The sequence below is a fragment of the Triplophysa rosa genome, linkage group LG18 (genome assembly GCF_024868665.1).
Source record: "Triplophysa rosa linkage group LG18, Trosa_1v2, whole genome shotgun sequence".
Lineage (NCBI taxonomy): Eukaryota > Metazoa > Chordata > Actinopteri > Cypriniformes > Nemacheilidae > Triplophysa > Triplophysa rosa.
In genome coordinates this window covers 20,518,473-20,805,707 of record NC_079907.1, presented here as the reverse complement: position 1 = coordinate 20,805,707, position 287,235 = coordinate 20,518,473, and the positions used below count along the sequence as shown (strand labels likewise).

At 39.1% G+C, this 287,235-nt stretch overlaps 20 protein-coding genes across 36 annotated transcripts in view; 7 read left to right on the top strand and 13 right to left on the bottom strand.

Annotated features, from left to right (window-relative positions):
- The window catches only part of tanc2b (tetratricopeptide repeat, ankyrin repeat and coiled-coil containing 2b), a 139,833-nt gene extending 135,498 nt beyond the window's left edge, over window positions 1–4,335 (bottom strand). For all 4 annotated transcript variants that reach the window (XM_057359264.1, XM_057359265.1, XM_057359266.1 and 1 more), the window contains exon 1: window positions 4,009–4,335. The gene's annotated coding sequence lies outside the window, so the exon portion shown is untranslated. The remainder of the gene's footprint in view (window positions 1–4,008) is intronic.
- A 5,697-nt stretch (window positions 4,336–10,032) lies between these two features.
- Window positions 10,033–13,479, bottom strand: cntd1 (cyclin N-terminal domain containing 1). Its single transcript, XM_057359417.1, has 7 exons — window positions 13,314–13,479; window positions 12,714–12,789; window positions 12,461–12,641; window positions 12,215–12,377; window positions 11,994–12,138; window positions 10,751–10,847; window positions 10,033–10,192 (listed from the first exon to the last, which is right to left on the bottom strand). Exons 1-7 carry the CDS (start codon window positions 13,477–13,479, stop codon window positions 10,091–10,093), a joined length of 930 nt encoding a protein of 309 aa, XP_057215400.1. The 3' UTR covers window positions 10,033–10,090.
- A 493-nt stretch (window positions 13,480–13,972) lies between these two features.
- On the top strand, window positions 13,973–15,175 carry LOC130568919 (cytochrome c oxidase assembly factor 3 homolog, mitochondrial). The gene is made up of 2 exons (XM_057358158.1): window positions 13,973–14,205; window positions 14,741–15,175. The coding sequence occupies exons 1-2, from the start codon at window positions 14,007–14,009 to the stop codon at window positions 14,833–14,835; spliced, it is 294 nt and encodes a 97-aa protein (XP_057214141.1). The 5' UTR covers window positions 13,973–14,006; the 3' UTR covers window positions 14,836–15,175.
- Window positions 15,176–15,349: 174 nt separating this feature from the next.
- wnk4a (WNK lysine deficient protein kinase 4a) lies at window positions 15,350–73,153 on the bottom strand. Of its 2 annotated transcripts, none has more exons than XM_057358156.1 (21): window positions 73,016–73,153; window positions 72,167–72,787; window positions 49,378–49,550; window positions 49,068–49,288; window positions 48,183–48,340; window positions 45,579–45,667; window positions 45,002–45,221; window positions 41,862–42,228; window positions 38,217–38,383; window positions 37,967–38,031; window positions 36,435–36,570; window positions 35,970–36,086; window positions 33,168–33,341; window positions 30,001–30,049; window positions 29,798–29,908; window positions 25,968–26,827; window positions 25,292–25,382; window positions 20,156–20,732; window positions 19,627–19,832; window positions 18,282–18,385; window positions 15,350–17,350 (listed from the first exon to the last, which is right to left on the bottom strand). In XM_057358156.1, the coding sequence occupies exons 2-21, from the start codon at window positions 72,758–72,760 to the stop codon at window positions 17,348–17,350; spliced, it is 4,482 nt and encodes a 1,493-aa protein (XP_057214139.1). In that variant the 5' UTR covers window positions 72,761–72,787; window positions 73,016–73,153; the 3' UTR covers window positions 15,350–17,347. The 2 variants fall into 2 exon arrangements, with proteins under 2 accessions (XP_057214139.1, XP_057214140.1); XM_057358157.1 differs by having other exon boundaries at window positions 25,977–26,827.
- Window positions 73,154–76,208: 3,055 nt separating this feature from the next.
- On the bottom strand, window positions 76,209–84,103 carry vps25 (vacuolar protein sorting 25 homolog). The gene is made up of 6 exons (XM_057358313.1): window positions 83,953–84,103; window positions 83,059–83,204; window positions 82,467–82,520; window positions 82,282–82,370; window positions 81,168–81,243; window positions 76,209–76,912 (listed from the first exon to the last, which is right to left on the bottom strand). The coding sequence occupies exons 1-6, from the start codon at window positions 83,997–83,999 to the stop codon at window positions 76,800–76,802; spliced, it is 525 nt and encodes a 174-aa protein (XP_057214296.1). The 5' UTR covers window positions 84,000–84,103; the 3' UTR covers window positions 76,209–76,799.
- A 408-nt stretch (window positions 84,104–84,511) lies between these two features.
- pagr1 (PAXIP1 associated glutamate-rich protein 1) lies at window positions 84,512–86,669 on the top strand. Its single transcript, XM_057358312.1, has 4 exons — window positions 84,512–84,837; window positions 85,375–85,705; window positions 85,841–85,929; window positions 86,266–86,669. Exons 1-4 carry the CDS (start codon window positions 84,666–84,668, stop codon window positions 86,514–86,516), a joined length of 843 nt encoding a protein of 280 aa, XP_057214295.1. The 5' UTR covers window positions 84,512–84,665; the 3' UTR covers window positions 86,517–86,669.
- Window positions 86,670–87,449: 780 nt separating this feature from the next.
- tlcd3bb (TLC domain containing 3Bb) lies at window positions 87,450–99,702 on the bottom strand. 2 transcript variants are annotated; one of them, XM_057358311.1, is made up of 8 exons: window positions 98,922–99,702; window positions 98,015–98,044; window positions 97,845–97,929; window positions 96,534–96,617; window positions 95,250–95,472; window positions 94,896–94,991; window positions 92,634–92,743; window positions 87,450–92,318 (listed from the first exon to the last, which is right to left on the bottom strand). In XM_057358311.1, the coding sequence occupies exons 4-8, from the start codon at window positions 96,590–96,592 to the stop codon at window positions 92,051–92,053; spliced, it is 756 nt and encodes a 251-aa protein (XP_057214294.1). In that variant the 5' UTR covers window positions 96,593–96,617; window positions 97,845–97,929; window positions 98,015–98,044; window positions 98,922–99,702; the 3' UTR covers window positions 87,450–92,050. The 2 variants fall into 2 exon arrangements, with proteins under 2 accessions (XP_057214294.1, XP_057214293.1); XM_057358310.1 differs by having other exon boundaries at window positions 97,845–98,044.
- A 757-nt stretch (window positions 99,703–100,459) lies between these two features.
- On the bottom strand, window positions 100,460–109,097 carry mazb (MYC-associated zinc finger protein b (purine-binding transcription factor)). The gene is made up of 7 exons (XM_057359016.1): window positions 108,091–109,097; window positions 107,761–107,911; window positions 106,950–107,317; window positions 105,102–105,349; window positions 104,889–104,952; window positions 104,623–104,794; window positions 100,460–103,757 (listed from the first exon to the last, which is right to left on the bottom strand). Exons 1-7 carry the CDS (start codon window positions 108,121–108,123, stop codon window positions 103,402–103,404), a joined length of 1,392 nt encoding a protein of 463 aa, XP_057214999.1. The 5' UTR covers window positions 108,124–109,097; the 3' UTR covers window positions 100,460–103,401.
- Window positions 109,098–109,702: 605 nt separating this feature from the next.
- On the bottom strand, window positions 109,703–134,279 carry taok2b (TAO kinase 2b). Of its 3 annotated transcripts, none has more exons than XM_057358088.1 (19): window positions 133,849–134,277; window positions 132,902–133,042; window positions 132,703–132,774; window positions 131,015–131,116; window positions 130,775–130,820; window positions 129,751–129,847; window positions 128,271–128,384; window positions 127,921–128,012; window positions 127,566–127,659; window positions 127,378–127,459; window positions 126,743–126,910; window positions 125,771–125,977; window positions 125,305–125,664; window positions 125,087–125,215; window positions 122,515–122,718; window positions 119,785–120,024; window positions 115,241–115,462; window positions 114,892–115,074; window positions 109,703–112,689 (listed from the first exon to the last, which is right to left on the bottom strand). In XM_057358088.1, the coding sequence occupies exons 2-19, from the start codon at window positions 133,031–133,033 to the stop codon at window positions 111,865–111,867; spliced, it is 3,369 nt and encodes a 1,122-aa protein (XP_057214071.1). In that variant the 5' UTR covers window positions 133,034–133,042; window positions 133,849–134,277; the 3' UTR covers window positions 109,703–111,864. The 3 variants fall into 3 exon arrangements, with proteins under 3 accessions (XP_057214071.1, XP_057214072.1, XP_057214070.1); XM_057358089.1 differs by having other exon boundaries at window positions 115,250–115,462; window positions 133,849–134,276; XM_057358087.1 differs by lacking the exons at window positions 109,703–112,689; window positions 114,892–115,074; window positions 115,241–115,462 and having other exon boundaries at window positions 116,213–120,024; window positions 133,849–134,279.
- Window positions 134,280–136,798: 2,519 nt separating this feature from the next.
- Window positions 136,799–139,581, top strand: cabp5a (calcium binding protein 5a). The gene is made up of 7 exons (XM_057359006.1): window positions 136,799–136,885; window positions 137,004–137,098; window positions 137,589–137,619; window positions 138,310–138,453; window positions 138,667–138,776; window positions 139,034–139,181; window positions 139,318–139,581. The coding sequence occupies exons 2-7, from the start codon at window positions 137,063–137,065 to the stop codon at window positions 139,344–139,346; spliced, it is 498 nt and encodes a 165-aa protein (XP_057214989.1). The 5' UTR covers window positions 136,799–136,885; window positions 137,004–137,062; the 3' UTR covers window positions 139,347–139,581.
- Window positions 139,582–145,542: 5,961 nt separating this feature from the next.
- Window positions 145,543–149,531, top strand: nif3l1 (NIF3 NGG1 interacting factor 3-like 1 (S. cerevisiae)). Of its 2 annotated transcripts, XM_057358395.1 has the most exons (7): window positions 145,543–145,607; window positions 146,460–147,107; window positions 147,193–147,349; window positions 148,394–148,517; window positions 148,672–148,810; window positions 148,910–148,993; window positions 149,160–149,531. In XM_057358395.1, exons 2-7 carry the CDS (start codon window positions 146,474–146,476, stop codon window positions 149,342–149,344), a joined length of 1,323 nt encoding a protein of 440 aa, XP_057214378.1. In that variant the 5' UTR covers window positions 145,543–145,607; window positions 146,460–146,473; the 3' UTR covers window positions 149,345–149,531. The 2 variants fall into 2 exon arrangements, with proteins under 2 accessions (XP_057214378.1, XP_057214377.1); XM_057358394.1 differs by lacking the exon at window positions 145,543–145,607 and having other exon boundaries at window positions 145,614–147,107.
- A 289-nt stretch (window positions 149,532–149,820) lies between these two features.
- Window positions 149,821–153,863, bottom strand: gdpd3b (glycerophosphodiester phosphodiesterase domain containing 3b). Its single transcript, XM_057358396.1, has 10 exons — window positions 153,604–153,863; window positions 153,225–153,267; window positions 153,005–153,140; window positions 152,834–152,879; window positions 152,110–152,228; window positions 151,163–151,252; window positions 150,902–151,035; window positions 150,665–150,724; window positions 150,484–150,535; window positions 149,821–150,367 (listed from the first exon to the last, which is right to left on the bottom strand). Exons 1-10 carry the CDS (start codon window positions 153,746–153,748, stop codon window positions 150,230–150,232), a joined length of 963 nt encoding a protein of 320 aa, XP_057214379.1. The 5' UTR covers window positions 153,749–153,863; the 3' UTR covers window positions 149,821–150,229.
- Window positions 153,864–157,377: 3,514 nt separating this feature from the next.
- Window positions 157,378–163,234, top strand: tbx6 (T-box transcription factor 6). Its single transcript, XM_057359304.1, has 8 exons — window positions 157,378–157,447; window positions 159,311–159,521; window positions 159,682–159,949; window positions 160,446–160,589; window positions 160,738–160,808; window positions 160,914–160,975; window positions 161,189–161,459; window positions 161,545–163,234. Exons 1-8 carry the CDS (start codon window positions 157,378–157,380, stop codon window positions 163,232–163,234), a joined length of 2,787 nt encoding a protein of 928 aa, XP_057215287.1.
- A 2,381-nt stretch (window positions 163,235–165,615) lies between these two features.
- Window positions 165,616–174,914, bottom strand: prodh2 (proline dehydrogenase 2). The gene is made up of 10 exons (XM_057357833.1): window positions 174,717–174,914; window positions 174,383–174,573; window positions 172,891–173,017; window positions 172,654–172,725; window positions 172,044–172,124; window positions 171,784–171,927; window positions 169,470–169,636; window positions 166,097–166,207; window positions 165,905–165,993; window positions 165,616–165,812 (listed from the first exon to the last, which is right to left on the bottom strand). Exons 1-10 carry the CDS (start codon window positions 174,912–174,914, stop codon window positions 165,616–165,618), a joined length of 1,377 nt encoding a protein of 458 aa, XP_057213816.1.
- A 2,426-nt stretch (window positions 174,915–177,340) lies between these two features.
- On the bottom strand, window positions 177,341–209,320 carry LOC130569035 (eukaryotic translation initiation factor 3 subunit C). 3 transcript variants are annotated; one of them, XM_057358374.1, is made up of 24 exons: window positions 209,186–209,320; window positions 205,629–205,747; window positions 205,483–205,548; window positions 202,443–202,632; window positions 194,487–194,612; window positions 194,341–194,392; window positions 194,127–194,257; window positions 192,811–192,929; window positions 192,473–192,730; window positions 192,205–192,346; window positions 188,726–188,851; window positions 186,738–186,831; window positions 186,461–186,648; window positions 184,525–184,749; window positions 184,238–184,429; window positions 183,977–184,148; window positions 183,715–183,874; window positions 182,403–182,468; window positions 180,482–180,569; window positions 180,208–180,373; window positions 178,685–178,726; window positions 178,231–178,272; window positions 177,990–178,037; window positions 177,341–177,742 (listed from the first exon to the last, which is right to left on the bottom strand). In XM_057358374.1, the coding sequence occupies exons 2-24, from the start codon at window positions 205,727–205,729 to the stop codon at window positions 177,666–177,668; spliced, it is 2,871 nt and encodes a 956-aa protein (XP_057214357.1). In that variant the 5' UTR covers window positions 205,730–205,747; window positions 209,186–209,320; the 3' UTR covers window positions 177,341–177,665. The 3 variants fall into 3 exon arrangements, with proteins under 3 accessions (XP_057214357.1, XP_057214359.1, XP_057214358.1); XM_057358376.1 differs by lacking the exon at window positions 178,231–178,272; XM_057358375.1 differs by lacking the exon at window positions 178,685–178,726.
- Window positions 197,997–200,496, top strand: LOC130569036 (eukaryotic translation initiation factor 3 subunit C-like). The gene is made up of 6 exons (XM_057358377.1): window positions 197,997–198,118; window positions 198,213–198,264; window positions 198,348–198,478; window positions 199,676–199,794; window positions 199,875–200,132; window positions 200,259–200,496. The coding sequence occupies exons 1-6, from the start codon at window positions 198,023–198,025 to the stop codon at window positions 200,479–200,481; spliced, it is 879 nt and encodes a 292-aa protein (XP_057214360.1). The 5' UTR covers window positions 197,997–198,022; the 3' UTR covers window positions 200,482–200,496.
- A 5,170-nt stretch (window positions 209,321–214,490) lies between the features above and the next one.
- On the bottom strand, window positions 214,491–224,474 carry ppp4cb (protein phosphatase 4, catalytic subunit b). The gene is made up of 9 exons (XM_057358258.1): window positions 224,332–224,474; window positions 223,166–223,368; window positions 223,018–223,069; window positions 222,842–222,892; window positions 221,258–221,359; window positions 216,369–216,542; window positions 216,056–216,182; window positions 215,751–215,940; window positions 214,491–215,326 (listed from the first exon to the last, which is right to left on the bottom strand). Exons 2-9 carry the CDS (start codon window positions 223,261–223,263, stop codon window positions 215,197–215,199), a joined length of 924 nt encoding a protein of 307 aa, XP_057214241.1. The 5' UTR covers window positions 223,264–223,368; window positions 224,332–224,474; the 3' UTR covers window positions 214,491–215,196.
- Window positions 224,475–224,675: 201 nt separating this feature from the next.
- Window positions 224,676–237,058, bottom strand: si:ch211-136m16.8 (uncharacterized). The gene is made up of 6 exons (XM_057358257.1): window positions 229,440–237,058; window positions 226,995–229,178; window positions 226,709–226,916; window positions 226,459–226,550; window positions 226,268–226,353; window positions 224,676–226,088 (listed from the first exon to the last, which is right to left on the bottom strand). Exons 1-6 carry the CDS (start codon window positions 229,494–229,496, stop codon window positions 226,025–226,027), a joined length of 2,691 nt encoding a protein of 896 aa, XP_057214240.1. The 5' UTR covers window positions 229,497–237,058; the 3' UTR covers window positions 224,676–226,024.
- A 71-nt stretch (window positions 237,059–237,129) lies between these two features.
- On the bottom strand, window positions 237,130–265,022 carry si:ch211-180a12.2 (uncharacterized). Of its 5 annotated transcripts, XR_008964854.1 has the most exons (14): window positions 264,910–265,022; window positions 260,068–260,364; window positions 259,010–259,309; window positions 258,066–258,371; window positions 255,508–255,618; window positions 252,490–252,651; window positions 248,852–249,145; window positions 248,699–248,749; window positions 248,356–248,613; window positions 244,208–244,552; window positions 243,695–243,937; window positions 242,327–242,584; window positions 241,735–241,812; window positions 241,345–241,614 (listed from the first exon to the last, which is right to left on the bottom strand). XR_008964854.1 is itself a non-coding variant. In XM_057359244.1 (13 exons), the coding sequence occupies exons 1-13, from the start codon at window positions 264,995–264,997 to the stop codon at window positions 241,118–241,120; spliced, it is 2,913 nt and encodes a 970-aa protein (XP_057215227.1). In that variant the 5' UTR covers window positions 264,998–265,022; the 3' UTR covers window positions 237,130–241,117. The 5 variants fall into 5 exon arrangements, 4 of the variants coding, with proteins under 4 accessions (XP_057215227.1, XP_057215229.1, XP_057215230.1 ...); XM_057359244.1 differs by lacking the exons at window positions 241,345–241,614; window positions 241,735–241,812 and adding an exon at window positions 237,130–241,317; XM_057359246.1 differs by lacking the exons at window positions 241,345–241,614; window positions 241,735–241,812 and adding an exon at window positions 237,130–241,317 and having other exon boundaries at window positions 259,259–259,309.
- An 11,559-nt stretch (window positions 265,023–276,581) lies between these two features.
- zgc:123217 (uncharacterized protein LOC641414 homolog) lies at window positions 276,582–286,729 on the top strand. Of its 3 annotated transcripts, XM_057358693.1 has the most exons (7): window positions 276,582–276,907; window positions 277,333–277,359; window positions 277,448–277,610; window positions 278,054–278,334; window positions 280,085–280,233; window positions 284,561–284,695; window positions 286,450–286,729. In XM_057358693.1, the coding sequence occupies exons 1-7, from the start codon at window positions 276,853–276,855 to the stop codon at window positions 286,504–286,506; spliced, it is 867 nt and encodes a 288-aa protein (XP_057214676.1). In that variant the 5' UTR covers window positions 276,582–276,852; the 3' UTR covers window positions 286,507–286,729. The 3 variants fall into 3 exon arrangements, with proteins under 3 accessions (XP_057214676.1, XP_057214675.1, XP_057214674.1); XM_057358692.1 differs by lacking the exon at window positions 286,450–286,729 and having other exon boundaries at window positions 277,336–277,359; window positions 284,561–285,546; XM_057358691.1 differs by lacking the exon at window positions 286,450–286,729 and having other exon boundaries at window positions 284,561–285,546.
- Window positions 286,730–287,235: the final 506 nt, after the last annotated feature.

Here is a 287,235-nt window from a genome sequence, read left to right as displayed (position 1 = left end):
TTCCCTTCTTATTAGTTTCATATTTATTTATTTTGTTGTTGCACAATGTGTGCCTCGTTTTGTTATATAGGCAACTTATCTAACGTAAATGTTTTTATTTTCGTTTCTTATTTATGTTTTGCTTTATGTGTGCTGTGATAATTCGTTTTGTAAGGTCTGTTTTTAATATAAGAAAATGTCACTGTACTTTTTTTAGTTTTGTGTGTTTTTTATTAAGAAAGGTATTGAACTCACCATTAATTCAAGCAATTGCCGTTCCCGAATTGTCGCTATTTTAAAACTGAAAGTAAAACGACCGCATCTTCGACCACCCCACAGCAAAACCCCCACCCCCGGTGTCACCGGTACAACCAGTGTTTTTACGCGTTGATTAACCGGTGGGAAAATTTCATCACCGCCACATCCCTATTGAGATGCCAACACGTTTGACAGTGTAAAGAAGTCAGAATGCATGAAATAGCATGTTACCTCATCTTTAATTATCTGCAGGGACAACAAAGGCAGCCGGCTAATTGGTTAAGAAGCTGCCCTGGTAGAGGTATTTTTCCCAGTAACATACAAAAACAAAACATACAACGACGAAAACATTTAATAATACATTCCAAGTAAAAAAACTATAGTGGATAAACTGTCTCGTTGCAGAAGTTAGTAGTTTAAAACATAGTGCAAACATGAAAGGCAAATCTAAGGTTGTCTTCAGTGAGGCTTGGTTAAAGTAAGACAAGCTGAACTGTTAAAGAGAGGTGCATGATAAGAGTCAGTTTAAAGCAGTGGTCTCCAACGCGGTGCCCGTGGGCACCTGGTAGCCCGCATGAACTCTGTGAGGTGTCCGCCAAAGCACAGGGCTCAACAAAGGGCTGTGTACACCAAGGTTTCTGCCTGTGGTTGGCATGTTTTTTCAATTGTTTCAAAGGAAGCGCTGCACTTTAATAAAAATGCCAGCAGCTGGTTATGTGTACTTTAAAGCACCCATTAAAGGCCCAAAAATAAAAATTCTGTCATCATTTACTCACCCTCAAATTGTTCCAAACCTGTATATATTTATTTGTTCTGTTAAACGCAAAGGAGGATTTTTGGAAGAATGTCAATAACTAAACAGATCTCATCCCCCATTGACTCCCATAGTTTTTATTTTCCCTACTATGGCAGTAAATGGACGATGAGATCTGTTTGGTAACTGACATTCCTCCAAAAATCCTCCTTCGCGTTTAACAGAACAAAGAAATATATACAGGTTTGGAACAATTTGAGGGTGAGTAAATGATGACAGAATTTTCATTTTTGGGTGAACTATCCCTTTAAGCACAGACAGACTTTTTGCATTTAACAATGTATATCCCCTAACTGAAATAGTTTTGTAATTTGAAAATAAAAACATACAGTACATTGTTGTATTAGAGAGAATTGTTTTATTTTAAACTACGTATCTGTTTGCCATGAAATCAATATAATGCGTACTACAAAAGTGGATTTCGGTGAGCTTAATAGGTTTACCTTTGAGCTTATAAATGTCATGAATGGTGAGGGAACAAGGACACAAGTACAGAGGACCCAGACGCAGACAGCGGGTAAGGGGTTAACAAGACATTTAATAACATATAAATACAAAACAAAGACCCACGTGGGGGTAACATAACAAAACAGGGGAGTACGAAAACACGACAGGACTGGACTAAAACTGACCACACCTACACCAGACTAAAATTAACACTTGGCATAATATACAAATAACTAAACTGGACTAGACTAACAAAGCACAGGAACTCACCAAACACACAAGCAACGGACCAGCACAGGACAATGAAACATGAGGACTATATAAAGGGGACGAAATCAAGAAGGGGACAGGTGCCAGGCATGAACTAATAATTATCACTAATGAGGAGACGAAAGGGCGGGAACAGAGACGCGACACCGGAGAGTGGAAGGCCAACAGGGCCAAAACGCCTCTCTCCACATGAAACAAGAGGTTCTGTCATGATTCTGCCACTAGGTCAAGAAAAGCAAGACAAGATGGGGCAGAACCATGAGAATAAAACCGCACTTCTACAGTTTTCTTTAAAAGCGTCTAAAATGATCATTTGTGTGCTTCTGTAGTGAGTGACGTTTAGAAAGGTGAGTTCAGGTAAATGATTCAGCCAAAACATTTACTAGAAAACATTCCATCTGTTTCTCAGTAGGTCTGTGTGCATCTATTATAAAGCAGAATAAAGCAGACCTCTCTTTAAACCAAGAATAAAAAAGTAGCATCAGAAAGAAAGTATGTGGAAAGGTTAACAATGAATAATCACTGTTACTCATCATTAGAGCAACTTCACTTCACAGTCATTGAGACTTACTCCCTCATTAAGGCGTAAAGCGAAGGCAGGTAAAATGAACCAAAAAACATTTTCAAATGTGTTGAAACATTCTGCAATAAAAACATCATATATGTTCTTTTCTCTCATGAACTGAACATTACCACACATTTGTGTTCGCTGTTTGGCTGTTTATAGAGCGTTCACCCAGAGGCAATGACTTAACAGAAGCCCATGGGACAGACAGAAGCCCACCTCTGACTCTACTTTCAGAATATTCTGACCATTTTCTGCTCTTAAAACATGTAGGTAGAGAATGAACCAATATGAGGAGGAGAGAATGAAGCAACTAGAATATCCTGATGCGCTTAAGCCTTATTCATGACGTGTCTGTAAATTGCTCTTCTTTAGTGTGTGAATGTATGTCTGTGTGTGCCATGCAATGGACTGGCCATCTACCCAGGGTGTATCTTGCATGGCCCATGCATGGAAGATGCTGGGATAAGCCGGTTTGGAAATGGATGGATTTACATTTATGCAGTTGGCAGACGCGCGTCCAAATCAATTTACAGTGCATACAAGATCTACACGTTTTCATCAGTATGCATGTACCATGGTATTTGAACCCACAACCATTGAATTTCTAACGCAATGCTCCTATACCAGATGAGCTACAGGATCATGTTATATTCTATAATATTTGCATACTTACGGTGCTTTATATTTGTACCATTTTTGAGTGAAGTACGGGAAAATGCTGCTGCATCCGAAAGCCAGAGGGCGCTCTCGTGCGGAAACTCCAAATACACACTGCAGAAGAAGACCATAACACGTTCTAGAATCTAGGAAATGCCTATGGACATCTTTTTATCACTGTTACTCAAGCCTCATCAGGTATTTTTATGATAATAAAGTATATTTATAATGATCATGTTTGACGGGTGTTGCTTTTTCAAATGCACATTATAAGCGACTCACTCGCACTGCTTTTAGATCGAGCAGCATTTCCTACTGATCCCAGAGCCGTGCTTCAGACAAGCTACGCATTAAAAAAATATCGACACATTACATATCGCAGCCAGCTTGATTTCAATATGATTTATCGTGGTATCGCGATAAAGTATCGTGCAGCCATACAAAGTCACTAAAAGTGTCAAAAGCTGAAAAAAATCTCATAATTTGTGGTTGAAGGGTTTAAAAACACTGCTGTATATAACTTCTACCAGAATGAGATGCATTTACAAGCTTTACTTAGTATATGCTTTACCACTCTCCACTAATACAACAATATGATTAAAATTAGGTCAACAGGCATTTAAACTATATCAGTCTATTGGTCAGACTATGAGCTTCGTTTCATGGTTTAACTGTTAATTGCCGAAAGGTCAAAAATAAGCGAAAACACAAAGCACCAACTTTACTACAAAATAATAGCATATGGCAACAGTTCCACCGCAATACCAAATATAATCATTCAAACAATCAAACCTTTTTATTCTAAAGTCTGTTGGAAAGATCTCGGTTTCTTATGGTTTACATCAGTATGCCTACAGAAACTACATGGTTACCTCTAGCTGACAAGCCAATGGTCCGTTGTCACTCAAATATTCGGTTAATTGACAGATTTCTGTTTTCCTCCTCGTGTCGCTCTGGCAACACAAATGATTCTGACTTATTACACCACATACACATCAAATGCTAAGAGACGTACCTTGTTTATGCTTTACTCGCCGTCCCACCTTCGCTCACCGGTTTCCATGTAACCTGCGTGAGCTGCGTCCTTCCCTCGCCTGTTTTCATGACACCCCTCCGGCGGCACGACGGATCCCTTCCGCGGACACTTTGAGCAAATTTGGCCGGTGTTCTCTATATCTCAACAACGCCAGCTGTTTTGTGTAACATGACACGGAGGACCAGTTGAGGATTAAATCACGATACACTTTCCTTGCATTACTATTGCAACGTAAATACGACGCAATCGCGTTATTACAAAATGCAGATACGCTGCACAGAAGCGCACAACCTCTGCCTTGACCAGCTGTAATGTCATGTTTTATTCATAACCGGGAGGGAGGGACTCGGAGCCGCTCGTTATCATGCAAGAGAGGGTCGACGTCAATCAAAATATCGTTTATGAACCTTGGGAGGCAGATCATACGCTCTAAAATGGGCTAAAACAACCCAGCATTTTTGGAGCGTAGACTTCATAGCTCATATCAAACTTCACGTCAGTGGATCTCTGAACTTTAATGCACCGCTGCACTTTACCGCCCATTACCAAAATAACCATGATAACAGGAGTAAACATTTGATTTGCAGTGAAACTAGATTCCTACTCGGAGTGAGAGCATAATAACCAACTCTTCACCTGCTTAATGTCCTGTTTACATCTGGAAACGGTTTACTTTATACCTGTACTTTGTGTACTGTATATTTATCGTGTATGACGTATTGTTACTTTCCGCTATCTGAAGCACGCTCAAGACTGTCACTCATCACTGCACATTGTTTTTTAACTTCTGACATTCAAGTATGCCTGTACCCTTATGGATAAAGCACCACTTTATATTATTTCACACAGTCTGGACGACTAGAAATTTGAAAGACATTATCTGTCAAATCTATTGTTGACTTAATGAAGGTTATGAAATACATTATTCGTTGAATCCATCTGTTCTTGCAGTCCCCTTTGTGGCCCAAATTGTGCCCCTCGTTAAATACTGGTTTCATTTTCACCCTGGTTGTCTGGGGATTCACAATGAAATCCTCACATTGTTGTGAAGCAAATGAGGTAATCAGGTATGTCAATGACCATATCTGTGAATGAGTAATGGTATCAGTCAGCCAATCACCACTAAATATGTAACTAATAATAGCTAACTGTTCTAAGAATAGCATTTAAACATTTTATCCTTACATATTAATACATATACATATATATATAATCCTTGATTATGATTGCTGAGATGCAACTGATGAAGGTATGTTATTCCCTACGAGTCATCTTGACCTTACAAAAATATTCCTTAAAAATAAATAAAATTTGAGTAATTATTAATTACCAAATTGCAAATGCCCTGCATGGTTGCAGTGATGCTAAAACAAAAAAAAATGTTTGTTTATTATTATCTGTTATGCTGTATTAACAATTAGCATGCACTGTAGCTTAATGACCTTATAATAACTAGGGATCCAGTGAAAGTAAAAAGGTTGTTAAAGTCCTCTTGTGGTAAAAATCAAGTTTTTAATGTACTTTGTGTCTGTGTGGTGATTTAAATATGCTTTAGGACCAACCATGTGGAATTTTATCATTCAAAACCATTGCTATAAAACTGCCGTTTTCTACGTCACAAACCTGCAACCAGTCTTCTGTTTCAGGTCTGCTTCTGCAACGCAAGCATGCACTGCTCACACGGGACATTTTAATGCTCAAGCCAGTCTTAGGCCCGATTCACATTTCGCGTTTAAACCGGGCGGAAAACGCGAGCCGCGCCGCTTTCGCTCTTAAAATGACCCGCGGTGCGCGCGGAGCACTCCGAAAAGTTGAACTAATTCCATCTCGATGCGGCGCAGACTGTGTTGAAATGCTCTGATTGTTAACATTGGACTGCTATCACGCAGCTAATGTGTGAATTGTAAAACCAGTCATAGCCGCTAAGTGTCTGGAACTGTTGAACGCGACGTCTATGTACACTTACTAATTTGAATATTCATAAATCCATGTATACTAAATGAGGCAGGGGTGTATCACAGAATTTTTTTTACAAATGCTATTTTGATGCTCAAAGAGAGTTTTAACTCATAAAATTCTCAGTGAAAAACATAAAAGTAGTGGCGGTTGGTAAAAGAATAGCTGTATGTTGACATAAAAGGTCTGGACATATTTAACATGAACACATTTTTTGTTTAAGCAATGCATAGTGAGCTTTGCCAAGATGTTATGATTTAGAGCCACCTGCCCACAAACCCTCCGAATCAAGCAGGGTCTCAGTGGAGCACTGCCTCCACATCTTTTCTTTTTTCTTTAACATCCCACTGTCTAAAGAGCATTTTAAAACAAAAGATCATTCAAAGCCAGTATTTAACTTACAGTACAGTACATCAGTCAGCACGCCTTTTTTTCGTGTCACTCAGCAAAACTTTTAATAGACAAGTTATTGGCTTGGGAAAAGAGGAGTCAACTCTGAATCACGCCAACGAGTCGTCTGTCCTTCTCATTTCAGTTCCAGGTCGGATTTGCATCACTGCGTGTAATGCTGCCTACGTTCCATTTGCGACACTGCACGCGGTAGACCAATCACAGCAGACTAGACCATCTGACCAATCAGAACAGAGTAGGCTGACAGAAAGGAGGGGATTAGACAGATGAATCGCCGAACGAATCATTTGAGAGTCAGTCAAGAAGTAAGCTAATAATAACTGCCTATTATTAGAAAATGAAAGTGTTTTACACCGCGTGTATGTACGTAAACTTGTTGTCCGACACTCCATTAACCAAAGTATGACCTTAAAAATCACGAAATATTTACTCTTTAAGGAACTGTTATTATTTTCTTTCCTAAGGACAGCATCAGCGTAAGACTCTGTAAGATGTGTGGAAATTAGTTTGACACCAACCCATAGATCTGAACTGCAGAGTCGGTTGCTTTTTGAGGGAAATCACCCTATCATGTCTCACAGTTGACAGTCAGGTGGATGCCCACACAATTCCACTTCTATTTATGTTGCTATAAAAAACAGAAGCGCGCAGCCCTCGTGAATATAGGTGAAGTTTGATGTGATGAAATACGGCACATTGAAATTGCAATGATCAAAAATGTTTTAGTTAGTTTAGTTTGGGGGTGGCGGACAACAGAAAATGGTATTCAGCATGAGGGGCAACAGTGGCTGCATATCAACTGGATGCTAAAGAGAAGCACAAGGCAAGCCGATGAAGAGCTGAATTGCTTACTTGGCAAGTGAGCCATGCATGAAAGAAAAGACGGAATTCCCCAGTGACTGGTAAAAGGCTCAGGTTGCTATGGTGACCTCAGAAGTGATGGTGCCTTGGCATGTGCTCCCATTCCATGATACAGTATTCCAATAGGCCTTATTGCATTGATGTGGGACAAATGAGCCGACAAGATGCAACACCAACTACTTGTATTGATTAACCAATAACCTTGGAGAGGATACGGGAGATGACTTGAATGCTCTAATGAAGTTTATTTAAAAAGGTTTGAGAGGAACACATTGAGATAATCCAACCGATCAGCGTGAGAAGCGGATGAAAATTCAGTCACCATTTACTTACCCTCTTGTCTTTTCAAACCTGTAAGACAGAACACAAAAGAAGATACTGGGTACCGCTGTTGGTCGGTAACAGACATTCTTCAAAATATCTTCTTTTGTGTTCTGCAGAAGAAAGAAAGTCAAACAGGTTTTAAATGACTAAAGGGTGAGTAAATGATGACAGAATTTTCATTTCTGGGTTAACTATCACTTTTTAAAGTGAAATTAAATGTTCGAAAAGTGTGATATTTGTGTATCCAAACACTTCTGGTTGAAAACCCACAATCATCAAACTTTTGACAGCCTACTGTAGATTGAATCTTGCTTGTGGTGAGTAAAAATACTAATATTATTGAAATGATTGAATTTAGACCTGTGTCCTAATGAATTAAAACGTTGCACGTTTTTTTCTTTCGGAGATGTTTTGAATCAATGTGATATGGTAAAACTGCTACGTATAAACGAAAACGTTGATTTACAGTTACAATTACAGATTTTGAGAACGTATTGCTTTAAAATAACGGGACCACTGAGCAAAGAGGGGGCATTTTCCAGGTTCCATTTTCAAATTCACTTATGAAATGTACAAAAAATTTTGTCCACATAATGAGAGCTATGGGCCATCAAATAGGACAAGTTTTCAGCCAGAGACTCATTATCTTCCCTCCTCTGCTTGATACATTACACACAGAGTTAAGAGGTGACTTTCTGGTGCCAAAGAAATCCAAATAAAATGACAGCTTATTAAGGATTATTGTTACTCTAAAACCAGTTCCAGTACGATAATTGCTACTGTTGTCCCAGTGGGTCATGTTTAAAGGTGAAATGTTTTATGTCTGCGCCACTAGAGGAACTCAAACAGAATTGTAAAAGCAATTAAATAAGTTTTAAACACCCCCCGGTTTGTCATTACTCACCCCAAAGTAATGCTATTGGCTTATCCAATGTACTTATGTCTGGCCCAGTCAGGCCATCCAAAAAAAAAAGGCCGCTGACAATTGCCACTACTGTAAACGTTAAACACGGATCACCTTCAACAAGCCTATATAATCAGCTATCTTCTTAATGTGGCGTCCATGCTAAAACGGAATCTTATTAGTTGACTAAAAACACTTTACTCTGCATGGGCAACCTTTTCTGCTTGTTGCAGTGCACCGTACAGGTAAATATGTTTTAACATAATTAATAACATTCTTTAATAAAAAATGTGACATACATTAATATATCAATGATGTATTTCAGCAACAAAATCAGTGATGAACTCCATCATAAACTTTATTTTAAATTCAGGTAATGCTAAAAAAATCATAATTAAAGGCGGGGTAAACGATTTCCGACAACTGAATCGGGCCGAGTACCAAAACAACCTTGTAGCCAATCAGCAGTAAAGTGCACAGTGCACAGGACGGACATTAGCCGAGCGCTGACGAAAGCGAAAGATGGGGGTAGGGGTGTGTTTGTTTTGGTGATTTGAACATCAACAACGGCTAAGAGAAATCGGACACCCCGCCTTTAAAGTCTGTGTAAAGAAAATTGTGAGAATTGTTTCTAAACATCATTATAAATGTTACGTTGTAGAAATGTATTGCTGAAACACATTACAAAGACTCTGAAATATATAGTACTGAATTGTGGAGTTAACTCGTTGAACAGTTTTTCACAAATTCTGTGTTTAGGATTTTTGGGCGGGGCTAAAACGGTGGCTCGATGATGCAATGGAGCGTCCATGGCCCCTCCCCTAACACTTGAGTGCCTTAGCACGAGTATAGTCTGCATGAGCTCATGGCTGCCAGCTCCCGCACACGCTTTCAGACCAAAAAACAAGCGAACGGACGAAGGGGAATAACGCAAACAGTGAACGGAAGGAGGGGGGTCACTCCGCGGGATCGCGATGCGCTTCAGTGATCCTCTATTGATGAATTTTGTGGTCATTTACATTAATTAATATTATATAAACAGTTTTTGGCCTTGTTAGTAGATCACGAAGTTTTGGAACATAGTAACTGTTTACATCAACAGTGGACATATATACTGTACATATGTTGACATGAAATGTTAAATTGAAGCTTTTATATACAGTATATTGTTTATGCTTCTGCCTTTATCTTTTAAAGGCGTGTAGAATTAGGAGCCATAACCAGAGAGAGAAGTTCCTATGAAAACAGCACTGTCAATCGAATCTACTTTAGTTGATATATATTTTTTATTCATTTCTTTTATTTTTCAATTCATTTATTCGCATAAACGTTTGACTAAATTAAAATATGTAGTTGAAAATGCTAAAAGATTATCATTTTTATAGCAATCTGCTACATAACATCATCTTTTTAAAACCTACTATATTGTATATACATAAAAAAATGTCATCCTTTTAATAATTTATACAATGGCAGACAGAGACAATTTAAAGTAGAAATAATAACAGTGTTATCATTATGAACTTTCATTGTTTGCATAGCTCCTCTCTAAAGTCTTGACTTTATTTGTATGATGCTCTCTTTACGCTTAAATACACAAAGGAATCACACAGGTTTGATCTTGGTGATGTGCATTAGGGTGACATATGCAAAGTCCATGATACTCTGGCCTGATATTCCTGTGACGCCTGTGAGCTCATCCACTACCTGCAGAACAAATTCATTTTTAAATGTCCTTTTAAATCTCCCTCATGATGTTTCAAACGTGACTTTTGTTTCCCCATGGAACCATTAAGCTGCTCTTTTATATACAAGGACAGTCGCTATGGCGACAGATGCTGTCAAACTCCAGAAATCACATAAAGGTATCAAAACAGTCAACCACTACACTACATTCTACTGTAAGTGCATTTCCTCTAAAGCTATATAATATAGGCTACTAACTTTTATGGTGCTACATAATTTTCGGAGCTTGCCAGCATTCATACCGGTTCATTTTCAACATAAAGAATGAACATGGCATCCATTGCTGCTTTTTGTTCCAGAAAAAGAAAGTTAAACAGATCTGACAACATGAGGGTGAGGCATTAGTTTCAGTTTTACATGAACTTTTCACCCAGATATTTGTCTGTTTACAGTGTCCCCTTAATAAAACTATACTTATTAAATAGTTATGCAGCTACTCCTCTGGCAGTACATAATATTTAAATACACTTCACAACTGACTGAATCCTTATCCATATTCAGTACTGTAGCTTTCTGTACCTTTTCCCATGTTGAGATATGATGAATAAAGGCAGCCACAGCAATAACTCCAACTCCCAAAAGCATGAAGTCTTCTGTCACAGACACAAACTTGGCTCTGGTACAAACACACACACACACACACAAATAATTTCCGAAGCTATGCAGCTTTCACTAACAAGCAGCTCAAAAAAAAGAGTAATGATTATGTTAAAAGCTATGTTCATTTCACTAGTAGCAACAAACAAAATTCAAAAATCTGTATAATTATTGTTATTAAACAGGTTTCCCCAAACACTGTATCCCCGCACACATCTTCTATTGTTCATCCAATTACGTAGTCCTGTCCAAACATCTTTCAATCGGTTGAGCTAAAGAGCATTGTTTTGAGAGTGTCACAGTGCCATCGTGTTTACAACTTCAAAGAAGCAAAAGCTAATTAAAGGGATACTTCATCAAAAAATGAACATTCTGTCATCATTTACTCACCTTCGGGTTGTTCCAAATCTGTATAAATGTCTTAGTTCTGATGAACACAGAGAAAGATATTTGGAAGAATGCTTATAACCAGACAGATTTTGACTACCATAGCAGGGGAAAAAACAATGGTAGTCAAAAGTGCCCCAGAACAGCTGTCCTACATTCTTCAAAATGTCTTCTTTTGTGTTCAACCCAACAAAAAACATGATAATGTAATTTTTCCTACTATGGGAGTCAATGGGGGGCAAAAACTGTCTGGTTACAAGCATTCTTCCAAATATCTTTCTCTGTGTTCATCAGAACAATGACATTTATACAGATTTGGAACAACTCGAAAGTGAATAAATGATGACAGAATTTTCATTTTTGGGTGAAGTATCCCTTTAAAGGAATCGTTCACCCAAAAATGAAAATTCTGTATGAAACTGTATGACTTGCTTTCTTCTGCATAAGATATTTTGAAGAATGTCGATAACCGAACATCGGTGGCAGCCATTGATTTCTATTGTATGGACACAAAACTAATGCAAGTGAACGGCTGCTATCTCTGTTCGGTCAATGTCATTTTTTCAAAATATCTTATTTTGTGTTCTGCAGACGAAAGAAACTCATACATGTTTGACATGACAAGAGGGTGAGTAAATGATGACAGAATTTTCATTTTTTGGGTGAACTATCACTTGAAGTTTAAAATGTATTTACTATTTTCTAAAATCACACCTATTTCGTTTGAAGCACTTTAAATGAGAAAGTATATAGGGGAAATATTAGAAAGACCTTGTACCTTTGCTCATAGGATGGGTTAGGGGATCCAGTGGCAGATATGAGCAATGAGTTGTAGATTGCCTCCCTCTGCAGGTAAATGAACTGCAGCACATACACACAGAGACGGTGCAGTTGCGCCACAGGGGCTGTTGGATCATTATGGCCTACGGGAAATCAAAGTATTCAAGACAATTTGAGTTCACTGCATTTTAGCTGAGAACGGATGCGGAGCAAACTTACCCAGCACTTCCAAAAGAGTCTCGACATATGTTAGAGCATTGGGCACATTCAAATTAAAGTTGAGAGTTTTTAAAATGAATATCTCAGAGTCCAGGAGTTTCTCTTTGGAACACGGATAACTGACTCTGTGCAGAAAATCCATCGCAATGTTGTTGTTAACAACCTAGACAGCAAAGAACAAAAGAAATCACTCTATAACATTTGAACAAAGTTATTTACTGGGTTCTACGTGACGTACATACATACATTAGAGTGCAGGTCCAGTTTGCTGGCTATCTGAACACTTGAGAGGATGAGAACAAAGAACTTCTCCTTGAGTGTTTGGTAGATGAGATCCTTATAGTCTCCTGTCTCCTTACATGGTGCACCTTTTGTAGGTTGCCTCTTTTGTCTGCGGATGAGATCTTCAAGATATTTGGCCATAAACCTAAAATATTAAAGTGCAACTTTAAAGCGGTTTAAAAGGAAAAATCCTTATTCTGATTCTGATCACAATTACCTGTTCAGCATCTCAATGGCATAGTACCCAACCACAGGGTCAAGTCCTAGTTCTGCACAAAGGTGAAATACATACTCTGTGAAGAGAAAAAGTTAAAAAAAGCTCAAATTCCACCAACGGCCAGAATTGCCTAGATGAATTGGGCTATTTTTAAACTGTTGCCACGGATTGTTTCTTTTCTGTAGGTTCAAAGTTATTTATGAAAACATCATTCGTTTACCATAATGTTTATGATAACTACTATACAGTGATTTTCAAGAAGCATGTATGTGAAATGCATAACAGTGCTTGTAAATATAGATTTTAGGTAAAGGTGTGGAATATTTAGTTATAGGCTAGTTCTAGTCCTGTTTTGTGCGCAGATCTGACTGGCAACCCTGCTAATGCCATGTTTCTGGACATGAAAATACCGTGGTAAATGAATATAGTATTTTATTAAGTACAAATATCGAAACAATATATGCCAACGAGTCACTGTATTACCATATGACAACATTAGTAAACCGTGCTAACACCCTCAGTAGCCTACAGTATTTTGTTTAAGGGAAATAAAACAGCTTGAAAACCGCAAACAAACTTCTGGTCATTTCTGTCACTTACCCGCTATTTTACGATCTCTCAGATTTCCACACAGATATGAAACATTTTCCAAGTTGGATTTGTTTCTGTTATTGAGGTTGGTCAGAATATCAGATAAAATGTCCATAGACACCCTTCCAAACCCCAGGTTTCTCTCAGGTTCTTTCGGGGGAACTCTTTTTGCCATTGTAGAACTAACGTTGTCATCACAAAGAAGCGGCAGTTTAAAGTACATACTGTAACTATAACTGTTACAGTGGATAGCAACATGTTTTTGCCCTTTAGAGGGCGCTCGTCCACATTGTCGTATATATTGTCGAGCAACATTAATCACTTTTTTGTATTAGCTAGTTTGTCTAAATATGATAAAAATCTAATATTTCTAAGGGGTGCCTGGAAAATAAAAAAAATATTCCCTAGAAACCTGTAGAAAATGTTAGTCGTTGGCTATTAATAGCTGCGCAGAGAAGAGAAGGCGATTCGTAATGCACCTTCATTTGGAAATGATTTTGATCTATACTTTTTCAGATCGTGTAATAATTTATAACATCCTTAAAAATCATATTGTTTTGGTGAAATTTGTAACATCAACATCATTTCTGTAAAATGTGTTTTTGACCGGAAAGGTTGTTAAAACGACTGGCTGCGCAAATACAGCGCAGCATTGGCGTGTAAAATAGCATCGTGTTGCGTCACAACAACTGCGCTTCAAACATGGCTGACAAGAGTAGGCAAGGGGACCCAGTTGCCCAGTTTGCAAAGAGAATATACCCCGCAAAAGACGAGCTGAGTAAGGAACAGTTACAATTCATCCGACAAGTGGAGCTGGCGCAATGGAAGAAGAAAACAGAGAAGCTCAGGGGTCGAAACGTTGCGACTGGACTCGCCATTGGAGCTGTAGTACTTGGCATTTGTATCCTTAACAACCATGTTACACAAGGTTATGATGACATAATGTAAGACTACGTTTTAGATATTAGTTACTTATCTAGTTACTTCAGCTAACTGTAGTATGTTAGTTTGCACATCTTTCGTAGATCTGTAATCTGTAACGTTTAGTACTTTACGTAACGTTACATGGGTGGAAATGACAACCAACCAAGGTGACGATCATCAATAATCGGTGATTGTATGCTAAACGCTTAATTATTGCATAAATGATATCACAGCTAACACTGTGATACAATAGCACTGTTGTAATTGCACGTTACAATGAATGAAAAAGCATCCCGTTCATTTAACACAGCCACGTGAATATAGTTTAGTAGAATGCTGTGTTCTTATGTAAAAATCATCACTAAGTTAGTCCATGCTGTACATTTTAAAGGGTGTTACATCATTTAGAATAGTTTTTTTTTAATTCTATTAAACATGTTTGTATGCTCAGACATGACTAATGATGACATGATCTGTGTACTACAGTATATTCCTTTACCAGATGTCCACAGACGGCTACACTTTCTACTCTGTATCCCAGGAAAGAATAATGGATGAAATGGATCAAGAAGCCAAAGTACGTGCTCCAAAGACAGGAGCCAACTGAACTGTCATCTGATCTATGTGCACTGACTAGTGACTACACAGCACAGAACGTTGGAACGGGCATCGCTGTCATTCATCAGACAGCCAACAGAGGGCGGCACATACACGTTCTCTCATACTGGATGATTAGAAGAAACGGAAGCGAATTTCATAATATTCAGTTTTACTGTTAGTGATTTGTGCAGTAATTACATAGCAGAGTTTCTGGCACTTCTGCTTTGGGTACAGACCCAAGTAAAATCATTGAAGTGATTGGCAGCCTAATTTGTTGTAAAGATATCTTGTTTTGCCTTTCTTTTTTATAAACACAATAAATGTGTCTTAAATATTACTGTGGTGTGTAAAATAAATGCTCCACTAGCAACCATGGTTTTATTTAGATTTATTGAATTTAATGTACAAACATGATTTTAGAATATTGATACATAATCTGAAAGAGAAGGCACAATGGGTTGCATTGCAGAATGAAGCAGTCAGTACAACACCATAAAGTCACTCGCCTCAATCTGAAACATGTTTACTGTGTTTATGTTTGCAATACTTTTACAGCAGTGTGGTCACTGTGTACATATAATTCATACAATTTCACAGTTTTGAATATGTTTTTTTTTTGTACAAAACCTGTCAGCATATGTGAAACTCTACACTTCACCGTGTTTCATTCTGCATAGAAAGGCGTTATGCATTACAAAAACGTAAATCTACTAAGCCTGTTTAATGCAACGTCTTTTTAATACCATCTGTTTTAGATTTTTCACATTCAGAATTCATCCTGAATATCATTTAAGTAGGGAGCTCTGCTAAGTTCATTTAAAACGAAATGTTCTTTAATTCTACCATGTTTATTGGGTTTTATAGATCACTGACAATACTAAAAATTTACTTTCATGAACTGCCCTAAGTAAACATTAGCAGCCACTCAGATGTTAATGATTTTGTACTGTTCTTATATTGACAGGCCATCACAATGAAACTTGGAACCATATGGATATGCAAAGTGCAGTGTGCATATTTATATATGTATACCTGTATATTTTATATTCAATATTTTACATTGAAAATATGTTTTGCTTTTTATTTTGGTGCATTAAGAAATGAATACATTACAAAATTAAATTAATACATTAATCTATAGTCTAAAGTCAAAATAATACAAGACACCTAAAATATATTGTAAATGTATATATGTAGGGATAGGCTTTGTTTTTAAACAATCAAGCCACTTCAAGGTTAAACACTACATACATCTCATGGAATAGAAGTCTCAAAACACAAAATAATATTCAGTGGCGCCCGAAAGTATTTGGACACTTATGTCAAACATTATGAATGAATGTGTTTGCATTAGCTACAAAATATAACATTTTACAATTACACTATGCAACTGATCCCAAGGCAATTGTAATAATTGTGGTTCTATTAAGTCAATAAGGACTTTCTGTATTCTTTATAAACAGTATATTATTCAGGAGCCCTTTCTGTGTGGTGTTTGTAGTTGTATAAAGTAAGGTTATTCATATTTCGACTCGAGTATCCAAATACTGTTTGGGACATCAAACCCCCAACCCTCGAAATACATACATCCTTTTTCTGTAATCTACATTTTTAAATTCACATAAAAATTGTCATAAAAGGATTTTAACAGCCTTTGATTAAAAAAAAACTTAACAACAAATAATAAAAGTAAAACTGAAATATGAAACAGTTTACGGACCGGATGAACCAAGTTTATAGTGATTACTGTGATTATTTTGTTGGATCATATCATAAAGACACTTTTATTGTGTTTTTAAGTTTCTACATATCAAACGAAGGCAGTAGAATAGAAACAGCAGGACTGATCCGACAGTGGATCGTTGTTGTAGATACATGCGCGTTCAGGGCTCATGTCCAGGGAGTTTCTTTAGAAAGTGCAAGAGATAATAAGAAATTATATTCAGTGCTGAGCCATAAATATATCACACAGAGACATCATGCCATGTCACATTACATCACTGAATTTGCCATGGCAACAACATCACGTAACAGCAGAGACTCCCCAACCATTTGGCTATTCACAGAACGAAGCAAAATAAGGCGTTTGTACTATCATCAGTATGACGAAAACCTTGTCGGAAGGTTAAAATCACACAGCAATTTAGGTTTAAGAACCAGTGCATCATATATTACAAGCTGTATAATCATTTCTGCTCTTCCAGTTTATCCTGTTATCTAATATCAGTATTTGATATAGCTTTTCTTTGCAGTGCTAACTGTATTGTATTTGATGAGAGGCTTGTTGAGACTAACACAGTCGCTCAGTCCAAGCACTTATGGTTGAGGGGCAGACTGTGAGCGTGGCTTGACCCTGTGACCAGAACACCGGGCAACACTTCCAGGACTTGGATCAGCAAAGAAAGTCTGTGGCTGGTTGTCCAACGATTGTTCTGCTTCAGTCTAGCAGGTGTGGCAGGGTTAGTCACAAATGAAGGAGGTATTCTAACGTAGTTCCACCAATGTACATGGATAAGCATTTACTAATAAGACAAAAGAGATAACGGAAAACGTTATTAAGATCTGAATACATTCATTTGATGCATCCAAGAGCTGAATTAGAAATCAAATGCAAAAAAAGGGGGTTGTTGCATAACAAATCATCCAACATACATTTATAAATTGTATTTGTTTATCATACAAGCATTTTCAAAGCCCATTGGATTATTTGGGGGTTTGGGGATCATATGATGTGTGGGAGCTAAAAGAAACTTTGTATGCTCAGTATACTCAGATACTCAGTATGTATCATCACATTCGCCCTCTGAATCGTAATCGAATCGCATCGTGACGTGCCTAGAGATTCCCACCTCTACCGATGGCCGTAAATTCAAATCAGACGTCTTCCGTGTCTGGAATAAGATAACCTTGTTTGAAATGGGTTTGGCTAAAATAAAATTTTGGTTTCGTCTATACTACTAGGTACTTATACTGACTGGGTTACATAGAATTGCATTACTAAAAAGAGACTAAAATACAATTTTCATTGACTAAAACTAGACTAAAATGTCATCAGTTTTCGTCGACTAAAACTAGACGAAAATAGTCATGGATAATTCTGACTAAAATAAAACTAAAATGCTCAGACTTTTAGTCGACTGAAACTTGACTAGACTAAAAAGTGTATGAACGTGACTAAAACTAATAAAAACTAAACTGACAGCTTGACACAAAGACTAGACTAAAACTAAAATTAAAACAGGCCGCCAAAAACAACACTAGTGCCGTGGGTACCTATTTAAACACGAACTTTCTCGTTATAGAAAGCACATTTTAATCACTGTTTTGAAGAAATGCAAAAATGTTTTTCTCCATTAAAGGTCATTTAGGACTGAAAATGCATTTTACAGACCTGAGGAACTAAGCAAACAGGATAAGTGTGTACTCATTTTAATGCATGTCAGGAAAACATACCATTCTAGTAAAATCAGGAGCAAACGTCACTCCTTTAGTAGGCCGTGAACCCTCCTGGGAACTACTGCTACTGTTTCCGCTTAGGGAATTTTTCCTCATGATCCCTAAAGACCCACAACACAGAAAAGCATTAAACATTTCATTGATCTGTTTCATTTAAAAAGCCGTAATCATCAATAAAAGTATAATAACACATATAGCCCAAACCACAACCAATTAAGGCTCTGTTCTAAAACCAAGTAGCCTGACTGCGCAGGCAGGGTTATAAAAGCACCATAGGCCTGCCGTGCTGCCAATGCAAAGGCTGTTCTAAAAGGTCACTCGCAAAGTATTGATAAAACAAGGTATGAACGGTTATTTTTATGGATAGCAGTACAAAGTAAGGCCGCACAATACATTTTGAAACAGAGCTTATTGTTTTCCTCCGATTAAAGAAGCGATGAATTAAAACCACAATTTTAACCCGAGCTTTTGTTATATAAGAGGAAATCGTATTCACGCGAACATCCTGTAAGTGTCAGAACTGAAAACGCCCTTGTTACTGAGATTACAACTGTTATTGACACCAGGCCCTGGAATGCCCCTGATAGGTTGAACACCGCCTCCACAGGAGAATATCAACGACTACTTCTCTAGCCCCGCCCACTGGTTCGCGCATGACAGTACTGAAGTAACACAAGTGGCGCGGAACCAGATAGACCGGGAGTCTCCCGTTTGTTTATTTATCATTGAAACTCTCCTAACATTTGAGATTCGCGATCACGGTGATCTTATGTCCGGTTCGCGATCACGGGTCTCAAATGCTGACAGGTACGGATATCATTAAACACCACACAACTATAGACTATACAAACTATACGCAAAGCCTTGCCATCACATCCGGGAAATAAGTAGTAAATTTGAGTAAAATCACGGGCTTCACTTATCCTGTGCGAATGCGCCACATGAAATACAGATGTGGGGAGGACATTTCTAAATCATAGGAGGTCCCCAGATAATACTAATCCCGTGTGAATAGGGCGAATGTGTAACCTAACGTTACGTCTTTAACCAAATTCACAGACGGCTCCAACTAAGTTTACTACGCAAACTGCTATCCAATCATAGCAGTGGGCGTTTACTTCCAAGTCTTCATGGCGGAACGCCCATTCAAACTGATCGTTTGTCGAGCCGGCCTCAAAACCCAGGTAGAAAATAGCCTATTACCTATTGATTTTGATGTTTTTGAATGTAAAACCACGCAAATGTCATAAGTAGACCTCATACAACAGTATAAAACAATAAACAAGCCAGTTCATCACACCTTTAAGGTTGAAATTGGGATTCTCAAAAATGAGTGTTTAACCTGTTAAAGGGAGAATATCCAGTCTCTGAAGGCTGTTGCGACGAGATGAAGGGAAGTTTCCTCCTTTAGACAGTCGGCGCTGGCGGCTGGAGAGCATAGCAGCTGGGGATATGATACATGGGGGAGGAACCTTCCCCATCTTGGAATAAAGTTCCTCTAGCTCTCGCTTCTGCCCTGCCTGAAGACTCTCAACCTCACACAGATGCCTGAGAGACAAAGGAAGGATTTTTGTAAGATACCTGTATAAGCATCATTTACGGCTGAGATATGTTGATGTATATCTTGAACCAACAATACTTGTTTTTAAAACCTTGTGCAGATAAAGACAGAAATGTAAATGTTTATACATTAAATGAAAGCCTGGTAAAACTGAGGACCGCTTACAAAGAATATTTGATATATCAGAACACTAACATGTCTTTTTTTGTGCAATAATGAAAGAATAATACATTCAGGAGTCGTCCTTATTTTATAGCGCCAACTTCCCCCACCACTTGCAAAAACAAAAAGGTGGCCGTGAGTCACTTACTTCTCTCTTAGATCCTGTAGCTCCCCCCACATCTCATCATCCTCGCTCTCTGATTCGTCACTGCTCAGGTAGGAGGAGCTCCGTGTGTAGCTCATCCAGAGGTTGTGGAGAGGACTGGGATACGGAGGGCTGCCTGTGTTGCCATCCCATGTCCTTCCATTTGGGTCCAAGGCCACTGAAAAACCACTGTCCACCGATGTCCCCAAAAGACCTGTCCCACAATCCACTCTGCGAACCTTCTTCCTTCTGTGTTTCTTATCTAAAGGGATCTCATCATTGTCTTTTTCATTTAGCTCCTGATTAACCTGTCCATCCTGATCCGATTTTTGATTGCTCTGCGTCTCGAGCTGTTTAACAGAACTTGATGAATCACATGGAGTTTCACCGGAGGTAGAGACGTTCTCGATGTTCTCTCTTGGAGGATTTTGCACATGAGCTACAAAAGATGACGAAGGCTGATCCAGTGACCTGATGAGGGTTGGTGGTGGTTTTTCACTGTCTGTGTGTGTGGCTGGGGTAGGAATTGCTTTACTGGGGGACACTTGAAAACGGCCCACAGTCACAGTAGACTTTAGTTCTGTAAGAAACAGAGTAATATAAAAATATGAGTTAAAGAAGAGTTAAAGTATAATAATAATAATTCATTACATTTATATAGCGCTTTTCCGGGTACTCAAAGCGCTTTACATGGAAGGGGGGAATCTCCTCATCCACCACCAATGTGCAGCATCCACCTGGATGATGCGACGGCTGCCATATTGCGCCAGAACGCCCACCGCACACCAGCTTATTGGTGGAGAGGAGACAGAGTTACGAAGCCAATTAGTACATATGGGGATGATTAGGAGGCCATGATGATGTATAGAGGCGAAATGGGCGAATTTGGCCGTTACACCCCTACTCTTATTCAAAGGGATGGGGTTTTTAATGACCACATGAGTCAGGACCTCGGTTTAACATCTCATCCAAAGCAAGGACGGTGCTTTTTTGCAGTATAGTGTCCCCATCACTATACACAGACCACAGGGTGAGCACCCCCTACTGGCCTCACTAACACCTCTTCCAGCAGCAACCTAGTTTTTCCCAGGAGGTCTCCAATACAGGTACTGACCAGGCTCAACCCTGCTTAGCTCCAGTGGGCAACAGGTCTTGGGCTACAAGGTGATGTGGCTGCAGGGTATGCAAATAATGTTGTGAGTGCGAGACCTATTACAGTATAAAACCACATTGTGCAATGAAGAAAACCCAAAGGTAATAATTGTAGGGTTGCATAAGTGTTTACGTGCTCGTGTTTATTGATCAAATTTTCCGTATGTAAGATTTTAACTTCTGGACTTCTGGGATTCTAATTCTCTGTCGTACGAGGGTGTCTGCTGTTTGGCAGGTCGAGTCTCTCCCCGCCGATCTCCGTGCTACTGGTGGTGCCTATTGACTGTCTTGTCTATCTGCCTTGTTAATAAAGTTCTGTTTCTCCCTGCAATTGAGTCTGTCGCCTGGTATATCATGACACTTTTCATACTTGGCTGTGTTTGGAATGTACTATTTTGACAGTATACCTGCATTCAAAGCTCAGAGTTTGTTAAGAGGTCATGCTGTAATTTCAAAATGAACTTTATTATATTAATATCAGTCAACATTTTTTGCATACTTTTTTCAACAGTCTACCTTATAAGAAATTTAAGATATAAAACGCTAAAATGTAAAAGATGCAACGAGTATAGGGAGACTTATTTAATGATGAACATTTCCCAAAATATGAGTTGAAAGATTCTTAAATCAAGAGTACTATTTTATACACACTGAAATAATATCACGCGATCAAATGGCTCTATTTTTGTATTTATTTATATAAATGGGAAGTACTAATTTCACTACAGAGCCCATATAAATTAAAATACAAGAAATTCCCATTTTTATTTGAAGAATCTACTTGAATGTTAAAAATGTATGCTTTAACTTCTTGAAGGACAGTAGGATTCTCTCATTTGATTACTTCTAGACAACATCACTGGATGATTTAGCATGAAACTTAAATAGCACTGACTATTGTAGCTCCAACCTGTAGTCTTTTATAACGTCATTTGTTTTCTGTCTATTTGCTAAAACATTAATCTGGTATAAATACAATTAAAATAACTATTTTATAATAGTTTAATAGCCTCACTGTTTGGGTTACTGTTACAAACTGAAGCTTTAAAAATACCAAACCCTTTTAAATGTTCAAAACTGGGATTACTGTGGGCTGGTACATTATAAAAAGTAGCAAATGGAGGCCCTCCAGCACTGCCAACGTTACCCTGGTTTCAGGAACATGTAAAGAGTAGCTACTGGGAACATTACAACCAATTTGAAACCACATTGTGCAATGGAGAAAACGTCTCGGGTTACGTCTGTAATCCTGGTTCCCTGAGAAGGGAACCAGATGCTGCGTCGCCATAGCAATGCTTTGGGGAATGCCTCGCATGACCGCATCTGAAGCACGTGTGTCAAATAAACTCATAATGAGGTAATGAGCGGGATGCCGCACGGACCAAGAGTATAGAGAGGCATCCCAAATAAGCACAAGCAGCTTATCAAGTGCCGAAGCAAGTGCCTACAGGGATGCAGGGAGTATGGCAAGGAGACGCAGCGTCTTGATCCCTTCTCAGGGAACCAAGGGTACAGACGTAACCCGAGACGTTCGCTTTCGATGGAACTCGAGCTGCATCGCCATAGCAACGCTTTGGGGAACGAGATGCCCACGCGGCCATACTACCAAATGCCTGTAGCGTGTATGAACCGGACAAGGTCAAGGCAACTGTACAGGCAACAGTACCTGGGCCCCTAAAGAGGGACCTAGGTCTAAGTTATACAATTTTACAAACGTGAGCAGCGAGAACCACCCCGCCGCATCACAAACGTCCTGAAGTGAAGCCCCTGACCCTAAGACCTTAGAGGCAGCCATACCCCGAGTAGAGTGGGCCCTCACGTTAACAGGTGGGGGTATGCCACTAAGTTCATAAGCAAGCGAGATAAAATCCACTATCAACCTGTTCAAGGTGTGCTTGGTCGCCGGGAAACCCTTCCAGGGCAAACCAAAGCAAACAAATAACTGCTTGGTTTTCCTCCACTGAGCAGTCCTGTGAACGTATGCATCCAGTGCTCGCACAGGACACACTAAGTTCCTCCAATGGGCCTCGGCACATTGTTCAGTACCTTAGGCACGTAACCAGGCCTCGGATACAGAAAGGCCTTCGCCATCCCCGGAGCAAACTCAAGGCACGTAGGAGATACCGACAGGACCTGAAGATCTCCCACTCGCTTTAGGGAAGTAATGGCCAGAAGGAACACCGTCTTAAAAGATAGAAGTCTGTCTGGTGCGGTGTCGAGGGGCTCAAATGGAACCCCGGACAGTCCTTCTAACACGATCGCCAGGTCCCATGTCAGTACCCTAGTGCGGCTCACAGGCCTCAACCTGCGAGTGCCACAAAGAAAGCAGACAACCAGCGGGTGTCTACCCACCGATGGACCTTCCAAAGGAGTATGATAAGCAGGAACTGCTGCCACATAAACCTTCAGGGTGGAAAGGGTTAGCCCAGCAGAGAACCGCTCCTGCAGAAACCTCAGCACCACCTCAATGGGGCAGCTAACTGGGTCCCTCAGACGAGCTGCACATCAAGAGGTGAAGATTCTCCACTTAAGGGCATAAAGCTTCCTCGTGGAGGGAGCTCTGGAGTGAAGTATGGTTTCCACAACCTCAGTTGTGAGACCTGAGTCTAAGAGCCTGGCCCCCTCAGAGGCCAGACCCACAGCTTCCATAGCTCTGGATGGGGGTGAAGAACTACGCGAACCCCGAACGCGAACCTTAGGAACTTCCTGTGTTGTGGAAGGATGGAGATGTGAAAATATGCATCTTTGAGGTCTATGGTGCCAAACCAGTCCCCCAACCTTATTTGTGTGACAATGTGTTTGAGTGTCAACAGTTTGAATTTTAACTGCATAACTGAGTGGTTTAATTCTCGGAGATCTAGAATCGGACGCAACCCCCCATCAATAAAGTAGCGGCTGTAAAACCCTGCCTCTCTCGCGTGTGGAGGAACGTACTCTACAGCCCCCTTGCACAAGAGAGAAATCACTTCTTGTTCCATAACCAGAGCCTGCTCGGGGCGCACCACTGTGGGCAGCACGCCAGTGAACCGAGGCGGATGACATTGAAACTGAATGGTATAACCCTGCTTGATCGTGCGCAGGACCCATTTTGACACATTTGGCAGACGTTCCCAAGCTGCAATGTAATTTACTAAGGGCACCAGTCACTTAAGACTGGCCTCTGGTGTACTTTGTGTGGTGGAGACCGCCGCACCCTGCCGTGCTACGTGTGGCATCACGATCCCCAGATGGCACCGAGGCGAGACGGACACCATAGACTGAGGTGTACTTCGTTCTGCCTCGGCAGGGGCAGCCCTCAGCATACCCGGCCCGGACGCTAGGACTGCTTTTTCGCCGAAGCCTTCTTCGCCAGAATAACGGTCCTCAGATCTGTCTTCGGCTTAGAAGGCTTTGGCTGAGAGTGGCCCCCGGCCCCCCATGCCCTCTGAGGGGGAGCTCGAGCCGCCACACTCTGCTTCTGGCGGTTTCTGTATGCGGAGCTGGAGGACGGCTGGGGCTGCTCCCGCTCTGCAGCCCCAGAAGCACGGGGCCGACGAGGGAGGTATCTCCTGAATGCCGCTGCTTGCCTACGCGCCTCCTGGAACCTATTGACGACCGTATTAACGGCGTCGCCGAAAAGACCAGAGGCAGCAAGCGGGGCATCCAGAAGAAAAACCTTATCGCCAGATTTAATGTCCGATAGGTTTAACCACAGATGCCTCTCCACCGCCACTAACGCAGCCATAGCACGGCCAACAGACCTTTTCCACCTCGTGAGTGGCACGCAGAGAGACATCTGTGGCCAGACGCAGTGAACAGACTTTCGAGTGCAGTCGTGCTATGGCGACGCAGAGAGACATCCGTGGCCAGACGCAGTGAACAGACTTTCGAGTGCAGTTGTGCTATGGCGACGCAGCTCGAGTTCCATCGAAAGGGAACCCAAAGATAATAATTGTAGGGTTGCATTTAAGTGTTTACGTGCTTGTGTTTATGGATAAAATTTCTTACCAGATGATGATGAGATTTCTTGGCATTGAGGCGCTCTGGTACTCTCTGGTGTTGCAGGGGGGGACAGAGATCTAGGACTGGATGACGATACCTTAGAGAGAGTACGGAAAAAGACTATTCAATTCAGGCAAAATGTCACATCTGTGTTTCATAACTGAAGTTAATAACATTTTTAACATAACTTGCGTAAGAACAGTAAGTGTTAAAGGAGCAATGTGGAGATTGTAGCAGAATCTAGCGGTGGGGTTATGTATTGCAACTCTTTTGAAGCACTTCGGCGACTCTCACAGGACAAAGATGTTGTCGCGTTTTCGTTTCTTTGCCCTGTGAGATTTAGCATTTACGAAAGGTGCTATATAGAAACAACATGGCAAATTCCATGTAAGGGTATGCAGATAGAAATAGCTCATTCTAAGGTAATAAAAACATAACACTTCACAAAACATAACAGGACTTTATAGAACTCTGATGACATAGTTCTGTATATTATATTGCATTTCTGTCAGTAGATCATCCTAAATATTACACACTGGACCTTAAAGATATCCATGACTATAACTATATTAGCGGCTACACCAACAGATTATAATTACACTGTAGTTTCACATTTTAAATGTGTGGGCCCCGTCCACGTATATCATTTATCATTCAAAATAATGCCGTTTTTAAAGCTTACTCTGCTTACTAGGCTGGTTCGTGGCGAAGACGACAGGCCAGATGAACAGCCAGGGCTGGTCCGCTGGTCTAGCGAGTGCCTTGGGAAAGCTGGTCTGTATCCATGAGCCAGAGAATATTCCTTTGAGGATTCCTGTATATACTGTGAGCTTCCCAGCATTCCCTGCTGAGAAACAGTAAAGGCTGTCTGACTGGCAGAAATGGGAACGCCACTGGGTGAAGTAGACGTTGAAGTAACTTGAGGAGGAGGTGAGTATCCAGTGTCCTGATTATGAAGTTGGGAATTGATGGTCTGGTAATACTCAGTCATCCCTGTGGTGTATGCCACCTCTCCTGGTACAGGTGGGGCATACTGAGACGCATACATTGTTGGATAACCAGGTTGTGGTGTCAGCTGAGGTTGGTAGCCTGGAAGGGGGGGTATGGTCTGTACCATAGATGGCATGGCCTGTGCCAGGCTCGGGGCGGGCATAAACGAATGTGCCATGCTCATGGCCATTGAAAGCACATTAGCCAGGGAAAACAGGGGTTGAGTGTGGGGTGGCCACACTGGAGGCGTGTGAGCAGGCGTGGGAGAGGGGGACAACAGGGGACTTGAGATGTCTGAACTGAGGGGAATGGGGGAGCCTGAAGTAGATGCTGGAGCGGATAGGGAGTACGTGGGATTACTGTGTACACGAGACAGAGGTGCATGGGTGGGTTTGGGGGAGCCTGGGTGAGGTGGGTACGGGAAGTTAAAATGTGTGACGTTGTTCATATACGACGGCCTGTATTGCTGCATGTGAGGTAGTTTGGAATGAGGCATTCTGGGATCAGGACTGTAGGCCAAAGCTGAAGGAACACGATGTGGATGAGGAGAACCTGGAAAAAATATACCGTTGTGATTCATGTCACATGTTCAAACTACATTAAATGTCATTATTTTAATGTAAAATACTGAAATAATTAAATTTTGGTTTTGGTTCTGCCAGTTTACGTAAATCTTGTCGAGACACGCTGACTTAGTTTATTCAACTGCAAGACAATCCAGAAACAACAAAAGCTACTGTTGAGGGACCTGTTCCATTGCAAGACATCCATGATACTGTTATACTTGGCATAGTAAGCATGATTACAATAACCATGTAAATATTCATATGAACGGCAATAAAAAGCTGTATTACAAGTTCATCCTGTTACTTATGTCTTTTGTGCAAGCCTAACCAAACTGGATAAGGTTCACTGTCATTCTTTTATTCTACTGTATTTCACACGCCTATAGGATTTCTCATAATCTTTCTTTTTGTAACTCTCATTGCTAAAGCTCACAAAGAGAGCTCTGTACAATAAAATCTCTATGGCAATGCATGAAGATTTGTCTAACACTGTTTCTGACTGCACATGTACTAAATGTTCACTGTACAGGAAACCCCAGCAGGCCCCATAGTAAGGGATGCCCTCCTCCCTTGGCTTTATGAGCCAATTATGTTTAAATTGTCTGAATTGTTTTAACCTGCATGGCCTGCAAAAAAATTGCAAAATTAAGAGTTGACGGCTGATACAAAACGTAACCCCGATACAAACATTGTTCACAAGACCCCCCCGTCATCTAAACCCCCCCCCAATAACAGTGGGGCCAACAGACCAGCCCCAATGAACGATCGTAATTTCGACATTGATGAAGTGAGTAAGCCAAAGTCCCTCATTTATTGAAAATATGAACCACATGGGCATTCACAGCTTACATTGTAAAGCACACGTTTGGCGGGCACTTTCAGAGGTTTCCAGTAATTTCGTAGACTAATCTAGTGGAATATATGTAATTGCAGTGAACATTGTAACAGTAGTTATTTGGTTATCTCTGGATGTGCAGAAACCACAATTTAAAAAAATATATAAAGAAGTCAGATGTGTTGCACTAGGACAATGCGTCATAGAAGCAGAAAGCCAGAAGGCAGCAGTACAAAATGTTCTGTAGGAGGGACAGTAAAGCACAGACAGCGGTGGAGAGATAAAGGGAGGGGATTCAGCTACGCTGCATTTGAGCAGTTGGGGGCCTGGCAGGATTTGCGAGTCTCGGTTTTTAATTTACGCCAAAAGCTTCAAGTTGCTGCTAAAATGGAGTTGAAGGGCAGAGTACAGAGCAGCTTACAAACAGATGTTGAGATCAGAGTATGTAAATAATCATTATCACTTTGAGAATAAGGATTGAAATGTTCTGCTAGTTGATTTCGTCTCGATGTAGTCTACATTTGTATTTTCACGAATTCAAAGTTACAAGTTACGGTCAACTGTCTTATTCAGTCTCGAACACTTTGATTTAAAGAGGCAAAAGTTCATTTTAAATGACATGTTTGCACCATCATTATCAAGTGTTTACATTACATTTATAAAGCATTATAAGCAATTAAGGTAATGCTGCCTTTAAACTTCAGCTAATGTAAACAGAATACTGCGATTAGTAGGACAACCACATTTTGATGCTAACAGATGAAATGCTCATGCACGTCACACAGCGAATAATTCTTTTAGCACAACTTGTTCCCATTAATCACACTTGTCTAGAGAATTTAGAGAATGTAATTGCAGTGGTATTGCTATTAGTTCATTACAGGATTAGGCCGTGTTCACACTTGACTTCTTTTTTGACAAGAAAAAGTTGACAAAGGCACTTTTTTAGTAAAGAAAAAAAACACTGGCCGCATTTGGTTACAAATAGCAGCCGAACGCCATGACTTCAGAGGCAGCGTCTGTGCATGAAGGCAGCCCAGAGAAACAGATACGCAGCGTAACGCAAGTCTATTCGACTTATAAACAGAGAGCGTCTTTACAATAACTAATCACGTTTTAAAACTACAATACTAAATTCTCGCTAGAAATGCAATCAGAAGTTGTTGAAAGTAAAAATTAAACTTACATTTTTACAAAACTATGCTCCAACGGGCGTTTCGGCCGCATATTTATATTTTCGAGCTTGAGCCTTCTCGACCAATCACGTTCCTCGCATGTTGTTATGGAAACGACAGGTCTCTGTCATTGGTTAGCTGTGAAAAAGGAGCTTGACGTAGGGCGTTTTTTCAGAAAAGTTGAACTTTTTTCAACCTCAAAAGACGCTCAGAGCTGCAGAAAAAGACGCCAGCACTGGCGTTTAGAAAAGCGCTCAGGACGTTTCTTGAAAACGCGGTTTACTCCATAGGATTATAATATAAAACAGACGCTAGCAGCTTCGAAAAAGAAGTCAAGTCTGAACACGGCCTTATGTGTGATCTCGTAAAAATGCCACTGCTACATTTAAACACTGTTACTGCAACCAGTATCAAAACTGCTACCCCCCTCCACCCCCAGATCCACTTGTCTTCATCTGTTCAGGGGATGTTGTGACTGTTTTTTGCCGCAGCATTCTCAGTTCAGCATGTGTGCTTTAGCAATAGTCTTTACAGTATATTTGCTTTGCAACAGCAGCAGCATAAGCAGATCTAGTTATGTCTAGACGAAACACATTTAAATGTCATAACCATTAGCATGCTAAAACGTATCCTATGAATTGTCATGACTGAAATGACAGAAAAAAAATATTTCAAGGGAACCTCTGGTCAAACGCACGAAGACAGCATTCACTAATCATAAACAAGCTGCCTTCCAGTAGAGTAATTACCCCAAATGCCCTGTTGCCAGGCAAACACAAACCACATCTTTGAGCTTCACTAAGTGTTCAAGGCACCGACTACCGCCTAATGACATTTCAAAAGTGGCCAACTATCATTTCCACTCAGAGGATTAAAGCATGAGCTACGTATGTAGGAATAGGAAATAGCAGTAGGTTTCTTGCATCGGATAGAAGTGGTCACTTACCTGGAGCATTATGGAAAGACTGTGAACGCAAGAGTGGGCGTGCGGGTGAGGTAATGTCTCCACTGACTCCCGGAGGAGAGGCCCGTGCCCCAGCACTCAGGCCAAACTCGGCTAAGAAACCCATACACACAAGTGTGAAAAAAGACCTGGTTTTAAAGAGCCTACATCAGTCCACATAATCAATACTCAACAGTAATGTTTACCTGGTAGTGAGGAAGACGAGTGGGTTTGTGCCAGACTGTGGAGGTTTGGCTGAAAGAAAAGAATACAGTACAGTATATACACAGTATATATATTCTGAAAATATTAAAAATATATGTTCCATGGCTGTCAATTACAGTCTTACATTTATGTTCCATCAACTTTATCAAAAAAAAAAAAAATGTGGTGTGGATGTCATCTACCCCAATTTATCTTACATTTAAAAATCTTCCTAAAGAGGAAACATTTTCAATTAATGAGTGTATTTTACATTTACATGCTTTAATTCAATGCAACCTAAAGAAAGCGTTTCATCCTAAGAAGGCAATAATATAAACAGTTGATAGAGACACAATGAGTGGTGAATCGGTTAGCAAGTGACAGATGAATTTGCATCCAAATATCACAGTGTTGAGTTTGACTGCATGAACGGCCAACAAATGATGGTAAACAGTTTTTCATCCTATTGGAAAGCCTCTTTGTTATTCAAATTGTGGTGTAAATGATTCAATACATTTCATTTCAAACAGTATAGTTTAAAGGTCCATTGTGTGAAATGTAGCGGCATCTAGCGGTGACGTTGCGAATTGCAACCAACGGCTCACTCCACCCCTCCCTTTTGAAGCACTACGGCGGCTGACACAGGGTTGAAATGTCGTCACGTTTTCGCTTCTTTGGTGAAGGAGATAACGTATTTACGAAACACGCTCTGTAGAGCAGTTTGTCCGTTTAGGACTACTGTAGAAACAACATGGCCAATTCCATGTAATCGCTTCATTATGCAAGGTCTTTATACACCTCTGAAGATGTAGTTTGGATATTATATTGCATTTCTGTCAATAGATCCTCCGAAAAATTATAAACAGCGCCTTTAAGTACAACAAACCGTAATACTAATTAAACATTTGAGCTTAATTCAAATTCATACTAAAACCTTGGCTTGTTGTGACACGTACAGCTCAACATGGCACTACCATCCCCAACAACAGTCACATCCAAGTTCTGATATTACTTAATATTCATTTATGACTAATCATAGCAACTACAAAACCATTAACACTGTCATTTGAAAAATTCCAGCAGTCCTGCCATTTACGCCAATCTGCATCCTATTCAAAAACACATTTCTTAAATACTTCTTATTGCAACCTGAAGGCTTCGAAACCAGCAGAGGAAGTTATTTTTATTTATTGCTGTCGTATTGTTTAATGACAGAGTCCTTACGCTTAATAAAGGTCTTTGCACATACAGTCCGAAATTTTCGTATGCGTTTTTTCGTATTTGTCTCTCGTTTGTACGGTGTCTCTGAATTGTTATAAAAGGCCACTCAAAATGCTTGATACGGATGCAAAAACGCAGAAAATCGAACCCGGTCCGAAATTTTTTATGACGGACGAAAATATCGGAGGCAGTGTGTAAATGTGATTGACACAACGTGAGGTCGTATTTATTTTTTAACGTGCGGAAGTTTCGGACGCAAATTTCGGACTCAATGTGCAATGGGCTTAAGAGTTAAGAACAGTCGCAGCTCAACAGCTGAAACTCTCTTAATTAACTCATTTCCAGCTTGCTTCAATTAAGCCGTACACACAAAGGAGCAGTCTTTGTTAGTGCTGCACCGTTTACGCCATAGTTACGTCTCTATGGCTCTGTAGCAGTACAAAACACCTCATACACACACAAACACCGTTTCTTCTTCATAGACTCCCTTCAAAACTCCACAGCTGCACAGTTTACTGGAAAACGTGCTTTGGACAAGGGGTCACATTCTGTCATATGCTAAGCCTTTTAGACTCTTGCTTTGTGCCTGTTGAGTGAACAACACTGGAGGGGACGCCAGAGACAAGCTAATAATGATTGAGAAGACGCAGAAACCGCCACAGCAAAAGGGGTCTGGGATGCGGATCGTCTTGCGCATCTGGTTTTAATCAGGAACTGGTGTAGGTCCAACAGAGCTCTCTTAGGCACTCTCCTGGTATTATTCAAGCCCAGGGTTCCAAGTATAATTGTGTGGGTGTGCGCGCCTCCATTATGCTATTATAGATCTGATACAATCAGATAAAACAGTCCATTGTTTTGCTTCTCTGTACTAATTAAGAGATATCTTCAGATCAGCGGACTGGCAAGCAAGAGTAAATTGAGACTGGATAACTGCAGAATTAGTGAGACATTTGTTGAACGAACAGCTAAAAGTACCACAGTAATTTATGTTACACTTGCCTCTACCTCATATAAGTCCTCACATAGAAATAGTACAACTAATCTGTACTACAGTATACTAAAATGGGACAATTCCATTCCAAATCCAAACAGTGAAGGCAACTTTAAATTGACTGTGGTACTAAAAATAATCGTGAATTGAGTGATTTAGAAAAAGGTAAACCTTAATTCAAGATTATTTTTCTTACCCCACTGGCAGATTTTTTTGCTTGTTTTAAGCACAAATTCACTGAAATTTCATATTTTTTTGACTAAAAACTAGACTTATTTTCTTAGGTCATTTTGCTCATCAAGAAAATGCATCTTGATTCAAGAATTTGAAGACATTTTTACTGGAAAACAAGAAAACAAGACTTAAGGTCTTTGCACATAAAGTCCGAAATTTTCGTATGCGTTTTTCGTATTTGGCTCTTGTTTGTACGGTGTCTCTGAATTGTTATAAAAGGCCACTCAAAATGCTTGACAGATGCGAAAAACGCATAAAATCGAACCCGTTCCGAATTTTTTTATGACGGACGAAAATATCGGAGGCAGTGTGTAAATGTGATTGACATAACGTGAGGTCGTATTTATTTTTTAACGTGCGGAAATTTCGGACGCAAATTTCGGACTCAATGTGCAATGGGCTTAAGTAAGAAAGTCATTTTTCGCAGTGTACCAAATGAAGTGTTTCACCTCTAGGGGTGGTTTCCCGTACAGGGTTTAAGACTAGTCCTAGACTAAAATAAATTTAGAGCTGTCTAAACTTGACAGCAGTTTGCTATGACATATCTTAAGTTAAAATACACCAGCGCCATAGTTTTGTCTCAAAAAAAGTCATGTTTTTTGTAAGGCATGTTATTAGAAACTACTTATAAGGCCTAGTCCTGGCTTAATCTGGGCCCTGTCCGGAAAACCACCCCCTAGGGTATACATGTGCATATACTGTAGTTAGTACATTATGGCTTACCTGGGAATTAGAAAGAGAGTTGATGGTATTAAGATGAGATGGACGGGTGACTCCAAAGCTCTCATGTTGGCCTGAGGAATCTTTCCTCAACAGAGACTCTGCCCGTTTAATGATGTCACGGATGCGGTGAATGAAGCCCTCCTTCTCTGAGGGCAAGATGAACTCATTATGCACCTTAGGACAAAAAAAGGTCATTGTGAAAAATACAAAAAAGAAAATAGGATATAAAAGGTAATATGAAGGCAAAACGATGCCAAAAAGATTTGCATGCGCAGGATCAAATTTGTGAAAGTGAACATGACATTGCAAGCCTAAAATAAATTTGCCACTCCGTTTTTCCACACTCACACTTTTGACACGTTTTTTTGCGCTGAAATACAGCCAAAAGCATTGCGAGTCTGTGAACAGCGGTGTGCGTGCAATAACAATGGTGTTATGAACTGCAAAACGGATTCACCGCGCAGAACCTGACTTTGTGTATGTAAAATAAATGTGTATATAAAAGCAAATGTCTTTTAAACAGTTCCCTGCAATAACCCGATGTGTACGGTTCCGTCTCGCTTGTAGCTGCGCTTACAGTTTTGGCACGATTGTCTCACTCATTTCAGTTTGCAAGCGTGAGTGGGGAGGCAGGGCTACCTTCTTGTGACCAATCAAACGAGGTTCCTGATGACTCATCGTTTTCCCTTATCTGATTGCTTTAATAACGCGCCAGGCAGGCAAACGTCAGAAATGCTACTTTAATGCATGCTCACAGACAAATATAGAGATTTAATACTTAATATATACACGATTCTTTAACCATTTAGCTGCTAACATTTGTTGAATTACCACTATATACTATATACATGATTAACTAGGGATGGGCATTTTTCAATAATTTCATATTCGAATATTTGAGCTCACAAAAAACAATATTCAAATATCGTTTATTTAAATTAAGTTAACAATGACATAATTTGTTACGTTTTTATTTAGTCCCAATTTCAGATCAAGCTTATAATTATCATCAAATATTCATAACGCATAAATATTATATCCAGTATATAGGTTTTTTTAATGTTGAAAAGATTAGCAACGTTGGAAATAAATGAAAAAATTGAAAGAACTGCGTTTAAACCTGCGCGGAGCAAAAACAGAACATACAAAACGCAATGTATATTGACAGTCTGTGGTCTGGTTATCTTGTGAAAGGGGCGAAGGGGACATCTCCACCACGTAGAGCACGTCGTACATGCAGCAGTCAAGGGATCTCTCTGTGTCGGATGAAGAAACCTTGGTTGTGCAATACTTCTCAAACTGGATATTCCTTGACTGTTTCAAATGAATGACTGCTTAAATTGAGCATGTGCACACTTGTGTACCCTCTTTTCAGGCAGGCTTAATTAAGTTCGTCCACAAGCTGAGCTTTTACACACCACTAATAGCAGTGGGTGTTTACGCTTCGACCAATAACACACGAGAAGCGGCTCCACGCTGCCAGGACTCCGAGACTAAACAAAGAGCCTCTGTCTCTGAAAAAAGGAGCCACCGCAGAAACACACCGAGTAATATACACGTAGACGCCCATACAGACAATGGGCATCGATCTACTCCTCCAAAATCACTATTACAACCAAACACGCACTATCATTAAAAATGACAGCTGTAATTTCTTGTTTCATTTATACTTCGTGAACTGAGAAAGGGGTCGTTTTATTGTTGTTCCTAGGTTGTATTTTATTCTTTTGAACTGCATTCATACATTATGCATAATCCCACAACGCTTTCTGAGGTTAAACAGGAAAACTTGTAGAGATCAGTTTGGTCATTCAGGAAGATAAAGAGTGCTCCACTGCACCCCTGCGTCTTACAATGAAGGACAAACAGAACCAGATGGCTGAAACAGTGGGGACTTGGATCATATGCAAATTGATTTATGATCATGTCACTGCAAAACTAATGTCTTTACTCCAACTCCAACATCTTTGTACCAGGGCTATTTTAAAAATAGCTGCTACTAGTACATAAAATATTGTGCTTCAAACAAAGTAGAACATAAAAGTTTGTACGTACTGTATGGAAAACATGATGTTACAGTAAGACTCATCTTTGGGTTTGTTTAATTCCAAAGACATTTATTTTGAATTCTTTGAATTAATGCATCTTGACTGCTTGCTTTGGACTTCTATGTTTAATACAAAAATAATATAAAAAACTCACCAACATACTGAAATTCACTTTACTTTACTACAGGATGTAACTGTAAATGGGGCAAAATAACAACAGCCTTTGTTTTCAAGATTTCAAGTAGTCAATTGAAAGGATTCCCAAAAAAGAAAAAAGTCCAATTTCGATCTATCCCAGCATGTTCTGATAAATGAGTGTGATATCTGGATACGTGCCTAACTGAAGGTTTTTCTACAAGAACCTTTCCTAAGGCACATATTACTCCGTGATAGACAGGAAGTAGAACATTTCCTACTTGGATTGTCCTGATAAGGGCTGTAGTGGGACATTTGTGTATCTCTGCTACAGCTGATAGTCGTCACACGTGTGTCCCTTGACATGCTTCACAAAACACTGAGCTTCAAGACACGTTATTTGACATCATTTAACTATGTTGAGCGTTTCATGTATTTCGTGTGTATGGTAGTGTGAAGTGCACTCATAGGGAGTGATCTTCAGTGGTTTGAGAAGGCACAAGCAAATCTACATTGACACAATGGGGTGGGTTTTGCCATAAGTTGTGTTTTTGACAAAAACACACTATAGAAATGTGTGTGTGTGTGTGTGTGTGTGTTTTGCATTTAAGGCACTTACCATAACTGCAGCAATGTCTTCAGGATTGTCACCGTCAAGGTCAAATTTGAAGGTGACCATCTTGTCATTATGGGTCTGTAGCTGACACTCAACCACCCGGTCGACTTTATCAGACAGCTGTAGGGCAAAACATGTCTATGGTTAAAGTGGTGAACTAGGAATTATCTGCTCGTGTACGAAGCTGATTTGGCATAACGATTTGTGTTTATCATTGACTGGTATGTACACTTTGGATAGTTACTGGCCAACTGAAAACACATTGCACCCGCCCAAACTTTACCAAAGATTACAAAGAGACAAGTTCAAGACATCTTGAATTTGCATGTAATATTATTTCTGCTTCCAGTTTTTGCTGTTAGCACTGTTAACAGTGTTTACTGATCTCTGTCTTTATCCAATGGCTTTACAGAAATGAGAGAAAGAAAACGAGGGGTAGATGGGATTCCGGGACTGGATTCTTCTCACCCCTGTAATGCGTAGGCGGGACCGGCTCCTCCTCCTAAACAGTTTCCCTGCTGTCCGTCTGGCTGCTATCTTATCCCCCCTCTCGGATTGGCCCTCGTAACCATCACTCAAGCCCGAGGTCACGTCGGAAGCATAACTGTTAAGATCACAAATGTGTGACAGATTACAGACTTATATTTTGCATTCTCTGTCATGCGAAAATATCTGTGTGCATGTTTGCCTAGGCAACCTAAGCCATATACAGTATACAGGAGGTACCACAACCCATTGCAGTTGCATGAAACCACCAGAATCCTCTATCAAAGCACCTAGCAAGGCACTAACACCCATCTCAAAACCCTAGCGAGTAGCAACTGCACATCAATGCACTAAAATTGTAAAAGCGCTATAAAATTGTAAAAGCGCTATATAAATAAAGTTGAGTTGAGTTGAGAGTTAAAACATTTGTATATTTAAGACTCATAACAAACTTACAAGCTCACTTTTTCTTCAGAAAATACATATAGTACACATCATCTTAACACTCGTATTTGTTTAATATCAGTGCTTTTAGGGAACATGGTGTTTTAAATTAGTGTTATGTTCCCCATGAATAGGTTTTACTAGCACAGACATTTTGTGTGTACAGTACTTTTTTTATTTGTCGACCTTTGACATTGTGGCTTGTGTCAGCTCTGAAAGAAAAACGACAAGGAGCACTCTCATTGCCAAGAAATATTTTTCCGGAAGGCCAACCACAATGCCTAAAGAAAAAGCAGACAAGCGTTGTATTTACATTGGGTTTATCTTTGCTGAAGTTCCAAAACACCATTTGTAGCCGTGTTTGACTTTGGAGCTCTGTGGGGACACCGAGTCCATTCCGAGCTTGTTTCCGTGAGCTAATTGTGTCTCCCAGGTCCTATGCCATACTACGCTCTGTTTTCTCCAAACACTGGGCTTCCTATGAGGACCGTCAACTTTTATAGCCGGCGTACTGCTTGGCAGGATCTGACTCTTTTGAAAGATATCTGCCTGCTGAGGAACTTGTTCTTATGAGTGGAAAAACGAGTGTAATGATAGGCATTTGCTAGGCACACTGTGCAAAAACCATACACGTGTGGTGTTTATACATGTGCTCTGTTGCGAAAGATGAGAGAAGATGGACTACAGATGACAACACAACCCCCCTAAGCCCATTGATGCACACATACGTGCACACACTCTTGCTGAGAGTAAGCCCATTCTTTTTATAAAGAACACTCAACAGTACATCTGTTTCTAAAGCTAAACACCCACCCCAAAGTTCTCTGTTTGTGGATAAACAGTCTTTCAGATCTCAGCAATTTGTGGCATGAATATGCAGACTAAAGAAGCCAAACGCCCCATATTACCTCATATGAGCTGTATTACGTAACTGTACAAATCTAACGCAGATCCAGTTTGCTGTGGTGTGATTTATCCGACAATTCATGACATCTCTATGGAACCAAATTCAATTCAAACCAATCAAGTTTGCAACCAGACAAAAAATGATAAAGACTGCAGGCCTTTACCTGTCCAGAGGTGAGGGGAAAGGGCTAAGCGGTCCGCTCTCAGTTTTGGTAGACACGGCAATACTCTGAGAGAGAAAAAACAATGAGGGTTGATCCACAGCTACTTGAAAAGCTTAACCAACATCAAAGGTGTTGAAACAGTTCATTACAACTTCGGGCGAACACTTCCTGCAAAAGTACATAATGTAAAGTGGGTTTTAATGGGTTTCCTACAATTAAGTGAGTCATTAAATTGTAATGAGAAACTCACTGAGGGGAAGCGAAGAGCTGGGATTGGTGGGCTGGGGATGGACCTGACGTCTGGGGGTGTGGCCTGTGGTGTGGTGGGGACTGGAGAGCTCACGATGTTGCCATTGGAAACCTCTGTGCCATCTTGTAAACCCGACGGGCTGAGATATCCATCAGTCTCGCAGTCAGCTGGAGAACACAGAGACACACAAATAAAGAGAGAGATAAGTTAAAGGGGAAGTGTGTCATAATGTACGCTTGTTGTACATCAAGATATGCACAACAGTTTTGTCAAAACAACGTTTGTGCTCCACAAAAAAGCATTTATAAATAATGATCACAATAACATCATGAACTATTCCTTTAACACAGTTAAAAGAGAAACACTTGATGACTAGAGGTAACATTTCAGTTGATTTCCTGTACTCTTTAAAAATGTTTATTAAAAAAATTGTCAATGTTTTAAAACCTATTATACCAATTATACCAGCCTTTTGCTCTCCATGATAAGCCTACAAAGACATAGACTATTAAAACCCTATAGTTCATTTGGCTGTCGGTTTACTGCACCAAGTAGTTTTCACTGCTCTTAGCGCTCTATGATAATCTTACTGAATTTTTGTCGTGGAGTGAAAAGCTTTGACATCTTGAATGCTCCACTATATCAATAACATTCCTGTGTTTACAGACAGAGATTTAGATTAATCTGAAGACCAATCAACCTGATCTCACAGAAATTCGTGACTACTTCACGATGTGGCTTATTCGTATGAATTTGTATGTTGCGAATCGTATGATTACTAGAAAAAAAGCAATACTGAAGCTCCACCCCTAACCCCGCCCCAATCCTAACGTCACTGGCTCAGAAGTATGGGATTACTTTTGTGTCAATAAAAATGAACGCAAACTTTAAGAAAACGAACAAAAATATACAATGAGAAAGAAAAAAAACACTTTGATTATGAAAACAATAAACTCAATTGCAAGAATGTGACATGATTTTCAAATAAACTGCTATTTTTCTTAACAATTTTCTAAGTTTCGTTTTTGCAAATAATAGTTTTGAATTCTCTGCTAGATTTTTCATTTGCGCTTTCCCAGTTTTCGTTTACGCTTCTCAAGTTTGCGTTCGCCTTTCTGGCACAAATCTCACTTGTGAGCCACTTTACTCTCATTGGTTAGTGAGATTTGGATTGACAGCTCCCTGACCATTAAGTCGATACTGAAGACAGTGTTGCGGATTAGAGAGCAATCTGCTTGCGGTTTTCTGTGTTGTATTGTTTTAGTGTTTGTACTTAAATTACTTTCTTCTTTTGTTAGTATATTAGCAGGGTTGCCAACTTTCACGCACATAAAAGTAGGACACGCTTCCAGGCTCTATCACGCCGTAACAACAAGCCAACGTCGAGTAAAGACAGGATAGATAACGTTAGCCATATTCACATGCAACTTTACGTGGATTTAGAGGCCGTCAAGACAGCAGTCTATAATTTATAATTACAATGATATCAGGAAAACGAGATGCCTAGTGAGTTTTGAGGAGATATACAATAAAGTGTTATGCTTCCAGTTCATATTTCTAATTTATAGATCATAATCGTGGTGGCATTTTATGTATTGTTTCTATCTTTAAATGTTTGTTTATAGTTTAAGAAGTCTTTCTTCTGCTTTTCTCTAACCTGTTTTATGTAGGTGTGTAAATACATAATGAAATTGATGTTTGCAAGAGGCAGACTAAATGAATAAAACATTCTGAAGGCCTCTAATTGTGTCACCTTATGAATTTGTTTTGTTGTAGCGTTTAAAAAACATAAATGTCATTTGAATGTATTGGTAGTGTTTTATGAGGTGTACTTTCTGTGAATGTAAAGAAAGGGGTATACTGTACATTCACAATGAGTTTAAAAAGAAAGATACATTACTTGACTTATAAGTGGACTTAATTCTTTAAAAGGAGACTGTATGCAAGAGCGACATCGTCATCCTCCTCCTCAGCTGGACACAAGTCACCCTCAGGTACATTTATGTAACCGAGATAATAAAATCGCTAAAAGTTTCTCTGTACAGTAACTATGCAGCAATGTTTTCATTTAGCACGTTAATTTCTCACAGCCCAATAATCTGTAACGTGTCTTTATTGGATGTTATAATGCAAGTTGTTAGTTCCTTTTTAAGAAAATAATCTTACAGTCCATAAAATAATACCTGACAAAAAATATAAAGCACACAATGAACGAGCTAAGTAAAGACAGAATTGCTACTGTACAGGAATAAAACTTTTAGCGATTTTCTTTATTATCTGAATTACATTCATTTATCTGAGGGTGAGGAGGACGATGATGAGGAAGACGCTTGGATCCACACCGCGCATGACTTACCAACTTCAAATACCAATTACTACTAACTAAATAAGAAATTAGTTGTAAGTACAAACAATAAAGATAACAGCATGCAGATCGTTCTCTAAAATTCGCTGCACTGCACTGTCTTCAGTATCGACTTCCTTGTCAGGGAGCTATCAATCAAAAAGCGGCCATAATTCCCGTCTATACGTGAGATTTGTGCCAGAAAGGCGAACGAAAACTTGAGAAGCGCAAAATGAAAAATCTAGCAGCGAATTCAGAACTATTATTTGCAAAAACGAAACTTAGAAAATTGTTAAGAAAAATAGCAGTTTATTTGAAAATCATGTCACATTCTTGCAATTGAGTTTATTGTTTTCATTATCAAAGTGTTTTTTTCTTTCTCATTGTATATTTTTGTTCGTTTTTTTTTACACAAAAGTAATCCCATACGGAAGAAAATCATACCAAAATGTACGAATGAGATTGTTCCAGTTCATACCAATTGGCCAAAAAAATAGGACTGATGAAAAATAGGGCCTTATGAATGTAGTTCCCAAAAGAAATGTAGGTAATGCACAAGAATCTAAAAGGACATTAAGGTATCGCTAACGGTTCTGGAGTTACAGGCATGCACATTTTGTAAAAAGAACACGAAAAATGCCTTTTCCTCATTTTTGAACTGTCACCATTAGCACAAAATGCAACAAGGATTCCTAAAGACAACAGATTTAACTAGCAGATCTATCAATCTCTGTGTAAAAAATATAATAACAAGCTGGCATGTTTCTCATGTCATTTTCAAGCCCTCTTATTTGGCTCCAAATTTAAGGTGAAAATGTCATTTTTACCCCCCTCTAGAAATTTGTGGATTGCTCAGTAAATTTTCATCCATGACCGTTCATATTTTGGATTTCATCACTTCAGATGTTGGACTTGCTTCGGTAAAAATATTTTTTTTAAAAACATTCCAAAATGTAATATTTGGTACAAAAATTTGGTGGATTTCACACCATTTTGGGCAAAAATATGGATACCATGGCTTTATAATTACTGTCCAAAATGTTAAACAAATTTAGCTACTTGAAAGAAGCCTGTATTACAGCTTTGTACAGCCGAAGCATTCTCCTAACCAGCTTTATGAGGTGAGTGCATTTTTAGGACTTTCCATATATGCTGGGCACTGCTTTCCTATACTATCACATCCAACTCACCCATTTAATATATATGACTGGTAGACAGGATTCTGATTTCTCATAGCTGTTGTGGATGGTTGTCTTAACATTCTAAACATTGCAAACAAAAAAGAAATATATGGTGCCTACAGGTTGCTGACGAGCAGCTTGTATGCCGGATGTGGAAGTGCTGGTCGGCCTCTGGTTCCTCTGGCTCTGGTGGGAGCGTTCCATTTAGCCCAAAATCAGATGAGCCGATAACAGGAGAGCACATGGATTCAGAGACTAGAGGAGTGGGCGGAATTTGCACAGGAGGCGGGGTCAGGGTCTCAGGCATCTGACCAATGTGTTTCGGCGATCGTGGTTCAGATTCCTCCTCAATGAGGGATTTCCTCTGCTGCTTCTCCTCTGCCAGCCTTCGATGTTTCTCACGCTGGCGCTTGATGGCTGTTATGCGATCTCGCATCGCCTTGGCCACCAGTTTGTAGTCCGCCTCGCATACAAATCCCAGAACCACCTGGAAAACACAACCGTTTAATAAACTCGGTGTACTATAAACACAGTTGGGCATCTAGGATAACAAAATAATAGGCTTATCAATTTGTTGGACAAAAAAGGGAGGACAAAAACACTTATATCCATATCTTTTGTTATTGTTGACTTCCCAGACTTTGCGTCATATCGCACATTGACCAAAATATGATCAAAACTATATACTGTAAAAGAAAATATAGACTTACATAGACTGATATTGACACAGATCTCCTTAGTTCATCGTGTCTACAAATGGAAGTGCAATTGCATCCTGCATCCAAGATTCGATTGTACTCCTAATTGAATGCAAATGAATTCGAACCATCTTTGGTGGTACAAAGATACAAATTTTGAACTCATTTTTGCATTCATTTGGCATTAAGTTGATGAACATGGCCCCAATATCCTTGCACCCAGTTCTGGAACGGTGTGTTCTACTGAAAGAATATGGGCCAATGTTGCCTTGTCTTCTGCTCAAGTCTCTATCAGCACATCAGTCAGATTATGTGATAAACTGCCATCGATGTGATTTGATAAATTTGTTCTTGATGAAAGCAGATGCAGTGAGTGATAAAAGAGGTATTGTGAAGATCTAAACCAAATAAAGGTCGACTTCAGACTGGTCTGTGAAGGACAGGAGAAAGTCTCCGGTTTCACAACACCGTTCTAACATGGTCATTTGACCTCCTGTTCCTCGTCTGGCCCCCCCCGTGCTCACATTTCCACCCTGATGATTAAAAGGTTATGCCCTTGAAACTGTTATGCAACTCTTCTGTTTTATCACAGCAGGCTTTGTATTTAAGTGAATGGCAATGGGCAAGTCTACATCATAAAGAAATATGCTATTGAGAGTGCAGATGAATACGCAAGAGTGTTTGGAATGTTCCTCTCTGGGCAGGTCAACAGTGTCCCTACATTATTAACACAGGAGAAGTGCAAAATATACACTTAGTGAGGACAGATTGCTGGAAATGACCAACATTGTGAAGGTCGAAAGGGAACACTTTGAATGTTATAAATGTAACAAGGTAAGGATGATACATTTTGGGGAGAGAACCTGTCAAGAATATTTGCTACAATGTCACAGCAGGGAAATAATGCAAGAAGGCATTTCATTTTAATGTTCCTAAAATACTGTAACACGTCATTGTCCTTATAAATATAATTTCTCATTTTTATACTCCGTGTAAAACTCTACACCAGGGGTCTTCAACGTTTTTCGGGGCAAGGACCCCTTAGATGAGAGATGCATGGAGCAGGGACCCCCTTATACTAAATGTGTAAACGGAGTTATTTAAATAGAAACAACCCTATTGTCACAGTCACAGCAATATTATGTTAAGACATTACATTAGCACTATTAGGCCTATGTTATTGCACATAGGCTAAATACTTTTCTGTGTATTATTTTTGTTTTTAATATAGATTTCTTGATTATTTTAAGGGATTTGCATCATCAAGCATATTCATTTTATTGTGAGATGGACAATTAAACATTTCTTTGAACCTTAGTTTTTATTAAGGCTTCAATGAGATGACTGACCCTGGTTAACGGCACAAAGACTATTCTAGTGGAGGTAGGGGTTGTCTCTGGATGCAAAAGAAATAAGTGCAGATTTTATGCATTCTGTTGTAAAATCTGACCGTTTCATTAAGTGTCGTTCTTTTTTTTCTTCCGCTTCTCTGTGTTTTGCAGAACACACCGCTGTTTTATAATTCTGAGCTCCATTGTATTTCTCGTGGATCAGCATTGTCGCGGCTGTTAGACGAAAATTAACACAAGTTTTTTTTCTGCAGAGCATCATATCATACTAAGGAGAGCAACGTGATGCAACGAGTCCGCGTTATTTTCGGGGCAACTTGTACTACACGGTGCGCTTCGCATTGATTTTAAACATGTACGATAGTTTTGTCAGAGTTTACAATGCAGAAGCGGTGTCGTGTCATTTGGCGGTCAAATTAGCGCTTCACAGCTTTAACAAATTTGAACAGAAGTTCAGAAACATATAAGAACGCACTTTATTTGCACGCAACTCATTTCATGTGTACTTTTATCGGAAGGGAGACAGAGAATGCACTGATTCTAAACCTACCGGTTTTTATGATGCAGATGTAACGATTCTTCCATTGCTTGCTTCCGCTGCCTGAATGGATGTTTTTGTCTGCACGCACGCAGGTTAAAATTGCAATGCGCGGGAGCTTAAATGAGTCCGCGCACGTGCGCAACATAAAGAGAACATTGGTTGTAATATTTCTGTACCCATGCTTTACATTTTTAACAAAAAGTTGCCTGTGAGTTAACAGTAATTAGCGGACCCCCGGTTGAAGACCCCTGCTCTAGACCATGCAGTTGAACAGCAGGACTGTTGAAATCAATCTAAAGCAAATAACTATTTAACAATAAATTGTTAAATATCTTATTATTACATTTAAGATCAATCACATCTTTCCGCCCTGTCTCTCAGGGTGGATAGATGTACTTTGTTGATCCCCGAGGGGAAAATCTGTGCTTAGCGTTCAAAGTGACAATTAACAAGTTGTGAAATATACAGTAACCACATCCTTGGAGATAAGCTCTTGACAAGTAACACACAGTAAATTGCACCCAGGGTGTGACAGCACACTAACTGGAGTCTTTGAGAAGTGATCTATGATATTGTGCTAGTAACAGCCCTTGGCTGGAATTCGGCCTGGGCACAGCCTTACAATGGCGGTAAACCACGCTTTGTAGGTGTGGGACCACAACTCAAACTCACCATCTCCTGTGCCACCTCCTCTGGCACATCTTTGTAGAGCTCAAACAGAAACTCGATTGCATTGTTGTCCTTGTACTTCCCATGGAGCTTCTTGGTGTCGTCCATACGAAGCCACAGCTTGAGACTGGATTTGACCATATCATCTTCCTCAGCCAATTCAACGTGGACACCGTTGTTCTCCTGGAAGAATGTGTGCTCCAGCAAGTCTTGAATGGTATACCTAGTAAACAGTTGGATTGGTATAAAGTCAAACAAACTGTATTACAGTTAGAGCTCTACTCTAAAATTACAAAGTGAAATGTAGAAATCATTAGTTTGAAATGGGCTTAAAAAGTTTTGTTAAAAAACGATATTATTGTATTGGAAAAGTGTAGTTTCGTTCAAATAAAAGTGAAGCAAATTGTGAGCAAAAAATGTAGTAGCAAATAAGTCACTGCCGAATGTTGCAGTATTCAGCTGTAATAGTAATGGCGGTTACTATTAAATGTAAGATCGTTGATTTTGAAACCAGATCAGGATTGTAGCAGGCATCAAAAGAACAAAGAGAGTGAATAGGTAAGTCGTACTATGAATGTACCTTTCATCTTTGTTCATGCGGATACAGCCTTCAATGATTTCCTTTAACTCCGGAACTTTCACTTTGTAGAAACTGTCAGGCTTTATTCCCTGAAATATTAAATACAGCAAATGTCAAATCTTTACATCAGTCAGTAATGAGAAATATGTTTTGCTAACGCAATTCATGGATGTCAGGTTATTTTTATGAATCCCAATTTAAAAGGTCACAAGGTTTGAAAACAACCCAGACATTGATCAAAGAAATATTGGGAGGCTTCTCAAATGTATTTAAACAAAGAAAAACTAAATCTACAGACATATTTTCAATCAGTGAAAAAAATCAAACAACAATTTCATTATAATCAAATAAATACATTTGTGTTAGATTTGATCTAAATGAGTACTAATTTCAGACTAAAGGCCATTGCACAGTGAGTCCGACATTGCGTCCGAAATGTCCACACGTTAAAAAATAAATACGACCTCACGTTATGTCAATCGCGTTTACACACTGCCTCCGATATTTTTGTCCGTCATAAAAAAATTCGGACTGGGTTAGATTTTCTGTGTTTTTCGCATCCGTAGCATAGGCGTTTTGACAATTCAGAGACACCATACAAACGCATACGAAAATTTCGGACTGTATGTGCAAAGACCTTTAAAGTTCAGCTAAAGCATGTTCAAGAGTAAGAAAGTAGCGACTCGCTTATTTAACTGTATAATGGACATCTATTCATAAAACCACCAGACAAGAGGACTCAGTCACTCTATTCCAATGTTTTATGCCCTGTAACACTTTTATTTGCTTGGGAGTTGATAATTACACTACAAGACCACTACGATTTACCGTTTGCCTACTTGTTACATTTCACACCAGTTCTCTGTCACATTATCATATTTAGACTATATCTGACTGTATCACTTTTGTTTTGCATAGTAACATGGTTATTGCACAGCCATTCAAAAGTAATACTGTAAAGTTTATACAAGGATTTCACATAATGACAGCTTGGGGAGCTAGACTTGGTCACTCCCGTTGACACTTTCCTTGCAGTCTCACGTAATATTTGTGGAGCATAAGGTCCATAAAGCAGTGAGTCTGGTGAGGTGTTGGATTCTTGGATGACTGCCCATTCCGCTTACACTTTACTGAGGTGCTTGGATTTGTCATTAACACTCAACAAATTTTTCAGTGCAGGCTTTGTTTCGTTCATTTAAGACACGTCATTTAGCAAACATGTAGAGGTGAAATCATTGCCGTAATCTAAATACAGTGTGTATGAGGTCTAGGAACAGGCTTATAAACATCATAATTTGGTTCCTGATGTGCAACATTATACAAAAGAAATACAATTGAAAACCTGTTAAAGTGTTTTTTGTATCACTCCAATCCAGTTAAAAAACAGTACTTTTAATTACAAACTATTGAGGTATTGAAACGTTCACTTTAATAAGGTAAACACTGAGTATCTACTTGACCGCAGCATGTAGACTCATTTCATTTAAAGGGGTCATATGGCACAAATAAGTGTTTTTCTGTGTCTTTGGTGTGTTATAAGTTGCCCATGCATATATTAGACACATAAAATTGCAAAAATGAAAGTGTGGGAACAAAAGATGCATTCTATCTAAAAGCGAATGCTCACCCAGACCTGCCTGAAACGCCTCGTGTAACCACACCCCCACAAATCTACGTCAGTTGGTGGTATGAGTTGACTAAGACCGCCCAAATGTGTGCGCAAGTAAGGTGGGCGTACCTGTCAGCACAATTGAAGAGGAACCTGATGTTCCAAATATGGTAAGAGGCGTTACATTTCATCACATGCTTGCAGTATTCCGTCAATCACTATGCACTGGTTAACTGGCCAATCATAGCACACCTCGCTTTTCAGAGAGGCGGGGCAAAGAGGAGATACAAACATGCACGGTATGTGGAAAATACAGCGTTTTTGAACCTTAAATCGTGTATACACATTGCATTCCATCTAAAACAAACGATCATATTCGTTTTAGCCGTGTCATATGACCCCTTTAAAATGGTCTGTAATGTATGTAGTTGTATGAAGATCCTATCTGCAAAATTGTATCTAAGGTCAGGACAGTTTTTGTTGAGTGGATGCATATGTTGCAAGTTTTCCAAAATGAAATCAAGCTTAGACAATTGACACAATGTTAACTATTCTGTGTACAGGCCTCTCTAATTACAAAAAACTAACAGGGGCTATTTATATATCTGCCTTAAGCTCAAATTAAAACCCAAGCCGCAAGTCTTAAACCTTGCTCAGAGACAAGTCATGGCAATGCATGAAGAAAATTAAATTAGTGAACAGAAAAGGATGCTTATTGCATTTTCTATGCTGGTTTAAAGGTCTAAATTCTAAGCCATCTGTGCATACGAACACTATGCAAACACACAGGACAAAACGTAAGGGTTATGCTCCATTATGTGGCCAAAAGAAATTCACTTCTTTATAACCGCTTGTCTTTAAGTGACCAGGCTCCTTCTGCACCCTCAAAACGGACCTTACACATTCATAGACAAGCTAAGTTTTGTCTACTTTCTGATCAATTCTGATCAATTTTACAAAATGTTTTTAGCTGATACAGACATGTTTAAACTCACGCTTGTGACTTTGCGGTAAATTTGTGCTGCGTTTTGGCACTCTGAGTATGGATATTCCGATGTGGTCATCTCCAAGATGCACATGCCAAATGCGTAGACATCCACCGCCTCATCATACTTCTCCTCATACATTTCTGGAGCCATGAATTCTGGCGTTCCTGTGAAACACAGTTTGGACAATATTGCTCTAGTCATTACCAACAAAACCAACTATGGTAATACCATGATTATTGGACACGGTACAGAGTAATACCATGTTTTAGAAGGACCTTGGATAGATGGATGGAGTGCGATGGATGTGGATAGACTTTTCTGTTTATATCTACACATACAACGCACATACTATCTATTTCAATTTCAGTATCATGATATTGAAATGTCAATGTACAGTATCATGATATTGCCACAGGTTTTATTGTAAGGCTCTTATGATCAAAGGTGCAAATTTCAAAGAGAAAACGGAATCTTTAAAGGGATATTCCACCCAAAAAAGAAGATTCTGTCATCATTTGCTCAGTCACAAGTTGTTATAAAACTGATCTGATGAACAGGAAGATATTTGAAGAAATGTTAGCACCCATTTCTGGGTCATCATTGACTACTATAGCAGAAAAATTGCCGTATCATTTTTTTGTTTTTCATTTGTTGATCACAAAATGAGATATTTAGAAGAATTTAGCAAAGCAAACAGTTCTAGGGCACTTTTGACTACCATTTTTATTTTTCCTACTATGGTAGTCAATGATGTCCCAGAAATGTCAGTTGCTAACATTTTTCCAAATATCTTTCTTTGTGTTCAACAGAACAAAGAAATGTATACAGGTTTGGAACACATTACAAAATGTATAATAAAATAATGACAATTACTGGCTTGCAATCAAATACCTATCACACTCTTTGCAAAACTCGCTCTTTTGAGTGTGGCCAGTCCAAGGTCACCAATCTTCACACTTCCTGTGGGTCCTGTGATGAAGATGTTGTCACACTTCAGGTCCCTGTGGATGATGGGAGGGGTGCGTGTATGCAGGAAATGAAGTCCTTTAAGGATCTGACGACTCCACCTCTGCAGAAGCTTTAGTTTCATTTCCTTAAAGCGCTTCAGATACCTAAGAAGAGGGCAGATACATCAGCATCTCCTTAGCATATCAAGACATTAATACAGTAAAAGAGATTCTTAAATTAAAAACAAACTCACGTTTTTAGAGTGCCAGACGTCATGAGCTCAGTGACCAGCAGGATACATTTGTGACCCTTCACAGTGGACTTCCAGGAGTCATAAAAGCGCACAATGTTTGGGTGCTGAAGACCCTTTAGCATGTCTACCTCTTCGCTGAAGCGCTGCCTCTCCACTTTCGTCAGTTTTCGAGTCTGACAGAGAAAAAAAAAAACAAGAATATGCACAACATTTTAGTCATAACCTTGTTCTTTCATGTCCCAATGATGGAGTATAAATCGTACAAGATATTCTAAGAAAACCTGGACGAATGAGATCTTTCATACCCTATTGAGGCAAAAAGAGAACTTAAGTTTAATTGACAATTTGTATGACTTACATCCTCCTTCGGTAAGCATCAATCACTGGTTACTCTGGCAGATATTCAAATGCCACTAAAGCAGATAAGAATCTGTAACTCAAACGAATTATTTTGATTATATAGCGTTACATACTATTCACATAGTTACAACCTATTCGAAACATAGGCGTTTGAAAACCTTTAGTGAACTGCAACTGGACCATTGACAAGAAATGATTTGGCAACATGAGCGTTTCTGTCCTCTTGTGGGTATGAAAGGCCTGATTTAGCTGGCCAGGGCCTTTTAGCCGTGTGAGGTGGGTGGAAACTCCTCAGAGACACCAGCCCGAGCACCATGAATCCAACATTGAATGAATTCTAGGAAAAGCAGTGTGCATTTATGTCTTGAGTGACCACGCTGTAATGCTGAATACATATAGGATAGGGACAGAGAGTCTGAAAGAATAGCGTCTACATTTAACTTAAGGCAAATACATTTCCACTGCAAAACTCAGATGTCTGCATATTTTAACCCTTGTGTAGTGTCCGTTTTTTTTTCCACAATTTTATTGATTAAATGTAATGCACAAAACATTATATGTACAAATGAAGTACATGTCCAAATATCCCACCTCTCCCAGCCTCTTCTTGAATTTACACTGCAACCCAAGGTGAAAACAAACACACCAATAGCTGAAATCTCTGAATTGGCCTTTCACAGATAAACCAAAGGTTTAAAAAATAGAAAAAAACTAATTTAACAGAAGCAATCTCACACGCTTAGAAAAATGCATTTAATAATTCCTGTTTAAACACGTTTCTTCCCCACCCAACTGCTCTTTCCCTAGAGCCCAAGGCTTTTTGACACTAAATGACTGACAGGCGTTGTTCCCTTTTATGCACACATGTTAGCCCTCGGTGTAGTCACTCACGCTATATCTCGGTTTACTATGGTACTCTCCCACTGAGTACCTATACACGTTATAACAGCAAAAAGGCCACCATTAGTGACTCAAAACATCGGTTTTGCATTTCCAGTCAACATGAGACTGCTTTTCCATCCACGTTGTGTACAATCAACATTGACTGATGTCCCCATATCCAGCCTCATATTAGTCATGCGATCAAGACCCGCTTATATACAAAGACCTGTTTCAACCCCAGGTAATACCCCAAATACATGCTCTATCTTCCTAGGACCAGAATATCTGTCTAGTAAAAACAAACTGGCAGTGGGGGGGGGGTTAAGAGGTGAGGAGTGGGTCTTTCAATCACCCGCCTAACAATATACAGTGCATTTGGCAAGCGGAGCTTTTTTTAGGCTGTATATACCGTAAGCATGCATTTGACTCAAGTGCCTTCTAAAAGCAGAAATGTTTGTCTATATGTAAAGTTGTCTCGACCCAAAGTAAGCAACCCTAAAACAACAATTTTCCATAAAAACATTGCTTCTGACAAGCCGTAAGTAGAGTCCAACCACTGCTGTACACTACACAGTGACTCTACTGTAACTCTAAAGCAGTAGTTCTCAAACTGGGGGCCGTGGCCCCTCGGGGGGCCCCGAGATGGATCCAGGGGGGCCACAGATTTTGTGGCATTTTATGAAATATAGAAATTGATCATAGATTTTATGCAATCAAACATCAGAAACATAAGACCACCAGACAAAAGAATTGATGTTTCAGCATTGTATAACCGAATATGTTTTTGTTTAAATAAAAATGTTAAATTTAAGATTATAAGTCTTTATTTGGGGGGCCGCAAAGCGATGCACTCTACACAAAGGGGGCCTTACAACGAAAAAGTTTGAGAACCACTGCTCTAAAGTATTAAAAACAATCCTGACATTTATATTAAGATATTAAGATGTAAAACATAAAATGGACAGCTCTAACTCTAAATTCTCAATTGAGGCTCACTTGTAATGACATATGTGACCCTGGATCACAAAACCAGTCTTAAGTAGCACGGGAACATTTTTAGTAAAAAACAAAAATACATTGCATGGGTCAAAATTATCGATTTTTCTTTTATGCCAAAAATCATTAGGATATTAAGTAAAGATCATGTTCCATGAAGATATTTTGTAAATATCAAAACTTTATTTTTGTGAGTGGATGGTCTGCCACAGTGCCCCTGATTAACAACTTCAAAGGCAATTTTCTCAATATTTTGATTTTTTTTGCGCTCTCATATTCCAGAGTTTTAAACGGTTGTATCTCAGCCAGATATTGTCCTATTCTAACAATTTATATATCTATAGAAAGTTTATTTATTCAGCTTTCAGATTATGTAAAAATCTCAATTTCGAAAAATTGACCCATAAGACTGGTTTTGTTGTCCAGGGTCACATATTCTATATTAATGCACTGAGTTGTTACATTGGTTGACCAACAGCAGTGGTTCTCAAACGTTTTCGGTCACACCCCTCTTTAAATCCATAAAAACTACCCCAACCCTCCACAAAAATATGATACACTACCGGTCAAACGTTTTTGGACACTTGAATGAAATGCGTCTCATTGTCTTAAAAAAGAATGTGTATGTTTAAATGTCTGATATTAATTTGAAGTCTAGTTTATTTAGTTTAGTGTTCCTGTTAAGTCTGTGTTATTATATTCCCCTGTTTTTTGTTGTTTTACCCCCTCGTGGGTTTTTGTTTGTGTTATTTAATAAAGAGTTCTGGTTACGTTTAACCCCTTGTTGTCTGCGCCTGGGTTCTGCCTCCCGTCCCCTGACAATAAGTAGTGTATATCACCAGTTAGCTTATAAATGATTACATATAATAAGTATTATTAAACTAAATGTGTCTAAAGTGTGCTCTGTCCAGAATCAGATACATGAGAGTTGACGCAATACTGCATAGCTTTGCACTTCTCATCCAGTTTGTGACCCCCTTAAGACATTGAAGTAGTCTTTAGTTTTGTGACACAGAACTGACACAATATATAACAGCAGAAAGTAAAGGGTTAAAAAATGGTTAAGTTGAACATTCTATTGGATTTGAACTGTTAAACCATGTTAAAGCTGCATGTTTGGCTTAAACGTGAGTAACGTGCATCCTGGAGTAAGACTTTAAGTGACAATGCCCTAAAGAAATAGAAGCAGCTCGGGTTCAGGATAGCTGACGGCACAGTCAGGCAGCAATTACAAAATGACACATAACAACCTTCATGGGCTTAACATGATTGAAAGAACCTAAGGGTTTGTAAGTGAATGAGCCATATGGTAGTGCTATGTGTTAGGGCTGGGCGATATATCGTGCGATATATCGTGCGATTCTTATGCTCTCAGTTTCTCAATGAATAACGGTTAAACGCCGCCACATCCGAAAGCCAGAGGGCGCTCTTGCGCAGAAACTCTGAATATGGGAAACAGAAGAAGAACAATTAGTTCCAGGAAATGCCAGTGGTCATATTCTATCGCTGTTCTTTATACCTTTTCAGGTATTTTCATGATAATAAAGTATATTTATAGTGATGATGTTTGACGAGTGTTGCTTTTTCAAATGTACGTTATAAACGACTCAATCTCGTAGTGATTTTAGATCGAGCAGCACTTCCTACTGATCAAAGAGCCGTAGTTCACGAAAGAGCTGTGCGTAAAACATCGAATCGATTTCAGAATCGATTTAGACACATATAATTAGCGTGAACCGCGATATATATCGCCCAGCCCTGTGTTTGACAAAAGTAAGAGCAAAAAGGAAATGTACGCATGTTAGACAGCTATTTAACATTTCCTAAGCAAAGAAAAAAACAGTAATATAATAAAGTGTTTGCATATAGTTTTTGTTATACGTTATAGGTTTTGGAGGTGAAAAGGTTTTTGAATATTTAGCAAGAACAGATGTTCTGATGCCAAATGGGATTGCTTTAAAGAAAAAAAAATGTTTTCAGTGTTTACATTAAAGCGTAATGTACATTTACAGTGCGCATTAGTACAAACTGCATGAGGTAGTGGGCAGCGAGACAGTATTTTGTTTGTGTTGACTATTTATTAAAAAAAATGCACAAAAAACATATTTGTATTTGATCAATAACTTCTAATTTAGTTCATTATTTAGTTACAAAATTAATATGTTACGGTTTAGTCAATGGTTATTACCAAATATTTGGTTCAGTTCCTGAAACATAGGCATTTATTACTATTTGTAACTGAAAATATGCTTACGTAAGTTTTTTTATAAATAGCTTGTGTTACTGTAACGCCTGAATGCTTGAAAGAATGTACAGAAACACATGTGCATTCAATCACAACACGCTGCTGGAGGTGGGGTGCAGAACAGAACAGCCGTTTCACATCATTGTTTAACTATTTGTAAACCTACATAAACCAAGAAAGCACGTTACTCCCAAGCATGCCAAACCACATCCATTAACTCCAAAGATCTTTCTGAGCTGAGTCAGTGAGAACTCCAATGCAACATGAAAAGAAAAGTTAGCTAGACTAGGAAATGTCGTTTTGCGTTCAAATGTCAAACCCTAAATAGTTTTAGCAAAGTAAACCTCCGTGTTATTAGCTGTGCTTGTGAAGGCTTTTGCAAGCGCTGCACGTCGAAATTCTCAAAATACCACAAATGTGCATAGCAGGATATAATTGTAATATTTTTATACTTGTTAATATGACAATGTCGATTTTTCCTGGCATAGCAAAATGGATCCCATAGATTTCAATTAAGGGAGGACCCTGATCCATATCTAGAGTAAAAATACTGTGCAATCAGAATGTGTTCTTTTCATTAAGGCCATTAGGATGCACTAAATTAAAAACCAACAAAACAACATAGCAAAGTCTTGTAAAGCACTCGAACAGAATAATGGCAAACAAGAATCCACACATTTTCTTTACGTGAAGACACATTTAGGACTCATGACCGTGAATTACGTATCTGCTACTGTATTGGGATGATGGTCCTTGGTCCCAGTCTAGCTGCTAGATCAGAATAGCTATGTCGCTCACCAGCAAAAAATGCTGGTCAATCAGCACGGCTCTTGGGATGAACCTGGTTGATCAATGCAAGCTTTGCTGATTAACTTAAGCTGCCTCTTGCATACCACGCACACATACTAGCATTCAATGCCAGCATCCAAAAGACACGCTGGTGATGCGATTGGCTGGTCTTTTTAACAGGGGAAATGAATTGAAGAGTTTGGTTACAAAATGAGATGAATCAGTTTTTATATTTTTTTCAAAAATTTGTTTTGATTTAAGCCATAATAACTCAAAAAATACAGCTAACTAACACAATACAACACAATAAAAACCTGATCACATAATAAAAAACATGATTTTTGGAACCAAACTCTTCAATTACAGTTTTAATAATCAAAACAACATCAGGATGTTTAAACTCAACTAACTCGCAGCCAAAAGCTCAGATCACATGTCTCTAGTCATCATCAGCGAGTGGAATAAACACATCAATGCTATAACCATAAACACATGAATATTGCATCAGGTTTGTATATGATACCAAGTACATGGAGACAATGAACACCTGTCCTTCAGTCACCAAACAAAGTTTTTCACAATGTCTTCCAAACCTCTGACATACAAACTGCAAGATACGTGAAGTTATTTCGTAAGTGAATTAAACTGCATAACTCAAGTCAATAAATCAATTCACAAAAATCAGACACAGCCCTCTCACTACAAAAGTTTACAAATATTGAAACCTGCAGGGTACTTGACTTTTTGTTCAATTACAACTTTAAAAAAAGTACGGAAACATAAACAAACAGTCCTTCATCATTCGTGCAGCCATGGGTGACGGAACAATTAACATCACTTTAAAGAATGAACAGTATTGAAAGAAGATTCAGACCTCAAACTGGGCTAGTAGAAGGGAAAGAAATCATAATGACGAACCATAAACTGCTCTAGGGGTTTCGAGCTCCCAGCTCAATTTTCCAACTTTCTGTTGATTCACGTTGATGCAACACTTAATCCGCATGAAATGCGTGGCACATGAAATCTGTGGACAGCTTGTGGAATAACTGTTACAAAGTACACACTTTGGCAAAAAGCCACCGTATTTATTTTCCTACCATTTTAAGATGAGTTAAATATTGTGAACTTGTTAAAAAGCTGTGCATCCTTTATGGCGTGTCATTTTTATGTTGAAATACTTAATTTAACAGCTATAAGGAAGCCATTGGTTGGTTGATTTCTCAGAATGTAAGAATGTTAACACAGTATTTCTGTGGCGCTTTCAAAACATTGCTCTGTTTAAAGCGGCCGTAACACACGCGGTTTCTGCCAATCTCATTTTAATCTTGAGTACCTATAGAGTAGTATTGCATACTTCGTATCTTCAAAGAGCATACGGAGTGTGGGGGTAGGCTGAACTAAAGCACGTGCGCACCCATTGCCAACAAAACACAGACATCAGTTTCACTCACCGCATGCGGTTCATGTCTGGCATCTTTTAGTGCTGGGACGGCTCCATATATCAGTTTCAAACGATCTCCAAATCCAGCGTTATATCCACCGTTTATAGAACATTCATCACCCAAATGCAGTGAACAAACAAACACCTGAACTTCGCGAACGTATGCTCTCTCTCTCTCCTGCACACAAGTGAGCGTGGGCGTGCCGTGTGATTTTCCGGGAGAATTGTCCAATAAGGGACTAAGAAAAATTGTTATGAAACAGTTTTATATGTTCGAAAAAAGCTTTCCGAAACCTGTATGATCGCTGGGGGAGTGTATCGAGCACAGAAATATTACGTAATACGGCCAACTCGTTTTTTGACAAGTTGACCATGTAAAGCATGAGAAGACAGCATGTTTAACATTGTAAAGAAGTCAGAATGCATGACATACCGTTGCATCACCCCTTTAAGCATCCCTTGCTGCCCAACACAACAACAGTGTCTCATATAAATGTGTTGTTTTAGAACTACCTGTTTATCTGACCAATAGCAGGGGAGTTTGGAAAATATGTTAAAGGGGTCATATGACAAGACAATAATAACGAATATTATTGTTCGTTTTAGATGTAATGCAATGTGTATATACGATTTAAGGTTCAAAAACGCTGTATTTTCCACATACCGTGCATGTTTGTATCTCCTCTTTGCCCCGCATCTCTGAAAAGTGAGGTGTGCTATGATTGGCCAGTAAACCAGTGTGTAGTGATTGGTGGAATACTGCAAGCGTGTGACGGAAATGTAACGCCTCTTACCATATTTGGAACATCAGGTTCCAAAGCAATTGTACTGACAGGTACGCCCACCTTACTTGCGTATACATTTGGGCGGTCTTAGTCAAATCAGAACACCAACTGATGTAGATTTGGGCGTTTCAGGCAGGTCTGGGTGAGCATTCGCTTTTAGATAGAATGCATCTTTTGTTTTCATTTTTGCAATTTTACGTGTCTAATACATTCATGGGCAATTTACACACCAAAGACACACCAAACACACCAAAGACACAGGAAAACATGTATTCGCACCATATGACCCCTTTAAAAAATTGAGCATAATGCTTTTGCTAGGGTGTCTAAGCTGAAAAAACAGTCACCCCCACAATGCTTATGTGTTTGGGACCCTTCCATAAATTGAAAATGTTTATTGATTTGTGCTTGTGGGGGTCTACATATGTGTAAAGCCAGGCTAGAAAAGTTCTGGCCTAGCTCCACATTACATAAGTACTGCTGATGTTATAGAGCTCCGCTTGGGTCAGGATCGCCTGTCAACATGCTCATTATAAAGACTGAAGAGAGAAAATAGAGAGGATGCTTGTGTGTTTCTGTGACGCAAGATGTCACAATGTTAAATTGTTTCAATTGTTACAGACCTAAAATATTTCAAAAGAAGGTGGGAAACACCTCACTTTGTTAGGCAAACACAACCATCTACAATCAAAAGTAAAGAAAAAGGTAGCAAACCAAAAATGAATGATTGTGTATTAATGGATTGTATTAATGGATTCTTTGTCTGTAGAGGTAGTATCAATATCAGCAGGTCTGATCAGTCATCATTCGTGAGTCACATTTTCGACTAGCAAACTCAGATAAATTAACGAACACAAAACAAAAACCCGCGATGGGGTGTAAACAAGAACAAGATAATAATACAAGTAATAGGGACGTAAACTAACTAACCACTAGACTCACATACACTTGACATGGACTAAACTAAACTAAACTAAACACTTACTATGACTGACGAAACAGCAACAAGAGGCACAGGCGATACGGTGAACATCGGAGGCACACGGGAACAAAGGAACATAGAATGAAACAATGAAACATGAGGACTATTTAAAGGGGAATACAAACGAGGGATAATAACACAGGGAGGGTGACGGGCAGGTGAAGGGGATCAAACACCAAGGAGAAGTTAACAAGGGAACGAGAGGGCGGGGCTAAAAGACGCGACACCGGAGAGAGGGAGTATATGGAAGGCCAAGTAGGCCAAAACTGCTTCTCTCCACATTAAACAGGGGATCCTGCCGACATCCCCTCTGGAGCACATATATCATATAGTCAGTCACATTCCTCACTCAAATACCTATAATCTTGGCACTGCAAAGGCCTCTATACTGTAGATTACATGATCTATAAAGCCGCAGGATTAGGTGGTAACACCTGTAGGCAGATAGCTGCCCAAAGGAACACAACAATTCATCGTATGACAGCTGAAATGTGCAGATGATAGTGTTGAAATTCCAGCTGCAGGAGCTGTTCAATAGTTGAAAATGATTGAAATGACAGTTTAAAGGAATTGAGAGAAGGCACGGGTAGAAAGATAATTATCAGCATTTAAATCACAAACTAAATTCAATAAAATCAACTAGGTTAAGTCTAAGTACATTTACTGGATGCACAACTTTAGTAGTGCTGCAATTTAATGGAGTGAATTTAAGTCTGCACAAAATGTTCTGCCTTATCTTTGTGTGTAGTGTGTACATGATGTGAGCCACTTGTGTGCGTGGGGGGTGGAGGGTCAGGATTTCCCCATGTTGTGGGGACGCACAAAATATCCAAAATGATACTGTAGTTCAACCTGAAATTTTGATCTGCTACAGTCCACACAAGGAAAACATATTACTGATCTGGACAGTATTCTGAAAACATGGCATTGTCTTCTCCTTCCAGTTCTGATAGTGTTACTATTTCAGAAGCAGAGGCAGGGACACACGGTGTGAGTGAAACCGATAGCCGACCAACAAAGAAAGAAAGACATACATAGAGAACGACAGAAGGGGGGTAGGTGTGGAGAAGCAAGATAACTTTGGGAAGAGCCAAAAATAGGAGTTAACACAATATGGCTTTAAGTATGTGTCGGCACTATTTCTGCTCTGTATCAGACACATTTAACCTGCTGTTGGGTGACTCCATAAAAACAATTTCCCTGTAGTTGTGTTGTAAATAAGGGGGATTAAATGATGACAGAAATTATACCAAAAGTAAAATGTGTTCAAAGAAGAGGGTCCAAGATGTACAACTTTTTTTTAACATGGTTGTATTCTGCAATACCTCATAAACATTGTGAAATGCCTCAATATGGCAATAAATAGATAAGACTAAAAGAAGAGCTGGTTTAATATGTCCAGTGATGTCCTGATGTGGTCCAAGACAAGTACCAAACATTACACCCAAACATTTGTGCACTGTGTAAAGTTGTGGTATTATAATAATGCTTTATTTGAAAGGTAACACGCTCTCTGAACGTTTACTGTGCTTCGGTATTTTGTAAAATTAGAAAGCCATCCCAAAATTATTTGTTTTGTCATATTATAAATATATATGTTAATGCTAGACACATGAGCCTTTGTTTAGCTTAGCGCATCTATGGCTCTATTTTCAGAACTTAATATATACCTAACTGGCTTCTATAGCAGCATCTCTATAGTGATGCCTACAATAAGGGTTATGACACAACTGGAGCGATAATTATAATATAACACAAAACTTGAATAATTGAAATAAATTCCAGCATACCATCATTAAATAAAATCGACAACATAAGGCCCCCCCATGCCCCCCGCATGTATTGCTGCGCTCCTGCACAGGCGGAGACTTTGCCCAGAACAGTTTCATTCCGCCAACCTTAAATATTGCTATTGTTTAAATATTTGACGACAGTCGGCCTGACAGAAATAAGGGTGAACCAGAATTACACTAACTGCAACAGAATAGCTACTAGTTTAATGTCTCCAAGCATGAGGGAAAGAGGCAGGCGTGGAACATGATGTACTCCTGGGCTCAGTAACCTGCTGAAGAGTAACTTTTACAACAGACAACAGGCCAACACATTCTCACTCCCGACTCGTCACATATTGATGTTCGGGCAGCGCCCCTTGACGTTGCTTTTTAACACGCAGGGTACCCCTTTGGCGTCGTTTTTCGATGTGCGGGGTAATCGCTGTGCATATAATATATATATATATAATGTGCATAATGCAAAACAATTTTATTTGTGTAGTAGTTCTTTAAAACAGGTCTGAACATCAAAAGGTAAAAGAAATCCCTCAGAGAGGTTCTTGGAGTCTTCACAAATATATTGTGATTAATGACTACAGGGCTGTCTGTCTTACTAAGTGAAATACACACCAGTGGAACATTTGGAGGACAAGAACAGTTTCCTTATTCAGTTTGCCTGTACGTTGTCTGGAAAAGTTGATGCTTTTTGCTATCTGATTGGTTCATTTCATTTCCATTCAGATTTATTGATCTATGGGTGTTTTCATTATTTGAAATGACTCGGTGTTTTCTGAGTCAGAGAGAAGCACTTAAAAGCACAATGAGGTGATGGTTGTGCGCTGGCAACATTTAATCTGAGTGAAACCGATTTGAAACAGGGTCTTTTCTTTGTTCTTTGTTTAAAGGTTATGCTGTGATGCTCTCAATTTCTCCTTCGCTTTCTCTCTCAAACGGAAGAAAGACTAGTTGTTTTTAGTGTTGATTGTAAACACATCTTCTAACTCTCTCCATTAGAACACTTTCTCCATTCTCTCACTCGCTCAGGAGACAAATCAACCTGGGGACACTCCGTTTTTGAGTGATTCATTCTCTTGGAAATATGATCTAACAAAGATACTTTTAAAGAGTAAATATTACAATGTCCTTTAAATGACGTTTCATGCAGTGTGTAATATTGCTGTGTGTGAGTGTAAGCAGTCTTCAAAGTTGTAAAGCCGAAAGTGAATAAATAACTTGGGGAAAAAAAGGAGTCGACTCTGAATCACCCCAACGAGTCGTCTGTCATTCTCATTTCAGTTCTGGGTCGGATTTGCATCACTGCGTGTAATGCTGCCTACGTTCCATTGCGACACTGCACGCGGTAGACCAATCACAGCAGACTAGACCATCTGACCAATCAGAACAGAGTAGGCTGACAGAAAGGAGGGGATTAAACAGATGAATCGCCGAACGAATCATTTGAGAGTCATTCAAGAAGTAAGCTAATAATAACTGCCTATTATTAGAAAATGAAAGTGTTTTTACACCGCGTGTATGTACGTAAACTTGTTGTCGGACACTCTGTAAACCAAAGTATGACCTTAAAAATCACAAAATATTTACTCTAACTGTAACACTCCGTCGGTCCCTTAGTATGTTTTTCCCCGTTTTTGCCCCAGGGTGTTCTTTTCCCACGATCCCTCATAATTGACGTTTGCACCTGCACCCCATTACCCGGACACTATATATATTCCCACTTTCCCTTTGTTTATTGCCTGGTATTAAAGTAATGTAATATTAGTTAATGTAAGTTGTAAGACCGTGTTACCTAGTTCCGTACCCCTTGTTTCTGTGGAGGATTTATACCCGTTGGATTACCTTGTTTGTTCCGTGGATGTTTTGTTGTTCTCTGTCTGTTTCGTGGGTGTATGTTGGATTTATCAGTTTTTACCCGAGGAAGTTTGGATTACCCGGTTTTGTTCCTGTGTTCACTTTTATTAAATTCATTCACCTAACTCCCGTTCACGTGTGGCATCATCCATCGTCAGTGACTCATTACATTGACGGCCAACAAAGGTAAGTTGTTTTTATCTCACAAAACTCAAAACTGACAACAGTGGATTTTGGCATGTTGCAGGCCGCATAACAAAACACTAATAAAATATCATAGCCAAGGACTCAAATTTCGAACAATGGTTTAAAATAATAATAATACATTCGAAAATATATAAAAATGATCAGGCTGATGTCAACTAAAAAGAGTTACTGTCAGAATAAAAAAAAATGGTTGTCATTGTTCACCAAATATGTCATTGTATTATTATTGTATAAGTAATACATCTACATTACCTTCAATAGGGGCATTGTATTTCTAATTAGGCACTGAAGTCTCCAATAAAATGTTTCCCTGTGTCCAGAATCCCTGTGGTTGTTCTTAGATGGACTCATTTTGATAGGTTAACAGGGCCAAATGGAGCTCAAAACTGGTAAAATCTCTTACAAAACCCACAAAAACATATAGCAGTTGAAATCACTAATACTAAACCTTACGGGACACGTCTTGACGTCGTGACGTCGTGTCATATTCATTGTGATTCTGTATGATTTTAGGGCTATTGCAAAGAGCGTGGTTTGTCAAACAAAGATGAAGCCATATAGATCATTTTGACTTGACAGCCCCTTAAACACTCTGTACATGCATACTGTGAAAAAATGTTTTTTTGCACTGCGTCATCAGTTACACAAATGTTCCTCATGTGCACACGTGTTCAGTTTTAGCTGTAATCTCCCTATAACATTTGCCACAGAATATACAGCCCACGAACACAGTGTACAGCTGCTCTACGTGATGGGTGTGGACAAGACCGTTAAACACCACAGCGAGCCCCCGCCTTTTCTGACGTGAGAATATTTGTCAGGAAGGTGCTGATAAGATGCTCACAACCGCTTAAAAAAAAATCTGTTTGGTGCACAGCACTGGCACTCTTGTCATTAAAAACGAACCGAACTTTAGAAGTGATAATATGTGGATTCATATATCAGCATTAACGGTAAACAGAGACGGGCGCGGTGGACGCGGGTATCATTATAATATTCACAAAACGGCTACTCAAACAATGTTGTAAGCACAGATGTGTTTATTTTATGTCACAGACACCAGCATGATAATGTACAATTCATAAACGCAAAATAATGTCCACATATCAATGAAGCAAGGTCGTTACAGTGACTTGGTAAAAACAGTTAATCCTTCCAAAGCACATGTAAGTAAACGATAAATAAAATAAATGTTCAGTAGCCTACTACGAATATAAATGAACTTTTATGATTCGATATTTTAGCCTACTGTATGTTTGTACATCTGCAAATGTATCGTGTTTTAAAAAGGAACTGAGAAATTGCGGTTAAAAACTCACTCCAGGGAAACAGTAAAACATTTTAAATGCATAGAAACATTAATATGCTCATTTAGAGATGACAAGCATATGGAAATTTGTACTGCTTTGTCAGATTTATGGTTTTTGGTTTCTTTAGCAACAGCTGCTCCGTTCCGTGCGTCATACGCCCTTACGTCTGTACGAGCCTGAACTTCCTACTTCGGATTTTAATCTGATCAAGTGTTTACATGTCCTATCAAGCGGATTACAAACGGCATAAACCACCCCTGACAATCCCACTGAAATTTCAATCGGCTTGGGCATTTTCAATCTGATTGACGTGTTTATATGGAGCGTTTTCATTCGGATTGGATTTTTAATCGGATTACACTGGTCCATGTAAACGCGGCTAATGTTATTTAAGGTAGTGCCATTTGTTCCAAAACGCCTAGTAAAAGTAAAATTCTGAAAATGTCTTCAATAACGGCATGCAAAGAAATTGCATGTTCTCCCTAAACATGTGTCCTATGTAACAGGACAACACATTACATCACACTGTCACTGTCTAGTCTAGGAGCAATGCAAAGGAAAATTCCACAGTGTCACCTTACATCTACTCAAACTACAGCACTATGGTTTACTAGAACACGTCGGATGCCTCATTACGCAGCCAACATCACAGGCCAAACAAGCCACAGGAAGTACAGGAAGTAAAGGGCAAAGGTCCAAGTGCTTGGTAACTACATATAACACTACACTGGAAATGTACAGCAGTACAGACATAAAGAATAAAGATAAAGAAATGTGTAGCTACAAACCCCGGGCTGTAAAATAGTCAAATGTAAATTATATGAACATAAATTTGGGGGTGATATGCTGATGTCCCCACCTTTCTATCTTAACCAACAGGTCGGTCAATCAGCCTCATCAGAAAAACCTGTCCCTGGGGACCCAGTGCTCTGCACATTTTGGGTGCGTCTCAATCAGCCTCCTTGTTCAGTAGTCAGGGCACTGATCAGGGAGTCGGCCACTTTAAAGGGATGGTTCACCCCAAAATAAAAATTCTGTCACCATTCACTCACCCTCAGGTTGTTCCAAACCTGTATAAAGAACTTTGTTCTGCTGAACACAAAGGAAGATATTTGGAATAATGTCAGTAACCAAACAGATCTCATTCCCCATTTACTGCCATAGTAAATAGGAAAATAAATACTATGGGAGTCAATGGGGGATGAGATATGTTTGGTTACTGACATCCGTCCAAATATCTTCCTTTGTGTTCAGCAGAACAAAGAAATGTATACAGGTTTGGATCAATCTGATGTTGAGTAAATGACGACATATTTAAATTTTTGAGTGAACTATCCCTTTTAAGGGCCGTCTCATTTGCAAAATCCTTTCCGAGAACTGAAACATTCGTTCCCTAAAAACTCCCACAATGCAAAGCAAAAATCAGGGAGCATCGATGCACCTTGTGTTTCCTTACCAGAAATCACGCAACATTTTTGGAAACCAATTATCCAAGTCGCACGAGCCAGCTCAATAAACTTGATGAAACGAAACAGAACTTTTGAAAAGACAAACGTTTATTCTATTTTATGTATACACCATAGACTGTATAAAATATGGACGTAAATGTCCGTGACGTCATCCGTAGGTTTCTGAGGAGCTGTTTGAAGCTTAGTGGGCGGAGCCATCTTAGCAGCACGTCACTCCCGTATAATTGAAAATGGTCAAAGAGGCGGGACGTGGTTGGAGCTGAGTTACCTGGTTTGCTGAAACCACTTGTCACTCAAGTGGCCACGCACCTAATTTGAATAAAAATAAAAAATTTGAATAAAAATCACCCTCCTCACAGTTGTCATGAAGGGTAAAATTAGCTATATAGTAGGGCTGTCACGATTATGAAATTTGGCTGACGATTAATTGTCTAATAAATCATTGAGATTATGACGATTAATTGTCTGTTTTAGAGCTTTGACTTATAATTCTCATGCATTTTTTATTCAGCTTTGAAACGACCATATTGTTCTGAATATAAAGACTATGTTCTTTTTCTTGGAAATACATAGGAAAAAACTGGGTCATCATACTTAAGGTTTAGGCTTAAGTTTTTGGCTTTAATTTTTTGTACCAGGCTGTAAACAAGTTTTTTTCTGCTGTAAAGTTGCCCATTTTAACATGGGGCTCAATGAGATTCTGCTCTCTTTTGGAGCCAGTGTCTAGCGGCCAGTCGATGAATTGCAGTTTAAAGTCCCCGTGAACCAGAAGTTGGATCGTTTTTCCTTCCGTATTTTGACGCATTTCCAAGTGAAAAGGAATTTCTAATGAGAAAAATAGTGGCCGTGGCTTTCGTCTTTCTCTGCGATTTGATTGGATGTATAAAAACAGCCGTTGCATTTTGAAATGGAACTGGTAGCAGACTGACAGTTGAAGGGGAGTAGTTAACGGATGCTCCACCAAAGCGTCTAACATATGCCATTTAAGATGGATAGTCATTACAGGAAGGAAGTGCATTTTCAGATTTTAACTAAAGATTATGAGGGCACACGAATTTTAAAGAGAATGACCCACATTGATCAACTATTTACAATAAACACTGCAATATTTCATGAAAAAAATGGGCATTGTCATTTTTCATTTCACTGGGACTTTAAGTCACTTCTGTGTTGGCTTCACGAGAGAGATCGGAAGGTTGCCGCTTGGTATAAACACACATTGTTCAGAGAGATGTCGATTTTGCCTGTGGTTGATAATTACCTGCTGTGAAGTATCACAACGCACTTAAGCAGTCACGTCACGGGAAAATAAGTGAACAGTGTCCAAATGTGAAGTGAGCCAGGGTCCTTGCCAGTGCCCAAACCCGTGTACACGATATACTGATTTATGACCTCGGGAGCTGATTGAGACGCAGCCATAGCATGTCTCCCTCATCTAACACTTCTTCTTCTTCTTTTCCTTTTGGCTGTTCCCTTCAGGGGTCGCCACAGCGAATCATCTGCCTCCATCTAGCCCTATCCCCTGCATCCTCTTCTCTCAGACCGACTACCTTCATGTCCTCCTTCACTACATCCATAAACCTCCTCTTTGGTCTTCCTCTCGGCCTCCTGCCTGGCAGCTCTAACCTCAGCATCCTTTTACCGATATATTCACTCTCCCTCCTCTGAACATGTCCAAACCATCTCAACCTGGCCTCTCTAACTTTGTCTCCAAAACATCTCACATGTGCTGTCCCTCTGATGTACTCATTCCTGATCCTATCCATCCTCGTCACTCCCAAAGAGAACCTCAACATCTTCAGCTCTGCTACCTCTAACTCTTCCTCCTGTCTTTTCCTCAGTGCAACTGTCTCCAAACCATACAACATCGCTGGTCTCACTACTGCCCTGTACACCTTTCCTTTCATTCTTGCTGGTACTCTTTTATCACACAACAGACCTGACACTTTTCTCCACCCATTCCAACCTGCCTGCACACGCTTCTTCACCTCTTTTCCACACTCCCCATTACTCTGGACTGTTGACCCTAAGTACTTAAAATCCTGCACCTTCTTTACCTCTTCTCCCTGTAACCTCACTGTTTCACTTGGATCCCTCTCATTCACACACATGTATTCTGTCTTGCTGCGACTAACCTTCATTCCTCTTCTCTCCAGAGCAAACCTCCACCTCTCTAGACTTTCCTCCACCTGCTCCCTGCTCTCACTACAGATCACAATATCATCCGCAAACATCATAGTCCATGGAGATTCCTGTCTGACCTCATCTGTCAGCCTGTCCATCACCACCGCAAACAAGAAGGGGCTCAGAGCCGATCCTTGATGCAGTCCCACCTTCACCGTGAACTCCTCTGTCACACCTACCGCACACCTTACCACTGTCCTACTGCTCTCATACATATCCTGCACCACTCTAACATACTTCTCTGCCACTCCAGACCTCCTCATACAATACCACAGCTCCTCTCTTGGCACCCTGTCATACGCTTTCTCTAAATCTACAAAGACACAATGCAGCTCTTTCTGACCCTCTCTGTACTTCTCCACCAACCTTCTCAAAGCAAATATCGCATCTGTAGTGCTCTTTCTTGGCATGAAACCATACTGCTGCTCACAAATGCTCACTTCTCCCCTTAGCCTTGCTTCCACTACTCTTTCCCACAACTTCATTGTATGGCTCATCAGCTTAATACCTCTGTAGTTTCCACAACTCTGCACATCTCCCTTGTTCTTAAAAATCGGCACCAAAACATTTCTCCTCCATTCCTCAGGCATCCTCTCACTCTCTAAGACCTCGTTGAACAACCTAGTTAAAAACTCTACTGCCATCTCTCCTAGACACTTCCATACCTCCACTGGTATGTCATCCGGACCAACCGCCTTTCCTCTCTTCATCCTCTTCAAAGCTCTCCTAACTTCACCCTTGCTAATCCTTTCTACTTCCTGCTCAACAATATTTGCCTCTACTACTCTTCTCTCCCTGCCATTTTCCTCATTCATCAGTTCCTCAAAGTACTCCTTCCATCTTTCCCTCACCCTCCTGTCACCTGTTAACACATTTCCATCTCTATCTTTAATCACTCTAACCTGCTGCACATCCTTTCCATCTCTATCCCTCTGCCTCGCCAACCGATACAAATCCCTCTCACCTTCCTTACTATCTAACCTTGCATACATATCCTCATAAGCTTTCTGTTTGGCCTTTGCAACCTCTATCTTAACCTCACGCTGCATCTCCCTATATTCCTGTCTACTTTCCTCCGTCCTCTCACTGTCCCACTTCTTCCTAGCTAACCTCTTCCTCTGGATACTCTCCTGAACTTCCTCATTCCACCACCAAGTCTCCTTGTCTTCTTTCCTCCTTCCAGATGATACACCTAGCACCTTCCTACCTGTCTCCCTGATCACTTTGGCTGTAGTAGTCCAGTCATCTGGAAGCACCTCCTGACCACCTAAAGCCTGTCTCAACTCTTCCCTGAAAACAACACGGCACTCTTCCTTTTCCAACTTCCACCACTTTGTCTTCTGCTCTGCCTTTGCTCTCTTCATCTTCCTCACCACCAGAGTCATCTTACACACCACCATCCTATGCTGTCTAGCTACACTCTCTCCTACCACTACTTTGCAATCGCTAATCTCCATCAGATTACAGCGTCTACATAAAATATAGTCCACCTGTGTGCTCCTGCCACCACTCTTATATGTCACCCTGTGTTCCTGCCTCTTCTGAAAGTACGTGTTCACCACAGCCATCTCCATACTTTTAGCAAAGTCTACCAACCTCTGTCCTTCTGGGTTCCTTTCCTGAAGACCAAACCTGCCCATCACTTCCTCATCCCCACTATTCCCTTCACCAACATGTCCATTAAAGTCTGCGCCTATCACCACTCTCTCACCTCTGGGAACACTCTGCATCACTTCCTCAAACTCGCTCCAGAATCTGTCTTTCTCCTCTTGCTCACAACCTACTTGTGGAGCATAAGCACTGACAACATTCAACATCACACCTTCAATTTCCAGCTTCAGACTCATCAACCTATCTGACACTCTCTTTACCTCCAGAACATTCTTCACACACTCCTCCTTCAGGATCACTCCTACTCCATTTCTCTTCCTGTCCGCACCATGATAAAACAGTTTAAACCCTGCTCCAATGCTTCTAGCCTTGCTCCCTTTCCACCTGGTCTCCTGGACACACAGAATGTCGACTTTCCTCCTCTGCATCATATCTACCAGCTCTCTGCCTTTACCTGTCAACGTACCAACATTCAAAGTCCCTACTTTCAGTCTGAAACTCCTGCCTTTCCTCTTCTCTCTCTGCCTACGGACACGCCTTCCTCCTCTCCTTTGACCAACAGTAGCCCAATTTCCACCAGTGCCCTGTAGGTCAACGGCACCAATGGCGGTCGTTGTTAACCCGGGCCCCGACCGATCCGGTATGTAAGTCATTTTAGTGATTCGCATATTTGATTTGGCAAAAGTTTTATGTCGGATGCCCTTCCTGACACAACCCTCTCTATTTATCCGGGCTTGGGACCGGCACAAAAAGTACACTGGCTTGTGACCTCCTGTGGCTAGATTTCTCCCTCATCTAACACACCAGACTCAAATCATCAGCTCTTTAAGGGAGAGAACCATGAACTAAAGTAAGCTCGCCAATTAAGGGAGATATACAAAATGTGCAGAGCAGTGGGTCCCCAGGAACAGGTTTGGGAGCCACAGCTTTAAGGATGCATCGGCTTAAAGATAGGCCCCCTGCAACAAAACCCTTGCACAATAATAGTAACATAATTATTACAAGGTCTTCTTCAAGGTCTTAGGTTTACTTAATTTTGTCACGAATTAGGACAGAACCCAAGCGCAGGCAGACCCGGGGTAACAAAGAGACTTTAATAAATTAAACAAAAACCCACAATGGGGCAAAACAGAGAATCGTAATACAAAAGCAAACTAAAACTTCCCACAAGAGGGCCAAAACAAACTGGGTGAAAATCCAAATAATCCAAAACGGGAACAGGGAAAAGTTCAAACTAGACACAATCCTTCTCAGGAGACACGGACAAGGCAATCGGGTGAACAGACACACACAATGAACCGACGCGAGACAGAGGGAAATGGGACAAGATATAGGGGAACACTAACAAGGGGCTAGTGACAATCAGGTGACGGGACTCAAACACTAATGGGAATAGGCTGGACAGGTGAGAGGGATGAAACACTAATGGGAAGTAAACGGAGAAACAAGGGGGCGGGGCTAGAAGACGCGACACCGGAGAGAGAGAGAATATGGAAGGCCCAAAGGGCCAAAACGTCTCTCTCCACATATAACAAGGGATCCTGCCGTGATTCTGCCACAAGATCAAGAAAGACATGACAAGATGAGGCAGAATCACGACAAATTTGAGGCTGGATTACACTTCACAACCAAGTCCTAGTGCCTTGACAGTTTGGTAGAGTGTGCTTCTCAGTCACTGAGTGCATTTACATGCACAAAAGAAACAGACATCTATAAAAAAATCAGCTAACAAAAGAAACCTGTTTTCGCGCGTTTACATGCATATCAATAAAAGGCCGTTTCGAAAGGGGGGGGGGTTACGTTTTTAATTCAAGATTATGAGGGCACTTGAATGTTTAAAAATGAATAAAGTGTACAGATAAGTCATTTATAAAAAACATTACAAATTTCCTTAAGAAATGAGAGTCAATTATAATTTCACGGTGACTTTAAATTGGGTCACCCGCATAAGAGCATGTTCTGATTTTATCATGGCCCTACCCTGATATACACCTGTTACGTCAATCTAAGGGCTGGGTTTGCTAGAGTAATAATCCTCACCTTACTTCACCCGGACAAACTCCCATCATCGGACAAACTTGAAGGAGAGCAACAGGTGGAGAGCATTTACCTCACGTGCATTTAATGCCTGTGTTTACACTTGTAAAAAATATCATGTAGGATGGAGGTGATATCCCAGAAACATGCCAACTCAAGTATGTTCTATTCATATCTGACATATCAAAACATAACACAACCCTCTCTTGTTTTCCAGAAGCCATCATAATATTAAATGATTCACAACAGTGGAATACTGATAACATCACTTTTTTAGGTCATAAAGGGTGATTGAAAACAGAAATGTTACAATTCATTGAAAGTTTAACTTTGAAAAGAAGGTCTGCATATCATTGTAAAATCAGTACATTCACATTTAATTTCTCACTTGTGCAGTAATCAAATTAAACAAAGATGAATTAAGAGTGTGAATGCAGACACTTAGATTTGCCTTCTGTGTTTGGCTGAAACAATGCCAATGCCTCCTCTTGTTTCCAAAGTCTCAAACTGTCCTCAGAATTGCTAAGTTAGCAAAATTCTAAATTCGATACACTCTTTTCACTGTTTGTCAACAATTGTTCTAATTTATTTTCATTTTTCAAAAGGAAATGTAGGAGAACATTTTCAGAGACAAGACTTCTAACGAAGTCTCCTGAGCAATGAAAAAGCAACACAATCGTCCTCTGGGGGACTATGGTGGGTTAATAACTAATGCATGTACGTGATGCTATAAGCGAGTCCCTGGTGTACGCCTCTCTTAATGAACACAGAGACAAGTGGAACGCAAGCATTAACGCAGTTAAGTGTGGAAAAGGTGGTATGCGAGAGTGGCCGTCTGAAAGCTGCTCAGGGTTCGAGAGAACAAGAACAGGAGAGAGCAGGCAAACCTAGATAAGACCTAAAGCGATATGACAAAATCTCCTATATGGCTTTTATTTAACATAGAATCAAGTTTTAAGGTCTTAGATACAAAGCAAAGGCTGACTTTGCTCATTTGCACATAGATTAGAGTGCTAGTTCAGTTGTGGCACCTAAGGATGCGTGACTGATTAAATGATATGATAATGATAAATGATATGATGTGCATGTCCACACTTTATCTTACGAAAAATCTAAACAAAGCATGCCGTGTTATTTCAGCATCATTTCAGAATGTTTCAAATACAAATGCATTGATGCCTTTTTTACAAGGACGTTACGAAGGGATAGTAGTTCACTACATAGTAGTTTATCATTTACTTACCCTCATGTCATTCCGCAAGTTCTACATGACTTTGTTCACTGCAAAAAAAACTTTGAACTGTACTGACTCCCAAAAGTTATTTTTTTGTAAAATCAAACAGATTGGACAAATCAATCGGATTAACACAGTAAATCACGTTTAGCTGACTACAATAAAAAATTGCAATGTACATGTCACAAAAGATGTTATGAAGGACGCTGGTAGCCCAACACCAATGACCTGTATTGACTTCCGTTGTATGGACACAAAACCAGCAAGACATTTCTCTAAATATCCTCTTATGTACCACAGAAGAAAAAGTAATATACTGTACAGGTTTTGAACAACACGAAGGTGAAAAGGCTGATTTTGTTTAGTTTTGGGGTGAACTATCCCTCAACTTACACTTAGTGTAGGCCTAATAGTGATTCGAAAAGCATCGCGTTAAATATTTCTAGTACAGTACCCCACTGCAGGTTAAGCACCAGAAAGGCAAAATATTTATGTGCTATATGGAAAATCGGCAATATGTTTACAAGATGACATCTACGCTAGGTATTTCGCTTTTACATGAACAAAACTTTGACATAAATGAGACTTTTATATAAGTCTAGCGAAGGGACCTTACCTGTAACTCGCACCATGCCACCTCCACAGTGGTCTCTGTGTCCAGACCTTTGTAGACCGTCTTGAATGACCCTCTCCCAATTTCAATGTTGAATTTGAGATATCTTCCATCTGGCGAAGTGGCCACAGCTTTGGTCTCAATTTCCTCTTTTTCATCCTGTTCCAGTCTGCTTAAGAACGGACGGCGTGAAACAGCCTGATCGACCTTGGACACTTCATTGTCTGAATCTGAACTGCCATCCTGGGTAACAGGAGACAGTGGCGTCTGAACAGACCTTCTCCAGTCTTCTGGAGGTGATGAACTGGGATCGGGGGTGGAAGACTCTGGGCTGGAGACAGGAGATGGAGAATCTGGAGATGGAGGGTCTGTTTTGTCCTCTTCTGTCCTTCTATCTGATATTAAAATGTTTTCGGCAGACCACGAAAGCGTGTTGGAAAGTTGTTTATTATAGATTTGTGAGTCAATATCCACGCTGAGTTTGTGAAGCACATACGAGTTTCTCCTCGCGCTCAGGGAGGGCGTCCGCAGAACTGGCACTCTAGAGAGACAGTCGTCCTCTAATTCAACTCTAATTTCAACTTCGGTATGAGACATGATAAGGACTGATCAAAGCATCACAAACTGGATGGAAAAAAAGAAATAAACAAGCATTAAACGCGCACCAGTAACAACGAAGATGTGTGCCCCGCGTCTTTTTCGTCACCAATAACTTTTTAAGAAAAGATGGCAGCGAAGTAACGTTCAAATAATTCGCCTCTTAATAATAACAGAATCATAACGCATGCTACTTTGCAGTCAATTTGCAACATTATATCGTGAATATAGAGTGTAATAATCTGTAAGTTTTACCTGATTCAGCACGCTCTGAAACCAGTCCGGAATTTAAACAACACACAACATTTGCTCCACACACACACACACACACACATGAACACGCACTGCTGATGTGAAAGGCGCGCGCGTGCTTTAACCCTCTTGACAGTGCGTGTATTTCGTTGGCTCCGCCCCCTTCACCTGGGTCCTGCAGCGTTGGGTTTCCGCACAGGCTTGCTTTCGTCAGTGCTTATCTGTGCCAGCAAAGTGAAAGAAGCAATTCAAATGTCCCTTATTTATAATTTAGCAGTCTTTAGAAAGAGCTAGCACATGGTTAATGTGCCAGTCCAACCCGTAGGATGTCCATTTTTTCTTTTCACTGGTAATAACATTATGGATATTGATTAAATCATTGTTACAAGCAAAAATGATCCTTTTAGCAGTATCAGTAATTATATTATGTGGTGTCAGAGGTCGTTATTTCTTGTAGAATTAAGCATTTAATAGCAACAATGGAATTTGAACTATTTTTTAAAATGTTCTATGTTTAATATGGGTTTTTCTAAAATTGCCATTGTGTCAAAAATCGAAGTTAAAAATTTACATATCACACACATCTGTAACACTTTTTCAACAGAATTCAACAGAAACACGAAGTAGAGAAGAGAAAGGACTAACCAAGAACAGAACTAATAATGGTGTATTAATACATATCTGAAGGGCAATAACCAAGACAATGTTGGAGGACTAACAAACCTAAATGAGAACCAATAATAACTTTAAGAAGAACACAAATGAACTAGGGCTGTTAAAGAATAAAAGAATAAAAGTTTGTGTTTACATAATATCTGTGTACAGTGCATATTAATTTTGTATTTATAAACACAAAACATACACATACTTGTCTATATATTTAGGAAATATTTAAATGTATTAATTTATATTTACCAACCATTTAAATTCTAAATAAACATTTATTTATTGTTATATTTTATATTTTTCTAAAATAAATGCATTTATGTGTGTGTTCATAAATACAAAACTAATTAGCACAGTATACCGACATAAATTACGTAAACACAAACTTTTATTCTGGATGCGATTAATCGTTTGACGGCCCTAGAACACTAAACAAGGAACCTAAACAGTGCTGTGACAATATCAAGTGCTTACTATATTAAAAGTACTATTTTTATGATGCGAACAATGACATTCTCGCACAAATGCCCGTTTTTTTAAGTCAACGGTTAAGAATAACTAATAATGTTTACCTTTTTTTATATTTGCAATTTGGTTTTCAGTAGTTGCATTGTAAATTTCATTTAGCTGTAATATAGCTGGAAATGAATTACAGATATCAAACATGATCAGCATTACTAGTTATTATTTAGTTTTTCATATAAATAAACATTTGTATGAGTTCGTACTATTTACATAATAAATTATGTTTAATACATTTATTATTAAGTGCCTCAGTGGTCCTGGTACCTGTGCACTTATTTTTATTTCATTAGAACAAAACAAAGCAAGTGACCTATCAAAATGAAGGCAAAATGTTTTGAAAACGGCACGCTGTGATCACAGGTGTAGCTCCTATTAAATATTGATGTTTTGGTAACACTTTACAAGTTGTATTTGTAAATGCATTAACAATATCATTTGTATAGAATATCAGTGTCAATACAATGTTAGGGTTAATGTCATGGGGGCATTAAAGGCGGGGTAACCGATTTCCGATTACGCTTTAGACAACTGAGAGCCGAGTACCAAAACAACCTTGTAGCCAATCAGCAATAAGGTGCACAGTGCACAGGACGGACATTAGCCGAGCGCTAACGAAAGCGAAAGATGGGGGTAGGGGTGTGTTTGTTTTGGTGAATTTGAAGCGAAATCGGACACCCCGCCTTTAACTAATGTTAACAGTTAGGTTTGATTTTAAAAATGAACATAAACCAAGACTAATAAAGACTGTATTATTATTCATCATTATTGCTCAAATAGTACATAATTGTTTGGGAAAAAACCCAGTGCTCTACCCCAAACTTAGAGGGATAGTTTAACCAAAAACGAAGATTCTGTCATCATTTACTTACCCTCTAGTCATTTCAAACCTGTATGACTTTCTTCTGCAGAACACAAAAGAAGATATTTTGAAGAATGTTAGTAACCGAACAACGACAGTACCCATTCACTTCTATTGTATGGACACAAAAATTATTCAGACATCAACTCATGTATTCAACATTCAAAACAGAGCATTTTGTGCTCCATAATTTAATGTTCCTGGGTGTTTTTGCTTTTTATTACACGGCTCATTTGAATGCTTCATTCTGATTGGCCAGTCGCGACATTCCAAGGGTTGTTATTTTCAAATAACAACCGCTCAAAACTAATAACACCCTGTAACCCGGATGCTGCAAATCATTTTGAGAGGGGCAGTTTAATATTACACAAAAATGTTTAATTTATAATAATTATAAATATGTCTTTTAATAACATATATGACATGATATTTACAAATGATTAAACAAATTTGCCTGTTTGTGACGTTTGAACGTCGTTTCTTACTTTAAAACCGAAACTAACGGCTTTTCCTCGCGGAAGGTCTGCATTCAGTAAAAATGAGCTAATAAAACATTTCAAATGCACATTTCATATCCAGTTTTTTTTCTCATGTGGCAAGTAGCTGTGTAATGATCGGGATAATGTGCAAGCAGCCGGCTGTTATCGTGAAATAAGCCCCTTCAGTGTTATACAAGACCCTCCGCTTCGCATACAGGGGCTGCCTGTACATTATCCCTTACTTATTACATGGCTCGTTGGAATCCTTGATTCTGATTGGCCAGTCACGACATTTGCAGGTTCACTATTCCCAGATAACAACCGCTCAAGACTAATAACACACGGCAACCCGGATGCAGCAAATAATTTTGACAAATTAAAAATAATGTCATATATGTTATTATATGACATATTTATATTTACAAACGATTAAACCAAATTACCTGTTCGTGACATATGAAGTAAACAGCTTCCCCTTGCGGAAGGTCTGCATTTGATAAAAATGAGCTTATAAAATATTTCAAATTTATGTCCAGTTTTTTTCTCATGTGGCAAGTAGCCATGTAATATATCGGGATAATGTACAAGCAGCCGGCTGCCTGGTAGTACTCAGTGTCGTGAGCATGGTAACTGCTTGTCAATCAAGAAAAAGCAACAAGATTTCAAGGTTTGCAGGAGAGAACTGAAAATGTCTCCCTCATTTATTTGTACGGTATTACAATGGTAGAAAAGATACAGTGTTGTAGGATAAGGTGAAAACCAGGGGAAATGAGGGAATGCTAAAGAAATCTTGGCAAAACTTTGACATAAATCACACTGCCATGAGAAACAAGGACATTTTCTTTTCAAGGAAGCATCATAGGTCTCACAAAAGCCATGTCTGACAAGACTTGCTTTTGGCTTTGTTCTACACAGAAAATTTTTTCAAGTAGAAGAATCCATAGGGATAAACAGCAATAAAAGTGAAAATAAAAAAGTTTTATACACAGATTATTCCAGAGTTTTGGTTAAATTACATTTCCATTTTTGTTGTGTAAAACCACCAATTTAAACATGTTCCAAAAAGGAAGATCCGTACATCTTTGTTTGGGCTCATCTGCCAAATAGCAATTTATCATAAACATTGATTTGATTTTGATTTGATTTAAGTGGAGTGTTTGTAATTCCAAAAAACATCCCAGTGGACCATGAAGAAAAACATCATGCTGAGCTGATAGAATCCCCAACACCTCATCCCAAAGTCTGAATTGAGCCAGATTCAAAAAAACTTGACTCCTTTTCCATCATCCATAGTGATTATTTCAGCCTTTCCTTCAGCCTGTAGGGCCTGCAGCGAACGTAGCAACATCCAATCCTCCAATCCATGAAACTCTGAGATTAAATTACAAACAATCATGTTATTTACTTAATTAGCCAAATATTCCATAATGATCTACAAACTATAATTTGCATACTATAAATTAAGCGCATAATACGTTCTTATACTACAGATATTATTGTTTTGAGTATGAAGTTAAATGCAGAACAACGAAGAGCAATGAGGTGCAATAAAAACAGGAGAAAGGAAAGATTTAAGGCCAACCAGATTATGTTACATATAATATAAGTATCAATTATCAAATTAAAATATATAAAAGCAAATTGTGTAGGCTTGATAAGAGGAAATCTACGGCGCCTCAACCAATTACAATCGAACAGCAGAATGAAAATACTGTCATGAATTACTCATCCTCAGATAGTTCCAACTTCCAAACCTGTATACACTTCTTTGTTCTGTTGAACACAAAGAAAAATATTTAGAAGAATGTTAGCGAGTGAGATTTCTGGGGTAGTCAAAAAATGGTAGTCAAAGGGGCCCCAGAACTGTTTGATTTACCAAATTCTTCAAAATGTCTTCAATATTTTTAGTCAATGGTGCCCCAGAAATCTCAGTTGCTAACATTCATCCAAATATCTTCCTTTGTGTTCAACAGAACAAAGATATTTATACAGGTTTGGAACAGCTTGAGCATGAGGAATTCATGGCAGAATTTTCATTTTTATGTAATCTCTTTAATTACATAATAAAAATATTAATAAAAACTGAAACAAGAAGTGCTTCAAACTGGTCTACATGACAGAGTTTCTCAAGTCCAGTGCTCTGACCTCCCTCCCAAAATGTATTAGATGACTCCCTTTATCATTCCACTTATTATCTTGTAGGGCGACATATAAAACATTCTAGGAGGCGGTGCCTGAGGAACACTGCTAAAGGCAGTTAAATGGTACCTAATACTCCGGAGTCAGCCACTTTAGGAGTCTTTTTTTAATTTTTTACACAATGCAGTAGATTACAAATTCAATGGCATACATTGTATCTACAAGGTTTACTATAGGACCAGTGTTTGGTCATAAGAAATGTGTTTTAATAAATTATGCCTATCACCATGTGACTGTTCATTGTTCATGTGCATTGGCAAAACATAACCATGTCATTTCAATTTGGTGACTGCGCCATCTATTGGATGTAACAATTGTATTGTTATGTAGTAGGGATGGTAAGATCCATTGATTCGCATCGGTTCATCGGCATAAAAGGGAAAGATCCGATGCAGCGACGGCAAAATCTGAAGGCCGTCCGTCATTTTGACGGTTAGCGGAGATCTTTTTACACTTTTCATAATAACCCAACGATCTCAAACGTTGTTTTGAAGTGTTGTTTCTGGATCTGATTCTGCAAGCATGCATCTGTCACTCAATCAGACACCACACAAACGTGTGGTGCTGTGTTTACAGAGTACAGGCATTTTCCTTCAGAAAGGCGATCGCGACTAGCGTCATTTTGGATAAAAAATTTGCCAGTGATTGGAAAAATTTCTCTCTCAGCATCTGCTCTGCAGCAGAAGCACATCATTCAGTTGCATTCAGTTGCATTAAAATGCAGTTTAGAGAGTGAATGCAAGTACGGCTCGATGATGTCACGAACATGCTAATTAGCGCGTAACATCACCTAGCACCATAGTGACATAATAGATTATGACGTTCTTTTTACGAGCCAATGAAAAAGTAGCAAAAACATCTGATAGGGATGAATCGGATCGCATCGGTAGCTGCTATGTATCTTTAATGTATCGTATCGTTGGCTACGCATCAAGATACGTATCGCATCGGCCCAATATAGAGATCTATGGAGCCAGAAATATGACAAAACAATCTGAATTTGAATTTTGTAAATCTGAATTTTAGATAAGTGTAATTGCACAAAATTGAATATTTCTTGACATTCAATATAGTTCTGAATTTGAAATTTCTTAAATTTAATATAGAAAAATTCAAAACGCAGAAATTCAGATTCAAATTCAAATTCAGAAATGGTTTAGTAAGGTTAGCTTCCGGGTTCGACAGGGAAGAGTAGAAGATCTCGGAAAAGTCAAACGGAGCGCTTTGGCCACAATGGCCAGTTATTTATTCTTATTATCCAATCAAACTCCAAACATGCTGTTTTGGAGAGTGGAACTTCTTACATTGCAATAAAAAGGATTTACATTTTTCAAATTGCGACCACGCCCACAAGACTACACGGGTTGATCGCTTGTTTCTGCAGCATAGCCAAGCTCATATCGCTGCAATCTTAGGCAGCTGCCTGGGATGTGTGCGCTACAAGTGATGTATCAAAACAAATTGCTTGGACCACGATCATTGCCGTTTGTAGCTATATTAGACAAAAACGGTATAGCAGTGGCGAGCGGTGACTTTTTGAAACGGGAATGCTGAGAGGTAAGACCAGTAGCGGCCTTTGCTATGTTTCACTTGAAAAGATCCCCGTTGCGCACACACCAGTTTGAGACTCGGGGCAAAAGTTTGATCAAAATTATATAAAAAGACCCTCAAATTCACATTTATTTCTATAGTTAAGTCTGTGCGTTACCTTGTTGTTTTTGGCCAACAAAAATTTCCACACCAAGCCAGCAGCTGAACAGATGTGTTTCCTTACTGATACTGATTGAATCAAGTTTAGTAAAAAAGACCTGGCTACACCTACTGGTCAGTTTAAGTGTCATATTTCAATTCTATTTAAAATCTTGTTTTTATCAATATTTAATGTCTCTGCCTCTACTCTACTGAATTTGTTTTTATTCCCAGTGAATAGTATTAAAATTTCTTACCCAGGTAATATAAAACACTGCAATGTGATATAGTGCAAACAAAAATAAAGGACTTTAAGCAACACAATTGCATAAGAAAACAACGGGAATAAAATCCTCCGTTTTTTTATTTTACATACATTTTATATAATTCTTTTATTTCATTATCACTTTATTTACTCATCTCGAGCATAATGCCAAATAATGTATATCTTTAACATTCACTTTCCAAGCCAAAAATGTACAAAGACGTTTTCAGTGGACTTTAATTGCTTTGCTTTATAGAGCTGGTTTGTATCGATGTGAATGTGATTTGTCAGCAATCGAAATCTGCCAGCAACAGCGCATTTTTCAGCTTGGACGAGCACTTCGATGACAGCTTACCATACGCTTGAAATCACCCGCGTGCCAGCGAATTCATAAGAACACGCAACAATTGTGACGAGTCATAGCAATAGAGCGGAGGCGCCAAAACTGCTTTGAATCCGCTTGCCCGGAAGCTTCCGTACATGGCACAGATTTACAGAAATTTACCGTCGTTTGGCAAATAAATAATTTTACTTACTTATTCCCAACATCTCCCAAAATCTTTTCAATCTTTAAGACAGGAATTCAACCTGCCGAGCAATGATTTTTATAAATTTCTTCAACTTCGGCAACTTTCTAGAGTCATGTTTAAAAAGAGATGGAATACAATCTGATTTTACTGAGGTGGAAAAACAGCTTTTCTCTTCATTCACTCTTAAGAAGAAGATCTCCGAGTTATACGCATCGCTATCTGATGTCGGTCCTTCAATTTTTGACGCTTTGAGGGTGATATGGGTAAAAGATTTAGGATCAACTTTTAGTGACAAGGAATGGTTATCTATTTGCACATGCGTTAGGCACAAAACGGACATTGGTACGGTGATGCATACGTTTTGGGATTGTGTTAGAATTAAAGAGTATTGGAAAGAGATCCATAAAATGACCCAAAAGAGAATTGGAAAGACCTTTCTATTATCTCCACAGGTCTATCTTCTGAATTGCAATGCCGGTCTGTGCCTTGATCGAGACAAAGAGTGTATGCTGAATTTTTGTATATATTTAGCAAAGAAATGCATATTATTACTGTGGTCAACTCCTCAGATACCCTCAGTTCATTTGTGGAAGGGTCAAGCAGCCACACTTTTACCTCTGGAAAAATTGACTCATGATATGCACCTTAGATCCCATGTTTTCTGGTGCATTTGGTCTCCTTTATGGGACTTTCTTGAAGATGCTAAGTGACTGTCCAATGCTTGAGGTTTATAATATGGTATTTATAGACCACATATGCCTTATTGTATTTGTGTTATTTTTATTTTCCCTTTTTTGTTGATATTTCATGTGCATATATCTGAACTTGTATGTATGATTGTGAGCAAATATTTGGCTGTTCTTTCTGATGTGTGATACCAGTAAGACAGTCGTTATTGTGTTACTGTATTGTAAAATAAATGCAAAATATATATATTTCATACCTTCCTTTTCAGTGTCATCCCCATTGGAGAGTTCATAAAGTGTAAACACTGAATTGACCATGCCATTTTTAGAAACCTAGAATGAGGGAAGAGAAAAACATGCTTTAGTTAAACCAGCTGGCTCTCAGAAACGCAATCGTGAACTCAAGACAATGCACAAAGACACCTGATGTAACACGCAAAACATGAAACGTTGTGTATGGCAGCATTCCAAGGATGAAACCTTTCTAGAGGTAATTCAATTTATGTAGTGCAAAATATTCGAGTTATGGCGGTATACATGTCATCTGGATTATCACATGAAACAAAATGTACATGGTTTGTACGAAGCCCTGCACATGACATGCAGGGAAGAAGTAAAGCATGCACATGATTGATTCATTTTCTTGTGATTTACATGTACACAATTTACTAGGGATGTAACAATATTATGGATATCGTGTTATCGCAATATCAATATTATTGTGGTCACATGACTGTTTGAATCTTCCGGGCCTAATAGAGAATGTTAGAAAAAATAATAAATGTTACCTTTGGCAAGATCCATCTTGTGCAATTCTTTTATTTTATAAAAAGGATGTTTAGGTCATTTGACCCATCTCATGCTTATAACTCATACGCAACAGTTTTGATTAGAGGATAAAGAAAATATTATTCTTATGGCTCATTTCCAAGTCATCGCTTGCCATTTGAAATATTGCAATAAATATCGTACCATAGACGTTATACCGAGGTGTTACCGTACAGTGAGTTTGATATTGTTACATCCCTACAATTTACTCATTTCTGTGCATGATTTACTAAATTGTGTGCACGATTTAGCCTACAATTTTTTCTTGTGTGTAATATACAGGGCTCCATATAACTGTCCTTGTTAAGTGTAGCATATTAGCCAACGCTTGTCAGGATAAATGTGTGAAGTAGAAAAAAGCAAACTAGTGTGAGGCCTTACTTTACAAGCCGGATTGGCATTTGCACAGGCGGCGCTGCATTAGGCCACAACATCTACATACTAAAGGGTTTTACTATCATAGTCAGTGTCAATGCTTCAAGGTTATGCTGTGAATTACAGGCAAATTCTTGGCTTGCTTTAAAAGGCTTAAGCATTTCTCACCCACTGATAAATGAGTTTGCCCCACTCTTCTGGTCTCCTCCACATTATAAGACATCGTGTTTTATTCTTGTCCAACCATTCCAGGTTCCCTATGATATAAAAGATAAAAGCACAGCTAATTTAATAAGGTTCTTGGTTCTATTATTTGAAAAAGTATCTTCTTTTCGATACATGTTTCGACTCACCTTTTTTTCTCAGTTCCTCAAAAACTATTTGTATGGCTTCAACTGAATGTTTTCCTGAACAGCACAAGTTACGGGAACAACAAAAAGAAAATGGGAGAAAACATTGCTCAAAAGAAACAGCACCCCACAAGAGCAAAATAAACCCACATTTAGAGTTAGTGCAAACACATATTATTAAAAACTGTTAATCTAATCCGATAATATAGTACAGGATTTCCTATGACATGCCCGGTTTATGTAACAACGACATGTAGAAAACCTAACCACAACAACTATGCGCATTATGCTCAAAACGTTGCTGCACGGTTTACAATTGGTAGCATCTTTAGACGAAACGCTTTGTCATTTTGAGTTTTTGATTTTTCATCCACATGATGGAAAACACAGTGATATAGATAATCACATAATCAAAGAAAGAAATTCAACTACAAAGCATCACAAGAAAACCTATTAATGACTCATGTACATGGCAGGTGTAAATGTCACTTACTCGCCTAACCCCTTGTGCTTGGATGACTAAAGCCTGTGAATATAGTGTGTATTGTGTGACAATATCACATTCAAATAAAAAACAGAAAGTATAAAAGGATACTCTCAATTTTCCTGTTGTTAAACAAAGGGCTTTCCTGCGCCTCAAGCACATCCAGTGTGTAGTGCTTCCGATGACGACAGTAGGACAGAACAAGCGAGCACCATGCCGCCAACTGCTTCTGTCTCGTATCAACATTTGGCTGTAATCTGGAACACAAAATATGATCACCGTTAGTCTCAATAACAGTTTAAATGCTCGGTGTGCATGAAGGTTATAGTTACAATAAAGTTACATGTCTGTCGTGCGTACTTTTCGGTGTCTCGAGATGTTTAAGTGCTGTGACAGTATGAACTGACGTAATAGAGACATACAGCTATTTGTATACAGCACGGTATAAATAGAGTATATGAAGAGTTTGGTTCCAAAATGAGAAAATCATGTTTTTTATTGTGCGTTCCAATTAATATCAATAAAACTGCAGTTGGTGGGAGGAGAGCGAGATAGAGCCAATTCAGAGGGTGGGGATTATTAGGAGGCCATGATTGACAAGGGCCATTGGAAGGAATCTGGCCAGGACACATGGGGTTAGGCCCCTACTCTTTAACGAGAAGTGCCATGGGATCTTTAATGACCACGGGGGGGTCAGGACCCCGGTTTGTGTAATCGTGCTAGCTTCCTTAACCTACTTTAGCATTCTATTTCTGGTTTGTAATAGATAAACAGACCACTGGAATACTGCATCTTATTACAGATGAACTGTATTTATGTCCATGTCCTGCATTACTCAAAATGACTGACTTTACCAGCGGAGCATCAAGGCGGACTGAAAACAGAAGCTTGTTTCGCAATAGAAATTGCATTTTCACACTAGATTGCATTAAACGGACAATGTTACGGATGCTAAATTTTCTCATCTGAAGTCACTGGCATTGTTGGTAAAATAGGTTTACTCACGTGAAAAACGGAGGAAAGTTATACTGCCAAGGCCACTCAAAACTCATTGCAGATGTGTACTAGTTCTGTTGATGTGAGGCTCCGGGTGAGTCTGCTTCCGCTCTGCTGGAATTACGCGAAACGCTCGCCAAATTAAAAGTCCTCTTGCAGCCGACAGATTGAAACGCTCTAAAATGTGTAACGTTTGTATAAATTATTCTTCTTCGTCCAGTTTTATGGCCGATCACTCCTTTGGGGTATTACCGCCACCTACTGTATATCTTGGGTGATGAATCTGTATTGTTCTGTTATTGTTGTTTTATTTGGAGACGTTATGCCCCCTTCACCCAAGAGGATCATAGCCCGTATTTCAGATGGCGCTGCGTCTCCAGCTCCTCCATCTTCCACACTAGGCTCCTCAACCTCCATTGTATAATTTATGGAAAAGTAATTGTATCTTATACTACCTGCCTAATATGTGGGTACACTTGGAACTTGTAGGCTACATCGTCTAAAAAACGCGATGAGCGGTCATTCAACCGCGAGATGGCGCTGTGAACAGCTCTTCTCATCCGGGAAACGAGCCGGATGATGTCAAGGCGCCGAGATAAACAATCTTCATGGACCTTGTAGCTCATAATAACTCACTGATGTGATTTAGTATTTCGCACAACTGTTCCTAAAAGTGGTGGAACAGCTGTGTAATACATATTTTGCGTTGCAACAAAAAGCTCATGCATGTTTTGTGTAACGATAGTTATTTCAGCATGATGCAGGCGGCAGAGGACGCGCAGTCTACTTTAGCAGAGCGCGTAGAGACTTTGGGAGTCAGTGAACACAGCAAAACTACAGAAAACGACAAAAAAACAACAACAGATGAGACCAAGACAAACGAGGATGCCACAGGTACACACTTTTGACTCGTCTCCAACCGAGAAGTATCGCGATATCATGACCATTGTCTTGGACATACTGTGTCACTACTACCAAGCTGTTTTAAGCACATTTAGAGTACCGCGTAAGAACATGGTACAATACAGTGTTTATTTGAATTAGCATAAATGAAAGTGAGTAAAACCTGTATGTATACATGTATGTATAGTTCAAATAATATTACACTGTGTGTATACTATATGCATCTAAATATTACGAATATTGTAAAAGTGTTTTTTAGCAATAATAATTGTGCTGGGTTTTCTTTAAGCAAAATCAAATGTTTTTTTTACATAATATTTTATGTCATTTGTTTACACATTATATTTACTGTATATATATATATTACTATATTGATATGTCACTGAACCACTTTTTTACCATGTGACACCATAGGCTACGTTTTGTAAAGGATGTGTATATTATGTTAAAGGTGCATTCTTACAATGCTGAGAGCAAGTTGATTTACGTTCCTGATTATTTCTCAATCACACTCTTGTGTACAAAAAGATATACAGCGAGATAAAGAATCCATGGAAGTTGAGGAGCAGAAAGAGGGCATAACCATAGATGCAGAAATGAATGGAAGTGGAGGAGAACACCAGCAGGTGGAGGAGGACTGGGAGATCCCTTACAGTGATGAGGAGATGGAGGATCCCAAGAAATGGATGCCTCCACCCGAGGAGATCAAACGGCTATATGAACTCCTTGCTAAAGGTGAAGCGCTTAAGCTGCATTGGGTCCCTCTTCCATGCCGACCTCCGACCCCTCCCCAAACTCCTTCGCCTGAGCGAGATGGAGAAGACTCACAGGAGACTAAAGAGGAGGAGAGTGAGCACAAGTGAGACAAATACTGTTCTTAGCAGAGAACTTAAAAACATGAGCTACTAAAATGCTTGATGACCTGGCTAATATGTTGGTCCTTCACTTGTTGTCACCATTGGTCATACACACATATTTCTTATGTGTTCTCCAGGGCCCTCACTCCAACCGAGTTTGATTTTGATGAGGAGCAAACTACTGCAACTCCCAAGAATTCTTTCCTTAACCGTCGCAGAACGCCAGGTATGATTATGTGTAAATGGAGCCTATATTCTGCAGTTAGTTATCATTGATAAATGGCTAAAAATCTGCATGAATGAAAATGTACATCGGTCTGTATTTGCATAAACAAACAGCGTACAACGTGCAAATGAGATTTTTTACGTTAACGTTAAAACATGAATTGGTTTTCTTAATCAACTGCAAGTAAAAAATAATCTGCATTCTCCTGAATGCATCTTTGCATGTAGATGCATTAAACCTTACCAGACACACCTGAGCTGCACAAAGTAGAACATAGTGGCATTCAGTCAATTGACATTTCTTGTTAATCCGTATTCTTTTGTTTCTCATTTCCAGGTTCTTCCGCCCGCTCTACAGTCAAGCGCGAGGCTCGTCTAGACAAAGTGCTGTCAGACATGAAGCGGCACAGAAAAATTGAGGAACAGATTCTAAGGACAGGTCTTGACCTTTTTAAAAGTGATAAACCGCGGCCGGTGCCTGTTGCCGAGCAGCCCTTATCGCCAAATAGTAAGAGAGAGCGGGAAAAAGAAAAAGAAAGAGACAGTGACCCCAGCACTGTATTCAGTCCCAGACAGAGGAGATACTGAGGCAAAAAACAGACTCCTTAAAGAAAAGTGGTTTCTTCAAGGTTTATAATTTAACATTTGTAATTTTGCATTGGACAATGCAAGAAAATGAAACTATTTTACTCCTGTATTTTTTTTTACTTTTTTATACTGTGAATAAATGTCTTGCCTAGATCCGGCTGTTCTTCTATTCATTCAGCATATTTATCAAAATGACAAAAAAAGGTTCATGTATTTGAAATAAAAATGAAATGGTCATGGAAACATTGGGGTATTTTAAATAGATTTTTAGTACTATTTATAACGATGTCTGACTCGTGAGTGAGTCATTCTTTTCTATGAATCGCTGAAACCAGTTCAGAGATAGGTCTGGACTTGGATATTTGTATCTAGTTATTCCAAAGACTTAAAATGGTGTTTGTTGGTTGGCTGGCTGTAGTCTTAAAAGAGTACTCTAGCTGGGATTGTAAACAAAGAAATGTTAGCTAATTGAATAAGAATATTTTTGCACAGTAAAGCAAATGTTGGAAACACTTTACAATCAAGTTCCATTTGTTAAAATGGAAAAACTAAAAATCAACATTAAAAATATCTTTGTTACACTGGTTAATTTTTGTTAACTCAATGTGTATTTACTAATGTTAACAGGTATGTCTGGCGCTGTAGCAGGCCGTTGCTAAGAAGAAACAGTTTTGTTTTAATGCGCTCTTATAGCGCTGTAATGACGTTGTGGATAGTAGATGAACCCAAAAGCAGACATTCTAAGCTTTACATAGATGCCAATCTTGGGTCATTTCCAAATAGCAGGCAGCAGCGAGCGATGTTTACGGCCATTTATGTTCGCGAATTTGCTGCATCCACTCACAAAAGTAAAGTTTTGATATATTTACGGTAGGAACTTGACAAAATATCTCCATGGAATGATATTTAGCAAAAATTCATCGTATGGGTCAAACTGATCGATTTTTCTTTTATTCCAAATATCAGTGAATATTAACTAAAGATCATGTTCCATGAATACATTTTCTAAATTTCCTACCGTAAATAAACCAAAACTTTATTTCTGTGAGTGTATTGCCAAAAAATGTCATGCGTGTTACTGGTTTTGTGGTCCAGGGTCACATTTGTGTTTCTTGACCTTGCTATGCATATGGAATAACCGTTTTATAAAAGCAATAAGCCCTGCAAGCAGTGGGTTACAAGTGCATTTTATGACAGCTAATGGGTGTTGTTAAAAAACGTGGGGTTTATTGCTTTATTAAACGTCGAACTCCATGTGATAAATTCTGTAAAAGGCCATTTTGTCCATTGTTTCTTTATGTAGTAACAAATTGAACCTTATTGTAAAGTGTCACACAAGTATTTTGTGTCTGTTTAGACTGAATAGTGCCTGGATTGTGCCTGAATGTTGTCAAGCTCTCAAATTTAAAGTCAGTTGAGGTGAAAAACGTTCATTCTAAAATGTGTATCTTTAGAGGTATAAAAAGGAACCCTTAAGAGAATCACCCCAATGACGGCTATTGTACCTTAAATGTATCAGCACATTCACAAATAGACCAGGAGAACTCACATAACATGCAGCATATAAGACAAGAGTATATATTTTTGCAATGAGATACAACAGTGCTTTCATTTTGTACTTATGAGGACAGGAAACAGGTTCAACGTGTACACATGTTAAAACCAGACAACAAAGGTTAAAGCAACTAAAACAAATCTTTCAAAGAAACACATCAAAAGCCGTTGTTGCAGTTCACTAAGGTTAAATAGTCTTGAATTTTGCTCCATGTCTCAGCATGTGGTGTGGTACATTATAGAGGTTTCACAAGGGACAAAGATGGAATATACACATGCAAAGTCATATACCCAATTCAGTGCAATGGACTTCTTTCACCTGTGTGTTCATCAGTTATACATTTCAAATCAGCATATAGTCATTTAAGTTTCAAAAACAGGCCTTCTTTGCCATGTTAGTTCAGTTTTAAGTGGTACCGTTGAACATGCAAGCACAATGTTTTATTGAACAAAACATACCTGACCACATGAATTTGCAAATGAGAGAAAACAACCTGTGTTATAACTAGATCGAGATTATATGGCTTGAATGACCCACTAAAAACATTGAGGATGACAGGCTTAGATGGCCAACAATAATCAAAAACAGTCAACATTTTCCAGCAAAGCACAATAAATAATGGCAAGAAACACAGAGACACAAAGTGAAAAAAAATATTCAAAGAAAAACAATGAAATGAATAAAGTGCAAAGATTTCACATCGTCTATGTACATCTCGTATCGGATTTAAATGAAGGAAATCCAACTCTGGACAAAAGGTATAATTTAAAGAATATGGTTATAAGAGGGATAAGGCAGCTTAATATATATTCTATCCTTTTACAATGTCCATTTAAAACATATGCAGGATTCTTAGACATCAGTCTTAAAAAGGTTACACTATAGGGATATCGTAAAGCTAACTGCAAATATGAAATGTTTTGTAGAAAAACCCGTTCGGAGTTCTAACTTTAAAGGATTACAGGTCTAATTTGAGAACAGTTACGGTAGCAATTTTGCATTACTTGTAATGTTCTGTTTTCTGAGCAGATGATGTATAAATAATATACTAGCATGTATAAAAGAATACATTCTTTATCTGACAGACATGATTTCATTACATCTTACGTTTTTCCCTTTATCTGATCAAGAGAGGTCTTTTAATGGATCAGAATAGCTTACAAAGAAGAGAAAATCTCGTCACCAATTGAACCTGCAAGATTTCCTTTTTTTCTGTGAAACACAAAGGAGAAATTAAGCAGAACGTTCAAACTTCTGTTAATATTGCCAACCTCTAAAAAGAACAACCAAAAAAAACATATTCCAAGGCTTTTGAAGCCGCACACATTTTTTTTGAGGAACCCATGAAACTTAAGTTAAAATCATTTCCAATCTCCAAAATCTAATTTGTGATCATATTTTCGTGCATCTACTGACACACACAAAAAACAATCACAGATTGTGCAGTGCAACAAAAGGTGTTGTATTTTTGTACCGAACACAATTATAAACGATAATCTACAATGTAGAGGAAAAGCATCATAAATTATGATTAAAATTTCAGTTTTGCACACAAAGCTATCATAAAACTTGTTCTGACCTGGAATACTGGACCAAGTCTTGGCAGTATAACTGAAGACAGTAGTTGGGACACTCTACTTAATATCTCGGGCCCTATTTTAGGTTGGTTTCACATTTAGTTCGATTGCTCCCCCTCCCTCTGCCCCCGCTGGACTGTGTTCATATTATTATTTCTGAACCGCGGGTCGTTTGCATCATCAAGCCTGCAGCCGTTTACCCTGTCGCTTGTAACGACAATGCAGGAGAAGGCGGTAAAATGCATAACATTGCTCGCTTCACTTTTATACATTTATGTTTTTGAACCGTTAGTTTTGTTTCCAAAGCTTTAGTACATAACGGCACTTTCATCTGTGAATGTACTGCAAATGCTCTTAAGAACGTTGAAGGTGAACAGAAATGAGATTTTCTCGTCAGAAAAGTGAGTGAAACACACACACAAGCACACATTTTTACTAATAATACGTCATTAATAGCGGTTCACATCCGCGATTTGGTAAGATTGCGTTCATATCAGCAGCGAAGCGTACTGGAGTTCACATGAACCGCACCCCAGACCTCCTTTTTTAAGAGGACTCGGGTACAGTTCGCGGGTGCGCACCAGGGTTCGGAAGACAGCGTTCACATCACCCAAACGAACCGAACTCTGACGTTAATCAAACCCGGGTGTGCACCAAAAGTGCTAATGTGAAACCGCCCATAATGATCCAAGCACATGGTCTGAAGCGCAGGTGGGTGTTTCAGAATCCACTTTTGCTACACTGTAAAAAAAATCCGTAAAAAAACGGAAATTTTCTGTCAGCTGGAGTGACAAAAATAAACAGTTAAATAATAGTTTTTTCCTGAAAAATGACAGGATGTATGGATATATAATCAATTGCTTTCCTTGTTTTTCTTGTAAATTTGCTGTCTTTTTCTGTAATTTTTCTGTTTTTGACTGTATTTAAAAAAAACTGTAAAAAATAAAATCTTGTTAAACTGTAAAATAACGTTTTTTTTCTTGAAAATGACATGTTTTCCCATTTTTCTTATAAATTTGCGGTCTTTTTCTGTAATCTTACGTTTTTTGACCGCATTTCAAAAATACATTTCAAAAATCTTTAAAAAATAACAGAAAAATTCTGTAAAATTACGGGGGGTTTTTTACAGTGTAGTTTAACGGCGGAAAAAAATGTTGTAAAAGGGTTGTACCTATTCTCGTAATGAGTCATGGGTGTGCGTTGGGCGTAACGTGAAATAAACCAATAAGAGTCTCATCTCCCATTCCCTTTCAAAGCCAAATGCGCTTGCACCATGGCGCATTCGCTATTTACACGGCGTTGTTTGCAAGAGCTAAGACTGAACGCTTCTCTCTCGCGCACGAGCAGACCATCTAGCCGGAGATTTATATTATGCGCACAATAAGGATCATTTACATGTTATTCCTTTAATTGTTCATATTTAAATATGTATGCTGCTGCGCGTGCGTCCCTGTGTGTGTAATGAGCAGAATGTGCGCATTGCGCACCTGCCTATAGGAGAATATTACTAATGCGCTCTTTAAATATCCAAAAATATTGCTTTGGACCAGGTTTCAGTCGGTCAATAGCAACGTTTCAGACCAGCACGCCCATGGACGCACAAATGAGTGAAAGTGCATTTGCTATTTAAACAACGTGGTGCAGGACGCGAAAATGACGACTGCGTCGGGCTTAAACTAGCAAAATACACTCGCGCCGGGTGTACGATAGGGCCCTTTATGTTCATGTTATGTTTCACAACATAAAGAAAACAGCACGAGGTTAAAATGATGAAAAGATCTGACATCAAGAGTATACAATGACAACATTATCTTTTCAGGTTAAGTATTCATTTTAAACTGAATGGCAGTTTTGGCTTTACTCATACATTTTCCAAAGTAAATCTTGCCTGAAGTCTTGGGTTGCTCATTGTAGCTGGTCTGCTATATGTACTGCAAGTAACTGAGGATTTTTGATGCATCTGCAGGACTACTGTAATATACTGCATTTTAAAAGACCCTCAGCCTCACCTTTGACATTCCATAACCATATCAAAGTGCCTTGAAAAAAAGAGCTTCTCCTGGTTCAGAAATATTCTTATGTCAAATTTGCACTTATTGTCTCAGTTACTCAAACGTGTGGGTTCATTGTGTAGACACTTCCACAGATTTATTGTCAGCATAGCATTCCTTGGTCTACTAAAGCATGTCTTATATACATTACCCATGCCCTGGAACTAAACGTAACACCGTGCTGTAATATGTTACGGGCATTAATGCATCTAATCTACTTCAGTGCCTCTTTAATCACTCCTGGTGATCATGTCCTGGTCACGCTGCCCTTCTTCTTATTAATCGTTGCAATCATATGTTCCCATTTTTAGTCTGTCCTCAGCTAAGTCTTGTTCATATTAGCTCCTCCGCTCAGTGCGACATTGTGGGCGTTTCTCGACCCACCATTTGTGCGTTGTAGCCATTGGCTGACTGAAACACTGGCGCGTGTCCTTCGGAGTCGGGCTTGACCGGAGCTATCGGCTTGCGGGAGCGTGAAGACTTGCCGGTGAACAGCCGGAACGCTCCCCTGAAGATCAGGGAAAACCAGTAGAGCTGCGGCGCCATAAGAAGAGCTGCTCCGAGATTACACTGCCAGGGTACCGTGAAAGGAACCCGGAAGAAAGGAATAGAGGCATGCCTGTAAAAAAAAAGGGGTGATAAAAAAGTGCTCACATTTTCCATCGATAGGACACCATGTGCACCTCAAAGGGGGTTAGTTTAGGGAAGGGATAGATTAAGGGGTAGTCTGAAAATGATGTCATCGTTTACTCATCCTCATGTTGTTCTAAAGCATGTTAAAGAACACAATGACAACAAGAACAACAAGTAGAAAAAAAACTCGATCCATTGGTGAGCCACCGACACCGACATGAGGGTTAGCAAATGACATACTTTCTTCTGTGTGGGTGAACTAATTATTGAAAAGTCTGAGAACGCTTCAAAAGAGACATACCTTCCGTAAATGTAGTAGAGATAGGGGAAGAGAAGGACTCGACAGAGGAAGAAAGTTATCAGCATAACGGCTCCATTCACTTTGTGAAGAAGCCTGTGCTGTTGCTTGTACTTAACACGGAACAATAAAGAGAAATGGAAAGAGCTGCATTAAAACTTGATTAAAGGAGGGGAAGGTAGAAAGAGGAAAAGAATAAGTGTGATAGATTATGAAAGGACGGTTTACCACTATCAAAACATTACTCTAGGCCTCAGTTCCTTATAACAAAGAATCTCAGCTTTTTAGGTTACATCTCTACAGGGTACGTTCCAAAAACGTAGCCTTATCATGCACTTATATGTTTAAGTGTAACAAAATGCTTTATTTGATGACTCATTATTTGGCCCAGTAGTAGTCTTTTTAGAGAACAGAAGACTGTATTAAAACACTGTTTATGTGAACGTGAAGCCATTAGGACAGTAATACCAAAAAGACCCAAAAGAAAAAAATATTTGAAACATTTGTAAATAGTTCAATTTAAAGGGGTCATATGGCATGAATATGTGTTTTTCTGTGTGTTTGGTGTGTTGTAAGTTGCCCATGAATGTATTAGACACGTAAAATTGCAAAAATGAAAGTGTGGGAACAAAAGATGCATTCTATCTACGCAAGTAAGGTGGGCGTACCTGTCAGTACAATTGAAGAGGAACCTGATGTTCCAAATATGGTAAGAGGCGTTACATTTCCCTCACAGGCTTGCAGTATTCGACCAATCACTGCGCACTGGTTAACTGGCCAATCATAGCACACCTCGCTTTTCAGAGCCATGAGCTTTGGTCTATCCTTTTATTAATTAACATTACCATTACGTATTGGACTGGACAAATAAAGCTTCTTAGAGTTCCTTACCTGATACTGATATTACAGTTGCCAGTCTTAACAGATTACGAGATTTGGCTCGTCTCGGTTTTATTTTTATATTTCCCGGAATTGCAAAAGCATCCATGTCTATACGATAGGAATGATTGAATGCATTATTATACGATACAATATACGCATGTTGGTAAGAGTTTACAGCAGTTCACGTTGGCCAAAACACGCAAAGAACCGCGTTTTGAAAAGATATCGGCTGTGTTTCAGAAGGCTGCGTCCTCCGGAGGTCGCATTCGAAGGCTGCATACGTCATCCAGGCTGTCTCGTTTCATAAAAGCAGGTAGGACACTCCGAATGCACCCTTCAAATGCGGCCTTCTTTCACAGGAATTCGGAGGATGCATGAGGTGTTCCTTTGTTGCTAGAGATAACCCACAATTCTTTGCGTCGCCCAACGTCTTTTATTTGAATAAACGGCAGCAGCTGCACAATCAATCAAATATGTGGCGTTTAGATGTAAACAGTTTACAATTTTGTTTCACGTGGTTTTTTTTTACCTCAGCAGGCATATGTGGTAAATAGGATTAAAAGTGTTTACTACATTTTTAAACGTTTAAAACAATAAAGGCAAGAAATGGTACATTCGTTTAACCATTGTTTACGCCCGGTACAAAGTAACAAACTTTTCACCTCTTAAAATCATGTTGAAATGATTTCAATTAATTTGACAGGTGTGAAAGGGCAATGTGTTGTCATAGCAACGTGGTCATTCCCGTTTCATTTTCTGCCAGTATGTCCTACAAAGGACGTCTCGTTTAATTCTAAATTGAGAATACTCCGTGTACCGCATCCTTCAGAGGATGATACCTCTGGAGGACACGAGGACGCAGCCTTACGAAAACGAGGCGCAGCTATTGTCAGCAATCACAGACATTCGCATTCGGACGGGATTAGATTTGAGTTTGGCGAAAAACAGTAGATAAATTGGTCTGAAAAAACAGATTCAGCAGATTCCCACGGGATTAAAATCAGAGAGAAACACGAATTTCTTTCGCGTCCGATTCGGTCCGAATAGGGCTTATGACGCACTAAGAGAGGCTGGAAAAAACGAAACCAGGCCGGTGAAAGAAATGAAGATGTACTTGAACATAAAAGCAACACAAGTTATTAAGTGTTTTTATTTCATTAGATAAGCGCATTCCCATTTATTTTGACCATGTCAAGATTCGCGAAAGCTCTTATTAAACAGGCCGGGCTCATATACCTTAAGTCAGCATTTCTGTAAATACACTTTACAATGAATAATGTATTAAAGTACAACGTAACTGTAGTTGTGCTTAATGTTGTACACAGTTTAGCTCAATGCACAGGGTGGACAAAAAAGCACTCATCTAATCAATAACGTATATACCTGGATGAGGATTTTGCCTAGACAGACAGACGGTGTGCTGAGTTCAGCCAGGAACATGACACCCTGGAAGTAATCGCCTTTCCCCTGCCTCCAGAACTGGAAGTGATGATGAGAAAAAGAGAGAGAGGGAAAGAGGCACGAATTAGGCATTAGGTGTCAACATACTTTTCTGAAGGATTTTTTCAAAACTGGATGACACTGCTTCATACTTTCATGCAACAAGCGTTATTTTGTGGACCCAGTTTGGTTGATGTAGATGCGAGCAAATTATTTTCTAAGTTATAATAAAAGACCATTTATTATCGCATCACATCTGTACTTATTACGTTACATTGCATCTGTAAAGACAATTACCACAGAGATGGGGAAGCACATAGTGACCATGACAACATGATGCAAGACCATGAGGAACTCTCTGCGGAGATAGCCAGCTACTGCCAAAGCTTTAGATTTGGACCCATTGTCCACCTCATGTCCTTTGACCTGGAGCTTGTGCCAGTAACACAGGAACATGGCGTAGATGTCATACACAAAGTACGGTACAGCAAATAGGATGTAGGAGCTGGTCAGCCAATGCCTGTAGTGTTTGGGGAAAAAACAAGTCAACCTTTTATTTGCATATTGTCTATAAAATGCAAAAAAAATTATGAATTTTTCTCAGAGGACACAGCCCACTTTTTATATCTACCAAAGTGTAGCAGAGGAAGTTTATATATTTAAAAACCCTTGATGTGTCTATTTCAATGAGTTCAGTCTTATCTGGACAGACAAAATGATAAATCTATAATGTAACTGTAATGTCATTTATTTACTCTTATTCACTTTAAAAAATATGATAAAACGATCAGGGGGCTGTTGTCATCTAATATTTTCTTCAAGACTGGTCATAACTTATTTAAGTAACTTAAGGGGGTACTTTGAATAGTGCCTATAAGAACAGCCCCTTAATTCACTGGCCCCTCATGGCTTACGGTTTCTTTTTACTCTCGTCACTGAACCTAAGCTCCTGTCCACTGAGGAACAAATACCTATTTCAATTTTGATGAAGTTATTTGTTATTTGATTCGATTTAGAATAAATACGTACCTTTGCCTGCATTTCTGCATAACCCGAAATACGTAGCTCCAGGTACAAACCGCTGCATCTTTCGGGTGGAACCTTCACTAGAGGCGCTTGTTTTTTTTCTCAGTTCTGATGTCGTTACTGTGAAAATCGATTGTGTTTGGCCGAAGTAAGTCAAGAACCTTAAGCATTCAATAAATGAATGAATGATCAACATACAGTACATTTGTATTTCGTACAGATGGTATAAATTCTAAGCGTTCTGAGGTCAAAGACAGACCCGAAAGCGATCCCCTTCTCAGTCCACCGTAAAACGCGTTTATTTGTATGGGAAGGGGGTAGGTTTAGGGTAGGAGTGGGGTTAGGTGCTCCAACTTTTTTCTACTTTGTGCATGTGTCTGCTTCATAACTTTTAATAAACCCACATCAGATGAGGAAAAAAACACGCGCCTCTAGTGGACTTTCCACCAGCGATTTGTATCTGGAGCTACGTATTTCAGGGTTATGCAGAAATGTAGGCAGATGTACGTATTTCTAATGAGCCTGGGTTGCAAAAATGATAATTGTTGCACCTACTGGTCCTCAATGATGTCCTCACAGGATGTGGAGATGATGTAACCAGCTGTAGAAGCCATAATAGCTTGAATGGATGACACCAACCTTAAAGAGAGCATGTACAGTAGAATAAATACAACTACCACACATGTACAGTAAGTGCTAGAAATGAAGAGTTTAGTTCCAAAATGAGATATCTCAAAAATCATGTTTTTTTTATTGTGCATTCCAATTAATATCAATCAAACTGCAGTTGGTTTGTTTTGATTTAAGTCATAATAACAGAAAAAACTGCTAACTAACACAAGAAGACACAATACAAAAATTATAACATAATTATAAAATTAAAATGAAAAATTACAACAACAAAAAAACGGAGATACATTTTGGAACCAAACTCTTCAAATATACGTCCAAAAGTTTATCACATAGAAAATCTTATTTATTTTTTGGACATAGAATGAAATACTCTATTTGAGTCAATCTCACGAAACCACTGAAACAACGTGGCATTACTGATTTTAAACAAACAAACAAAATAATAATTTTGTCATACGAAAATGATCATCATAAAGACAATTGCGTTCTCTACCTTGCACAAAGAATAAGTTTATCATAGGAATGAATTATTTTTGTATTTTATTGCATTTTCTGCTGAAAATGTCATTACCGCAATGTGTCCAGCTATGTCTGAGCGCATGATATGTTGTCATTTAAACGGAGTAAAATTTAAATATTATAAAATAGATCTTAAGGGGGTGGTTTTCCCGGACAGGGATTATCTTAAAACAGGACTATACCTTAGTGACATTACCATATTTAAGTCATTTTAAAGTCATTTGATTTTCTTTGAAAGTCAGTTGCATAGCCGTCTATGGGCGGGAGTCCGAAACCTCCCAAACCTCATCAAAACTATCTTATTTTACCTTGCGAAGATGAACGGATGTCCAAGGTTTGTCAAATGACTTGAGGGTGAGTAATTCATGGCAGAATTTTCTTTCTTCGGCGGAGCACCCCTTTATGCCCTGTCCGGGGAACCACCCCTAGATCTCTACATGAAGTTTGATTTTGTGTGATGTAACACAGGACCTTACAAATGGCTACCAGGTTAACAGATTTCTTCTAGTTCTTATTTAGTTCTTATCTCTAGTGTCACGTGTACACAACAGCATCGATCATCATTACCGGGACAGGTCGTTATCCACATTAAAATAAAAATCTATTAAAATATACTGAAATAATGTCTAATTATGCATGAAGAATAAAAACTTCTTTTTTGGCAAAACATTGTTTTGATGGAATAACCCTGTCCTGTGTAGACCAAAGACTTACCTGGCTGACACAATAACTGCATCCCCCTCATTCCAATTTAGTCCAGGGATGGATCTAAGACACCGTTTGGACAACAGAAAAAGGCCTGGGAAAAAAACAGACCCTGCTGCTAAGATGGACAGCATGATTCCTTGTAGTTGATTTGTGATAATACTGTGTTCAAAAAAGACCTTTGTAGTTTTCTTGACCGGCTGCCTCTTCTGTAACAACATATGGTGAGATTGAAAGGTTATGAACAGACAAATAAACAAACAAAGAGAAAATCTCCTAGCCAGACATTCTCCTAACAGTTATCAGAAAAAAAAGGAAGGGAAAAGGGATTCTCATGGGTCTGAATTGTGCAGGAATCAAGTTATGTACGCCCCAGATGGTGCCACATGTGGCCATTCACTTGCAATGTATGAAACACATGCAAACCAAGTCACACGTCAGATCTGTTGCTCCAAGTCAATAGTACATTTCTGTCCTGTCACATACGGCCAGTATCGTAAGGTAGCTTATTATAATTTAAAAACCCAATAATTCTTAATAAAACAATGATTATTTATACAATTTTTTTGAAATGATAGGGAATGTGAAATATCATAAATGCTCCAGCAAGGCCAGAGCTTTTTTGTTTACAGAATTACACATACTGTTGTCAAAAGCAATGCAAACTCTTATCATTACTAATGCATATGGCCATGATTTCAACACGTAAACATCTCTAGACAGCTTTACACCCCCCTGTATAGCCACAACATGAAGCACGTGAATCCCAGCTAACTGCCAAAAAATGCGCAATGCGCTATCATGCAAGAACATTAAAAGCAGGTTTAGGATCAAATAACTGCACAGTGGCTCAATCCGCGTGCACAACGGACGGTCACCCTTTAAAAGCAAGTGACAAACGTCAATTTCGGCGTTCGTTTTCCCACATGTCACGTTACTGGTTGATGGAAGACAATGCTCGTCTATTTCCATAAGGACAGTAAAACAGTGACAGTGGTGGATGCATTGGCATAGGCCGTAAACCCGTCATAAGAACAAATCAACGAATAAAATGTTATAAATGAAAGGTGATAAGGATGAACATACGTGACAGTCAGCGGCCTGTCGACCCTCGTGTCCCCGAAGAAACAAATAACGAAGAGCGGGTGCATGTTTTTTGACATGACATGGTTTTCGATATATATGTGCAGTGTCTGTGGGGTAACAGAATCTGTCGTAGAAGCTGCTTTGGGCTCCGGAAAAAACGAGCGCTGTTCTGTTCAGTCCGGTTGTCCCGCTCCAACAAAGTCGCGTTTAAATCTCCCGTCGTCTCTCCTGGCGCATCAATCGCTTAATACGGTTTGCGCTTTGCCTCCTGCAGCCGATGCTTCCGCGAATAAATACGTGGACGACTCCAAAGCGGTCAGATATAGTCCGTTATCCTGCCCGATATTGCGCTACGTTATCGATCAATCAGAGGACAGCAGTGCGATGGCACCACTGCTGCAGAGCGCGCGTCCATCACCCTCCGCACTGCTCGCGTTACCAAAATAAATCAATCGGCACCTGATCAATACCACATTTAACTTCCAAAAGCATACAGGACAGAGATATGCACTCTGTCTTTCCCACCTACTCATATCATTATATTATAATGTTCTTTGTAGATCAGTGGAGTGTTGAGAGACCATCTGGTGTGCGATGTTCACGCTCATGTTGTGACAAAAACAATGAACGGAACGGAGAGTTCGTCCCTCAGGAGAACAAAACGATAACGCTTGTGGGATCCACTAATTGTTTGTTCGAGGATTCAGCAAAATCTGTAGAGACAAAACGAATCAAAATCCACCGAGTCTAAATGCATCCAAAAATTGTTGCACCACACGTCCTATGGACCCACTTGGGTTGTTATTTCATGCAACATTACGCAGTCTCCATTTGTGGTATGTTAACATTTTAAGAAGGCGGTGTTAGATACTACATAAGAGCAACTTGGTCCTTGTCATAACAATTTACATGAATATTATGCAGCTTTGTGATGGTGTGTTCCACAAGGCATATGGGTGAAACAAAACAATTACATAATCCATCAAGAATGCATAAAAGTTTGAATTGATACATATTTTAAATGGAGACACATAAAACAAACTTATAACCTAATAGTACGGTGATGCTTTACAAACACCATAACACGCTCTATATCCACAGAGCTGTAGGCAGAAGAAAGACAGTCAATAAGGATGGACTGCTTTGAGTGCCATGTTCACATGAACAGCATAGATAATGGCACCTGTAAATCTGGCAACATTTCATTTTACATTTATGCATTTGGCAGACGCTTTCATCCAAAGCCACTTACATTGCATTGTACTATACATATGTTTCCCCTGGGATTTCCAAACATAGTGGTCTGAAGCTCTCCACATTTCAACACATCAAACGCCCCATACATTATTCATGTTTTCAAGATAAATCGGTACGTCTGTAATATCATATAGTTTTACTTCGAGTGGATGTAGCCAAAGAACTGCAGAATGTCAGACGTTTTGCTAGAGCATGAATGATTTCTGTAGATGGATCAAGATCTCTTCCACACAAACACATCAGCACTTTCACCTTGGCAATACAACTTGCTTGAGCCACAGTCATAATTACTTAATTTCCTTTTAATAGTCAAATTACAAAACAATAACATGATCTACATAATCTAATAATAACATATTAATGATCCTGGTAAGCAACAACGTTTTCTTTTGTTTTGCTCCGTTTATAGACATGCATACTGCTGAGAAATATAAAAATATAAATACATCCCATCGTTATTTTTTCACTGGCTCACCGACTATAATTTAAAATAGTTTTAGAGTTTGACAAATTAAATGCGGTAGTGTACAATAAGGCATTGAGATGCATTGTCAGAGCTTAGAGGTATTATTTCAGATTAATGCTTAATGAAAAAGAAAACCCTAAATATAATTTAATCTTTATAAAAACAACTACATTTTTAAACAGGAAGAACAAATTCCATTTCAAAAGTAAGTTCATGAACAACTAGATATATCCAGTATACAGTACCAACACTAAACTGATCAAACAAATCACTCCGGCACATCCAGGAACCATGACATTTCTTTTTTTCCTATATTGTTTGAAAACCTCGCGCTAGTAATTCGTTTTATTTCTGTGTGTTACTCTCAATAACACTTACGCAAACAGGATTAAGCCCTTCTTGAAACACATCATTCATGCCAGAAATAAAAAAGAGAACATCTAGGAACATCCGTTTTCTTAAAATTCTTAATGGAAGCGGTAACAACAGTGATGACACTCATTTTTGATAGCCTGCTGTAAAGAAAAATGCAAATGTAACGATTAAAACGGCTTTTAAAGCGGAGTGCGCACTGTACGATTTGTAATAGTCCTTTACGATTGCTGTTCACCAGATTGATCGAATATGGTTCGGCTACAAGCCATGTCATATAGTGGGATAACGGTTGCCATTCATTTCACGCCGAACAACAGAAAACACTCAATAAAATCGACACTCGCAAGAGATGAAAACTAGTGATCTACAGATTTTGGCTTGGGATCATAGAACATTTTAAGATTCTCTAATTTTGTCCCAGAAGGCCAAACCGTGCAGTGTGCACCCAGCTTAAAGCGCCGAGTCAGAGAAAGAAAATGAGTACTAACAGGCTACTGTATATATCAGATAAAGCATAGGATAAAAGAATGCTAACATTTTAAGAGACATTGGGATCGCTGTATCACTAAGCCACTAAACACGGCCATCAAATGCATCATAATACAGTCATGGCCAAATTATTAGACTCAAAGCAAGTATCTGTCAAAACGTCTGTTTAAAATGTTACTGGCGAATACTTATAAAACCGATCACAGATGTTCCACTTAGGCCCAATCCCAATTCTACCCCTTACACCTACCCCTCCGTTTGGCGCGTTCACGTGAAGGGGTGTCTCAATTCTCTTTCGGTTGGAGGGGTAGGGGTAAGGGCCAGATAGCCCTTCAAACGAAGATTTTTCGGGACCTCACTTCAAATGAAGGGCTAAGAGAAATTTCCAACATGGCTGCTCACTCGAGCAAGCAGACCCATAAATGCAAGTCATTTTTGCCATTAATAAGGATTTTTATGACAATTTTTCATTTTATGTATGTTACATTCAATCTTGTGTTTGTATTTACGGTGATGTTCTTTTAACGTTTGCAAAAAAAATCGCTAAAGTTTGCTAGCGGACAGCACTAATTGCACGATATTAGAAAATATATTTTTATGTCATATACCCAGTGCATCGGCGCATGTCCTCTGACGTAACGAGCTAGCAACGACGTATATGATGACGTATAACAGTGTAGTAGTGGCGTCCCATTTCTTAGCGGAAAATTTGTAGCCCTTCCCCTTGCCACTTTGTTTCAAGGGGCGAGGGGTAGGCGAAGGGGTAGAAAATAGAATTGGGATCATTAACATCAAGCACAAAGTTAAACATTTGGATTCCAAACCTTCTCGGATAGTCGTCTTTAAAAAGCTAGTGGGTACAGTCTCAAATAAAACGTAATGTTACTTTTCATTCTATAGATACTGCTTATCGCCGGATATTAATGCTGAACTGCTCATGCACACGTTTTCTACCTTTAACCTTCACATTTTTGTAAATGTAACGATTACATTTTCCTGAAAAGATTGTATTTTCTTTCACCTCTGGTGATGGAACAAACTCCAGTTACGATCTTCGAAAACTGTCCGAGGACAAACGTCTTCGACTAGCAAATGACTAATAGCTAAACGAATAAATGTTCATTCAATTTAGTACAATGAGACCAATTGCTGACGCGAGTTGAATTATTTGGCCAGTACTGTATAGATACTGTCATGTGTACAACTTTGTTTGTTCTTTCGATTTTTTGATTCCATATTATGACTAATAAATGCATCCTGAGCCGTGTTTACGGCAGTGGACTTCCAGCAAACGCACAGAAAGAGGAAATACAGTAGAAATACACGATCACAGTATCCTTAAGAAGTCCTGCAGCAATGAGAAAAAGAGAACGCAAAAGAGAAGAAAGCGTGGATTGAGTCAACAGTGCAACAGTGCAAAGTGGCAATTCCTCTATTAGTATTAAATTGAAAGAACTGCCCTTCAGGTCTCTGCTTGTGTCTTTGTCCACCTTTTTGCCCTGATCCTTCCTGTCAAGCCAAGACAGCTTCAGAAGACAAACGAATTGTCCTCCTGCCTTGCCCTCTCAGCCAGACCAGAAAATATACATATTACTTGGATAACTATCTTGGTTTAGGAGAGATAAGTGTAACACGTCTGTGTGTCCTATTGTGTGTATCATTGTTGAGGTGTTCTGTTCAAAAAATGCATCATGCTACAGTAATTGTCATAGTACACATGTGTGCATGTGAAAACAAATGAGCCACATCCACTCTAAATTTCGTTTTTCACAGTTTATCCTTGGCTTCTTGTGGTTCCTTAGTGTATGCATTTGAATGGCTGTTTTGAGTCATACAGATGTAACTGTGCTGTGAATATAGTTACTAGCTTATCTGCATTACAAGGCCGTTCTGCTAGCTTTGAGGTTGAGGGATGATGCTGGAACAGTCGGTCACCAGCAGGTCCACCACTGTGTTTCCACTCACAAACACTGTAGGCGCCGACACCATGTTGCACAAGGTGACCGTACTTCCCGGCAACACTTCACTCGTGGTGGTGGTGGTAGTAACAGGGCAGGGGTCGCTCACGGGGGGATTGTGGGTACCCATGTGGCCCTGTAGTTGTGTGGGGGTCTTGCAGTGCACGCCGCAGAGCTGACAAACCAGGACACCTCCAGACCCTGCGGTGCCAAACCCTCCTCCGCTTTCCTTCCACTCCTGACCATGGTGCTTTTGAGCATGAACACGCAGGTACGTCAGTGTAGTGAAACCTGAGGAGAAAGTTTACGAGAATACATTTACGCATCTAGAAGACGTTTTATTACCATTTGTAAACTGATATTACTTTGCTAACGATAATTCAAATTGATTATAATTACAGTCTAATGACAATTACAATCAAAAGCAAGGTTATTACGTAACTGTGTATTGATTTAGGACTGCATTCCGATTCAAATTTTTCATCCAATTCATTGATTACATAATACTACGTACATCCAATCACAATTAATCACATTCTTGCAGAGAAAATGCAAATGCTCAATACAAAGAAATTAAATAACAGAAAAATGTACTGGGTTACACTTTTTTAAGGTTTTTTGTTAGCAAATAATTACACACACAGATACAAAGTAATATAAATTACAGTAACAACACTACTTACTATAAGGTTTAGGTTGCTTTGCGTTATGTAGAGTATTCTGTAATTACTATAGTAAGATGGCAAATACATTTTACATATACACCGTCACATAAGGTGTGGCTATGTCTTAAAAAACGAATGAAAATAATTGTGCCTGCTGAGCTGTAGACAAATTGTATAAGGTGTTTTTTTAAAGCAACACTTTGACGTCTGTAAAATTATTTCATCTTATACAGCGACATTATTTACAACCCTGGTAACAGACACTTGCACTTATCAACCACACGGGGAACCCGCGAGCAAAAGTTCTATAGTGTTGCTTTAATTGTTGGTTAAATTTACAGCCCTCATTTTTTATGATGTTTTTATCCAATTAAAAATGACTTGTTAAATACTACAGAAAGTCAATCCTGCTTGAACATTAAGCGAAAAAATGTCATGCGCAAATAAATGAATAAGCAAAGTTGATGAGAAGTATAAAGTATTATACTTACTGCGGTTGCAGAGGTGGCAGGTGTGATGCTGTGATTGGTTGTGCACCCTCATGTGATCTGTGATGTAAGCAGCAGACAGCAGTTTGCCACAGATGTGACACGGAACTTTCTCTTCATGTCGGATCATGTGTGCGCGCAGTCTGTCCCGTGTGGCAAAGCTCGATTCACACGTCTGTAACCAACAATATAAACCACATGTTAAAACTTGAAATAAGAAGAATCATGGTTAACGGAAAGAAATCTGAAAGCTATAGGTTGTTCTATACCGGACATTTGAAGGGTCTTTCTGAAGAATGGACCTGTCTAACATGACTGTTGAGATGATCAGGCCTGTAAGAAAAAGTAAACCGTTCACTTCATAATTTTCGTGTCTGTCAGAAGAGCCAAGTGCTTAAAGTGGAATCAAGTATATTATTTAGATACATTTACTCACACAACACGCAAGTGGGAGAGATCGAGCTCAAAAAGGTTTGTCCTACCGTGAGAAAGCTTTAGAACAATGTGGGCACACATAGGGTTTCTCCACTCCACCCTGGTGCGATTTGACGTGATGGCTCATGCGATCCTTCCGCTTGAAACGCTGCTGGCAGATCGGGCAGGAGAATGGCTTCTCGTCCGAGTGGGACAGCCTATGTCTGTTCAGGTGGTACACATCCCTGAAGGCTTTACCACAGGTCTCGCATGCATGGTTTTTACGCACGGGGTTGGGGTTCTGGTTTACTGGCCTCTGATGGATTAAGCAATGAAGTGATATAAACAATATATTGCAATAAAGAAGAAATCATGTAAAAGGAACCCCTAAAGGCACTTTTGTATTAAAGGAGTCATATTGCATGGCTAAAACGAATATTATCGTTTGTTTTAGATGTAACGCTATGTGTATACACCATTTAAAGTTTAAAAAATGCTGTATTTTCCACATACCGCGAATGTTTGTATCTCCTCTTTGCCCCGCCTCTCTGAAATGCGAGGATTTTTTTCAAAGCTCATGGCTCTGAAAAGCGAGGTGTGCTATGATTGGCCAGTTCACCAGTGCGTAGAGATTGGTCGAATACTGCAAGCATTTCACGGAAATGTAACGCCTCTTACCATATTTGGAACATCAGGTTCCAAAGCAATTGTACTGACAGGCGATACAATGAGATTTACAATTACGCCCACCTTAACTACGTGTAGATTTGGGCGGTCTTAGTCAAATCATGTTACGAACTGATGTAGATTTGTGGGGGTGTGGTTACACGAGGCGTTTCAGCCAAATCTGGTTGAGCATTCGCTTTTAGATAGAATGCATCTTTTGTTCCCACACTTTCATGTTTGCAATTTTACGTGTCTCCGCCATATGACCCCTTTAACTGGCTTTCGCTTCACAGAAAAAGTTAATAATAAAAAGATGATTTAAAAATGCATGCTAAACACTACTTTACATAACATTAGAATAAAAGATTTACATGTTGTTTTAAAAAGGATGACTCGAACCAAGTAATGAAGAAAGAAGAACTACTTCAATACCGTTTAAAACACATCCAGAACTAAAGCCTCAAGAAAATGGTTACATTTGTATGGCTACTTTTGAAGATGTTGAAATATAGTTCTGATTTAATCGAGTTGTTTAAACAACGTCCATAGTTCATTTGTGTTCTTTTTTTCATCGTTTCCCAAGTTTACTATTATTCTAAAATGTAAGAATATTCATAAATAAGAAAGTGATCCTAAACTTTTCACCTCAAGTGTACAGTCCACAACTTATTTATAATATAATAACCTAATCATTTATTTTACAAATGTAATAATTGCTTGATTCCTAATTCTGCGTGTTACCTGAATGATCAACGATAAGTTTTGTCAAAGATGTTCATGAGTCCATAGTTTGTCCAAATTGTAATAATCTCAGAGCACTAATAAGGCACGAAACGTTCGCCATCAGTCAAGATTTGGCCCTGAAGCTAATATCCAGCACGCCAGAGCCAACTACAGAGGTTATGAAAAACAAGGCCCAACACTGTAAATATTGACTCTTTGCATACATTACGTTTTCGCCAATAAACGCCTTTAAAACTTAAGAGATGCTTATCGTTGTTTTCCAGTAGAAACATGTGGTCAAATAATCTACAAATACAGAAGCAGCCAACTTTGCAAAACACAAAATGTACGTCACTGCCAATACTTTTGGCCACGACTGTACATTAAGAGACAAGCATATGTTATTTTGTTTAAAACATGCGAATACATTTGACGTTAAAAATGATCAAATTGCGCAACACTACATTATATGATTCACTTCAAACCAACATACACACAGACAAAAACATTTGCGCACGAATGCCCACCTGTACGGACTCTTCTGTTGCCATGACAACAGCAGACGGAGGCGGGAGGGCGGTCACAGTGGACGCCATGCTTTCCATGGTAACTTCATTTCCATCTTGAGAGGCCAGGACTTGTATGTGGGGATGGGGCAGCACAGAGAGGAGTGTTTGGGGTTGCTGCTGGGGTATGGAGAGGTGAAGCAGAGACAGAGGGACAGTGTGTCTTTCTGTACTCTCTTTGGCCGCATCATTTTGACTCTGGGAGCCCCCTTTCATGCGGATACCAGTGTGAACGGATTGATGGCGCCGTAAGTTGTAGCCGTTCTTGAACTGCTTGCTGCATATAGAACAGATATGAGACGCACGGGCTGGTCTGCACACTGGTTTCTCTAGAAATGAAAAGTGAGATTGTAAGTTATTAAAGGGACGTTTTAAATGTTTTCCCCACCCCAATGCATTTCCAAAACCATTCCATGAGAGAAGTGTAAAAATACAATTTCCATGACTTTCTCAGGCCTGGAAATCCTAATTGAAACAGTTCAGTCAGTTACCGTGACTCATGAGAGGCGGGATGCCATCAACCACAAGATGCGGGACAGTATAACAACATTAAAAATGGCAACCGAAGAGACTTCGTGGTCTGGATTCATTTTCCCAGCTAATATTTTTGTTAGGGAGCCGTTTACTGTAGTGCTCTGTGTGATCCCAGTGGAACATCAGTGGAGCAACCACACAAAATCCTCCAACCCCTCCCTGGCAGTTTTCTCCTTTCTTTCCAAACCTCCCTCCCCTTCCCCATGCCCATTGCTCCTCGAGCACCCTCCTCACCCACCAGGTACATGGTCCTCATTGAGAGCTGCAGTGTCCACTGTGGATGGAGGTGGGGCTATGTGCTCGGTGGGTGGGGTTTCAGGAGAGGTCGTGTGGACGGCCAGAAGTTCTGATTGGAGGGTGCCCTCCACTTGCGTCTGAGAAGGTGTGGTCTAGGAAAGAACGAGCAAAAAGTACAAAGTTTGAATTCAAAACTTATGCCCAGGGGTATCTCAGAAACGACAGGTTGAAACTAAATGAAATGCTCATTTTAATGTAAACATCGCTTGGGAATTTTAAGACTTAAACATTCACCTCCATATAAACACACACAGATCATGATCAGCCTCACCTGAAAGAGAAAATTGCTCCACGCGGCATCCATTTTGTTCCAGACCGACGAATATGATCAACTATACAATAATAGGCTACAATTAATAGAGCGCCATTTGCGTCCTTTAAATCGCCTATATTTGGTAAAACTCTTTGTAAGTCGCTTTGGATAAAAGCGTCTGCTAAATGACTAAATGTAAATGTAAAACGTGAACGTTAAGTTGTGCGTTTAAGGTTGAACCCGTTCCGTTAATTTAAGGATCCAATCCAGATTTCCAGGCAAAGGTAAACACTATTTCATTTATACTTTGCTGCTATTTAAATTAAATCCTTATTTCCGAATCGTTCATTACAATAACGTCGTATTAATTAATTTCCAACACTTAAAAATCTGTATCTGCATACGAAACAAATAATTTAAACACTGTTACATCGTGCATTATAAAAAAGGAGTTGATGCATAACGTTATAGACGTTAAAAGAACAGATGCATGTAATGCGATTGACGCGTTTGAAACAGTCAAACTTAAAGGTAGCTATGGATAAATCTGAGTTTTCCCCCTCGGTTCCCCCGACAGGCCAATCGGGTGTTTGTCGAAGCCTCGCTGTAGGATTCAAGCCCTGACCCTGACGAATAACACTCGAGCCCGGCCGCAGCCCGCCGCTCCACCTCGGCGCTTCAATTCACAGGATGTCATCTTTCTTTTTTTATCGCGCGCGCTCTCTCTCGCGCTCACCCTCCCTCCCTGTATCTTTCTTCCTTTTCTTTTTTAATTCCTCTTTCTTCTACCCCCTCCTCTCCTTTTCACTCTCCGCTATGTCCCAGTTGTTTTTAAAGGGAATGGTTTCCCCTCTCCTATTTCCGTCGCTTCCTCCTTCCTCGCAGAACGTGAGCCGACAGAAATACAACGACAGCAGGGCTATTGCATTCACCGAGCTCATCTACAGGAGCTGTACGTCAGATATTCCGAACAACAGCAGCTAACAAAGTGGTTCATTAAAACGTAATATAAAAACAAACAGCATTTTCTCTGATGTTCTAAATGACATTTATTTTGGCTGTGTCTATTAATAAAATAGTTACTTTCTGGGAAAGAAATGCATACTAAACATTTGCGTTTTCGTTTAAAGATCAACTTTTCTTTAAATTTAGCCTAAATCCAAGAAGAATTGGTGTTGTGTTGTTGGTCTTTTTCTGTTTGCTAAATTTTAATTTCACTGAAGCAACCTATATTTATTGTATTTGAAATCGGATTTATAAATAGCGTCTATTTCGAGCTTCTGCGCGTTTTGTTTACTTTTTAACCTTTTATTTCTAGGACTGTACCGTTTGTTACTCAGTATAAGACTTATAATTCTCTATATAAGTGTATTTAATTTTATTGTCAAAAAATAAATCACTGAGCATAATAACGCCCATTGACTGAATGTGGAGCATATCTTAAAGGGCACGTCACAATGACGCACAGAGAATTGTTAGTGATGCCATTGCCAGCCATCAACGTCGAATGGATACTTATGCAAAAATGAAATATTTGTTAAATTAACAGTATTATTATACTGAGAAATTTGTAAAAAAAAAAATTTAAGTAAAAAACATGTTACGTAAATAACAAAGACAGTGAGACGATCCACGTTAATATCAATTTATTGTCATTTCAATTGCTTCGTGTTTTTTTTTTTTTCATTTTTCTTCCACTTGTCTTTTTCCCTTTAAACCACAAATGGCTTGATTTCAGTTAATAATACATTTCAAGATTTACTGAAAATGTACTCGCAGCAAAACCTCTACCTTCACCCATATCTGTTTGACAGTCAACACATACATACACAGGATGTTAGATAGATAGAGTCCATCTATCACAACGCCAGACAAACTAGGAGAGCCTCGTTTACCACCAAACAAGTTTAACCTTCACCTTGGACTTGCTCTTTTCGTTATAACATTCAACATTATAATGGGATCAGCAAAACTGTCCTAAGATCATGAAGTAAAAACACAGCATATCTCACAAACAAGTCAGTCCATTCAATGGTACAATCTCATTGGCCCTCCTAACACTACATCCAACATCCTCAATACATCAAGTTCTGCATGCACAGTTTTACTTTAAACCAAGCATAACGTAGAAGGTTATACAGAGAGATATCAGAGCTGGTGTTTCTATCTTGATTAAGTTCATCTTTTCTTTTGTTGTTCTTGGATATCTCTCAATATGTCTGCGAAACCGCCTCGACGATGCATGGTGCACAAGAGATATTCCCTCTCAGCTGAATGCTCAAGACACACTTTGTTTTCAAATGCCCTTTGAGGAACCCCACATGTCCCATGAGAATGCAAATCCCCAAAGGGGAAAAGAACAGAACATTCCAATACAGATATGCTGTTGCACTTGACAGAATCATAACTACAGTAGCCCCAACATCATCATACAGTATGACTGGCTTGTCATGCCCGTCTCTGTGGAGTGTAATCGTATGCACACTACCTTGCATCACTCAAAACAATACACAACAATTCCTTCCTTCCCAAAAAGATTAGTCATTGCAATCCATTATAATAAATAAAGTCTGTGTTGTTTCCTTTATCATTTAGGGTCTTAAGGCTTATACACTACAAGACTTTTGCTCAGATTTTGCACAGATTTTCAGTCTGGACTTGTTGCAGAAAGTCTGTGCCAGTCTGCGGATTTGATCAGATAGTGTGTTTCTATCTGAAACTTTCAAAAAGTCTGCAAGTGTATGATGTCTAGTTTAAAAAAATCTGATCAGATTTAAAAGTCTTGTAGTGTATTCCAGCCATTAGATGCTTACGTAACCGAGTAGGCACGATCGTCCTTTAAATCTTGTACAAAAGTGGCAATTTTCCAGAACCGTAAACCATTCAGCAAACAGACTACTAACAATTATTAATATTGGTAAATTAATAATCATTAAATAATCATACACACGTTAGACCAAACAAAGCAAATGTTTTGGACCACACAATTGTTTTGTTTGCGCTGCCATTTTCAACTATAAGTGGTCCAAACAGGTGTTTCGAGAAATTAGAAGTGTTAACATGATACCATCGAACATTAAATATGATATCAGAAGTTACTATGCTGTCAAAACAATTACGGATCCAATTGTGTCATTTTGCTTTTCTACAGCAAAAGTCTATCTTGTTCGCATATTATTGGAGCAAAATGCTGATAGTTATTATCACTGTAGAAAACTGTGGACACAAGGCTTTAACACTTCAGATATTGTATGTACACCATGAAAGATCCAATTGGTGGTGGGAGAATGACACCAAAAAGTAGCCTTACATTTTAAATGCGACATATGAATACAAATGTATTTACTACATTAATCTCATGCATTGGAGCAACTTCATAGACATAAATGTATTCATCAAGTTTGACCGACAGAGAACCTTTCTACACGCCTCAATGAGTGTAAGCGTGTAAAAGTAATAGTTTCACTTTACAAACATTCTGTGTTCATATTGTCTTGTGTTGGCAAGAATTCTCAGTCACACAAAATAAATCTATATAGCACAGCATCCCTTTAAGACATCTTAAAGGCAGTGGTGATGTTTCAGAAGATATAGCCGGTATATTATTACACTTTTCCATTTTTGGGCACCCTTACAAAAAGGACTACAACAACCAACAGCAGGAAAAAAGCAATACAACAAGTACAGTGTGCTCTCTTATATTCTCCTTTCTTCAGAACTGTTTGGACAAATTTAACTGGCATTAAGAAGACAATAAACTCCCCAAATCGAGCCCAACCTCCATTATTCCTTTTAAGAGTAGGAGAGATGGGATCCATTGGAGATGTGTGAGGTGACCGAGGTACTGCGGCTAAGGACTCCGTCTCCGCTGCCAGACCCCCCGGGTCCCCCCCCGGATGCTGTTCTGCGCAAGGGCTGAGGGCTGTTCCTCAATGCCATCAGGCTAGGGCCCCTCACCACCAGCCCTCCTCCACCACCTCTGTACACTCCTTGAGAAGAGGACTGAGAAGAGGCGGACAGCGAGATGGAGGGAGGAGCGGGAGGAGGAGGAGGGAGGAGAGCGAGGGACTGGGAGGAGGAGCGGGAGGGAAGGTGGTGGGAGAAGACGTGGGGATGTACGAGATCTCCCCTGCTCCCTCCACCCCACTCCTTCTCTTTCTCCCGCTCCCTCTCTCTATCCCTCTCTTTCTCCCTGTACAGCTGGGGTGTGCTCTGGTGGTGGTAGTGCTGGGGAAGGTGTTGGCGGTTGTGATGGGAGGAAGAGGAAGAAGAGGAGGAAGAGGATGAGGAGCGGGAAGAGTGGTGGATGGGCCCGTCTCGCGCTAGGTTGAAGGCATGGGCTGAAGAGGTTGAGGATTCTGCTCTGCTGGGACCCCTGCGGGAGTGGGGATGTGGCGCGCCTCCATGACTCCAGTGGCTGGGCGGACGAGGGCTCTGCGAGGATGGGTATCCATGCTTTGGGTGAGCCTCAGAGGGAATGCCCGTCAGAGCCAGGCTGCTGAAGCCGAGTCGGAGGCTCTCGGAGTCGAAAGCCTCAATCTCAGATGCTTGGCGCTCCAGAAGGGATCGGATGCGCTCGGAGCGCTCGTTCTGCAGGGCCAGCATTTCCTCCTCAATCTGGAAAAAGACAAAAACATTAAGGGTGGTTTCACATTTGGTTTGATTGCCTGGTCCCAATATTACTTACATTTATATTAATGCATTTGGCGGACGCTTTTATCCAAAGCGACTTACAGTGCATTTAGTCTATACATGTCTTTTATCAGTATGTGTGTTCCCTGGGATCAAACCCACAACCTTTGTGTTGTTAGCGCACTGCTCTACCAACTGAGGTACACGGGAACATACACTCCTTGAGAAGAGGTGGACAGCGAGATGGAGGGAGGAGGAGAGCGAGGGACTGGGAGGAGGAGCTCCCTCCACCCACTCCTTCTCTTTCTCCCGCTCCCTCTCTCTATCCCTCTCAGTGCATTTAGTCTATACATGTCTATGAAATTTTAGCATTTTATTTTATTTGGGTCCGAACTGCGGTTTGTTTGCGTCTTAGTAATGCCAGGGTGTTCTCCATCTTCACTTATATATTTTTGTTTCTGAACCGTTAGTTTTGATTTCAAAGCTTCAGTACATAATGGCGCGTAAGTCTGTTTTACAAATGTACTGCAAATGCTCTTAAGAATGCGGATGGTGAACAGAAATGAGATATAGATATAAACACACACAAACTTTATCAAATAATACGGCATTAATAGCTGTTCACTTCCGCGATTTGGTACGATTGCATTCATATCAGCAGCGAACCATACCGGAGTTCACATGAACCGCAGCCCGGACCACCCTGTTTAAGCGGACTCGGGTACGTTTTCGGGTGCACCCAAAGTGCCAGTGTGAAACTGCCCTAACATACAAATGCAGTTATGAAAGAAAGCTGATATCAAAGGTTGCGCGACGAGTCATAATATTATAAGGGAACGATGGAAAATCATTTGTTGCTTAGTAGAAAGTACAGCCAAATAAGATGGACACAAATGTAGAAGTGGCATGACCTACACAACTACGCAAGGTTTTGACATTTGGCATATATGGACATGTCCGTTTTCACCATCCACTATGTGATCATATATTATGAAACACATATACTTTCTTAATATTACTATTAATACAATAGACCCATTACAACCTTAACCTACATTTATTTTTACATGTACATTTTATTGCATTGTATTTGATCTTTTTTCTGCAACAATGCAAAATTGTGAAAAGCATCTAAGAAGCAGATTTCAACTGAACCAAAAAAATTGAAACTGAAACAATCCAGACTACATAAAAAACTGGTGGACTGAGAAAATAGTGATTAAGTTACTTTTCCAGGACATGCGCATTATACTGTCTGGATCTCTTCTCGTAAATATGTTTATATTGTGCACATTATTTTTTTACACACATTAATATCAAGATATTTAAATGATAGTTGTATGTATATTTGTAAATGGATCATAAGGCAATAATTATTTATTTCTTATCCAGCAAGTATTCAGTGAATTAACTGATGTACAATACAAAGCATTTTAAATCGTTGTTTTTAGTTCGAATACAACAGCTAGCTGAAGTTTTTGACGGACATGATAATGCTCATAAGGGGTGAACAACTTTGGGGTAATTAGAAGACTTTTTTGCATAGTTTATTATACTTATAAAATTTACTTTGTGGCTTAAGTAAATGTTTCTCATGTTGCTCAGAAGCTGACATGATTGGCTAGTCACAGTAAAAGAATGCCTGGAAAGAATTGGTTTTGATGCATATTGTTGTTTCTATCGTCTCTTATAGGAAAAATATTATATTTAAACTAGAGCTGTCAAACGATTAATCGCGATGAATCGCATCCAGAATAAAAGTTTGTTTACATAATATATGTCTGTGTACTGTGCATGTTAATTTTGTATTTATAAATACAAACACATACACATGAATACATATTTAGGAAATATTTACATGTATTTATTTATATTTACCAATAATTGAAATTACATATAAATGTTTATTAATTTTGAGATTTTTCTTAAATATATGCATGTATGTGTACGTGTTAATAAATACAAAATTATTATGCACAGTACACAGATATATATTATGTAAACACAAACTCTTATTCTGGATGCGATTAATCGCGATTAATCGTTTGACAGCCCTAATTTAAACCCATGAAAAGTGAACAATATAGTTGATAGTATGTTTCAATGTCAGATTTTAAAGACATTCACTTGTTCTAAAAATGACTATTTTATTTGTCAACACACCAAATATATAAGGTCACTTTTTACCCTCTGTTCCAGTAGTGCTCTGCGGATGGACACTCTTTGCTCCAGGTCTTTAACTTCTCTCTCGTGCTGAGTGTCAGTATGCATCTTAATTTTGCTCTGATACGCATTAAGCAACTCTAACTCTTGCTGCAGCTGCATCTTCAACACCTGATATTCTGCTTCCTGTGTCTCGTCCAATCGTAGCTGGAAAAACAGCACAAAAGGCCAAAGGTCATTGAGGTGCGACACCTTGACAGAAAACCACCTTGACTGATGGCGTAAAGCCCTTGAAGTGTGTAAACTAACACGATGACATGGGTTTGAGGGAGGGTTTCTGGTGGGATGGAAATTGTGATCGATGCATCCTTGCCTTACTCACAGCCTGTGTGGACAGCATGTCGTTGATGGAGTGGTCATATTGCTCGGCCAGAATGGCCAGCTTACGGGTCTGTTCATCTTTGAGACGCTTCAGCAAGGCTTTGTGGTCTGATTTCGGAGTGTTCTCCAGCAAGTGGTTCCTCAGTGCTTTAAACTGACGGGTTTGGATTTTACATGTGTCCTGGAACTGACGTTTAATCTGAAGCTCTTTAGACTACAGAAACGGGAAGAAAAGGTTTAAAAACAGGCACAGATAAGAAAAAGTGGGGAAAATGGGATAGAAAAGTGACATCATGATTGTGATACTGTAAGTCATGATTCATAGGAATGCATCAAAATCTGTGAAATATTACAAAAAACGTACTCACTCTAGATCTCTTAAGTTCTGTTTATCCAGAGAAAACATTTAAGATTGTGGGAGTTCCAAACGAGAAACCTGAGATATCTATTTAAAAACTTGGAAGATATTTTTTAAATGCTATTTTTCTAGAAGGAATCATCAAATTACATCGTTTTATTTCTCAGATGTCCAATACTGTAAATAATAATGTCCTCTACACTCTTAAAAATAAAGGTGCTTCAAAAGGTTCTTCAATGCCATAAAGAACTTTTTTTGAATAAATGGTTCCCCAAAGAACCTGGCTTTAACATCCAAAAAACCTTTCTGTTTCACAAAAGGTCCTTTGTGATGAAAAAAGGTTCTTCAGATAAGAAAGAGATGGTTCTTTAAAGAACCTTTGACTGAATGGTTCTTTGTTGAACCAGAAATGGTTCCTATGGCATCGCCGTGAAGAATATTTTAAGCACCTTTATTTTTAAGAGTGTATTACAAAAAATAGTCACTGTTAAAGCAAAATATCACAATTGGTATTAAAGACATACATGAACGGTAAACAAAACTGAGATGAGATGAATAATTCAGACAAAAAACATACTAAATAAAAAGAACCAAAGACAAGTATCATAACAGAAACAAACATTTATTTCAGAAATGTATAACAAAAATGTTTTTTTGGGCTTCAACGTAAACATCCATTCATGCACAAACACACAAAACGAGGATGAAATGCACACACAATGATCTTGAAACAGAGGGTGCAACACATAAAATACAGCAAATGATCCTAAAAAAAAAAAAACTAAGGGAGCATGAGTAAACAAAAGTATGAAATAACGAACACACCATTTTGTCTCACGCTAAAATCTATCTTTTGTTCTCATACACACATCTTTATTTTACAAAGAAATATTTTTTTTGGAAACCGTTATGTAAAGAATGTAATTTTTATTATTTTACTATTCAAACGGCTCTTTTGAGAAACTGTAAAGCTTTTTTTGTATTTACTAACAGTTTTAGAGCAGTGCAAACTATTCGTCAACCTCTTAATGTCTCATGTCACATAACCTTTGGTATTAATTTGCAATTTAAGTTTTAAAAATGACTGTACAATGGCTTCTCATAAACTATGATATGTATATCGCTGAAATACAATCAATAATACTTATAAATAAAATTTGATCACACAAACACTGAAAAACTAGGGCTAATCTATGAATATAATACGCAAAGGTTTTGCATAAACATGTTTGATATAAACAGGTTTTACCTAACTTCATAGGAATATGACCAAACAACTTGTTTACATGGTAAATATGGTCAAATCATTGCCCCTAGTGCAATAAAAAAAGTAATATATCAAATCCAGATCCATATGGCCTAGCTCACCAGTCTATAAGTAGTCATGCTGGGTGCAAAACAGACAATCTCAAGTATATATATATATATATATGTATGTTATGCAAGCACATCAGCTACCAAACTATTTAGGAACTCAACACAGAAAAACAGCGGGATCATGTTTCCCCTCTAAACGTATAAATAACATTGCATATATCCTGTTGTAGAGTTTAACTTTACATTTTGAAAGCGATCATTTCACTTCATGTTATGAGGTTTAACATCAAGTAAAATTCACAGCTAAAGTGGGAACACGGGATTAGCAGCCTTTAAGATCTCTGTTGGATATTATACTGTAACCGGATGGATAAAACACTACAGATGATGTACTAACAAGCGGTGGAAATAACTCTCCTCAGTGCTCGTTTCACTGCGTGTTGAAGTTATAAGAACAATATTTTTTGAGTATGTGACTGCTCATTTGAGGTCCTGTCTCCAAAACCGCTCGTGAGATGTCTGTTATGTGTATTTTCCATTTCTATTATTTGAATAGAACTTTTTGTTCTTTCAGTTGGCTGTTAAAATGGTTTACAATTTGGTTTTGTGACAACATACAGCCTAGTTAGCGATTTCAAAACCATTTCTACATAAAGGACTTTCTAGATAAAAGAAACTATATGAAACGGACCCTAACCGAAGGGACACCTTCTATTGCACTTTTGTTAAAGATTGCAGTTTTTTTTATGGGGGGTCTGTAGTGTAAAGCATTGTGTATTATAATCTACTTGCACGGCGGGTCCGGTAAATTTAGCAAATAACAGTCATGGCTTTTGCAAGTTTTACAGAAAACATTTTAAAATTAGCCCTGGTTTTGCAATATCAGGTTTTAAGACTCCCTTCAAAAATAAATTAAAACAAAATAAAGATTGCACAAACATGGCCTCAATCACCATAACACACACACTGCTATTTGTGAATGAAATCAACAAAAACTTTTACAAAAAGCACAATATTGTCTTACGCTTTACATTCACAGGTGACTGACCACGAGTAGGTGAGCTGAATGAAACAGCACATTACTATAGATAGAGTACTTCCACGTATAACAAAAAGGACTGCGTGTGAGAATACAGAATCGAATAAAACAACAACAACAAAAAGATCAAATGCACAGTGATGGCTGAATGGAATGTGCACACTCGCACAGATCACAGATAACACACGTTTCCCATCACCGAGTCTCTCTCTTTTCTCCTTCATCTCCATGGCATCTTTCCCCTCAAACTTCGGCCCGAGGCTGTCCTTCTCAACACACTTTCCCACCTCCCTTCTTCCCTGCATATTCTCTCATTCTCCTCCCTTCTCCTCCTCTCCTTCTCTCTCCTCTCGCGCATCATCCGCAGATGTTCCCTCACAGCTCTGGGCAGAAGCCTCGGCAGCTTGCTTGGTTTTTCTCTACGGAGCAAACCGAAGGCTTGCAGCTTTTTCAGGTTATTCTGCGGCAGTTTACGCAGCACGCGTTTGGCTAACCGAAGCACCACGGAGTTGGCCAAGTCTGTCAGAGTGCCTAAGGGTCGCCTGACAAACCGCCTGCACAAAAGCAGCCCGCGTGAAAACAACATGGACTGTTTGCTTTTGGCCTGATACTGAGGAGTAAGACCCTTCAAAGGCACAGGGATTCTTGACTGCCGGCCGCCCCAGTTTCGGCCGGCTTTAGGGAACATGTCGTAAAGGTTGCGCTCTGCCAGGCCGCCCAGGATGGACTGGCACACAGTGAAGAGCGGCTTCGGCAGCCGGAAAAGAACCCGCATCCAGAGGCGGTTGAGTTTACGTGGGGCGTTCTGGAGGAAGACCCTCGCCGGGCGGACAACCAACACCACGACGAGGTACAGCGTGAGAAAAAGCGAAGGCGAGCTGAGGAAGGATGCCGAGACCAGGGCCACAGGTATGTAATAGAGTCCCAGGCTTAAAGAGAGACCCAAGCTGAACAGACCCAAACCCCAGTACGTCAGAGAAAGGTATGTTGAAAATGACAGCGAGCAGCAAGAACGCAAAAGTAAGTACGAAAAAAAGAGGGCCAGGAAGGTAAGTTCACCAGAGAGGAGAATTGAAGCGAGAGAAGGAAGAGGCGGAGAGCGACGAAGAGAAAGAAGGAAGATGGAAAGAAAAAGAAGCGTGAGCACAGACGGCTGTACGGCAGTGGAGAGCGAGAGAGCGAGACAGATCACGTGAGAGAAAAGAGAGGTCAAAGAGCACTGGGAGGAGGAGGTGGGGGGAGGAGGTGGGAACATGGGCGGCACCTCCAGCTCCTCTAAAGTGTCCGGGAAATAGAACTCGGAGAGTTCGTCTGTATCGCGCGTGTGAAGACGACGCTCAAAAAAGGGGCCACGCATCAACTCTGATGGACAGCCGTCAGCCACACCTCTATCCTCTTCCTCGCTCTCTGATTCGCTACCACCATTAGCATCGTTCACGTCCCACCGGAGCCCAATTCCTTCATCTGTGTCATTTTGGCCCTGTCCCTGGTGCTTTTCGTTTCTGGATATCACATGAACCTCTAAAGTGATCTCCGAGTGTTCTTCTGCACTTCCTTCTATGGCATTGTTAGCTGAAGTCACCACTTCCTCCTCTTTTCCTTCCCTGTCGATTTTTTGACATCGAATGTCAGAAGTTTCGTTGCCTTCAAAAACGTCTAGTTCTCCCTTCTCTTCCTCAACTGTCTCTTCAGAAGCACCTATCGGCTGCCTTTCATCTCCACCTATCCTTTCTCCTTCTCTCTCTCCTTCACCCTCCAGCCCCTCCCCTTCACTAGTCCCCTCCATTTCTGTAACGTTCTCTATGATGTCACAGTCACTCACTCTCAGGCTCTTGGGCTGCTGGCGAACTTCCACGGCGTGCTTCTGCCGTAGCTCTTGTTCGCGTCTTTTGTTGTACTCCATTTGGTTGGTGAGCTCGGTCTGATGCTGCGTCCTGATCAGTTCGGCCCGCGTGTGCTGCACGAGGCCTAACTGCCGAAACTCCAGCTCTTGGGTGGACTCGTGATGTCGAAGCAACATGGCACATTCCAGGTCCTTCAAAGTTTGCTTTTTATTCAGGTCCTATGATGGGATACAGAACAAAGAAATGATATCGAAATGAATGGTACTTAGGCATACAGTAGTTTACATTTTACTCTGTCTTTATCAAGCACAAGGTTTTGTTAATAGACATCTTTACTCTTTATTGAAATATATTACTAAAGATGTATTCAAACGTTTGTATGCATGTGTGTAGCTGTGCATGCACTGAGAGGAATTTAAAGGGATAGTTCACCCCAAAATGAAATTTCTGTCATCCTCAAGTTGTTCCAAACCTGTATAAGGTACTTTGTTCTGCTGACCACGAAAGTAAGATATTTGGGAGAATATTAGCAATTTTCAGTAGGACATCATTGACTACCACGGTTGGAAAAATTACAATGGTAGTCAAAAGTGCACAAGAACGGTTTGCTTTCCTGAATACTTCAAAATATCTCATTTTGTGTTCAACAGAGCAAAATGAAATTATACAATACATTTTCCTACTATTGTAGTCAATGATGTCACAGAACTGAAAATTGCTAACGTTCTTCCAAATATCTTTAATTCAACAGTTTCAACATTATTTGTTCACATCTTACTCAAGGAGTACTCGAGAAGATGGACAAAATATGAATGTTAACGTTAGCTTTACTTCCTGTGAGCTTTTTGTTTTTTTGGTGCATTTTTATTTTATTTGAATAAAAACCATATTCCCTGAAAGTTTGTGTTTTAGCCAAATAATTTCATCACTAATGCTGCGTTCCCCACCAAACGCGAATGAAGCGTTAAGCGCTTAAGCGCGCAGTTAAGCGCTAAGTCAATGCAAAGACGCGATAGGACATACTGCGATTCGCGTGAATCGAGCGTTTCGTGAGTTTGACGCGCGTGGCACGTGATTCGCGCGAGGTGAAAAATCTGAACTTTGGCGAAAATTCGCGCCGCGTTAACCAATCAGGAGCTTGCTCTAGTAGTGACGTTATTATGACGTAGCGAGCGGAGACAGAAATCCGAAACAACAATGGAGGACAAAATCATCTTTGCTGTATGTGGATACCCGGAGCTGTACGATACATCTTTTATGGAAACAGGAATAAAAAGGATCTTGCTTGGAAGAAAGTGAGTGAGGAGGTCGGACAATCTGGTAAGTTGTAAAAAACGAGCTTTACTCAATTTGAGCTATATATACCAGACTGGAGCCGCCTGTCAGAAGCCCCTCCCATGACGCAAATTCACATCTCTTCTGAAGTGAATTTCACGCGCGAATGAAGCGAATTTCACGTGCGAATGAAGCGAGTAAACTCAAAATGTCCAAGCATCCAACTACGTGCGAATAGCGCGATTCATTCGCGCAAGTCGCGTTTGGTGGGAACGCTCAGTAACAATTCCCTTAAAAGTTCAGTGTTTTGTCCACTGTGTAGCCTACACATCATTTTTTGATAGTTTGATCCAACCTGAGGGGGCATTAAATATTGTATAGACAGTTTCATCTTAACAACATAAACAAACAATACTGCATGCACACTTTTGTGACCCCAACTGAACTTCCGGTACACATTCGCAAACAAAAGAGTGCCTTTAGATTATTTCTGATAACAAGCAGAAGAAACCGAGAAGAACCGTTACTTGACTAAACCTCCAATATTTTGAATTTAGACTGCGATACCAAGCTCAACCGCTAGATATCAATGCACCATACGGTTTGTTTAAATGCGACCGCATACAGGACCCATTCAACAAATTGTTCAAATTTAACAAAACGTTTATTTACAATTATTATACAATAAAATAATAATACAAATTAACATGAACATAAATTAAATTAAATATAAATAGTTATATTTAGCGGTGTCTTTGCCTAAGGATTTACATAGTCGAATCAGAATTGTCACGTCTTGCCTATAGTCGAATCTCACGACGTGACGTGCGTGTGTGTGCATGTGGGGACGACACCAGGATGTTAACAAGGGTACAGCACAGAGTGCAGCGCAACATTGATGCACCAAAAAACAATCATTTGCACATTCATTCGCGAGTCATCTGGGAGTGCGTGCGGAAGGTGCTGCTTCTCTATACCGGTCTCACAGCACAGAAGACGCGATCCTGCACTGGGTCACAGGCAAATCTTGCGCTCCTATACGCCGGGCGTTTCGGTCCCCAACCCTAAAAATGTCCAATTACTTTGCATCATAAATAATATTTTTGGCAGCACAGTGCGTGCCCGTCTGCTACGCCCCTGCCCATATAACCAAAATGGCATGATCCCCATTGTATAACACCTCTGCGAATATTCGACTGTAAGACTGGTAGTCGAATCAGGCTCCTCCTATTGAATCTTCGACATTTCGGGGGTCACCCCAGTTGTATTATAAGACACTAGCCAAACACAAAGCAGAAGTTTACTGGGGGTCATGCGCGCACACATCCGATGAAACGGTCTTTAAATATTATTTTTTTCAATATAAATACGTATATCCATACAATTGTATAAATACGCATCCCAGACATCACTTTTGGCCACAAGTTCTTTACCTCTCTGAGCAGGTCTTGCTCCATGTTGTGGCGGGCTAGCAGCACTTTCCTTTTGTATTGACGACACTGCAGCTCGTAGTATTGCCGCTGCCGTCGTAGCAACCCTGCCTCCTCCTCTGCCTGGTGCTGCTGGAGACACTCCTTCTGCTGAACCAGCCACTCTTGTTTCTCTCGCTTTGGTGTGGACTGGTTCTCATTGAGCTCCTGCAAATAGGACCAAAGATTTTAGTAGAATATCCAAGTAAATAATGGTGAAAGGGATCACGGTTGACTCGTGATCCGTATAGATCAGGCTCTACAGTTCGGAATGCAGTGACCCGCAGATTAACTGTAAGTTTACTCATCATAGAGATAGTTTAGCGCGCATGCGCTCTCGCTCTCTCTCTCCAGTATCTCGACTGATATCTTAACTTAAACCGCTGCGTACGCTAGCTGTAAAGTAATGCTGTTTTGAGTCAAAGCGCAAATGACACGATCAAAGCGCAAGCGCGCACCACTTCAGCGCCCACTCGTAATTCAGTAACGCATTTGAGAAGACGAGAGAAAGTTAGTATACTTACTCCATCAGGCATGTGATCAGCCAAGAACAAAAAAGAAGTAAGACGCACCCTCGATAACCTCAATCCTCTCAGAATAGCCTTTAATGTTACCAATTAAATATTACATGGTTAACTGTTTGCCAAAAATATATATTTTTCACTTGGCAACACCAAAACAAACTATTATAATTACCCAATTTTGGAAATATCAGTTCAAATGTTTATTAGTTTAACTATCACCTAAACAATATTTAATAAAATAGGTTGATACTTTGTGCAAATATCTTATCATCATTAACAAATGGCATCCCTTGAGTAGTGTATATTAGGCCTACTGTTAATTTTACTGTAATCGGCAATAATTCATTAAACAGTCATTGAACACAAAAGTAAAGATACTGTGGCCTCAAGAGACTTCCATACATAGCCACTAGATGGCGCATCTACATCATTCATACAGCGTTTGACCGCATTAGGGCCTGATCAGACAGAACGCGTCTTTTGCTGTGAGACGCGCCTCTTTTGAATTGTTTTCAGTTGGCAGGGAGCATTTTGCGCGGGCGCCTCGCGTTTTAGGCAGAGCGCTCTGAGTGCCCGAAGTTGAAAAAAACTCAACTCTGAGCAGAAAAGCGCTTGACGTCATGTGCGCTTTTTTCCATTGTCCAATCGAATGAGTGGAGAGGCGGGGCTTCCCTTGTGGCAACGGAAGTTTACAGATGCTCGGAACGCCTGGAGACATGGAGGAGAAACTTGTTGTGGCTGTTTCGGGTTACCTAGCAACATAAAAAAACGCTGCGCGCTGCTCTTTTCAGAGAGTCACCAAAAGATCAGCGCGACGCGCCTCGCGTTTTCGAACATGAAAAGCGCGTTCTGTGTGATCGCACCCTTAATCAGCATGTAGTCTCAGCCTCAGACGTTTAGCCAACGATCTGTGGGCATAAGGCACACTTTTCTGGAAACACTTCAGCATGTTCGAAGTCGTCATCTGATTGGTTGAATATCACAGGATTTCCGGGAGACGTGCGTGTGGCGTTCTTTACTGTCCGCCTGGAAACAACACAAAGCCGTCTGAAGTAGTAAGCTGTCGTGTTTACAACGGTTGCTATAAGAATTCATCACCATCGACTAAATGCTTAGTTCTCAAAAGTATGCGAGGTTCGCGGCATAAACTTATAATCATTTTGTTGCTGTTAACTTTTGACACGTTTGTGAATATGGTCTCTTGGGCTGGCCTTGGCCAAAGAAAGCGGTGATAAGTTCTGGCTACGCGAGACTAATCAGCATGTAAGGTATTTGCAAAAGCTGCATGTTGCGGTTTTAGTTCATTTAAATGTATGCATTCAGTAGAGACTTCCACGCATTTATACATAGACAGTGACTAGATCGGACATTTGTATAGTTTCAAGCCAATAAATCGTGGAATGGCCTATTTTAGTCTCTGTATATATAAATATATAGAAATATAGACCTTTTTTAAATACTTGAAATTGTTAAATAATTGAAATATGATATCTGAAATAAATGAGGATGAAACATCCGTCCATGTTTAATGCTCAAATCCATCAGTGAAACGGCACACTACAGCATATAAATGATTTAAATAAACATCAGTAAATAATAAAAACTTAAATGATATAAGAAAGCTAAATACTAAATAAAAAAGCTCTTGTTGCAGTGACGACTTCAGTCAGTCGCGTTACAGTCCTTAACAATTCCATTTGAAACAACCTACCTTGGCTTTCCTATTCAGATTGCCATAAAAACGTTACTTTTTCCTACTCGCTGATGGAAAACTAACATGTTGACATTGTCCAGATTAAGATGTGTACAGCTGCACTAATGTTTTGTTTCTTTCACTGGAAAAAGAAGTCTTGGACTTCCATAGGTGTAGAATATCGATCACTGTCACAACTGTAAATCTGTCTTCAGGTACTCAAAACAGCCTTTTCTAGGCCACTGTACATAATGTGAAATAAACATCATTTGATGCAGTCCAGTACGTTTGCATTGGAAATATATAAACAATACTATACCTCCTTGAGCTGGTCTTTTCGTTGTCTGTACTGCCGTTTCTGAGTCTCAAGTAAACCGGTCAACTCCTTTTTCTGCTGGCCCAAGATATGCTGCTGGAACTTCTTCTCCTCTCCAAGAGTACTCTTAGTCTAAATGGGAAGAAGTGAATGAAAAGACGAGATTGGAACCAGTTTTCACGATATGAAAACAACAAGTTAGCATGATCTCCCCAAATAACCTCTTTCTCCAGGACGGCCTGATGCTTCTTGTTTAGCTTGTCTGCCTCGCTGCCGAAGTTGTTCCTTTGCGTCTCCAGTTCTTTGTCGAGCCTGAGCTGATGTTCATCCATCTCTGCTTTCAGCTTGTTCTCCAAAGCCATCAGCTGTTTCTGATGCTGCCTTCTCATGCGTTTGTACCCAGACATCTGTTCTCTGAGTGCTGAACCCTGCTCATGCTCCTGAATCTGACGGGTCACCAGAGAGGCCGTGCGGATGGTGGCAAAGTGGTCACGTCCTCTGCGTCTGCGACCCCCAGAGGGACCCTGCTGCTGCGAGTCCACCTCTGGCTGGTAGGGGTCGTCGTAGATATTATCATGGATCTACCAGACAACAAGGAGGGACAATTTAAGAGTGTGTCATAAGCAAGCCTTAATTCCCTTCTCCACCTCACCCCAAAAAAGCTTAAACCGACGCACTGAGACATACCAGAGGTTTGTGCAACACAGAGCTGTTGGAGGTCACCGTATGGTCGCCCTCCTGCATCATAGCCATCTCACCACTGTCATCTGAACCATCGGCCAGGCTGTTCACTGAAGAACTCTGGGAACTGGCACTAATTGACATGGATGGCAGCGAATGGGAGCTTTCCATGCTGTTAACCGTCCCCGTTCGTAACATGTATTGCTCGACATCCTGTAAAACGCATTAAAAACACATAATGGAGACTTTTAAGAGTATTACTTTTTGAGCTTTAAAAATATATATGTGACCCTGGATCACAAAACCAGTCTTAAGTAGCACGGGAGCATTTTTAGTAAAAGACAAAAATACATTGTGTGTGTCAAAATTATCGATTTTTCTTTTATGCCAAAAATCATTAGGATATTAAGTAAAGATCATGTTCCATGAAGATATTTTGTAAATTTCCTACCTTAAATATATAAAAACTTTATTTTTGTGAGTGGATGGTCTGCCACAGTGCCCCTGATTAACAACTTCAAAGGCGATTTTCTCAATATTTTGATTTTTTTGCGCTCTCAGATTCCAGAGTTTTAAACGGTTGTATCTCAGCCAGATATTGTCCTATTCTAACAACTCATATATCTATAGAAAGTTTATTTATTCAGCTTTCAGATTATGTAAAAATCTCAATTTCTAAAAATTGACCCATAAGACTGGTTTTGTTGTCCAGGGTCACATATATACACTGTATAGATATCATTAACAATTAACATAACATTAAAGAACACGCATGCGTAAACACGTGAATAATTCAGATAGATAAAGCATTTTTTGTGTGTCAAGCTTGTGTGTCTGTAGGGTAAAAAATATGTCTTATTATATTTCGTGATCGATCTTAAATGGTTATAATTATTATGGAGTCCCAAAACCAATGTTCTTTTATTTTCCTATTCGACGACACCAAGAAAGTCATCAGATGCTGAAAAGTTAGCCCACCTCTTCCTCCTCTGTACCCTCGGTAGCAGGCCCATTGTGCGTCTCATGGAAAAGGATCTTTTTCATCTTTCGGTATTGCAGGTTATCTAACTCCCTCACGGCATCTTTAGTGCGTGCTATCAGATCCATCACCACAGTCACCGGACGCTCGCGGCACAGGAAGTGATGCTGGAGAGAAAAAAAACAAACGTTTATTTCAGAAAAAGCAATCACGGGAATGTATAATGTTGAAAAGCTTACTCAAAACATTCATGCGCTCTATGCGCGGCGGTGCATGACGTATTTCCGGTGAATATGCTCAGAACCCTCGATTACTTCCGCCAATAGTAGAGTGCTGTGCTACTGCAATTATAGTCACTAAAACAGCCACGGCTAATTTTGTTGATGCTTGTCTGCTTTATATAGATCTATGTATTTATGTTTACTTAATGTTATGCTGACATCTAAACTTATGAAAGTATCATTTCAAATACAGTAGGACAGCACATCTATACACCACTGCTGTGTGCCGCATGTGTACAGCGTCTGCTACATGTACAGTAACAGGTTCCCATTTCTCTCCATTTTTAAGGAAACTGAAAAGGGTTCTTGTGTTAAACGCGGAAGTAACGCGTGCATGGAGCCCATAGACCTACTTTAAGCAGCACATCAGAGGTAGGTCTATCCTGGGCGATCTTCTGCAGACAAGAGTCCACAAAGTTACGGAAATAATCCGACCTGAGAGGTTGGCAGACAGAATACATACGTTCATTAGTTCATTAGAAGGCTAACAGAATAAATAACCAGTGTGATCTGCGAGCGTGAGATGGAGAAAGTTCGCTACCAGTGATTGGACTGCAGGACTGGGCTCTCATTCTGGGCGATGTGGTATAAGGCACTCATAGCATTCATGTTAAATAAGGGAGGCTTTCTCTCCGCTAAGGTAGAGGAAGAAGAAACAACCAAGCAATTACCTGCAAGACTTTCATTGAATGTATATCGCAGTGAATGTTCAAAGAAGTTTATGTTGTACCACAGTAGGAATATATTCAACTTGCCACATTAATAATCCAGAACATATTGGTAAAAAAAGTTGTGAATTTGTGTTTGGTGATTTTCTTAGTTGAATACTGTTTAACAAAAAAGACTAAAACTGAATTTTGTTTCAATCAATGCATGGGTATATTCCATTTATTTACCAAGCTCTATGCAGGTGATGCCGAGTGACCACACGTCAACCTTTCCATCATATTGCCCTTCATCCATGGCCAGGATAACTTCTGGAGCCATCCTAGAGACCACACGATGGTTGGAAAACAAACAAGTAATCGCATCTTTTTTGAAAACGGGTCCCAAGCACCACAAAATGGTTCAAACTGTAGATTGAATGTCATTTTATATCCAAAACGGCATGTCAGACAATGTTGATATAAGGGTCTGCAGCCGGTTGGGTAAGAAAACCCTTCATTCTAATTGGAACAGTATTGTTACTAAGGATTTTGTTTCTTGCAACCGGCTGCTGGTCATTTTATTGGATGTGTTTGCATACCAGTAAGGTGTGCCCACAAAGGAGTTGGCTGGAGCAACGATGGAGGCGGAGCCAAAGTCTCCTAGTTTCACCTGGCCAGGCTCTGTCAGCAAGATGTTACCTGCTTTCACATCCCTTTAAGAAAACAGATCCATTTTTAATCATTACAACCAGTGTTGGGTAAGTTACTGTGAAAAAGTAATTAATTACTAGTTACTAATTACATATTCAATAGTGTAATTAGATTACTGTACAAATTACTCTCTCCAAAAAGTATTTAGTTACTTATTACTAATTACTTTCTATATCCTACATCACCCTTGATGAGTTAAGTGATTCAAGGATAGACATGAAACGGCTCTTTTAATTCATTCAAATAAATAATATAAAACTACATAAAGTACTCTTATTTACTGACCAAAGTATTACAAATGTGAGAATTATACATTAAAGCATTCATTTTAAAGTAAGACTTTGAATTTTGATGTTAATTCCACTATTGCACACACATATATTACACAAAGTATTTAGTTTAATTACATCAAAAGTAACTAATTAAATTACAGAAAAATAAGAGTAATCCCTTACTTTACTTTTTCAAGTGAAAAGTAATTAAATTACAGTAACTAATTACTTAGTAACTAGTTACACCCAACACTGATTACAACACTGCTAATCTAAACTAATGCAGAAATCCAACTCAACCTTCTAGCGTTAGCAAAATGATCCAAATCTATTTGCATAGGGCTTTTAAAAAGACTTTCTTCCACAATTTTAAATACTGAGAATTATACTGTGTTGATGGATTCGCACTGCCCACTAATGCGTTTTCGTTTGAAAGCGCATCTTTTTCTCGCTCATATTTTTTTTGTCAACGAAAATGGAGCTTTTCGAAAACGCACTCGAAAGTGGATACATCTGAAAACGCCGTTTTCGCGTTGTAGTATGGATGAGGGAAATGGGGGGGGTTTAAAACGATGATGCGTTTTTCGTCATGTGATGCAGTTGTTTCGGCTGCTCTTCCGTTTGATAGCATTAATGTCAGTTCATGCATACTTTAGATCGCATTTTAGGAGACGGAATATTTAATTACTCACAGTTATTGTTTGGCAGCGGAGCGAGAGGTAAGTTTCACTTTTGCAGCTTTATAGTCTTGTGTTACCCGCAGCAACATCGCCAAGTTACCTCATTGTCCGTCTATTTAAGAAAAACTTTTGGAGTCTTTGCTCCACATTGCCGCGACATAACAAGGCAGAAAGTAAATAAACGCCTGACAGAAATGACACACGCTGACAAGTCTTGTGTTTTACTCACGCGCAGTACGTGGATGTTAGCGTTTTCAGACGTTTCAGTGTGGATAGGCAGCGTTTGGGAAACGCTTGAAAGAAGACGAAGAGCGTTTTGAAAACCAAAACTCCGCTTTCAAATGAAAACGCACTAGTGTCAACAACCTCTAACATAACAGAGTAAAAGACTACTGCTTCTCACATCTGCTCCATACCTGTGAATCATGTTGTGCGAGTGAAGGTATACCAAGCCCTGCAATGCACCATGGGTAATTGCTGCTATCTCCTCTTCCTGTAGTGGTTTCTTGTGCACTGAGGAAAACAGAAAGTAAATGTGGAATTCTGGTTTGGTTTTTAAAAAAACACGTATTTAAAGGCAGTTCAACTAATCTTCTTTACTATAATGTAGTTGTTTAACTGGTTTTGTTTCAGGTCCCACGTTTGATATTGCGACAATACTGTGACAAAGCATTTGAAATTGATTGGATTAATACAATTAACAGGCAAAATTATTTGTAAATGTACTAACACACTTCTTCAGTTTAACACCGCACTGCAAAACTGTAAAGCATTGAATTGAATTTAGTATAGTTTTTTAAAAAAAGCAAAGAAATTTAATCACACTGAAAAATATGAAAGACATTAATTGAGATGCTTCTTATGGCTGGAACACACTACAAGACTTTTAAAATCTGAACAGATTTTTTTTAAACTAGACAACATACACTCTCAGACGTTTTGAAAGTTTCAGCTAGAAACTGATCAAATCTGCAGACTGGCACAGACTGAAAATCTGAGCAAAAGTCTTGTATTGTATTTTAGCCTTTAATGTCATTATTTGTGTTAAGTTTGAACAAAAATAGAATTAAAAATTCTAAAATTCAAAATAAAATTCTGTGGATGTTAATAAATGAAGATGACGTGTCAGAATCTTTGAATTCCAAAATGAAATATTTTCTAACTACAAATGGCACACGTCTTCCTGGGATTGCATAGCCGTATCTGAATGTCTTGTCATGCACCTGTGCATCCGTACGATTTTAAGATCCCTTTTATGGTGGGTTTTTTAACAATCTTTAGTGACGCAAAGTATTAGATTGGTTTCAGTCACACTGACACATACTCGATTGAGTTAAAGTATCAGTTTCAGTACTGATTTAGGTATTGGATCTGTCAGAACAGGCTTAATCCCAACACCCATAGCCCCTAAAACAATTGGAATTCCAAACATCCACTCACCTTCCAAGAGATCTGAGGCCGAACCCAAACAGTATTCCATCACCAGCTAGAGACAGAGCCACAAAGGAAAATGTATGAGAGGTAGAAATAAAGGAGAAAAGCAGAAACAGAGTTAAAACAGCAGTTTGAAAGGCATCAAGCTTTTGTTGTAAATGGAAAAAGGGTCAGTACATTTTCTTCCCTGAACAAGGCCTTTCAAATGCTTTCAGCCTTCCTCCCACTCACAACAAACACACTCACCCATGCTGTGTGCTCTCGCAGGTAGCATCCTCGATACTCCACAGTGTTTGGGTGCCGCAGCTTTTGAAGGAACTTTACCTCTTTGACAATATCCTGCCATTTCTACAGCAAGAACAGAGAGAGAACGTAGCGATTATTCAGCATTGGTTTGGCAGTTCAAATGTTTCATGTAATTATTATTTGCCATACATAGGCAAATGTTGCGTTCATTAAAAATGTTCTGTCATTGCCATAGAAAATGAAAACAACTATGGATATTTAGTGCCGCTTGTCATTTTGGCAGATAAAAACAAGGAAGAAAAACAGTCACTCTGTATCGCTCTACGCCTGGTTAGTGTCTGCATTTCATGCGTGCAAATCAGCAATCCCATTGCTAAAACTACAGTTGCAATACAGTAACCACGCATTACTTGAGACTTATGATATATGCCATAACATTGAAATGATATTCCCTTTCGAATGTCAGTGTATTGGAAAGTGGAATTGGAAATTCTTTCAGAGATCTCGGTTTGTGTTCTGATGAAGACAAAAGACGTCGTGATTTGAAAAGACAGTAAAAAACTACAGAACTATTTATTTTTGGGTGAATGAATAAAACAGGTTGCTTTGCTAAAGACTTAAGTGAGTGGATAAAAAGATTAAATGTCAATTTTATTCTCAATTTTATTTCACATTTGAGAATCCCTACTGCAGCCTATATTTGACAAATATTACTAACTGGTGTTACAAAGTCTGTGTTATGTAATACAGTGTTGGTCAGAATTATTGGCACATTAGTAATTATGAGCAAAGAAGGCTGCGGAAATAAATCTTCATTGTTTATTATGTTGAGCATTTTTCTTCGTTAAAAAAGAAAAATCACAAAATCTCAATTTAACCACACATTGAAATGTTATTATAATATAAATGTTTATCTGCTCCACAACACAATGGCCACATTTACAAGTATATTCACATTTGCCGTAGCACAACAGCGTAAAAAGGAACATAAAAATGATCAGCCACGACTTCCTGTGGCCCAGCGGCATAAAGGCCAAATTCCCTTAATCATCCTTCACAATGGGTACAACCAAAAAATATAGTTCTGATGCGCAGTAAAAGATTGTTAAACTTCACAAAATATAAACGGACTGTAAGAAATGAATCCGTATGGAGGAGTGTGTGTATTGCACATCGAGGGGTATGGTTAGAGTGTCCAAACAATCTCCAAGTGCCACACATGTAGAGACTTGCAAAAGTCAGCTGACCGTCGGGGTAAGAAAACCACATCAAAAGCACCTACATCGCCACATATTGTTCTGAAGGATTACAAACTATGCTTTCCTCTAAAAACAAACTCCAGCCCATTGGACTGCCTGACAATAGAACTTCAAGCAAGACTGTGTCCTAATGTCAGGTGAACCTGAACCCCATAGAAAACCAGTGGGGTGAGCTGAAGATGAGACAATCCTTGAGAATTTGAAGGATCTGGTATGATTTTCCGCTTTTAGATCTCTTGCCATGTATTACAGGTCGAATCCCATGGTTCATTTTCATAAGAAGAGATGTTAAGCAGCATCTCAGTACCTCTTAGAAAACAAACTCCTGCATAAAAGTACATTTCTATGATTCCTATGTTGACCGATTCTACACAAGTCGCACTGCTATACCAACACAAATATGAGAAATAAAACTGTGTGTGGGTTTACCTCATTAGACTGCTTGCCACTGTATGACATCTTTTTAATGGCCACCACCTCATTGGTGCGGATGTCATGGGCCTATAAGATGCAAACAAATCGTGGCAGAAACATGTGAGAAATGTGACGAGGTGAAAAAAAAAAGAGTTCACTTCATCTCAGTTCGATGAGCTCTACTACGGCTCCGAATGTCATAATGGCCACTTACAAAGTAGACGGCACCAAAGCTGCCATGGCCGATCTCACGCAGGTCTGTGAAGAGCTTCTCTGGATCCTCCTTGTAAAAAAGCTCCGCCACCTCTGGGTCCTTGAGATTCCCAGCCCGCACACTCGACGGCATGGCCAGCGCCTTCACACACACAAACACAAAGAGTTCGGAGATTAATACCCAATGGAACATGCAAACAAAAATAGTGATAAACTGAAAACCATGGCTAACCTAATGACAGGTCTGAACCATACAGACCTTTGAACGTTTCAATAAAAGGGGATAGACCTCTACCTACAACAAACTATAAATAAGTGAATTTTGTCACAGTCTGCATCAACATCAGTATCTCACATACAATATGGACCAGAGACCAAAAATACTTCTCACACCAAAGATATTTCAAAACACTGCAAGTCCACCATTTTTGAAAAATGGTTTAAAAAAGTAAACAATAACACCTAAAAGAGAACAACTTGACTCTTGAATGAATCTTAGCAATTCAGGTAAGGCATTGGATGATGACAGGTAACGCATTGGATGATGACAGGTAACGCATTGGATGATGACAGGTAAGGCATTGGATGATGACAGGTAACGCATTGCATGATGACAGGTAAGGCATTGCTTGATGACAGGTAAGGCATTGGATGAGGAAACGTCATGCTTGTCTGCGGAACCAGTAAGAAATGTGATTCGGAGATTTATTGGTTAAAGTTGTGAGTTTAATAATAATGCGACATGCCTTGCTTGCACAATCTTTAATCTGACACATAAACACCGGTGTGTATCTTAATCAGACGCGCAAACAAATGAAGTTAATTACCCTAAATCATAAACATTTTAAAACAGCTGCAGCGGACTAGTTCACATAAAAACAGTAGAAAGATTTCTATTCGTGCATGTTTCCAGCACTGCATTCAATTATTTACACCAGCCTGTCCTACCGTGGTTTATGGGATCCACTGTAGCTAGCTTGAGTCAGCTAGCTCTCCGGCCTGAAGAAAATCTGACCTCCTTTATCTCACTTCATACAAAGAGTCCTCGTCGATTTGAATAGCGATCCATCTAATGCTATTGTGTTGATCTTGACATGCGTTCGGTAATCAGTCCGATCATTCGTTTTGATGAAATAACACTGCTGTTAACCGTTAACGGAGACAATCAGCTGATTGTCAAGCAAAGCGGATGAACACTTTAACGTTAATTCACACCCAGATATTCCACCTCTTCCGGACGTACTGTTATCAAGTTTTGTCATGCCGTCGGTATCATTCCTTCATTTTATCTCCTTCTGTCAACGACAGGCCCATTCCTGTTTTTTCTGTCTCATTCGCTTTTTTGTTCATGACTGCATGATGGCGGAACGGGGCGGGAGCCGTGCGGAAACCGGAAGAGCAAGAAAAATGCAAATTAAAGGTTTTCTTCTTCTTCTTGTTTTAGTTAAAGGTTTTCTCTAACGTGCCTAAAACTATAAACATTACATATCGTTACAACACAATGTCCATACACATGCAGGCCTAGCCTGCTTTTGGTGTTTGTTTTGTCCACGACATACTAACCGAGGTCCATGCACACCAAAGGCATTAAAGCAAATAAATAAAAAAACTGCAGAGATTTGAGTTTACTAATAAACATAATATACGTCACAATACATTTGTTTTGACCAATAGAGAATGTGAAGCTGAGGTCACGCCCTATGTTGCATGTTGCAGTGGCGCCATCTTGGGAGGTTATACTCCACTGCTATTATTGTTTTAGTATGTTACTTGTTTTGTTTGATATATGGAGAAATCGAAAGTGAAAGAACCATAGGCTTTTCCTGAACGACTCTGCATAATGCTATTGCAGTTTTTAACATACCGACCTACCATATATTATATTTCCATATCAAACAAGAAAAACAAAACATCGCATTGAGCGCACTAGCAGCCATCCTCCCAAGATGGCGCAACTTCAAACGCGACGTCGATTAACAAGCTCTATAGCTGGAGCTGTCTTGATGTGGTAACAAGGTCCCAGAGATGTATATATGAAGAAGAGGAGGTTATACAGGTTGGAATAATATGAGGTTGTGTAATGATGAAGGACATCATTTTACTACCCTTTTAATTGTCTTTTATCTTTTAATTGTGACCTAGTTGCTGGAACACACCCTCCAATACCCCCTTGTGAAAATGGGTACCGCCAGCCCATTCCGGTGGGAATCATGGCACCGCCGAAAGGAGAGAGAGGTCCAGTTAGAGTGCCTTTAGAGTGGTATCGCTGCTTGCTGCTGATAATGTTGTCCTGATTCAACTAAGTGAGTTGCCTCCACTGGTGGCAACTCCCTACGGAGTTCAAGTATTTCAGGGTAATTCACAAATGAGGGTTGTCGGAACATGATAGACATGTATGGCCTGGGAGCACTTTGGGATCCACCAAAACGTGTTCTATTTTTGCAGGGTATTGCCATACTGACACTAAACTTGGTATATATACTACTGTATAGGTACTCAAGATTAATATGAAATTGGCAGAAACTGCGTGTGTTACCTGGTCTTTAAAGTAAAAAATCGTATCTGTTTATCTTTTATTAATGTGATGAACTTTTCTTGTAATCCTGTCGCATGATTATTACCTTCTCATAGTTTCTCCTCCAGGCCTTCCCTTATGTAACAATTTCTGGCACATTTCCTTCTAAAAAAAAACATTAAATAAATAAAAAATTCAGTATTTAAGTTGTCCAAGGCTAAAGCGTCAGACTTAATCCCTTATGCAAACAGATTTGTGACTTTGGGGTACTATTTGAATTCATGCATTAAAGACACAATAAAGATCAGATCACATGTTTGATACAAAAACGATAAAAAGTTTATGAAGCAGATGACGTAATTTACACAATGTACTCTATTTCTTTTCTACTCTTTCTATCCTCAAAAAAATAAAAATCCTTAGCTTTGTATATTGTGGTAGAGTATATGAGACCAGTTTTTACTGTATACTTTTGCTTTTTATTGTCCTTTGTTGTTACGATTGTTTCTATTGTTTACCTCATTTGTAAGTGGCTATGGATATAAGCATCTGCTAAATGACTAAATGTAAATGTAAATCTAATGTCATCTGTTTTCTATGATTAATATATTGGTACAACTCAGCATTATGTTTAGAATAAGCCTAAATTATTTTGATCATCATAATGTTATAACTGTACATGTTGATAAACTGCAGAGGTGACCTAAGCCCCAGAAACAAAATTAGGATTGTATTTTTATGTATAATAAAATTACATTTCATGTACTGTATGTATTCCATAAGACAAAATAAGACAAAAATTCTGCGCTTTAGGACAAGAACTCATTCAAATGTTTATACTCCTGGCTCTTAATATTGTGTGTAGTTTTCTCGATCAATGGAAGTTTGTCCCTATAGTCTGTCCTAACCATAAGATGTCTTATTACGTGGGTGATCATTTTTTACAGGTTTATTGGGCTAAATTTTTGTATTTATTAAGCACCAATAAACACAACAGAAGGTGACCATAGTGCTGTACAATTCAAATAAAAAACAAGGAAGAAGAAAGAATACTGATGAAATCAACCAATGTAATTTACATACAAGATTTAAAAGGCCAAAGAAGAAAATATGATTTCAACTTAGTTTTAAACTCATAGACAGAATCGGATGCTTTCACCGATAAAGGAAATATTTTTCATATGGTTTTCCATAGAGGAAATAATAACTTTTATAGTTTCCCGAGGTTGGTAGTGTATGTTAACAATCTAGTCAGCAGTTAAATTACTTAATTCTAGTCTGGTTGTTCATAATATAATGGTTTGCAGAATTGATGTCAGCTTGACCCCTCCTCCTTCACTTTCATACACCACACCAAAAGCTCTGATCAGCACAGTCAGTCAATCAGACTCCTCGAGGAAGAAGGTCAACCCACTAACAATTGACTGCCAGTAAAACTTCACTCTGACTGTGGACTGAGCACAGAAAAAGGTAAGAATACATAAATAACTTTTTTATGAAACGCAATTAGCTCCACACAATAGTAACGCACCACACCAAGTATAATGCGCAATACATTTAAGTTGTGTAAATCCTTGTTTCTTTCCAGCTCAGGACAGACGCCGTTCACTTATAGCACTCCGGTCAGCTAAATCCATACTTACAAATATGACTGCATGCATCTTCACACGAGGACACAAAATTGTAAGTATGATGATTGATTAAGATGTTTTATTATACTTTTGTACTATTTGAGAAACAGTCAATAAACAATATTTATGAATATTGCAAAATGTAGTGTAAAATCATCATTATCGGTTGGACGTGTTTCTTGTTTTTTTTTAACAAATGTCAAAATTGAATTGAAATGCAATTAGAAAGTTAATAGTAATACATGTTTTTGTATTGGTGTAGCTTGGTTTGGTCTGATTTAAAAGACAGATAATCGTTCCAGCCCCAGTAAATCAGGTGGGGTATAATCTGTGATCACAGTAAAGCCTCAGTCAGAACTCATCTGAAATAAGGATGAACGTGCCATTGAGTGTTGGTTTCTTAATGGGATATACAGTATTGCAATGCACTATTCTGTTATCAAAACAGGGGCCAGACAGGTAGAATAGGATTGTTAGATTATATAAATGGGGCCTCATGCATTTTTAAGCGGCTTAACCTGCCTGTCATTTTGGTTTTGCAGGACAGAGAATTGGCAGATGATGAAATTGAAGGTAAATACAACCTGTCAGATATGTGCATATTACTGTTTTACAGTCAAAGCTTTACTATAATGTGCTACAAAATTATACTGTGGGGTCCAAAGAAATCAGATTTTTTTGTACAAAGGCATTAACAGGGTCATTGTCACAAATGTACTTAAGTATACAAAATGTACACAAATGATCCAGAAATGCAGAATCTTAGATATTTTTGTCCTGAATTTATGGCATATCAATTATTTATTTTCTTTCAAAAAGGTCAACACAGTGGCGCAACACGACATGAGAAATGCCTTGTTGTAAATAGGCTTGTCATGTTGCGTTATGCCGCATCCAGAATGAAAAATTGTAAACTGTTCAATTGTAATGGGTTCTAATGGGCTCTTTTGTCGTGTCGTGTTACACAGGGTGTAACAGTTGCTGTTTATTCTCACAGTTGCTGTTTAAATGATTTGTTTAAAAAAATCGGTTATTCTTTAAATGAACTATTTATTTTGTTATAAAGAAAACATCGCTGTAAAATATTTAACAGTATAGGGACAATTACTATTTTATTAATATTTTCCCCTTAATCATAAACTACATAACTATTCCAAACTTGCATTAGCATCTTATGACACAAGGTTTGTTACTCTATCTGATCAATTTATGTTTATATGCCTTGATGATAACTGTGAAATATTTGTGCACTCTTTTTGTTAGAGCTGAGAGAGGCATTTAATGAGTTTGATAAGGATAAGGATGGACTAATTAGCTGTAAGGACCTGGGAAACCTGATGAGGACCATGGGTTACATGCCAACTGAGATGGAACTGATAGAGTTGGGCCAGAACATTAACATGAACTGTAAGTGGTATAAATGGTAAATAATGAAATCATGTTTATTATTATTATACATTTGAACAGTTTACCTGGATAACTTTGGTATCTGTACACTATGCAAGAAAATAAAAAATATAATAAAATGGAAAATAACAGCAAACAAAACATATTATACGTTTTTGAAGTAAAAATATGGATGGAACAAAAGCTTTGATAATAAAAACGCGTTTCTTTCAGTAGGAGGGAGAGTAGACTTTGAAGACTTTGTAGAGTTGATGGCTCCAAAGCTATTGGCTGAAACAGCCGGGATGATCGGTGTAAAGGAACTACGAGATGCTTTCAAAGAGGTGAGAAAACTAATAAATCAACTTATGAATTGCTTACAATTTTCTTTGCATATTAAGCTTAGGATGCATTAGCCTTTGGCTGTAAATAATCTTCAAATCACGAGCGCATTCGAGATATACAGTACCTTTTACCGGCAAGTGTTTCCTGGGAGTCAAACTAATCACCTGAACTACATGAACTAAATTCAACACCACACAGGTTACTACTGAAGAACAGATACGTCTCACAACACATTCTAATTTCTCCTCATCTACAGTTTGATATGGATGGTGATGGAGAAATCACTACAGAGGAGCTGAGGTCTGCTATGAGTAAACTACTGGGAGAGCATATGAACCAAAGAGAGATTGATGCTGTGGTCAGAGAGGCAGACAACAATGGTGATGGGACAGTAGACTTTGAAGGTGAGAATGTAGACCAATTCAAATGAAAGACAAGTAATACTCCTAAAACATATACTCTTTACATTTCCTGCACAAATGCAACAGCTGACAGTGTGTATGAATGAAGTTGCGATCATGTTGTTATGCTTTTTTGCAGAATTTGTGAGGATGTTGTCAAACTGCTGAGAAGATCATCCATGGTTACCATGCAGAAATATAAAACATGCAAAATGCACACCTGCAAAAAATGCATACAAATACAAACATGCACATGAATAGTAGACAATTAATACAGTCTTGTTTCCACGCCATATGCAAAACTCTCATTGCAATACTGAGTTTTTTTGTGGTGGGGGGGGGGGGGTAAGTATAGTTTTATTACATTATGTGTTGTATTCTATTAATTTACCCAGTCCGATTACAAAATCTGTATTTTAAATGTTTTTTAAAGATATTTGCACATGAATAAAATGCAAAACTATCAAACAATTACATTAGTTATGTTTTTATTTAAAACAGAAAGTTTATGAATTAATGAGTATAAGAGTACATTTACACGATAAAACAAATTGGAAACGTTTTTCTTTGCGTTTTTGAAAAGTTGCACGTACACGACAGCGTTATCAAAACGATCTGCATTAACATCGATCCGGGAAAACGAATAAAAACGATGTATTATGCATGCCAGGCCAGTGGATAGCGCTGTTGCGCTATAAAGAAACCCTACACTGTTTTAATCTAAAACGCGCTTTTAATACACTTTGTCGGCGTATATGTGTGTAGTGTGCATATAAATACTATGTCTCCGCTGGTTGTAGTGGTACAGTAAATCTACTTTTTGCTGGAGAAACGGTAGGAAGTATGTCATACGGCACAAACAGGCAGCATGGAGGCCGCCATTATTGTTTGGAGACTGAACGCGTAATACGCATGCGTATGACGTCATCGTTTTTGGAAAAACGCCGCCTTCAGAGTTCACACAGAAACGAATAATTCCGTTGTTTTTAAAAACTTGCACTTTGAGACCCGTTTTCAAACGTTTACGTTTTCAGTCCCATACAAAAAGTTTAGAATTTTTAGTTGAAAGGGTCTTGTGTAAACGGCCTCTAAATCAGGGGTGTCCGAAGCCGGTCCTGAAGGGCCAGTGTCCTGCAGAGTTTAACTTCAACCCTAATCAAACACACCTGAACAAGTTAATCAAGGTGTCACTAGGTGGTTCGGTCCGTGTATCATCTGATCATTTGATTATTCCATTCAATATAACAAACGGAAAAAGAAAAAAAACAGTCGATATTTCGTTTTTCCGTTTTTCTGTATTCACAAAAATAAAAAAACTATGTTTTTCTGGTCCGTGTACCTTCGGATAATTCATTTATTCGTTTTTGTTTTCAAAACAGAAAAACGAATAAACCGTTCATTTTTGACATATTCCACTGTATACGAGACTAATTTTTGGGTTGTTTTCCTCAATATTTCTTTAAGTGCATCAAATTAATATACAACAAAATCAAAACGAAACATCAAGTATTTTTCTCAACATAGCGCATTTTAGTCCACCGGAAGTTCAGCTGCACTGCCGCCTCTGGCGACGAGAGGTGGTAGCACAAGACCACTCTCTGAATTATACATATGTTTTCAGTGGTGTGTGCCACTAAATCCGTAAACAAACAACCGTACAGAAACATAGGTAGACATTTCTGTGCAATGTAGAAGTATACACGCAGTTAATGAAACGGTGTTTTACGTGCAATTAATAATTATATCCTCCAGATAATACACTATCTATTTTTATACAACTTTTCATGTAAATTATATTTCATTCATTCTGCTGTATATAGCACATACCTTGTACTATAATAGTCTATTTTTATTTTTTACTTGTACATATTTACATACACGCATAGTTTACTCTCTATAGCTTTATCTTATGTTTATTGAATTGTATTTCTTAAATTTTTTATACCCATAGGCCCTTATTTAAGTCATCTGTGTACTGTATTCTATTGTGTTATGGTCTCTGTGTACTGTTGTTGCTGTTTCTGTGTTCTGGATGCTCCTGTCACCAAAACAAATTCCTTGTATGTGCAAACATACTTGGCAATAAAGCTCTTTCTGATTCTGATAACAGAATGTTGCCAGTTTCCGCATAAGCATGAAATTGACAAGTTAAAGCGTGAACTGGAAGTGAACAGTTAAAACACTTAAAACTGCGACTGATTCTGATAAAATAAAGAATGTGTGTGTGCGTGCGCGGGCGCATACATGCTTGCAAAGCTGACAGCAAGGGAGGTTTAACCATAGCCCCCATTTAAATTCATAGTGAGAGCAGCTCGTTTTGCACGTCTGAAACAATTTTGCACCTTTGTTTGCACTAAAAATGTGAAAGTTGTCAAATGTTAAGTTCATGAAAATGTTAAACATAAAAGACTAAACATTTCTATACAACTCTACATGTATGATAGCTGTTTACAAAAATAAGCTGAGTTAATCAAAACCTGTCCTTATCATTGCATATTACATTATAGGCTAGCTGAGTTTGGTAAAAAGTTATAACTACTAAGAGATTGAACAAATAAGCAAAGTGAGTGTCTAAAATAAAGGTTTGTTAGGAATGAGAATCACCAGAGACTGCTCTCACTCTGGTCACGGTCTGTTTGAACTGTTGCCATCTGGCAGGCGTTACAGATCAGCCAAAACACACACTAGCCGATTTAGAGACAGTTTCTATCCCAGGACAATACATATCCTAAACAGTTATCTACAGTAAATGTTCAAATGTGACTCTGCTATCTCACTGCACTTTAAGATCTCCCTTATCTGGTCTATTACCTTGTTGCTCATTTTACAGTGATTAGTCAAAATGCTGTTTTTCCAATTTTTTGCACTTTTTTCATTATCAGAATCAGAAGAGATTTATTGCCAAGTGTGCTTTCACACACAGGGAATTTTCTTTGATGTTGGAAGCTACAGACATTCAACACAATGACAATACAAATATAATAAGATTTACAGTGTAAAAGATTCTAAAATATGCATATATAAAATAAAGACTATTGTACAGAAAATGTGGGATAATAACATATAAGAGACATTGTACAGGGTAGTATATAGTAGAATATACATATTAACAGATTGTATGTACACTTGTGCAAATGGATCATGTAGTAAGTAGAGGTAATGTTATATACATGTATAAATGAAATGTACATATAATAAGGCACAATAGTGCACACTATAGGAGTAGTGGAAGTGGAATATTGCTCTTAAGGAGCAGTTATCTGTAGAAGCTGCTTCTGTGTCTGGAAGTCCTGGTGTTTGGTGCTCTGAAGCGCCGGCCAGAGGGCATTTTTGTCGTATTATATTACAAATATTTATTTATGTTTTGTGTTACCGGTGCTCTAAGAATTTCGTTGTTTGCTTTGCCTGCAATGACAATAAAAGCTATTCATTCATTCATATTCAGGTATGCGAATGTAAAGGTTAACCGGTCATAGTGACCCATGATAAAAGAAGAAGTAAAGTGAAGAAATAGTTTTTATAATATACAGTCTGCTTGATCAACATGTAATGTCTCATACACACCACTCACTACATTTTATTAAGAATAAAAAAACAATAGAACCCTACCCAAAACACAATAGAAAATGTAATGGATTTATTAGTTATAATAGGAATTTAGTTTTGGTTTTAATGCATAAAAACCCAAAGGTTCATAATGGTACTTACAAGGAAACCCATTACATTTTCTATTGTGTTTTGGGCGGAGTTTTTGTAATAGAATGTAACGTGCAATGAAAAGTACAGGTTTTTTATTAACTCATCTTATTTTTATAAACATAGCATCATGTATGTCGATCTACATACAGTATAAAATATAAAAGACAAAACAGTTCTACATACAACAATTGTATGTAGAAGTGTTCAAAAATTGCACTTTGTTTGCACTGTTCGTAAAAATGTTAACATAAAAGACAAAACACTTCTACATACAAAGTGCAAACTAAGTGCAATTTTTGAACACATTAAAGTGCAAGACGCGCCTCTCTCACTATCCATTTTAACGGTGGCTATGGTAACCTCCCCCGCTGTCAGATACATCGCTGCCACGAGCATTGACGCATGCGCGTGCGCGTCCATATAGGTCCATTCTTTATTTCATTAACTGCGTGTATACTTCTACATTGCACAGAAATGTCTACCTATGTGTCTGTATGGTTGTTTACGGATTTAGTGGCACACACCAACATATGTATAATTCAGAGAGTGGTCTTGTGCTACCACCTCTCGTCGCCAGAGGCGGCAGTGCAGCTGAACTTCCGGTGGACAAAAATTCGCTTTGTTAAGAAAAATACTTGATGTTTCGTTTTGGTTTTGTTGTATATTAATTTGATGCACTTAAAGAAATATTGAGGAAAACAACCCAAAAATTAGTCTCGTATACGGTGGAATATGTCAAAAAAGAACGGTTTATTCGTTTTTCTGTTTTGAAAACAAAAACGAATAAATGAATTATCCGAAGGTACACGGACCTTTTCTTCTTATTTAAGCTTGAAACGGGAAATCCAATAAATAAATAAACCAAAACGAAATAACGACCCTAATTACTGTTTTTCTCATTTTTGGGTGATTTTGCACGGATTTCTGCGCGCGCAGGCGCACTGTGTGAGCGCGGCAGCGCGCCTAGAGCTCTTCACGAATCTCGCGATCGATCAGTTATCATTTACAATGGCTTCACTCGAGCTGTACATGTTTCATATTCATCAAATGTTTATTAATAATATGACATATCACGAGATGTCGGAAAAGAGGCCATGCTCTCTGGGGAACACTGCAACATTATTATGGTCCCTCAGTGAGGTACAGGCTCTGGCATGTTACCTAAAAACAGCCTAATTCAAAAAAAATCTGCATAATGGAAATTATTGCCTAGATAGACATAGGCACATGACTACAATCATTTGGCAGTTTACTTGGTTAATTTAGCTAAAACTGATGTAATGTAATAGTGCAAATGACTAGCCTACATAAAAACCTCACAGTTTCAACACAAACTGAACATCTTTTATGAATTACTCTATAGCAGGCCAGGACAGTAGTTTTAGCCTCTTACCATATTTGGAACATCAGGTTCCAACACAATTGTACGCCCACCTTACTTGCGTATACATTTGGGCGGTCTTAGTCAACTCATACCACGAACTGACGTAGATTTGTGGAGGTGTGGTTACACGAGGCGTCTCAGGCAGGTCTGGGTCAGAGCCATTGATAGAGAGAGTTCGTCTTCCAACGGAAGTCCAAAACGCTGGAGCGTCACGTGATTCATGGAGCCTTCAGATATTTACAGGAAGTTATGTTTTCTCTTTAAATGCTTTATTTCTTTCATTTTTTTATTCATTAAATGGCTTTCATCTTTAAATGGGTTACAAGTTTACCTCAGTTGGTCTGTTTAGTCGCAGCTCCATGCGTTACTAGTAACTTACGGGAACTATTGAGAGCCTCCATTGCTGTGAAAAAACTGTTCCATTGGAGTCAACGGAGTTGACGCGACTCTCTCTCTCTCAGTGGCTCTGGTCTGGGTGAGCATTCCCTTTTAGATTGAATGCATCTTTTGTTCCGACACTTTCATTTGTATGTATACCAAATTGTATATCCATAATTTACTTGCGTTAGATTCGATGACTCCCCATTAAAATGGACAAATTGATGTCTGTCTGATAAGTAAGATCTGAACCATTGTAGTGCCTGTCCCTGATTATACAAAATTATACACTAATTTCATGTTTTAACAAAAATAAATAAATTGTTTGTGTTGCTTGAAAATGTATAGCTTTAATGAATATTTTGCAGATAGAACCTTATAATTCTAAACCGAAAGTGATTTTTCAGAATCAGAAGGTTCTATCTGCGTTTGACCTGTTCCAAAAATCCACATTTACAAATTTCAGAAAATGTTGATATTGTACATTTAGGGTCTTTGTCTTTTTCAAGTATAAAAGAGAATTGTTCCAAATATCAATTTTGCTATATGAAGTGCACAAATGTAATATCTCAAAACTACACAGAACACAGATAGAACTTTATAATTCTAAGGCGACGACATGTCAACAACATTGCATGCAAGGGGACCCGCGCTGTATGTACAGTACAGTAGATAGAAATAGCTCATTCTAAGGTAAGAAAAACATAACGCTCCATTATGTAAGGTCTTTATACACCTCTGAACACAAGGTTATGTATATCATATTGCATTTCTGTCAAAAGATCCTCCAAAAAACTACACACTTGTCCTTTAACATCGTTTGACCAATCAAATTCGCGATTAGGACGTGACTGAAAAAAAACTACAAGAACCAGAAATCCATGCGAATTATAGTTTCACCGGATGTTACGTTAGCGCAGCTGCATTACTTTTCCGTACTCAGCAGACTGACTGGGGCAAGATTTGCAGTGAGTTGTATTCTAGCCATTCGAATCTTTTTTTCCTTAGCGTAGTTTTTCTGGAAAGCCTTAACGATCATTTGTGTTTTGGATAGATTATGGCGCGCGGTAATTCTGACACTCTTTTGCTGCTTCAGCAAAGCGCTGTAGCTCGTCCGGAGGTGGCAGTGCAAGATGCACATAAGAGAAAAAAAATTAGACGGGATGTTTTAGATATTGACAAAATAGTAGCCAACAGGTGTCCAGCATACATATGTAACTCAATACTTTAGGACGCGCATCTCGGCGGACAAAGTGAGAAATCTGAGGGTGACACAACAGAGTAGCGCTACAAATGAATGTTTCCAGTAGATGTACATTAGGACATTAGAGACTCAACTTCAAACACTTCAAATACAATTTTGACTGCTGAAAATAACAAAATACTTTTTTGTTAATATTGTACCTTTTTGAGCGAAAACAAGTAGTTATACTCGCTTTGAGACCAGTATAGAATTGCACATTTAATTCAAACCTATTTGCAAAGCACTTTCAACACAAATAATTCCACAACAATTTTGATTTAATTCCAAATGATTTGAATAATTCACAGTTCTTACAGAAAACAAAGCAGGAAAGACAAAAAACAGTATATAAATAATAGAAAAGTGGTATCAAAATACATGGTATTATTTCTGTGGTAAGCATAACCTAATAAACAAATGCGTTTAAATGAAACGTTCTAAATTAAAGAGATAGTTAACGTTAATAATTATAATTATATGACCACCATGCCAGTAAACTTGAGAGGGGTGGGCTTTTATTGCATAGTTCTAACAGTGTTGTCTAATAGTGTTGTTAATGTTCATTGTTTTTTTACAGCTTTTCCTTTGCTCATGTTTGGCGGAAGTAGGAAACTTTCTGGAAGACTCTTTAAATTCAGCTGCCTCAACCTTAGCTGTAACATCTTTAAAACCAACAGGTTTTATCGCAGTGTAAAGCTTCCTTTTTCACATCATTGCTCCTTCCCACTTTCTTCTCGTTCCTTTCTTGCATCTCCTTTAGAACCGTGTTCTTTCCCGTTTTCCGAACACTCTGTTCGATCACATTTTTCTGTGCTCAGGTCAGATAAAGTTATTCGATACTTTTCTTATTTTACCCATCCTGCTGGAGAAATGGATTTAAAGGCCGTGCTGGATGTTCTAGAGGAGCTTGCTCCACTGTCATTGGCTGAATCGTGGGATAATGTTGGCCTGTTGGTGGAGCCCAGCAAACCACGTCCAATCAAAACAATCATGCTGACTAATGACCTAACAATGGCTGTCATGGATGAAGCTGTGACGATGAATTGCGATCTGATTATCTCATACCACCCACCACTTTTTCGACCTTTCAAGCGCTTGGTTCAGAAGGACTGGAAGCAGCAATTGGCTGTCAGAGCACTAGAGGGAGGCATTGCCATTTTCTCTCCACACACCTCATGGGATAGCGTAATAGGTGGCGTTAATGATTGGCTAGTTGGAGGAATGGGTAAGAAAACATGTTTTAGACTTAAGTGTGGGTTAGTTATTAAGTACAAAGAAGTGCTTGCTCACTTAAATCTCTTTTTTTGCAGGAAGTGGGCAAACATCCGTATTAAGTCAAGCTTACACTAGCACCCAACAAAAACACAGACTTGAATTCTCAATCTTGAATGAGGGAGAACTCGATGGCCTTTTAGAGCAGATCAAATGTATAGAGGGCAATGAAAGCTTTCAGTTGTCTACAGTAAAGTAAGTATGGTTTTGTAGACATGCTAAACATTAATGTTAAACTGCTAAACATTAATGTTAATGAATACCCTGCCTTCAAACATGACTTGTGTATATATATATATACAATATATATATGTTCATGTCCGGCGTCTTTTAGCGCTGGGACCGCTCATCTATCAGTTTCAAATGATCTCCAAATCCAGCGTTATATTCACCGTTTATAGAACATTCCTCACCGAAATGCAGTGAACAAATAAAAACACAGCTGAACTTCGCGAGCACAGTACTCTCTCTCTCTCTTGCTCCTGCTGGTTGACGTGTGCACATGCTCCTTCTCCCGCTCTCCCTGGTTGACTTGTGGGCGTGCTCTTTCTTCTCTCTTGCGGGTTGACGCGTGGGCATGCTTTTCCGGGAGAATTGTCCAATAAGGGACTAAGAAAAGTCGTTACGAAACGGATTTTCATGTTCTAAAAAAAACTTTCCGAAACCTATACGAACGCTGGGGGAGTGTATTGAGCACAGAAATACTACGTCATACGTCCAACTCGTTTTTTGACAAGTTGACCATGTCAAGCATGAGAAGACGGCACGTTTAACAGTGTAAAGTCCGAGTGCATGACACACTGTTGAATCACCCCACCTTTAAAAAACAATGGAAAAGTGCTGCACTTCAGTAGTAACAACGCATTATTTCTTACTAATAACTTCACCAAAGCAACACAAAGCAAATTTAAAAGACATGACGGTTTGTATTTCGTAACGGAGGTTTGTTTAACTGTTATGCTGCACTTGAATTCGTGGTGGAAGAAAGTAGTTCCCCAGTTCCTTTAAAAACTAGAGGGTTTTAAAGACACTCCGAAGTTGTTTTTGGTTAATCCACACACTTGTGACGCTGAACTGTTGTATAAATGCAATATCGCTTGAGTAGGAGGGTGATAGTGCTCTATATCAGCAAGGCTGTGATTGCCCTGCCTCTTGGCCTTATCACAGCCATGCTCCTACTCGAGCAATATTGTATTAATAACTTGATCATTTAAAACACTTTTATCATTTTGCTTTCAGAAATGAGGTTGGAGGGCAGCAGGTGGTCCTAACCTGTGCAAGTTCAGCGCTAACTGGTGTTGCGCAGACTTTGCTTTCAAATCTACATGCCAGCAAATCTCTAAACATTACACAAGTCCAACAGGTAATTTATCTGTAACTTATTTGTCTATGAAGCCATTTTGTATTTTGTGACAGGGATCTGTCTGTCTTCTGTTATTGCATTCTTTGACATTTTCGATTTAGAATTGCATATGAAAAAATGTGTTTAACCAGTTTCGTTTATGGTTTTAACCTAGCCTCCATTGATAGGCTGTGGTCAAGGACGACTTCGTGTTCTGGATGAGCCAGTGTCTGTTGCTGCAGCGGTTCAGAAAATGAAGACTCACCTTGGTTTACCCCACTTGAGACTGGCTCTGGGGAACCAGAAAACATTAGGTGGGATATTAAAAGATGGTGTTTAAAATGTAAAGGGTGCAATTTGAAAGAGCCAAAGAGAGAATTGAGCATTTATACAGCAATTATTTGATGTTCTAGACTCTCTGGTGAAGACAGTCGCGGTATGTGCAGGGTCTGGAGCTTCCGTCGTACAGTGTGTGAAGGCAGACCTTTGCATCACAGGTATATCTCAAGAGTACACATTTTTGTATATTTAAAATTTTCAGTTTATTACATTTCTTACAATAACAGCTGTTACAACATATCTACAATGTAAAGACCATTATAGGTGATTTAAGGCCGTAAAATGTATGTAAAATTTGCCCTAACTTTTTCCTCTCTGGGATAGGTGAGATGTCCCATCATGAGGTTCTAGATGCTGTTGCCAAAGGCACAAGTGTGATTCTCAGTGACCATAGCAACAGTGAAAGAGGCTACCTGGTTGTGTTTAAAGAGAAACTGGCTGCAAAACTCAGTCATGCAGTTAATATAGTGGTCTCTGAAAGAGACAGAGATCCGCTACAGGTAGTGTAATGTCATTCAATAACACAGCCATTTGGAGTTCAACATATGGGACTATGTATCTGGAAATCACGAATGATATTGCCCCTTTTTTGTATACCTTAATGATGTAAAAGGAGATGTAACATTGTTTAGCAAACAATTGCTTTAAAAGTGCTCCCTGCTGTTACATTTGTAGAAGTATTGTAAATGTAAATAAATTTCATTATAACATAATCTGTCTGAATATTCGATTCTGATTGGCTGGAATGTGTAGTAGTATCATAAATGTAATCACACAGATGCACACGTAACAAATCGGACATTGCACTGCCAGTGCTCACTGAAACGGCACCGAAATAATGTTAACATTGCCCAGGACTGGGACGGGGCTAAAAAAACGCCCTTGGACATCTTTGCCAAGAGCAGCCTTCCATTAGTTTCGACCGTTGGCAGTTGCGTTCTGGACGGATCGGCCACTGTTCATTCGTGTACCGGCCGCGACGTTCATTCATAAGTAAATTCATTAAATCCATCAAATAACGGGTACATTTACATTTATGCATTTGGCAGATGCTTTTATCCCAAGTGACATACATTGCATTGTACTATACATTAATTTCTGACTATATGAGGGGATCGAACCCATGACCTTGGCGTTGCTAAATATAACCATCATTTTCACTTGTCTGATCAAAAATGGCACTGCCAACATCAATAACAGCTTTAACTTGTTTGTAACTTGGCAAATGACCATGGTATAAGCGGGATAATCCACGGTTAGCCGTTGGGTGGTTCTTCGCCTCGTTGTGCGGTTCTTCGCCTCGTGCATTAAAATCCTTTAATGCGCGGTTAGCCGTGAATTATCCCCTATTTATCCAATGGTAATGCAGTGTTTAGTGTGCTTTAAAAAAATATCTAATAAACAGTGGGAGGTGGAGGGTGTTTTTCAATGTAGTTTGATAGCAGGGTGGGGTAGTCAGTCATAACACCTGTGGCTCCTATAGAAAACGCAGCTGCCATGTCACTCTCCTCATTGCACACGAACAGCTGCACCTGGGAAGCAAAATTAGATTTAGCTTCGTATTAGATTTGTGGATCATATACTAGCATTTGCACAAAATAGAAGTTTACCATTTCAGAATTGCATTACAAAAAAGTCAAATGCTCACCTGTAAACCCCTCTTGATCAAATGTTCAAACAACCATTTTCGCATAGTCAACCTGAATAAAGCATCAAAAAACATTCAGTGAGTTTAATGTATTTTGTGTCGGTTAATCAAATGGATACTTTTTGTTAAAGACATCTCTTAATGAATGTCACTATCAAGAGCAGAAGAATACTGCACATACTTCTGAAGTAAATACACTGCGAAACTTTTCTTCAGAATGGCTTCCTCTGGAATATAAGTCCTGAAACAACACGCAATTATTTCATTAGTGAAGTCAAACACAAAGTGGAGATGATAACAATACTTCCAAATACTTTCAAATTAGCCAACACCTTAAGGAACGTTTAAGGGGTTGTACGTTTTTCCAAATGTCAGTCCTTCCCACAATTTCGACTGTTTGCAGGTCATATAGACTAACCTGTTGATAATCCTGGGCAGGTAGAACATAAGTAGACTTTCACCCAGAGACACAAAGGGAAGGAGCCCAGTATAAAAGAGCAATAAAAGTAGTATTCCACGCCTCATAGTAAACATGTAGGGCATGCGTGGGTTCTACCAATAGAACAAGTGACAGAAACAGGAAAAGATCAATAAAACTCTTGCAGGAGGGATATTGTGTACTATTAAATACATTTATATACTCTATGAAGGTTAATAATTACAGAAAGAAAACCTGTACCTCTTTCTGGCATTTAACCATTATGTCAGATTTTTCAGAAGCCCAGACTGTAATACCATCTCTGCCATACTTCTTTATAAGAAACGAGACCTACAGCAACATAAAAGAAATAACCTATGATTTTAGAGTAAGGGCATGTTGTTCCAGAATATTAAAGCATTTTCATTGATCATTGTTGGTTAAAAAATTTCTATTAAACAACCACCTTATTTATGAATGCCATTTAAGACCCATATCTCAGACTGAAGCGTAATACTAAAATACTGTCAGTTGATGCTGTGCTTGGAAGAAAAAACATGTAGATCCAGGAATCTTACTTGTTTTAGAGGTCTTCACGGGTCACGAATCTGTACCCGAACAGATTTTTACTCATGATTGTGCTACACAGAACCGACCCGGACCCGTCCAATATTTTGAAAGTTGGACCCGAACTCGTGCAGACCCGAGAAATTTAGCCTGTTTTTAATTTCTAATTTAGCCTCTGAGCCTGTTCTGACCGGTTTCACCAACCAGGCACCTCAGCTCCACCCACGTCCCGCCTTTTTGCCCATTTTCGATTAACCGGGAGTGACGCGCTGCCAAGATGGCGACGGCCGGCTCCGCCCACTTTAGGCTTCAAAATTGCTCTTCACAAACCTACGGGTGATGTCATGGACACTACGTCCATGTTTTATACGGTCACTTATCTCATCCTAATTTTACAAGTTGCAAGTTACAAAACACGCACAGTGCTGACTGACGGATAATGGCGGGTTTTCTCCAATTGACTTGGGTATTACACAGACCCGAGACCCAAAGAAAAAGGATCGGGATCCGACCCGGACCCGGCTGACCATTTAAAATATACACCTGAACCCGCACGGGTCCCGGGTCGAGTCCTCCGTGAAGACCTCTAACTTGTGCAACTCTCTTTAAACAGCAGGGTAAATATGGCTAGGAAAATTCACCTTTTTAATGAGCAAGTCATTGTTTTCTTTAATCTCAAGAACCATGGGCATGTTGGGAAATTTTTGGAAGACATCCTCAAGTAATGCAAACCTTCTGTCCTTTCCTGAACTGTAGTGTCCTAATAGACAGAAACATGTAAGCGTCAATTATAACTTTTGTATTGTTGTACAATTTTGTATTGTTGCAAAGCTGCATTACAGGTATAAATCATTGTTTCATATGATGTACAAAAGCGTGACTAACTGTCGGATTATCCAATCTATGTTCATGTTTATGTGTCTTTATATACCGGATGGTCACATGCTAAAATGCACTTAAAGCCACATGAATTTCAAATGTGCAAAATACATGTCATATACTGTACGTAAAACGTGGTTTCAGAACGTTTTTGTGTGATCTCAGTCTGTAAATTCTAATGCGAAACCCAGGGAGTCACTAAATTCAGTGTTTTTTGGTAAGGGCAGGCATATACAGTACAGTACAGTAGGCTATTTATACACGCCATAACAATGCCAGATCCTCAGGAATTCCTGAATGAAACTCAAAACTGATGACGTTTCAATTTGGTTCAACTTAGTTTCATTTTTACTCACATATTTGTTTTAAGACCATGAGACGTTTAGTAATTTAGCCTGTTAGATGACAAACCGGTCCTGCCAAATATATATAAAACATGTTCTATTTACAACAGTTAACCGCAATAGCTATCGAAATAACACTTACCAACATAGAATGTGACCTCAAGTTTCTCTTCATAAAGAGGCAAATCCTGAAACATAAATAAGTATTTGATAGTGAACATCCCACAGGTTACAAATGTTAGCATAAGGACAATATGCCAGCTATTTACCAGCAGTAAAATCCCATTTAAATGAGTAGGATTTCGGAATCTACCTGGAATCTAAGTGATGATATTGTGTTATCATATCCTGATTGTCTCAAAAGGTTTTCATCATGCGAAACCACAACATATCCATCCAGAGTAAGGTGACAGTCCATCTCCAACATCTCAGTCCCCACATCAACAGCACTGTGACAGTGATGACACAATTAAATGGATAAAATGGAGAAGGGGATTGAGGAGGGTAGAAGAAAACAGAGAAAAGAAACTTACTGCGTAAACGCTTCTATTGTGTTTTCTATCTTCTCTCCACACCCTAGAAAAACAGTGTTTTTGCATTGTCATATTTAACAGAATGACTATAGGTGTGCTGTCACAGTACGCACCAAATTATTTCGAATTAGGATGAAACCACATTTTAACAGTCCATTCTAAATGTTTTGAAAAACTGATTTTAATAAGCTAAATTCAAAGGGGATCCGTTTAGAACATAAATGTAGCGTTACTTTAAAATCGTACTACAGGTTCAGCGTGTTTCTCATCCAGAATTCACATTTGTAAAATGTAACAAAGATTTTACCATTTAACAAAGAAAATATTTTGGTCAAGAAATTTAAATTCAAATGCTATGAAGTGTGAAAATGCCACTTGCCTCCTCTGTGTGAAATGTGTCTGCAGTAGAATTCCAGTCGTTTCCTTCTATGAATAATGAGTGGATTGCGTAGCAGGTATAGAGAACAAGCAACATAAACTCCAACTGCTATCAAGAAGAGAAGAATGCCACTCACCGCTTCCATTCTAGCAACTATAGTAACTAGTTAATCCCTGACAAAATGAACTTTGACTCTTCGAATCAGATATAATTATTCAAGTCTGTTGCTCCAGAAAGCAAATATTCGTGCTTGATCTATCAGCAGCTCCTTGGTTTAAGCTACTTACGTTGTTCTTCAACCTGCTTTTATATGAAGCGCATGTCTTATCTCATGCAGGTTTCTGGTGTTCAAGCATGTGATCATACATGAGATGATTTGTGTGTGAGTCTGAGGGTGTGTGTGGTTGCGTATGATACTATCGTAACAGGATTGCTAAAAAAGGAAATATGGTTTAACAATGGACCCGAACAGAAATCAAATCTCATTCCTTTTAATATATTACCATTGCGATAAAAAATTGCAAAACATACAGCATATAAAAGAAACCATCAAAATGTCGGTATATATACAGTATATATATATTCTCAATGGAATGTTAATATTTAATGTAATGTTTTACACTTTATCTGAACTATAGTGGTTTGTGGCCACATTTTCAAAAGCACCAGATGAACAGCAAAACGTCTGACTTTCTGACCACAGTAAGTCCGACTTCTTCTTAAGGTTCTTCTTAATGGTCTGACGTAATGGACATATGATGATTTTTGTAATGTTAAACTACTGTATGTCATCAATGGGGGGTGTTAAAGGGATAGTTCACCCAAAAATGAAAATTCTGTCATCATTTCCTCACCCTCAAGTTGCTACAAACCTGTATACATTTCTTGGTTCTGATGAACACAGAGAAAGATATTTGGAAGAATGTTAGCAATTTTCAGTTCTGGGAAATCATTGACTATTATAGTAGGAAATATTAAAAGGGTAGTCGAATGTCCCCCAGAACTGTTTGCATTCCTAAATTCTTCAAAATATCTAATTTTGTGCTCAACAGAACACAAGTATGCCATTTTTTTCTATAGTAAATGATGTCCCAGAACTGAACATTGCTAACATTCTTCCAAATACTGTATCTTTCTCTGTGTTCAACAGAACAAAGTCATTGATACAGGTTTGAAACAACCTGAGGGTGAGTAAATCATGACAGGTTTTTCCTTTTTGGGTGAACTATCCCTTTAAGTGACATGTTTCAAAACTATATTAGTCCAAATAAATTTAGGTAAGTCTGCATAGTATACATACAGTAGTTTTAGTTTGTGAAGGAAATGTTACTGTATATAATTAAAGATATTCTTTTAACATTTTATTTCCGTTTTAAATGTTCTGTTGGATCTCATCTGTTCAAACGTTTGTGTAGGAAGTTCATCTCCTTGTTTACGTCTTCCGAAATTGTCTATACAGAAAATAAAAAGACCTAAGAAGAAACGAGTTTGTGGAAAATGCATCGATATAAATACATCAAATAAAATCTAATTTTGTCTCAGATTTTTCTCATACAATTGTTCACATTGGGTGAGACATGTTTGTGATCATATGGAAATCTCATAATTTTTCTTGCAACTTGACTTTGTTGCAAATAATTTGAGACGCTGTTGATGTATAGAGAAAATTTCATCAACCCATCAATTATATTTCTTTCTCAAAAAAATATCTGTAATAAAGACATTTTCATGCCACAATTTCTTAAAACACCCCCATTAGAGCTCATGTAATGTGAATGGGGATGGTGGTGCTACTGTTGTTGAAAGAGGCACACCTGGACAATCATAAACACATTAGTTGCCATTAGGCCTTGGAGTCCCTGTAAACTCTTTAGTGGAAACATCATGGCAAGTAATGACATCCACCCCCCTCTAAGAAAGACACAAGGGGTCACACCTCCACTTCCTCTCTCTCCCAGCCTTATGCTTTTATCATGCTCCTGTGAATCAAAAACAAAAACAACAACTAAAACAACAATGTTGAGGTAATGATGGAGCAGTCTGATGGCAAGAGACCCATCAGAAAGGCCAAAACATGCAGGCTATCTTTCAAGCAAATTTCAATTTACCCCTGCTCATACTACATCATTTTACAGAAATACAAATCTTTACATCTTTAAAAACCAAGATTAAATATGTAGTTTATAGTTTATTGGTATGACCAACAATAGGTATAAAAGAAAGGATCTTTTTATGCACTGAGATGATGACCTAAGCCCAAGTTATCAATGCGTCTGCCAATTGAATAAATGTAAATAAATAAAAATCTTTTGTGAAACAGCATGCAAAGAAGCATCTTTAAAACCAAATGTTAATCTTGGGTTGTTTTTTAAAAGGCATTTGGACGCTGTACCAGAATCCTTGTTTATCTTAGTGACCAAACTGTAGCAGTAAGACCAAACTGTCTGTTCCATCCCTCCATCCCTCCACCCCTCACCACCAACCGAGAGCAAAAACAGACATTGAACTAAAGATCGAGTGCTGAATTAAACTTGACACAATATAGGCTAATATGTAATATTATGTCAAATAAATCTTGTTTTCACCATCAACCCCACATGAAAACATATACTTCAGTATACTACTATGGTATTTACTCCTATGTAGTGGTAGTAAAATTCCTAGATATAGTGTGTATGATCCTTACTTTAGTAAAACTACAGTCAAGAACAGTTTATCACTTTACTATTGTTAATACTACAGAATACTATATGATACTATACTGACGCAGTATAATTACAACAATATAAGACAATATACTGTATTTTTTCCATGCGGGACAGTGGGCCATGCCCATATAAGGCTTTGGGTACTTTTTCATACCATTTGTGTCATTTAGTCAAAAAGCATTTTCGTTTTGTTCATATTTTACATCATTGTCATTGTCAGCAGCTTACACTTGTGGTTTTATGTCATACCAAGAACCAAAACCAGATGACATTTGTTTTTCAAGAAACACATAAGGCTTTAGTGGGAACTACTTATTCAGTTACTTCTAAATGATAAAATATAGAAATATTATAATTGGATCAAATCTCTTATGAAAGAAATGGAAAATGCTTATATTATTTTGTAGTGAAGTTGAAATATAATGTAAAAACTTAAAAAATCCAAATTTTTGAAACAAGAGGTTATACCTGGTTATTTTTTGCCTGCTGTTTCAGGAATTCAAGGATTCAGATATGCTAATTTCTCATACTGTTTTACGTACAATATAGGTATGTCTGTAAATATGAATAGCTTCAGATTTTTCACAGTACAACATTAAAAGAAAAAGAGCGAGATTAACGTAACCATCTCGATAATGAAAGGTTTTGTATTGACTTAGAGCTGTTACACTGTACACAACATGTTACACAAAATTGCCACTGTCATTCAAAAACATTTCAGTTTGTAACCAGTCCGTGTGTATTAGAGAGAGCTTGTATTTATTTAACCAGCGTTTTAAGACCAGGAGTGCTAGCCCAAAAGCTGAGCCTGGAGAAACATAATAAGAGGGAGGAAGTGTGAAGACCTCACCATTTGGTAAATGTGTGAAGGTACACTCACCTATATAATACACAAGGAGGCCAACGGAGAGGCATTAGAAGAGAAGACACAGAAAGTAACACTCATCCTTTGGACATTGGAAACACATAGAAAAGAAGCTAGTTGACACCATTTAAACAGATTTACTTAATTATGAAATGTCAATGAGTTAACTTGAAGAAATCAAAAGAACATCAACCAACAAAAATGCTGGGTGTGGAAATGTACCCTAGTTTGGCCCTGGGACCTCAGAGACTGAGTGACTGCTTTTACAGAGGTAAGAGAGAATTTATATCTTTCAGCAGAAAAAAATACACAGAAGGAAAAAGTAACAGTATGCATGCATTTAAACGAGTCTAAATTCTATTTAATGATGTGGATGAAGTGAGAAAATTTACAGTAGTTTCAATAGATACAGTGCCCTCCACTATTATTGGCACCCTTGGTAAATATGAGCAAAGAAGGCTGTAAAAATAAATCTGCATTGTTTCTCCCTTTGATCCTTTATTCAAAAAATCTACAATATTCCAACATTTCATTCAAATAAAACGATTTGAAGTGGGGCAAATACCACATTATGAAAAAAATGTTTTTCTCTAATACACCCTGGCCACAATTATTGGCACCCTTGTATTCAAAACTTTCTTTAACCTCCATTTGTATGAAAAACAGCTCGGAGTCTTTTCTTTTATGTCTGACGAGGTTTGAGAAGATATGGCAAGTCATCCGAGTCCCTTCCTTCATACAAAATCTCTTAAGACCCTTGAAATGTTGGTGCCCTCTTATCTTAAGTTCGTCCCACTCATTTTCTATAGTGTTCAGGTCAGGGAACTGGGATGGCAATGGCAGGATCTTGATTTTGCGTTCAGTGACACATTTCTTGTTGATCTTGATGTTTACTTTGAACCAATGTGCTGATGGAAGATCTAACCCGGACCCATCATAATACTTCTAGTAGAGCGAGTCAGGTTTTGATTTTTTGATTTGTTGGTATTTGATATAAAACATGATGCCATGTATCTGAACAAGAACCAGAACCTCTGGTATAAAAGTAGGTTCACAACAATAAAGATCTGGTGACATATTTAACTGTGGACATGGGGCACTTCTTTATCCCTGTGTGCACCAAACCTATCTTGTGTTATTGCTGCCAAAAAAACTCTTTTTCATTCCATATGGCCATTGAACCCAGTCCTGGCTGAAGTTCCAGTATGGTAGATTAATATGGTGCAGTTTATTTTTGTATAAGAGCAGAAGATTTGTTTCTTGAACAGTGTCCCAAACAGCTTGTGGTGATGGAGGTGCAGTTTTCCTTTATTTTTATTCAATGCATTCTGACCCCCAAATTCAACTGATTATTGCAATTGCAACATCTACAGTCCATTAAAACTTCTTGATCATTGCTCTGATGTTGGAAATTAGTTTTTTTTATTGTTTTAACTATTTCCTTAAAGCCATTGTGTATTTTGTGTAGCTCAACAGAACTATATTGCACATCAGAACTATATTCTTTGGTTTTAACCATTGTGATGAGTGATTAAGGGGGTTTGGGCTTTGTGTTACTAATATTTACTATCCTGTGCAACAAGAAGTCATGACGGGACAACATCAGGTTTCTAGTCACCTTGGTGTGCTAAGAAAATGTAAATATCTATGGGAATATACTTGGGAGATATTTTACTCATAAGAATTTCTAAGGGTGCCAATAATTGTGACCAGGGCGTATTAGAGAATTTTATTTTCATGATGTTATATTCCCCCCACTTCAAATTGTTTTACTTTAATGAAATGTTGGAATATTGTAGATTTTTTGAATGAAAGATCAAAAGGAGAAACAATGCAGATTAATTTTTTTCTTCTTTGCTCATATTTACCAAGGGTGCCAATAATAGTGGAGGGCACTGTAGCTATGTGGAACGTTCATTTGATCTGACCAGTTATAAATTGCTTTTTACTTACAAAGCTGTTCACTTTAAGTCCTATTCAAGAATTATAATAGCAGATATAAACATAATTGTATTAAATATGAATATGTAGTGTTATTTTGGGATTATAAGTGAATTAGAAGGGGCCCTCTTCTGATAACACAAAAGTTACATGTGGCTTCTTACTGTCGTTAATTCTGACTTGCTGCCTGTAGATCGTGAGCCCTCTGCCCATGTGCCGTTATACCCAAACACGTGCGACATGGCTGCTCGTGGCCTTCCCCCTCGGCTGCTGCAGCCCCCTCCTCCCACCGCCGATCCATCTGGGAATCCTCAGGATACTGTCAAAATGGAACTTGAAAATGCATCACTGTGGAAACAGTTCAGTTCAGTTGGCACAGAGATGATTGTTACAAAGAAGGGCAGGTTAGAACATATTTTGGGAATATAAGCTACTTACTATCAATACAATTTATGATTTATGCGCTACTTTAGTCATTTGTTTAATACAAGTTACTCACGATACTTTTCATTGTCTGAAAAATATTTATCGTTCACTTTCTTTCTCAACCTTTCCTACACTCAGGAGAACGTTTCCACAGCTGCGCGTGAAGCTGTCAGGACTGAACCCAACACTGCGTTACATTCTTCTTTTAGATATTATACCTGTTGATTCCTCTCGCTACCGTTTCCAAGACAACAGTTGGCAGGTAGTAGGTGGGGCAGAGGCTCGGTTGCCAGACCGCGTCTTTATCCACCCAGACTCACCCGCAACTGGTGAGCACTGGCAGGATCGCACCATATCATTCCACCGGGCCAAACTCACCAATAACACATTAGACGCACAAGGATATGTAAGTAATTAATGACAAAGTATTCATCTATGTTTTGAAAATGTTCAAAGAGTAATGGCAGTTTAAGCCAATTTTGGCTATTACAGGTATACTTTACAACAGTGTTTTCCAATCTTGGTCCTGGAGTACACCCAACAATGCACACTTTTGATGTCACTCTATTCTGTCACACTCTTCTGAGGTCTTGGAGTCTTTACTAAAGAGCTGATAAATTGAAACAGATTTGATTAGAGAGGAATGGAAAATGTGCAGTGCTGGGGGTACTCCAGGACCAGGATTAGGAAACGCTGCTTTCCAATAATGTTGAAATGATTCATTATCAATGATTTATATTTATTATATAATGCCTTAACTCACATACATTCAAACGTATATGTATAACACTGTATATGTTATGAGTTGTGAGTAATGACATTCTAATGAAACTCTCAGAACTGCTGAGAACCAATATTCCTGACATAAATCCAAGTAATTTCCAACATTTGTTTTCACAAAGGTCATCCTCCACTCCCTGCATCGATACCAGCCACGCATTCATGTGATAGAGGCCCGAGACGTGTTGATGTGGGGAAGAGCTCAGCACTCTTTCACCTTTCCTGAAACACAGTTTATTACTGTCACTGCATACCAGAACAGCAAGGTACAAGAAAGTGAAATATATCAGACAGATTCATATGTAAAACCTTTAAAATAATCAGAAAGTGAAAGAAAATGATGATTAATACAAATTATCCTTCACTGTGTTTTCTAAAATATATATATATATTTTTTTAAATATTTTCTCCTAGATCACTGACCTAAAGATCAACTCCAATCCTTTCGCAAAAGGATTTAGAGAGAACGGAATGAACTGCAAGAAGTAAATCACAAACAAATTCATGCATATAACAATTACCTGCATAAACATGTCTTGACACCAGGATTGAGAATAAAACACTTAACAATTTCTTTACAATTTTCCCAGACAAAGAGAGGCACGGTTAAAGAGGAAAATCACATCCAATCAAGAGGACTCATTGGATATTGGTGAGGACATTTGTGTTTTGAAAAATTACTTCCAAATCAACAACCTATCAAAATAAACACACACACAAAGTAAACTAAAACATCAAAGTTTGTTTTTCTGAAATATTTATAACAAAATGCACAATGCACAGCAATGTCTACAATGAGTCTCTTGTTGGTTTCTCAACTATAGCTTTTGTAATCAGTAGTATTTTGTCTGCTTACCGTCCTCAGAATCTTGTGACCCTTGTGATTCCACTGAGCTCCTCCCACAATCTGTGGAACTCACAAGCTCCACCCTCTCCATTATGAACACTGCCCTCCCTATTACAGGCTCCAGCTTTCACACAGATGTACCATCTCTGCCAGAAGAAACATTCTCTGGCCAACCACTTGTCCTCAGTCAAGCATTTTTGACTTCTGAAGTGTCTGAGATTCCCACCTCAATGGAGAACCAACAACAACTAACCTCAGAAAACAATGTAAACAACACACTGATGGATGGGTAAGTCCTGTAACTTGCTCTATGAATTTTCCACAGAAGTCATTGTTTCGATGCATGTTAATTAAATATGTCTCTACTCTAACAGGTCTGGTCAAACGATGGGCCTTTCTGGATACATGTCAAGATTTCCAACCCCCCAGCTCAGCTCCTCAGCACACTCATCAGGACCTATGCCTCAGTCATCTTCCATCTATTCTGCAGTGTCCTCTACACATAATTCTGATATTGAGCTTCCTCACTCCTCCACAACTGCCTCTCAACCCTCTATGCCCACATATTCCTCTATGCTTTCATCAGATTATAATTCTCAAATTTCCTCCACAACTATCCCCACCTCTACAACCTCTCCTCTTGGCTCTTCTTACCCTTCTATCTCTCACTCCACACCTTCGCACCTTCTCCCCTCTTCATCCTATCGCTCTCTTCTTACATCAGATCAATCCCAGGACAACCTAAGTCCTCATACACCTACAAATCCAATTTTCCAATCTATTCCACCTCCCTCTTGTCAAGGTACTGGGTTAACTATTGACCCTGCTCAAAATCAGGTAGATGATGGTGGATTAAGATCCACCAGTGCAACAACAACCCCTGTTATCCAAAACTCATCCCAAACATCCTTTCCCTTTCCCCCGATGCAGTCTTCAGCCGATCCTGACCCAACATCTCCTCCATGCCAAAGCCTACCCCAGACTGCTCTCTCCTTCCCAGCTGTGCCACAGTGCAACCCTAACCCCAATCCCACTCCATCTGACCCAAACATGACTCCAACTGCTTTCCCATTTCCTCCTTCTGCACAGTCTACCACTAACACTATAATGACTCCTTCCAATTCAGACATGACTGTCCATCCCTTTGCCTCTGTTCAACAGAATCATAGTCTTCAATTGAATACTGCTGAACCTACCCAAAATCCAGCAGCTTGTTCTTTTCCACTTCCCCAACCATTATATACCTCAGGTCTGAGCACTCTCGCAGCAGTTCCAAATCCAATTCATTCAACAGCTGGACCTTTTTCTTTCCCACCCACCAATGTTATCAATCAAGGCCCAATACAAGCTGTTTCCAGCACACTTCAGCCCACCACAGCATACCCAATACAGCCATTTCCTGCATCTTTATCCAAGCACAACCCTCCTGGGTCAAACCCCTTTCCATCATCCCACACCTCTTACCCCTTCTCTACTCATATTCAATCTGGTCCACATCCTCTCCAGAGCATGGCTCTGCCCTCATCCAGCTCAATTCATAGTTACACAGCAATTTCTAACACTGCCCAAATTCAGCCTTGCTTTACACAGTCATACCCTAATCCCTCCTTCCCTCACATTCCACCCCAGGCCGCAAACCTTTCTCAGATCTCATCTCAGTCCTTTCCTCCCATTCAGCCATCAAGCACCTCTCAGTTATTGCACCCTTCTCTTCCAAATCCTTCTATCCCCTCAGCCCATCCACAATGCACTGCCTCTACAAATGCATACCCTGCTGTTGCTGCCACTGAGATAGGCACCTTCTCACAACTGAATTCTGCTGCCCCCTATCTACCAGACATGGTACTGCACCCTTCTTTGCTCCCTCTGGATACCTCTCTCTCCTCTTTGGCTCCCCCCTCCCTTTATAACCCCTTTCCTGCCTACTCACTGCGTCTTTGCCAGGACCCACGATCCTCGCTGCAATTACCTCTCAGGCATATTTATAGGCAGCCACAACATGCCCATACTCATGCTCATGGTCAGGGGTCTTACTTTGATCTTGGAGGAAGAGCATTATTCTGACAATAAACAGTAAATGACAGTAACATGACCAAGATTTCATGGCCAAGCCATTGGTCTGACAATTATGATAGCACTGCAAATTTTGTTAAAAATGGTATTTTAAGTATTTTTACTCTTTGTAAGGTTTCTGTTTGTTATAGGATTCTAAATTGTAGCTATAGTTAACCTTTATTCTAATCTTTAATAAACAAAGTTGTACATTTTAATGTCCTTGTTTGTGCTGAATTTACAAAATAAAATGTGTTTTTTTTAAAACATGATTTTCATATGATGTTGACCAGGCTACAACACAAGGAATCTTGAGAGGGAAATAATATAATATTGGTATGGGGAAATGTTTCTTTTATTTTGTTTGTTATTAAGTTATATTTAATACTATCAAATTGTTTTGATAAATGTTATTCTCAAATTCTAATAGCATCATCATCAAACAAGTGAACATATTTGGACACTTGTCATAATTTCGAAATTAATGCAACATCATCCGCCAATACAAAATGTTCCTTTATCTGTATTTCAATTAATTCAACCACTACTCCTCCAGGGCTGTGTCCAAAAACCAATGCACAGTATAAGTACCCCTTACAGAAAAACTACAGACATTTCACATCTGCAAAAACATTTTTCATTAGGGTACCTAGCTAGTAAGAACTTTCTGGCAGTTTACAGTGCATGGCGTAACTTTGTTTTGAAAAGTAGTGGGGACAAAGACGACAAAAACAGTCCTTTAATAAATTGTTTCTGTAAATACTCGTTGGGAATATTTATCATATATAGTGGGCGGTCTGTCCATTGGCTACTCCTCTTTTCGACCACAGCTCTCACAGTATGTGGTTCACGAACTGTCATTTAGGGAAGGTCACTTGGCTGTTGCAGTGCATTACACTTAAAAACAGTTTAGTTCTATGACTAAAAATGTCACTTTTTCATTGGTTTACACATTTTTATGCTTGGACACTGAATGTACTGAATGCATGCGCGAATGATGCGCGCATTTCATACTGGCCTCGTTTCTGGATAAGAATATAACTTATGAGTGCGAGCAACAGGAGATAGTGAGAAAGCGGTGCGTCCTCCATTTTCCACAAATTTTAGATGTTAATGGTCCTAAACAATACACACCTTCCGCAACCACAAGCATTTCTTAATTTCTTCCAAAAAGTGGTGGGGACATGTCCCACCTATCCCACCCGCAAATTACGCCTATTTTTCAAGGCATCATAACGCCACATTTTATGATACAAAAAACTTTAAAACAAAATCAAATGTATATTCAAAGAACACAGGGCTTATTTCTCAGATCATCATATACATTAAACAAGTAAATGGCCTTTTAAAATGAATTCACTCTTTGTAATTGGTCTACATGCAAAGGGTTGTGGGAAACCATAGGCAGCAAAGAATACATTTCAAAATTGCTTAGGTATCTAATGCAGATTTATTGTGACACATAAAATTGATATAGATTTTTCTTGCTTGCCATTCTTCCTTTGTATTGGGTCAGCAGCATTTTTAGGGTTTTGGACAGCCCAAAAAAGGTTTGGGAAAATGTGACTTTAAGAGTCTGTCCTGAAGTGAACTGAAGTCCGTTCTAACATGTGTCAAAGCAGAGTAACCACATGCAGTTCTGTGAGCACCAGGAAAGTCTTTTCTCTTCATTTTTTATTCAAAACCTAAAGAAATAAACTTTGCTGGATGTTTTCTTTCAAACAATTGTAACATTTGCTCATTAGCAGGTGTCGAGAGTGAATGGTTTAAAAACTGAGGAAGGGTCATTAAAGTCTAGGTGACAATTTCCTCAGCAAACTACACCACCTTCATTCTGTTTTTCCCCTTTCCATTTGGTGATAGACAGAGAAAGAGTTTAAAATAAGGTTATGTAAACAGCACAACACTTAACGACATAGGAAGAGACTGAAGTACAAAATGTTGATATGTGATTTTATATATTTTATTTAATGTAAAAGTTGCTGACAACCAAAGCAAATTACACCATATTTTTGTTTGTTGTATTTTTACTAAAATAAGACCTGGAGACCTAGAAATGGTATTTATTTGACTGTAAAATGGCTTATTTTGCAGTCAAATAAAACCCAACACTTGTATAGGGTTTAAATTGATCTGCTTCAGGATTTTAGGAATAAATTGTTACATCACCGTTAAAAAACTAGTCCAAAACCATCCAATGTGTTTTAGAGTCAATGTAAAATAGTATATGTGACTGCATTTGTATCAGCTCTCTAATGTGATATTTGCTAACATGTATTGAAATTGTAGTACTTTAAAAATTTTCAGGAATTTGAGCTCACAAGAGTGAAATTGTATAAAGGTATTTTTTGTATTGCCTTTTCAATTTCAATCCTCTGTGTTTGCTCTCTTTTCTACTTTTGAGTATTTTTTTTGGCCCCTGTGATCTTTTCCCTAATTCTGCGGCAGAGCTCTTGTCTCAGTAGGTCTCTTTCCTTACGGATGCCCTGGAGGACAGTACGGTTCTCCTGAGCTCTTCGGACCAGATATGGCAGCGTGTTGTCCACTGTTCCGTATGGCACTGATTTGTAAACTGAGAAACCATGTTGAGCTGAAATGGGAGAAGAATCAAGAAAGGCAAAAATAATCCCATGCGTTGTTATTAAAATGAAGACTATTGGGCTATTGATTCCCTCTTCTTACCAAGAGTGAGTGACACATGGTCACACATTCCAAGCAGCTGACCAAAACAGACAGAGCTACTGTCTTTGTCAATTCCTAACTCCAGCATTCTAAAAAACAGAAATAAATACATTAAACATACTATACTGGGATCTTACTGTACATTGCTGGTAATGATCAGATCAGAGAAGTTCACTGTGTGCAAAGGTTTACCGTGTCACTGCCCGCCTGACCGATTCTTCATTGTGAGTGGCAACAATAATCATATAGTGTTCAGGCTTCTCACAAATGAGGTTAAGCATAATCTCCAGACATCCATTATAACTACACAGGTTGCACAAAAATGTAGACATTAAAATACAGTGGTCCCAAAAAGTATAATCAGTGCCTATAAAAGTATTCTTCCCCCCTTCATTTTCCCCCCACATTTAGTTGTTTATGCCTTATGCCAAATGACAACACCATACACCATAATGACAGAGCAAAAACAGATTTGTGACAACTTTGCAAATTTATAAAAAAATAAAAAACAGAAACAATCACATTGCATAAGTATTCATCCCCTTTTCTGTGACACTTGAAACTTAGCTCAGAAGCATTTCAGTTTTGCTTGTTGGTGTTACTACACTTCAATTGGAGTAAACCTGTGGCTAATTCAATTGAATGAGTATGATTGGGAAAGGCACACATCTCTTAATAAAAGCTGAAAATATATATCAGAGCAAAAACCAAGCTATGAGGTCCAAAGAACTGCCAGTGGAGTTCTGAGACATGATTATATCAAGACACAGATGTGGGGAAGAATGCAAACTAAAGTGCTTGGCTGCAGCAGTAGAGACCAAGAGAGTGGCAGCAAATGCCATCCCCCAAAACGCCCAGGCTAACTCGCTAAAAAGGCAACCCTTTATTCGGGAGGGGCAGAAAAAGCTGGCCAAGCCCTTATCCCCAGATTCAGGTGTGCCGAGTATAGCCAGGGATTGGGAAATGCGAGTTGATTTCAACCACAGACTTACCTTCCCCTTGGAAATCGCAGCGACCAATCTGCAGCCAGACATGGTTCTGTGGTCAAGCTCCAGAAGGACATTCATCATAGCTGAGTTGACTGTACCTTGGGAAGAGGCCATTAATGAAACATTTGAAAGAAAGAATCTCCGGTACGCCAACTTGGCAGCGGAGACTGAAGATCAGGGATGGACAGCGAAAGTGTTCCCAGTAGAAGTGTGCTGCAGGGGCTTTGTTTCCAATTCCACTACAAGGCTGCTTAAGGAAGTGGGGATCAGAGGACAGGCCCAACGGACGGTAGTCAAAGAAGTTGCCACTGTTGTTGAGAGAAGCAGACACTGGCTGTGGTTGAAACGGAAGGACACGATATGGGCTGCCAAATGACCACGTAATAAAATGGTGTTGTGTGTTGTAATGTTACGCCATATGGAACCGGGGGCACTGAGCTTGCATGAATGGTTCGAGTGGGGCTAGAACAGCCTTAGCCAACGGGTTGGCGCATAGGGTTGCATTGAGGTGTGATGCCACCGAGCTACCAGCAAAGCAAGTGTTGTTGAGGCTGAAGCCACTCATGGATGAGCTAATTGACACAGGATAACGAAGAACTGGCCAGTGGTGCGGAAAGAAGAAGCCACTGGCTGTGGTTGAGGTGGATGGACACAGCGTTGGGGTGCCAGATGCCCATGTAACAATGCGACACACCCAAGTCTGATCAACCTGTGGTGGGCCTCCCTTGGCCGAGGGTGTCTTAGGCGAGGGTAGGCATCTAATGTTGCAGAGGACGACATTAGATGTCTCTCTGGGCCGAAACACCCTGAGTTGAGGCTGAGGTGCACAACTGATGATGTGTCGCATTGTTGGGAACCATACAAAGGGCATTATCAGCAGCACCTCACCAAAAGGCATCTTTCACCCAGGATAATGGATGTGTTGAAAGTGGGATCGGACACACAATTCATTAGATGTCTCTCTGATAATAGCAAGGAAAGGCAAGTATAAATATGCTATGTATTTCTATAATCATATATCCCCCAAACGCAGAGGACGCCTACCCGATGAACCCAGTGAAACCTCCTTTCCTCTATTCATATTCTTGACTGCTCCCCCTGTCATGCATAAGGCGTGGGAAATGTTCTATTGGGCAATTCAACTGTGCTGAAATAGTGGGATTATAACACCTAGTCCTATTATGCGAATCTGCTGTATTGAAGGTTCACAGAAGCATGTACCTTTCATTATTCATTAATGGAAGATGTTTGGAACAACCAGACCTACTTGAGATGACCTCCTGTTCAAATTACGCAATCGATGGAGAAGGGTCTTGGTAAGATTGGTGACCAAGAAGCTCATTGTCACTCTGGTTGAGCTCCATGATCATAATAAGGAAATGGGAGAAACTAACAGAAGGACAAACATCATTGCAACACTCCACCAAACTGGACTTTATAGCAGAGTGGCCAAACTCAAACCTCTCCTCAGTGAAGACATGTGAAAAATTGAAATTTGACAAAAAACACACTTGAAAATTTGTAATGGTCTATTATATACAGTATACTGTATATACTTATATATTACATATATAATATATAACAGCCACGGAATAAAATCAATAGACCATTACAAATTTTCATTTAATCAGCATTTCTAGATATATTGTGGCCATTCCAGTCCAGTGTCTGTTGAATTTCAACAAAATCAAACTTCAGGAATGACATCCTGTCATCCAAGTCATCCAAAAGCAATGTGAAAGACTGACAGCATGACAAGACACATGAAAACTGTGATCAATCGAGGCTATCACATAAAGTTACACATGTAGACATATTACTATTGTATATCTTAAAAGTGAGTAAGAACTCTGAAAAATACAGAGCATCTTTTCTGTTATCATGACCTGTTTCTCCAGTTTTCATCTTCTGCAAATAAATGCAAATAGAAACAATATTTTTATTTGACATATTGTTAGTAGTTCACAGAATTAAACAAAAATTATAGTTTAACCTAAACACATACTGTACCTATAAATAATAAATTCAGATAAACTGAAATGGTACTTTGAAATGGTCTCTTAATTTAGATATCTAAGGTATGAAAAACATAACACTTCATTATGTAAGGTCTTTATAAACATCTGAACACAATGATGCATATTATATTGCATTTCTGTAAATAGATCTTCCAAAAAACTACACACCGATCCTTTAATTTTTGTTCAGTCTTCGGTGTTAAAAGGTTGCATTAGCAATTACAGAAAAAAATACGAAGGCAAAACATGGCCAGGTCAAAGTGTCTTTTTATCAATTTTACTGTATGAAGAATTTTGGGGTATAATATGTCAAAGTTTACTTTATTATGCTATCCTCACTTACATAAATGAACTACAGTGTCCTGCATCCACTAGTAAAAAATATCAAAAATGATATCTGGTGTTTGAATCATTTTTTGTTTGACTGTATATTAACTATGAAATTATACGGCAGAATCATTTTAGATTTTTTTGCATTAATAAGTCCATGCAATCAAGGAAATTCTTAAATAGGAACAGTTATATATGCTTTTAATGTTAAGTATTATTTGGACTCACCTTTCATTTGTATTTTCCCATGATTCATGTATTGGATCTGTACGCTTCTCTTTCTCAGCTAAATTTCTTTCTTTGTCCATGTAAGCCCCTCTGACAAGTTTAATGCCAAGACAGAACACCTGATCAACGGATGTCTGAATGGCATCACACAACAGATTCCTTGATTCCTGCAGGCAAACAAATAGACCAAGACTGCCTTCAACCAATAGAAGGCTTTCAATGTGCTTTTTTGGTTATCCGCCTACAGTATGTTGCATTTTGCCTGCTGATCCCTACCAGGCTTCTATGCCACTTTAATGAGAAGGTCAACTAGAGTAGCAACATTAAAATCAATGCTGGTCACCCCACCTCACTTACACCAAAGTATAGCCCCTGAAACCCACATCATACATTCATTAACCAGAACAAGCAATAAAATTCATGCTGGTCTTAAGACACAAACCTAAGCCTGTTTGCTGGTTTTAGTTGGTTTCCCAGCCTGTTCAGGCGTGTCTAGTTTAGAAGGCTACGACACATGAATCATCTCGGGTTACATCTGTAACCCTGATTCCCTGACAAGGTAACGAGACGCCTCGCGTGACTGCATCTGAAGCACGTGTGTCAAATAAACTCATAATGATGTAATGAGCGGGATGCCACGCGGACCAAGAGTATAAAGAGGCATCCCAAATGAGCTCAAGCAGCTTACCAAGTGCCGAAGCAAGTGCCTACAGGGATGCAGGGAGTATGGCAAGTAGACGCAGCGTCTCATTCCTTTCTCAGGGAACCAGGGTTACAGACGTAACCCGAGACGTTCCCTTTCGATGGAACTCAAGCTGCGTCGCCATAGCAACGCTTTGGGGAACGAGATGCCGACGCGGCCATACTACCAAATGCCTGTAGCGTGTATGAACCGGACACGGTCAAGGCAACAGTACCTGGGCCCCTAAAGAGGGACCTAGGTCTAAGTTATAAAATTTTACAAATGTGAGCAGCGAGGACCACCCCTCCGCATCACAAACGTCCTGAAGTGAAGCCCCTGACCCTAAGGCCTTAGAGGCAGCCATACCCCAAGTAGAGTGGGCCCTCACGTTAACAGGTGGGGGTATGCCACTAAGTTCATAAGCAAGCGATTATCCACCTGCTCAAGGTGTGCTTGGTCGCCGGGAAACCCTTCCTGGGCGAACCAAAGCAAACAAATAACTGCTCGGTTTTCCTCCACTGAGCAGTCCTGTGAACGTATGCATCCAGTGCTCGCACACACGATGTTCAGCTTCTCCTGGTCCACGCTCCTAAACGGGGGAGGGCAAAAGGCTTGCAGAACAATGGGCCTCGGCTTATTGTTCAGTACCTTAGGCACGTAAACAGGCCTCGGATACAGAAAGGCCTTCACCATCCCCGGAGCAAACTCAAGGCACGTAGGAGATACCGACAGGGCCTGAAGATCTCCCACTTGCTTTAGGGAAGTAATGGCCAGAAGGAACACCGTCTTAAAAGATAGAAGTCTGTCTGGTGCGGTGTCGAGGGGCTCAAATGGAACCCCGGACAGTCCTTCTAAAACGATCGCCAGGTCCCATGTCGGCACCCTAGTGCTGCCTTCCAAAGGAGTATGATAAGAAGAAACTGCTGCCACATAAACCTTCAGGGGGGAAGGGGTTAGCCCAGCAGAGAACCGCTCCTGCAGAAACTTCAGCACCATCTCAACAGGGCAGCTAACTGGGTTCCTCAGACAAGCTGCACACCAAGAGGTGAAGATTCTCCACTTAAGGGCATAAAGCTTCCTCATGGAGGGAGCTCTGGAGTGAAGTATGGTTTCCATAACCTCAGCTGTGAGACCTGAGTCTAAGAGCCTGGCCCCCTCAGAGGCCAGACCCACAGCTTCCATAGCTCTGGATAGGGGTGAAGAACTGCGCCCCTTCCTGAGACAGAAGGTCTCTTCTGATTGGAATCTCCCACGGAGGGCTCTCCAGAAGAGACATGAGGTCCGAGAACCATACTCGAACCGACCCAGACTCCTCGGCTAGATCCAACTGCGACCCCCTCTTGGTCCACGCGGCATCCCGCTCATTACCTCATTATGAGTTTATTTGACACACGTGCTTCAGATGCGGTCACACAAGGCATTCCCCAAAGCGTTGCTATGGTGATGCAGCTCGAGCTCCATCGAAAGGGAAACCATTTTGACCAAACTGAGAGGCCAGTTCAAATCAGTTTAGACAAACAAGCCAAGGCTGGATTAAGCTATTTTTTTCAGCATCGGGGAAAATAAATCATGAAAGATTAAATGTAAGAAAGACACACTGTACATATTCTTTGGCTGTGTACATATACCAACCTTTAGATAGCACTGGTATGTGTTCCAGATCCAGGCACTTTGTTGATTAAACTTTTTCATCATTGCCATGGTAATGAGTGAAAGTGCAGGGTTTATATAAGTGTACTCAGCATCCACAAGAACACGGACTTTATTAGCACTGGCCTATAATATACATTGAAGGACATGAGAGAAAGGCATACTTAGATTTCTTAGGCATTGAAATTATAACATGATGCATTCCTTGTGACTAAGATTTTATCCATTACAAATAATGGTACCTCTCCAATTTTGTTAAGTCTCTGAAGGCCACATAGGAAGTGTGTGTTTTCACTCTCTGATAGGCCAGAAAACGTGATTTCCTATAGGATAAAATGTCTCTGGTTACATATAATCAGTATTAAAGCGATATATAAATGAAGGTGACAGATATAATCTTTGCTCCCTGATATATAAAGAATAAGACATTGATTTAAAAGCTGATGCTGGGGAAAACAATGCATAATTCTGAAACCTTATTAAATAACACAAATCCATAAAGTTCCTCTGTATAAGTTAGCTTTATGAATGAGCCAGTCTCTACAGGTTTCTTTTTGCTGTAGCCTGACTATAGAAACTAATCGTTTAACAACAACTAAAACCTAAATGATCATTTGTGACTTCTTATATCCCCCTCAAATATCAGGACTACAGGGGCATGGTGCAGATCTTTTGTCCAATTCATCAAATCAGTGTTATTCAATAGGGATGCTACCAAATCAAAATGAAACAAAGTATACTGTATATATATTTATAAAATATGCTGAATATAAAAACAATACATCATATAAAATCTGTAACACATAAATTCACGGCTGTGGTGTTTCATTAAGAAATAACCAATATCTGTACCTCTCCTTCCATGGCTTTGACAAGCAAGTTTAGATCATATCGTTCAGTCCTTAGCAGAGAGGTCAGCTTAACCTACAAAAATGAATAATTTGTAACTTAATACCATTAGATATGTGTAAAGATGAGTGACAACATTAAACTGACAAAACAAAAGCAACACCATGTCAAATTTACGAAACATTAATTGCGTTAATTTGAAGACATGAACTTAATCTTGTGATAAGAATAAACACCCACACACAGCTCAGGGCTGAGAAGTGCAGTAATCTTCAGTTGCATCATTGGATTTTCACTCCAGCCTTTACTGTGAGACATGTGTATGCATTCCAACATGGCCACCAGGTTGTCTTCATATCGACGTTCCCTGTATGCTCAGCATGAAAAGTGTATCATATATATGTGTCAAAATTGCCATGAAATTGGGTAAATACAACCTCTGATGAACAACAACACATGACATATTACACAGTGTCATTACATACAGTATTTAAAGAAAATAGGCAAACATGGAAAAGTCATGGGTGACAAAGTAAGGGCACTCTATGTCGAGATAAGATCTGTTCTTTTCATGGTCATTATGCTTTTCTTTTTCAGCCATTTTGTTGTAGATTATTGTCCTCTTGCATGCCCAATACTGGCCAAGCTTTATCTGATGGACATATGGCCACACATTTGACTAGAATACTTTAAGCTTGCAAACCTTAGCTTTCTTAGCTGCAGTCTTTTTTAGAGATAAGAAGCTTCTTCGTGGCAACCCTTCCAGACATGGCATTCTTGTCTGGTCTTTTTCTAATTGTACTGTCACAAACCTCATCATTTACCATGAAAACTGAGTCTGAGGCGTAGTTCTTGGGTTGTTTGCAAGTTCTCTGAGCACTGCATGGTCTGACCTTGGGGTGAATTTGCTGGGATGTCCACTCCTGGGAAGGTTGACAACTGTCTTGAATATCTTCTACTTGTGAATCTTCCTCACTGCAGAACGATGGACCTCAAATTGTTTGGAAATGTCTTTATTATGATTCCAAGTTTGATGGCAGCAACAACTGCTTGTCTAAGTTCATTACTGATGTGTTTCCTGCTTGGCATTGTGTTAACACACACCTGAAAGCTCCAGACCAGCAAAACTGCCAAAATTTCTGCTTTTAGAGATGCTCACACTTGCTGATGATCAATCAATCAATCAAAAGCATTTGATAACCAGTGCCTGACCACTACTTACCCTCTTAATTCAAATGGAAGCGATAAGGGTGTCCTTACTTTGTCACCCATGACTTCATGTACAGAAACCCAGAAAATTCAATATGGTGTCATTACTTTTCTACATGACTATATACAGTATATATATATAGAGAGACGGGGACAAAATTGTTGGTACCCTTGGTAAATACGAGCAAAGGTGGCTGTGAAAATACAGGTATCTCTGCATTGTTTCTCCTTTTGATCTTTTATTCCAAAATCTACAAAATTCCAACATTTCATTAAAAAACTATTGGAACTATTAGTATTAAAATGTTTCATATAGATATAATGACTGTTGGCCTATCTAAGCTAGCTGTCTCCCTCTGTCCTTTTAGTGTTTTTTTTTTGTATTGTGGGCAGAGTACTTTGTACAATTTGGGTCCCCATAAAGACCCCTTCATAAAAAAGATCAAATCTAACACTATAATGTTATTTAACATTAAGAGTTAAAATGCTGAACTCTCGATACAACATTATCCAAATATCCTACCCAGTGCTTTCTCCTAGGTCCTCTTCGATAGGAATGGCCAGCATGGGGCGGAGCCCCAGAGAGCTCATCTTTTGCATGGACTCTGCTATCTCTCTTTCGGTTTCACCAGCAACAAACTGAGCATACACCGATGGACGCAGGACCATTGAGAAAGCCCGCTCACCCAAAACCATCTTCGTAAAGGTCATTAACTGCCAGAAAGAACGAGAGAAAAACTCACATTCAAGTGGCTCATTTCTATGTGCCTCTCATCTGGCACTGTATGGTAATTCATATGTGCACCAGGTGGTGATTATGGATGTATTTGTCAGTGTGATGCAGGTGTATGCCTTACCTTACCACAGTTGTTAACTAGTACAGGGAATGAGCAAAGCCTAAAGACTCCAAGGGCTCGGATGATCTCCCAGAAACTCTTCACTTTAAACGCTCGTGGGTCCTCAAATGTCAGAAAGGCGGGTGCAGTAGGGTCACGAACACCACACTTTGCTACCAGAGATTGTGGTTCAGCCATGCTCATGTGCCGCAGAGACATGAAACGATGTAATACATGTGGCCTCAGAAGAGTATACATCTTCGCTGTTCTTACACTTGTTGAAGATGCCAAGTAAGAGAGGCCTTTTTCAATCAACTAAAATAGGGAGCCGAGATCCCTGTATTTAACAGATTTTCTAATCCAAACAGTCACAGGAGTGATCAATTTTAGCTCTTTATCTCAGCTTGGGTAATTCCTGTGCTTGCTTAGCAAACAGGTCAACTCATACATGCTGTTTTTACATGGAAAATTCATATAGTCACTTATACATACAAGTAGGCTACCAAAACTCGTTTCCACACAGCCACATTAATGACCTGCAAGCATATCAAGGAGAAAGGCCAAATAAATGGTATTAATCAGTTTGGTCCAATTTCCTACAACGATATAGCCACAGTAGTAGTCTAACGACTGACGTCTCAAACACCACAGAAAATGTAAATTTCTCTTACCTTAATATATGTTATTTCATAAATGTATCTTTCAATAATATGGTTGTGTCCAACTTTTATTGCAAATAAACAGGCAGAGGAGAGAACATGAATGGGGTAGAGAGAGGGGAGGTCTACTGGTTAATCACTGACATGAAGTCTGAACTTTGGGACGGAAAGGTTAAGGGACAAAAATTCAGTAACCCATCTATCCAGAAAATATAACAATAAATTTATCCAGTTTTTTACCAACACCATCATGTTTTGAAACAACAACAACAAACGATGCCCAATTATATTCAATTTATTGTGACGTGTGGAAGAATAGAGGGAGGTAATACAAATGAATCAATTAAATAGTAAACTGCTGTGAAAACGATAAGCAAGAGAACAGGTGTCAAAATGACCCTGGGTCCTGGGAAGGAGACAGATTTTGGTGTTGAACAGAGTGATGTGTAAGAGAAAAGGCCATAATAAACTTCATCCTGAACAGTCGGAACAAACAGAAGAGCCAAAAATGAACTACCAAACCAACTTTACTATCTACAGTACTGGAACAAACCTGAACATTTTTTTTTTATTAGAAACATTTTGTTCAGTCGCTACCATTATTAACAGTCGTGTTGCTTTAAAATAGGTCTTCATTACACATCATCATTAAACACCATTTAGGTTGCGCTTTATGATGGACAACCTCATAACTCAATAGCCCCTTACAAGACTATTAAATTATGAAATACCAAGATTTCCTGTTTATAATTCACACATCATAATAAAGCACCAGAACATTGTTATTCATGTAACGTCAAAGGCTGTAGCACAGAAAAGTCTTCCTTTGTAAACACAACTTGCAACATCAGCACATACTCATCCTAGCTCCGTGTTTGCACAAGCAGCAAAACTAATGCACTGGTAATGTAATATTCTGAAATTGTTAGGACTGATTAACCAGCGTTTCAAAACAGATTCCGTTTACACATTACTTTAAACATAGGTTTTGTGTGGTGACTCAACATCTTCTGTTTGGACATTTGTGTCCCACCACTGACGGAAATGGTGCTAATCTCCTCCTGCAAAGTTAGCAAAAGTTAAAATCCCTCACACCTACAAACCCACTTGAAAAGTTGATGTGAAACTACTCAAAGCAATCTGTAGCGGCGTGATTCCGTGACTATGATTATTTTGTATTATGTTTTATATATGCGTTTGTGTATTGAAATAGCGTAAAAACAGGGTTCGTACACCTTTTACAAAGTCAAATTTCAGCACTTTTCAAGTACTTTCAATGTGCGTTTTCATGCTTTTCCAGTATAAATACATCACAATAAGTGATGATATCGTGCCAAAAAAGATCCTAAAATGACATTCCCAACTGAACACCATAGTCAAATTTTTGACGGAGGTTTCTTTTAGAGGGTTTTGCATCTGAACTCTTCATATGTAGCCGGCCGCCACTTGCGCAGAATTACGGCAAGCGAGGCTTGAGCAGCAAACGCAATAAGAACTTTTCAGCTATTTTATCTAAAAAGTGAACTGCAGTTTCAAGCCCTTTATCCCAAATCCAAGCATTTTTAAAACCTTGAAAACACCGCATTAAACATCAATTTTTCAGGATTTTCAGCACCCGTACAAACCCTGATAAAAAGCATAGAAATGCTTTAACTTCACAAACTCTGGTATGATCCAAGAAGGGGAGGAGCCATGACTATAAAATGGGTGCCAGAGCTCAATAGAATAAAGAGGGGGTTGTGTGCAGATGCTAACTGTGGTTCCGGCAGTTTTTTTGTCCTCACAATTGCAGTGAGCGGTCTTGTAAATATGGTGCGGTTTTGTTTTCTGTTTCCGGCCGCGAGTGTTTATTTTCCGTTGTGCTACCACGTTTGTTTGGATTCCACCTCTGCACTTGTAAATCATCTGCCTAACTGTGAAGTCCGGTCATATGGATCATTATTACTCGGCACAATCGTTAAAAAAAATCAATGATTGACAAGAAAATTTCATTTTTGACCATATAACCTTTATTAATTTAATCAGGTTGAGAAACAATTAACTTGATATTTGTCCAAGAGCACTAACCCAGATTCCTTAAACTTGCACTGTAAACACAAGTTCTCTTACTATAATAAAAGGTTGAATATGGGGCCAATTTTGTTGCAACAACAAAGACAAATGTATATGGTTTGGTGTTATGTGCATTGCAAAAGCAGACAAGTCTTATACTTCAAACGGGTCCAAAGTTGTACATGGGTGGAGAGCCAAGCAGAGGAACCTGCAGTCTGGTTACAGAATAAAGGCATTTTTGGAGCAGGCCACAATGGGATCAGTATGAGCCCTGGTTCTGGTTCCTGTAACCTCCACGCTGATAGTTCTGCTTCTGCTGGTAGCTGCCTTTCTGATCTATTGGATGGACACACAACAGAAAGAGAAATATTGGAATCTCAGAAATCAAACAATCACTGTCCAACAGATATCAAGAAATTGATATCGTCAAGGAAGAACAATATGGTGAGCAAGAAAAAGTAAGGGAAGGCCTTTAAACAACCAAATGGTGAGTTACCACCACATTCATTGAAAAAAGTAATGAGTGAGCAGGTTAGTGGGTGGATGAAAAGATAAAAAAAGATTAAAACAGGTTCATAACCACCTCGCTGGTAACCTTGCTTCTGCTGGTAACCTCCCCTCTGGTCTTGACCTGCATAGTAATAAGCACTTAGAAACACAACTGAACATGCGCAATCACACACACACAAGCACTGATACACACACTTCTACTACACTTCAAAGCAGTAGCATCAAGTGACGAGAAGTGAGGAAGCGGTCAAATGCATAGCCAATAATACATTTTATAATGTGCATGCAGATGGCCGTGCATAAATAACAGTTACCTCTCTGGTAGCCTTGCTTCTGTTGGTATCCGCCTTTCTGATCTGTGAGGAGGAATCCAGTCATGTTAGATTGTGAAATCTACTCTCAGACAATTATATAATGTTATAGTACATTGTCCTCTCTAAAGCCTCGAGACATAAAACAACAGCTACTTCTGACACGTGTCGATTTCTTGAAATGGTTTAGATTTGATGCACATGGCATCATTATAGTCATCTTTAGTTAAACTAAAAACTCAATTCAATTACAATCACTATTTTTTTACAGGTATTACTACCACATACTATGAAAAACTTGACACACACGCACACACACTTTAGTATTATAAATATAATATATGAATATATATATATAAATTTATACAGTCCTGGCCAATGGTATTGTTAGTGATATAAATGCTGTGTTTTGCAAGGTTTGCAGTGCAAAAGTAGACAAGTCCGTCTTATATTTGACCTCTCTGGTAGCCTTGCTTCTGTTGGTATCCTCCTTTCTGATCTGTGTGGAGGAATCCAGTCATGTTAGATTGTGAAATCTACTTTCAGACAATTATAAACGGTTATAGTACATTGCCCTCTCTAAAGCCTCGAGGCAAGTATGATAAAAGTCTTCTGATAAAACAACAACTACTTCTGACACGTGTCGATTTCTTGAAATGGTTTAGATTTGATGCACATGGCATCATTATAGTCATCTTTAGTTAACAAACTAAAAACTCAATTCAATTACAATCACTATTATTTTTACAGGTATTACTACCACATACTATGAAAAACCTGACACACACGCACGCACAAACATTTACACTTTAGTATTATAAATATAATATACAAATATATATGTAAATGTATACAGTCGTGGCCAAAATTATTGGCAGTGATATAAATGAATAAGCAGAAGCCCACAATCTGTGATCATCTCAGAGCACTAAGGCAAGAAACGTTCTCCATCAGTCAGGCCAGAGCCGATTACAGAGGTTATGAAAAACAAGGACCTGACTCGTAAACGTAAAACATGCTAACTTGAGACATCCAGTATACCATAGAAACGTGGCAAAATAATCTACAAAACACAAAATTTATGTCACCGCCAATTCTTTTGGCCCCGACTGTATACAATATAAATTTGATGTAATAATAACATGCAGCCTATATTTCATAGTTTCATGCTTTTCCCAATACAGGCGCATCTCAAAAAATGTGAATATCACGAACACGTTATTTTTCATTTGTAATGTAATTCCAAAAGACAAACTTTCTTATATTCTAGATTCAAAACAACACTACAATACACACAAAGTGAAATATTTCGAGAGCTTTTGTTGTAATTCTGACGGCTCCGACGCGCAGCTAATCATTTTTTAAATCCAGTTCCAGCAAAAAAAAAAAAATTCTCATGAATCAAAAAATGATTTACAAATCAGAAATGTTCAAGATCTCCAAAGTACGTTAAATGACGCACTCAATACTTGGTTGGGGCTCCTTTTGCATGAATTGCTGCTTTAATGCGGCTTGACATGGAGGCGGTCAGCCTGTGGCACTGCTGAGGTCATTTTCAAATGAAATGCAAAATTGACTTTCATCTGAAAAGAGAACTTTGGACCACCAAAAGCAAGTCCAGTCCAGTTCTTGTTCTCTTTAGTCCAGGTGAGACGCTTCTGACATGGTTTCTGGTTCAGGAGTGGCTTGCTTCTAGGACTGTGACAGCTGCAGCCCATTTATTTAAGACGTTGAATGTGAGAAACTGGACTTTACATTTTTTCGTAGCCATCAGAATTAAAACAAAAAAAACTCTTGAAATATTTCCCTTTGTGTGTAATGAATCTAGATTATAAGAAAGTTTGCTTTTTGGAGTAAAATTACAAAAGAAAAATATTTTTTTTGAGATGCATTTACTCTTAAACTGCTTTGCAATATTGAAAAATTAAACGGAAATGAAAAAGACCGAGCATAAAATTCCTATTATACCAAAAACACTACCTCTATTAAAGTAGCCTCCATAGACACCCTGCTTGAGGTCAAAGACACGTTCGTTGTTCTCTACCAAGCCACCAAGTTTCTCAGCCAGCTGCAGGGCCATGTTCTGCAGGGAGGTGGGTTCTGTTCTGTGCATCACCACAGTCTGGGTCGGTTGGTCCAGAGAAGCCTGAGAAAATCAGAGAGGAAGCACAAATACATGTAGGTATGCAGCAAGGACAGAAGATGGAGTAGTTCAATTGTTCTGTTGATGTGGAACATTGACTGTACTTCGTACCATGAGCTCTTCATTGATGATCATCTTGCTGATAATGCTGTGCACCATGGGTAACTCTAACTGAAACATCTCTGAAAGAGTTTCCATACTGTATAACAAAGAGAGAGATAGAAATGAGCATTGTTCACATAATACTGGGACTAGTTGAAATGTTAAAGTACTGTTCAGTGTAAAAACAGGCTGCATACTGTTTTACATATAATAGCCAAGTCACACCAAACTGATGGCAAACAACCAAGCGTTACCTCGTGCAGCGTTTCCCATACAAGGCATTTACTTAGACGGTCCGCCCAGGTATATTTATGGCCCACGAAGTACATTTGGCGTCACGTTTTAATCCATCCGTGCTAATGACAGTATCCGTGATCGAATAACTAGTGGATAAACAGCGCTTGCGCGTCTTCTCTCCTTCCTAACTTAGAAGGGTTCTTGTCAGTATTATTATTATTATTCTTAACCAATGGTAGTCTATGGTAGCCCTGTGAACCCTACGTAGGAAAATGGTGAAAATTGGCACACTCGTAGAGGTGGTACTCATTAGTCATGTGACCAAGTATGGGGTCTCTAGCACTCACTCTATAGCGCCACCAGCAGTTCAAAGACGCACTTTTCAAAGGGCTGCAACTTTTGAACCCACTGATGTACAAAATTACACTAAGACTCCGCCCATTATAGTAGCTGCCATCTTGAAAAGTACAGTATTGCGTTTTTTCACTTCTAGTTCTAGAAATTGTGACACTGTCACGAAAATCGGCTGAAACGATCTTTGGACTGAGCCGCATAGAAGAGATGCTCCGGAATGGAGATTTTCGCTGTTGCTCAAAAGTTACGACGCCGCAAACTTTTCAAAGTTGACCCAAAAATGGATCTTAGGCCGCATCTCAAACATTTATCGATCTATCGGTACGCAACTTGGTACGCTTCATCGACACCTCGGACTAGTGGTCCTTGCCAAAATGGGGAACAGCGCCACCTATGGGTCGTGAGAATTGAAAAATGGCTACTTTTGCTCGTAACTTTTGAAATGTTTGTCAGAAAACCGAGATCTCCGTGTCTACGGAGTCCTCGTGTTATGCCGGATCGTACGATTACGATTCTGTCACGATTGGATGATCGGCCTGTCCGACATGTTGAAATTTGTCATCAATTGTGATATCTTTTGAACGGTATGATAGATCGGCACCAAATATGACACACGTCACCAAATTACAGTCCCAAACGTACCCTTTAATTTTCAAGACAGCGGCACCTAGAGTTCATGAGATATTACTCGTATATATTTTCTTATTACCCTTGAACGCTGCTGGGTCTAGCATGCCAACTGAGTGGCACACCTGATAAATTGCAAGTCTCGAGGTCGCTGGTTCGAACCTCGTGGTGAGCATTTATACATTTCAATTTGCAAGCATGTGCACAAATAGTGCAAGTAAGTAAACAAACGAAATGTAATGTCATTTTAGTAATTAAATAAAATAAAGTGCGATGTATGTAGTGCAACTTAAAGTGGTTTATAATACATGTAAATATATACAAACAGAAACAAGGTAGGTAGAAATTTACATTCTTTCATTGTCACTACAAACATCTGTTCCTCCCATACACTGTATTTCTGCTACTTTTGCTCTACGCTCTTGATTCAGCCCCTTCGGGATTGGCACGTCAATGTTTGATCCTCTGAAAGCTCTCCTTTGGGATGCTGGGTCAAGCAAGTGACACAACTGAGTGGCACACATGATAAACCGCAAGCCTTGGGTACAAGAGGTCACGGGTTCGAACCTCGTGTTTAACCTCTGCACTACCTGAGGGGACTGACTACAGCCAACGGCGTGGAACACAACAAAAAAGAAACGACCCTCAAATAAAGGCCAGAGTCTGGTCATCGGCTTGGTGTGTCCCAGGCTTTAGCGCGAATCACATGTACCTGATTGAATCATACACACTGCTGTAGGTGAACAGGTAGGTGCGCAACGACTCCTCTTGGATCTTCCTGTAAGATAGGAAAAAAGGAAAAATTTAAGTTTTAAATTGTTTTAAATAAAGGTGATGAATGGAATTGTGTTTGCTAAATGGCATTCCCTTCCCAGTTCAATGTATTGCCTGACAACAAGTTAATTTTCTTCAAGTGTAAACAGTAGGGATGTAACGATTCACTCAGCTCACGATGCGATGCGATTCACGATTCTGATCTCACGATGCGATTTATTCACGATTTACTCACGATTTATTTTTAAAAAATGAGTTGAAACAAATTAGAAATGAACAACGTCCCTTGCATTATTTCTTAAATGCTTCACGTTTCTTTGCATAATAAAATAATGTTTTATTTCAAATAACAAAAGTAAACTGCGATTTTATAACAAATTAATAATAGAAAAAGTCTCTTTAATATAAACAAACTAATACTGTGTGTGCTTTTCTTGGATTTTTTTGCATTTAAGAAATATCAGCATGTCCACGTTTAGGTTTGCAGTGAAAATAGCGGCCCCTGCTGTTCAAAGAATGTATTGCGATTCAGTTCAAGCCTCAACCGAATTGAATCGTCACTCATTATAACCGATTTTCAACCGGCTCACGGTGAATCGTTACATCCCTAGTAAACAGTTCAGTTATTCACATTGTGCTGCTTGTTTAAAGCTACAGTTTGTAAAAACCGCCGCTAGAGGGCGCACGATCAAAATGACAACAATGCCGTAGCTTGATGACGCTGTGAAGGAGCGTGGAATGATGGGATCTGTTGTCTTCAACTCCACCGCTGATGGCCATCAATCAGACGGGAACGAGAAATCATGTTAGCGGATGAGGTAAAGTAATAAAGTTTTATAAACGTTGCGTATAATTGTGGTCCACAAATAAGTGACTGCGCAAAACAAGCTAGCGGCTTGCTAGACGGTACTTCCGCATTTGTCCACGACACTGTTGTCATGCGGTTTATGCGTCAGTAAAGGCGGTAACGCGGATATGACGCCATTGACAGGCGACTGCACAGCCCCGTGTCACTGTTTAGAATGGCGATTTTCTCACGATTTACAAGTAGTTGGAAACATTTGAGATATTGTAAGTACTCCGCTGAACAAAATATATAACACTAGCCTAGTGGTTTTGGATATTTTACTGCAAATTAGTTACAAACTGTAAGTTAAGACGCAACTGTCTAAAGCTCACATCACTGGATGATCATATATCATACATCTGATGTCAAACATATTTCTAGTGGCTGGATGTGAAGCAAGTACCTGACAAGCATTTCCCGCACACGCTGGGTTTCTGGGAACAGATCCCACACCTTGCTGTTCATCTTTTCATTGATAATAAAGGAATGGCAGGTTTTCCAGTCTCCCATCTTCATAGCTTTGCTGGCAGCCACGACATGCTCTCTCATGCTCTCGGGAGGACCTGTGGTAGACATTGGGAGATCACAAGTAGGTTAAAGCAAGGCTTGCTCTCCCTTTCACGCGACTAATATTGAACGAAACCCTTTCTTTGCTTTTTTCTCACCTAGCAGTGGCTGTCTCTCGCCCACCCTAAGCTGGTGGTGGAACTGTTTGCTGATCATCCTGCGACGGGCATCAAACTCATGGGCTGCCATGTAAGGGATCTCCAGCAGCATGGCGGACACCAGGTACACACACTCGAGAAGCTCCAGGTTAATGTGCATGTGGAATGGGACCTGCATAAAGCAGTTTGAAGTGTTACACGTAACATGTCGGACATGAAAAGCAGGACGTTTTTACAGCTAGATTCACGCCAGGACTTTACCTGTCGCCTCTTTTCGATCTTCTCCTGTTCAGCGTTTCTCTCCTGCATATTCCTCATGAGGAGCCCCTGCCCCAGCAGCTCTTTAGCTCTGCCGCTCGACTGGATGTCCAGGAGGGCGTTGTGCGCATCTTTGATCATGCCTTGACGAAAAGCACAGATGCCTAGCTGCACCATGGTCCTGTTGTACAGAATCTGAGAAATATGACCAAAAAAATAAACGCCGATCAATTTCTTGGCTGAATGTTGTCTTTTAGATGAAAAACATTTGAAACCGAGTTGGTGTGTACCTGGACGGGAGGGTCGGCGTGTTGGATGTTGTCTTGTAGGTGGCTCATAAGCATGAGGTCTCTTGCCTGGTACCAGCGGCTGTGCAGGGCATGATGGTAGATGTGACACAGAATGGCGCAGGTGCGGATTCGGTCCGTGCGGTCCTTGGAGTAAATGAACTTACACAAGCGGTCCATAATGACAGCGCTATCCTCTCCCTCACTTTCCTCCTGATCCTGTTCAGACTAATGAAAAAAAAGGAAGATACAGTAGGAGCGAATGCAAAGGTTCACGCGTTTTTCACTTTCTTTGTAAAATCTTTGTAAACGTAGTCTAACAGGCTTTAGCTATACGAGTTGAAAACAATAAATATCCATATGGCATAATATTCCAACAAGTATATTCCTGAAATTCCAGCTAAAAAGCAATATTTCACCATAGAACCTTATATGAACCACATTGTCAATATCTGAAGAACCATCTTCTTTCCCCTTAGTAATAAAAATGACCTCAAGCCTAAACTTTTGCAACGCGTTACTAGGCAGATGTACTGTAGGCTCTGTAAATAAACTCAAGATCTTTGGAAACGCTGCAGCTTGAGTGCTTATTGTGAACAAAATGTATCACAAGTGCCCAAAAACAACTCTACATTTCCTACCTCAGACATAACTATAAGTTGCTACAGAAACAATATAACTTTCTGTAAAGCTGCATCCCAGCTAACAGTACGTTCTGACGACGTCACCAGTTCGTCTTCATTTGGTCACCGTGACATTACTTTGTGACCACGTTCCGAGGACGTCTGGGCAACGTTCGATTTCTTAGAATTTTTGCTAACGTTCCAGAAACGTCCTAGCCACGTCCTCAAATAACGTCGTGAATTAATCCCATGGAGAACGTTGTAGCGACGTGATGTACTGGTCTTCAGATATCCTAGACACTGGTCATTTGATTAATGAATCTGGTCATTTCTATTTATCATGTTATTGTATGGAAAATTATCAGAGTAAAATCTGTTATGATGTCAAGACGAATGCAATAAATCTGAATTCTGACAGTTATTAAACAGGAGTTTAATTCGCTATCAACTGCGTTTCTATTTATTTAGTGCGCGCGTCTGATACGTGCACGCACGCGCCTTTTCTGTTCCGCAAAGAGCCGCGCGCTCGCATCATTTAAACGTTAACGGTCATTTCTTTTTACATCACTGCCTGATATTCCTTTAGCGGGTCATTAATATTCTTTCTTTACTTTATACCTTACAGATGTGAGAGTAAACACATATTTTAGTGATTTTCGATCGCTTTGGCGCGTTTAAATTAACGGACCCTGATGTTTGTGAGTGCGACTAAAGAAGCTTTTGATTGTTGTTTCTAGAATCGGACACCCTGCTAAACTTATGTGGTAAGACAACAATATAATGTTAAGCTTAAACAATGTTTATTCATCTCGGTCAATAAATATCTGCTTTAAATCCTCTATATTGTGTTGAAGTCTTGATTATTTATGTCATGTACTACAGTATAAATAAAATATCTGATTGTGTTGTATAATCGTTACACTGTGCTTTATACATATTTGAATAGAGAATTACTCCAATTATGCATAAAATTGAATCTTTAACGCAAAGATTAAATCACAAATGAATTTAATCCTCCATTTGAGTAATAATTGTTTAAATTAAATTAAAAAAGATTTTAACGTGACTGTTTGGAGCACGTCCTAGAAACGTTATTTGGTATGTCGCGGTGACGAATACGGCACGTTCCAGGTATGTCTTCAGGAGGTAATCCAACAACGTCCAATGTTACATCGTCACAAAGAATATGGGAATCACAAAGTTACGTCGCTGGAACGTTATTATGGTACGTTGTGGCAACGAATATGGTCCGATCCAGGTACGTAGTCACAACGTAACCGTGTTAACTGGGATTGTAGCGTGTATTGTTGACTTACCTTGGTCTCTCCCTGTAGACCCAGGCTGCGACGGTGTGCTTTGTAGTCAAACTTGTAATAAGTGTGCATGATCCTGCGCAGATAGATGCGACACACTTCCTCCGTGCTACCTTTAGACTCCAGATACTCCAGCAGCCGGTCAATGACGCCACACACACGGCTCTCATCCTTCAGGTTATCTACATACTCTGCAAGAGCGAGAGAGGAACCGGCATCAGGGCACAACAGACAAAAATGTAAAAGCATTTGTGGCCCAATCAAGCGGAAATCTACTCACCCTGTGAATGAGGGTCTGTGTTCTGCATGATTTTGGTGAATTCCTCGTCCATTCTTTCCACTAGAGTCAGAATACAGCCACGCACACGGAACGGCTGAGGAAACATGGTTACAATGGCCGACAAGTCAATAAGTAAAGCTTATTAGGTAAATGGTGAGAAAAACCTAGGTGGCGCAATCTCTGAATTTAGCATTCTAGTCTAGTCGAAACTCCTGCACTGTTCCATGATGCTACTTTCCATGGTTGAACATCGTAATGCATCTTTAAGATGTCAAAGGGTCCTAAAAATTAGGGATGCACAGAAATGGAATTCTTGGCCGTGGCCGAATAAAACTGAAACACTTGGCCGAAGGCCAAACATTGAATACCGAATAAGTTTTATTTTGAATTTCATTTATTCATTAAGCTATTTATTTTTTCACTATTGCATAAACTGAATGGTCAAAATGGGCTTTTCTATATATTGTCTTGCTTTTCAATATAATACAATAATGTCACCTAAAATAAAATTAAGCAAAACAAAGAAAATAGAAACTGAGCCCTCTTCCTTATTCAGTGGACTAACATTATATTAGGCCTATAAGTGACTGCTGAAAGAATGTAATGTTCTCTGTATGCCTACAACAAAATAGTTCATAACAAAAGTGTCATTCAACATGAACCAAAAATACGAATAAATGAAAACTGTTGGATTATCATAGGCTACACAGCAAAATGATTTAAAGGAACAATACCGGGTTTTTAGAAGGATCTATTGACAGAAATGCAATATAATATACAAAACTATTTCTTCAGAGGTGTATAAAGACCTTACGTAATGAACCATTATGTTTGTAATACCTTAGAATAAGCATTTTATCTACATACAGAGCGGGCCTACATACATTGAATTCACCGCCATGTTTTGTACAGCAGCCCTAAACGGACAAACAACTCTACAACGCGCGTTTCCTCTTCCGCTCCGCTGCGGTATCGTGGTGAAACGGATCGTACTCTACGGTTCGGAACGCATGTGACCCGCGGATTAAATGTTTGTTTATTCACCATTGAGTAAAAGAGTAAAACGCGCTCTCTACAGTTTTAGCCCCAATGCGCTCTCGCTCTCCAGTATCTAGACGAGTACAATATTAAAGCAGTTCCAGATAAACAATGATGCTCAAAACTGCTCCGTCACACAGCTAATATTACAACAAAAACAACAACATAACTTGGTTCTAACAAACAGAAAAACCAATGTTACTCCACAGAACGTTTATTTTATGTAATAAATAAGACATAGCTCTTTCTACAGTCTTTCTAATGCCCGCATGACCCCTTCCCTGTGTCAACATGAGAACGACATCTTTTTGTACTGTGGTGGCCACCGTCGTGCTTGGACTGAGCGATTTGTTGCAAATCTATAATACAACGCTAGTGGCCGCTGTAAATCAAAAACTGGACCTTTAAAGGAGAGCTTTTTTCTACTTTTACACAAATATAATATAAATCTTAGGGGTCCACAGAATGTGTCTGAAGTTTCAACTGAAAATACACCACAGATCTTTTATTATACCATGCTCTAAATGCCCAGTTTCGCATGCGAGGAGAAACGTGCCATTTTGGTGCGTGTCTCTTTAAGTGCAAATGAGCTGCTAGTCTCCGCCCACTTTTCAGCAGAAAACAATCAGGGCTGTGAGCCCGTGCTTCCAACAACAAAACGAAGGGTCACAAAGCGAATAAAAAAAAAACCCTGTCTCGTCTTGAAACACCAAACATTTTTTTTCTATAAGCGAACATACTCCTAACAAAGGCGTCACATGTTGTATATGCGAAAGTACACAAACCGGTCACCTATTTACACACTGCTTTCTATAAGTGAAAGTACACAAGAAAGAAGGGTCACATAAAACGAATGAGAAACACCGTCATGTTCTATGCTTTTTTTTATAATATAGTATAATAGACATGAAGGCTTAACCCTAGGAATGAACTTGACATGTTATGCTGACCTGGTCTGAGATGGCCAGATTTTCACTGTCCTCCGCAATATTTTCTCCAATGAAGATGTTGTTGTTGTTAAACAGGATGTCCAGCAGCTCATCAATGCAGTCCAAACACTTTTTCCACATATCGGCCTGACAGAGAAAGGAAGGGAGAGCGACAAATCAAATGGAAGTTGATTTACATTTTGCATGGCCATTTATGATGTTTATGTAAATTTAGATTTTAATGATCATGTATAATGGTAACTTATTTTTTGCTGGAAAAAAGAACAACATCAAAATGATGAAACATGAAATGTATGTGCTAAATAACCAAGAAGGGACGAAATAAAAAACGAATGAGCTTTTTTTGAACATCCCATCGCGACCTGAGGAGTCAGGATCTGTACAAGGCTCTATGGTGTGGAAATTATGGCGACATTCATGACTGAAAAAGGCTGTTATATATATAAATATTTATACAATGGTGCGAGTGACCCGGTCGAACACTTAACCACGTCAAATTATCCACATTATGCCCATGAATGAAAGTTAGAAATGTGGGTCTTTTATAAAGTGAATTTGACATAAAAAGCTGTTTTTTGTGGAGTAAAAACATTAATAAACAGAGTAAAATTACATTGGTTTAAAAATATATATATATTTTGTTACAAAATTACATCTCTACATCGTATCTAGATGACTAGATAAAGATAAAGACCACGAGTGTTCACCCCAAACGAAGACCACATAAGGGTTAAATACATTCAACGGCAAGCCTCGTTAAAATCACGCGTCTCTTGCATATGTGCAATGTAAGTATATAATGTGCAGTTTTAACTGTTTCTCTGAAGGCTATAATGAGAAATGAGGGATCAGTTGGATATGTTCGCTTTCCCCTCACACACTCAATTTAAAAATATAATATGCTGGTTGTTTGTGGTTTTATGACTAAAAATGTGATGCGATGTGGGAAAACCTGTTGGATGTCGCGCTGGGACATTTTCAGGAATTTCAAAAAATAGCTCCGAAAGAATAATTTTTGTGCAATTACTTGCCTGTCAACATTTTGCAGCGTTCACATTAGTGATGCACGATAGATACGGTACTTTAATGATGCGCGCGTTTCATATCCTTCCCGAAATGCGCACATTTGCAGCAGCCATATGTGTGTGTGCGCAGATGTGCTCTCAGCGCTCTCTTCAGACAGTGGACGCATACAACTTTCCTCTTATATGCGCTGCAGCTTTCGGGGTGACGAGTGACGACAAAAGGAAAGTCATGGTGACAAATAAGCGCTTTTATGTCTGTTCACGGCGAACCCGTCTGTACAAAATATGTGTGCACCAAAAGAGCCAACATGATCTGCTTGGCAAAGTATTTCACCGACAGACATCCCGACTTGAATTTTTAAAGTGACAGGTAGCCAATGTGAATGATAACAATAGCCTGAATTATGCTTATTCATGATTTATTTTGTGACAGGCGAACATGCAGCTTTGACAACGCTTTACAACAAGGTTCCTTTTCTTAACATTAGTTAGCTAACATGAACTAATAATGGGAAATACTTCTACAGCATTGATTCTGATCTAAATGGTTCATTTCAACAGGCTATTTAATAAATATTTCAATCCATTTAACATATTAACAGTTGTTAACATTAACAACTAGGGCTGTCACGATTATTAAATAATCGTCTCATCGCGATTGTTTGATCTCATCGCGATGGTTTCAGATCATTGCAATTATTGCACATCTCTACAGAAGACTGTATATCTCTGTATATATTGTTACTAAAGCATGGTAATACTTGTAAAATGTACCACCACAACACAATCACTTAAAAAAAAAAAGTAAAGCATATACCATACAAATTACCTGCAGTACAATTTAATATTATTTAAGCAAATCTCATTGTGAAAACCAGTCTACCAAAATTTCATTAACATAGAAGTCAAATTTTATTGTAGTCTTCCAAGTGAGAAAAAAACAGACTAGAAGCTTTTCTATGACTGATAGTATTTTAATGGCGGCTTCAATTCACACCTGATCAATTTACTTCATTTACCAGTATTTGGTGGTTGTATTATTGACAGGTAAAAGCCTAAACCTTAAATATATGATGACCCAATTTTTTCCGATGTATTTCCAAGAAAAAAACATTCTTGTATTCAGAACAATATGGTCGTTTCAATCGCTGAATCAAAAATGTAATGAGAATTGAATGTCAAAGCTCAAAAACAGACAATTAATCGCCATAATCGCAATGATTTATTAGACAATTAATCGTCAGTCAAATTTCATAATCGTGACAGCCCTATTAACAACTGGATTTGTATTTAAGTAACATTAACAAATATTATTAAATGCTTTAAAAGAGATTTATTGTTAGTTCATGTCAGAATGCATTATGTAATGTTTTTAATGAATTGTTATGTATCGAAATGAATGTATTTAACAATGTTTTACGGTCTATTTTAAGTTTAAACTGTTTACTTTCTCGTTTCACCTTAGCAGAGAGCAAACACTGAGACAGGTACACCTGTAGGACTGTATCATAGATTGATAACTGACACTCATATGTAGATCTGTGTGGTTACCAGAGGTCACGTTAACCGAAAATTCTCCGCCATTGACAGATTTTTTTTACCAGTGACGGAAAAATCTGAAGGCCGTCCTTCATTTGAATTTGTTTCATAAAGTAGTTGATTTTAAAATGCCTACATTTTTTGCATTTTGTGTTTTTAAGGTGAATAAAAGACTCTTTTCCCCCATTTATTTAATTATTGAGGATTTCTTTAAAAAAGTCTAAAAATCTTGTCTTGTTCTTTTGAAACTAGTCTCGTCTCGTGGGATAATTGTCTCATCACACCCCTACCATTGACTTTTCACGCATTCAGTCAAGCAGATGTGAAAAAGTTGGGTGCAACAATATGTTTCTGTTTGCTCGCATGCAATTAAAGGGGTCATATGACACGGCTAAAGCGAATATTATGGTTCGTTTTAGATGGAATGCAATGTGTATACACGATTTAAGGTTAAAAACGCTGTATTTTCCACATACCGTGCATGTTTGTATCTCCTCTTTGCTCCGCCTCTCTGAAACGCGCAGATTTTTAACAAAGCTCATGGCTCTGAAAATCGAGGTGTGCTATGATTGGCCAGTTAATCAGTGCGCAGTGATTGGTCGAATACTGCAAGCGTGTAACGAAATGTAACGCCTCTTGCTTTGGAACCTGATGTTCCAAATATGGCAATTGTACTGACAGGTACGCCCACCTTACTTGCGTATACAATTGGTCAGTCTTAGTCAACTCATACCATGAACTGATGTAGATTTGTGGCATTTCAGGCAGGTCTGGGCGAGCATTCGCTTTTAGATAGAATGCATCTTTTGTTCCCACACTTTAATTTTTGCAGTTTTACGTGTCTAATACATGCATGGGCAATTTATAACACACCAAACTTATTAGCACACGTCGACCTCTAGGCCCATGTCTCACCTTCATGAAAGCGGCCAGGTTGGGGTTGTAGTCATACAGGGAGGCGATAATGTTGAACTTGATTTTGACAGAAATGCCCTCACCGAGGTTATGCTCAACAGAGATGCCTGCGAGAGCATGCAGTAGCTCAATCTGAAAAGCTCTGCAAGGCGAAAAAGGAAACATGCCTTCACCAAAGCTCATGCCAGAATTTTGGGTTTTTACATGAAAATATTCTCTTGGATGCAATCTGTGCATTTGAAACAGTAAAGTAAAAACGCTTTTATACCTGTCTGTTCCTTTCTTGCCTCGTGCCTGTAGGATCTCATGGAGTTTTTTCACCACCACAGGAGGGTTGATCTCTGTGCCTTTAGCAAACATTTTGGGCTTTTCCTTCACCAGTGGCACACCTCCCTTCACCTTCTCCCACACTCCCTCCTCTGCCTCTCCTCCCTCTTCCTCGCCATCATCCTCCGCTCGCTCTTTCTTCTTGTGTCTCTTCTTCCTTTCATCCTTGCGTTCAGCCTGCTTGTCACCATCTAGAGTTCTGAGTGGCACATAGTGAGATTTAAACATGTGCATGAAAATAAACACACAGAGTACACAGCCTGAGGCTGAAGCTCATACTTTTTAAGGAACGCCACAGCCAGGGATGCTGCAGTTCCTTCGTTGTCCTCACTGTCACTACCGCTGTCCTCAGTGTCCGAACTCCAATCTTCATCATCATCACTATCAGACTCTTCATCCTAACATGAAGACAAACCGTGACACACACACACACACACACACACACACACACACACACATTAACATTGCTGTAACCGCAATATAGTAATGTCAAGTGCTCTCAAAGGAAGACTTGGCACAAATTGAAAATGTAACCCTAGATCATATTTAGGAAATGGAACCTTCTTGAATAGCTACAGATGAAAAAATGTGAAAAACGTGGCTTTTGGTCTGTTAGTTGGGTCATTCCGCGTCAACTCGACCAGAGGTCCTCGGATCAAATTTGTGATTTTTTCTATTTTTACAGAAGCAAGACCAATATCAGTAGTGAGGAAAGCCAAAATATTAAATGCCGCTGATTAATACTTATATATAATACTTATTCATAATCAATTAATTTGTAGAGGGAAGTAAAGACAATTTTCAGCTTAAATTTGGAGCCATATTAGAGGGGGTAAAAATATGACATGAGAAATATGCCAGCATTTTAATTTTACATTATTTATTTTTAGATAGGTACAGTATATCTGTTAGTAAAGCTGTTCATTTTAGCAATCCTTGATGCATTTTATGCCAATGATGACCGCTCAAAAATGAAGAAAGGGCATTTTTTTGTGTTCTTTTGACAGAATTTGCATGCCTCCAACTCCAGAACCGTTAGAGATACCTTAATGTCCTTTTTGATTCTTGTACTTGACCAACCTTTCTTTTGGGAACTACATTTTTAAGGCCCTATAAGGTTCAGTCCTAGAGATATAAGGATCTAAATATGGCTGCATGACAAAACTGCCATGAAAAACCAAACGTGGGTCATTTTTTCTAAATTCTGGTACTTCATTACTTTTAAAGAGGAATGTCTGAAGAACAAATAGTGTTGAAACTAGAAATGTACCGTATCAAACGACTGCATTGAACATAACCATTTCAGTTTCTTTTTAGCCCTGAGTTACTGTTAACTACTGATGTTGGTCTTGCCTCTGTAGAAATGGAAAAAAAAATAAGAGCCAGGAAATATTCAAAATTTGGTTTATTCGACAGGGAATGACCCAGTTGCATAACCAGGTATGGCTTCAGAATATGAAGCACAAACCATAAGATCTTTCTTATTTGAATACAAATGTGGAAAGATTCTTCAAATAAAGCGATTTTTTTTATTTGTTATATTTGAGTGAACTTTTGGGGGCTGCGAGAGTTATATTGTTGCTAACAGGACTTACAGCTGCACCCTTGAGGAACTTGCTGGCCTCTGGGGATTTCTTCTCCTCCTCTTGAGGCTTCTTTTTCATGAAGCTTTTGGCTGTCACACCGTCATCCCCCCCCTCTTCATCACTCTCAGCAGACGACCCTCCTGATCAAACACAACCTTTCAAAACACAATTTCAAAAGAATCAATCTATAGCAGTTCAAAGATACCGCATGAGGGGAAGCTACCACTCTCGATTTCATCCTTCTCCTCCTCTTCATCAGCGGACTGTTCTGGGTTCTGAAATGAAAACCAGAGAAACGGGACTGGCACTGCAGAACAGCTCCAAAATCACAAACGCGTCCATATTTTATATAAGAGGATTCTGCAGTACCTCCTTGTAAGTAGCAATCTCCGTTTCAAATTCTCGGTTGTATTTGCGAATCTTCTGGCGCAGCGTGCTCAAAGCTTTAGCGTTGTTTTTGTTCATCTTCTTTTTCCCTTCCTTATCCTCCCATAGCTATTGAGAAAGACAAACTTATTCCTCACCCATAATGCACCTGGTCAAGCGCCTTCATGAATGCGACTAGGGATGAGCATTTTTCAATCAAATCATATTCAAATATTTGTTTATTTCAATTAAGTTAATAAAGATGTCATTTCACATCATGTGATGTATGTGAGGAAAAAAAAACAGATTAGCAATGTTGGAAACAGCATTTAAACCCACGTAGAGCGAAAGCACACAAAAACAAACCGCACAATGTATTTGAGTTTGTATATTGATCTTGTTTTACGTGTTCTTGATAAGTGAAAACGAAGTCAAATGTCTGTGTTTTGTTGGCAATCGGCGTGTACGTGCATCATGTGAGCCACACAGTTATATAGAATCAACAGTTATGCAGGGATAATGCGATGTTATATTGTGTGCTCATGTTTTAGTTCTGCCAACTGCATGCCTGCAGAAGCTCGACTGTTTTTGGAAATGATCGTACAGATGTATCAGTCTTATATAAATGTGTTCAAACTAAGACTCTAAGATGAGTAGTATGCAAAACTATAGGGATGCACCGAATCTAACATTCTTGGCCGAAGCCGAACATGATGTGAAACACTTGGCCGAAGGCCGAATAATACCGAACACCGAATATGGTTTTTGCATTTCTTCTATTTATTAAGCTATTTTTTTCACTATTGCACAAACTGAATAGTCAAAATTTGCTTTTAAAAATTTGTCTTGCTTTTCAATAAAATACAATACAACTTAATATAAAATTGAGCAAAACAAAATACATTAAAACAAAAAATTTAATAGCCTATATTAATTAGGTCTATAACTGACTGGTAAAAGAATGTAATGTAAGTTACTCTGTACCCCTACAACAAAACAGTTCATTAAAAACTGTCATTCCACGTTAGGCCTATAAACTAAAAATACGAATAAACTAAAACTGTTGGATTATTATAGGCTACGTTGCAAAATGATTTTAAGAAAAAAAAACACCGAACGCAAGCAATTCTGACTGATGCTGACTGACAACCATATCAGTTCACGTCTCTCCTCCAAACTCCGCCCACAGAAGCTGACTGTTCTCTGGTGCACTCGTGGCCGGGATGCACAGAACATACTTTGACAAGTTGTTTAGTACACGGAACTGTGTGCGCGCGACCACTGTATGATGTCAAATTATGTCGCGAGCGGCGGGGCTACTGTCAGACCGCCCGCTTCCGTCTGAAGTACACAAGTTACCGACCGGTAAAGACGCTTTCATTCGGACATTTACTTCCGTGCGGCAAGTCCCGTGCTGTGTCTTTCTCTGACACCTTAAAATGCTCCACACACACACTGCCAAAATGTTTTCGGCAGTAATAAAGCGCACGTCTCTCTCTCTCTCTCTCTCTCTCTCTCTATCTCTCTCTCTCTCTCTCTGCGCTGGTTGCTAGTTGATCGTTTCTCGAGTCATGTTCGGTAAAATTTATTCGGCCATTTCACATATTCGGCCGAATACCGAACATGTGTAACGCATTAGTTCACCAATAAATGAACATTTTTGGTTAATTTACTATTGTTCAGGCCAATGAAGATGTAAATGACACTGTTTAGTCAGCAGAACAAAAGAATCTTCAAGAAGATTTTTAGCTGAAAATGTAATTCATGATGCTTTGTAAAATGAAAATCCTCAAGTGCAAGTTCTGTGGCTCCCGACAAATCAATTGGTCGGTGTAAGAAACTGAAAATTATTTATATCATTAATATCGGTAATCTCAGGCAATCGTTCAGTAAATGCATCAGTATAAGGCACAACAGCATTCTTGCAGCTTTGAAAGGATTTTTTCAGAAAAAGAGAAAATAGCATTGCTTTTCATTCCTCAGTTGCAAAGTCTGATCTAAATGGCTATATTTAAGAATCCCTAAGAAGCTGTGGAACCTGAACGATTTGGCAGGTTGGGGGTACCTAACACACACGTCTCACTATATTGACTTGGAAGGACCGTCGATATGATCCTACGGTCCGGAGAAATAGCAAGGTTTNAGAGACGTGCGCTTTATTACTGCCGAAAACATTTTGGCAGTGTGTGTGTGGAGCATTTTAAGGTGTCAGAGAAAGACACAGCACGGGACTTGCCGCACGGAAGTAAATGTCCGAATGAAAGCGTCTTTACCGGTCGGTAACTTGTGTACTTCAGACGGAAGCGGGCGGTCTGACAGTAGCCCCGCCGCTCGCGACATAATTTGACATCATACAGTGGTCGCGCGCACACAGTTCCGTGTACTAAACAACTTGTCAAAGTATGTTCTGTGCATCCCGGCCACGAGTGCACCAGAGAACAGTCAGCTTCTGTGGGCGGAGTTTGGAGGAGAGACGTGAACTGATATGGTTGTCAGTCAGCATCAGTCAGAATTGCTTGCGTTCGGTGTTTTTTTTTCTTAAAATCATTTTGCAACGTAGCCTATAATAATCCAACAGTTTTAGTTTATTCGTATTTTTAGTTTATAGGCCTAACGTGGAATGACAGTTTTTAATGAACTGTTTTGTTGTAGGGGTACAGAGTAACTTACATTACATTCTTTTACCAGTCAGTTATAGGCCTAATTAATATAGGCTATTAATTTTTTTGTTTTAATGTATTTTGTTTTGCTCAATTTTATATTAAGTTGTATTGTATTTTATTGAAAAGCAAGACAAATTTTTAAAAGCAAATTTTGACTATTCAGTTTGTGCAATAGTGAAAAAAATAGCTTAATAAATAGAAGAAATGCAAAAACCATATTCGGTGTTCGGTATTATTCGGCCTTCGGCCAAGTGTTTCACATCATGTTCGGCTTCGGCCAAGAATGTTAGATTCGGTGCATCCCTATAGTTTTGCATACTACTCATCTTAGAGTCTTAGTTTGAACACATTTATATAAGACTGATACATCTGTACGATCATTTCCAAAAACAGTCGAGCTTCTGCAGGCATGCAGTTGGCAGAACTAAAACATGAGCACACAATATAACATCGCATTATCCCTGCATAACTGTTGATTCTATATAACTGTGTGGCTCACATGATGCACGTACACGCCGATTGCCAACAAAACACAGACATTTGACTTCGTTTTCACTTATCAAGAACACGTAAAACAAGATCAATATACAAACTCAAATACATTGTGCGGTTTGTTTTTGTGTGCTTTCGCTCTACGTGGGTTTAAATGCTGTTTCCAACATTGCTAATCTGTTTTTTTTTCCTCACATACATCACATGATGTGAAATGACATCTTTATTAACTTAATTGAAATAAACAAATATTTGAATATGATTTGATTGAAAAATGCTCATCCCTAGTCGCATTCATGAAGGCGCTTGACCAGGTGCATTATGGGTGAGGAATAAGTTTGTCTTTCTCAATAGCTATGGGAGGATAAGGAAGGGAAAAAGAAGATGAACAAAAACAACGCTAAAGCTTTGAGCACGCTGCGCCAGAAGATTCGCAAATACAACCGAGAATTTGAAACGGAGATTGCTACTTACAAGGAGGTACTGCAGAATCCTCTTATATAAAATATGGACGCGTTTGTGATTTTGGAGCTGTTCTGCAGTGCCAGTCCCGTTTCTCTGGTTTTCATTTCAGAACCCAGAACAGTCCGCTGATGAAGAGGAGGAGAAGGATGAAATCGAGAGTGGTAGCTTCCCCTCATGCGGTATCTTTGAACTGCTATAGATTGATTCTTTTGAAATTGTGTTTTGAAAGGTTGTGTTTGATCAGGAGGGTCGTCTGCTGAGAGTGATGAAGAGGGGGGGGATGACGGTGTGACAGCCAAAAGCTTCATGAAAAAGAAGCCTCAAGAGGAGGAGAAGAAATCCCCAGAGGCCAGCAAGTTCCTCAAGGGTGCAGCTGTAAGTCCTGTTAGCAACAATATAACTCTCGCAGCCCCCAAAAGTTCACTCAAATATAACAAATAAAAAAAATCGCTTTATTTGAAGAATCTTTCCACATTTGTATTCAAATAAGAAAGATCTTATGGTTTGTGCTTCATATTCTGAAGCCATACCTGGTTATGCAACTGGGTCATTCCCTGTCGAATAAACCAAATTTTGAATATTTCCTGGCTCTTATTTTTTTTTCCATTTCTACAGAGGCAAGACCAACATCAGTAGTTAACAGTAACTCAGGGCTAAAAAGAAACTGAAATGGTTATGTTCAATGCAGTCGTTTGATACGGTACATTTCTAGTTTCAACACTATTTGTTCTTCAGACATTCCTCTTTAAAAGTAATGAAGTACCAGAATTTAGAAAAAATGACCCACGTTTGGTTTTTCATGGCAGTTTTGTCATGCAGCCATATTTAGATCCTTATATCTCTAGGACTGAACCTTATAGGGCCTTAAAAATGTAGTTCCCAAAAGAAAGGTTGGTCAAGTACAAGAATCAAAAAGGACATTAAGGTATCTCTAACGGTTCTGGAGTTGGAGGCATGCAAATTCTGTCAAAAGAACACAAAAAAATGCCCTTTCTTCATTTTTGAGCGGTCATCATTGGCATAAAATGCATCAAGGATTGCTAAAATGAACAGCTTTACTAACAGATATACTGTACCTATCTAAAAATAAATAATGTAAAATTAAAATGCTGGCATATTTCTCATGTCATATTTTTACCCCCTCTAATATGGCTCCAAATTTAAGCTGAAAATTGTCTTTACTTCCCTCTACAAATTAATTGATTATGAATAAGTATTATATATAAGTATTAATCAGCGGCATTTAATATTTTGGCTTTCCTCACTACTGATATTGGTCTTGCTTCTGTAAAAATAGAAAAAATCACAAATTTGATCCGAGGACCTCTGGTCGAGTTGACGCGGAATGACCCAACTAACAGACCAAAAGCCACGTTTTTCACATTTTTTCATCTGTAGCTATTCAAGAAGGTTCCATTTCCTAAATATGATCTAGGGTTACATTTTCAATTTGTGCCAAGTCTTCCTTTGAGAGCACTTGACATTACTATATTGCGGTTACAGCAATGTTAATGTGTGTGTGTGTGTGTGTGTGTGTGTGTGTGTGTGTGTCACGGTTTGTCTTCATGTTAGGATGAAGAGTCTGATAGTGATGATGATGAAGATTGGAGTTCGGACACTGAGGACAGCGGTAGTGACAGTGAGGACAACGAAGGAACTGCAGCATCCCTGGCTGTGGCGTTCCTTAAAAAGTATGAGCTTCAGCCTCAGGCTGTGTACTCTGTGTGTTTATTTTCATGCACATGTTTAAATCTCACTATGTGCCACTCAGAACTCTAGATGGTGACAAGCAGGCTGAACGCAAGGATGAAAGGAAGAAGAGACACAAGAAGAAAGAGCGAGCGGAGGATGATGGCGAGGAAGAGGGAGGAGAGGCAGAGGAGGGAGTGTGGGAGAAGGTGAAGGGAGGTGTGCCACTGGTGAAGGAAAAGCCCAAAATGTTTGCTAAAGGCACAGAGATCAACCCTCCTGTGGTGGTGAAAAAACTCCATGAGATCCTACAGGCACGAGGCAAGAAAGGAACAGACAGGTATAAAAGCGTTTTTACTTTACTGTTTCAAATGCACAGATTGCATCCAAGAGAATATTTTCATGTAAAAACCCAAAATTCTGGCATGAGCTTTGGTGAAGGCATGTTTCCTTTTTCGCCTTGCAGAGCTTTTCAGATTGAGCTACTGCATGCTCTCGCAGGCATCTCTGTTGAGCATAACCTCGGTGAGGGCATTTCTGTCAAAATCAAGTTCAACATTATCGCCTCCCTGTATGACTACAACCCCAACCTGGCCGCTTTCATGAAGGTGAGACATGGGCCTAGAGGTCGACGTGTGCTAATAAGTTTGGTGTGTTATAAATTGCCCATGCATGTATTAGACACGTAAAACTGCAAAAATTAAAGTGTGGGAACAAAAGATGCATTCTATCTAAAAGCGAATGCTCGCCCAGACCTGCCTGAAATGCCACAAATCTACATCAGTTCATGGTATGAGTTGACTAAGACTGACCAATTGTATACGCAAGTAAGGTGGGCGTACCTGTCAGTACAATTGCCATATTTGGAACATCAGGTTCCAAAGCAAGAGGCGTTACATTTCGTTACACGCTTGCAGTATTCGACCAATCACTGCGCACTGATTAACTGGCCAATCATAGCACACCTCGATTTTCAGAGCCATGAGCTTTGTTAAAAATCTGCGCGTTTCAGAGAGGCGGAGCAAAGAGGAGATACAAACATGCACGGTATGTGGAAAATACAGCGTTTTTAACCTTAAATCGTGTATACACATTGCATTCCATCTAAAACGAACCATAATATTCGCTTTAGCCGTGTCATATGACCCCTTTAATTGCATGCGAGCAAACAGAAACATATTGTTGCACCCAACTTTTTCACATCTGCTTGACTGAATGCGTGAAAAGTCAATGGTAGGGGTGTGATGAGACAATTATCCCACGAGACGAGACTAGTTTCAAAAGAACAAGACAAGATTTTTAGACTTTTTTAAAGAAATCCTCAATAATTAAATAAATGGGGGAAAAGAGTCTTTTATTCACCTTAAAAACACAAAATGCAAAAAATGTAGGCATTTTAAAATCAACTACTTTATGAAACAAATTCAAATGAAGGACGGCCTTCAGATTTTTCCGTCACTGGTAAAAAAAATCTGTCAATGGCGGAGAATTTTCGGTTAACGTGACCTCTGGTAACCACACAGATCTACATATGAGTGTCAGTTATCAATCTATGATACAGTCCTACAGGTGTACCTGTCTCAGTGTTTGCTCTCTGCTAAGGTGAAACGAGAAAGTAAACAGTTTAAACTTAAAATAGACCGTAAAACATTGTTAAATACATTCATTTCGATACATAACAATTCATTAAAAACATTACATAATGCATTCTGACATGAACTAACAATAAATCTCTTTTAAAGCATTTAATAATATTTGTTAATGTTACTTAAATACAAATCCAGTTGTTAATAGGGCTGTCACGATTATGAAATTTGACTGACGATTAATTGTCTAATAAATCATTGCGATTATGGCGATTAATTGTCTGTTTTTGAGCTTTGACATTCAATTCTCATTACATTTTTGATTCAGCGATTGAAACGACCACTCTCTCTCTCTCTCTCTCTGCGCTGGTTGCTAGTTGATCGTTTCTCGAGTCATGTTCGGTAAAATTTATTCGGCCATTTCACATATTCGGCCGAATACCGAACATTGCTATTTTCGGCCGAATATATTCGGTGGCCGAACATTCGGTGCATCCCTACAAAACTACTCAATTTTTCCGGTTTCACAGACAAGGCTTAGGACTAGTCCCAAACAAAAAATGAAGCTTGAGCTGTCTTAACTGAAAATAAATTGCCCTGACATATCTTTAAATATGTAATTGCCATTGTTTTGTCTCGAGATGCACACCAGTAATATTTTTATAAGCAACTTAAATATCCTAATTTAACTAAGGCCTAGTCCTGGTTTAAGCTAAGCCTTGTCTATGAAACCGGGCCTTTAGGTACTAGGTAAGATTAATATGAGATTGGCAGAAACTGCGCGTTTTACCTCCGTTTTAAAACACTTATATATGGTGGTGTGAGCTGAGCATAACACAGGATCCGTACATACAAATTTATTTATGTATACTATAAAGTCATTACAGATGACGCGTTACATGAGAATGAGGATTCTAATAGTGTCTTCTGCAAGCGGTAACTTATCCCTGTGACGTGGTTTTTATTCTTATGTAGCATTTTTAATTTTCTAATAATTATTCAGATCGAATATTTGTGCACAGCCCTAAATGCTCCACTAGAGTTTTCTAGTGTCTTCTACACACCTGATTCAGGTAGTCCTCCAGATCAGCTAGCAGGCGGATGTAAAACTGCGGCACACCCTCTTTGTCCACGATCGTTTTACTTTTGAGGAAGGAACGACACAACTGCTCAAACTCCTCCAGACATTTGGAAATGTCTCGGATCTTCATAGCATTGCGAATTGTCTTGATTAAGTTGGTGAGCTCTTCAAACCTGGAAAAAACAACCAGTAGCGTGAACCGCAGATTAAGAATTTAGTGAATTTAGACTGGTAACACAAGATCATTTTAATCTGGTGGTTTAAACGGATTTTGGCAAGATTCAACTTTCTAGTTACCTCATTAATATACATCACTTTTCATAAATGAATAATCACAAAAAACAAACAAGTCTTAAACCAATTCATTACTAATTTATCCAAACGAAAAATGATGGAACATGTGAAAATGGTGTGGTTGAATGGACAAGGAAAGAAACAAAAAACAGGTGAGGAGAAAGTGAAAAATAAAAACGTGCAGCGTTGTGTAGAGTAATTCTTTTGTATTTACATAACGTACATTTTAAGATGCAACACACGCAGTTTCTGCCTCTCATATCAATCTCATGTTAATCTTGAGTACCTATAGAGTAGTAGGGGCGTAACGGTTCTCGGTAAAAAATTGAACCGCACGGTTCTCCACCAACGGTTCGGCATGCGTTCCAATGCGGCTCATCTTAAATCTGACAACGCATTTATAATATGGTTCGTCAGAAATTACAATGACAAAGTTCAGCGTATGTATGTTTGTCGATGGATACACATTTAATACCTACAACAAATCAAATAACGTAGACAAATTTCAATAGGATTGACGTATGCTGTACAGTCATTTCTGCTTTCATCACCCGGGTGTTGTGAGACCTGAACAGCACATGTTGCTGTTTAAACTACACTCATTCAAGCCTTGCCAATTTAAACATTTAAGTGCAAGATGATGCAGAAGAAAACTCGCTTTCACGCTGTGAGAAGATCCGAAGCGCGCATAAGGAAAGTCTCAGACATGGCGCAAATATTGAATCGTCTTTGAAGCGCTTAAACGGACAAATTCACACACAAAGTAGTTCAACGTGCCCCTCTTGTCGAGTATCTTAACAAACATAGTTATGTCTTAAGTGAACGGACGAAACAGACGAAAACAACGCATGTGTACAGTATCAGTGTACTGGATCTGTTTCATTCCTCTTAAAGCGACAGCAGCATATTCCTACTGTCTGTTAAAAGTCAAGGAAATCACTCACTGCTTGTGACTCAATAGCTTCTGTAACTTCAATTAAGATTCTTTTTTTTTTTTAATTTGTACATATGCAATGTTACGTTTTATTTGATTACTTTAATCCATTTCTACCTTAAAAGGTATATATACACAGTATCTTATTTTATTTTCTGCTTTGCTCTGTTGTTTTATTGGTGCGGATACTTGTAGCTTGATTATGTTCTTATTTTTATTTGTCAGTAGTCCCTTTTCCCTGAACATAGCACAAACCGCACCGAAACCGTGACCCTCAAACCATGACACAAACCGAACCGCGAGTAATTTGAACCGTTACACCCCTATAGAGTAGTATTACATGCTTCATAACTTCAAAGAGTCTTTAGTTTGATCACATTTATAAAAGACAGATACAGTTGTATGATTATTTCCGAAACCAGACGACCTCCTGAAAGCGTGCAGGGGGGCGGAACTACAGGTAAACGCGACATCACATCATCGCATTATCCCTGCATAACTGTTGATTCACTAGAAGTTTGTGTTGTTTACCTTGTGCAAGTATGTGCCGATTGCCACCAAAACACAGACATTTGGTTCACTTACAGCCTGCGGTTCATGCAGTGAACAAACAGACACACCTAAACTTCACTATCGCAAGAGTAACGAGCTGCAGCGCAGCCCAGGTCTCGCTCGTCGGTTGGCTCGTGGGCGGGCTCTTTCACCTTTGCCTTGCCGACACAAGGATCCAGAATTAGAAAAAAACTTTCAGAATCAATTTGGAGTGCTGGGGGAGTGTATCAAGTGCAGAAATACTACATCATACATCCAACTAGTTTTTTTAACAAGTTGACCATGTTAAGCATGAGAAGCCAGCATGTTTAACAGTGTAAAGAAGTCAGAATGCATGACATAGCATGAAAGCTCCGCTTTAATGTTGAAAAACTTATTGTTATTCTCCTGTGCAACAAGAAGTCATGACTGGATAACATCATGTTTCTAGAAAGGCTGTACAGTGTGACATATGTCTGTCTGTGCTGCGAATGAATTTAAAGGAGTAGTTCACCATCAAAATGAAAATTCTGTCATCATTTACACTTCCTCTTGTCCTTTCAAACCTGTGTAACTTTCTTTCTTCTGCAGAACACAAATGAAGATATTTGAAAAATGTTGAACAGCACAGGCCCCCCCATTCACTTCTATTGTAACCAATGCAAGTGAAAGGGGGACTTTTAACAACATTCTTCAAAATATCTTCTTTTGTGTTCTGCGAAGAAAGTCATACAGGTTTGAAATGAGAAGAGGGTGAGTAAACGACAGAATTTTCATTTTGAAGGTGAACTACTCCTTTAATAGAGTAGCACACGTGCGATACAGTTTGCCAGGTACATAAACAGAGCTGTTTGTTTGAGTGAAATGCATTTTTCGTTGTGGATATAATGCTGGATTTGGAGATCGTTTGAAACTGATAGATGGCACGGTCCCTGTGCTAAAAGATTCCAGACATGAACCACACTCGGTAAGTCAAACTAAGTCATATGTCTGCGTTTTGTTGGCAATCGGCGTGTACGTGCATAATGTAAACAACACAAACTTATAGTGAATCAACATTTATGCAGGGATAATGCTATGATGTATTGTAGTTCCATCAGCGCCACCAAGCATAGAGGGGTAAAATAGCTGTTGGCGATCAGCCCCAAGTTCGTTGGTCATTCGCATCGCTTAAACGCATCGCTTGCAATCTGAAAAGCCCTTTATTCACCATTATTACGAGCAAAAGAGTGGTTAAAATATCATTTAAAAATTAAGCACTAACCGCTTATCCTTGGCACTTCGTACCACTCTCTTGGTGTCCTCCTCCTCATCACTTAGCAACAGAGCCCTACAGATAAAACAAGAGTGTTCAATTTCTGCTTCAAAACAGGTTACAATTCAAAACAAAATTCAAAAACATGTACTCACTGCTTATTAAAAGTAGTCCCGGTTGTTTTTGGGGTGATCTCATCTGCAGACAATGATTCTTCCGACTCGCTGTCGGATCCGGTGGCGAAAAAGCGGGACATGATGTACGTGTATTACCACTAAAAAGAGAAATAAATAAGACAGGGTAAACTTACCTATTAAGCTCACCAAAATCTACATTAAGACATTTTTTGTGCACATTATATTAATTTGAGTAAAAAAATTAATAGAGAAAAGCATTTTTATTAAGATATACATCATTAAACGCAAAAAGTCTGGCTGAGCTTAATGGGTACACCCCATTCATTCATTAGACTATGGCGGTCCGCCATACATATCATGTTGTCTGTTTTAGAGGTCGACCGATCTGCGTTTTTCAGGGCCGATGTCGATTATTACAGATCAAGTAGACAGATAACGGATATTTTGAAACATGTCTGGTGTAAAAATGAACATGTGCAGCGTGACATTACCTAAACGCGCAGTAAAATCAACATATTTGACGAAGAATCTTGCCGTTTTGTTGTGCCATTGTTTGGGGGCTTGCGCAAGGATTTGATCACATTATGAGCCGATGCGGGAGAAACTGTACCGGCAGAACTTTTTTGAAGATATTAATTGGATAATTTAAAGGGGCCATTTCATGAAAATCCTATGAAAAGTGCTATAATCGGGACTCTAGTGCATCTGCCAACTCAGAAAACGTGAAAAATTACAACCCAGTAGGGCTGGAACGATTCCTTGAGTCACTCGAGTAATTCGAATACTAAAAATCATTGAGGCAAATTTTTTGCCATGTGTTGTGCCCTATTATATCTATGGAGCCAATGATTAAATTACTACTATAGCTATTGTATTCTTACAGATTGAGTCACTTAATTTTGCTCTTAAAATGTACCAGATTGCAGCATTTACCTTTAAAAAATGCTAAATTTTCTTCTGGGTGAGTATGCCTCCTGACCCCCCAAGAGGAAAATACTTTACGCCCCCATAGTCTCACAACATTTTATGGGAAGCACTGTACATACACATTAATATAGGGATGCACCGATATGTAAATTTTGGCCAATAATTTATCGTGAATCCCTAAGTTAATATACATGTTTCCATGACTTACTGCCACAAAACTAACTGTCCGTGTTCGTGTGTGTGTGTCAGCTATAATGCACACCTTTTAGATTATTGATATTTATTATACTAAATAGGGATGCACCGAATGTTCGGCCACCGAATATATTCGGCCGAAAATAGCAAAAAACGCATGTTCGGTATTCGGCCGAATATGTGAAATGGCCGAATAATTTTACCGAACATGACTCGAGAAACGATCAACTAGCAACCAGCGCAGAGAGAGAGAGAGAGAGAGAGAGAGAGAGAGAGAGACGTGCGCTTTATTAATGCCGCAAACATTTTGGCAGTGTGTGTGTGGAGCATTTTAAGGTGTCAGAGAAAGACAAAGCACGGGACTTGCCGCACGGAAGTAAATTTCCGAATGAAAGCGTCTTTACCGGTCGGTAACTTGTGGCTATTTCAGACGGGAGCGGGCTGTCTGACAGTAGCCCCGCCGCTCGCGACATCCTTTGACATCATACAGTGGTCGCGCGCACACAGTTCCCTGTACTAAACAACTTGTCAAAGTATGTTCTGTGCATCCCGGCCACGAGTGCACCAGAGAACAGTCAGCTTTTGTGGGCGGAGTTTGCAGGAGAGACGTGAACTGATGTGGTTGTCAGTCAGCATCAGTCAGAATAGCTTGCGTTCGATGTTTTTTTTTCTTACAATCATTTTGCAACGTAGCCTATAATAATCCAACAGTTTTAGTTTATTCGTATTTTTAGTTTATAGGCCTAATGTGGAATGACACTTTTTAATGAAGTGTTTTGTTGTAGGGGTACAGAGTAACTTACATTACATTCTTTTACCAGTCAGTTATAGGCCTAATTAATATAGGCTATTAAATTTTTTGTTTTAATGTATTTTGTTTTGCTCAATTTTATATTAAGTTGTATTGTATTTTATTGAAAAGCAAGACAAATTTTTAAAAGCAAATTTTGACTATTCAGTTTGTGCAATAGTGAAAAAATAGCTTAATAAATAGAAGAAATGCAAAAACCATATTCGGTGTTCGGTATTATTCGGCCTTCGGCCAAGTGTTTCACATCATGTTCGGCTTCGGCTTCGGCCAAGAATGTTAGATTCGGTGCATCCCTAATACTAAACCTTCAAATCATATGCAAATATTGCCATGTTTCACTGCTGTATGGATTCATACACAAATAGACCATTTTAAAGCTCAATAGCATTTAAAGGGAATGACTTATTGCCACAAAACTAACTGTACAGTGTTCACGTGTGTGTCGGCTATAATGCACAACTTAGATGAATATTTATCAAATAAAATGTAAAAATATTTATGCAATTATTCCTATACGTATTGATATTGAGCTTTAAATAATGGTATATTTGTGAATGAGCCCATACAGTAGCTAAACACATAGGAATATTTGCATATGATTTGACGGTTTATTATAATACATATCAATAATCTAAGGTGTGCATTATAGCTGACACACAAGAACACTGTACAGTTAGTCTTGTGGCTATAAGTAATTCCCTTTAAATGCTATTGAAGTTGGAAACATGCATTTAAATTTGCATGTAACTTTAGACGGTCCCTAAATTCAAGAATATCGAACGTTTAATGTAAAACCAACTTTATGCCAGTCAAACGCGGCAATTAACGCGTGCTTCATCCGCTCCTCGCCGCGTGTGTGTAAACACATTAAGAAAATTTAATGTAATCTAAAATAAAACGGTATACAACATTTGTCAATGTTACTGCAGGAACTTGTTCTGTTCTTATGACAAGAGGCTTAAATTCCGCGAGTAGTTTGCAAAAGTGTGCGAACGGATTGCGAAAGCGTGGGCACAGATTATGAATTTGTGGGTAGATTTCAAAAATTGAGGGGACGTTTACAAAACCGAGAGCACGGATTGGAAACTCACGGGTACAGTTTATTAATCCGAGAGCACGGTTATGTAAACTATGGGAACAGTTTTAGAATCTGCGAGTACGTTTTTTTTTTTACTGAGGGAACGAATTACACTGTGGCTACGGGTTTGCAGGTCTTGTTTTTTTTTCCCCCGACGGGAGAGGGGCTCCGTAGGTTTGCTATCGGAGTTAGCAACACTGGCGAAACAAGTTAGGAATGAATGGGAAACAGTGCGTCACTTGTTTAGGATGTTTGACGTTACATATGGTGCTATATTAATACTAATATATAGAAGAAACTAAGTGGATTAACCTCCACTGGATCACTAGTTCACCACTCATAACAGATCGACGATTTGTGCAGCAAAGGACATACACGATAAACAATACGATAGAAAAATAATTAAAGCAATAATTAATAGCTGCCTACATACAAACGTGCGAGTTAGACATCCGCGAAAACGTGCGACCGGCTTCTTTTTCAAGGCCTAACGGTATTGAAACGCATAATTTGTTAATCCCGTAAACCTCAAAGACAGCATAGAGAGACAGTAAAAGAACTTGCCTGTTTGCTGATGAAAGAGTAAAAACTTCCGTTTGTGAATCTTTGTACGGATTTTAGATCCAGAGTTGCAATTTTATTAAAACGACGGCACGCGTCAAAGCCTTATCGGCTTTTCCGGAGAGAAAGGAAGCTGTAATAGAGGCGCGCCAACCCTACTGCTGCCGCTACTCTAGTGCCACCTAATGCTCCGGAGCGATGGTTGCGGCGATACTACTTGAGCTGCGGCTGAATTCGCTCACTCATTCACTATTCCCTATACGAATTCTAAATAGATAGTCCACTATATGGGGAAGAAGTGATTGAAAACGAGTGAACGATTTCGGACACTGTCGTAATATAACCTGCGTCTGACTGTCGCGGACGCGTATATTACTCCTGTGTGGCTTTATGGATTGTTTAATAAAATGGTAAAGTTAATTTTTACCTTATTTGACATGTTTTTGTATTAGGTTTTAATAAACAGAACAAAATAACTGTTTGCCACATTTATATTGTTACGTTTAATAAAATTATTTAAAAGATTTGTGTAACCGAACGCGTGCATTTTTCTGAAGTTAAGTGGAGGCAGCCGCAGCGGTAACGTCATTAATCATAAACGTCACCAAGGTAAAGTCACACAGCGCGTTGTCAAACTGTTCTATTAAGGAATGAATTTATTACGTTGTACAGTATACAGCTTAATTTAAAATGGTTGCGTTGAGCATTACAACACCTCAGAGACAGCGCTTGCACGTAATGGCCAATCAGAAGTTTAACAAAGGAGTGCAGATACGATGCAAGTCTGACTCATTTATTATAACGGGATAAACAGTAGGCCTATTTGTAATAAGCCATAACAGATGCAACTTCTGCAGTTTAAAGATGGCTTTTGTTGATAATATATTACCGTCTCATTATTCTTATTTGCTGAATTATACATATAAGTATTTGACAAAAGACAGACAATGCTTTAACATTTCAAAAGGTAATTAAAATATTGTCCAATTACAGTTTGATGTTTGATATAGTTTCATTATTCATGAAACGTAAACTCACAAAGTCTTTTCTCCTTACCACTACTTCAAGTTAATTGAATACATTAATTGAGAAATTGTCTAGGAACATCATATAACAATATCTGTCTTCACTTCACGTTCCTCAAGAGAGCCGGCAAAGGGTGGGTTTCTTTGTTGTTGTTGTTTTAGTGTTCTCTGTTTGTTAGGGATGATTGTGGCTTGTAGGTTTGTGGAGAAATGCTCATTCTTCACACTCACACTTTTGAGTAGTATACCGACATGACACAGTCATAGTTTTCTAGTAATGCCATCTGTCTTGTCATTTGAGAACAAGCAATTTATTGCTTCAAGTCAGTAATTAAAAGCGGTGTGTGACACTATTATCCACAGCGGAGGATGGGTTGAACGTAACCTATGGCTCTTATGTGTGTACCCTAAACATTGAAACAAATATATACATAATATATGGGTGTAATATAGCCTCCACACTGCCAGCAACTTCGATTTGCCGTCTGTTTCTTTCTTTGATGTTGTAAGAATGTGATAGTTCTGGTTGTCTTAGTAACACTTATGAACATCACTGTAGTATCACGTAATTTCATAATGACCCTGAATTAGTTTTATATCACTTAAAATGTCTTATACGAATGACACCAGTTCATAATAAGTCATAACAAATATGTATGGATGACGAGCTCCACTGACTTTACTGTTACGGTTGTGTAATTGCAGGACCACTCTCCTGAACATGCCACTCTTCAGTACCAAAGATTTTCATTAAACATGGGCAGTATGAATGTACTAGTATTACATGATTGGTATTTCATCTAACAATTTTTTAGGATTACTTCAAATTGGTTCTCATATTTTCTATATTTTTTGGCACCTAATTAAATACCTAATATTTAAAGGGGACATAGTAGTGTTTTCTCTACAATTTTAACAGTTTGTTTTGCTGATTGTCAAGAAAATATAAAATACTGTAAGGATTTTTTTCTCACAATGTTTTTAGAGAGGTGGAAAAGGAAGGAATCACCTTTACTGAGTTCTGGAGTCAGATGGAGGGCTTGCATTGCGCTTGGAAAACAACTACATGTAATTTCAAAGGACTCCCTCCTTTGTTGGACTTTGTCGGCAGCGTTCATTCATCAGTTTCCTTGGTTGTTAATTGCCCCACACCTGTTTCTGTTCTCCCTGATTATGTTCCCTTGTTATTTAAGCCCTGTGTTTTGCCCCATTTCTTTGTCCGGTGTTGTTTATGTATTGCGTGTGGTTTCTGCTCTGCGGATTATCATTAAATACCTTTTGTAGAATACTTCTTGTCGTGCGCTTATATACTTCAGCTACACGTGTTGTCACGACAAGACCACAACAGGCAGATTATGTCACAAAGTTACATCTAGGCGACGAATCCAGGAATTTCACTTTTCCGGTGTTCTGAACAGTGTTGGGTAAGTTACTCTGAAAAAGTAATTAATTACTAGTTACTAATTACACATTCGATAATGTAATTAGATTACTGTACAAGTTACTCTCTTCAAAAAGTATTTAATTACTTATTACTAATTACTTTCTATATCCTACATCAACCTTGATGAGTTAAGTGATTCAAGGATAGACATGAAACGGCTCTTTTAATTCATTCAAATAAATAATATAAAACTACATAAAGTATTATTATTAATTACAAATGTGAGAATTATACATTAAAGCACAGATTTTAAAGTTAGACTTTGAATTTTGATGTAAATTCCTCTTCTGCACACACACATATTACACAAAGTATTTAGTTTAATTCCATCAGAAGTAACTGTAATTAAATTACAGAAAAATAAGAGTAATCCCTTACTTTACTTTTTCAAGGGAAAAGTAATTAAATTACAGTAACTAATTACTTAGTAACTAGTTACACCCAACACTGGTTCTGAAATATTCAGTGCCTGAGATTTCGGTGACCCTGGGCAGAGCGTAGATGAATATTGAGTTTCCTGTTTCATTTAAAAGTGTACTTATTTTGGCTAGTTGGGTTCCCATACAGCAGAGAGTGGCCTGCATGTAGCGTATTAAATATCTCTTGGCTTATTTAATCAACAGATTTACAATGTCCTGACCAGTGTTGGGTGTAACTAGTTACTAAGTAATTTAATTACTTTTCCCTTGAAAAAGTGAAGTAAGGGATTACTCTTATTTGTTCTGTAATTTAATTAGTCACTTCTGATGTAATTAAACTAAATACTTTGTGTAATATGTGTGTGTGCAGAAGAGGAATTGACATCAAAATTCAAAGTCTAACTTTAAAATCCGTGCTTTAATGTATAATTCTCACATTTGTAATTAATAATACTTTATGTAGTTTTATATTATTTATTTGAATGAATTAAAAGAGCCCTTTCATGTCTATCCTTGAATCACTTAACTCATCAAGGTTGATGTAGGATATAGAAAGTAATTAGTAATTAAATACTTTTTGAAGAGAGTAACTTGTACAGTAATTTAATTACATTATCGAATATGTAATTAGTAACTAGTAATTAATTACTTTTTCAGAGTAATTTACCCAACACTGGTCCTGACTAAAAAAATGTAAAGGTCCAGTCAGTGAAATCTAGCGGCAAGGTTGCTAATTACTACCAATCGCTCACTCCACCCCTCCCCCTCCCGTTCGAAACACTGGCCCAATCCCAATTCTATTTTCTACCCCTCGCCCCTTCCTCTTGCTTCTTGAAACAAAGTGGCAAGGGTAAGGGCTACACATTTTCCGCTAAGAAATGGGACACCACTACTACACTGTTATACGTCACCATATACGTCGTTGCTAGCTCGTCACGTCAGAGGACATGCGCCGATGCACCGGGTATATGACATAAAAATATATTTTCTAGTATCGTGCAATCAGTGCTGTCCGCTAGCAAACTTTAGCGATTTTTTTGCAAACGTTAAAAGAACATCACCGTAAATACTAACACAAGATTGAATGTAACATACATAAAATGAAAAATTGTCATAAAAATCCTTATTAATGGCAAAAATGACTTGCATTTATGGGTCTGCTTGCTCGAGTGAGCGGCCATGTTGGAAATTTCTCTTATCCCTTCGTTTGAAGTGAGGTCCTGAAAAATCTTCGTTTGAAGGGCTATCTGGCCCTTACCCCTCCAACCAAAAGAGAATTGAGACACCACTACCCCTTCACGTGAACGCGCCAAACGGAGGGGTAGGGGAAAGTGTAGGGGTAAGGGGTAGAATTGGGATTGGGCCTTAGACGACTGACAGAACATGGTGATTTACATGCAAGGGGACCCGCGGTGTATGTAGACAGAAATAGCTGATTCCAAGTTAATAAAAACATAACGCTTCATTGTGTAAGCTCTTTGTACACCTCTGAAGACACAGTTATGTATATTATATTGCATTTCGGTCAATAGATCTTCAAAAAATTACACACTGGACCTTTAAATAGTAAGCGGCATGTAAATCATTCATGTTAATCAAACTTTTATTGGTAATGAAATTATGCGCCCGTTACGTTACCCGTAGGTCATGTAATTACCAAAATAGTACGAATATGGTAAATAACTGGACCGTCCTTGGTTATCTTGTAACATCAGGAGGCAACGTCATGAACTGGTCATTTAATGGTAATGAAATTACGTGCCAGCTGGTAAATCATGAAATTACCAAAAAGTATCAATACATTACTTAACTGGTACGTCATGTGTTAGCTGAGGTGGAGTAACGAATGTTGCGACAGGCAGACTCACTTACAGCATTATGATAGAATTTAATAGTAATATTGAACGATGGCTTTTAGCAGTAATGAGAGGATTTGAATTGTAATAATCAAACCTTCATGTATGCATATGACGTTGATGCAATTTTATGAAAAGGACATGAGTAATGTAAAATATTATATTGTATATTTGTTGTTAAACAAAAATGTTGCAATAAATTCACTTGAAACGCGATGACTTGTGACTGTTGCGTTGATCATGACAATGTAATTGAATGAGTAATGTAAAATAAATAAATAAAACGGTATCGTTTCATTGGCTTTCAGATTTCAACAAATAAATTGTCTTGTGGCCTATTGACGGTAACAATATCTTGTGCATTATGTAGTGATAATATGAACAAACAAATTCACGCAATGTAAACTGTTACCGCCTGTTTTTATACTCTGTCTGCATAATGTAAATCAAATAATATTTGAGCGTGGAATGCCACAATGGGCCAATCGAAGTATTCCAGAAAACAATGTAGTAATTCAACACATTCAATTAACGTGTGAATGAAAGACAAATTGTCACTTCTTGTTTATATAAAAGTACATTTTATTTTCACTAATTAAAAATAAAAAGCAACGGTAAGTTATACAGAGAGAACAGTCAAGAGGGAGAAGCACATTTTCTGTTTCTATAATTTGTTTTGTGTTCAAATGATTTCCAGTGTTAATGTTCATAAATATAACTACATTGAGGGATGAGCAGCATCTCTGTTCTGTCCTTCAAAAAAAAAAAAAGCTAAAGCTGTGAAACTATGACTCAAATAACTAAATTGTAACCAATGCAAAAAATTTGCCATATTCTTTCACACATACAACTTAAATGAGAGGAGAATGTAAAGAAAAATACTCCATGTTCAACAGTTTAAACCTGCCGTTCCAAAAACAGCATTCTGAGGAACAGGTTAACTGTCTTCCCAGCAGTCACACCTTCAAGCCTGCATTGTACTCCGTTCCACTGTCTCTACTGCTACAGTATTCACATATGTAATGACTATAACTACAGCGTACAAAGAGTAAGATTTCACAGCGCTGTATGAGAGTATAATGTCAAGGATGTGTCCTGATGGCAAAGATAAAATATGATAAGAGTAATGAAGGTAGAAAAAACAGAATGTTACAGAGTGAGAAAAAAGACAATTAAGACAGCTGGGAAGGAACATAAAGACACAGAAAATTAAAGTACACAGCGCAACGCTTCCTGTTGAGAGAGCTTGCATCCTAAGGACAAAGGAATCTCAAAGGAAATAGTCTGCAACTGGCTTTTTGGAGGGAATGCCTCTTGTTTCTTGTGGAGCGGCTTCAAATATGATGAATTCTTTCTGCAGGTGCTCATCTAGCTCCAAGATTGCAGCTACATTACCACATCTATTATAAGAATAAAACACAGTTACAAACAGGGCATTATCTACAAAATAAACTGTTTAGTGTTTGTGAGAAACAACTGATCAATACAACCAGTTTTCAATGTTTAGTAAAAAACAAATATACACGTTTGAGGTTTGAAAACAATTAATTGCATCATCTTTTAATATAGAAATGTTCTTTATTACCCATATCACATAATCTTCCTTCAGTTTTTTTTAACTCTTTCCATTAATTTAATTTAACAGAGGTAAAAGACGTGTTCTTCCTAGCTTTGTTACGAAATACATTTAATAGTATCCCTGTTAAGAAGCCCTATTGTGTCTGGCCCAAAAAGTCATTTACACCTAGGATGGCATGAGCTTGATTCAATTATGGATTAAAATGAACTGAACTTCTCCTTTAACGGCCATGTTACAAAACTCACCTGTAGCAGTAATTTGGAGCAGACCATACAGTGAGAACAGTCTCATTGAAGTGCCATTTGTACCCTTCCATGACAAGCTGGTGTGCCCTACAAATCATGTCGATGTCATTGGCAGCATTGAACTGGGCCACAACATCACTGCCAAAAAGATAGCCAGCTCCTCTAGGGCTAACACCCCAGCCTGTGGTGTCTGAATCAAGGGAGAGATCTATTAAATCTTTCAGTTGCTTTCTTTAAAGCACTAGTAATATGGCTGCAGTTATTATATTTGTGTATAATAAAAATAATAATAAAAAAACCTTTACCTTCAGGATCAGACCACAAAAGATCACACATGGGCCCATCATGAGGCACTTCCTGTTTCCGGTCAATAGTTCTAATCTGGTCCAAAGTTTGGATTGAAGGTGAGAGGCCTCCATGTACACAAAATATCTGTGGTGTTGCAAGTAAAATACAATTCAACTTCTGTGCTTTGTTGACATTTTTCATTCAATCATCAAAGGAATAGTTCAAAAGTACACGTAGTTCATAAAAATGACCAAAAAACATGTTATTAATGGCAACATAAAAACCTTTTTAATAAAGGCCTATCAACTATCAAAACAAACAAAAACTCACTTTGCCGTCAATGATCGCCGAGAGAGACAGGTAGTCAAAGATCTCTGTGCAGTACCTCCATACTGTAACGGAGCCGTATTTTCTTAAGCACTCATCATAAAACCCGTATACCTGTGTGATTTGCCTGGATTCATGATTCCCTCGGATCAGGGTTATTCTGTCTGGGTAACGTACCTGCAAAAGCCAAAGCATATCTACATTAAAACTTTCATTGAATTAATTCAATTAAAAATGGCAACAAATCCATTCCATATTCACAATATGTCATTTTCTCAGCTAGAGGCCACAAAACAAAAAGCAAAGCTTGATGATGCTGTAAAGAAGGAATGATGGGTGGCATGCTTGATGCAACTACAACCTGCACTGCACAGATCGATTGCGTATAACAAAGAATCACTAGTGTAACTGCTTTCAAATGACTCTATATATTCTAATGTCATACGACGCTACATGCTGTCGAATACACCTATGATTTCGAACAGCCCTTTCACATTGAACAGGAAAAAGCGAAGCAAATTTAAGACGCGATGGACCTGAAACAATGGATCCCTATGAAAGCTTTCACACCAAAAGAGATTTTTATTTAACTGAAGTTTTGAATGATTATTTAAAAATTTTAAGCCGTTACAGGCACGCAATGAATTTCGGGATACCCAAGTTTGTGAATGATACATTCGCGCCATCCTTAAAAACCTGCAGAAATAAGGTCGCATTTTGGGGCTGCATTTGAAGCAACCTTTGAACCGGGACAGCCTTACCAGCCTTCAGACGCTCTGCTGTGACGCAATCGGTCTTAAAATGCAGCCTTCAAAGAACGCAGCCCCCGAATTGGGACACAGTCGTAGTTGCAGGAAATGCCTATTTTCTATCACTGCACAGCTTTATATCAAATGCATCTTTCTATCACTGTTCTTCAAGCCTCCTCGGGAATTTTCATGATAATAAAGTAAATTTATAATGATGATGTTTTGGCCCACTCTTCTTTAATGCTTCAGTTCATTGAGGGTGTGGGCATTTGCCTATGCACAGCTCTATGAAGGTTTTGCCATAGCACAGGGTCGGCAACCTTTTGGACATGGCGTGCCATTTAATTTTTTTTCTTGGTAATCACTGTGCAGTATGAACAAATTATCTCAATATCATTATCCCAGTATATGCAATCTGCTTTCCGTAACAGAATAATTTTTGAAAAACAATATTTTTGAGCAAAAAGCATAATGCATTGAATAGGCTTATACCTGTATAAGGACCGGTGATCAAAGATTTTTGTATATGTGTATGATGATTTTGACATACGATGTGGCAATGCGTGGAAGTGACAGTCGTTTAACATACAGCACTAATGAGTCACATTCAATTACTGCAGAATATGTCAATGAGAATGGCTTTACTGGGCACTCAGTCTACATAGACATGTCACGCATTTGAACAATGCCTGCCAACTGGTGGATTAGATCCGCCCTCAAGTTAACATGCAGTAGTGCTGCACTGGAATCAAATGCAAGCGGAATCAAATACAATCTCACCGGAATGCACCTAAATGTGTTTGTTTCCAACAGGTATCAACAGGGGTTCCCAAACTGCTCACTCGGCTGCGGTACATTAAACTTAATAAACAGTTTATTTCATGACTAAAAATGACACTTGTTCATTGGTTCACACGTTTATTGTGCTTGGACAATGGATGCGCAAGCGGCGCTTTTATAGCAGAACATTTTAAAGCATACTTTATTTAATCAACAATAATATTCGCAATTATAATATCGAGGAATAATATAACAATAATGATTGTCATAATCGTGCAGCCTTACTATATTAATATTTAAATAAAATTAATCGATTAATCAAAAAAAGCCCAACTAATTAGTCGTTAGTTGCAGCTAGGGATGGGCGATATTATATCGTTTGCGATATACCGGTAGAAATTCCCCACACGATAGGAATTAGTCTTCCCGCGATATAAACGATAAATTCTAGTTGATGACGTATTTCTTTGTGAGACCCATTCACAGCTCATATGTGAAGCGAAAACGGGTATAGCGGAGGGCGGACGTGAAGCTGAGAAAGAGTTTGCACTAAAAGCTCTAAATCTCGTTTAGGTTGGCACTGTAGATGCATCCGAGTTCATGTTTAGTTTCACTTTCGTTTTATTTAATTCATTTGTTAAGTATTCGTTGATAGTCATAATACGTTACACCACAACATTTAGTTTGGCTAAAAGTATTTATTTAAACATTCGTTAGATGTTATGCGCGCGTGCGCAAATTGTTTAATATGATTTCTTGCCTGTTATATACAGGATGAATGGAGCGTCCCATGCGCAGCTCTCACCCACATGTGCTTTCATAGCGACACAGCGCGCACAGCACTGCTGCCTGTTTACATACAGTACAAATGCGAGTTTGTATTACGTTATTTTAAATACGTTTATGAGCGCATATAAGTATATGAGTGCATATAAAAGCATGGATTATTTAATTAGATTTCTTTTATCCGCATTTCTCTGTTCTCTTTCTGTAGCGCGAGTCATAGACAGATTCAGTGTATGTTGCTGTGAGAAGAGAAGGTTCACACAGTTCAAGAGAGAGTGATTGACAGCGTGATGCGATCGATTGTTTCCACCCAACAATAGAATATATCCAGCTTTAGGTATGACATGATGTGTTTATTGAGCTTTAGTTCATTTAACTTTTCTTTACTACAACCTTTTGAAGTCGAATCTCACTATTATATTTTATATTTATAAAAATACTGTAGGTACATTTTAGGAGCTGTTTGATTTGGGGTAAGTTTTATTTTTTGATAATATTTGTTTTTCTGAGGGTCTAGACTACATGCAGCTACTATCACTTGATGCAAAAAACAGCGGTGGATGGCGTTATGGATATATCGTCATTTTTATCGTTATCGCAACAAATACCAGGAATTATCGTGATAGAGTTTTAGGGCCATATCGCCCATCCCTAGTTGCAGCCCTATTGCCAATAGCAGCATGCTCAGAAATGACCACTTGAAAGACGAGTTGTGCGGGTGTTTTGAAGAAGGAAAACGGGTAGGTTTTACGCAAACTATGTCATATCAAAGTGGAATAATAATAATTTCACTGGAGCCATGCGTAACCATACTGTACTGGGTTCTTATTGCCGCGATGCGGAAAATGTGGACAGAAGTGCGGAATGCAGGCATAAAATGGAAAAGTAGATATTGATCTAAAGCAACATACAGTTATGTTGTCAATTACTTAAAATATAAAAATATTGATATTTATAATTAAATTCAAAATTCAAAAAAGATGGATTGACGTTATTTGATGGCACAATGAGCTGTAAATGCAGTGAATGCATCTTGAGCACACAGAATAAAATGGAGATGAGAATGTCTCAGCATCTAGAATCACAGAACTTTGTCATTTCTTTGATTATAATGTTTATCACAAAAAAAGCGCTTGAATAAACGTGATCGCTTAGCACTGTTATCTGTGTGCCCATGCAGAGTTTGCACAGATTCCTCAAACAGAGTTATTGTTCACAAACATTGAGCCGACTTTCATTCAAGCATAATGCGTACATTTCCTCAACAAGAAAATGCAAAATCATATTAAAGGCGGGGTAACCGATATCCAAATTATGCTTTAGACAACTGAGTCGGGCCGAGTACCAAAACAACCTTGTAGCCAATCAGCAGTAAGGTGCACAGTGCACAGGACGGACATTAGCCTAGCGCTGACGAAAGCGAAAGATGGGGGTAGGGGTGTGTTTGTGATTTGAACATCAACAACGGCTAAGAGAAATCGGACACCCCGCCTTTAACATCATAATCACATGCGGACTCGATTGTTTAGCCCATGTATGTTCTATAAATTAATATGGTCAGTCTGCTTTTTCGTTTGCTCTGCGTGAGATCAAATGCGTTCTGTAGCCTACTTTTTGTCCATTGCTTTCTATTAGCTTTTTTTGTTTTGTTTACACACATTACTTTATAAAAAACATGATATAGTGAAATGATAACTTATTGCTTTTTTAATTATGTTGCAATTTAGGAACGTTTTTTTCATTCAACATCATTTAAATAAACAAATAATGAAACATTCGTTATTGTTTCGTTGTGAAGGTGTTTTTCTTCATCATGGAGAGGATAATGTCATCATCCACCACTTTTATCTCATATGGACGCCCAGGATTGTTTTGTTACTGAGCTCAGCGGTGTGTTGTTTTTTTCTTAGAATGTATCAAATCGTTGATTTGGCCGCTCTTAATGTTCCTGGCATCTTTCTGACGGATGTGTAGTGTTTTTAAAATCTAACTATGGTCTGTTTCACTTGCATGGCGATCTCCCTGAACCCCATGATGTGGGTTCACAGCAACAGCTTCCAAATGCAAACACCACATGTAGAATCAACTCCAGACCTTTAACATGCTTCATTTATGACAAAATTATTTAAGGAAAAGCCCATACATGTGAATAAAACAGCTTTTTATTCAACTGTCCAATTACTTTTGGTCCCTTGAAAAAGGGGGGTGCTTCATATTAAAGAGCTGTAATTCCTAAATCCTTCAGCTAATCTGGATGTGAATACACTCTAAATAAAGCTGAGAGTGTGCACTTTAAGACAATATCTATTATAAAACTGTAACTCGAAAACATATTGATGCACAGCTAAAATAACAAAAAATGTGCCTCTGTCCAAATATTTATGTCCCTAACTGTATACGTCTTAACTTCCAGGCTCGGGGGCAAAACAGCTGTGTTTACCATTTATTCATTCAGTAATCTCTTTAGATTCAAACATTGTTGGTTTGGGATAATAGGATAATACTGTGCTAGTGGTTTTTGAACATTTTAATACAAACATCTTACATAATGTGCCTTTAAAGCATGGATGTCAGTACCTTAAGAGCAAGAAGTAACAGAAATGTCTCCACACTGTAAAAGCCTCGGTCCACAAAATCTCCCATGAAGAGGTAGTTTGTTTCTGGAACATCTCCTCCTACCTAAAACAAAACAACTGATTAAGTATTGTTTTATAATAAACCATGAATCACTGTATTACCTGTTACCAAATTGCTAATTACTTCATTTTCATTGGTCAATATATTCCAGTACAACAACCAGTAAGCATATTTTGTAAAGGGATAGTTCACCCAATAACGAACATTTTGTCATGAATCACTCACGCTCTACTTTTTCCAAACCTGTATACATTTCTTTGTTTGGTTGAACACAGAGAAATATATTTGGATGAATGCTTGTTACCAAACAGTTCTTGAACCCCACTGACTACCATAGTAGGAAAAATTACAATGGTAGTCAAAAGTGCCCCAGAACTGTTTGCCGTCCTACTGTACATTTTTCAAAATATATTTTGTGTGAAAAAAAAATTGAAAGTAATTTTTCCTACTATGAGAGTCAATGGGCTCCAAGAACTGTTTGGTTATAGGGTCATTCCGTGTCAAATCAACCAAATTTTGAATATTTCCAGGGCTCGACATGAACGCATTTTTTGTATGGGCAAGTGAGAGAGAATTTTACTTGCCCGACGGGACAAGTAACTTGAAAAAAGAATAATAACAGTGCTACGAAACAAATCGCTCAGTGCTTAGAATAATAAGAATAGGTGCATTAGACAGAGCTACGTGTTTGTGTGAATTGCGTTTGTCGTGGTTGTGCTTGTTTGTGTGTGAGAATAATCAATGGCGCAGCGCACTGAGTCCATGTAACTAGATGCGGACGTGGACTCTTGTTATTTAAATATTTCACCTGGCTGTTCTGCATGTCTGAGTAAATGAGGTGCACAGATGAAATAAACTACACGAGTGATGGTCGAGGACTTGTCTGCGTCTGCACTGTATGAGGATATAAACACATGGACTTAATATCCAGAGTTGCTCAGAGCATTTTACTGTTTGAATAAAGCTATCGTCAAGCACACACTAAAACTCAAGCGTCTTCCTGATGACCCGTCAAAATAAAAGTCCCGTTAACTTGAACACACAGACGAAAAAATACTGTAGTATTTGCTAGGAAATTGGAGTGCCCTTGTAGTAAATTGATAAACTGTAGTAAACACAGTATTTGATTTCCTACTATGGCAGTCAATGATGCCACAAAATTGAAAATGGCTAACATTCTTCCAAATATCTTTCTCTGTGTTCACCAGAACAAAGTAATTTATACAGGTATGAAATGACATGAGGCTGAGTGAATGATGACAGAATTTTCATTTTTTGGTTAACTATCACTTTAAAGTCAATCTGGTCCACTGATCTGATTACACTGGTGGGAAATTGCCATGTGAATAATAAATGGAAATCAATCAAACTTTTTGTTTGATATGGATCGATGCCACATTACAAATGTTGCTCCAAGCAAGTTGTGCAAGCTGTGTAATGCAAATCCCTTCAGATGATGTGGGGAAAAATTAAAAGACTGCATTAGCAGATCACATTTTTTCAAGTATGAGAACTCAGACTTACTCTAAACAACTCCTTTAAATCGTAAAACTGCCCATGGATGTCACCACACACCTTAAGAGTGAAACAGAATTTTATACACAGGCATGATAAAACTAATAGCTTACGCAAAAAATAAAACAGGTTACAATGTATCAAAAAATTAGCTCTCACATTCCTCTAGTTTTATATATACTTACTGTAACAGGAGAGTCCACTCTCTGTACGTTGCTCTCTTCTACAAGAATCTCTCTGAAACACACACAGACACAGCGTAGTATAAACTCATGATTATATATGCAAAAGAGGCTCATATTTTTCATATCACAGAGATTATGCAATTTATACCTGGCCTTGGCACACAGGGCTTTCACCTCATTTTCCTTGATGAGTTCACATCTTCGTAACTGGTCGATCTGTCTGTCAAGATCACTCATGTCACCCATGGCAGATTGCAGAAAAAGGTTCACGAAAAATATAAGCGACACAAACTCCTTCAAACACAGTATGGCATACGAAGAGAAACTGTGGACGAATCTGGGGTCAGCAACCTGTTTGATGCAACAAAAAAAAGACAACTGACATAAGCACAGTCAATATATAACATGCCATAAAAATGTTATCAGTCATAAACTATGATTATGTCATTAAGGGCATCGTTTAGTTAATGTACAGGAATGGCTTCAACTGATGCACAAGTCAACATTAGTCATCAAAAGAAACGTCACATTTAACCAGTGCCAAGAGTTCGAGTAGCCATGAAACAGTTCCTTTACAAAAAGCAATGTTATTTTAAAGCCAATGACAGTCTTTAAAAGATACAAAGATTGCTCAAAATAAATGGATATTGGATAAATGGAAAATAGAAATAATTATTAGTAAGCGTAAAAATAGTAAGAGGACAATGGCAATTAACTTAGTTTAGGCATCTAAGACAACGCAGCATTTAACACTTGACACAGTTCTACGAACCAAGACAAAGACAAACATATTGAAATAAAACACACAAGTGGACTTCATGTTGGGGTGACAGTTCATTCTAGTGTCGACATCAGCTGAACATTTGAACAGTCTTCTAGTAGGTATAAATGTAACTTTTATATAAAAAGACCTTAGGTACAACTAATTTTGTAAGATTCGATCACATGTAACTTAATTACTTCAAATCTAAAGGCAAACCATTTAGCTCAGCTTCTTCATCCACATTCAAAACCATCGTGATCAGAATTTGACTGTGACAAGTTTTCTAAAAACGTAATTATTAAATGGGGTAGGAAAATAACAATAAATAAACCACCGACACTCATTAATCGCTCAGATATTAACATTCTTAATGTCAAACTCGACCACAAATTCCACCCACAGGCGAGTCGATTCGGAATTACGTTAGCGAGCTAGCTAGCCAGAGCAGCTAAAGGCCTGAAAATCGAGCTTATCTCTAGATTTAACGGCTAATATAGTCTTTTACCGCCCAAAACGCAATAAGGTTAACGGAAATTATAAGCGACACCTACCTTGGATAACTTCAGAAAGACCTGCGAAGGCTAAAGTAAATCGGAACATCGGCGTCAGTTTGCTTTTCAGGTCCTCATCTGTCTTTTTCTCCCACCACCTCCCTCTACCGGCGTCAAGCACCGCCTTCGTCTTCTTCTTCTTTTCGAGTTTATGTCGGTTGGCAAACAAACATTTGGTAAATTCCCGCCACCTACTGGGCTGGAGTGTGGAACGTTGATAGTTAAACAGAGTGTTTGAGAGAAACAAAATATTACAAATAATTAGGAAAAAAAAAAGATTAGACCCCAGCACCTTCTAAATTCTATTCAACAAATTTAACTTTCTCAAGAATCTCATTAGAGAGCAGTGTATTTGATAAGTATTTGATCCATTATTTTGCAGTGTTTTAAGTGTTTAACTCTTCCAACAGTGACATCCTATACTTTTCATAAGCAGAACAAGTTCTACTGTTTCTGATGATCTGCAAAAACTACAGTTCCCAGATTCATGTTTGCTGATTCTATATAGGGAATATCAATTGCATCTTCTCTTCTACTACCAATACCTCCCACTTGATTCCCAATGTGATATAGATGTCTTCCTCTACTCTCTGCATTCCAAAGATCTTGTCATTTCCCTTTAATTGCTGATCTGATTTTGGCCTTTGCGTCATCTTTACTAAGCGGGATCTTCATTTCTATTAGAGAAGTTCAGAGCATGCTTGCTAACTGATCCGCTTCCTCATTTCCTTCCACACCCACATGTGCTGGTACCCACAAGAAACATATCTTACATCCTAACTTATTTACTCATAACATACATAAAATAATTTAATATAGGATGTCTTGTCCCGATGATCTCGCACTAATAAGACTTGATAATGCAGAGAAAGAGTCTGAGCACATAACCACATTCTTTGGCCGAGCATCCTCCATCCACCTGATAGCTATAAAACGGCTACCATTTCTGTAGAATACACTCCAACATGATCAGAAACTCTTTTACCAATTTTAATTTTAAAGTGTGGAATACATACAGCAGCTGAAGCTCGACCAGTTTCGGGATCTTTGGATCCATCAGTGAAAACTTTGATCACATTTTTGTCATTTTGTTCAAGACACTGTTTAACCACTCCACACTTTGCTATTACTTTATTTTTATCATTAACAATTTCTTGCGAGCCAAGATCTACTTCTGGCAACGGGAGCAGCCAAGGCGGGATGGGTGACACTTCTACAGAGGGGCATTTTTGAAGGCAGCATAGATGTATCCTTCGCAAATACAACGTAGGACAGCAAACAGTTCTGGGGCACTTTTGACTACCAGTGTATTTTTTCCTACTGTGGGAGTCAATGGGGGTTGAGATCTGTTTGGTTATAAGCATTCTTCCAAATATCTTTCTCTGTGTTCATCAGAACAAAGAAATGTATACACATTTGGAACAACTCGAAGGTGAGTAAATGATGACAGAATTTTCTTTTTCGGGTGAAGTATCCCTTTAATATCACACTTTTTTTTAATAAGCAAAAACATTAGAATAAAATTGCGGAAGTTGAATAGAACGTTGTGTAACTTAAGTGGTGTAACTTAACACAGGCTTGAGACTTACAATCACACTTCCTATTTATCAGTTTACAAAGCGAGAATAATTGACAAATACAAAACATTTCTGCCTTCAAAAATATAGAATGATATAATGAATGTATCAATGTATTACTCCTTTAGAGGCATTTTGAGTTTGCTTTTGAGTTCTGCCATCACCAAGGGACTCCCCATCCTGCATAAAACAAACTATATAAACAAACATAACATGTACAACAACAACATGGGCCAGTGTGTATTGTAGTGCATTTAAACAGATGTTAAAATATAAATAAAATAACTCTGAAAAAGTGTGTACTGTATTGCCTTAATAATTTAGAAATGAAGGGAATAAATCTGTATTATAAATCCTACCCAGGATGCTTTGGGGGCGTCCATTTGGGCTTAAGTGACGCTTGCTCTTGTTTGACAGATTTCTCTGTTTCTGCAACTGATTTTTGCTGAGTATAAAAATAACACTGTATATATCTACAGTTTATAAATGACATGATTTGTATAAAAAGTAGATTATGCATGAACATTGCCATGTTTCAATCTGTACTAACCTCCTTTTGTTGTGTGCTCTCTGCCTTTTCTTCCTCTCTTACTTTTCTTCCAAACTCTGTTTTCCTCAGTGTGGGCAGCTCAGCGACCATCCCTGATTGAACAAAAAATCAAGGGGAAAAACGCCATACTATATCCTTTGACACTGTGATTCAAATGAAGTTCAATCAAACCAGTAGTTACTACCCTAAGGTGGGACAATAAAATTATCCTGCATCATGTCCCGTTGCAGTGTGCTCTCTCTAAACCTACCTGGGAGTTTAAAGCCGATGACTCCTTGACTTTGTACAGAAACTGCAACTCCATGACGTCCCCTCAACAGGCCACATGGTGGAGGCTTTGGGAGTGATGGTTCCATTGAGGTCTTGTTAAGGAGCTTTCTGGGGTCTTTTGGTGGCCGAACTAAGGGATTCTTCACAGCAATTCTAGACTTCTGAACACTAAAGTCCAGCGATGATTGCTGAGAATAAATGACGAAGCAATTTCAGGACTATTTAAGATCACATCTTTATTTAATCAATGAAATGTTTTGCATTACCTGTACGTTTAAATCAGCTGTAGTTGACCATTCTACCAGTGGAGACTTGTGATCCTTCACCTTTGGAAGATCTTTGCTCATGTCATCAAATCTTCTTTTCAGCCCAGGTCGGTTGATTTCACTCATGCCGTCATTGCTACGGAATAGTGTTTCTCCGACTGTGTTCTTTTCTAACTGCTTAAAATCTCTATCAGCGTCAGTTGGTTCACACTCTGGAGAGCTAACATTGTGCTGATCCTTTTGCTTATTTACAGCTTCGTAAATCCCTGCTTCCACCATTTCTACCAAACTCTCCACTGTATCACCTAACAACCCCCTTTCATCCTCCAACAGTAGGGCACTTGAAGTTGGCCTTTGAAATTCAACATTACAACTTGTTTCTGATGAAGGTTCTATTTCTTGTATGAATTTATTTTCCATCTCTATTGTTTCTTTCAAGATTTGATTCATCATTTCGTCTAAACTCTCTACAGTCATCAATGCATCTGCTTCACCTAACAATCGGACCTCTGCCTTCATGCTCTCCGATTTATCTTGCAAATCCATTATAAATTCAGTTTTTTCTTCTGTGACATCTGGTGTATGCTCTGCATTAAGATCTTTTCCATTGATCTCAACTGAAGAGTCCCGTTTTCCTTTTTTCAGTGATTCTCGGATTGTGTCCACTGTTGTGCATTCCTTTTCTATGTTCAGCTCAAAAATCTCATCGTCTGCTTGGTTGGCTGTCATAAAGTCTTCTGCTTTCTCTTCCGAGTCCATCTCTCTTTTTGTTGTTTCAACAAGCAGCTTAGTTCTTAATTCAGCATATTCTTTGAGAGTGAACTTGGCCATTTCCTTCAGTGTCTGAATTTGTTTTGTGCCTAATTTCATGGATGAAATTGGAGTTTTAAGATCTTGTTCAATCTCAGTTGCCTCCACTAACATATCATTTAATGATGCATTTAATGTCCTAATGAATTCTAATGAATCTGACTGCATAGTGTCCTCTGATGCATCAAACGTTTCGTTTACACCTTCATTTACTTCTGTAGTTGTTTTCGGGCCTAATTCATTGAATGTAACATTTTCTTCCAATGTTTGTTTTGAAAGCCTTGGCAGTGTTTCTACCGTCTCTAGTCTTTTTTCACGTCCTTCCTTCTTACCAAAAACGTCTGCTAATTCACAATTGTCTTGCCACTTGTGTTGTTCATGCCCTTGTTTATCCTGCTCATTTGTACCTTTAGTTTCTGGCATCTCAACCACATTTTTAGAAAAGATACCTTCTTGCCTTTCTGGTGTCTGTATGCCCTCATTTTTAATGTTTTCTAAACACGTTTCCTTTACTCTGAGCTTTTCAATCTCAAATGGCTTTGGAAGGTCTGTCTCATCCTCTGTTGAACAGACCAGCTTGGCAAGCAAATCGTCTTCATTCTCTAGTGATTCAGATTCTTCATCATTATCATTTTCAGCTCTCTCCTGATCCTTGCAAACCATTTTCTCCTTGGCATATTCTGTCCTGGTGTCTTCTGTCTCTATATAGTCCATCTTGTTTATCTTTTTTTTCTGTTGTTGATCTCGTCCATAAAGTACAGATTGGGTGGTTACTTCTGTGCCAACGTAATCTTCTGTTTTCATTACACATGTTTCACCATCATCCTCATTATAATGATCACTTTCTTCTTTTGTATCTTCACTGTGACCATCTTTCTGTTCAATGTCCTCAGTTTCTTTTAGCTTTTGTTCTGTTTTAATCCCTCTCTTCTTGTTGCTTGCATATTTAGCCAAACTCCCATCGGATGCTTCCTTTTTCATATGTATGTCACATTTTGTTTGCTTTTGTTCATTTTCAATATTCTCCTGAACATCTGGAATTATAATTTCACCCTCTTGCTTGTGATCGGTGTCAGGGCACCACATTGCAGCATTGTAACTTTGTTTAATTGTGGTGTCAAAATCAAGTGTATTGTTGTCTTCGTTCACCACTCTGGCCTCTGGCAATAAACATTTGACCGCTCCAGTATTTTTTTCATTTTGATTATAATTATTCTCCCCCTGCTCTTTCTCAGCAACTTCCTTTAGCTGTCTGTCTACCTGCTTTGTTGTACTTCTGAGGACAGTATCATCTGCTGCAGAATAAACATTTTGGTTTCCTTCATTTGTAACTTCCGGTCTAAGATATCTTGCCACAGCCCCTGTCAGATATCCCTACATAAGCAAAATAATTCAGAGAAGACAGAATTAACAGTATAATTTTAATTTGAATAAACTATACGATATTTATGTTCATGTGACACATATAAAAAAGGGAGAAAATTAATTACATTAGGAATAAAACCAGGGAGCCTATATGACACAAATGTAAACAATTTGATCATAAACACACATTTCAATGCAGCCTAATGTATTCTAATACTATAACACTGTAGTGTATAGAACAACATACCATCACTGCCAACATTTACTCACCCAAACTGTCCAAATAGTGCGCCCAATGCTGTTCACTGGTACTTCAGAAGTGTCCATAGCTGATGCTCAAGAAACTCGTTTTCCTAAGAACACCTCAACTGAGACCATTAAAGCACTATCAGCGTTTACAACCACGCAATGAAAAGAATTGTTTTAAAGACAATGATATGCTTCTGAATGATGGTGCTCGTGTTTGTTTAGTTCCTGTAGTTCATATGTCCGTTTTTGAAAAAGGAAGACTCATGGTGTGAAGTGTCAAAACCCAAGCCAACGCAAGAGCTAAAGAGCTCGCATAGAGTTGGTTTGTGGTGAGAAAAAAAGTTCCCTTTCTGTCAGTCACTTCAACGTTATGTTCGACTGATGATATTAGGGGTTTGTTATGGAGTCAAAGTAGGGTATATATTTGCAAACCCATATATTTGCAAACAAAAAAAGTTTTGCAAACAAAAAACAGTTTTGCAAACAAAAAAAAGTTTTGCAAAAAAAAAATAAAGTTTTGCAAACAAAAAAGTTTTGCAAACAAAAAGAAAGTACTTTCCAAAAAAAAACCCTTTAGCAGCAATGATTTTGCAAAACATCTTTTCCTTTGCAGTACCCACTAGTTCATTTGCACTGCCCTTTTAATTCTGCGTTTCAGCCACCAGTGCTTTTGCACTCGGTTTTTCCTTTGCGCTTCACTTTACTTTGCGTTTGGCTTTGTGACCCTGGTTTGACGTGGGTTTTTTTTTTCAGCATCAGGATGCTGCTCCTTAAGGAGGGGCTTCTGTCATGGTTCTGCCCCATCTTGTCTTGCTTTTCTTGATCTTGTGGCAGAGCCATGACAGAACCTCTTGTTTTATGTGGAGAGAGACAGTTTTGGCCTTCCAAAATACTCCCTCTCTCCGGTGTGGCGTCTCTGTTCCCGCCCTTTCGTCTCGTTATTGCTTGTTAATAGTTCATGTCCTGCACCTGTTCCTTCTTGATTTCGTCCCCTTTATATAGTCCTCATGTTTCATTGTCCTGTGCTGGTCCATTGCTTGTGTGTTTGTGTCACGGGGGTGAGTTCCTTTTGTTAGTAAGTTTAGTTTTAGTTGATGTAATGTTTTATTAGTCTAGTCTTGTTAGTTCAGTGAGTCTTCGTTCCTGTTGCCATGTTTTGTTTTGTTCTCCCCATCGTGGGTTTTTGTTTTGTCTTTGTATTTATATTAAAGTTTTGTTAACCCCTCACGTCCCTGTCTGCACTTGGGTCCTCTTGTCTCACCACCCACGAACTCGTAACAATACCTGCATGTGTAGAACATTTTAACATTACACGATGGCATACGGCATCATCGAACAACACCTATAACAATAGTAATAACTAAAATACAGACATATACTATATTTCATAGGGTAACTGCATTCATATCTATTCAAATAATCTGTGCATGACCATTTCTTTTACAATAAAAAATTTGCTTACCTGTCTATTAAAACACATGCGAGAGCAGAGTCTCTGTCGAGTCTAAGTTGGTCGCAAAGCTCTCTCCATTTCGAAAACGCCACACCGATATTAATCCTTGTTTTATTCCTACGTTTGTCCATAAGCCTGCTTGCCTCATTTGGCCTACGTTTACATTTTTTAGGATTTTCTTCACTCGCCAATGAGTAATCGTGATCCATAACTGCCATTTCCGCATTTGTGTGTTGCCGTAGTTTCTACAACCGGAAACTGATGATACGGATATTAAGTCACTGATTTGCGACAATTACAAGAGAGACAAGGGACGAGCCATTATTTAAAATAGGAGTTTCTCTGGATTTGCACATTCTTGGGAACATTTGGGATAATGTAAATATACAACTGCATGAAATATATCACACTGTGCAAGTGGTTTTTGGATATGTCTTAACAAAATAATTACATATCCTGTCCCACATTTGGTTTGTTAGGTGGTGGTCACCCTATCCCCTGGGCGCTTCGGCAGAAATAACCACAAGAGCTAAGAGAGCATATTTGTCATGGTTCTGCCCCACCTTGTCTTGCTTCTCTTGACCTAGTGGCAGAACCATGATAGAACCTCTTGTTTTATGTGGAGAGTGACGTTTTGTCCCTGTTGGTCTTCCACTCTCCGGTGTGGCGTCTCTGTTCCCGCCCTTTCGTCTCGTTATTGTTTGTTAATAGTTCATGTCCTGCACCTGTCCCCTCTTGATTTATCCCCTTTATTATGCCCTTGTGTCTTCTGTCTCGTGCTGGTTCATTGTTCTGTTGTGTTCTGTTTGTGTCATGTGGGTGAGTTACTGTTCTGTAGTTAGTTTAGTTTATTGTGGTTATGTCAAGTGTTGTTATTATTTCTAGTCTAGTTAGTCCCTGTCCTTGTTGCTATGTTTTGTTATGTTCCCCCACGTGGGTCTTTGTTTTGTATTTTTTTAGTTATAATTAAAGTCTGTCTTGTTAACCCCTTACCCGCTGTCTGCACTTGGGTCCTCTGTCCTTGTCCTCACCACCCACGTTCATGACAATATTTCTTATCTAGCCTCTTACAAAGCACCGCACGGCTGTTAATATTTTGTTTCGCCCCTGTAATTCTGGGTGCGGCTGGTTTATTTCTCCCACCGACAGCCACGATTGATGCCTGGAGTGCTTGGGTTTCAAGCGCTCTCAGAAATCGTTCATGGACAGTTTGTGCACTCACTGCGAGAACATGCCCCTGCAGTTGTTGCATTTGCGACCGACTTGCTTTGTCTCTAGGGAGTCAGTCACTAAACGCTTCTCTGACAAGGTCTGGGGGCGATGCGGGGACATTTTCAGGAGATAATCTGCCAGGCAAGTTAAATTTTATTTATGTGTCTTTTTTAGCCCTTTAAACGTAAATAGTAAATTTCGGAATAATTTCATGTTTTGTTTTCTAGAAACCCAAAATTGCACTGGGAAGAATCGCAATGCATTTAGGTTGGTTTGCTGGCTTGCAGGTTTACAAAAGTAGCCTTGAAGGGTATTTATGGTGAGTTGAGGACATTTTATGAAACCTGTGCAACTAAGCATGCGGGCTATCTGCATTTTTCTAAAGTGATGAGTGATTATGCAAAATGGATGGTTTGTGAAGGCTTTCTGAGGTTTTGTGAATTTTCTAAAAATGTTCCATCATTTTACAAATATACATTTTAATGAATCTACATATCGTCGCTGTCGGGCGGAAACCTCCTACTGTATGTCCAAATTTGGTCAATTTCATATTTTTTCACAAATCGATGCTATTGGTTAGTCCCCATGTGGGTCTGTTATTTTTACAAATTATTAACCAATCTAAAGTGTTGAAAATAGCTTGAGATCAAATCTCTTAACTCCATTGGACACTTCAACTGTCTGAGAACGAAGTCTCTTAACTCCACCTCTTCTTCACTCCGCGGGAGCCTCTCGGCATTACGTCTCCTGATTGAACGTTTTTTAGACAATAACGAGTGAAAATAGTTCGGTTAGATACATTTGAGTAGGCCTGTTTTGTTAAAAATCGATAGCTGTAATTCTTCGGTGCAGAAGGAAGCCCGTGAGCCACGAAGGTATGTTTGCGAGCAGATTCGGCTAATTTCCTCCTATTAGACAGCCTAGTAAGCTCATCGTTTTTTTGTATTACATCACTTATAGTTCTTAAACTTTTAAAATAGAGTTTAGGAAGATGTATGTAACCACAGTCGTTAGCTTTGGTTAACGATTGAAGCCTTTTCTCTTGTCAAGAGGCTCAACACCACCACCGACTTTATTTGCGTGCAGATTAATTTCCGCCTATATTAGACAGCCTGTTTAACGTTTTATTTTGGTATTGCATCACTCATAGCTCTAACGTTTAAAATAGAGTTTAGGAAGATGTATGTAACCACAATCATTAGCTTTCATTAGCTTTTAAAGCCTCGTCTCTTGTCAAAAGGCTCAACGTGACCGCAGACTTTGATGAACACTGCTGGCAGCAGCGACGTCTGTGTCCGTACCATTCTTATCAATGGCAGCGTAATCTCGTATCTCCCTGCTCCCAAGTCATAAACCTTGTATCTCCGATTAAACATGGTTTTGGGGAAATGTTGTGTTAATGTTGGTACACAACAGTATATGATAGCAATATAAGGTATGATACCAACTTTAACGATACAATGTTTAATAACTCAAAAAATATGTAGTTTTTTTTAATTTCCTGAAAAATAATGGTTTTGGAGATGCGAGGATTCCGCCCGACAGCGACGATATATAAATTGTCATGTTTGTTTGCAAAACAACATGCTTTATAACACTGTGATTGGCATTGGGACAAAATTTATTCTTCCCTGTTTATCCTCCAGGACTATGAAAGTAAAGAGGCTAAATCTGGGATTGTACAGTACAGACAACAACAATAACAATCTACGTCATTTGGTCAGAAGGTGTTGATCCTGAAGACGAACCTACAGATGTTGGTATGGCACTTGAATGTGTGTGAGTGTTACCCTTGGATGTGGGATGCTTTTTGGACTCATTTATGCCCTTAATCTTAACAATCATAAAGACCTCAAGTACACGCTTGAAGCATTTGAGAAAATCCTAATGGAACTGGATAAAACCAAGCTGTCAGCAAAAGTCCAAGCACTGAAAATTGCGACGCTTTATATTTTATATACACTGATATTTCCTTTTTCAAACTGTTTTTTCTTTTTGCTAACCTTTAAGTTTTGTTACTCCCAAAGTCAGGGCCGGCTCGAGCCTTTACGGGGCCCTGAGCAGAATTTTATTCGGGGGTCCCCCTGTGCCCCCAATACAATTGACTATTATCAATGTTTGATTATTTGCTTGATATTATCACACTTTAAACCTAACACACCCAATTCTATTAGTTGTAGATGTGTTTGGGATGTAGGAATGTCATAAAAACAAAAACACATAAACCTTGCATTACAAGTGTATTGTGATTTTTAAAACATTTGATAATTTCATTACTTCCAATTTTAGGTGAACTGTCCCTTTCAATTTTGAGCACAGACCATACAAAGGTTGTGGAATTTATTGTTCAATGCATTTAACTATTTGCAAGTATTTCTTTTTAAAAATCATTTTTATTTTATTTTAACCACAACCTATAAAACCCCCTTAAAGCCACACAGCCCTTGAGGATGATTCGATCTTTTTTATTTATAGTAAATAAATATTTCACTATATTTAAGTGAATAACAATAAGAATAAAAAGTTATATTTATTTATTCTATGTTTGACTAACATGTGATTTTCTTTTGTTTTTGCTTTTTTGGGTACAGCTGCTTTGATACAATACAAATAAAGCACTATAAAAATAAATCTGACTTGACTATATAATTAGATATTACATATAATTTCGTAGTAAAACGTAGTGTTACACATTTTATTGGTGAGTTGTGTTTTGTAAAACTGCTTTTTATCACATAATTAGAAACACCACATTAATTAACGTTATATGTTTGCACTTGCTAAGTGTGTCCCATCGGGTTAGAAATACTACATGCTCACTTGGGATCTTCACACACACTAGAACACTAGGGCCTAAAACAGGAAATACGTCATGAGAGTAGTCAAGTGGTCAAGTGCAAAGACCGCAAGTGGGGGTATTTGGATGCAGCCTCAGAAGCGGCCATCTTTGATGAAGCAGGGAACTCAGTGGCTTCAGAAACAGCCTCTGGTGCAGACGAACAGTGCACAGCCCAGACACACAGCAGGGCAGCAGCCATCACTGTCAGAGCAGACTGGGATTTAGATCTGGATTCTGGCTGGGCCATTCAAAATCTTTGATCTTGTTTTGGTGAAACCATTCCTTAGATCTTGTTATGGTGAAACCATTCCTTTGTTGATTTGGAGGTCATTCATTCAGGTTATTGTCATGCTGAAAGGTGAAATTCTTCTTAATCTTAAAGTGATACTTCACCCAAAAATAAAAATGGACTTCCATAGTAGGAAAAAATACTTTATCATTTTTTTTGTACACAAAAGAAGACATTTAGAAGAATGTAGGACAGCAAATAGTTCTGGGGCACTTTTGACTACCATTGTATTTTTTCCTACTATGGGAGTCAATTTCTTCCAAATATTTTTCTCTGTGTTCATCAGAACAAAGAAATGTATACAGATTTGGAACAACTCGAAGGTGAGTCAATGATGACAGAATTTTCATTTTTGGGTGAAGTATCACTTTAAGTGTTTTGACAGAAGCCTTAAGGGTTTGGGCCAAAATTGACTGGTATTTGGAGCTATTTATTATTCCATCCACCCTGATAAAAGCCTCAGTTCCAGCTGAAGAAAAGCAGCCCCGAAGCATGATGCTGCCATCTCCGTGCTTTGCTGTTGGGATGGTGTAATTTTGGTGATGTGCTGTGTTTTTTTGCACCAAACATATCTTTTGGTGTAATGGCCAAAAAGTTTGATTTGGCATCATAACATCATTCCACATGGTTATGGGAGATTAAATGTATTTTTTGCTCATTTTAGCCAGGCTTGGATGTTTATTTTAGTTATAAAAAGTTGCCATCCCCCATAGCCCAGTCATATGAAGAATTGGGGAGATTGTTGTCACATGTAAGGAGCAACCAGTACTTGCCAGAAATGGTTGCAATTCTTTTAATTTTGCTGCAGGCCTCTTGGCAGTCGTCATTACCAGTTTTTTCCTATTCTGCACGTCAATTTTAGTGGGATGTCCTGGTCTTACCAATGTCACTGTTGTGGCCTATATTTCTCACTTTGTTGATTACTGTCTTTACATTGTTCCATGGTATATTCAATGCCCTGGATTATTTTTTGTAACCCTCTCCCAATTTATATTTTTCAACAATGAGGTCCTGAATCTGCCAAGTATGCTTTCAGTGTTTAATTGGATGTTACCAAATTGATTGTCAGAAAAATCCTTTGGGGAACAGTCATACTTTTTTAGGGGGTTAATCAGTGACTTGAATTGATGGGATTTGTGTACTAATTCATATTTAACTTAAGTCTGAATGTAATTGGTTGACTTCTTTATAAATGTGACACTCCCATTGGTCCCTAGTCTTGTTTCCCCCGTTTATGCCCAAGGACGTTACTTTTCCCACGCTCCCTCATCATTGACTGTTTTCACCTGTTCCTCATTAGTTCATTCCCATCACCTGTTTTCACCTTGTTATCTGTTCTATTTAAGTTCTCCTCTTGGTTCAGTTATTTGTCTGGTATTATTGTAATATGTTACCGTGTTCTGTGGAAGATTTTGCTCGGTGTGGTACCCTGTTTGTTCCGTGGATGTCATTTGGATTACCCTCTTTGTTCCTGTGGATGTTTTTGATTACCCAGTTTGGTTCCTGTTATCACCTTTTGTTTATTAAACCTTTTTCACTCACCTCCTGTTCCTCGTGGATTCGTCTGTCATCAGTGAATGTTACAGAATACCAGACTGATATATGGATTACTTGCGACTCTCTAGAGGACAATATGAGGTACCACCTCAGCCAGGATGGTCCTCTGGAGAGATACGTGGAGGACTTCCTGGAACTGAGCCATCACGTGAGCTTGGATGATTGCTCACTTAATGCGTACTTTGTGATGGGGTTGGATGATGGCTCCCATCGGTGTCTGGCGCCCGAGTTCAGGGACCGACCCATTGGGGAGTTTATCGATCTCATCCGGTGGATAATGGGCTCTCGCATCGATGTGAGCGAGACCATCCCGGATGAGATCGATCTTTCTCTTGTCAAGAGGCTCAACGCGACCGCCGACTTTATTTGCGTGCAGATTAATTTCCGCCTATATTAGACAGCCTGTTTAACGTTTTATTTTGGTATTGCATCACTCATAGCTCTAACGTTTAAAATAGAGTTTAGGAAGATGTATGTAACCACAATCATTAGCTTTCATTAGCTTTTAAAGCCTCGTCTCTTGTCAAAAGGCTCAACGTGACCGCAGACTTTGATGAACACTGCTGGCAGCAGCGACGTCTGTGTCCGTACCATTCTTATCAATGGCAGCGTAATCTCGTATCTCCCTGCTCCCAAGTCATAAACCTTGTATCTCCGATTAAACATGGTTTTGGGGAAATGTTGTGTTAATGTTGGTACACAACAGTATATGATAGCAATATAAGGTATGATACCAACTTTAACGATACAATGTTTAATAACTCAAAAAATATGTAGTTTTTTTTAATTTCCTGAAAAATAATGGTTTTGGAGATGCGAGGATTCCGCCCGACAGCGACGATATATAAAGTGTCATGTTTGTTTGCAAAACAACATGCTTTATAACACTGTGATTGGCATTGGGACAAAATTTATTCTTCCCTGTTTATCCTCCAGGACTATGAAAGTAAAGAGGCTAAATCTGGGATTGTACAGTACAGACAACAACAATAACAATCTACGTCATTTGGTCAGAAGGTGTTGATCCTGAAGACGAACCTACAGATGTTGGTATGGCACTTGAATGTGTGTGAGTGTTACCCTTGGATGTGGGATGCTTTTTGGACTCATTTATGCCCTTAATCTTAACAATCATAAAGACCTCAAGTACACGCTTGAAGCATTTGAGAAAATCCTAATGGAACTGGATAAAACCAAGCTGTCAGCAAAAGTCCAAGCACTGAAAATTGCGACGCTTTATATTTTATATACACTGATATTTCCTTTTTCAAACTGTTTTTTCTTTTTGCTAACCTTTAAGTTTTGTTACTCCCAAAGTCAGGGCCGGCTCGAGCCTTTACGGGGCCCTGAGCAGAATTTTATTCGGGGGTCCCCCTGTGCCCCCAATACAATTGACTATTATCAATGTTTGATTATTTGCTTGATATTATCACACTTTAAACCTAACACACCCAATTCTATTAGTTGTAGATGTGTTTGGGATGTAGGAATGTCATAAAAACAAAAACACATAAACCTTGCATTACAAGTGTATTGTGATTATTAAAACATTTGATAATTTCATTACTTCCAATTTTAGGTGAACTGTCCCTTTCAATTTTGAGCACAGACCATACAAAGGTTGTGGAATTTATTGTTCAATGCATTTAACTATTTGCAAGTATTTCATTTTAAAAATCATTTTTATTTTATTTTAACCACAACCTATAAAACCCCCTTAAAGCCACACAGCCCTTGAGGATGATTCGATCTTTTTTATTTATAGTAAATAAATATTTCACTATATTTAAGTGAATAACAATAAGAATAAAAAGTTATATTTATTTATTCTATGTTTGACTAACATGTGATTTTCTTTTGTTTTTGCTTTTTTGGGTACAGCTGCTTTGATACAATACAAATAAAGCACTATAAAAATAAATCTGACTTGACTATATAATTAGATATTACATATAATTTCGTAGTAAAACGTAGTGTTACACATTTTATTGGTGAGTTGTGTTTTGTAAAACTGCTTTTTATCACATAATTAGAAACACCACATTAATTAACGTTATATGTTTGCACTTGCTAAGTGTGTCCCATCGGGTTAGAAATACTACATGCTCACTTGGGATCTTCACACACACTAGAACACTAGGGCCAAAAACAGGAAATACGTCATGAGAGTAGTCAAGTGGTCAAGTGCAAAGACCGCAAGTGGGGGTATTTGGATGCAGCCTCAGAAGCGGCCATCTTCGATGAAGCAGGGAACTCAGTGGCTTCAGAAACAGCCTCTGGTGCAGACGAACAGTGCACAGCCCAGACACACAGCAGGGCAGCAGCCATCACTGTCAGAGCAGACTGGGATTTAGATCTGGATTCTGGCTGGGCCATTCAAAATCTTTGATCTTGTTTTGGTGAAACCATTCCTTAGATCTTGTTATGGTGAAACCATTCCTTTGTTGATTTGGAGGTCATTCATTCAGGTTATTGTCATGCTGAAAGGTGAAATTCTTCTTAATCTTAAAGTGATACTTCACCCAAAAATAAAAATGGACTTCCATAGTAGGAAAAAATACTTTATCATTTTTTTTGTACACAAAAGAAGACATTTAGAAGAATGTAGGACAGCAAATAGTTCTGGGGCACTTTTGACTACCATTGTATTTTTTCCTACTATGGGAGTCAATTTCTTCCAAATATTTTTCTCTGTGTTCATCAGAACAAAGAAATGTATACAGATTTGGAACAACTCGAAGGTGAGTCAATGATGACAGAATTTTCATTTTTGGGTGAAGTATCACTTTAAGTGTTTTGACAGAAGCCTTAAGGGTTTGGGCCAAAATTGACTGGTATTTGGAGCTATTTATTATTCCATCCACCCTGATAAAAGCCTCAGTTCCAGCTGAAGAAAAGCAGCCCCGAAGCATGATGCTGCCATCTCCGTGCTTTGCTGTTGGGATGGTGTAATTTTGGTGATGTGCTGTGTTTTTTTGCACCAAACATATCTTTTGGTGTAATGGCCAAAAAGTTTGATTTGGCATCATAACATCATTCCACATGGTTATGGGAGATTAAATGTATTTTTTGCTCATTTTAGCCAGGCTTGGATGTTTATTTTAGTTATAAAAAGTTGCCATCCCCCATAGCCCAGTCATATGAAGAATTGGGGAGATTGTTGTCACATGTAAGGAGCAACCAGTACTTGCCAGAAATGGTTGCAATTCTTTTAATTTTGCTGCAGGCCTCTTGGCAGTCGTCATTACCAGTTTTTTCCTATTCTGCACGTCAATTTTAGTGGGATGTCCTGGTCTTACCAATGTCACTGTTGTGGCCTATATTTCTCACTTTGTTGATTACTGTCTTTACATTGTTCCATGGTATATTCAATGCCCTGGATTATTTTTTGTAACCCTCTCCCAATTTATATTTTTCAACAATGAGGTCCTGAATCTGCCAAGTATGCTTTCAGTGTTTAATTGGATGTTACCAAATTGATTGTCAGAAAAATCCTTTGGGGAACAGTCATACTTTTTTAGGGGGTTAATCAGTGACTTGAATTGATGGGATTTGTGTACTAATTCATATTTAACTTAAGTCTGAATGTAATTGGTTGACTTCTTTATAAATGTGACACTCCCATTGGTCCCTAGTCTTGTTTCCCCCGTTTATGCCCAAGGACGTTACTTTTCCCACGCTCCCTCATCATTGACTGTTTTCACCTGTTCCTCATTAGTTCATTCCCATCACCTGTTTTCACCTTGTTATCTGTTCTATTTAAGTTCTCCTCTTGGTTCAGTTATTTGTCTGGTATTATTGTAATATGTTACCGTGTTCTGTGGAAGATTTTGCTCGGTGTGGTACCCTGTTTGTTCCGTGGATGTCATTTGGATTACCCTCTTTGTTCCTGTGGATGTTTTTGATTACCCAGTTTGGTTCCTGTTATCACCTTTTGTTTATTAAACCTTTTTCACTCACCTCCTGTTCCTCGTGGATTCGTCTGTCATCAGTGAATGTTACAGAATACCAGACTGATATATGGATTACTTGCGACTCTCTAGAGGACAATATGAGGTACCACCTCAGCCAGGATGGTCCTCTGGAGAGATACGTGGAGGACTTCCTTGAACTGAGCCATCACGTGAGCTTGGATGATTGCTCACTTAATGCGTACTTTGTGATGGGGTTGGATGATGGCTCCCATCGGTGTCTGGCGCCCGAGTTCAGGGACCGACCCATTGGGGAGTTTATCGATCTCATCCTGTGGATAATGGGCTCTCGCATCGATGTGAGCGAGACCATCCCGGATGAGATCGATCATCATCATCTGATCCCGTCCAAACATTCGATGAGCGACCCAGCTCACCTCACCCCGAAGTCCTCCACCAGAGATGAGTCCCACAGTAATCTGGGGTTCTCAGAGCCCGCTGCCCAGCCGCCCTTCCAGTGTGTTCCGAGCCCTGCCCGTCCGGCCTTCCAGAGTTCCCTGAGGGTACCAATGTGGCTGTGGCTCTGGCATGCGTCTGGGCGGTACCGACCAGTCCCGAAGTTTCCCCAGTACACAGTCCTGAAGGATTCGTCTGTCATCAGTGAATGTTACAATAAAAGGGTGTGCACACTTATGCAATTTGGTTATTGTACATTTGTAACTTTTAATTTTTACCCCCTAAATGATTCTTATTGTTATTCACTTTAATATATAGGTTTCAATTTTACAACTATGGTGGAACATGTTCCGACATGATTTATCTTGATTTCATTACATGACAAACACATGCAATTTTAACAGGGGTGTGTACAATTTTTAGATCAACTGTATGTATATAGAGATAGTTATATACTGTGTGTATCTATCTATCTATCTATCTATCTATCTATCTATCTATCTATCTATCTATCTATCTATCTATCTATCTATCTATCTATCTATCTATCTATCTATCTATCTATCTATCTATCTATCTATCTATCTATCTATCTATCTTAGATTTAAAGACGTGGGTCAGTTCTGAGTAAATGGTCACAAGATTGATAATCCATTAAGATGTGTCTTCCACAGGCTCTGCGAAATCAGAAAATTGCAAATATAAGTTAAGAGATACGTGGAAAAAAACTAGTAACATACTACACAACAGCACATCTTGTTTTCCACAGAAAATCTGCCACTGTAGGGTGGACCACTCATATAATATATATATATATATATTATAACCACTCATATATATCTTTATCTTATGTTTATTGTATTGTATTTCTTAATTTTTTATACCCATAGGCCCTTATTTAAATCATTGTGTACTGTATTCTATTGTGTTATGGTCTCTGTGTACTGTTGTTGCTGTTTCTGTGTTCTGGATGCTCCTTTCACCAAAACAAATTCCTTGTATGTGCAAACATACTTTGCAATAAAGCTCTTTCTGATTCTGATAAGCAATGAAAACCTTTCCTAGACCAGTATGATTATTCGCAGCATATGAACAAATGAATAAAAACGGTTACCATACAACCATACTCTTCACACATACATTTCATCTTGTACAACAACAACACTGACGTGTAAGGATCATATCAGTTACCTGTCCATGTAAGGTATACAGGCAGGCTCAGTGCAGGATGGGTAATCTCCACAGTCACACTTAGATCCTGTCTTTTATCAGTCAGACTCACACTGTTAATACAAGACGAATCCAGTTGCATCTCCTCTTCTGTATTATTTTTTTGTATATGCTCCTTTTGTTCCGGCTGTTGATCCTCTTTTATTGATTTCATTTCACCCACCAATGTATTCATCATTTCATATTCTGCATTAAGGTCCACAACAGGTGGCCTGATTTCTGTAGAATAAGCCAACACATTTGCAGGTTTCAGTTGTAATTTATTATTAAATGTTAGGCCTTTAATATTTGGTCTATTCCCAACCATGAAAGACACAAGCTTGACTCAAACCTGTTTAAAGTCCCAGTGGATTTAAAAATTTCAATGCATATTTTATCATAAAATATTGCAGCATTTATTGTAAATAGTTTTTCGATGCGAGTCGTTCTCTTTTTAAAATTCGTGTACCCTCATAATCTTATAGTTAAAATCTGAAAATGCACTTCCTTCCTGTTATGACAATCCATCTTTAATGACCTATGTTAGACGGCTAGGGCGGAGCATTCGTTAACTCCTCCCCTTCAACTGTCAGTCTGCTGCCAGTTCCATTTCAAAATGCAATGGCTGTTTTTATACATCCAATCAAATCGCAGAGAAAGACGAAAGCCACGCCCACTATTTTTCTCATTAGAAATTCCATTTCACACGGAAATGCGTCAAAATACGGAAGTAAAAACGACCGCGACTAACGGTTCACGGGGACTTTAAGATAGATGCGGTCAGTATTTTGTTTACATTTAGCCTGCACTGTAAAAAAATCCCCATAGAATCTACTCAATAAAATTGAGGTAACAATTTGCACTCACTTTGTTGGAGTACATCCTATATTTTCGTGTAAAAAGTATCTAAATTTATGAGCTGTACCACACTAAAAGAAATTGGGTAAAGTCTACCTAATTCATTATACAACTAATTACGAATTATTTTAAAATTGAGAAAATTAACCCTTTGACAGCACTTAACATTCATCTGCCTAATTATTATTACTAATAAATAATCAATACGAATATTTAAACTTTAAATATTACTCATTCAGGTTGAATTTACCTAAAAATGGCCAGACACAGAAGATTGAATCATTTACTTTTTATTGAACAAGTAAAAAATAATTTCTATACTTTGCAGTGTCAATTCTTTCCAATAAGTTAAAACACATAAGATTCCCCTTCAGTTCTGAAGTTAATTTATGGGTCAAAACTGCTACGCAAATTCTCCCATAGTTTTTTTTTACAGTGTGGGCTGTTTGTCTAATAAACCATCCAATACTCATCTTTTCATGGCATACTTACTGTGCGTGTGTCCTCCTCTGCGACTTTCCTGTGACTTCACCACAGCACAAACACTCTTAAGCTCTACATTCCCATCACTGTTATTTTTTTCTGTCTCTTTTGACAAAAGTTTGAAGAAAGTTGCACCACCAGCAGCCCAGAGCACTTCAGCATTTGGGTTTCCTCCAACAAGTAGTATTGAGAATATTCTGACACCGTCACTGCCCCAGCGTACGGACAAAGAGGAGGGTATGGATGGAACAACTTAGAGACAAAACACAGAAAGAAATAAAAGTGTTAAATTGATTTGTAAGTGCTGTTTGTTTTTTGCCCTAACATGCAATGCTATCAAAATTTCCGTTTAATTTATTCGATCCGTTTTGAACCCTTGATCTTGGTATCACTAGTGCCATTAAGGTACAGGAACTCTGTAGCCAATCATTGTGTACTTATTTCTTCAATCTCTTCAACAATAACTATTGCTTCTTACATGGTTATGACTCGAAAGATATAATTTTAAGAGTGCCAGTTTACCAATATTTTTCCAGACTCTCTCAATGGGCTTCAGAAGTGAGCAGTGGGATACTCTGCACATGATTTCACCTCCCCTTATTGTCTTATCCACATTCTTCAAGATTGCCTTTGTGCGAAATGTCCTGGGCAGATTTTGCAAAGGGCCCCAAAGCTCAGATCCTTCCATTATTTCCACCTTGGTTTCCTCTTTGTCCTCAATCACATACCCTGTTAGATGCAGCCATTTGACTGAGATTTCAGGAGGGTAGAAATCTGTTATATCACAGGCAAGGGTCAAGGGTCTTTCCATAGTGCATGGATGGGAAGAGGGGGTGATTTCTGAAATGGTGGGGTTTTTTATGAACCCTTGGAAAGAAAAATAAATGTTAGTCTGACTTTTAATTCTGAGATTGAATCTTCATTTTAACAATACTATATAGAAATTAGGGCTGTCAAGCTATTCAAATTTTTGATCTAATTAATTAAATGATATGGTGATCAATCTAATTCTGGCCACTTTGGCACCCTAGGCGAAATTCCTAGCGGTGTCCCCCCTCCCCGAAAAAACAAGTAACAACATAAACTGTGATAAAACACTTTTAATAATAATATAACTTGCCTTAATGCAAGTTCACAAATACAGTATATTAAATTCTTTTTTAAAAACTTATTACATTTAGGTATCTTCAGTTTTAGACCAAAACAATAGTTGTGTAATATATTGGAAAACTTATACTTGATGGAACTGATATACTGCAGTAGTTTTATTCTAAATATACAATATTGAAGATGGTCGCATATAAGATAAAATATTGTTTTGAATATTTTCTCCAAAATCTTGACACACTGTAAATCCATAGAAATGTAGAATAATTTGTACTTCATCCATTTTGTGCAAATGCATTTACATTTACACATTTAGCAGACGCTTTTATACAGTGCATTTAAGCTACATTTTTAATTGCTAAGTGTGGTCCCTGGGATTGAACCCACAATCTTTTACACCGCTAATGCTCTACCACTGAGCCACATGAACACAGCGAGAAACGGTGTAAAAATGCAGAAATATGTTTTAATTTATATATTCCAGTGCACTTCCAAATTTAAGCATAACGCCCGTTTCACACCGCACGCAAGCAGCAGCACATCATTTTTTCGGTGCCTATGTTAAGAGAGAATACATACCGCACATGTAAACAGCGCGTGCTTGCGTAGCAGAAGCGGCATGTACACAGCTAATACCGTGTCTACACCGGACGTGACCGCTTCTAATGGGATTGTCGCGTGGTACCGCGTCGCATCTAGTGTGGACAAATTTTTTAAATTATAATGGGTTGTAAATGCGTTCTGTCTTTTGTCTCGCATCGCATCGCGCTGCACTGCGTCCGCTGTAGACACAATGTAACACATGATGTACCTTTTATGTAATGTATTATTTTAATTATTAACTGGTTACCAACACAAAACTTTTAACCCATTAAGTTGTCATGACATGACCACGACTGGCAGATTATGCCACGAGGTTACGTCGAGGCGACGAATACAGGAATTTCCGGTTGCCGTTACGTCGCCACGACATAAATTTGGTCATAAGATTACTTTGACGTCACGTAACACTCACACGTATTTTGGCTAGCTGGGTAAGCAGCAGTGCAGCGATCATTTTGGTCTTTTGTGCTGCGCTGCTCATTTTAAAATAAAGCGACAGTCCACTCTTTACGATCAAAATGTAGATGGATTGACAGGAAAAGTAACACTTTTACCTTTAAAGCATGTAAGTGCTGTCTAATGTGTTTTTAACAGTCGCCATGACTTTCAAAAACACTTTTGTCAGGAGTTTTTTGGCCAAAATCACAACAACACATTTAAAGGATTTACAATACAGGTATATTTAAATGTTACGCCTATATTGCTGAATCCTTCGAATTGGGATGGCCTCAAAGCCACTAGATTGAAAGCCTACAATCTTTAGCAAAAATAGCGTAACGTCTAATGCTAACACCCTGGCTTCAGAGGAATGCAGGAAAGGTGTCCAGATGCTAGTTTCTTTAATGGATGTCAATGGGTTTTGTTAGCCGTTACGGTTTCTCCAACTGGAAGTATTACAGACCCTTCCATCTCTCTATAATAAGAGTATCTCTGACAGCTTTCAGTCGTGCTGCTGTGATGCAATCTGTCTTAAAATGGGGCCTTCAAAGGATGCAGCCCCACTCAGTTTCCGGGTCATAGGATGGAGGAACGAGGAAACAAGGAAGTATATTGAGAAGCACTCCGAGCCCTCGTTTTTAACTCAGCAACCTTTGAAGGTCGCAGCCTTCGAATTGGAACACAGCTGTTTATTCATTCATTCATTTGTTTGATTTGTTCAAAAAGCTGATTCGATGAGAATCCAGGGTCTGAATTTACTAAACTGTTCTAAACTGTAAGATTGTTCTTAAGATACATTATAGGAAGTTCATAAGAATGTTCCTAAGTGTGATTTTCAAACATTTATTAAGAAGTTCTCAAATATTTTCTTAGGAATATCATACTTTTTTTGTAAGTATAATGACATATGCTATGTCAATGATTACACTTGCCTGCTGTGTGGTACTGTATTTATTCATCTATACAATAAACTTTATTTGTGTAACAAGCGCCTAGCATTCTTATTAGCATGTGTTAAAAGGCATTTACAATCGCATTTTATCTAAAATGTTAAAAAGCGTTACAACTTATACATACATATAAAACATGTATTATAATAAATATATGTTATACACTATTTGTGACCCTCTCTGTTTTTCGAGTCGTTTTGTCCCAGAATAAATGTAAAAGGCACTCCTTTTTTAATAATAAAAGCTAAAGTAAGGGAGCTAGACCTTTATTATTTCCCAGACCTTTATAATCATTTTAAAAAATATAAAATTTCCTCAATAGATTATGATTCTGGGTCAATACAATATACGTCACATGTGAAAAATCAAATGCATGTATTAAACATCTTACCTTTTGAGATTTAAGACAACCGTGAGGCTATCTTAATTTTAAGATTATATTTACGACATCTTTTATTTCGAGAATTTTGATTCTTAATTTTTTCCCTAAGATAAAAAAATTAAGAAATGTCTTATGAAGTTTTTTTCAGGAATACTTAACATTCCTAAATTTGTCCTTAAATTAGAATTTCAAAAAAAAGTTTTTCTTAAGAATGCTTTGTGATTCCGGCCCCAGATATGTTTAAAACCGGATAGTTTTGCTTTGCCTTTATAATTTCTTTGGCAAAACTGTTCGTTCTGTTAAAATGTTAACTTTAATCATAGACCCCCATAGATTCCTTGCTATTCTCTCTGTGTATAAGTAGCCCTCATGTTTCATTGTCCCTGGTCTAGCTTTGTTGTTGTATGTAATCCCTCTGACAGTGACTCATGTTATGGTTTTGTATTGTTAATGTTTGACACATGGGTTCTTTTAACTTGGTTTCAGTTGACTTTGTTAGTGATGGGAAAATTAAGCCTCATGAAGCACAGAGACTTTCCCCTGACTGTTTCAAGAAAAGATTCAAAGCTTTGAGAGTGTCGAGAACAGCGCCATCTGTTGGTGAATAAAACATATAGCAGTTGCTTGAATTAAGCAACCAGCAGGTGAAATTCAGATGAATTTTAATGTTATGTGTACAAATAATGCTTTGAGTACAACGTGTGTGTGAATGGCCAATAGAATAATAAAATTTACCCATTCAAGTGTGGCAATAAATTCCAGTATGAGTCAATATTCATACGATTCGATACTGTATGTTGTACAGAATGATGTGCACACGCACATAATCACACACATAAGTTTAGGGACATTCTGACTGCATTTTATAGGCTTCATCACGCACTGTTTTTGTCCTGCTTCACCTTCTTTAAACAACTGTTTAAAATGACAGATGACCTATACGTAGGTCTGGGACAGGGCTTTAAATGCGTTAATAATTTTAATGCATTATTTTTTATCATAATTAATTGATCCAATTAAGCTGTTAAATTGACAGCCCTAATAGAAATATTATTTAGATTTTCAAATATTATCATTTGAAATATATCATTTTATCATTTAGGTTTTGCTTGGAAAAACAAGTTGAGTGCATTGTTTTTTATGATACAGTAGTCCAGTGTGTTCCTGTTGCGGACGGCTAGTTCACTCACCTCTGGTTTCCCGGATGATGGGCCGTTTCAGGGCCATGTGGTGAACAGTGACCCACACCCGGGTCTCTCCTCTTTCCAGCTCTGCCTTGGGAAGTCTGCACTGGCTCATTGCCGAAAAGAAACTTTCAGCATCAGGCCGGGGAGCAGAAAGAGCCGGAGGGACAGAAACTGGACACAGCTCCCCTCCCTGACAGAACCAGCGAAAGGTGATGATGTCTGGATGAAAGTGAGCAGCCTGGGCTGTCATTGTCACCACACCTGAGCAGAGGGTCTGTTAATGCCAACCTTATCATTATGCATTTGTATATTTTTTGAAATATTGTATATTGTCAATATGTGATACCTCCGTCACCATTTGGTTCTGAGAACTGGATCTCTGAAACTTGTGGTGGTGCTAAAAAGCCAGATAAAATATGCTTAATTTATATTGAAATGAAATATAATTTCTTTAGCTATTATATAATGAAGTGGAAAATTATTAATGAGACCATCTGACCTAGAATAGTAAATTTATCAGATACTCTTTCTGCCACAGTCTTGTCTTTGCCCTTATATGAGATCCGGCATTTGAAGACTGCTCCCTTGTGTATGGACAGATTGGGTATGAAGGTGAGAGAGGAGAAGAGCTGTTTGTTTGTGCCAGAGGATGATCGCAGTGGCAGCTGAGTGTGTAACTTGTAATATCCTGCAGCAGTAGAGGATAGCAGAGGACCTTTTTCTGATGCTACAGACACATGAGAGTTGTGAGGAGTGTAGGTTGCTGAACGAAAATGACCATATTTTTTCTCTCCTAAAATTAAGTGAGGGAGAGAGAGAGAGAGAGAGAAAGAGAGAGAAACATGGCTTTCAATGAAAGAACAAGTCTGTGCCCACTGAGACACTGGTGAGATCGAGGCTGAGACACGCTTTCTCCTTTATTGGGATACATTAAACAGGTGAGAGAAAAACACTTCTTCTCAAAGCTCATGCCAGAGTTTCAGAGCTCTTCAGAAAGAGATCAGATGCAGATGTTACTGGGGGAAACAGACACACATCAGCTTGCCCTAAATTTATCTATCAGCTGCACACCCTCAGAAACAAACTACTGCTTTAATCTGTTATAATCAATGCACACACACACGCACACGCGCACACGCACACACACGCACGCACGCACGCACGCACACACACACTGTTTTATTGCGTCCTCATATTTCTGCTTAAAATGTACATTTTATATATACACCTTAATTGTTTATGTTTCAGTCAATTTGTTTATTTACATTCACTTTATTTTATATTTCACCCTGTATTTTATCATTTACTTAGCACCTTATTTTAATTTCACTTAAATGTTTGTACTTATTGTATGTCTTTGTGTTATATGATTAATACTTTGGCTGAAAACGCAGCAGCCATAGCCAACCTCCGCCCCACACATTTGGGTATAAAGGAAGATGTGCGGGGTGTGCCCATTCATTGAGCTCTGTGCAAGGAACCTGGGAGGCGTCTCCCGGTCGCTGCAGCGGACGGCAAAGCATTGTGGCATGAGGGACCAGAGCATGTGAGCGGAGCTGAGCGGTGAGAATTTCCGCTCCCTGCTCATGTGGGTGTTCGTACCCCCCGCTCCGCCGATCAAAGTCGCACCAGACCGCTCCCCGCTCACCTGCAATTTCATCCCGCTCCAGTGAAATCGCTCCACGCTCGCTCAAATTAAAAATTCCTCTGCATGCCGTTTTCAACCGAAGCCTTACCCCTGGTTTACACCGCACGCATCTGTGGCACGTTACGGCTCCGACGCGGCTACCGGAACTGATCGCGGTCATTCTAGTCTATGCTCCAGCTGCGATCGGTGCCTCGATCCTTTTAAGGGTAGCTGGAATTCAAAATACGTGTTCAGCACTTCACGTGAACCTATGTGCATCACGCATCATGTCAAAATACCTGCCTGCTGCAGACGCGTCGAAAGGGTTTATGATAAAAGAGACGCTCGCGTTCAGAAGACACTGCGTTAACACTTAACTCTGATTACACATGAGACTAAGCAAGTATCTAGCAAACACGAACGTCTCTTTTATTAAAAACCGTATTTTGACATGATGCACCACACGCACATGACGGGCTAAATACATGTTTTGCCGAGCTTCTCATTACTGATTCCCCTGAAGAGGAGTCACGGATCGCCACTGCTATGCTTGTGTTTACACCAGACATCTCTCCTTCACAACGAATGATTTTTGAAGTGTAGGCTGACAGTTTTGTTAATTGTTGAAGGCACAGGTGAATTCTGGGTGGATTTGTGCATGCCCTAGACTCGTGGTGTGAGCGGCATCGAAGCGGAACCGGAGCCATCGCCTTTAGTTGGGCTGCTCATGTCCTCTGGAATTCTCTCCCAGCTAACATCCATAATTTAGACTCGTTACCTCAATTTAAAGCTAAACTCAAAACTCACTTATTCAGAATAGCTTATCCTACATGATTACTGTCTGCAGTTTTTTTTTCCGTAACTACTGTTTTTCTTTGTGTTTTATTGATATTTGTTGTTGTCTTCTCTATTACTTCTGATGTACGGTGACCTTGAGTGGTTTGAAAGGCGCCTTAAATAAAATGTATTATTATTATTATTATTAATATAATGTGGTATTCACTAATTCTAATTATGTATGCTTTCGCTTCTCTGTTAGCGAGTACTTTAAACAGGTTTCCTGTCCTTGTTTAAGGAATACTTACACAGATCCCTGTAGGTTTACGCTTACTTACAAACATGCAGCTGTTTGTGCCTTACACACCAATACTGAAGAATATTGTTACAGACTATTTTCATTGGGCAAGTGTAACACAGTAATGATCACCATTTAGCTAAGCTTGTATATGCAGAGTCAATGTTTATATGAATGGCATAGATCTGACTATAATTTACAAGGCCCTTACAACGTAGAAAGAGGAGCATCACTCAAATCTACATGTACCTTTACATAACACTGTACTGAGATTCCTTCATCAGAAACAGGTTAAACAATACTGCAATTCGGATTTCTTCGCCAAAGCAGATTAATTCTGGAACAGTTTCACATGCAGCTTATCTGAGATTCCTTTGTAAGAATAGATTTATGCATTTATTAATACTGAAATTGGGATTTCTTTGCCAAATCAGATTAACCTTACACTGATACTATTTAAGACTTTTACAATCATAGCAGAAGTACCAACTCAAACTATCCACTTTATCACTTTATCTACATTAAAAAAGTCGCAAATAGCAACATACGTATAGCCATTGCATCATATTGTCTTGATTTAAAACACACTTAGGTTGACAGAAGTTTAAGCTCATAACTTTTGTTTAATCATGCCCACATTCTCCACCAATTGTGTAGGGGATTCAATGAGGAACAGATTATTTAAACACTATTCTCCACCAAATTTGTAAGAATTATCATCAATATTGATCACAATTATAAGTAATATATTCTCCACCACCCTTTGTAAGGGAAACAAATATCAGCCCAAATTGGGATTCATTTAGTTGATTATGATCAATTATATTTATCTGGATCAAATTCATGATTTGGGGAAATCACTTAGCATTAAATAGCAGGTATCAAGAATCAGCATGATTAGGGACTCCGGATTATGAGCATGAACTACATACAATGTCACGTGTGACATAAAACAGGACTTTATTCCTAGACTAGACACATACTAATCTAACATACACACACCACACACACGCACGCACGCACGCACGCACGCACGCACGCACACACACACACACACACACACACACGCACACACGCACACACGCACACACACACACACACACACGCACACACACACACACACACATACAGTTTAGCATTGGAAGAAGGTTGAAGTTGAAGCAGAGAGAATAAATAAATTTTTTACCTGAGATTTACCAACACACAATTTGCATTCCAAAACATGCATGTTATAAGATTTAGTTTAGAAAAATAAAGAAATACATTAAATTATTTATTCATTTAAATATATTAAAATGAACCAAGTGTTACTCAGAGGCTAAATCTGGCAATATGGAAATTTGTGTGGTTTTATTTCTCATTACGATCTCAACTAGTTTACCGGTAGTCATGCAAAAACTACAATAAACAGAGAAATATTTTTTGTGTGTCATACCTGTGTATGAAGTGTCTTTTATAGGGACATCATTTAGGAACCAAGCCGTCTGTACTCTGTCTGCCAACTTGCCTTCTACACTGATTGTGACTCTGCCTTTCCTACCCACAACCACCCTGGGTGGTAAAACGATTGCTGATATATTCAGAGACTTGAGCTTCTCTGAGAAGAAAAGGGCAATAAGTGGGTCAGCGTGTGATTCTAAAAAAAACCTGTAAAAATGAAAATATAGTGGTTGCAGTTTTGTCTATGTGAACCAAAAAACACATTTCACCCTATTTGGGGTGTAGTCTAACCTCTTCTCGCATATGCTTAACTATACCATTAGAGTCAAGTGGGAAAAAAGCATCTCTATGCTTTGATACATATTTAAAATGCAGTGTCTACATACAACATGTTTTAGCTTATTAACCTGGAAGCAGTAAATAAATAATTACATAAATAATAGAAATATAATGTTTTAATAATTCTCTTGGAGGCCTCTGTTCACAGTGTAAAACAGATAAGTGTTCCCTTTATGTCTGCCTCTCGACAGGGTTTGAACTTGAAACTTATCTCTGATCGTAAATTTCAAAAGGCCAATGAACTTCGAGTGGCCCATTCATTCGGATTTTGTTCTTCGGAACCGGCAACGCATTTTAATTTATGCTCAGTTTATTAGTCTCTGTCTGAGAGAATATTCCTGCTGGAATTACAACAGGGGCAGTTCTAGGGTGACTGGAGATCTGGGGCTTAGCCCATAGACATCCACATCCATATGTCAGAAAACACATTTCGTATCTAAAAATGTTTGGAAAATGTGAGCCTGCTGCTTTCTTGTGTTTTTTATTGCCTTGGGAGCTTCCTTTCTTGTGGCATCTGCCATTTCTAAGCAGCCATGAGCTGCGCTCGTCATGAAGGTTCCGGTAAAGGATAGATAGATTTTCAGCACAGATGTGCTAAGAATAAAGAGTGTGCCTCACCACATGTGCACCGCGACCGTGTTGCTCTCTATTTGAGCGCTTGCAGCGTGTTTACATTTAAAATAGCAAACTTCCTTATGCAATTGATGCAAAATGTAAATGGCCCATAAGTTATTTATACAGGGCATGGTAATCAAAACATTCGGGGCTTTACTGAAAACTTTCAGGGCTTCAGCCCGCTTAGATGCCACCACTGACTTATGGCGCAGATCAGCGCATTCGTCCCCCTTCAGCGTGCGACGTTCACCTCATCCTCGACTCCGACGGGCACGATACCTGTGTCACATGCTTTGGGCATCCAGCATGCTGAGGCAGCATTCGTTGATCTGACATGTCCGCACTGCGTTCACATGTCGGTAAAGGTGTATCGGTCATGGCTGGCTGTGCTCTTTTTGAGCTGTATTTTGACAAGGTAGTGTGGTGCCAATCCGCGTTCTGCCCGAGTGCCATTTTTTCCGGAAGTGCAAGAGGAGCTCACCAAGACATGGAACAACCCCTTCTCAGCACGTGCACACCAGACTAGCTCCATCGCCTTGACTTCCCTCGACTCGGGGGCGGCTAAGTGATATGTCGATACCCCCGAGGCATTTAAGTCCGCAGACTTCTGCCACCTGGAGGGGTCGACCAACGCTCCCTTCCAAAGTGTGTAAGTTCTCTTTGGAACTCGTGTTGAAGGCTTATGCTGCTGTTGGTAATGCCGCCTCCGCCCTGCAGGCCATGCAGGTCCACCAAGCCAAGGTGTTCAAACATCTGCATGAGGGAAGACACGACTGGGTCATACGATGTCCACTCTAGTGGTCCAAGAGAGGCACCACTGGTTAAACCTTGCAGAGAAGATCTGTTTTGTCGATGCGCTTATTTCACAAGGTGAGCTGTTCAGGGATACCGTTGATCATTTCTCAAAGCAGTTCTCAGTGGTAAAGAAGCAGATAGAGGCCATCAAGCACATCTTGCCCAACGTCTGCTCCCCAGCAGCCCCTTCCCAGCTCTAGCACCCCCTTCTCAGGCAGCCCCCCGGAGGCGTAGAACACCGCAGAAGAGAGCATCCACCCCCCTGTCAGCAACCCATCAAGAAGACATCTAATTTATTTTTGCATTTGCTCAGAATAGATGTCGCAACTCACTTGACGCCTCCTCCTCTGGAGTCAGCAGGGCGACCTCAACCGGTCAGTCGATGAGCTCTCTCGGCAGGTTACGCTCTTTGGAGGGTGGTGACTTCACCCCGCACAGTTCAGCTTAATTGGGAGCATTTGGGCAGGCACAGGTGAAACTGTTTGCCTCCCTGGACACCACCCATGGCCCGCTTTTGTACTCCCTGACCGAGGTCCCCCTCGGCATGGATGCCGTAGCACACAGCTGTCCACGGGACAAGCGAAAGCTTCTGTGCAAGGTCAGGGAAGAGGAGCATCAAGTGCTGCTATTTGCGCCCTACTGGCCCAACCAGATTTGGTTTTCAGAGCTGATGCTTCTAACGACAACTCCCCCTGGCAGATTTCCATTACGAAGGACCTTCTTTCTCAGGGGAAGGCACGACCTGGTCATTAGCTTTCTGAGGGATCGGAGGAGGCTGAATCCACCTCGAACGTGCTCTGTAGCCTCTTGGGACTTCACAGTAGTCCTCGAGGGCCTACGAAGGGCCTTGCTTGAGGCCCTGCGGGAAGCCAGTCTACCTCATCTTACGATGAAGACGGCTTTCCCTGTGGCGGTCGCCTCTATCAAGAGGGTAGGGGCTCTGCAGGCCCTCTTACAGGGTCCTGAGACCTCGGAATGGCTATGTCCCCTGTTTGTGAACCTGTGACCTCAAAATTTACGATAGGTTCTCAAGTTCAAACCCCATTCTGTCTCGACATAACGTCTTGTTCCCTTAATCAGGGAACAGAGGTTACAGTCATAACCGAGACGTTTTTCTTTCTGAGTGAGAGGCTCAATCGTATCTACTACTTAGGTCATTGAACAAAATGCAAAATCCAAGAAACTGCAAGTCAGAGACTTCCAGGACTAAATGTGCCACAAAAATTTAATTGAATGCTAACAGGCTGTAAATAACAAGGCTTACCATCTCTTCTCTTCCAGGAAAATCCAAAGCAGAGCAAGAAAACAAGTGTAAGTGAAATGATCATCAGTGCCACTGAAGCCTTTGCTGATTTATTTAGTCCAGGATTTTGCACTGAAAGAGATTTACAGTATGTGTTAAAAGTAATAAAAACTTTTCACTTTTATTGTAACACAAGGTAAAGTGTGTATTTTTTGTTAAAGCAGACATCAGATGAAAACCCCACTTTTTCTGTGTTTAAGTGCTATAATCGGGTCCACTGTGCATCTAGCACATGGTGTGAAAAATGGTGTGCCTTTCCCTGCAAGCATGTGAGAAATCGAGCTGTTCAGATTTCGCTCCGATTGTGACGTCCAAAGCGGATTTTATTATAATGTTACCGCCCCTTAATCCACACAGTTCTACCCACTGCGCTCCGCCATTGTTGTTTTCACAAGCGACAGCGGTGTACGTGACGCCATGGCTAAAGTTTGTGGACAACATGCAATGTAGTCGCTGCACAGAGTCCAAACCTAGGAAGAGACAGGAATGGATTTATTTTATTTTTAGTGGAAATCCATCAGAAACCATAAGTAAATACCTGCTTGTTTGCGCGAATCACTTCAAACCGGAGTGCTTTATCAACCTGGGACAGTACAAACAGGATTAGCTTTAAAGTTGTTCCTCAAGAGAGATCGAGACCGACTGAATGAGACAAAACTGCCAATGTAAGTAATATTTATCAATAGTTATTATGAAACCTTCTCTTATCACAGTTTAAATATGAGTTTTATTCAATTTTGATAAAACCTTTCTGCAGATTATTACAGGCTTTTGGGCCTTTCTTGAAACCCCTTGATTCAGCTGTGCTTCCTCAAACTTAAAACAGCATTTCTGTTACCAATCACTTCTCTCAATAGAGTAGGAGATCTTCAGGCCTTGTGGGTTTCCCTTACGTGCTTTAAATTTGCTCTTGGAATGTTTTTTTTTTTGGAAAGGCATTTATTTACCCTAGGCCAGGTTATTTGCCTAAAGGATAAATATTGTGATGAGGCCCATTATCCATTCAAGCCTTTTGTCTTCCCCCTTTTAGGAGCCAGCAGCTTTTTGTATGTTTTGGGTAGAGGTGGGTATGCGTGGGTAGTTTACTTCGTTACTCTTACTTGAGTATATTTGTCATGGAAAATCTGCACTTTTACTTTGTTACACTGCGTGACGTTCCTTCATTTTAAGGCATTATGAAATGCGTCGTTTATTTCAAGGTTGTTGACTCTTTTTACTGGGGCATTCCAGAGTAAATGATTCTTTTGAGTCGATTCCTTTGAAAGCATTAATTGAACAATGGGCAAAACCATCTGAATAAGTTCACAAATCAGTTCAAATGATTAGTTTAGTTCGCAGCACGATCTGAATCGTCTGAAGCAGCCGGTTACTCCTCTGGAAACTTAAGAACATGCAGAACACAAAGAGTATTGGATGAATCGGATAAAAATCTATTATCTATCAAAGCTGCAAATGCGTCATATTTTTTGCCAGAAATGAGGCCAACCATATGCATGCACACGCGCAAACTGTTCGTCAGACACAGCAACATACACTTAACCCGTTAAGGGCAGTGTCCACCGAGGTGTTTTTACGTGGCTGAAAACGCCCTGCACTTGGCTGAAAAGCTCGCCGTTTCTGTTGGAAACAATTGAAAATAATTTGATTGATGAACATTATAAACAGATCTTTATGCTGCTGCCCCTTTAAGAGTGAGTATACGGATATACCATTATGTGCTTTGATTATATGTTGCATTGCTGTCTATGTGGGGAGTCAGAAATCTCTCTGATCTCATCTTAATTTGTGTTCTGAAGATGAACAAAGGTTTTACGTTTGTTAAAACCATTTAACTGTAGTTACACTACGAGACATGATGATTTCTTGTTATCAGATGTTTTTCCAGCATTAAGAAAATTAAAGCCACTTCAGCTTAACTTGTTGTCCCTCATGCTTGATTTTCAGTGTTAATGTATTCAACAAACAATGGCCTTTGGCTGTAGAAGAAACATGGTCAAGGGGTGTAACTGGTTCGTGTCAATTGGCGTAACCAGTATTTTTCATAAAAATATAATTATATACAAGAAAATTAATGTGTAATAAAAGTACAAAAATAAATGCTTATAGCCATTTTTACATGATTTGTCCAAGATTATTTAGAAAACAATGGTATTTTCAGCATATGTCCCAATAAATGATGCAAAAACGCATTACAATTTATATTTTGAGATAAATTAAATAAAATATATTTTTGTCTTTTTTTTAGTATGTTTACTTAGGGCTCAGGTGATTTCTATGTTTATATTTTGAATATAATTTAATTACGCTGCCTAAAGCATGTCAGAAAACAAGTCAACTTTCAGATGCATCCATCATTTTTGATATTCCATTTTGCTTCTGTTAGCAGAAACTGAACAATTTGCCTTTTATCAAATTAACAAAACAAAAAGTAGGGTAAGGTTTGTGCACTAGCTTATCAAGCACAATAACCCCCTAAATTGTGTTTAGATGATCATTGTATTTGAATAGTTGCATAGTACCGTGTGGGTCCACAGTGGATAGGTCAATGGTTCCATAGGCAGGTTCGGACACATGGGGCTGCTGGGCCACACACTGCACTTCTCCTCCCTTTTTCCTTTCTTCAAGACTCAGGGTATGGTACCGATGTGTTCTGTACATTCCATCCTCATTCTGTACAGCCTTGGAATGCTCAGGAAGAACTTCCCCATTCTGGATCCATAGAACAGATATGTTGTGAGGAAAAAAACCAGTGATGTCACAGGAGAGGGTGAGCAGAGAGGTGTGAGTACCGGAGGGGACAGTAGCTAGAGTAACCTTTGGAAGCACTGGAAAGGGGATAAAGAGATTGCAATTTAAATCTTGCTAGTTACTAGGGGTCCATTATTAGGAATAGTAATCTGTCTGTCAGAGGACACTATAGTGCACTGTAAAAAAACGGATAAAGTACTAGCAGAAAATTACCAGTACATTTCCTTTATTTTACGGCCATTCTGTGAATGCTAAAATGTAATTTACTGCCGTGCAAAATGTAAAATACAGGTAAAACAACTGTAAAAGATTAATACAGAAAATGCCTTCATATTAATACAGTATATGTGCCCTATTTTCTTACAGACTATTTTTAGAGTGTGGAATAAACTTCATAGTCTGACTTTCTGTACTTCCAGATTTCATGAACATAATGAAACCAAAATAACAACAAGGATTAGCATATAGCTGAGTAAACCCATAGATGTGTGATAAAATAAATGCATTTGAAATGTGCAGTTGAGAACCTTACACATCTTACACTATGTGACCAATAGCATATGGACTTTTTTAATAATCATATTTGGATAGTTCTGCAATTTAGGTGATAGTATTATTTTAGCATCAAATTCAATTTGTCAAGTAAATTGTTAAAATATGTGTGCAAATATATTAAAAATGACCTCTGTAAATCTGTAAACCTCTGTAAACATACCAATTACACGTGGCTTAAACTTCATTGTGGTTGGTTTCACCAGTGCTTTATGCTGTACCTCACAGCCAAAGGTTGTATTTTGGTCAGAAAGGTTAGGGATGAAGGTCAAAACGCTCACTGCATCATAAAGGCCATCCTCTGTACGGTTCACCAGCAGCTTGTAGGGTGCTGGGATTTTCTCTTCTGCACGTGTCCATGTAAACATTATTTGTGGAGGACTAAACCCCTTTGCCCAACATTCAATCTCACCTTTTATTTTTAGAACCATGTCAAGTGAACTGATGAAAACCATAGGGGGAACTGTGAAAGATTTAAAAATAATTTGTTTAGTATGCTTAATTATGGAATATGTGATACATTTATACTATTATAAAAAACATTTGTGAGAATCCTCTAGACAATGGGTGTCTCCCAAGCGAAAGGCTGCATCCTAGGGAGATTACATCCTGCCTAGACCAGACAGTCCTCCTCAACATTTAACTCTAAAATAAGATGGTATAGTAAGTGTCTATGACAATGTTGTAACAATTCCCGCCCTACAGTCAAGGCATTAAAACTTTGATGAAAGAAGTTAAAACAATTTAATGTACCGCCACAAAAAGCTATTATACAATTTTTCAATAATGGAAAGAATAGCGAAGCAAAATCATATATGCTATATACTGTAAACCAAAGCTTTATAACATGGGATGTTTAGCATTAAAACACAAATAAATGCCTTAATCTCAGAAAACATTGCAAGGGGAGCTCAGTGACGACTCTTCTTACTATGTATTTGGAATGATTGTGCGTGACTGAATTTCCTTTAAAAAAAGGCAGAATGAAGTATACAAAAAGAAGGGTGCTTTCCAAGGAATCTTCACACTGAGATGTCCTTTAATGGTGCTTAATTATGTGGCAGTTGAGAAATGTAGCCTTCTTAGGATGTAGCCTTCTTTTTGAGAACCCCCCAAATATTCAGGTATTCAAAAAAATTGTATTTATGTTACAGACACATAGTTTAGAGTACCCTTGAAGCATAAGCATATACATCTTATAGGTAATGAACTGAGACCTACCTAAAATTGTCAACGTTACATCTGTGGAGTAGTCTGTATCATTGTAGCTCATGCTACACTCATACACCCCCTGATGATTTGGAGTGGTATTGTAAACAGTCAGTGGGAAAGAGCCAAAAAAGGAATCGGTGGTATTCAAGAAAAAGCCTGGTTGAGAGTGGTTCTTTGAGGCAATGACTGAACCGTTGAAGGACCATGTGATGCTTAGGAGAGAATTATCAACAATAGGCGACAATGTAAAAGAGCAGTTGAGGACAACTGAGGAACCCGGGGGCACAGAAACTTCTGCAGAGAAACCTACAAGACAAGAGTTTGAGGGGGTAAAATATAACAGACATTGAGAAAATAAGATGACAGAATATGCATTTCCCCTTCAGTCGGTCTCTCGACATTGTGTTGAGAGACAGACTGGGGTTTGATCTTGAGAACCTATCATCTCCGAGAGGAATCCGTCAACCTCCCCGGGGTTTTGCCCTTTGTGAGGTGAACGCTCTGTCAGCCACCAAACCACCCCCACCGGGACAGTGAAGCAGATCGTCCCTCTGATTCCAGCTGTCACGGTACTTGGGCGCTTGGCACGAGCGCACCAGCCCATCACGCTGGCTAGAGAGGACGATCCGTTCCCAACCCAGGTTTCGGGGCATTCTCCATACCTCACCTTCTGGTGAAAGGTGCGTTCGAACCCGTCCCTCTAACCAGGATGTCTTCCGGGTTTTATAGCCCGTACTTCACAGTGCCCAAGAAAGGTGGGGGGCTGTGCCCAATTCTGGATCTGCGCTCCCTGAACAAGCACCTACACAAGCTGCCATTCAGGATGGTGATGCAGAAGCGCATCATGGAGTCGGTTCGTCACCAAGACTGGTTCGTGGCAATCGACCTGAAGGATGCGTACTTCCACGTCTCCATCCTCCCTCGACACCGGCCGTTCCTGCGGTTCATATTCGAGGGACGAGCGTATAAGTACAAGGTCCTGCCCTTCGGTCTGGTCCTGTCTCCACGGGTTTTTACCAAACTCATAGAGGCTGCCTTAGCTCCCATCAGGGATAATCAACAATCTCGACGACTGGCTTATCTTGGCACACTTGCGAGATGTGTTGTGTACACACAGGGACCTCGCGCTCTGGCACCTAGACTGTATGGGTCTTCATGTCAACCGACAGAAGAGCAAGCTTACCACTAGGCAAAGGTAGGCAATTGCCTGGGGCCCCGAGCTACCAGGGGCCCCCAAAAGGAAGGGGTGGACTTAACCAATAAGCCATGTCAGCAGCCATGTAGAGCCCCAAGTAATCATCAAAATAGTCGGGATATCCCTGTTAACGTTTTAGGTTAGTACATCTGTACAAAGGCACTCCCCTCATTATAGATTAGAGTGGATCATTCCATTAGTACCGTATATGCGCGAGACGAGTTCAACACCAGCTAGAGAAAGTTAACGCAGCGGCGGAATTAGTAGAACTGCCCACAGCGAGAGTGTCAGAGGGTACATTAGCTGCAAAACGAAGTAAAAGTCGCAGGGAAATAAAACAACAAAGAACACAACTACACCAGCGGAGAGGAAAAAAGACGATTTACAAAAGATTCTTGCCAAAGTCTCTGCTTTTTCCCCACACAAACTCCACCGCTGCTCCTACAGCAGTAGCGCATCTCTCTCCCGCCAGACGCAGCACTCTCCCGGCCACGAGCAATGATAATGCGCCGGTGAGTATCTCTCCATGAACACCGACAACACAGTTATCATGACTGATGACCAAAACATCTGTCAAACAAAGAGCACTGTGCGCTTGGTAGGAGAGGGCCAGTTCAAAGGTAGAAAGGTTGGACTCCGCTGCGCTGACCGATGGGCACATAAAGACATAATATAATAACGTCAGTAAAGTGCTAACGATTCGTACTGTACGCACTAGTACAGAAATTTGGTCACATTTAAATGCATGAAAGGACAGAGAGAGGGCACACTTTGTATATAGTAATCCCAGATCAGGGTTTTTCCTGCATAAAGAAATTGGAGGCGGCCGCTTCAATCAAATTTCGTGCCGCCTTAGACTCTCCTCAAAAATATGTTGAGTGTCTTCACAAAAAACACTGCGTGCATTATTAAACAGATTGTCATTTGTAACTGCAGTTACGAAACAATGGAGCTGTATCGTTACCAGCAGTGAGACGCTGAAGAGTTCAGTAAAAGAGCTATATTAGGAGCTGTATTAGCTGTGTTTCACGGCTGTTCAGGAGTTTTACGTTCAATTTACATTTTCTTGAATTTCTTGAAAAGATTTCCTAAATTAACTTGCTGTACATCATTATAATGTTTTTAGCTGTGAAGTTGGCTCGTTGAATGAGCGTTATTCTGTAAACAGCGAGTTCGCCAGTATGAACGCACATTGCGATCAGAACGACTCGCAAACAAATGACTCCTTTGAACCAATTCTTTTACACAGAATGTAAGAGATCAGTGAATCGTTCAAAGCTTAGTGAACTACAAGAGAACGTAGGGTGTGAATGAGGTTTGCTCATTTAGTTAGACTGGTTACTTATGGGCTAAAAAGTCTTATAAAAAAGGCTTATATTAAAATTTTCAACTTTTCTGTTTGATTGAATAAATTTAATGCTTTATATAACTTATTAGTTTTCATTTCATCAATTTTTTTAGAACTTTAATATTAGTGTTTTGTTTAGACACTTATTCCATGTTTTTCATTTGGGAATTCATTATTATATATTTTTTAATTAGTCAGTATCTGTGTTTATTAAGCTTAGTTTTCCCCTGTCACTTTGACTGGGGGTGAAAAGTTGTGTGCTTTGAGGAGGAAGAAAAATAAGAGTTGCAGTAAAGTAAAATGGTGCATAGTTGGGGCCCCATACATGGATTTGCCTAGGGCCCCCAAATCACTAAATCCGCCCCTGCGTGGTATGACTGCTGTCTGTCATACCTTGGTCATCTAGTAAGTAAAAAAATTAAATGAAGATATAAACTATTACATATAAATGATTCAATCAATCAGTTTTCAAAACCATAGTTATGATTATTTTGTTGTAGCCATGGTTTTACTACACTAACCATGTTTTTTTCTCACTGTTTAATTTTCGTAAGGGATTGTCAATGTAGCTGACCAGCATACTTACTGTATTTAAACTAAACCAATGTATTCTATGACGATTAGTGATTTCAGAAAAAAAGCAGCTCGGGATGATTCTCGCGGACTTTTCCATCTCTTGCGTGTTAGGGCGCCACCTGCTGGGCGTCAAAACAAACTGGTTTGGCCTCTGCAAATGCACAAATCACTTTTGCTCCATTCATCACACAGATATGTGGTGCAAAATGAGAGAGTGTGCGAACTTGTGTCAGAGACTGGCAGCAGCAGATTCAAGCAGTTTTAGTTATGTTCTTGTGTTTGTGATAGAAAGATGTCCATGAATAAAACCTTTAATTTGTGAGAAAATATTTGACAAGCATTCAACTCTCACTGCATGAATTCACATAAACTGGTCTGTGAACGCTTGCTTTTGGTGCAGGTGTGTGAATGTGTTTTGCACCACATTTACTGCAGCAATCGTAGCAAAAGATGTGAGTGCACGAGTATCTCAGTTTGTGATTTGTAGAATTGGATTTGTGCACTTGCACTGAAGGATTCAAGAAGGTGTAACTGTTGTGTTGTGTTTACGGGAGAGGAAAAAAATCTACAAGTTTGCAACTTCAAATTTTGACTTCAAATTTACTGATACACATGTGTGGCTGAGTCCGACCTCTACAACTACAAGTTCCACTCTCACAGGCGCTCAGTTGTTTTGCACCAAAAATACCTTCATATGTATTCTCTAGCACAGCAAACTAACTGACGCAGTGTCGAAGTGACAAGAGACATCACTGTTATGCTCACAAATATGTGACTATCTAAACATGAAAGTGCATCACTAATAAAGCAACATGATATCTCATTTCCTGAGAACCAGGTTAAGGTGTTTTCCCATTATTGTATAACACAGAAATGTATGAATTTGACAAAAAAAATCTTTAAAAAAAAAGTGTACAGTATGTAATTTTTATCAACATTAAAATGAAACAACCTCTCAAGAAGAGGTTAATCAAGGTTATTTAAATTTACTCAAAACTTTGAAAACATTCATGTTCATTAAAATCAAATCAAATATTGACCTAAAAATTATTGGAAAAACTTAACTCAAGGAAACATTTAAATGTTGCCTTAAAAAAATATATTGAAATATGTTTAAAACAGTAAAATTATAATAATACACAAAAACTAAAATAAAAATTCATTAATCTTATATAGCAACATTAAAAAAACAATAAATTATAAAATCACAAAGGTATATACCAAAATTTACACAAAAACTAAAAATCTAAAAATAAAAGCTAATTTAAAATATTAATAAAGCTACATGACACTAAAATCAAAACTATAATAACTCTGCTGTTAATAATACATAAAGTAATAATGACATGTAAAAAAGAATATTGGGGATGTTTTGTATAAATTTAATAAATCGTTCAGCATCCTGATTTAAATTCTCAAACTTATCCTGGTTTCAATTTTTTATTTAGGGTTGTTACTTATAGTAATAACTAACAGTCAGGGTTTGGTTGTCTTAAAGATCCTATAATGTGTACAATTCATTACAAACAACCAAAACAACAGCTCATGTACAAGCAGGAGTTGTAATGAACGTCACCAATACAAATCACATTTGGTATACATTGTTAATAATAAATGAATAGTGCAAGAATGAATGTGAAGATGTATAAGTGAATGTGGAGATTTACTTAATTTACTAAATTATATTTGTAGATAAAATATTTTTATTTCTATAATGTGGACTAGTACTCACCTGGCTTTATTAGGCCCAGCAGCCATAAACAGAACAGGACTTTACACCTCATGGCAATTTCTTGGACTGAGGACATATTCCTTATCATTATACTATTTCATTCTTTCATAGCTTCTTGCTCTTTGTACTGCATACTGAAAACAGACTTATATAGGGGCAGGGGCCAGTAGGCGGTGATTAAGTGGGCAGAGGAATAGATGCTGAGTGCAAAAATGTGAAGGGGGGTGTACAGGCTACTTTATTTTTAATGTTCAATGCAGTCGTTCAATTTGCTCACAAAAAGAAAAAAGACAGTTCAAATGTGTGAAGATGGTACATGAAGGATACAGTGTGCGTGTGCGTGTGTGTGTGTGTGTGTGTGAGAGAGAGAGAGAGAGAGAGAGAATCTTTAAAGACATTTAGGACAGTGGTCACTTAAAATTCAACCTGGCTCCCATCCAATGTTCTGGACTACTTTACATGCATGCAGTATAGTGATCAAACTCAAATTGCGTGTAACAGCAATCTCAGACCTCCACCAAAATATCTGTAAAATAAATACTTTCAGCAGAAAAACAGAGAGAATCAATCTGTTTACACGTTTCCCCGTCCAATTTATATTTTCCTGTCTGCATTGGTGAAACATTAACTTAATGTAAGATGTTTATGCTATAAAATATTAATAACTTTGAACATATCCAATTTTATTCCCAGATCAAGGCTTTAATAAAAATTTTAATGACTGGAATTTATACTCCACATTTTCCTGTCTGCATTGGTGAAACATTAACTTAATGTAAGATGTTTATGCTATAAAATATTAATAACTTTGAACATATCCAATTTTATTACCAGATCAAGGCTTTAATAAAAATGTTAATGACTGGAATTTATACTCCACATTTTCCTGTCTGTATTGGTGAAACATTAACTTAATGTAAGATGTTTATGCTATAAAATATTAATAACATTGAACATATCCAATTTTATTACCAGATCAAGGCTTTAATAAAAATGTTAATGACTGGAATTTATACTCCACATTGTAAAGATATATTTCAGCTGAAACATTGATAACAATGCCTCAATGCCTGTGATATCTGAAAGCAAGATTAAATACATTTAGATATCATTTGATATGACAAGTTTGAGGATGTTTGTTGTCTGTTCTCTCTTCTCCTTTTTCTTCAATTTACTCTGTTGTTTTATATGCTGTTGGTCTATCTGCACATTAGAAATAAGCTACGTGTTCATGGCAATAAAGATTTGTTTGCTGTTTTAGTATTTAGTTAAGAAAGGTTTTGAGTTACAAAATCACAGTAAGAATCTTTAAAGGAATGAGTACAATGTTTAATTGTGATTTGGGTGGTAAAGTGACAAAGGATGGGCACACAAGAAGTATTACAGAGAGGGTGAAGTCAAAGAGGAAAACATAATGAAAAGAAGATTTACAGTCATGTGTCAGAGAAAATAAAAGGGGGAAAAACAAGCAACACATGGCCTCTCCATCAGGAAAAAGGGTCCACTTGTGTCTGTATTTAATCATTTATTCACCCTCGTCTCACAGGAGCTGTGATTGGATCGTGATTCTGTCAGTCATCGATTCTAAGCGATGCTTTGAGGACCAATCAGACGTTGGGAGCTTATAAAGACCTGGATGTGACGCGCTTCGGGAAGAGATTTTGTTTTTCATTTGTTTGCTCTCCCGCGTTAGCTTTGGTGTTTGCTCCTGTTTTTGTTGTTCTTTCCTCAATCTGAGTTATTGTGTGTTAGAGATTTCTCCCCTGTAACTTTACTTTCCAATGACCGTTTAACCGCGATTCAGCTGTGTCTCGATTCTCAGTTTATCCGAGTCTATTTAAGACCTCGACACGTAGTGATGGGACCAGTTCAGCATGTCACATGACTTACATCTTAGGGGGTAAAGTTGTCTAAGAACACTAGTTAATGAGCGAGTGCCAACTTCTGTATTTATGTTTGTTAGTCAGTGTAATTAGTGGCATTCTACGCTGAAGATGTTATTTTCTCTAATTTCCTTGTTTAGCTTAGTTTTGGGTTGGTGCTATTTATCGTGTTTTGTTTTATTAGTTTCTTTCCTTTAGCACCGCTCTTGTCACTCACTTTTGTTGTCTTTAATTCTTTATGTTTGTATATAATTTGTAAATAGATATTTGTTGATAGTTGTAGGTATTTTTATATATTATTATTATTATTGTGAGCTTTGTAATATTGATTCTCCTCACTAAACGCATAGTTTAAACTCAGTTTTGCCTCTTAATTGCCACACACCGCACCTTCAAAGCGGTGAAAAGTGTTCAGCTTAAAAATTATTTATCTATGGAATGTTTTGGTGTTACCTCCCCAATACTCCTAGGCTCCAATTAATAGGGAGATGTTACATAATTGGGGGCTCGTCCTAAAGGCAGATGCTGTCTATTTAGCTGAGAAGTGAGGTGTGCGTTATTTTGTTTCAAGCAGAATTTGTGTGAACGTTACAATGAGCAAATCCAGTCTTGGAGCATATTGTGATAAGGTGTGATGGCGTTTAATTTACAGAGTTTTGTTGATAATCCCTCATTAGAGGTGATAGATAAATGCAAGAAGGATGAGTTGTTAATGATATCTCACCACTTCCAAATCTCGATTTCAAAGCTATTTCTAAAAGACAGTGTTAAGGCGGAGTTGATTAATCACTTGAGTGAATCTGGAGTTTGAAGCTTGCCAGACGTAGACAGAAGGGTGGTGCCAATGGATGAGGAGCAGAATGTTGTGGAAACGGATATAGGGGAAGGTGAGTCAGCCTCAACCAATGTGGAGGCTAAAGTAGTGGCAACTCTTTCACCTTTTGAACCTTTTTCACTATGCACTCCCAAATCGACAGGGGAGGCACAGTTAAAAGAACTTATCGCATGGCTCCGTGCAGAAGCTCAAGAGAGAGCACATGTCTGCCAGGCAGAGCAAGATCTGCGTCTACAAGTCCGCAAGCTTGAAGTTGACAAAGAAATTAAGCTTTGACAGTTGGATATCGAGGTGGCAAAGGCTTTCCGGTTGCCAACACATCCAGGGCTGACTCACTGGCTGATGAAGGCAGAAGAGGCAGCGGAGGAAGAAGGAGGGAGGGCGGGAGCTTCTTGGGGACTGGCAAAGGAGATTTTTCTGCTGAGGGAGGGCTGGGCAGGGTCAGCGGGGACGTGGAAGCGCTGGGCGGGACCAGCGGGGAACGGAGCAGCCAAAAGTCTATTTCATTTGTCCAGTCCAACAGTTCAGAGGCCCTTTGCAGCTCACCCTCAGTGGCTGGAGTATGGGTGGGGCTTCGAAGTCCACCAGAACTCCCACGGTGGCAGACGATGTTACAGGCTCACGCACCTGGTCAGACGCATCTCGGGGCTCAGGCTCCAGGGCGAACGCAGGCTCAGTTGCTGTGTTGTGTGCTGTGTCTCAGTCGGTGTCACTGTGGGCTCAGGCTCTCTCTCTGTGGTGACGTCTGGCGCGTGCGCTCTGTGCTGAGGGGTGGTGTCTGGCTGGTCCCTGGTTCAGGATCCTTGGGGTTCAGATGGCTGGACTGTGGAGGATTGAGGCGTGCATCCCGGGTGAGCCGAAACAACCCCGCCATTTACGGCCGGGACCGGATTTCTACTGTACTCTCACTCATCGCTTTCCCTGATGCAGTATTCACACCCCACTGCCTGGAGGACTCGGTTAATAAAGTCTTCCAGGGGGTTTTCATCTGCGTCGGGAAGCATAATGAGCGCGAGTAGCTCATCATCCAGTCCCGACACAAATAAATGGTTACATTCGGGGTCGCTCCAACTTACCAGTCTGCACGCCTTGAAGAACTCCTGCGCATTCCTCTCCAGAGACATGCCGTCCTAGCAGAGCTGCATCAGCTGGGTCTCTGGAGAGGTGATGTTGAAGTCCAGATCCAAATAGGGGTCAGTCAGGGGTCCGGTGATGGTGCTGGTGCAGATGAGGGAGAGTTCATCGTTGGTGTAGGTCAGGTCTTCTGTAAGACAACACTGACAGATGAACGATGCCACTTGTGAACTGAGGTGAAACAGAAGGTTTTAATGAAAACAGGTGAATCCAACAGATGGTAAACAGGGTAACATCCATGCAAACAGGTATATCCAATACAAGGTAAATAGGGTAACATCCACAGAAACAGGAAAATCCAACACAAGTAAACTAGGTAACATCCACGGAAACAAAGGGTCGGGACTAGTGAACACAAAATTACAACTAGACCTGACAATGACTAGGACAAAACATATGCGTTAAATAGTGTCCAGGGTGAAGAGCTGCAGGTGCGGGGTGTAATCAATGTAATCAGGTGCAAGGGATTAGATAACTGTGTGGAGTGATACGCTGAGTTGTTACAAATCTAGTAGACTGGTACATACTTTCAGTATGGAGGTCATGAGAGTCCCCGTTCACCGCATTCACCTGCAGACAGTCTTGGTGTCTGGTTTTGTTGAGGTAGGAGTATGCCCCTTCTTGCCGGTGAAGGGTGTGTTTTTTATTTTAGGTAATGATTTGGTCAGAGGGAAAGTGGTACCTTCACTCGAAGTGACCGACATTTTGTTGCCAGATTATGACTCTGATGATTTGCTTCAGAAGTATCCAAATGCATTTACTGCCTGTGTGATCACACGGGCCCAGTCAAAGAAAGCTAATGAGGTGTTGTTATCTGACTCTTTCTTATGTCTAAATAAGGGGGCTGAGGAAAGGCCTGAAGTCTCATGTCAGTTACCAGGTGAGTGCGGTCATAGTGAGTGACCCTTTGACTTTGACAATAACTTGTGAGAAATTGATGGAAGCTCAGAAGAATGATGTTTCACTCGTGAAATGATTAAGAAACCAGAACTTAACAATGTTTCATTTCATTTGTCTACTAATGCGGAAGTGGCATAAAAATAACATTACTGAAGACGAGTGGAATGTTGTTTATCAGGTGGTGGTTCCCTCAATTTTTCTCCAGCAGGTATTATCATTGGCGCACAATCATTTGCTGTCGGGACATCTAGGAGTGACAAAAACGTATAACTGTGTCTTACAACATTTCTGTCATGATCCTGTCCTTTGTGTCAGTAGTTGCCTAGCTCTGTGGACAGGGTCATGACAGTACCATGCCTTTGTGCTTGTTTTGTTATATGTGGAAGACACGTGGCCATTGTGGTTACTTTGCGGTGCGCATTTCTCCTGTTGCGTCTCTCTTAGCCCCGCCCCCTTGTTCTTCGCTATTCTCGTCCCATTAGTGTTTCATTCCCCTCACCTGTCCCGTGTATCTCCCTGTTAGTTTTCCATTAGTGTTAATTCCCGTCACCTGCCCTGTGTCATGATCCTTGTTAGTGCCCCTATTTAGTTCCCTTCTGTTTTCTGTCCTGTGCGGTTCATTGTTATATTCATGCCTAGTGTTACCCTGTTTGATATCGTGTTCCTGTTTTGCCTGGTCGTGTTTTTGAATTATATCATGTTTATTTAGATTTGGTTTTTTTTCGTCTGGACATTCTTGTGTTGCCCCCCTGTGGGAAGTTTTCTGTTTGTGTTATTTTCCTTGCTGTTTTTCCCCCTCGTGGGTTTATTAATAAAATCTTTTGTTAGTCCACGCTGTCTGCACCTGCGTCCTTCCTGTCCGAGTTTCATGACAATTTCTTTTGGTATGGTTTGAAGCGTGATGTGGTGCAGTTTTGTAAGACTTGTCATGTATGTCAGTATGTTGGAAAACCAAACCAGGTAATTCCTCCAGCATTCCAGTTCATGTCGTAGGTGAACCTTTCGAGCATGTGATAGTGGATTGTGTACCAAATTGTTGATTGTGGCCCTTTACCAAATGCCAAGTCTTGTAACCAGTTTTTATTGCCAGTTATGTGTACAGCTACCAGGTATCCAGAAGCAATTCCACTTCGTAAGATCACAGCTCCTACAGTTGTCAAAGCTTTAACAAAATTATTTTTTTCCACTTTTGGTTTGCCAAGAATTGTCCAGACTGACAAGGGACAAACTTTCTATCCAAATTTTGTGCTCAGGTTTTTAAATCACCTAATATTACAGATCGCATATCCAGTGCCTATCACCCTGAGAGTCAGGGGTCATTGGAAAGATTACATCAAACATTAAAAACAATGCTCAGGGGGTACTGTATTGAGACAGGGTCTGATTGGGATGAAAATGTTCCTCTGCTTTTATTTGCAATCCGTGATACAGTGCAGGGGTCTCTAAAGATCAGCCCATCAGAGCTGGTGTTTGGCCATGCTGTAAAAGGACCATCGAGTGTCCTGAAAGAAAAGATTTTAGGCATTGAGGACTCTAAAAAAAACAAATGTGTTAGACTATGTGAGTAAATTCCATGACCGACTTCAGAAAGACAGTATGCTAACTCGTGAGTCATTGACTAAAGCTCAGGGTAAGATGAAAATGTGGAATGATAAATCTGCTGTTAACTGCTGTATTGGTCAGCACTTATCAATAATATTGTGCACAAGTGTAGGTGTGGGCTAGCAATGCATTTCTAGGGTACACTTAATTTATAAGCAATAATACTTATATCATACTTAATATTCATTGACAATAAAATCAGCAGTGCTTTCATAAGGCGAGATCGTCGAGCAGCTGCCTGATGTCTCCTTTGTGAAGGTATTACAAACATGTTGCAAATGCTGGGAAAACTCATGGAAGGTAAAGTTATAGCATTACTGATGTTAATGTACCTGTCTATCATAACATAAATTGTTGCTCTTGTGATTACGTTGCATGGTTAATCTCTGGCCCATGTACACTGCAGTACAGTAGGTGGTGGATATGCACCACAAACATGATTTGCTCCTCGCCATTAAAATGGAAAAGAAGATCATCAATATGGCGGACAATGGCCGATCGCATTCATACTACACCCATTCAGGGAAAACAGTACCCATTTAGCCCCGTTGAGTCCGTACCTACTGAAATTAAGTACCTACTCATTGAGTATGCGATTTCGGATTCAACCAACTTGTCTAGCGTTTCCGAGAAGGTGGATTTAAAATTTTCAATGGTAATGTCAAGATTCTCAACATTATTACTCATGCTAGAGATTTGAGACAATTCAAGCAGATTATTGAGAAACGCATCTTTGGTTTAGTTTAAGTTATTGTTCTACCATATTTGTAACAAGGAGTTTGATTTGCAGCCGTAGGCCAGTGAAGCAAACATAATACCAGATAATGATCCGAAATGTCTTCACTCTGCTGAAGGATTTTAACGTCGTCCACATTTATACCGTAAGACAGTATTAAATCTAAAGTATGATTACGAAGGTGAGTGGGTCCTGACACATGTTGACTAATTGCCATGGAGTTAAGTGTGTCTTTGAAAGCCATTCCTAAAGCATCTGTATTGTTATCTACATTGATGTTAAAGTCACCAATGACAAGGACTCTTTCTGCGGCCAGTACTAGTTCTGATAAGAACTCACCAAATTCTTTAATATAATCTGTGTGGTGCCCTGGAGTCCTATATACAATAGCCAGAATACATTTAAAAAATGTTTTATCCTTTGTATTAGGTGTTGATATATGAAGTACCATGACTTCAAAAGAATTGTATTTAGAGTTATACTTCTGGGAAATGCTAATTGAGTTATTGTAAAGTGCTGTGACACCTCCCCCTCTGCCTTTTAGATGAGGCTCATGTTTATTATAATAATCTTGGGGGACAGACTCATTTAAAGTAATATAATCATCTGGTTTTAGCCAGGTTTCTGTCAAACAGAGCATGTCTATTTTATGATCTGTTATCATATCGTTATCAAAAAGTGCTTTATTAGAGAGAGAGATCTAATATTTACCAATCCGAGTAACAGTTATCTGTATTTTGTTCATGTTTAATTTGTTTAAGTTTATTAAATTACTTTTAAGAGTACACATTATTTTATGTTTGCTAATCCGGGGGACAGACACAGTCTCTATTTATGATGTTTGGGATAAGGGATTATTGCATGTTGTGCATTTTGTGTATTCTGCGACGTGAGGTGGCAAGCAGACAGTTGGTTAAGCCATGCAGTCTGCTCCCTGACCTTGGCCCCTGTGAGTCAAGTTTTAGCATTAAGACTATGTGCCATATTTCTAGACAGGAGGGTAGCCCCAGATCAGGAGTGATGGAGACTATCTCGTTTCAACAGGTCAGGATCAGTCCTCAAAACTCTTCCAGTTATTTATAAAACTATATCATTCTGCAGGCACAACTCAGACAACCAGCCATTTAGTGATGATAATTTTGGTTTAGAATCTTCAAGTAAATAACAAGGACAGGGTTGTTATTGAGATATCAGGATAAGTTAGCAACGACAGTGATAAGTAACGATTATAAAATACACTAATATTAAAACGAAGTGCAAGTGTAGGGATACAAACAAACCACCGGCAGCGATGCAGACAGGAACCGAAATTGTGTTACTCTTGTTTCCATAACCCAAACATGCCATGTTGTTTTCACTTTGTGTTATTTTGTATGTGTTTATATGACTGTGGTGGCTCATACTGTACCGGGAAGTAGACTCGGAGACTGAGGTTAAAAGGCAGACAGGTATTTATTAACAATGATGAGAAGTGAACAACAGGTGAGTATTGATATAACTGAATATAGTTCTTGAGCAGGTTTGTCTGCTCAAGAACTATATTCAGTTATATCAATACTCACCTGTTGTTCACTTCTCATCATTGTTAACAAATACCTGTTGGTCAATGACAGTTCTTGTTTACCAGGAGTTGGTGGACGGGTGATGTGCTGGAGCCAGCGGGTGAAACACAAAGAGATAACAGAGGCCTCTGTGTGCTTGGGAGCCATGGAGAAACACTGGGAGTCGTTAGAGTTCACTGGGAGATCGCTAGGAAACACGGAGGTGAGTATAATCCACAAGGTAAGCAATTCGGGAACAGTTAAGTCTGTAATCCACAGGTTTAGAGTCCTTTTCCATATTGGAGACCAGACAATGACTGCATGGTTGAGTCTGGCTTTTTAGTGCTGAGTGCTGTGATTGGTGATTCGGATCAGGTGCGCTGGCTAGAACTCGGGTAATTGTGAGCGTGACCGGTACCACTTGTATGATTAATATCCCCCCCGCTCCAACAAAGATTACCATCTGGCGCCATCTTGTTTGTTAGGAATGTTAATAGCCGCTTGGGACTATATCTTTTCACGGAAGGTTTACGCTTTCAAAATAAAACATTAAAAAGCTAATAAAATGTTTCAAATTCATATTTTTTGTCCAGTTCTTTTTCTCATGTGGCAAGTAGCCGTGTAATAAGCGGGATAATGTACAAGCAGCCGGTTGTTATCGCGAAATGAGCCCGTTCTGTGTGATACAAGACCCTCTGTTTCGCGTCGGGTCATGATCACACTGTCGGGGCTCATTTCTGCGATAACAACCGGCCGCCTGTACATTATCCCGTACTTAAATGCTCAGTACTCAGAATAGGACTCAGTACTATTGTACTCAGAATAAGTATCCTCCAATCAAAATGAGCTAACAGTATCGGTCAACGATGTTTGCACGGTTCACAGCAAACAGGGCCATGCACAGGGGGGCGGCCTGGTGGCTAGAGCCACTGCCCCTCTGCCCTCATCCTCTTAGGAGCCCCTCTCAACCCCACCTCCGGGCAGGCATCCATTCAAGATCCCCGCTTAAAGACGTCTATTAACACTCCGTTAAACATCCTCTGATTCCTCCCCGTGTTTTCCTGCTCGCTCCCCAGTATCACTCACAGACAGTCTCTGTCGGAACGCTAGAGTGAAGACGACAGTATCAGAAGTTCATCCCATCACTGTAAGGACATTATCCACATTACAGACAGTACTTGCTAACAGGGCCGGCCCGTGGCATAGGCGACATAGGCAGTTGCCTAGGTCGCAAAATGACATGAGGGGCACCAGCGCAAAACACGACATGTGAACAGCTTCTTGCATCATGACGCGATTATGATTAACTATGATTGGTAATCTTAATGCATTAATTTGCATGTGTAACAGAGACCAGCTAGTGTGGTCTTTGCAGTTAAACTTCACTCAGCAAGTTCAAGAAATGTCCACATTACTTGTGTTAGATAGTGGCCTTGTGGTAAAAGCCTGCTTCCCATTCAGAACTGATTATAGAACCATTTTACTGGTAACACTGACACTGCATCCTGTGTTTGACTGCTTTCAACTAAGTGAACTGCAAAAACTGTTTACTGGCACAGTGACTAGGCCATGCCATTTATTAAAGAAAATCCAAAACAATACAATAAGCTTTTATTTGTGTCCCTATAGCATTTGCGCAGAGCTTTACAAAATGTTAAAAAAAAACATTCTCATTGACCTTTATCTAAATAATAATAATAATAATAATAAAATATTCGTAAATATTCAAATATATATACTACAGTATTATTGAGAAAGTTTTATTTTATTTTCAGCGTTATTTTCAAACAATGAGTACGTAATTAGAGACATTTTTATTACATATATTTTTTGTTATTTACTTACTTCCTATTTATGTTAATCACAATTCATGTTATATTAAAACAAATATGAATTTTGCTTTAAAAAAAAGTTAATTTTCTGATTTTTTTTATTGACTCATTTATTTTGTATAGTAGGGGCGCAATCTAAAATCTTGCCTAGGGCACCAACAGAGGCTGGGCCGGCCCTGCTTGCTAAGCAGAATAAATAATTTGACAGTTTGTTTTTTGTATCTTTGTTGTTAATGTTTTGCTCCTGGTTTTCTATTATTGGTGCTAACTGCTAACAACTTGTACAAAATATCCATTCTCATAAGAAAATGAGAATTCTTGTCAAATCAAATTGATGTATCGATCTCATAATATAAACCCTCAAATGTAGTATTTTGTCCCAATAGGAAATCACAATGTACACTTTTACACTGGTCTTCTTACTGTATAACAGTAACCAATATCAACATGAAACTTGAGAAAATATAAAAGAAAACTCAATATTTAACCCAGTGGGCCCACTCACACACTCAGCAGTACTCACATAACCCCCCGATGCAGGCTTGTGTCGTTGCTGGAGTGTGTAGAGGGCTTTGCTCGCGTGAGCAAACAAAACAAAGAAAACTTGGGACCTGGGCTCTTTAATCAACAGCAATCCATTCAATCGCAGAAATAAAATCACGTTTAAAAAAAAAAAACGTCTCTCTTGACAGGCCCCTTCATTACCCAATAGCGTTACATTCACCCACCTTAGAAGCGGGTTTAAGACATTAAGCATCCAATCACCTAACATACAGCAAACTTGATTGTACACACCATGTTTTTCACATGTGTATATCTATCAAGCCTTACATAGGATGGCGTAATGAACATTGTGCGTAGAAACCTAACAGTATTAAATGAATTAAAAACATTATCTCTGAATTAGAGACTAATACACAATGCTTATACAGATGATGAACAAACAGCAAATAAATATAAAAATACATGTTTTTACTCGATTACTCATAAGACTATAGTTCTATGGGGTTACATAAATATTGTGAAACAATGCATTTATTGACTACTAATTACCAAAAATGACAGTTCTTTTCTTCTAACTCAATGTATACTGGCCCGGTATAAAGTCTACATGAATCATTTGATGCTCAAGCATTTTGAACCGTTGTTGCTCTCTCTCTCTCTGCGGCTCTGGGGTTGTACGGGACATCAGCCTTCTCAAATGGATAGGGCAGATCGTCACTGGTTGTGGTTGGAGTCTCTTCCTATGAAGTCATCAACACGAGAGAATCTGAACAAAACAATTAATTTCTGGCATCAGTATATCAAAAGTTTTCTTTCTAAGTTAATGTAGGCAAGACAAACCTGCTTCTGTGTGTGTTCAGTTTTTATGTGTGAAACCAGAAAGACTAGTCAATCAACCATGTCACGTCAAGGTTTCCATGGTGATTGAAAGAAAATAAAAGTGAATGTCATTCACAGTGTGTATCTCACTTGAGCCATGAGGTTCTCTATGATCTTGCTCTGCTTTATTGTCATGATGCTCTGCATGGCAGGTAAGTTTGCTCGTGTGTGCATATGCCTGTCGATAGAATAAAATGTACTGTGTCTGAATTTCCATTACAGTAAAAAAAGTTATTTTTCTCATACTGTATTTGATTTGCAGAAATGACTGGTAAAGGCATAGAGCCATTTTTTCCCAATCAGTTCAATAGCTGAGTACTTAAAAAAAGAGTTGAATTATGCAGTTTCTAATGCGACGTTAAGTAAAGCAGTGAATTCCTTTAGTACCAAAAACATACGTTGTTTTATGTGTTATTAGTTAAAACACTGTGCTGGTTGATTTTAAACTTAACCAATCAGATTTTAAGAGATTTATACATGCAATAATTCCAAAAGGTTTTCTAAACTAAAACATGACAAGTAACTGCACACAAGTAACAATAAGAACAACTTTAGTTTTAAATGATCTTTTTTTCAGCAGGCTCAAATGCAGAGAGACTAAATGGTAAGAGCAGCACAAAACAAACTCATACGCAATGATTATTGTTTGGTGGATGGTCTTCAATTTGTTATCTATCATTTATTGCCTACAGATTGTGGAATAGCTCCTCTGAACACACGTATTGTGGGTGGCATCATTGCCCTACCAGGCAGCTGGCCCTGGCAGGTCAGTGTACATTTCAATGGCAGACCAACCTGTGGCGGAACTCTGATCCACAGCCAATGGGTGATGACAGCTGCCCACTGCATTGTTTTGTAAGGGTCCCTTTAATTTAAGGGGAAAGTTCAATGTCATCATTTATTCACCCTAATGTCATTTGAAACCTGTACATGACAAACACAAAAGAAGCTATTTTGACAAATGTCTTAGCGGTTTTGCTCCCATACAATAGAAGTCATCCACACAATGGTGGCAAATGTTTGGTTAGCAAAACATCTTTGTGTTTCTACAGACGATAGCTAAAGAGGTTTGAACATAAGGATGAGTAAATGGTAAAAGAATATTCATTTTTGGGTGAACTATATCTTTAAATGGAGGCTACAACACTCAATGTGATTTTAAATGATGCTGTAAAATTGTCGAGGTTTATTATTATTTTTAGTTTAGTATTTATATTTATACAACTTGTTTATTGTTATTTGGATAATTTGATGCTGTTTAAAAAAGTTTTTGTTTCTTTTAACTCCTTTTACACCAGGACTGACATCAACAAATGGACTTTGTACTTAGGAAGAGAAACCCAGATGACATCTGCTGCCAACCCAAATGCTAATGAAGTAGGTGTTGGTGTTCAGTCCATCACCATCCATCCAAATTACAACAGCACACTGTACAATAATGACATCTGCCTGATGAAACTGAATCAACCTGTGACCTTTACTAACTATATCCGACCAATCTGTCTGGCATCCAATGCAAGTGTCTTTCACAATGCTACCACTTGCTGGGCAACAGGTTGGGGAAGAATTGGAAAATATGGTGAGTGTCTCAAAACTAGCAATGCAGAGCTTTAAAATATGTCAAATAAACATGCGGTCCTTTTACTGGGTAACAACCACAGAACATGTTATAATGATGTCTGCATTACTGAATTACTCTGAAAGCTCAGCTTTATGATCCTTTAATGGTCACACCCAGAAAAAAAATAGTTTGTGGTTTTCTTGATATTGTTAATACAGTTTTTGTGTAGACAGTCCCAACCTTTTAACAAACAAGAAGTTTAAACAAACAGTTTAAAGCCAAAACAGTAAGTTGACTGTGTTTATTCACTTCTTTTTGACAGAATGTGACCTGGGCATGTTTTGTTATATTTTTTAATCCTCATATCATTCCAGCTGTACGGCGTCTTTTTCTGCAGAACACAAAAAAATATATATATAAAAAATGTTGATAAACTGTCATTGTAAGGATACAAAACCATTTCTCAAAATATCTTCTTTTCCATTACACAGAAAAAAAGGTTGTAAACAAGTTTTGAGTGAGATGAGGGTTAATATATGATGACAGAATAATATTTTTGGGTGAACTATCCCCTTAACAAATCTGGCATGTGTGAGCATATACTGTATATGTCTCCTGTGAAGGCAAGGTACTGCCACCTACTGGTCATCTCTAAATTTCATAGTCGGCAATTGACTTCTTTTGACCTCTTTTAAAATGATAGCTACTTGTGTACACCCATGCACGCTAAATAAGGATATTTCATAGACTTCAGTTGTTTTATACACAGCTTGATATAAATACTATAACCTAACTCAGGGTTTCCCAAACCTTTTAGCCCGCGACCCCCAAATTAACAGTGACAGGGACTCGAGGCCCCCACTATCCTCGGAGGTGGGTAAAGTATACAAACATTGCGCGCAACTGCGCTAATGTACTTATTAGGTCTTTCCAAACACGTACATAATGATAACACAAAATTACACAGTCTAACATAATATGACTTTATAGTTATTTACTTATTATATTACTTGTTGTTATACATAAACCATGAACTATTACTACGGATGGTTAAATTTCATCAAACTGATTCGAGGCCTTTCTCACTGCAGCGCTTCTCCGCCCTCATCCGCTGGCCTCCCTGCGTTGTCTTTGGTTGATATTAACCAACATTTCATTTCAACAAATAAAAATATCCTAAACTTAAAGCATGAAAAATAATCTGCGTGCACATATGGGAATGTTTAACGGGGTGCTGTAAATTTGACTTTCTGCACTAACCTAATGCGGTTGCTATGTGACGTACAGTAATCACCTCAGGGGTCACGATCGAGGGGGAACAAATTCCAAAGGCTGATGGCTTTTTATTTGCATGGTTTTATTTTTAACTTAACTAATATTTTTATATTTTGTTACACTTATTGATTAAATACGCTATTCCTAATAAAAAAAGATTTCTGAAAATCAGAAAGGCCTTGCGACCCTCCCTACTTTGGGAACCCCTGACCTAACTAACCCACACTCTAAATCTTACCCTAAAAGAAAACTTTTAACATTTTTACAAATTTGAAGAAAACCTTGTCTACCATATTTTTATAGTGTGTGTGCAAATGAGGAAGTCCCCAAAGAAAACTTCTGGTCACTTTCGAGTGAAACATCCCCCCCACACACACGTGCACGTGCACACACAAACACACACACGCACGCACGCACGCACGCACGCACGCACGCACGCACGCACACACACACACACACACACACACACAAATGGTGTTTCTTTTTGTGATAGAGGCTTTGCCAGCTCCCCAAAATCTTCAAGAGGTAGAAGTACCAGTCGTGGGCAACAGACAATGTACGTGCCAGTACAAGCCAACAGAGGGTGATATAATCACAACACAGATGATCTGTGCAGGAGAAGCAGGCAAAGGAGTCTGTCAGGTAAGTGCAAAACAGAGTGAAAGAACATATGGATAGCCAAATTTTGTTTTCTTATAGCACCCCGTTTTATTTAAATCACAGGTTCTACATCAGGCTTTTCTCTCAGGTGTGAACAAGATAAACAGAAATCATATTACAGTTTTTTTTTAATTGCTTAGACACTAAAAGTGATATTTGAGGCCCACTTAGTAAAACCATTCACCCATTCACCTAATCTTTAGATCAAGTCTGCAAAACTGAAAACACATTATGTGCTTCAAACTCAGTTTGTATGAAAACACTTCCAACTTTTTTGTTTACTTACTGTACAGTACATGTAGAAATTGAGCCAAAGATGACGATGAAAGGATGAATATTTTTTTCAAGCATATTTGCTTACAGAATCTTCAAATGTATCTGTTACTGATGATCCCTTAGTCAAACTTAATAAAAATACAATGTTTTCAAAACACAATATTTGTCCCCCCTGCATTTCTGTTTATAGTTCAAATCTATACAAATATACAGTGTGTATGTAAATGTAGTGCGAGTGCTATGACAAACTCCTGTGCACTTCACAGCACACTGGAAAAAGACACAAGAGAGAAGTGTTTTACATTGTTCACATCTGTGTGTAATTTGGCATGTATGTGGCTATTTATTTTATGTTTGTGTGCAGAGTAACTACGCAAAAATAACATTTTTAGAAGAGTTAAAATATTTTTAATGACCTGTTTGCTTTTGCAAGATGTGTGTGACATTTTTCATGTGTGTGTTTGGTCGTATTGTGTGTAGAGATTTGAGAAATGGAGCCATAGTTTCAAAAATTGTGTGTAAGCAATTGGAAAAAACTGTAATGTCGTTTTTAGCCATTTTTACATCATTTGTCATCAACATTTACATACTTCTCGGTGCGTTCATGGCAAACAAGCTCCGTCGCCTTGACTTCCATCGACATCGGGGCAGCTAAGGGCTACGTCAATGTACCCCAGGTCGAGTGTGCTGTCGCGGTACACCTGTGCCCGCAGACGGCCGCCACCTGGAGGGACCGACCAAGGCTCCCTTCCAAGGCATGTAAGTTTTACGCTGCTGCGGGTAAAGCTGCCTCTGCCTTTCACGCCATGAAAGGCTGCAGGTCCACCAAGCCAAGGCATTGTAGCAACTGGACGAGCGAAGACACGACCCAGTGGCCATGCAGGAACTGCACACCGCCACTGACTTCGTGCTCCTGATGACCAAGGTGACGGCGCGCGTGCTGGGTTGTACGATGTCCACTCTGGTGGTCCAGGAAAGACACCTATGGCTCAACCTTGCACAGATGAGAGACGCCGAGAAGTTACGCTTTCTCGATGCTCCCATCCCTGTTCGGCGACACCGTCAAGGATTTCTCACAGCAGTTCTCGCGGTAAAGAAGCAGACGGAGGCCATCAAACACACCTTGCCCCACCGCAACCCGGCCACCTTCAGGTCGTCGAGGTCCTGGACGGCGTCTGCTCTCAGCACTCTCCACTCGACGGTGCGTCATGCAGCAAAGACTATAGGCAGGTAAGTCAGCAGACCCGCCTGCTTCCCCGGGGCCCCGTCCCTGGCAAGACAGCCGTTCTGCCAGCCACAGAACCTCCCCCTATGGGGACGGTGATGCAGATCTCCCCTCTAGTCCCTCTATCGCGGTTTCTGGGGGCGTGGTTACAGCTCCCCAGCCCGTCACGTTGGCTAGTGAGGACGATCCGTCTCGGCTATGCGATCCAGTTCGCCAGGCGCCCGCCCAGGTTTCGGGGCATTCTGTTTACCTCGGTTCAAGGTGAGAATGCTCCCATGCTTCGGGCCGAAGTTGCCACCCTTCTGGCGAAAGGTGCGATCGAGCCCGTCCCTCCAGCCGAGATGTCTTTGGGGTTTTACAGCCCCATCCTGGACCTGCGCTCTCTGAACAAGGCACTTCACATGCTTCAGTTCAGAATGTTGACGCAGAGGTACATCCTGACGTCCGTGAGAGGGTCGAGCATACCAGTACAAGGTCCTGCCCTTTGGTCTGGCCCTGTTTCCCCGTTTCTTTACCAAGGTCGCTGAGGCTGCTCTTGCTACCCTCAGGCAGCAGGGTGTGCGTATTCTCGACTATCTCATCGACTGGCTCATCTTGGCGCACTAGCAAGATCTGTTGTGTATTCACAGGGAACTCGTGCTCCTGCACCTCGACGACTGGGCCTGTGGGTCAACTGGGACAAGAGCAAGCTCTTCCCAGGCGCAGAGCATCTCTTATCTCTGTATGGAACTAGAATCTGTCACCATGTTGGCGCTTTACCAACAGATGCCTCCCTGCTCGGCTGGGCTGCTGTGTGCAATGGGCATGCAGTGTCGGGTCGTTGGACAGGTCCCCGCCTCCTGTGGCATATCAACTGCCTAGAGTTGCTGGCTGCTTGGCTTGCTCTGAAGAGGTTCCTTCCCCTCATTCAGGGCAATCACGTGCTGCTCCGCTTGGACAGCACGGCTGCCGTGGCGTACATCAACCACCAGGGTGGCATTTGCTCACGGCAGATGTCGCAACTCACCCGATGCCTCCTCCTCTGGAGTCAGTATCTGGTGGAATCCCTGCAGGCCACTCATATATGGGCAACCTCAACCAGACAGCCGATGCGGTCGATACGCTCTGCGGAGAGTGGCAACTCCATCCCCGCACTGTCCAGCTCATTTGGGAGCAGTTCAGGCAGGCACAGGTGGACCTGTTCGCCTCCCTGGACACCTCCCATTGCCCGCTTTGGTACTCCCTGACCGAGGCCCCCCTCGGCACGGACGCCTTAATGCACAGCTGGCCACGGGACAAGCGGAAGTACACCTTACCCCCAGTGAGCCACCACCTTCTTTCTCAGGGAAGAGTGTGGTTTGGCACCCGGGACCAGACCTCTGGAACCTCCACGTCTGGCTCCTGGACAGGACGAGAGTGACTGGTGTTGTGCTGTCCTTCCTCCAGGAAAGGTTAGAGAGCAACTTCTCCCCATCGCCGCACATCACACGCTTGTGGCCGGTAAGTCTCTCGGACAGCACGACCTGGTCATCAGTTTCCTGAGGATGAATCCTCCCCGTCCGTGTTCCGTACCCTCTTGGGACCTCAATGTGGTTCCTGTGGGTCTGGGAAGGGCCCCATTTGAGCCCCTGGCAAAAGCCACTCTACCTCATCTCACAATGAAGATGGTTCTGAGCAGCTCTTTGTCTGTTTTGGAGGACAGCAGAAAGAGAGCTGTCTCCAAACAGAGGCTGGCGCACTGGATCGTGGACGCCACTCTGGCAGACATCTGCAGAGCTGCGGGTTGGGCTACACCCAACACTTTTGCGAGATCCTACAACCTGTAGAGCCGGTGTCTGCCCGCGTCTTGCACAGTACCAGCAGGTAAGACCGGCAGCCGGCTGGGCATACGCCTGCAAAGTGCCTTCTACCCTGAGTCAGTGAGTTATTTCAGCTTCCCTACTTCCCCCACTGGGCGAAGTACAAGCATCCCATCCATTACTAAGCACCTCTCTGGTTTACGAGCCGGGCAGAGCGGCCCGTATTCCAAGCCCAGTATAGGTAGAGTTTCCCTCACGAGGTGAACCCCTATACCTGATCTAGTACTCCACATGAAGTGACTCCCCCCCTTGGGTCGTCCTGTCTGACGTTGAATGAAGTGTTTGCTTTTTGAAGATGTGTGTGATGTTTTGCATTTTGTGTGTGTGTGTTTGGTGGTATTGTAGATTTTTGGGAAAGCCAAAGTTTCAGAAATTGTTTGTAAGCAATCAAAACCTGTAACATTAATTTCATGAGAAGCCGTGTACATTAACGTGGAGTAACATCCAAAGAGTTACATCCTAACAAGAATTCAATGAAGCATCAGGAGAAGAATGACACAGAAACACAAGCACATGTAACCATAAACAATAACCGACAAAGAAATGAGGATAACACAGGTTTAAATACAGATGGCAAACAAAGGGAACCAATGAACTAATGGAACACAGGTGAAACTGATGAACTAATTAACACAGGAATGAAAAGACACTAAAACCATAACTAAAACATTACAGAACCATGTCAATTAATATCTAAAATAATTTATTATTCATTTACACATAGACACAAATAGCAAAATGTGTAACCATGTAAGCTGAATAGAAACACGCATCAAAACACCCATTTTGGGTTTCAAAAACGTATGACTTCCTTTTCTGCATTTTCATTATATTTATGGAATTTGCTGAGATAATCTGAGATTCTGTTTATCGGTTTGTGCTACTGATCAACTGATCTAAAGTAAAGACTGGTTACTCTAATCAGTCTTGCTCTTACATTTTCCTCTTCTTTGTCTGTTTCCCTCCGCAGGGAGATTCTGGTGGTCCATTGCAATGCAAACAGGGTTCTCTGTGGGTGCAAGCTGGGATCATGAGTTTTGGGGTCCCCTGTGCCACAGAAGGTTTCCCTGAAGTCTATTCACGTGTTTCTGAGTTCCACACCTGGGTCAGTGAAAATGTTAGGGGAGCTGAAATTGGCTTTGTCACCTATTTGTCCAGCGGCACAGACACAGACACCAACTTTAAATGCAATGCAACCGTTTCAAATGTGTGCACATTGACGTTTTCACACTTCTATCATTTTATCATTATCTTTACCACACTAGTCTTGAACTTCCTCTCCTATTCATGCACATAATAAACTGACTCATGCACACTTGCAACACTGTGAACATAAGTGATTCATTATAGATAACTGTGGAGTAAACAACTTTTGAGAAACAATGTTGAAAATTTAAGGAAATGAGAAATAAAAGGTTTTAATTTTATTATGTCCAAGAGGTCACGGTCTGGCTGATTAGCAGTTAGCCTGCTGGTAGATGCCTCAACTACACCAGGATGGCCTTCTATGACAACTATTTAAAAATAGTGATATAAATCAATTGTATCATCAGTGATCATTTGATTGGTTAGACAGCCAGTCATACGACATTTACAGCTATGTTTGACCTAGTTTGTATCTATGTTAACACATCTTTTGTTATATTTGTTTTTTTGTCTTTGCTTTTTGTCATTGTTTACTCTACTCACATCAAGCTATGACTTCAGAATTTAATGCCTTCTTAAGCTCTCTACTAAATCTTATCTTCCCCATTTGCTTAAAGACCTTGGTTTTTTTTGGGTGGGGGATGCTATTTGGGGTCTAACTGAAACTCTTATACAATGTTACTGATATTCTCATCATCATCATCATCAACAAAAGCCAAACTTACCTTATTAACTTTTGTAATGCATTTTTGTAAGTATCTATATGAATTGTTGTATACATTTTTTTGTTCTCATAATGTTTTTTTAAAACACTGCATTGTGTTGGTTACTTACTGTTGGTAGTGAGTAAATATAGTTTTGTGTGAAAAAAGAAAACAAGCATTGTTGCTTATTTCACATTTTATTTGACAGACGAGGAAGATAGGTTGAGGACCTGCGAAAATATGATCAGTGTTTCTGGTGGAGTCTAGCAAAATACAGTGCTGTTTTTTAATAAGCATGATTGGCCACAAACAGAGACTCTCCCGCTGCAGCTCCTGCATCTCCTGAAGAGACATATTTTCCAACGCATGCCGCGCTGTTGTTCTGTAAATAAAATCAAGACATACAGTCAGTATAGCATGCACTGGATATTAAATGGCTTTTTAAATGATTTGAATGTGTATTGCACAGTTAACTATCATTTAACTGTTTTATTTCAATCAGACTGCATTAGGTTTGGCCCAATTTATCAGAAGCTTTAGCCATAACCATGTCATTTCTTGAGATGGTGAATAAAATGCCAGCAAACTGATGTATTTTTGGCTAGTCCAGACAATATGCATTAAGAGGAGGCAGGGCACGGTCTCCAAATAGCAAGTAGCGAGGCATTGTGCAATTGCACACAAACAGAAACCAACCGTTTAGAAACCAACTAAAGGGCTTGTGGGGCTTGCTATGTGGTTAGTACACAGTGGTTTCGGAAACTATAGAAAGGTGTAAGTTGCGAGTTTCTTTGAAGCATTAAACCCAATAGTGCAACAAAGGAAAGAAAGCACATTGGCATTGTGCCATTGCCCCCACAGTTGTGAATAAAGGTGTCCTTCACAGTGTTTTGCATGCATATTCTGGCCCATGGCTATGTGTTATACAGACACGGTCATAGTAGTTTTTTTAGACCTGTAGTCTAATTGTTTACGTACGATGGCTCTTTTGACACATTTTTTTTTGCAGGGCACGACCATAAGAGAATGTAAGAGCCCAGGAGTAATTGTGGTATTGCCAAGTTAGATGGTGAGATCGTGTTGCACCATGGGGTGTGCCGGAAACACGAGTAGTTCTGTCTTGGCAGGGTTCAGCTGGAGGTGATGATCTTTCATCCAAGCTGAGAGGGCCGCTATCCTCCGGGAATGATGAGAGCAGCACATCTAACTCTTCAATGAAGTTGTGAAGTGGACACTGTTCTTTGACGCTGTATTTCCTAAACAAACAGGGAAGCTGTACATTCATAAATGCACGCAGTGTTCATTTAAAACATGTTTAAAAAAGAAACCATTTAGAGCTTGTAATATTTATGGACAAAAGCTGTAATATTTCTCTAGAACCAACATATGGCAAGTAAGGCAATAACTTCATCCAGTTGCATAGATGCTGGCATGGCTGAGACAGTCTTGAAAAAGCTTCCCAAAGACTTCTTTGATTTTTTTGCTGGAGGTAGGACTGTGACTTCATTCTCTCTCCTTGTGGTGCTCTCAGAATTCATCGCATTCTATAAGAACAAATAGACAGACAATCACAGTTATTTTACTCATAAACTTTATCCTTATTTTCACACTATAACATCAATATTTCGTTTTTTAACAATATTTGGAAAATATGTTTGGAAATATTTAAATATGTATAAGGAAAATTGGATTGACTACCATTTTAAGGCAGTTTGTAAGAAGGCGAATGTACTCTACCCAAAATAGTACTGCCTCTACATGAGGTTTTTGACCTAAATTGCAGTCCTTACACAAA

Coding starts and splice junctions, on each gene's coding strand:
- cntd1 (XM_057359417.1), bottom strand. CDS start 13,479: ATGGCAAAAAGAGTTCCCCCGAAAGAACCTGAGAGAAACCTGGGGTTT. Junction 10,848..11,993: donor AACCCATCCTATGAGCAAAG/GTACAAGGTCTT, acceptor TGTTTGTACCAG/AGCCAAGTTTGTGTCTGTGA. Junction 10,193..10,750: donor ATATCTCAACATGGGAAAAG/GTACAGAAAGCT, acceptor TTTGTTCTGCAG/GTAGTGGATGAGCTCACAGG.
- LOC130568919 (XM_057358158.1), top strand. CDS start 14,007: ATGGCTGACAAGAGTAGGCAAGGGGACCCAGTTGCCCAGTTTGCAAAG. Junction 14,206..14,740: donor AGCTGTAGTACTTGGCATTT/GTATCCTTAACA, acceptor AGATGTCCACAG/ACGGCTACACTTTCTACTCT.
- wnk4a (XM_057358156.1), bottom strand. CDS start 72,760: ATGTCTCATACCGAAGTTGAAATTAGAGTTGAATTAGAGGACGACTGT. Junction 25,383..25,967: donor GAACCAGCCTAGTAAGCAGA/GTAAGCTTTAAA, acceptor ACTCTCTCTAAG/GTATCGTCATCCAGTCCTAG. Junction 18,386..19,626: donor GGATATTCTCCCTTTAACAG/GTTAAACACTCA, acceptor GTGGGTCTTTAG/GGATCATGAGGAAAAATTCC.
- vps25 (XM_057358313.1), bottom strand. CDS start 83,999: ATGAGTTTTGAGTGGCCTTGGCAGTATAACTTTCCTCCGTTTTTCAC. Junction 83,205..83,952: donor AACTTTCCTCCGTTTTTCAC/GTGAGTAAACCT, acceptor TTTGTGTTCCAG/ATTACAGCCAAATGTTGATA. Junction 82,521..83,058: donor TAACAACAGGAAAATTGAGA/GTATCCTTTTAT, acceptor TGTGCTGTTCAG/GAAAACATTCAGTTGAAGCC.
- pagr1 (XM_057358312.1), top strand. CDS start 84,666: ATGCATGTTTTGTGTAACGATAGTTATTTCAGCATGATGCAGGCGGCA. Junction 85,706..85,840: donor GAGGAGGAGAGTGAGCACAA/GTGAGACAAATA, acceptor TGTGTTCTCCAG/GGCCCTCACTCCAACCGAGT. Junction 85,930..86,265: donor TAACCGTCGCAGAACGCCAG/GTATGATTATGT, acceptor TCTCATTTCCAG/GTTCTTCCGCCCGCTCTACA.
- tlcd3bb (XM_057358310.1), bottom strand. CDS start 97,969: ATGCTGTCCATCTTAGCAGCAGGGTCTGTTTTTTTCCCAGGCCTTTTT. Junction 95,473..96,533: donor GAGGACATCATTGAGGACCA/GTAGGTGCAACA, acceptor CAAACACTACAG/GCATTGGCTGACCAGCTCCT. Junction 94,992..95,249: donor TGTGCTTCCCCATCTCTGTG/GTAATTGTCTTT, acceptor CATCACTTCCAG/TTCTGGAGGCAGGGGAAAGG.
- mazb (XM_057359016.1), bottom strand. CDS start 108,123: ATGGATGCCGCGTGGAGCAATTTTCTCTTTCAG. Junction 107,912..108,090: donor GGAGCAATTTTCTCTTTCAG/GTGAGGCTGATC, acceptor GTTCTTTCCTAG/ACCACACCTTCTCAGACGCA. Junction 107,318..107,760: donor CAATGAGGACCATGTACCTG/GTGGGTGAGGAG, acceptor TTTCATTTCTAG/AGAAACCAGTGTGCAGACCA.
- taok2b (XM_057358087.1), bottom strand. CDS start 133,033: ATGCCGTCGAGTGTGCGGGCTGGGAATCTCAAGGACCCAGAGGTGGCG. Junction 129,848..130,774: donor GGCCTCAGATCTCTTGGAAG/GTGAGTGGATGT, acceptor TGTTTTCCTCAG/TGCACAAGAAACCACTACAG. Junction 122,719..125,086: donor GAAAAGACCAGCTCAAGGAG/GTATAGTATTGT, acceptor TCCTATTTGCAG/GAGCTCAATGAGAACCAGTC.
- cabp5a (XM_057359006.1), top strand. CDS start 137,063: ATGACTGCATGCATCTTCACACGAGGACACAAAATT. Junction 137,620..138,309: donor GGCAGATGATGAAATTGAAG/GTAAATACAACC, acceptor TCTTTTTGTTAG/AGCTGAGAGAGGCATTTAAT. Junction 138,454..138,666: donor CCAGAACATTAACATGAACT/GTAAGTGGTATA, acceptor CGTTTCTTTCAG/TAGGAGGGAGAGTAGACTTT.
- nif3l1 (XM_057358394.1), top strand. CDS start 146,360: ATGACCACCATGCCAGTAAACTTGAGAGGGGTGGGCTTTTATTGCATA. Junction 147,350..148,393: donor TTTCAGTTGTCTACAGTAAA/GTAAGTATGGTT, acceptor TTTTGCTTTCAG/AAATGAGGTTGGAGGGCAGC. Junction 148,811..148,909: donor GGGGAACCAGAAAACATTAG/GTGGGATATTAA, acceptor TTGATGTTCTAG/ACTCTCTGGTGAAGACAGTC.
- gdpd3b (XM_057358396.1), bottom strand. CDS start 153,748: ATGGAAGCGGTGAGTGGCATTCTTCTCTTCTTGATAGCAGTTGGAGTT. Junction 152,880..153,004: donor TATCATCACTTAGATTCCAG/GTAGATTCCGAA, acceptor TTTATGTTTCAG/GATTTGCCTCTTTATGAAGA. Junction 150,368..150,483: donor TGATCAAGAGGGGTTTACAG/GTGAGCATTTGA, acceptor TTTGCTTCCCAG/GTGCAGCTGTTCGTGTGCAA.
- tbx6 (XM_057359304.1), top strand. CDS start 157,378: ATGCTGGGTGTGGAAATGTACCCTAGTTTGGCCCTGGGACCTCAGAGA. Junction 160,590..160,737: donor CTGCATACCAGAACAGCAAG/GTACAAGAAAGT, acceptor ATTTTCTCCTAG/ATCACTGACCTAAAGATCAA. Junction 161,460..161,544: donor AACAACACACTGATGGATGG/GTAAGTCCTGTA, acceptor CTACTCTAACAG/GTCTGGTCAAACGATGGGCC.
- prodh2 (XM_057357833.1), bottom strand. CDS start 174,914: ATGTCTCTGCGGCACATGAGCATGGCTGAACCACAATCTCTGGTAGCA. Junction 172,125..172,653: donor TCAAAGCCATGGAAGGAGAG/GTACAGATATTG, acceptor TTTATCCTATAG/GAAATCACGTTTTCTGGCCT. Junction 169,637..171,783: donor CATACCAGTGCTATCTAAAG/GTTGGTATATGT, acceptor GTTTGCCTGCAG/GAATCAAGGAATCTGTTGTG.
- LOC130569036 (XM_057358377.1), top strand. CDS start 198,023: ATGAACAAAAACAACGCTAAAGCTTTGAGCACGCTGCGCCAGAAGATT. Junction 198,265..198,347: donor GAAGGATGAAATCGAGAGTG/GTAGCTTCCCCT, acceptor GTGTTTGATCAG/GAGGGTCGTCTGCTGAGAGT. Junction 199,795..199,874: donor GCTGTGGCGTTCCTTAAAAA/GTATGAGCTTCA, acceptor TGTGCCACTCAG/AACTCTAGATGGTGACAAGC.
- LOC130569035 (XM_057358374.1), bottom strand. CDS start 205,729: ATGTCCCGCTTTTTCGCCACCGGATCCGACAGCGAGTCGGAAGAATCA. Junction 184,149..184,237: donor AGATCGAAAAGAGGCGACAG/GTAAAGTCCTGG, acceptor TGCTTTATGCAG/GTCCCATTCCACATGCACAT. Junction 178,273..178,684: donor GAAGCAAGGCTACCAGAGAG/GTCAAATATAAG, acceptor TCCTCCTCACAG/ATCAGAAAGGCGGATACCAA.
- ppp4cb (XM_057358258.1), bottom strand. CDS start 223,263: ATGGGTGACATGAGTGATCTTGACAGACAGATCGACCAGTTACGAAGA. Junction 216,543..221,257: donor TGTTACTTCTTGCTCTTAAG/GTACTGACATCC, acceptor TGGCTTTTGCAG/GTACGTTACCCAGACAGAAT. Junction 215,941..216,055: donor TTTGTGGTCTGATCCTGAAG/GTAAAGGTTTTT, acceptor CCCTTGATTCAG/ACACCACAGGCTGGGGTGTT.
- si:ch211-136m16.8 (XM_057358257.1), bottom strand. CDS start 229,496: ATGGACACTTCTGAAGTACCAGTGAACAGCATTGGGCGCACTATTTGG. Junction 226,917..226,994: donor CAGCTGATTTAAACGTACAG/GTAATGCAAAAC, acceptor ATTTATTCTCAG/CAATCATCGCTGGACTTTAG. Junction 226,089..226,267: donor ACGCCCCCAAAGCATCCTGG/GTAGGATTTATA, acceptor TGTTTTATGCAG/GATGGGGAGTCCCTTGGTGA.
- si:ch211-180a12.2 (XM_057359244.1), bottom strand. CDS start 264,997: ATGATAAGGAATATGTCCTCAGTCCAAGAAATTGCCATGAGGTGTAAA. Junction 260,365..264,909: donor GCTGGGCCTAATAAAGCCAG/GTGAGTACTAGT, acceptor CTTGTCTTGTAG/GTTTCTCTGCAGAAGTTTCT. Junction 258,372..259,009: donor GTTTAAGCCACGTGTAATTG/GTATGTTTACAG, acceptor TCCCCTTTCCAG/TGCTTCCAAAGGTTACTCTA.
- zgc:123217 (XM_057358691.1), top strand. CDS start 276,853: ATGAGGTTCTCTATGATCTTGCTCTGCTTTATTGTCATGATGCTCTGC. Junction 277,360..277,447: donor AAATGCAGAGAGACTAAATG/GTAAGAGCAGCA, acceptor TATTGCCTACAG/ATTGTGGAATAGCTCCTCTG. Junction 280,234..284,560: donor CAGGCAAAGGAGTCTGTCAG/GTAAGTGCAAAA, acceptor TTCCCTCCGCAG/GGAGATTCTGGTGGTCCATT.